The sequence below is a fragment of the Halichoeres trimaculatus genome, unplaced genomic scaffold (genome assembly GCF_033239565.1).
Source record: "Halichoeres trimaculatus isolate MK-OKI-2021-1 unplaced genomic scaffold, fHalTri1.1 fHalTri1_scaffold_1, whole genome shotgun sequence".
In the NCBI taxonomy this organism is placed as follows: Eukaryota; Metazoa; Chordata; class Actinopteri; order Labriformes; family Labridae; genus Halichoeres; species Halichoeres trimaculatus.
The window spans coordinates 33,292,216-33,536,008 of NW_027437179.1; the positions used below are offsets into that span (position 1 = coordinate 33,292,216).

The following is a 243,793-nucleotide window of genomic DNA, read 5'->3' on the forward strand; positions in this document are numbered from 1 at the left end:
CTCTGTATTGAAGTGAAAAGTAAAACATTTAAAATTCACTTTAAAAAAAACAAAAACATAGCAGCTCTATTCTTAGATTGGGACTTTGTAGTAGACTCTTAAGTTTTTGTTTCAGCATAAGAATAATACATCAGATATAGACCTGACACAGCACAGCTAAATTTTCAGGTAGCATGTAGTAGCTCTTTGCAGCAAAATGGGTCAGTTTCAGACATGATGGTAAGATCTAACCGTCTAATGACACAAATATCCGTACGAACAAAAGATAATCAAACATTTATTGATTTCATTCCTCTGTGAGCCAAACTTACAAGATATAAGCATTCAGTCTGTGATACCAGGACCCAACACAACAAGACTTTTCAAACATCTGTTGTTTTCTGTTTGTCAGGAACACCTGTCCTACCTGCTCCCCTTTCATCCACCTCTCCCTCTGTCTCCCTCCACTGCTTTGTCTCCTTTGCTTTCTTTCCCTGAGTCATCTGGTAGTATTGCAGCGGAGCCTCCAGGGAGTCCATGTCCACCTCTGAATCATAGCTCACCTCCCAAAAGGTTAATAACCTGATGGAAAGTCAAGGGCATGAGTTTGAGCCGTGCCACAGCTGAGTGCTGTGGAAGCAGGAAAGAGCAGAGAAACTGCCAGGGCAGGGTATTGGATTTTGATTTAAGTAAACAAAGGTCTCACCTACTTCAACCACTGGAAGAGAGTGACTGTAAGAGCATTAGAGCTCTGGCTTTTGGCTTTTTTATGGGATTACCAGGTCAAAGGGCAAGAGGGTTGTTTGTTTCTCCCATTATGATATTGTCTCTGAAGTGTGTGATACGCCGGGGAGATGGTGTGTGCTGCCATATATGAAGAAAAATGGGGCTATGGGCCACAACGTCAAAAGAAAAATGATTTCTTTAACCTTTGATGATAGGAATTGAATCTTTTGCCCTGTCTGCTGCAGACTTACCACACTTTCAGGCACGGCTTTACATCAAAAGTCATTTTTCATTTCATTGAAAAGAAGTTATCTCCAAAAAAGAGGAACGACGGCGCTCACATTTGAGGAGAGATGGTATTAATCTAATGGCCATTGTTCCTGAGGTTTCCTCGCCTTCAGAAGCCCTCAGAGGGAGAAAACTGTCCACCTGTGAGAACCACTGAGTCATGCTAATTAGCAATTACATCCACAATCAACCATGTTAATTCACTTAGGAGGAGGTCAGTGTAATTCATTCTCATTTTCAGAAACTAGGACTGACATTAAATTAATACAGCTAAAATAAGTGGCATTTAAGCCGCACAGTCTAACACTCACAGGGGCACACACACACACACTCTCACACAGTCAAACACAGTTATCTGAGTGCCATTATATCCTCTCATTCACACACTCTCTGTCTGGGGCTTTGGTTCGCTCATGTTCTCTGTCATTGGAATCTAATTTCTCTCCAGAACAAAGATCCAATCTCAGTCTGGCACACGTGTCAACACAGGGACACGGTCTCACGGGTGAGCTTACTCGAATTTCCACTGGTTTCCTCTCAGATGACATCTTCTGGCCGCACAGCTACAAAGAACTTTGACTTTGAAATCAAAAGTAATCTTTTTGAAAGGGACAGATTCAATATCAGGAAAAGTCAGACATAAGTGTGCAAACTTTAACTTAAGATTGATAGGGGGCATTTAAGGCCATTTCAGATACAAACTCAGGAGGGTTTGATGAATGGCAAATATTTCAGATGCTTTATTCAAACATTTTATTTAAGGACCCTGTGAGGACTTTTTAAGTAATGTTGAAATATTCTCATTTTATATATTTGCCTGTTCATAATCCATGATTTAAAGTGAGATTATCAGCACCAAAGTAGGTCATTTCTAAATGCTATTTCTAAGTATATGTGATTGGGTTGAACCCAAATCTATTTATGGCAAAGTCCCTTTGCAGACACTACGTCAGTTGGCTAAGTTAAGCAGTGAGAAGCAAGATCTGTCCTTTCTTTCGCAGCTGAAAACAATTTCGTGGATTTATTTTGTGATAATGGTGGACACTGGGGACTTGCAAAAGAAAAGGACATCAGAGTAGAAGAAAGCTTAACTGGAGGGTGATAGATGCAAAGGCTCAAACATGTGTTAAGCTGTTTATGATAATGTCCATTCCAACCCACATGCAGCAGTTATTCTGCAGTGGTCTATTCAAACTTGAGAGTCTATCAATAAAATGAAAAGTGAGGTCACGTCAGCTCTGTTTGGTGAGGTTGTTTGTAGATGAGCACTAGTAGGACATAACAGGATTCACTGACGTAACACTTTATGGACATGCCTCAGAGCACCAGGCTGTGAGTAACACTAAACAGACAGTCTGCTCACCTTCTGGACACTAAAGCCTGGCACACATTACGGATTCTCCAAAACTCAACACATTTAGAGACCACACACTTGATGATAACAAAGGACAGATCGCACAGGAGCTCTCTCTCCTGATCTTACAGTGTGTGGTCTGCACTCTGAGGACACCACACACTGATTCTTTAGCTGAGCTACAGCTTCTTTGTGCTCAATATTTCCAAATCTTGCGTAGTAAAACATGACTTCGGTGTTAACAAACTTGACGGACGAACATGAAAAAACAAGGATGATTGTTTTCGGACTCTTGAATTTCAAAGAAATAAATAAATAATTTAAAAAAACGTATGCACAGAAAGGAAAAAATGATTATGGAAAAGGTTGTGGAGACAGCGGGGATACGGGGATATGGGCTGAATTAATAACAATGCAAGTTTGTGATGAGTGGAGTCGTTTTAAGTATTACAGATAGATTTATTACTTCCTCTTTGGTCAGTCAGATTAGTCAGCTCAAGTCTTGATTGGCTTTGCTCAGGTACAGGTGACATTACACACTGTACCTGCTTGGCTCCTCTCAGAGCGACACACACACTACAGGATTTTTAGTCACAAATATTAAACATTCTCATTATCTACGACCACTGAATCGGAAGCCTTCCGAGCAGCTCCAGCCAGAAAAAAATCACTCTCAACACACCCCACCTCCACAAGAAAATCACACATGGTGTCAGTCTCTGTCTCCTGGATCCTGTCTGCTCACAGCAGGTGAAGCTCTTCCAATGTGGCGTTGGTGTCTGATGTTAGCTCCGTTAGCCATGTCTGTGAATAGCATGATGCTACTCTGCCCTCTGGGATTCCCCTTGTTGCTGAGTTAGCACGGCTAGCTCATCCATCTTATTGGAGATAGATCTTACACTCCCATAACTATGGATGAAAGGACAGGTCCATGTCATCTCCTCTTAGCTCACACCTGAGAACCAGCACATCGTCCTCACCTCCTTCCCCTCACTTTGTGGGAAAAACATCAGGCCTTACACCAGTTAGCATTGACATGCTACAGGCTGCTAAGGGCTGAGTTCACGTGTAAACAATGCAGCCATGGTTACATGTAAGATCTCCAGACAAACACAGGAGAAAAAGTAGTGAAAATATCACTGAAGCCACAAAAAGTTTGGTGTCCATGACCGACAAATGAGCCATACAAAGTAATGATCCACTCAAAATACACAGATTACCAAAAAGAGACGGACAAAGAAGAGAGAGCTGCTGCAAAAGGCAGCCATAGCCAAAAGGGCAGCGCCTAGCAAAGATTATGGCTATCCTTGGTTATCCTGTAGTGTGTACCCGCCAACTACGAACTGAGTTTACAAAGTTTTCTTGCAGTCATGTTTGAAACAATAGAGCTACACAACTAAGAATAAATATATAATCTTGTCGCTTTGCACCCTGGGAAAAGTTGTCTTGCTCGAAGAAACGTGGTGTTAAAAAGATCTGCTCTCCATTCATTTGTTTCAAAACAAACGTATGCCCCAAAAAAAGTCCTGACAACTAGGGATAGGTACTTTTAGCAGCCCTGATTGAATTCTGTTTGGAATACTGAGCACCGATTCATGTAAATCAAAAGGTACTTAAACACATCCCTATGATTGTGAGGGAGTGGAAGAGTTGGTGATTTTCCATTCTGTTCATGGACGCAGCATTGTAAGTTTATGTACAAAGAAATTACTAACTAAAAAAACAATAACTAATATGTTAGATTTGAAAACTTTCAGATTTTGTTATAAAATAAAATAATATTTATTACCACATACAAACAAACATAAATGTACTGAAAATTGGTACCGTTGATAACCTATACAGATTGCCAGGTACCAGGCATTGGTACTATATCGTTTCAGATATGAAAGGTACCCATCCCTACTGTGAATGATAAAGCTCATGGGAAAGAGAGTCTTACCTTGGTATTAAATGAAAGGATATTAATGTGAAATTTAGACTTGTTCATTCTTATTGAGCTAACACTGTTTCATAACTTTCTCCAATATATGTTTGGCATTTCAAACCTAAAATGTCTTGACTGTTTTATCAGTATTTTACCTTTTAAAATGAAAAATTCAAACATTTCAAGACTGTTGTTTGTAATAAAAGAAACCACTTTAATATCAAGCAATAACATTAAAAAGAAACCCATTTCTCAAAGTCTGCAAGGCTCCAATTAGTTCAAAAATGTATCTACCACATTTAATATGCACAAAGAGAGAGGCTCCCACCTCTGGGGACCCTCCAACACATTCAAATAAAAGAAACCATTGGGAAACAGAACACCTACTAATATGTCTTCTCTGTGTCCATGCGTAATTGCAACAAGCAATTAAGAATGCATTTTGTAGAGAAAAGACAGCACACGATCCATCACACTGTTCAAACCTCCTATCAAGAGATTACTTGATAAGTTGCCCTGCCTAATCGACTTAACTTGGTGATTTTTCAGGTTTTAACGATTCATTTCCTCAAGAAAGTCCCGTCTGTGGACACTCCCTCTGTTAATTCAGGGCCAGCAGCATCGATTGTATTGAAATGGTTTTTGTTTTTTGTTTTTCTTGGAGATAAAAACTAAAGCTTTCATGTAACTTTTGTGCACAAAATAGAAAAAAAGAATGTTAAAATTAAAAGATGTTAAGTTATTGAGAGCTCTGTATATTTATCTTTCACACAAAACACAAACCTCACGATTCCTTCCATCTGCATGTGAAGATAAAAAAAAAATCCAATCCAGTCTTTTCTCTTTAAGCCCAGGGTTCAATTCCAGCCGACAGATTCACAGGAGATTTTCTCTGCGGCCTTTACTTTCACCATTAAACCCAGAATGTGAACCAGCAACCCTGGACATGGGGTAAATTGCATCAGATGCTATCATCAATCTCTATCTGTTGGCAACATGTCTTATAAACTCACCGGAGCCAAGGAGCTGTGGCTGGCCAGATCGTGCTGTATCTCAGTCACACAGATCTCTCCTGAAAAGTCTGACAGGGTGTGAAGGAGCTTGTGTGATCCACAACATGTGGTGGTTTATTTTTCTCTCCTCCACTTTTTTCTTTATAGCCACAGGTTTTCTGTTTGAGTTTGTTATAAACTGAAACCACATATTCAATACTTTGTGTCTGTTCACTCAACAGTTGTGGATGTAGTTCTTTCATGTTGGGGTTTAAGGAGAAGCAGAAATATAAAAATACTTCAAAGAAAAACACCAGTCTTACCTTTGCCGACCTTCACGGCACCAAAACAGCTCCTCATAAACTCGCTAATGATCCAATTCTTGCTGCAAGAGTTAAAGATTTTTGGTGTGAACCATCCTTGCTCTCTTTGCTGCCTTTAATTCACATCATTGAGTTTTTGGACAAGATAAAAACAAGTTTCACAAGTTAACATTTGATCCAAAGAGTTGTGATGTGATTTGGCTACAGACTTTAGTATATGTTATGTATGACGGTGCATAAACATGAAGAAAAGCAGAAAGACATAAAGCTTTGAGCTAAAAGTAAAAAGTACTGTTTAATATTTGTTTATCTAAGCCTTCACATAGTTTTTATCAAAAACATGTTTATATCTTTGTCATTTCATGGAGGTTTAATGATGAGTTAGGTGTACCCCAGGGATCAGTTCTAGGTCCCTTTCATCCCCAACATGAACTACATTTTATCACTTATCATTTAAATGCATGAAAATTGATTGACGTTTGCAACATCATTTGGCATCAGGTAATCTATGGTTAAAAGAACACATAATCAGTGTTTTTTTTATTATTATTTATATAGCTAAGATCAGAAAGTTCCCTCCAGTGTTTATAGTTACACTAGAGCCATCCTCACACATTTGGTTTAGATAAGAAAAAAAAAAACGCATTAGTCCCACAAGAGGGGGGCAAAGTGCCACCTGAGTGTGACTTTAACATCCACCCACTTCATGCAAAGTTTGTCCCATTTATTCTTATCATTTGCAGAAATCCTCATGGAAGAATTAGGAAAAATGATTCATCACAAACCTTTCTGACTGAACATAGAACTGACTCTGGTCACGAATGCTGGTTTTGCTTTCCTTCATATAAACAGAGCTAAAACAGGTGGAAAAAACATGTTTAAGATGAACTACAGCATATTTATTTTGTCATTCAGGAGACAAATGGAGAATAGAGGTTTACAAACTATCATGTGTGCACAGATGTTGCAAAATTTGTGATCATTGAACTTGTGAGGTCTGATGTTAGCTGGCTCTTCTCTCTATTTCTTCTCCTCTGCTTCATTGTAGATAAGTTACACCTGGAGACAGACAAGAAGAAAGTGCTGGTATCTGAAGAACAAAATTGGGTTACAAAAAGAAATATTAACTGCTGGGAGGAAAAACTCAACAAGGATATTTGTCATAAAATAGCACTGGCTTTGTGCTTACCCTATTTGCATTGTTGGTGCATGATAACATGAAAATACCTGAAAAGAACTCAGAGAGCGCAGACCTCCACCAAGCATACTGTGATTGTCACGCTGCACTTTAGTCCTACTTTAATGTTATACTCCCTTTCAGCAGACTGTCTGCTACAATTTGGTGTTAGTTGCAGGTTTGTACGATAATTTGGTACCTGACAGTGTTGAAAATTATGATGACCCAGTACATATTTCATATTCCAGATCTCAGTATCCAGAATATTGCCAGGATCTGGATCGTACCTTTACATCTGTCAGAAATGATCGTGATCTTGTCTTGTATCATTTTGCAAAGCAGTCCAAGCATTTATCGTGGAGTTATATACACATATGGTGAAAAAAAGCCCTATCTCACAATGATAAAGAATCCTTCAAAAAATCCCGGATCCAGATGGTGATCTAGATCACTTCCAAAATTTAATCACTTCTTCCTAATCGCATTTTGAACATTTCCTGAAGGCTTCATGAAGATCAGTTTGTTACTTTTTGAGATATGTTATTCACAGACAAACTCTCCCAAAAACATGACCTCCTCAGCAGAGGTAACTAGAGCAGCTTAGATTTTTAGACTTCATAAACAGACAATTGTGCGAGTCCTGCTGATCCAAGTCCCAAGCGAGTAGCAAGTCATTTGGGCCAAGTCTCAAATTTTTCTGTTGTGGCCAAGTCAAGTTGAGTCACAAAGGTTGTGAATTCAAGTCCAGTCACGTCACAAGGTTGTCGAGTCGAGTCTGTGGTTATATCTCAGGTTGATATCTTGAAGAGAGAAACCTTATCTTCCTAAAGTAAATGTCAAAAACTACCATGCATGTTAGTTTGCAACTCTGCATGGATTTAACCATATATTTTAATATTATAATGGAGAGGTACAATAATATTTTAATATATCATTTTTCATCAGGCACAAATTTAGCTGCCTATTGTGCCTGGCCACGTGCATTTGTTTTGCTGGCATAGGGTCCATTATCCACGTTTGAATAGAATAACAGAGCAGACTAAATGCAGCTATAGCTAGAGGAAAAACTCATCCAAGGCTAAATGAGAAGAAATAAAGGTTTTGCGTGGGAGTTATTTACTCTGCAGGCGAGTCATAACTGGATGTTAGTTATGGAGAGTGATTAAGTGTTGGACGACCATGGATGGATATTATTTATGCAGTCACATAGACTAAAGTAGCCCATATCAACGTTTGTGACAGTGGTGAGTGAAATTGTTTGTCTCATTATTAGCAACAATGTTCAAAACACGATCGACAAACATATCACCGACAACACACACACACACACACATGCACAGGCTCACACACTTCTAATAGTGTTAGCTTGGTTTCACTTCTTTGGCTTCGTGTGCAGTCTTTAAATGGCGGATAAAGTTGAACGTTGTTCACTTTTTTTCCTTTATTTTAGCGTTGCATTGCACGTTCCTCCTTTTTCCATCCAAGTGGAGTTTTTAAACGCAAACTGCACTACTTTAAGAGCAGCAGAACTGGCTACAGGCTTGGGGGCTGTCGCCGTTATTAGCTAACAACCCCACTGTGTTGTGTGTGCCCAGTGGCTGCTTGTGTGCTTGTGATCTTGCTACTCAATCTCCAATCAAACAGTTAATCAATCAGTCAATAAAAGTGTGAACCTCTTGCTGTGGTGGACATGCTACAAGTCATCCGACTCAGCTTGTCTCAAGTCGAGTTGAGTCTGAAGTCATTGTCTTTCAAGCCAAGTTGAGTCTCAAGTTTTTTACCATCAAGTCCAGTGGAGTTGCAAGTCGTCAAATGTGCGACTTGAGTCCGACTTGAGTCAAGTCTCTATGGCTTGAGTCTAATTGTCTGTTAATGTAGTTTAGTAAGTTTAGTTTAGTAGTTTTCAGGCGCTGCCCAAGTAGCTGCCTGTTGCAGAAGCTCTCTCGTCTTTGTCCGTTTCTTGTAATTTTTTTCGTTTTTTCTTTGTAATCTTTGTATTTGGAGTGGATCATCACTTGGTATGGTTCATTGTTGGTCACGGACACCAAACTTTTTGTAGCTTCGGTGATATTTTTTACTACTTTTCTCCTGTGTTTGTGTGGAGATCCTACATGTAACCGTGGCTGCATTGTTTACATGTGAACTCAGCTGTTAGCAGCCTTTAGCATGTCAGTGCTAACTAGTGTAGGGCTTGATGATTTTCCTCGAGGTGAGGAGGAGGAGGTGAGGACGACCTGCTGGTTCTCGGATGTGAGCTGGGAGGTGACGATGTGGACCTGTCTCCTTCCATCCATCGTTGTTGGGAACATGGGATCTAGCTCCGGGGGATGGACGAGCTAGCCGTGCAAACCCAGCGGCATCGTGCTGTTCACAGACATGGCTGACGGAGCTGACATCGGACGCAGGCGCCACATTGGAGGAGCTTCGCCTGCTGTGAGCAGACAGGATCCAGGAGACAGAGACTGAACAGACTGCTGGGGGGGGCTCAGTCCTGGACCCTGTGGAGGTGGAGACTGACTGGGCTGGAGAGTGGTGGACGAGTGGTGGACGGGAAGTCGTCATCTAATTTCTTATGGACCGTTTTGCACTTTCTATACTCTTTCTTACTTTTGTTTTCTGAAATGCTGCGGTGACACCTGAATTTCCCCTCGGGGATAAATAAAGTATTTTCTATTTCTATTTTCTATTTCTATTTCTATTTAAAAAAAAGTCAGTAGCAACAGAAGAATAAGCTGTCTGCCATTGACAGATAAGGTTTGGCAATTTTAATGGGTGAAACCCGCTTGCTCAGCTCTGCTGTTCATCATTATGCTGTGCATCATTACAACAAAGAAATAATCTAAAAAAAACAAAATTTCCTTCTTTTTTCAAAGTTTCTGTTGATAAAATCCCAACAAATGTATGTAAACATCACCCTCATAATACATTGGCGCCTATAATGAAAATTTATTTAAACCATGCTGAACAGTGGAACCTTTCATCTCTGGAGTACATAAAACACTTGTAATATCTCCCTACATGTCATCTTTGTTGCACTCATCCTCACTTGCTTGTCAACTTGTGTGATTTGCAGGGAGAGAACTTTCTTGTAGCACCGGCAGAGTGTGCACCACTTTCAGTGTTTGCACCGCACTCATGGGAACTGCAGTTGCATGACGACATGCAAGTTTTGCATCAGCTTCGACATCTCCGGCCAGCAGCACATGACCTTTTTTTTTTTTTTAAACATTTCAGCTTCCCTGCTCCTAAAAACAAAAGCTAAGAATAGAAAACTGCCCACAGATGATTTCAAATGTATCATAAGAGGCTCAAATACAAACTGTTCCTTAAAGGCGGTGTTTGGTTTCTCTGTTTAAATAAAAGTTTCATGGTTTATATTTTCTGAGAATGGGCAGGAAGGCTTGAGTCATATTTGTGTTCTCCCAAAAACTTTTAGAAAAGACAGTTTGAGGCAGTCAGTGTCAAAAAGAGCATTTTTAATAACAACATCTCATATGTGGAGAGGTAATACAGCTGAGGAAGAAACATTTCATAAGAACAATCCCCCTGGATTTCTCTCTTTTTTTAGATGAAACAAAGACTTATTGACTCATTTTGATAGATTCCACCAGCTTACATCGGCTCAATACTTTTTTTTTTCAGCAATGCATGGGCTTCTTTGTTTGTCATGGCATCCTGAAAGAGTCCTGGGTAAATTCACATTCATCTGAGAGACAGACAAAAACTTGAATGCAAAAAGGACAGTTCAATTCAGGGAGAGGAAAACTGAATGGCAAAACCCTTTTTCAAACCCCAGAGGGTGCTATCCGCCTTCGACTGCCCTTGTTTGACATCATATTACGTCCTCTATCTGTAGCTGAATAGAGACACGTAGCCATGGTGACAACAGGTGAAGACTTTGATGTCAAAGATAGTTTTTCTAACACAGAGAAAAGACCGCAAAAAATATTTCCTGACCATTTTAGTGCTACATAAAATCTGTACAGGATAGCTAACCACCTTGAATAAACCAGTGAAACCTCTCTCTTTGCTACACCTCCCACATGTGTAGGGTGCAGTATCTCCACACTTGCCCTTCAACAACTACTACTTGGTGATTGAGCAGAGGTACCAGTGTTTTAGTTTGAAATAACTTTTATTTTGTTTCATTTTGGGATTTTTTCAGCCTTAAGAGATAAAACAAAAGAAGAAAAACAGAATCCCGTCAGTCACTGACCTTCATACTAGATCTGTGTCCGTCTCATCATCACTCTTACGTCTGTCAGAATGCTCTGCCTGGGTGTAGCCTGCCTGGAGACTCTGTTCATTCATGTTGGGCTGTAAAACCTTTAACTTTTTGACTCCTGGCCTAAGCTCCGCCATTTACTGTAAAATGAGCGGGTAGCGTGGCTCTGCCTTTTACCATAACTTTGGCTTTGAAGCCAAAATACCCCGCGTCACAGGCCCCGCCATTGGCATTTTATTTTTTTCTTTTAAGACCCAATCTCTTCTTGGCCCTCCCTCCAGACATATTTTATAACCCCAGAAAAAGTACATAAGAACGGCAGCTGTCAATTATTGTTAAACGTGGCATAAAGCCCCATTTTCAACCTCTTATAGCTAATGAAAACAAACCTTTTCAGAAAAAAGAGGACTTGAACACAAGGCAGCCCAATAGTGGCTTCAAACCACTACAACAATTAAATGTGAGAAACATTTCTATGAGCTGTACTGATTTTTTTTTTTTAAGTTTGACCACAGCCCATCTAGAATGGCTTGGGAGATGGATTGTTTGACCTATACTGCACCCAGCCACCTGGGTGAGCAGTTTTTGTGGCAACCTCACTTTAAGACGATTTTTGTTGTCCATTTTCTTTTTTCATTTTATGGGCTCCACTCATGATGCTGATTTCTTGTTATGGTCAAGTCAAATGCGTTTGGTGTTGACACGGTTTGTTTTATTTTGAAAGTCACTGGAGGTTTGATTGTGGTTGGAGTGCATGACTTCCTGTCCCTTTAAATCTTCTCTGTAGAAATTGATGAGTCGTAGGTCGGGCAGAAAAAGTATTGTGTGTCTTTAGTTTTTAATATTTGGACTTAAACCTCAATTATTGACAGACCAAAGAGAATGGTTACGCCTTGTCTTGTTTCATTTGTAAATGCATGTTGTATAGATTTGACCTTGGATGATTCATGTAAAAGCAATGACACATCACAACTGAATCTTTTAGGGCTTTTTAGATTTAGCTCAACCTTTTTTTGTTGACACCGATTTTAAATGGATTTCAGGTTAGTATGTTCTTGAAAATGTATGAATACAAGACGGGAAACCATGTTTATTTTTATAGATGAAAAATCCTTTATCTAAGTAAAAGAAAATCCCTGATACAACAAGTATGTAAAACCATATTTTTCTACAATAACCTTTTGTGTTCTAAGTTCAATGAATTCCAATTTTTAGCCTCCACCTGATCTCAGCAGGCTGTGGAGAGCCAGAGTCATCATCCAACACCCGCTGCAGAAAGCCCGACCTCTGACATTTAAATAAAAGATGATGCAATTCAAAAGAATCGCTGGGCTTCATGGAAAATCTGATAACACAGAATAGCTTTTACCTTGATTTCATAAAGAGGTCCTCACCAGAAAGAAGCGTTATTTTTATCTTCTGTGCTACATTTCCTGAAAATTAAATATTCATGGGCTGCTTTCCTCATATTTAAGTACAATGTGTGTATTTTTCTGTGTAGGTGAGCTTTTTTCAAGGGCACTGTTTTTATCGCGGTGATACACTCACCTCTCATTTAATTGTGCCGTTGAATTTTGAGTGTCTGCTTTGCGTTGGCACTTGAGCGCTGAATGAAACAAGCAGAAATTATGTAAGGTAAGTTCCCTTTTGGATTTGTGCACCTCAGACATTTGAAAGTGAGACCATTGTCATGTAGCTTCATTGTCAAAAGACAGCGACTGATGAATATTTCATCTTCCTGCCCGTGGAATCTCTCCTACCTGCATACAGATGTTCCCCACATTAAAACCCTGCTCGGCTCCCGCTACTTCCTGTGCAAAGTTTGGTGTGTTCGCCAGAGCGGATCAGCCGTACAGCCGCCATACTGGGGCTTTCATTTTACTCAAACATAGATTTCTGAATTTAAATTTCACTATTCAAAATAAAGGATCAAATCAAAGCAGAAAAAGAATCCAACTACTGTTTTATACTTTATGAATACAGTGGTCATCTTCATTTTTACAGTGTAAGAAATCTTTTTTTTTTTTTAAGTTATTTTTGTTAGGCTGTTATTCAGAGAAGAGAGGACAGTGGCTTGAGCAGGAAACACAGTGAGCATGCGGAGTGACATGCCGTAATGAGGCCACTGGCTGGGTTCAAACCCAGGCCGCCCGCTTGAGAACCTCATGAAGCACGACCCAGACCACAAAGCCATCTGCGGTCAAGGAAATCTGGTTCTGAACTTTGTAGTTGAAGCTGCACAAATCCAGCATGTTTTATGCTAGCTTGCTCAGGATTTTGCTGATACTTTCTGTTTTCTTCGTGGCCCAAAATGCTTGATCTCACAGCAGCTTTTGTAAAATTAACCATGTAAATTATTATATTTTTGAGCCCTTTGTGTTTTATTCAAGATGGAAAAACTCAAGAAAAAAAACAGGCTGGCTGAGAAGCTGTTTATCTCCTGCCCTCAGTTGTAGCTGTTTTTGGTGTTTAAACACGAAACAAACTGTAAACGTTGCATGGAAGTAAAGTTAGATGACATATAGTTCTGCTTTTGAACTAAATGTGCTTATTTCAATGCTTTTCAAACACAAGAGAGAATTATGTGTCATGTTTACTGAATAGGTGGTTATGCAGATAATCCTGATAGAGTTAGAAGAACCCCACTGCAAAGCAGAGAGATTAATGACAAAAAGAAGTTGACAAAATATTGTTGTAAGGTTTTATTGATTAAACAATTATATGTGCATACAGCTAAAAAAACAGTCCCTTTCACCAGCCTCCTCAGAAAATAAACAAACATTAAATTAAACATTTTCTCTAAAAGTAACAAGCTGAGAAGGACTTCTGAAGGATTATACCTGTTGACATTTCTGTCTTCGTTCAGCTCTCTGTCTTCTTGCAGTTTTGCAAATTTTCACAACTTATGTTTGGAGCTAATCAGGACGGTTTTGTGCCAGCTCACACAAAAAAGTGAGCTCAAAGTTCAGTTCACATCAATTAAAATGAACATGTTCATGGTTATTATTTCACTTCGAGTTCTCTTTTCAGTGGAGCCCCGGTGGGCACAGCCTGCACAAAAAGGTGAGCTTTCTCCCTTTAGCCTCTGTGTTTATGATCTGCTCATAAAACTCCAGCAAATGTTCAAAGCCACCACTCGTCTCACATGCACTGCTGCTGCTAACTGTGTGTGAAGTGTAAGAAGCTCTATGCTGAACACTTAATGCACGGAGAGTGTTGTGTTTCTCAAAGTAAGGTCCCAGGACCCCCAGGAGTCTGCGAACCATAGCTTTTTGTAGTACTCTTGCTCAATTTAGTTTTTGCCATCAGATCACGTCTTATGTGAGCATGTCAGGTATTTCAGTTCATAGTTTGCAACACTAGGCAAAAAAAACCTCAAAACCATCAGCGGGGTGGCGTGCACAGACTTTTTAAAGGGCAAGAGCAAAAAGAAGAAAAAAATGCACACACAACATGCATTTTTTGTCACCCAAGAGAGCAGTTTATCATATTTTAACCCCCCAAAAGGCAGTTAAGAGTGTTTCGCCAACCAGGTGAGCACTTGGCACACGTTTGGGCTCCTGAGAGGGCACTTGAGCGCATGTTTTTCAACAATTGGGCCCCCCTCTGTGTACACCACTGCTTCAAGTTGAAGTTTTAATGTTTAAAATGTTTAAAGTTTAAAAAATGAATTACTTGGAAAGTATGAATGTGGCTTAATTTAGAACCGTATTAAATAGTATTGATATTATGCCAATCAGTGTTAAATTGATGAGGGGGTGGAAAAATTTCTTACCTGAAAGGGGTCCATTGTAATAAGATGTACCCAGTCGAACAACTCCCAAAGATCACGAGAATAGGATCCATTCCTCAGTTCAGCTTTTATTCTAGTCATAGGTAAGGTTTACAGTGCTGGTCCCTAAAGAACAAGCCCCGATATCCAGGAGCAATATAATTTTATAACAATAATTGCTACGCCTACCAGAGGTTGAGTTAAACTAAACACCCGAGAGCAATTGGCCAAAAAACATGACTGACACAACTATCTCAACCCACAGCTGGTGTCAGTTTTCAGAGAGATGTGCTATCAAAGTGTGTGACTGTTGAATCAGAGCATGGAGCTAGGAGACTGGGTGAAAGTTCACTAGGGGTCAAAGAGACCTCACAGACACAAGCTGGAGACAGAAGCTTTCCTTCTATCTGCTAGATAGACATACATCAACCCTGAACATAGCATGTAACTAGATTAGAATGCAAGATTACGTCAATTATTCTAAAAATATATAACACCATAGTCTAAAAAAAGTTTGCGAACCTCTGTCGTTGTAGATCTGACTTTTGTTGGCATAAAACACAGTGCTCAGCGTCTCTTGGCAACTCCGGTCACTTTTCAACAACGCACTGCCCTAGAGGTAAACTACACCCATGTTCCCATTCATGAGTTATAAATCGAGCAATTCCCCGTTCATAAAAATGTAAGCTTACTGACAAGTGTGTTCATTTTTACAGGTTCATGCACAACACTGAACCAGGACCCTGCTTTAAGATAGTTAGAAGTAATGAGCTCTGCAGCTTGAGTCTGGATTGCAGGACAGGATGCTGCTCAGCTGTAATCTTTCAGAGACGTTTGAGGTCAAGTAGCTTCTCAGGTTGTTTTTACATCTGTGCCTCACTGCGTCATTATTTCCCCTCTTAACACCAACCTTGGACAGTCAAGACAATTTTTACCACAGTGTCAACAGGCAGAGGTAGAATGTGCCGGAACTACTTTCTGAGGATTGATTTGGTGCACTGTATGTGATCAGGTTGTCTGAAACATCAGAATCAAGTGATGAGAATAAAGCTTTGACATGAATGTTATTAATTATATCAACACCTTATTATTGAGACCCTTTTGGTGATGTTGCATGGAGTGATTTAATGTTGTTTATAAGTGTTGAAACAGGAGCAGGTTCAGTCTTCTTTTACTAAATTCAAAGTTTGGTTTTCATTGCTGATGATTTTATTGAAGTCAGTGTTTTAGTTGCAGGACTTCAACTTCTAAAGGACTATCTAAACAGTGTGGTTTTTTTAATTTTACATCAGTGATTTGAATATTTATTCCACCTCTCAGAGGAAGTTTCTGCAGCATCCGAATCATCCTGGCTCTGACTTTGTAAAAATATTTCCTGTTACCTCTAACTTTCAGCTCATACAGTATGTACTTCACATCCAGGACAGTCTGCCGCTGCATTCGCTGCTCTCCTGCCCTTCTCCTCCACTCTGCTGCCTGATTCCCTGAGGGCCTCAGGAGCATTATGAGCTATGAGAACAGCTCCTCTCGAGCCATTTGGCTTCCCGCAGAAAGGTTGCATCAAATCCGCCGCGTGCCGGCTGGAGGAGCCGTGAAGCATGCCGGGCGCTTACAAGAGGGCTGGATTTGTAGATGTCATTGTTGTTTTTTCTAAATAAATCCTCCAGCTATATGAGCCGTTGTTCCATGCATCTTTTTTCCCCGCTGATGAATATTGCATGATTCTTACTTGAGTGGCCAGCCAGCCGCAGTACTTAATAAAATCACTGTGAAATGGTGAAGTAAATTATGCCCTAACTGCAGTGCCACCAATTAATTATTCATTAGGAGCTTTTCAGACCGTACCTTTTCTGACAAAGCTTCTGAAGGCGAGGTGGAATTAGCATTTAGAGAAAGTTCTGTAGGGAGGAAATAAAGCATTGTATGTACCTGTCATAGAAACAGATGTATGAAATGCAAATGATATTGCATTACAGGCTCCTTCACTTCTTCACAACTTTGTTTACTCTGTGTTTGTCTCCAGATTAGCATTTTTATTCTCGGAAAAATGTGAAATTATCATGATGGATGTGGTAATGTTGCACACTATCCCTCTTTATTTAGCCCAGAATGACAACAGCTCACATTGTACAAGGAAATTGTGCATATTGCATCAGTGTGGGGTGATGTTTATTCCAGATTTTTATCAAATTACTGAGCTGAGTGCTGCAGCACAAGGTGTCGAGAGTGGGATGTTTAAAGAGATTCTTTTCACACAAAAGATTATGTTGATATCAAAATAAGTACACCTACATAGACAAGAAAAGGACAACACGTCTAGCTTTCATAATAGTTGACAAATTGTGTATCAGAGGCAGAGCACACACAGCATTTATTTGCATCTCTATGGGGAACATGAATCCCTCTGCACCCCTCACTCCATTAATGAGAGCATGCATGCTGTTGCTGTTCGCTGCAAGTTTGGATCCTTGCACATACCTGCTCCACACCCTGCTGCCCTGTGAGCACAAAGTGTGGCTACTTTGCATGGAGCAATTCTAAGTCAATTTTCCCAACTTCCTGAAGCGGAAAATGAGCAGAGCAGAGATAAGATGCAGAGGTGCGTTGTGGGCTGTGTAGTATATCTGCTGTACGATGGCATACAGTGAAAATCCTGTCCTCTCTAAGCAGGGAGCAGGCTGCGACTCCAATCACGTCGCATAAATATCACACCGTGATCCCCATGGTAACGTAGCTGGCTCATTCGACCATATCTGGCTCTGTTGTGCTTTCATTAAGCATTAGCAGAACAGAAACTTAAGTCTTCACGCTGACAAAGCTGTACAGTTATGAATTCACGGATAAATGGATTATCAAAGTGCAGATAAATGCTTGTGATGCAGCCATGGCATTAAAAAGACGCTAATAGATGCAGTTCAAACCAGAACCTCACCAGAATGAATGAGTCATTGACCCGAGCAGCTACACAATGATGAGCTTTGGATTATGAAAAGATTAAAGGGGTTTAAAACTGTACAGCACCCGGATCGGCACTCCATCACCAAAATAGCTGCTGACAAATGTGACACTTATTCCTTTGAGTTTGAAAAATTAACCATGGTCAGAATTTACTCTATTCTCCAGCCATCAAGCCGAGCACTGCCATTGAATTTAACACTGTTTGGGTTCATGTTCTGTTTCATCTTCACCACTGGATTGCTATTAAAACTGAAACCAAAATCTTTCTACAACTAACACTTTGATTCTAAAGAAAATACTTGCAAAACTGATGACATCTCATTTAGCCTCAACAGTCCAGTGCCTGAAGTGCTAATAAGCAAATGCTAGCCTGCTAAAGAGTTGAGCCACAGCAAACAAGAACTAAATATTTTGGTCCTTGTGTTGACAAAATGCTGAAGTTTGGATGAATTGGGTGCAGTTGACGTTGGCATAGACATATTTTGTACCAATGATTTTAAAGAAGAAACTTGTAATTGTCTGATTAATGTCTTATTATTGTATTATTGTCTGTTTATGGCTGCCTTTTACAGCAGCTCTCTATTCTTTGTCCGTTTCTTGTAATTTTTTCGTCTCTTTTTCGTAATCTTTGTATTTGGAGTGGATCATTACTTTGTAAGGCTCATTTGTTGGTCATGGACACCAAACTTTTTGTGGCTTCAGCGATATTTTTACTACTTTTCTCCTGTGTTTGTCTGGAAATCCTACATGTAATTGCATTGTTTACATATTAAATCAGCTGTCAGCAGCCTGTAGCATGTCAATGCCAGCTGGTGTGAGGCCTGATGTCTTCCAACAAGGTGAGGAGAAGGAGGTGAGGACGACATGCTGGTTCTCAGGTGTGAGCTAAGAAGTGATGACATGGACCTGTCCTTCCATCCATCGTTATTGGGAACGTAAGATCTATTTCCAATAAGATGGAGGAGCTAGCTGTGCTAACCCAGCAACAGAGGGAATACTAGAGGGGAGAGTAGCATCATGCTATTCACAGACATGGCTAACGGAACTAACATCAGACACCAAAACCACATTGGAAGAGCTTCACCTGCTGTGAGCAGACAGGATCCAGGAGACAGAGACTGAACAGACTGCTGAAGAAGCTCAGTCCTGGACCCTGTGGAGGTGGAGACTGGCTGACTGGAGTGATGGACAAGCTGTCAGCATCTATTTTCTTATGGACCTTTTTGCACTTTCTATACACTTTCTTATTTTTGTTTTCTTGATTGCTGCTGTGACTTCAATTTTGTTGTACTTGTTACAATGACAAAGTTCTATGCTATTCTATTCTTTTAAAAGGCCAAAAAGTGTGTCAAATGATACACTGGAAAAAACTGAAATTTTATGTTTTGTCTTATTTTTCAGTGGAAAACGTCCAAATTACCCGATTAGTCCAGAAAAAATGTCTTATTTACGTTATTTAAAGACAAAACGAGTTCTGAATTGCTTGGAACAAGTTAAAAATAACTGTCGATGGAACAAAAGAGAAGTGACTTGTATCAAGACGTTACTCTAGTTTGACATTTTTCTTAACTGGTCAGGTAAATGTGGCTCATATTAAGTCTAAAAAAAACATTTCCTACTGAAAATAAGAAAAAAACACTTGAAGACATTTCAGGTTTTTGCAGTGTAGTTTTTGAGATATGATTTGAAGATGACTCCAAGTCTTCACAGATCTACATCTATGGGTCGAGCATGACGTGCCAGGCATCAGTAATAGGACCTTAGAGGTCATCTTGTCCTACACTCTGAAGTTTTTGGGATAGTTTTTTCTCCAACTGTTCAGCAGCATACTTTATGGCAGACAGCTAATTCCCAACAGCCTTTCTGTGATATTGCTCCAGTTATTTTTTACCCTTCCCCTGCCTTATGACGAGCCCCAAGCTTTGGTACGGTCTGGCTGAGGGAGATGTATCAGCTTCTTCTACCTGCTTTAAAGATGGTTTGATGTTTCAAGTGTTTCAGATTTTCCTGTCTTTACATCAGAGAAATTCAATGCACATATAGGGTCAAATTGCATCGTTCTGTTTGCATTGTGTTAGAATACATGCATGGCAAAGCTCTTACACCGTTACATTGAGTCTCCTTTGATCTAAGGGCCTGATACACACAAGCATTTTGTGGCTGTTTACACCTGCTGACACTGTGAAAATGAGCCCAAAGGACATCAGCTCATTCACAAGTTAAATGCTCCACAAACTACACCTCCAAGCAAAGAGTGTCACTGTGTGCTACTGTTGTCTGCAGACTTTTCATTGTGCTGTTATGTGTTTATCTGCAGCAAAATATTCCCCATTACAAGCCAACAAGACTCACTGCAAACAACACCCAATTCCCAACCACACACCTGCATGCAGTAAACTGTCTGCTCAGAGCTGGTATTAACTGTGCTGCAGTGTTTTCAAAATGTTGTTACGCTTAAAAATTCTGTGCTCAAAACAACATTTCCACCTCTGCATGACCTAAAAAAACAACCTCATCTGCACATGAAGTTGGGTATTATCACTTACTCAGATATGTAATTAGTCTAGAGCTATCTGTGATACAACTCTTACACGCTTACATGCTCTTCAGTCAGGCACAATAAGCTCTACTTTTTGTTTTTTTCCAAATCTAAGCCAGCACGTTGTCTCCACAGTAAATTGGGGAGAAGAGTCTTTTGACAGTTAAGGGGAGGGTGAGAGCACACAGCTCTGTGCAGCATTGAGAGGGGATGCTTACAGCTCATCTCACTCACAGTGTAACTCAAAACTGGAGAAAACTGCACAGAGCTATTCGAGACACTTTCGTTTTTTGGTGCATTTTGCTATGTGACATAGATCTTAAAACAGAGCCAGAAAGAGCAGATGGGGTGAATGATAAATTATTCTTGGTGTAATTAGCATCCAAAAACCATTCTGAGTGAATTTCAGTGACCTTAACCCTCTGATGCAATGGACAGCCATTTAAAAGTCATTTTCTCCTAAATGCATATTAGCCTCTAACTCTTTTAAGCTTCATTCAGTGGTCATTTGTTGTAACTGCAAGACGTTTTTTTCTGACTCCAAGATGACCTCAACTTTTGGACCCCTGCTGGCAAAATTATAGGGGTCAAAAAACAAGCAAAAAATCATACACGATAAATAGTAACATCTAAGTAATCATCCTGAAACAAGAAGTACATTTACAACACAAAGTTCAAATGTGTTAAAATTTTTGGCAAAGCATAAAAGAAATCATTCAAAATTAATGGAATCACTGGAAAACTTGTTTTATTCATTTTTAAATGAAATTCATACTGCGTTTTGTTGAATATTCAGGAGCACGTGGTCCACAGGAGTGACATGTCTGTAGCTTTATTGGGAAAAAAAGTCTATACACTAGTCCTTAAAGAGCTACAGAGAATCACTTTTTCTTTCTTTCCTGTTGCAGATGGCTCAGGTCTCAGCTTCACAGTTGTGAGAATTGTTTGTTTCCTTATTCTTCCCTGTAAAAAAAATGAAATCTATTATTTGGGGTTGGGAGATTGAAAGCATTTTTTGTCATGCCCTAAGAAGAGTTAACACAAATAGAAATAGAAATAGAAATAGAAAATACTTTATTTATCCCCGAGGGGAAATTCAGGAGTCACCGCAGCATTTAAGAAAACAAAAGTAAGAAAGAGTATAGAAAGTGCAAAAATGTCCATAAGAAATTAGATGACGACATCCCGTCTACCACTCGTCCACCACTCTCCAGCCCAGCCAGTCTCCACCTCCACAGGGTCCAGGACTGAGCCTCCCCAGCAGTCTGTTCAGTCTCTGTCTCCTGGATCCTGTCTGCTCACAGCAAGCCAAGCTCCTCCAATGTGGCACCGGCGTCCGATGTCAGCTCCGTCAGCCACGTCCGTGAACAGCATGATGCCGCTGGATTAGCACAGCTAGCTCGTCCATCCCCCGGGGCTAGATCCCACGTTCCCATCAACGATGGATGGAAGGACAGGTCCACGTCGTCACCTCCCAGCTCACATCCGAGAACCAGCACGTCGTCCTCACCTCCTTCTCCTCAGCTCGAGGGAAATCATCAAGCCCTACACTAGTTAGCATTTACATGCTACAGGCTGCTAACAGCTAATTTCGCATGTAAACAATGCAGCCATGGTTACATGTAGGATCTCCAGACAAACACAGGAGAAAAGTAGTAGAAAATACCGCCGAAGCCACAAAAAGTTTGGTGTCCGTGACCGACAATGAACCATACAAAGTGATGATCCACTCCAAATACAAAGATGACGAAAAAGAGATGAAAAAAATTACAAGAAACGGACAAAGACGAGAGAGCTGCTGCAACAGGCAGCTACTTGGGTAGCGCCTAGCAACGCCTAATGTCATCAGGCGTTCTAAAAAAATAATCAAATTAATAACAGGATTTGTAATAAATTAATATAATTTGTCACATTTTAATCTCATATCTGCGTAAGATCCCTAAATAAAGAAACTGTGATTTAGGACATTACAAAGTTGTAGTGCATGGGTAATCAAATAAATAGACTAAAATGAGAAGATTTGTAAATACACATTTTTATGGTGATGGGATAAAACCATGTTTATTTTAATTTGTTATTATTTTTATAACCATGTTTTTATTGACTGTCCTCTCTTCATTTGTTTTTCTAGAAATAAATTTGCTGTTCAAAAGCCCTGGCAAAAATTTGCTAGCATCTCTCGCAATTGTCATTTCCTTTACTGTTGTCACCTCGCTTTGTTTGGTTTCATAGCAACATGTGTTTGAAGTGTACTGGTCCTTCAACTGGCCAATGTCAAAATGTCCGTGTGCTATAATTAATCTTGTGTTAATTTTTGAAATGCATTAATTTGCAGTGTAATTAATTAATCCAACCATAGTGTTAAAGGAACAGCCCTGGTCGGTGAGATACTTCTTCTGTCTTTGTAGGCTGACAGTTTGCCTTTTTGTTTCTTGTTTTCAGTTTGTTGGGTTTTTTTTGCTCTGATATTGTAGTAGCAGTTTTTATGCTTGTCTTTCTCTTCTTTATTTCTGTTAACTTACACCCATTATTTTATGCATTGTTATTTAAATGTTTGTTTCAAGATCTATTCTAAAGCAAAGTAAGTCAAAGTTCAGGCTTTTAAAGTAAGAGTTCACTTATCTGCTCTAGTATTACTTCTTATCTGGTAGCCTTTGAAGCCTCCTGTTTCATGCTGCAGAATGAACTTTGTCCACCAGATGGCCCCACTTAATAAAATATTATTTTTCATAAGAATCTCATAATTCGGCTGAACACCCAGAAATCTATTCTTAAAACATCTCATTTCCTCCACAATAGTCCCATTCAGAGTGGAAACATTTGCATGTAGATGTCCCCCATAACTCACAATCTTCATTATATTGATGCAGCGCTGTGCAGAGAGAGCAGGGCACATGAACCACGCTCAGTCTGTTGGACACACAGAAGATAATAATGACAGGAATTCAAATGTTGTTCTGGAGTTATGAGCTCATTTCTGCCTCCACTGAAGCCAGAGCCCGAGCCAAACAGTCTCGTGGTGTAACGGCGCTCTTGTCTTTCAAATTTTATCACTCAATAGAGCTGCCATCTGGCCAGTCTCAGCGGTGCAGAGAGACAGGGATCCGAAATAGAAGCAGCAATAGAAAAGGTCAGACTCATAGTAAAGGCATCTGTGGAATAACTCTCTGTTGGCAAGGCGGTGTAACACACAGAGACAGATTCGGTGCAGATCTTTGATGTCTTCTCTGTATGGAGGAATGTGCTCCAGTCCCAAATGAGAGTGTTCACTTTTATGGCTGGTGATAATAATAACATTAATGCCTGTATCCTCTTGATAATAACCTGCTCCGTGTCCTTGATATGTAAAATAATTGGAATGAACGTTGTGAAATTGCCTCTTTAAGAAGATTTGATTTGGACCTGAGCCAGCAGGCCACAAATAGCTGTAGATAAATCTGCTGATGCACGTTTTCCCGCATCACAAATCCTCATGATTACCCCACTCCTCTGCGTTTTGTGTGAATGATTCGCCGAGGCGTGATCAGCTGCTCACTCTCTCAAAAATGGATCCATCCTAACCTCTCGTCACACCCGGGCTCGGAAACTCTGATCTATGGCGCCGCAGCAGGAATTGACCCTCATCGGATAAACCGCTCCAAATTGCCTCCCTGATATATAGCTGGCCCTTGTTACCGCTCTCCCCCTCTCCCGCTGTCAATTTTCCTCCCCTGCTCCCCTCAAGGTCAGCTCTCTGTGCTGTTGGACAAAGCAGCAGAAAGCTCTCCTGTTACTGCCTCCTGTTACATCCACTCTGAAGCCCTTCAGCCTCCACCCACTCTCACCGGCCTCCACCTGCCACATGCGCCCGCACGCTGCAATCATGTTCCATGTACGTTGATGATTACAGCCACCTTTCAGCTCCATGGGGGGTTAGAGGCAAGAAAGATCATGGTCACACTAAATAGCTCCAAATGACAGGAACACAGGCTCTCTAAACATTATTAGAGGGTAAAGATCTGTAGGGTGACCATGATTACTGACACAGTGTTACGTCATGAACTTCAATAATTTTCTATTTCTGTCTACGCTGGTGCTGCAACTTGTTCAGAACAACTTTTGGAAAGATATAGTAGTAACATATTGTTTTGATGTGTGACTGCAACAAAACGACAACAAAACTTTGTAATTCTGGTTTATTACTGTTTTCTCAGACAAGGTGAGCAGACCTAAAGGCACTGTGAGGACTATCTGGAAAAGCTGGTGTTTTTCCCAGATACAGACTCCATTTCCCATGAGCACGATCACCCACTACCATAAAGAGGTGACTCTCACCAAGGCATGTGTTTGTACATAAAGCAAATGAACAGAGAGCATGTCGCCTTTTCATAATGCCAACTTTAAATAAAATAAGAGGTGGGAGGGAGTTTCAGATGCAGGTAGCGGAGCTGCTAAAGGCTCTACACCCCATGGTGGTCAGCCAGGTGAGGGGAACGGAAGAAAACCTAAGAGTGCAAGTGGGTGAGATGATATTTAGATATTCAGATATTCTACATTTACAAAATTCATCCTGCTTGCTGACTCACTTTATGCTGAACTGTAGTAGTGGAGTTCTGTCTTAAACAATATAGAGTTCTTTTTTTTTTTTTTTTTTTTTTTTTAAGGAAATCTGGCCCAAACACAGGCACTTACATTCAGTTCCAAAAGAAAAAAGAAAAAAAAAAAGGCAATGATCAACTTTTTTAGACAGTTTCAGTTTATTACACTTATATAAGGGAATTTTTTGAAAGTCTCTAGAAACTTCTTTAAATTTAAACTTTATTCAACCCCCCCCCCCCCCACACACACAAATAAATAAATAAATAAATAAATAAATAAATATAAAAAAAAAAAAACAGAAAAAAGAAAAAAGAAAGCAAAGTTTTCTGAGGAATGGCAAGAAAAAAATGTATATTAAATAAGATTTGAAAATCACACCGATTCAACAAAGGAAATGTTGGCCCCAAAATGCAGAAATAAAAAGAGTGGACAAAAAAAAGTAAAAAAAATAGAAAAACGGATCACAGTACTCTTATGATAGATTAAAACCAGGAATTTTTTAAAAAATCCATTAGAGGTCAACCGATATGGGTTTTTTGGGGGCCGATGGCGATGCCGATGTCGATGCTTTCCAAATTTGGGCAGCCGATGCCGATATGCATAGCCAATTTTTCCAATTTGATATTCAGGCTGATGTTAAATAAATATATATTTATCACATTTTTGTGAAAGGCAGCAATTTCTGAGCAACTAAAAGAAATCTATTACAACAAGTCGTGTCCAGTCCTCTGAACATTTATTCAGCTTTCAAAACAATGAAATATTTTGTCTGAGTAAACACACAATGTAACAAGCAGTAGTAAACATCCACACTCTTCTTAAAATGTCAAAAAAGAAATTTCAACTTATTAATATAATTTGAACAAAAGTATGTAATGTATCCAAGTGGTTCCACAAGTTTGAGGTGCTCATCTTTTTTGTGCCTGATCAAAAATTGTGTCATTTTATACAACGGATCAAAAATCAGCTTTTTAAAAGAAAATACGGCCGATGGCCGATAGAGACAAATGTCCAAATATCAGCCCGATATATCGGCCGGCCGATATATCGGTCTACCTCTAAAATCCATTGTCTTCCCATCTATATTGATGCTGGTTGAATTTCTGTAATCTAAGCAAAATTAAAACATGGACTCAGTCTTCAAGCATCATTCACTGTTTTTTGAAGACAAGTATTAAACTACAATGGTTAGGAGGTGATAGACAATTAAAACACTTTACAAAGACAAAAAATGCAACCACACCTGTAGAGGCCATTTTGAGTTAACTTGAAGATTATTACATTTCAGTAAATTTACTAAAAATATTAGTTCATATTATTTTTTGTATAGCTCAAATTCATATAAATACATTAGGTTTAATATAATTAAGCAGGTTGTTTATGTTAATTTATAGATTTTTTTAGATCTAATAGAAAAAACGTGGTTATGGTTGAATTTTTGACAGTCAGCGCAGGAGTGGGGGTTAGTCCTCTGTTACGTTTAGGTTGAGTGGAGCTTTACTGATAAAAGATAAGATAAAAGTTTTGGATATTTTTTTTGTTAAGGTTGACTCATGAGATGCTTAAAAGGGACAAAGAATTGTGGAATTTGCATCTGTCAAATAAATGGACCATCAACTGCATGGACTTTTTTTTAAACTAAAGTGGACATCAGGACGGCAGTATAGGCTCCTTTCATTCAGGTGGCTTTTCATCTCTAGTGTTCTTCTTACAGATGTTTCTTATATGTTTCTTTCATAAATAGCTGTAATGTGTCATCTTATATTACAGAAATGTAAGTAAGAAAACTGCTAAAATCGACCTCTTTAACCTCCTGTTGCAGCGTTTGCCTTGGTGTTTTTCATTGGTTTGGTTGTTTTTTCCCTTTCACTTGCAAATCATCTGACACCAGCAGCCACTGAATGAAACTAAAAGATGAAATCAGCAAAACAGAAAAACTGAGGTAGATTTTTAGCTTCCTGCCTAACAGAGATGACTTAACTGTAGTCCTGCCATGACTGCTACAAATATCTGTGCAAGTCTTTGCAGTTATAATGTCTTAATGGTGTGTTAGATACACAAAATTGCAACATACTCAAAACGAATTTCTCGACCAGGCTGTTTGATTTTGGAGTGAATGTTGGAGCCAAGTGGAGACTGGTGGAACTGCAGTTGATACACCTCAGCAGTCGCTTAATTTGTCCAGTTGGTGCAAAGGTAATCAGTGTAAACAAGCAAATTTAACAAATATTAAACATATTTAATTATTTAATATATTGAATATTAACCTTGAAATGGGTTTGACCACGTTGCATTGGTGAAATGTTGAGCATGTTTGTTTAACCTTTGCTGAAGATAACCCATTAGCCCCATTTAAGAGGCCAAGTGTTTCATAAGTTTTCTGAGTTTCAGTGATTCATGATGAAGCTGGAATGTGTTGATGTTATTGTTCAGAGACAAAAGCTGAATTTGAGTGCAGTTAGAAATAAGCAGGAAACACAACTCAAAGGGGACTTTGTTAGCCACCATAAGCCATATTTTGCAGGCGTTCTCACATTGTTTCCTAACCTGCTTTTTCATCAAACAATAGGCCCCCCACTGTGACGGAAGATGCCCCGCCATAGGTTTTTATCTGTTTACACAGAAGCCTACACTGCTGAGTGTTTGATGTGTCACAAATCTGTGCGTACATTCCCTGCAGAAGAAGAAAGATGTGTGAGATAAACTTGCTCTAACTCATCTCAACTTTTAATTTAATCTGCTTTGTGTGGGACATGTGTGAGGATAAGATTAGATTTTCTTCTTTAGATTAGATGAATCTGTAATGACCCCCAAAGGAAAGTTGGGTTTGGGGAACTGCAGGAAATCAGTTTTAGATAAGACTGAAGCACGAACACAGAATATTGAAGATAGTACAGCAATAACCCCAACAGGAGAGGTTGAACATGCTGAGGATAAAACTTAACACAGATACACACACAGATTTTAGAAGGGAAAAAAAGTCAGCGTATGTCTGAAGCACTTTTGATACGTTTGATTTAAGTCATTATCTGGCTTTATGCTTTATTGTAACTCTCTTTCAGAGCCCATTCCTCCCAGCCGTGATCTTGAATTAGCCATTAATTTCTCCTCTTTGACACCAGTACATGTGCTCTCACACAATCTACACTCTCTAATACTGTACTGCATGAAAAGAGGTCAAAGCAGTGACATTTTCATGTGAAATATTAACAGCCATGAGAATTTATGTAAGAGAGACACTCTCATGTAAAAGCGTGACAAAGCATGGGTGAATTGTCAGACAGATAATTGTGTATTACATCGTGTGATGTGTTAAACTGCATTCAGTGAGTGAGCTCTCCCTGCAGGCTCTTGACATGTTCATTGTGACTTTCGAAGACAAGAGCTGAAAAATGCTTGGAGTTCTACACTGTGTTACACACCGATAAAGACAGTCGTTTGCCCTTTTCTCACATTCACTGCACTAATAACAAACTCCCACTCTGCCCAGGTGCAGCTGCATGTGTGGATGCAATGGGAAAGATTTTTTACCCAACTTTATCTGGGTGTCTTTTCTCTAAGAAGTCAGCAAGAAGACAACGCAGAATGTGAGAGCATAGCATTGTTAACCCACAGACTGTATGAAACTTGGAAACTTTTTCTGTGACGTTACTCTGATAGAATAGAATAGAATAGAATAGAATAGAATAGAATAGAACTTTGTCATTGTAACAAGTACAACGAAATTAAAGTCACAGCAGCAATCAAGAAAGCAAAGTAAGAAAGTGTATAGAAAGTGCAAAAAGGTCCATAAGAAAATAGATGATGACAGCTTGGGCATCATTCTCCAGTCAGCCATCCTCCACCTATGCTCCATCTCTGTCTCCTGGATCCTGTCTGCTCACAGCAGGTGAAGTTCTTCCAGTGTGGCGTTTGTGTCTGATGTTAGCTCCGTTAGCCATGTCTATGACTAGCACGATGCTACTCTGCCTTCTGGTATTCCCTCTGTTGCTGGGTTAGCACAGCTAGCTCTAGATTACTTTCCCAGCTCTAGATCTTATGTTCCCAATAACGATGGATGGAAGGACAGGCTGATGTCGTCACGTCTTAGCTCACACCTAAGAACCAGCACGTCGTCCTCACCTCCTTCTCCTCACCTTGTAGGAAGACATCAGGCCTTACACCAGTTAGCATTGACATGCTACAGGCTTCTAACAGCTGAGTTCACATGTAAACAATACAGCCATGGTTACATGTAGGATCTAAAGTAGTAAAAACAACGCTGAAGCCACAAAAAGTTTGGTGTCCGTGACCAACAAATGAGCCATACAAAGTAATGATCCGCTCCAAATACAAAGATGACGAAAAAGAGATGAAAAAAAAAAAACACAAGAAAAGGACAAAGAAGAGAGAGCTGCTGCAAAAGGCAGCCATAGCCAACAGGGTGGCGCCTAGCAATTGATGTTTGAGAAGCAGACTTTAAAATCCAAATGATAGGGAATGTGGATTGGAAATGCTGACTCAACCAAACTTTAAACCAGCAGCAGGCAAAGCGAGGGAGCTGAGGGGGATTAACAGGTCTAGACCTGCTGATCTTCTATTATTAACAGAGACCCAACATCAAGACAAGATAAGGAGTCTTATCTCAGCTTGACCCACCATGAGCAGAGACCTTTGTGGCATTTAGCACAGTACAGTGGCAAGGACAAACTTCTTGTATCATATTTGAGCATCTTAACATGGGACCTGCAGTTTTTTGCACTCAAGCATTGGGTTCATGTTTCACCACCTGAGGCTGTGGCGTGGGTAAAAATGAGGAAAATTCACTTCCTTTAAGTGGGTGGAGTCTCTTCTTATCACTCTTTTTTTTCCTCAATTGTTGGGAAAATTTTCAACTTTTGATTTTGCACAGAGGAAAAGTCTTTATACTGTAAATATAACTGACTTTAACACTGAATTTATCTACCCAGCTCAACACTCTCTAATCCTTTCAGACATGCGTTCATGTTTGAAAGACCCCATACTTAAGACTTCATCTTAATGCTTTAAGGAACAGTTGTTGTAAGTCTGGGGTGATTCCTAACCAGGAAACTAGTTACTTGTTCAGGGTTTTTTTTTTGTTGTTGTTGTTGTTTTGTCTCCATTTATTTTGAAGATGATTAAAATAAGATCAGAAGCTGCAAACTATCTTTTCCTGGAGTTTGTCCCTTTAGTCTTATCTGTACCTCTTAGCCTGTTGCCCAGTTTACTAAAACTTGTGCTGAGTCAGCATTTTAATATGGTAATCGCCATTGATAGGCCTCAAAACTCCACTATAGAGGAGAGATCACATCCATGTTATTTACAGTTTTTGTTTCATTGTTCATGATTATTTGGAGAAAGATTTTCTGAAACACATTTCTGCAGTTATCTTTACAGTAGTCCAATGACTGTCAGATTGAGCCAGAAACATGCAAAGAAGGGAAGCAGCAGACAAGAGAAGAGGAAGACCAGTACGCAGGTGTGATAAATGCTAAAAGAGTGTTAAAATAATGATAATAAAAAAAAAAAAAAGTAGGGGAGAAGCTTGACTAACACCCATTCTGACCTCGGATAAGTGTAGTCTTCCTAAAAAAATCAAGTGAACCGGTTCTTTTAAAAAGTAAGTAATGAAATATGAGGAATTTGTCTTTACTCAACTAAAATCCTTAAGAGCAGAAAACAGCTGTGAATAATGAGTCGACTAAAACTCTTGTATGAATGAATTTATACCCAAGAAGGTATTATTGAAAACCGTTAAAACCCATATGGGTTTTGTCTTCTTTGAGGTTCTAGTAAAATCTAAGTAAATCCATCCACCACCCACCTTAACAGCTTTTCCCTTTCAGGTGGCCCACACATCAAGACAGGCAGCCGTTTACACTCAAGGCGTGTACACACTACAGGATAATCAGGCTGATTTTTGTCCGATCTCCCTCTTACGATGTGGTGTGAGGTGTGTGAAATGTGATTTTGTCTGGTCGAAGCCGCTCGAAAGGCGTCCCTTTGAGAGATCGTAGATAATGAGCATGTTTAATATTTGTGACTAGAAATCCTGGAGTATGTGGGGCACTTCAAGGGGAGCTTAGCACACATATTGTGTAATGTCACATGTAGCTGACCAAAGCCAATCAAGATGATAGCTGACTGACCAGAAGTGAGAAATCTATCTGTTATACCTGTGACGACTTTAAGGCTGATGTTTGCTTGATGCATCCACGGGATCCATGCAGCTTCTTGTTGATGAATGACATCACTTTTGCACCTACGCCCCCTCGCGGAGACCCTTTAGCTGGGAAAATTTCGGCACCACACACACACAAAAATTTCTAACCTGCCAGACAGAGACGGGCAGAGAAGATGGCAGAAGAACAGGATATCCTCGTAGTTGAAGTACAAAGATCACTGTGATAATCGAGTGGTAAATAATTCATGGCGTGAAATTGCGGCCACTCTCAGCAGAAAAGAGAAATTGGTTTAAAGAACCTGGAAAAATCTCTGGGAGAGATACGTTATGTTGTAAACAAAGGCAAACTTCTTAGACTTTCATTAAGGACTCTGGTAGATGTACATTTGTGATACACTGCCCCCTGCAGTTTGGGAATGGACACCAATGGACGCCGCGCGTGGTGTTAAAAAGCATTAAAGCCTCATGGGTTCTCTCGCATGGATCTCATGCGTCTGGTTTCCGTGCGTCACAATCATGCTAAAAGCATAACACAGCCTTTAATCACCTCAAACATGAACTGTTACTCATACATCCCACATCCCTGCCATCTCCAAGACTTTTTTCATAATCGTTTTTCTTTTCTGTGTGTGGTTTTTTTTTTTTTTTCTATTATTCAAAAGGACTTAAATAACCATCATTGCTTTTTCCCATTCCTCCGTCATGTTTGTTTACACTGAAGTCATGTTTCATACGAGAGATTTGGAATATTAAACTCATCTTTAGATGTCAATTATGTTTGAAGGCTGGCAGTATGAAGCTCTCTGCTCTGAAAATGGCTGGCAGTGAATGACTTAAGAATATGAAAAAGCTGATACTCTGCTGAAGAATCGGTTAGTGTGTGGTGTCCTCTGGAGTACAGACCATACACGATAAGATCAGAAGAGAGAAATCTTGAGCGATCTGTCTTTTGTTTTCATCAAGTGTGTGGTCTTTAAATGTGTGAAGGTTTGAAAAATCCTGTAATATGTGTTACACACATAGGCAATTTAGAGGAACCAGTTCACTTGATGAGCATGTTTTTAGACTGTGGACCTCACACATACATGGGGATTACATGCAAACTCCACACAGATGGCGCCTGTCCGGCCAGGGAATTGAACCAGGGACCTTCTTGCTGGAAAGCAACAGAGCTAAGATGATAGCTACGAGATAAATCAGGAAGTCACAAAGTAAAACCTTTCCTTATTTATTTATTTATTTATTTTTTTGTGTGTGTGTGTTAACTGTAGTCATCAAATGTGCAATTGAAAAGTCAGATACACTTCATTCTATTAAGTAATGGATTAAAACAAACTTGAGTACAGTGTGCTTGATTTTTTTAACCTAGATTTAAAATCTGGGCTTGCATTGCAGTAGGTTGTGATACTGCGGTATCCAAATATTTTCATTTCAGAAAGAGTTTATGATGGAAGGAAAGTGACCTATGCAAATAAACACAGTGGCAGAAACATGACCTACAGCGTGGCAGTTTGGAGCAAACCAAAGAAAGTGAAGATCAAGGGTGCACCTCACTCCGATGCAGCACAGCCTGTCCTGGGTCCAGGTTGAGGCTCCTCTGGCAGGAAGTGTCGCGTAGGCGGATATTTGACAACACAAAGGAGTGCTTGAAGTGCTTCATAAGAAAGACAGCATACACTGAGTTTGTGTGTGTGTGTGTGTGTGTGTGTGTGTGTGTGTGTGTGTGTGTGTGTGTGTGTGTGTGTGTGTGTGTGTACAGAAAGGGAAGGGGGTCTTGGAAACAAACAAAAGATCAAACCAGCGCTCGTGTGACTGAGGCATTTATCAGAAAACTCATGAGTTGTAGTTTCCGTTCCTTTCAGCAGACCCTTTTTGTGTGCCCTTCAGCGTGTATCACTGCGTGGCATAAATGTTGCTCAAACTGTGTGATAACATTGAAATGTGCTCTGAAATGTTACAAAGCATTCAGATACTCCTGGAAAAGCTTTGTTATGTGATGAAATATCTTGGTGAATGATGCAGAGGGCTGGCACAGGCCTGGATGCTGGTTGTGTTAGGATGCATATGCAGACTCTTTGTGTTCAGCCACACAACACCGGGCGAATTAGAGAGAATGAATTGTGCTCCCGCTTGAATGCATTCAGGTGTATTTAGAAAATAAGTGGATGTAGTTTATGTATTCATTATCCAGGCCGCCTTCTTAACAAATGATGACAAAGTTTAGTTGCTTTGCATGATCAGGTCACTTGTTATCTGCTGCAGACACCAGGTTGTTTAATTGAAAGTTTATTTTGAATAATCAGTAATCTGCTGATCCAGTGCAGTACTGTGTTGGTGCTTTTCAGAGGTCTTACGCCTGAAATACACCAGATACGTCTGCAGTGTGACTTTGATACGCTATGTTTGTCAACTTACACCGGCTGTGTGTTCAGTCCGGCAATCTGCATGACTGACAGACAGCTGGAGTCACGAGACCAAGGAGTTCCTCCATTAATAAGTATCTCTTTATTCATGTTGGACTGTGAAACCTCAAATCTGTTGACTCCCGGTCTGGCTTCACTCATTATGTCCCCTTGTAATAGTCAAGCGAAATAGAAAATGATTTTGACACGGTCTGTTTTATTTTGAAAGTCACTGGGTGTCTTTGGGTAGTTCCTGGTCAAGACTTCCTGTCCGGCTCAATCTTCCCCATGCTGAATTTATGCATCACACCCCCGCATCCATCAAAAATAGGATGGCTGCGTATTACCTGCAACACCACAGACAAACCATGCAGACGTACTGCAACAGAACGGATCCAGTGTGAATTGACACATTGACGCCGCACTCTCATTGGCTCCAGAACGGTTGCAGTCCAGATTCGGTGCAGATTTTCCGCAAGCTGCCACTCACTTTAACTCCAGATAGAGGCTGCGACTTTGTGAGAGAACAAGTCCCATATACAAGTCCCAAGTACATGTAAACATTAAATGTATTTGCCATTGTTGTTGTCCAAATGTGTGAAGAGGTGCTACGCTGCTCACTTTTGCGACCCTGTGTCACTAGGTGTGATGTAACGTTTACACTTCCCACTAACGCCAGTGTGCGGTGAAGGAGTCAGATTACAATTGTTTGTACGCTGATTTTTCCTTGAAAAAATAACAGATCTTCATGCCACCTGGCATTTCACTTCCTGTATAGCTCGTCATATAAAATTCAGCTTGATGCAGACCCTCTCCGGCGTCTGGGAAAAATAGACTTCTTGCGAATTGTTGCTGTGCCAGATCGCTCCTGCGACCGCACCCGCACTGCACGTGGCTAATGTGAGCCTGCAACAGTGATTTTAATGATACAGATTACAGGTGGGAGGCACACCAGACCCGCACAGGATTCAGTCTGAGCCTGTGTTGACTTGAATGAAACCTATTTGATCCATTTGCCATAATGGAATGAAGACTCACTGCAGTCGCATCCGGTGTATTTGAGCTGTTCTTCAAGTTATGTTGACTGTCAACAGCTAATGTTGCAACATAGGTTGGAGAAGATATCAGTCTAGCTAACTCTGGAGGTGGAAAGCACGACTACGTGTAGGCTGATTGCCAGGAGCAGGTCCCTTCCTCACAATTATCAAAGTTACCAGAGGCTAATCTTAGCTATCATACTGTTAGCCAGCAGGATCCCACGCAGAGAAAGCATGTGCTACTAGAAAAGACTACACAGCTGCACAGAAACTCTGCATTGCTGACAATGCTGAATGTAATCAGAATCATGCAAAAAGACAGTTTACACCTTTGTCTCCTGAAGTACCCCCTTAAAAGAGTGCTGTTTACATATTGGTACAACTTATGTTCTATATATTAGGGTAAATGTACTCATGTGGCATGTTTGGATGGATTGATAGTGAAAATATTTGCTAGAAGCCCTGAAACTACCTCAACACCATACATCACTTCACCACATCAACTTGCAAGTCACGATACATCAGGGTTTGTATTTGTCTGCTTCAAAGCATTAAACAATGATTAATGCATATTTAAAATGTTCTCTGGGAGACTGACCAAAATTAGACACACACAATAGCCTCCATGAGTGGCAATTTTGCTAACTGCAAAGGACCCTCTCTTCGGGCAATGAGCCAACATAATCAGTCTGCAATGTTTGAATCAGGAAGGACTGAAATATGGCAACAAAACCTGACAAAAACGTTGCAGCTAACTCTGAGTGCTTTATAGTTTTTGATGTGTCAGTGGCTCAAACTATGGCAGTTTAATAACCAGCAATAGCTCTGCATATAACTCAAGTCCCAGTCCCCGAGTGACAGAATGAACTTCGCCATCAGTGTCCAAAAAGTGCATCACATCCCAGTGTGATGAGTGTAATGCCTCCGGTCTCAAGGATCTAATAAGTGCATAATATCCTTTAGTGAGCCATTCCAAAGAGTAATGTCCCCTGAACTGCTTTCCTGAGCGAGTGATGCATCGCTGTCTGAGTGGGCAGCCACAGAGTGTCAGCGAGCTTGGTGTCTGGCCTAGATCCACAGCGGGGCATGTCATCCAAAAACGGCTTATCTGAACAGAGGAACACACAGAGTTCATGTCTTGTTGTGTTCTGTCAGGTGAAGAAATCTTGCATCTGCAGTGTCTGTATAGAAGAGATGTTTACTTGTCAGTGGAGTTAATTGGCTTTTGCATCATCCTGCTCTCACCCTGACCCTCACAGAGCCTCCTCTTCCTCTCTCGCTTCAGCCAACCAGGATTTACTCCACTTTCATTCGTACCACCTTGCCTGGGCAAAAAGGTAATTGCCTCTGACTTTTGACCTGTGAGTGTCAATTCTTCGTGCCACGGTGTAATTATGTCCAGTCCAGTGGACTCTGGAGGTGGTGCAGTGTTTATTTGGTTCCTGGTTATACTGCTGCTGTTGTTTTTGTAAAATATCCACCTTTGTGAGACACCACATGCTCTTGTTATATGGCAGAATTGATTTATTCTGTAATTTCTGAGTAAACAGAGAGGTACATGCTGTACACTCCATGAGGAGGGGGGTACAGTACAGGAGAGCGTGTTTTTTTTTCTGTTGTATTTCTTCCAGAATAAGGCAGCCTCTCAGAAAATCAGTCACAGTAATGAAGCAGGAACACTGGTGGTGTGTGTGTTGACTGAGAATGTCCTACTTTGATTGAGTACACATAGCTGTTTTACTGCAGCTTATTATACTCTATAGGAGCCGTGTTTCACACAGCTGAGCTAATCAATTTTAATCCCTCTGACGATGCTATAAGGTCATTGAAGCAGAGGTTTTAACCAGCAAGCTGTGGACTAAACCCGAGTTCGTAACGTATACTAACAGATGGAGAAATAGGATTCAGAGATAAAGCTGTGAAACTTGATACACCATGATTTGAAGCCTCTGTCATGGCCTCCAAACTAGATACAGATTTTCAGCTCAAGTAATTGAGTTCATGAGTGCGTCTTCACCCACAAACAATCCCAGCCTGTTTCCTGTTTACTTATTTCATGGAATATAACTCAACAGGACTCGGAGTTGACAGATGGGGCCGTGGATCTGTGAACATGTATGTACACAGTGGTTCCTTGTAGTTAATTCGCTCACACGTACAATGTCAGCATGGTGGCTTTAAGAGGGATAAATATGGTGTTTAGCGTGTTAGCATGCTAATACTGTGTAATTAGCACTAATAACACAGCACAGCCAAGGCGGATGTGACACTTGGCAGGTGTTGGGTAACAGACCAAGGTAATGGTCGACTTTATGTATTGGCGGTAAATAAGAGGTCAAAAGTTTAGCATGTCAATGAACGTGTATATCTATCCCATACCATTACATCTTTTACTGCTCTCAAAGGAAACCCTTCATAGGCTGAGGGTAAACTCCAGTTTTGGAGAATGAAGCCAGTGTGGGAGTGCAACAAACTGCATTTTTTTGTGTTCCTCGGCTCCAAGAACCAAGAAATCCCCCATTAACATCTATGTTAACCCCCTAGACTTTATAATTAATAGAGTCTCCACAACATCACTCCTCTGTTTCTGAAATGGGTTTTTGAAGCAAAACGGTTGGTGGGGCCATATTGACAGCGGGGCAGGGTTTGTGTAAATATGTGTATTTCTGCTGTGATTTTTTGGCTTGGTGTATAAGTGACTTCTGGTACTTCTGGAGCCAGTCGATTTTAGCACTTCGACATTATTCCACATTATTTTTAGACCAGAGGTTGCGGCTTTACCTTCTAGTGCATAGTGGTCACTTCAGTGGACAGCTATTTAAAAGTCATTTATCCTATTTGCAATGATCTATGGTCAAACTGCATATCAGCCTGGTGCTCTCTGCTGCTCCACTCCTTTAAGGTTCATTCAGTGATCAGTTATTGTAACTGCAAGCCAATGAAAGCCAGACACCCCTGCTGGCATAACTCATCCATCCCTATATTCAAAAAAAAAAAACAAAAAAAAAAAACCTACAGGTAAAACGAAACATGTTAGTATACAGTAACATCTAAGTAAAACTATTACTTTTGAACATTTTGTTTCATATAAGCAGCAAACATGATTAACCATGTGTCAACCGAAGTGGAGATCATACAACAACAAATATATTCCCTGCACAAAGCTCAGATGCGTAAAGAAAACATTTGAATGTTTCACAGAGCAAAAAACAATTTTAAAAAAGATTAATTACTGAATCACACAAAATCTCAGTTTAATTCATTATAACAGTAACTCTCTGAAAAAAATCTGGAATATCAGGGGTTAAAAAAAAAAATGATGGCACAAGATGAATTTACAGCTAGAACTTGCACGTGCAACTACCATCAAGCCGGCTTCATCTACACTCTCATGACAGAGAAGCTACAACTCCCGGGTCACAATGATCGGCTGAAATTAATTAAGAAATCAAATTAGCCCGTGGCCCGTTATTTAGCTTCCCTTTATTTGATCTATATTAACAAACGGGAAAATAAAAGAAAGAATTTCATTTATTTGTGTTAATTTCAAAAGGAAAAAACAGAAAACAAACCGTTTTCCACATTTTTTTATTCATCAGTTGGACAAATGAAATTATGGCAGACAGTAAATAAAACTTTAAATCCTCGATGAAGACAGATCTTATCTGTTGTGACAACTGAACTGATTGTGTAGTGATGTCATAACAAATGACAACACAAAGGTTATCTGGGGCCAACTCCTGCCCAGCTGTGTTGTCTGCACGTGCTGCGGATGATGCTGATAGTGTACTAGATGAAGGTTGTGCATGCTCTGCTAGATAAACCACAAACTAGCATAGTTACGTTGTCACCCCCCGAACTCTGAGGATGACCTGCACATGTGCTGGACTACATTGTCTTCTAACCATGGACAACAGAGAAAATTCAGTCTGTGGTTCCAGTAGATGATGATTTACACTCCTGAACAAAATCTCAAGAATGGAGGAGAAATCACAAGAAGTCACATTTGGCACAGGTGGAATGTAAGCAGGGTGTAAGTAGAGCTTCACAATGCAAACAGAAGAAACAGGAGCAAGAGACAAAAATAGAGAGTAGGTAAGTCATTGGAAACAGCATTTAAACTTAAACAGGCTGTCTGTTAAGTTGATCAAAGTTTAAGGTCAGAGCCTTAAAAAGTCAAAATCACTGCTGATATCTGTCTTTGATGAAATTTTCATTCAGGCATTCACTCTGTCATGGCTTTCTAATGGGAAAGGCCAAAAGGCTTTCTGACTTTGAACATGGCTGGATTTTTAGGGCAAGTCCTCTGGAAATGCACCATCATTGCTGAGGTTGGATGCAGCAGAACAGTCATAAAATTTCTTAAAAGATCCTGAGTGTTATGAGACAGGAAAGTCAAGTGGTCAACCCAGAAAAAAAAACAGATCAATTTTTTGTTTCTCGCTCTTGTTTTTTCATTGGGCATTTTAAAACTCTACTTGGAACCTGCTTATGATACACCAGTGCTCAATGCAAAATCTTTTAGAGAACTTTTCTAACACAGTTAATTGTACTGTGAAGAAATGCCAGCAGCAACCACAAATATTAGCCTAGCAGCAGTGGTTTTTAGGAAATTGAGACCATCGTAATGCCACAATCACCTCCAACCCATGGGGGCCATGAATGTCTGCACAAGATTCCCAACAGTCAATTGAAAAGTTGTTGATTTGTTGTAGATTTGACCAAAAAGTGTAACATATGGAAGGAACGATGCAAAGAAACATGCGAAGAGTAAGTTTTTTTAAAAACATATTAAGTATATGCATAAATATAAACCTTCATGTGTGTTTTCAGAGGGAGAGTATGCTACCATGAAGTTTATTTCCATGTCCGTTTCCACTCTCCACACTCTGCTTGTGAACTAATGCTCGCCCAGGAGAACACAGTGTATCGTAGGTGGTCCTGTAACGTATCCTCTGTTTGAAAAGCAATAAAAATCCTTTATTAGAGTGGAAAAATGAGGGGAAGAGTATTAAACAATGTAACAAAGAGAAATCATGTTTCAGGGGTGTCAAAAATTTGAAGGCACTTTGCAAGACTGTTTGAATAACCTCCTGAGCTCTGCCTTTCCTTTCCCAAGCCCCGACACAGACTCATTAATAGCTCCTCTGGGAGTTTAGGAGAAAGGCTCAACCATGCCTGACCCCTCAAGTGTTCAGAAATCTTTCTTTCAGGTGCTTTAGGTAAACAATGTCTGTTGTTTAAGTCAAATGGATTTCTTATAGCTGCATCCTCCAATAGGGTTTGTAAATCAGCTAATGCAGGAAATCAGAGCAGCAGAAAGCATCTTATCTCTGAGAGCACAGAGATATCCTCTGATATCCTCTATAGGGCCCCCTCACAGTGAATGACTTTAACCTTGTGTGTGAGCTGTGGGCTCAGCACATGACAGAGGGGTGGAGAAAGCGTCGTAGGGGCACGGCACTAAGCCTCCCACAGCCAATAAGAAGTTGACTGACCTCTCTATTTAGCACCATAGTGTCCACATCGTCCAGCTGCTTGATCCAAGTGCTGAATGAACTCAACTTTTTAGCTTTACTCTCACCGGACTCGCAGATGAAGTCTGGGGCTGAGGTGCTGCAGGCAACTTTTGATCTGTCACAGTGGATATAGAGGCACAGATCTCTTCCTAGAGGATCTGTGAAACATATGCAGTGACTTCTTTTTTTATTCATTTCATACATATTCAGAGACTCACAGTCCCATTCAATGAAGTCTGCAGTCTGATAACGTGCCTCAGAGACGGCTGTTTATCTGCGGAGCTCATCAGGCCCAGACCAAGAGCTCCTGACAAGGTAAGATGCTTGAAACACACTCAATGCACAATCAACATCACTCCTAAAATAATGACTTACATGGTTATTTATGAGAGGTGGATTGCTTTGTCAGTGTTAAAACAACACTTGTTAAAAGAGTGTGCAATTTTCCTGAGCAAATATTTGGTGTGATTCTTATCTTTAATTAATCAGAAAATTCACCAGATCAAATAAGTTAAACTTGAATGTCCCTGAGGGGGGATTTTGTTGCTATCTAACACAAATACAAACACAACACAACATGTCTGCAACACCTTTACTAGATTTCTTCCAAGATGAAAAAACGAAAAACCAGACAAGAGGGGTTTATAATCTGTTTAGAAATCAACTAGCAGATGGAACAAAGGACGATCTGCTCCTATTAGTGTTACCTTTGGGGGAAATAAACCTGTGCTCTGGATGGAAGCATCTGGGAGTGAACATATGAAGGATGTTTGGGAGGGAAAAAAGGGTGTGTAACTTTGAGGTGACCCTCGCTTTATACAGGTGATGGAGGTCATGACTAAGAGACCGGGGAGCCACGGTGGAATTTTGGGCCTCATGAAACAATAGTGCATTGGGCCTCACAACCTCAAAACCACAAAGGTTTATATGTTTGAAGGGCCCTTGTTTGTTATTGGCCCCTGACTTTTCTACTCTGTACAGCACCCCTGCTGGCAGAACTTATAGTCTAATGAAACAGCATTAAATATTTGGCCACTGTAACTGAGATTCTTAAAATAAATGCCAATAGGACTTGAGGCACTAAGCTGTGTTTTTCTTTTCTGATACCAATTCTAATAGTAAGACCTGGCTGTTTGCAGAGCACCCCTTTAATACTGGCACATAACCAATTATGCATTAAGGTGGAGGAAAAACTCAGATCATAAGTGATTTTTGCCTGGTATTAGTGAATTTTTGTGGGTGTGTTGGGTTTGGCTGGGGCAGAGCCAGACAGCAAGGGGAAGCAGATCTACCTTATCCACTATTTCAAACAGGTGTTGTACTTTCAAATCTACTTATTTTGAATCTTTAAAGGCCCTGTAAGGACTTCATAATTGATCTTGAAATAGTCTCACTTTTAATTTTTGCCTATTCATAATCCATGATTTAAAATGAGATTATCAGTACCAAAATCGGTTATTTCCAAATGCCGCAGTATCTATACAGTCGTGGCCAAAAGTTTTGAGAACGGAAGTTTTGTTTTTCCCAGAGCTTGTTGCCTTGGTTCTTGTGGTGGAAATGTTTTATTAACTCTAGAGTGAAAAGTGATCAGATGAATTGTGTTTAACTGCAAAGTTATTCCCTGCCATGAGAGATCACCTTTGTGAAAAACAAAATTTGTGCCATTCTCAAAACTTTTGGCCACGACTGTAGCCATGTTGAACATGAATATGTTTACTAAATATAGACCAAAAGACCCTTTGATGAAATTACAGTGTTTGGCAAAGTTTAGCAGTGAGAAGCAAGATCTTTCCCTTTTCTTGAAGAAAATGATTTCTTGGATTTATTTTATTGTAATGTTGACACTGGGGTTGGACAGAAGAAAGCTTTAAAGGAGATTGATTGAGCACAAGCTAAAACACATGTTAAGCTGTTTGTGATATTGTCCATTCCAACCCACATGCAGCCGTTATTCTGCAGTGGTCTGTTCAAACTTAAGAGTCTATCAATAAAATGAAGGGCGAGGTTACGTTAGCTCTGCTTGGTGAGGTTGACGAGCACTTGTAGGCCATAACCATACTAAAGTTCCATGTTACAGACTCATCACAGAGCACCGGGCTGTCACTAACACTAAACAGGTAGTCTGCTCACCTTCTGGACACTAAACTACACAACAAACTAAGTTTATTAAGTGTTATTGTTGTTATGTTGCATCGCATCCTATAAAAAGTTGAGTTGAACAAACAAAAGTAGTTTTAAAAAGAAGAAACGCTCTCTCCTTTCATTTGATTCCAAAACAAACGCCATGGAAAGAGTCACATCTTTGTGACAGTGGGTGTTGGTGCTCATGGGAAACGGAGTCGAAGATCAGATTGATTGTTTCTTCTGATTGTTCCTCTCTGATTTCTTCCAACACTAAAGTAAACACACCCCTGCCTCCAAACATCCCTGCAGGAAGATGCTGGATTTTATGGGAATCCTGTTGAAGCCTTGCTTCATCCTGCCTGCTGTATTTAGGTTTTGCTGCTGTCTGTAGCTCAGACTCCACCTGGGTGAAACACACACACACACACACACACACACACACACACACACACACACACACACACACACACACACACACACACACACACACACACACACACACACACACACACACACACACACATACAGGCTCGAGGACTCGAGGCCACACACCATTTCTCAACAAAGTGGACACAACAGACAAGAAATACTGCAAATGCAGGCAGAGATCATGTTCCTTGCAGAAACAGACAATGCCACACTTTAAGTGGTTTGGAAGTGATCACTGAGAGGGATTATTTTCTTAGGAAGCTTTGATTTTTTTTCTTCTTGGGAAAATCCCTCCCATTCTGCGTTCAGGCTTCTTGTCTAGAAAGTGTCAGAGTACTCATATTGCTTCTGTGCTGCCACCGCCTCACCCTTGATCACATATCGGGTGCAGGGGCCTCCTCTGAAAATCAATAAACATTTCTTTGGTCTCGGCTTCGTGTATTTGGAGGAATGTGGCAACGCCAAAGTAATGTTTATTGATTTTCAGAGGAGGCCCCTGGTCCCTGAGTGATCAAGGTTGAGGTGGTGGCAGCAGTGCAACAATTTAAGTTTACAACCCAGACACAATCAAAAGTACCACACAATTTTGCACGGTCTTACCCTCAAAATTGGAGCGTTTAAGTTGGATTATGTGAAGTCAGGGCATTTTTTTCTGTCTTCTGTCTTGTAAAGAGCAAATAAATCAATGCACAATAATGAAACGTTTTATTTGGGGTACAAATTTTAAGAGTACTTTAATTTCATCATTAATTTTATTGTATGAAGCAAATATAAGGTCATGGATGTTTGCCTATAGGTAGTTCTGCAGCCATTTTTGTTAGGAAATGTTCAAGTTTTCAGGTGTTAAGTAGCCTAGGATCTCTGCATGGAAAATATCCAATTTAACTTTTTTGTTGTTGTTTGAATGTTAATAAAACTGATTTAAAAAATGCGTGCAGAAAGGAAGCTTGGCCTTCCTGGAGGCCTAAATATTTAAAAAATGATCCTTTTTTTCCCCTTCATTGAACTTTTCTGAAGATACTTTTGTTCTTCCTCTAACTTTAGCTGCTAACTGTGGTCTATTTCCATCACTGAGCCTCACAATGGAACAAAAGTAGACAGGCTGATTATTCCCTGTAGCCCTCTCGGAGCACGTATAGAGGTGGGGTCCTTGAATGCAGCATATGGAGGATATTTCTATAAGGAGGACGTGCTTCACTTAAGCTGGCCTCCTGCTAATTTGGGTCAAGTCTAACAAAAGGGTTTTATAACTTCACATACCAAGCCTTAGGTCCAGACTACGCTGTGAGTAACTCATGTTGGATAAATTAACTCCGAAGGGGAGAAAAATCTTGTCTCCTTGAAGCAGTGACATCAAAGCCTCCTTAGCTGATGTCCTCTGCAGAGCCCACCCTGCTTTGTGCTGGTGTGTGTGTGTGTACATGTGTGTCAAGTGGCACTTTCAGGCCACCCACTTTAACTTCTTTATTTAGACCTTTACAGTACGGGAGGGTAAGACTTGATACCTCGGCTCATTTGTCTACTTGTATTATTTTCCTGAAAGAATGAACTCTGCAGCTTCCACTGAACTGTTTGAGACTTTTCTCTCGGCTACAGAGACAAGCAATCAATCCTGTGTGAAATTATCTGTTTTATTCATTATTTTGGTGCTTTTTCCATTTTATCTGGAGTCCCATCTGTCTGAAGTTGTTCTGCCGTTCATCATCTGATGTCAGCCGCTGAATTTTTCATTCTGTTAAAATGTGGGGAACTGCCTGTGCTGCCACTAAAGTGCATATCCCCAGCATACTGTCCTATTTGAGAGGCCGCCTGGTGGATGTAAGAGGATTGTGCTCACACTGTGAAGCCTCTTTCAACCTCTCCTGTCAGTGGACAGAGCTTCAGTTTCAGAGTGGGAAACAGTAACGATGGAAAGGTAGACTAACAGGGTCAACAATCAAAATTCTCTAAATATTTTACAACAGGGGATTTTAAATCACGCACAATTGGAGAAGTGAAATTAAAGTTAAATTAGTAATCATAAATGTGTGACTGGTGAACTTTGAGTTTTGTAGTTGCATCTAGTAAGCTAAAAGCAAGGCAAGTTAAAAAGCAGTAGCATTTAGCCGCCTTGTAGCATGACCTACAGCAGACCTTATCCTGTCCTATTGAACACTTGATATCTAATAAACCTCTTCATTTTAAAATAAGTTGCTGTCTGTGCAACAACTGGAGAAAGCAACATATAAATTGAGATGATTTAATGACAACTTAACCAAAGTATGATCTCTTTTTGTTGAATTTGTGAAGGAAATTTTTCTCTAATGCCGGCCAAGTAACACTGATTAAGTTTGCCCATTGTTGCTTCAGACGTCTCATTTAAGTTCTGGTAATTTTTTCACGTTTTACTGGTAAGCTTAGATCTTGGTTCTACTTAAAGAAAATCCGGGCTAATGGATAGGTTTAGCATTGATTATTGTCCAAGTTCAGTATGTTTGTGAACTCAAAACCTCAAAAATAAAGCCATTAAAAAAAAGAAGACAGCCAACTGCAGCTGTTCCAGCTGCGATCAAAGCAAAAATATTTCCTGAATTTGTAATTACATTGCCACTTAATGATAGCAGCAACATGCGGTATGTGTTGGTTGTGATCCAGGAGACTCCACCTCCTCTTTGTGATGGTGTGGAGTAAAACCTAGAAATAAGAGTTTGAGTTTACTCTAAAGTTTAGGCTCACATGCTGACACCTTTCTGAGTTTAATGCAAATACTTCAGTTTTAAGAAGACACACACCACTTAACATCCAAACAAATTTCTTATAAATGTACTCTATATGCAAATTTCAGTTCCCCCAAATCTAACTGTTACTTTCTAATAATTCTAAGTGACCATAATGTCTCTGTGCAAATAAATACAAAACAGCTCCCACCTCTTTCCATTAGGCTGCCTATTGCATGTGTAGCATAAAGCAGGAGGCACATTTACAGCTGCACAGCAGCAGCTCGAGTCCCAGCTCAATAACAAAATTTCTTTAATGCATTAAATATTCACTACTCGCTGCACACTACTGGCTTATCCAATAAGTTTTCAGAGAGCTAAACCAATTCATCAACCACATCAAGTCCTCCTCGGCTAAAAAACACTACATCATCACCCACTCCTGAGTGTTGCCCTGAGCTATTGAGTAGTGTGAATTCAACCTGTATTCACCTGATCGATGCTTTCTCTGGGTCCTCTCCCCAGTGTAAACCGTACAGTAAGTTGTTTGACTCTGCAGATGGACTCTTATTTATCACCTCTGAAGTGAGACCAGCTGGAGGGTGTTTCAGGAATACATGCAGAAGGAGAGTCAAAGCTGAGAAAAGCCAAAAACAGCATCCTTAATCTCAAGATTTTTGTCCAGCAAGGGAAATATGTATTGACCATGCAGCTCCATTTCCAAACACTGGGCAAAGGTTCTGTGGAGTCCTCACAGGTTCATATGGAGAGCATACTGAGTGCTTAGCATGTTGATGGTGAATTCATACAGTGAGTGAAGAAAGAAAGCACCTGCCACCTGAGAGTAAGAGAGCAGATTAGGTCGATAGACTGAAGATGAGATGCATGAGGAAAGAAGAGGTGAGGGGGCAGGAGACGGATGGAAATGAACAAAGATCGATTCTGTCAGACAGCAATAAACATGGATGTCTTCCACTTGGGAAGGAAAAATACATAATTAAGAAGTTCAAAAGAGGTAAGAAGTGTCTTATAGGGACAAGATAAAAAAGAAAGAAAATAATTGCTGAATCTTTGGCTGTCATTCTTTGTGTGACAGGACCATGATTCCTTTTTTCCCCTCAGCTTTGAAACATTCAGTCCGAGCAGCTCTGACATGCTTGTGTATCAGATTTGTAAATGACAGCAAAGTTCACGGTCATTGTTATTCAAATACTGTAAATACCAGCTCTGATTCATAATCAAAAGTTCAAGGGCGAGCACATTATCACTCCAGTGACAGCCTGTTAGAGCTTCTGTTAGATCTCTGAGTCACTCATTGCAAATATATTAAAACACCTTTTGGTAAAAAGACTAAAACATTCCATGTGTTTTGTTGCAAACCAGCTGATTGTTCTGACATCAGAGCCGAAGGTCTCAAAGTCTCGAAGGTCAAGCTTCCGATTTGTTGCATATTATTTGAACGATAGTTTTAACAAAGCAACCATTTACTGGATACTTGAAGCTCAAGTGTTGACATTGCAATTAAATACAATTACATTAATAATGTGTTCTCCGAAGCTCTTCTGGCTGCAAAGCTGAAATAAATGTTTCTATTGATGGTGACATAATGCCAAGTCTTTCTCTGATAAATTTTGTTCTGTCTACTGAAAAGGGACTTAATATCTGAAGAACCTCTGAAAATCGAGTGAAAATGGCGCCAGCTGTTGGCGGTCCTGTGGGCTACACACCTCCTGAGGGTGGCTGGGGATGGATGGTGGTCGGTGGGGCCTTCATCTCCATCGGTTTCTCCTACGCCTTTCCCAAGTCCATCACTGTCTTTTTCAAAGAAATTGAGGCCATCTTCAATGTGACCAGCAGCCAGGTGTCCTGGATTTCTTCCATCATGCTTGCGTGCATGTACGGCGGAGGTGAGCTAATAAATACAAACTGTAAACATGGGTTTGTTAATGCTTGATACAGAAGGTTGAATCTATTGCTGGTTTTTGGCACTGCAGATATGGCTCAGTTGTAGTATCAGATGTTAATCAGTCCTAATTGTAATTGATTGTTGATTATTTTAGCATAAGTTTACTTTAATACCTACAGTGACTTGATGTGAAAGGTCTTTTCAGTATATTACTGTACAAAGCCTATGATTATGGGGGGATCACAGTAATGATGCTATACAAGAAGATACAGTAATGATACTGTGAATAAATTTACAGTGAAGTATTTTTACATTAACATTTTTAAAGTAAAGATTTGGAATTCAATCCTACATCTTGCTATTAACACACCAAACACTCCACTGCATCCTATGTCAGGACACTGCACTGTGCCAGCAAAACGAATATGAGCTAAGCCAACACTCATGGGCACTTAACATAGCCTTTGTCACTGTTGTAGTAGGTGAATGTGATATGAAACTGAAAAGAATTTCAAGCTACCAGAAAACTTGAGAAAGTGTTATAAAATCCAGCCTGTTCACAATTTCTTCCTGTAGTGTTCAGCTAAAGCTGACCCACTATTTTGTGTTCAAACACAAACTTGCACAATAGCCTGTCATCCTAAATTTGTCTTCAGATACTCCACAGATTCCCAGAACTATAGTGCAGCAGGAATCAAACGTCTCACACTGAGGTAAAACAATACTGTAACTCCTCTATTGAAGTTTTGTTTAGAAAACTGCAACATTATCTGTCTCAGGGGCACATGAATGGTTTTTATCCACGTATTGTTTTCCCCTGGGCTTTGAGAGCTGGAGGCCAAAAAAGGATTTGTTCTGTTCCTTCGATGGGGAGATGAATGCTGCGTGATGTCACACAGGTCCAGCCGGTCAGGTGGTGATAAGGGTCCATTCATGTGCGTGATATTCAACACGGAGAGAACAGAGTTCAAAGGAGCTCTGCTCGTCCCTCAAGACTGTCTGCTAAGGAATCAAAACACAGCACTTCTCTGTACTCAAACGTGTGATAAACTGGGAAAATGATGACTGAAGCATCTTTTTTTTAATCGGAGGGAAGTTTCAGGAAAGTTGCTTTCGTTTGCTAAACTGATGAGAAGTGGGAGATAATAGAGCATGTAAAACTAGTTTGTATCCGATACTCAAATTGGAACAGAGTGATATGAGTAAAATGAAACATCCAAATGGGATAAACATAGTTACATTGGGGGGTGTTTGTAGCAAATGGATTCAGGTTATTTACAGTAATATTTCCCGCTAAAAGTTGCAAAAAGCTCACCATCATCACATAGCGGTAAATGTAGTACTTGATTTATTCTTGGCTTGTGTTTCTTTTTTATCTTTCTTTGTGGCTATCACCACTGTCAGCAAGCTGTGCATCACTTTTCATATTGAGGAACACCAACATCCAAGTCTTATTTCTGCCAAACCTTTACAGTTCATTAAATTCCGTCTTCGTATTTTTGTTACTTAATCTTTTTTTTACATTCTTAATCATGTTATAGTGTCTTTATTGATTGGTTTAAAATTTTAAAACTACAAAAATACATACATAATTTTAACTTATTACCTAAGAGGTTCCATATTTCAAACTCAAGTTCCTCCCAATTTACAATAATATTCAAACTGTAAAGTCAGCTGGGCGAATGGCAAAATGTTATTAACATATAATGGCTAATGTTTCTAAAGTAACCCCTCACCCCCAGTCAGTTGTTCTTTTGGGGTTTAAACGGTGCTTGGATCTAACAATTTGAGTCCTTGGAAGTGATACTTAATGATAAGTAAAACCCTGGCTCTCTAGCTTACATCATATCTAGCCAACAAAGTAACTAGCATAACATTAAAACAGCTACTGGTGAGGAAAAAAGAAACTTGCTAAGATGTGCTTGAATGCTTGCAATACCTGACATTTCAGCTGACAATTTTTTTTTCTCTCTTTTTTTTTTTTAAAGATACATCTCTACTTACTACACTGACTATTGTCTCCATTTCTTTGTTGCTCAAACAATTGAAAAGCTGCAAAACTGTTTAAATATGAAATCAGAGGAAAATGACTGCAGGACAAATTTAAATATAATGCATTAGCTTGAACAGTATTACAGCTGGTAAGGGTAAAAGTGCACACTCAAGTGTAGTCTTTAACAAGAATATACACTTCCCCAGGAAGAAAAGGAGTTGCTTGTGACTGGGCATCACATTCCTGCTAGGGTTAAAGGTAACTCAGTTATAAAGAGGGAACATGTGATAAGTCTTAGGTCTTTCATAGAGGCTTGCAGTGTGACTTACACTACCTCTTCGATAGGCTTAAACTAAGATACTTGCATCTGTCTAAAGAAGTTAAGAGCCGTGTGTGTCTCAAAAAACAGGTGTTTGATCGTTAATTCATGCAAAAGTATAGATGTAAATAAATACACATGAATATTCATGCTAAGTGGAAGTTAGTGAGAAAATGTTTGTCAGCACTGAGTGGATGACAGCTGAGTCTGTGGCAAACATTCAGAGCACATCAGCAGGAGAAGTTCATTAACAACCTACTGTTGCGTACCTCTGCACCCTTCCAATTTTGGTCTCATTACATTCATAATATTCTACATTGGTGTGTCTTGAACCTTTTTATCCTGAGCAACTCTCCCTGCTTGGCGAAAGGAAAGAACTCATTGTTAGTGTGGAGACCGGCTGCATTACAATTTATAAAACCCTTTGTCTTGCACCGTGCTGGCAAATGAGTGTGGACAACCTCTAAACAAAAACTGTCAGTTTCTATTTGGGCTCATTGGACAGTGCTGGGATTTGGCAGGAAGGCAGAAGTGTCTTCCATGTGGGTCCTCATACTCATTTAGGCAGTTGTTATAAGCAATAGATGGAGATGGGGTTTTATGACCTGAAGCCTGTATGAATATTTAGTCATGTGTTGACAAGCCTTAGTAATTATCTTAAATGCTTAAACAAGGGAGACTGCATATTAATGAGTTGATTTACTGTTTCCTCAATGTGACAGACATTATTTGGAACTAACATTGCTTTCAATGTAATTTAATTAATAAAGATCTATTCCATCAGTCCCGAGCCTCAAAACACGCACTCATCCCCCGCCCATTTATCTGAACTCAGGTTCTTCTAGTAGTCTGTTAGAATGCATTTAGACCCCTTTATTATCCTTCTATCATTTCTTTAAAAATCCTTGAGCCAAGCACGAGAATATTTCATAAAGATTGTCATAGCCTTTCTGACAGATTGCGCTTTAAATGGCATGAGTACACATCTACTGCAGTGCAGCACTGACAGAAATGATTGCAGAAGTTGTTTGAGTTTGCTGAGCTACAGCTGTGACACTGGAGCTCTCTGGTGGTTCAAAAAAGAACTGAGAATTTCAGCATGCATAGAAATCACAACCTCTTTGGCTTCTAATATGTGTATCTGTGTGTTCCTTCTTCCCCTGCAGGTCCTATTAGCAGCATCCTGGTGAATAAATATGGAAGTCGTCCTGTTATGATGGCCGGAGGATGTTTGTCTGGGTTGGGCCTTCTTGCTGCTTCTTTCTGCAATTCTGTTCAAGCACTGTACTTTTGTATTGGTGTGGTGGGAGGTACCTAATTTTAACTTTCTATATTTTGAAGTTTGAGCATGAGTCACCTATTATAATTTGCACTCTGGCGCCATCTAGTGTTTGCCAGTGATAAAAACATCAAAATGTCTGGACTCCGGACATAAAATGTGTATTTCTTTATATGACTTGTGAATAATTGGCAGGGGTTGGATAACTACAAAGGGAAATACCGGGAAACATGGATTAAAGAGCTTATATTTTTTACAAATTTCACTTGCAAAATTCAGTACAAGGTAAACAAGGAGTAAAGGTTAAACTACTTACTAATGGTTTTAGCTGGTATTAAACTTTTTTTTTTTTTTTTTTGTTAGGTTTGGGATTGGCCTTCAACCTCAACCCTGCTCTTACCATGATCGGAAAATACTTCTACAAGAGACGTCCCATTGCGAATGGAATTGCGATGGCTGGCAGCCCTGTGTTTCTCTCCACTCTGGCTCCTCTGAACACTTGGCTCTTTGATCAGTTTGGCTGGAGAGGAAGCTTCATGATCCTGGGAGGCTTGCTGTTTAACTGCTGTGTTGCTGGTTCCCTCATGAGGCCCATAGGACCAAAACCCAAACCTGTAGAGAGGAGCACAGAGAGGAGGACTGTAGTGCAGACCATTAACAGCTTCATCGACCTGACTTTGTTCAAGCACCGTGGCTTTTTGCTCTACATCATGGGCAATATCGTCATGTTTTTTGGCCTCTTTGCACCACTGGTGTTCCTCAGTAATTATGCAAAGAGTAAAGAAATCCCTAAAGAGAAGGCAGCGTTCTTACTGTCCGTGTTGGCTTTCGTTGACATGGTTGCCCGACCCTCAATGGGCCTTGTAGCAAATACAAAGTGGATCCGACCCAGGATACAGTACTTCTTCGCTGCCTCTGCGCTTCTTAACGGCATTTGTCATGTTCTAGCACCAATATCAGTTGACTACTTAGGCTTTGTGATTTATGCTATCTTCTTTGGCTTTGCATTCGGCTGGCTGAGTTCAGTGCTGTTTGAAACTTTGATGGACCTGGTGGGGGCACAGCGCTTCTCCAGTGCTGTTGGGCTGGTCACGATTGTGGAGTGTGGCCCCGTATTGTTGGGGCCTCCTTTGCTTGGTGAGTACATGACCAACTTTCTCAAAATGATTTACCTATTCAAATACGGGTTACTACATCTTAGACATTACCAAAATAATGAATTATTACTGTTTGTCTTCACAGGGAAATTCAAAGACATCTATAATGATTACAAGTACACGTACCAGGGCTGCGGGATTCTCCTAATTGTCTCTAGCGTCTTCCTCTTTTTGGGCATGGGACTCAACTATCGACTCCTGGACAAGGAAAAAAAGGAGGAGGAGAGGAAGGCCAGGGTAGGAGGCAGAGAACAGAAGTCAAACAGGGACAATGCAGCCAAGGAGGTGGCTGAGGCTAAAAACACAGAAGACACAGTCTGATACTCTGATATCATGTAAAGCTACATTTTTATTCCATTTTATGTTGTTTTCTGAGGCATATATAGACCTATAAAAGTACAAGAAGATAACAGATGAGTATTTTTCTGTTCCTGTATGATTTTTTTTAAGCTCTGTGCCTATAATATTCAAACATATATCAGAGCCTTTTACTTCCTCATAAAAAAAAAAATCCTCACCAATACCTCTTATTTTATGTAACTGATTGACTATCAAACTTTGCTTAGCTTTTTATCTTACTTAAATTGTTCAGATAAAAAGTTGTATGGAGTCTTTGAATCTCAGATGGCCTCACTTAAATTCAAAGTTGCTTTTTTTTCAACACACAAGTTACAGTATATTAACTCTGAAATGTACCAGATGATAATAAATGATATTCAGCATGGAGCATTTGAAGTTCAGTGCTGTACTTTTCAAGGCCAGCAGAACACTGAAAGTGTGTATTATAGTTTTCAACAGACTTTTCTGTCACAAATGAATAAAGATTTTTGTCTGTTCATATAATGCAGGTATTGAGCATACTTGGTGCCTACTTTGTGACATATGTATCACTTATCCTCTATTTGTCTTATAAATATAGATTTCTCTGTGTCTACATGGTGGAAATTAAAAGCACATTTATGGGCATTAACTCTTTTTTTCTGATAACAATGTATATTCAGCATTATAGGAAAATGTGCCACTGACTGCAAGTTACTGGAAACAATTGTAAGAAAATTAAATAAAAAGACTATAGACAAAAATGCTAAAGCCTCATTTGTTTCTTCTCTGAAACCTGCTGAAGACTTCTCAATAAAAAAAAAGTCCTGTCTTGTATGTTACTCCTTTCATTTGGGAATAGAGTTTCAGGGTATTTGGCTTTATAATAAGTGGCTTAGTAGGAATAACCTGTGATATTTTTTTGTTTTTCATTAGTGCTAAATGCGTAGCTATAATACACTTTTTGTGCAAGAGAGTACCCATAGGACCTAAGGCTTCAACTGGTGGTTACAGGAGCTTTTGATGATGAAGAGTAGCTTCTTTGCACAACGTAAAACAACATTACAAATGCGTCTTCATTTTAATAACACAAAAACTTAGGTAACTGTCATCAAAAATGCGTTTCGTCAGCCCGTAGAGCCCGCTGCTTTGTCTAATTTGAAACGTTGTCCGATAATGGATGTATGGACCGTTGACATTACGTCAGTTGGAAGAGAACAGGTGAAACCGTGCACGCGCTCGCACACATCAACCGTTGAAAACCGTTAGTGTAGCAGTGTAGCTTAAGTCGGACTGTTGAGTTCTTACTTTAAAAGGTAAATATTTATTTAGACCAACAATAGAAAGGTACCCGGGCTATTGTTTATCTAAACAACTTCTGATTTAAAGCTATTTAATTTTTTATACCTTTCCACGAACGTGTTTTGTAACGTTTAATGAGTTAGGTAAAAGTTACCGCACTAGCTAGATAAGCTAACTCTACTAAGTAGTTGCGCTTACCAAGCTAAGTATGATATTAACCTTTTGTATCTCGATGAAATTCAACAGTGTTTTATTTAATGCGAGCTTTACAAGCTAAATTTTAACATGTTCTAAAATGGATGAGTAATGTATCTGTGGCCATAACAGGATGGAGAGAGACCGGCGTTTTAACTTCAAACTGTGGGTACCTCCCAGGCTGGATAAAGGTCAGGTATCTGTTACTCGACCTCAAGAGACCGTTGAAAACCATGTTGATATCATGAATACAGTGGAGCAGGTGAGAGAAATGACAGCTTGAGCCACAAAATCTGCAGTTTTGTCATGAAATTTACTTCTTGTTCTTTTTTTTTCTTTTTAAGTCGTTTCCTTCACAAATGTTGAATTCAAACCGTTATACATGAATCATAAAAATCTTACAACTGTCCCCAAGTTAGTCCTCTTACACTTATTTAAAACAGTTTTTTTTAAGTGATTTATGTATCTTTAAGGCTTGAAATGAAGTGAAATCATTTGGTTCAATTTAACTGACACTGACACTGCTGACACTGCCCTTGCAGTATGATTTTGAGCTTCCAATTGCTATGCTGGTAAGATTGAATGATGGTAGGTTAAAGGGCTGACTGTCAGGCTCTGTCACATCAAGTTCATTTTAGGCCATTATCACTTTTTAATTTTTTTTACATTTTTTATATTCATGAAAGTCTTGACTTTTTACACCCAAACAGCACACATTTTTGAAGAAGAGAGTTTTGTTTAAAAAGAGGTTGGGAAATTTTGCATTTCTAGAGGTAAAAATTCCTTACAAATATCTTAAAATTTACATTAAAAACATTTTTAAAAAAAAAAAAAAAAGCTACAGAGATGATTCCAGTGAAAATGTACATTTCTGGTGGAATGATCCAGTTAATCATCTAATGATGGTTGTAGTTCTTGTGTCAATTGCACTTTTGTTCTCTGTATGTCTGTGTGTAACTTTGTGTTTTTGTGCCACTGACAGTCTCAGCCAAGACCCCTTGAAAAAGAGGTTTTTAATCCCAGTAGGACCAACCAGTTAAATCTATAAATAGAAATTATTGAATGCAAAAATGCGTAACACTCAATTATTCAGCTCAATAATTATTAGCCGACACTGTGGGCAATGTTTTCTTGTTTTAAGCTGGAGGCAGCTGTTTTCTGAAAGAAGTGATCATTAATACCTGTGATGACAAAGCACAATTGATGTTCTCCCACAGGGCTACAGCAAGTGCTCAGACAAAGAGCAGGTTATGTGTTTCCCCAGTGCAAGCATGGTTGCACCTACTAAACCAACTAGACAAGGTATTTCTCAACACGACCAGTTGCATAACTTAAACTAAAAGTACCAGCAGCTCATATTTTTACCGAACAATAAATTTGCTTTTTTTCTGTCTTGTACAGATTTCCCTAAGATGAAAGCTGTGCCACCAACGGAAAAGAACGAGGTACATTACATACATAGTACATTACAACGTGTTATGGCCTACACTTTACTGAAAAGTCAAGACAGCTAATTTCTGTGCAGGCACTTCAAAATGTTTGGCTCATTCAGGATTTTTACACTATGACTTTTCACATCCTTTTCACTAATGTTGTCAGAGATATTTCACTTTTTTACAATTTTGGTCCCAATGAAATGAATGGGACATTTTCATAATACATTACAACTAGGTCTGGTAACACTTCACTGAAAAGTCAAGACAGCTTATTGTTTGTTTCCCCAGTTTAACCACAATACCGGTCAGCTTTACTCCAAGCTATTTGATGAAGTGGAGAAAATAAAGTCCTGGAAGGTCCAAGCAGACTCAGACACTGTGAAGAAGGAAAGGAGGCTGCAAGAAAACAAGAAAACCATTGAAACACAGCGGAAAGCCGTTCAGGAATTACAGGTGAGTGCTATAGTGACAGTTGTTCCTGTCCCTGTTGCTATACAAAACAGTCGGTTTAATCTTTTGGCATTAAGCGACTTTTATTAATAAAGTTACAATATACACTAAAACCCTTGGTATCTGTTGTGGATCCAATGTGTGTTTTTTGTCTTTGCAGTTTGAAAATGAAAGTCTGAGCATGAAGCTGGAGGAACAGATCAGTGAAAATGAGGAGCTGAGGGACAAGTATGAGTTTAATTTGTTTAAAAATTATCGTAGACCAAAGAGAAAGGTGTCTAATAAGAAGGACTTCAAACGTTATATAAACACAAAACGCGCAGCTATATCAAAAATGCTTTGTGCTACTCACCCAATGTATGCTCTGTAGAGTTTAAATATATGTGACAACATGATTGTAAAGATCTGTTTAAAAAGTGTTTCAAGACTTTAAAATGTTGTAATTTTGAAAAACAGAAACAACTCTACAAGGACCCTGTGTAATATACTTAAAGACACTTTTGAACGGTCTGCTGAGAAAATGCATTTATGTAAGTAAAACTTCAATTTCTGTGATGCCCATAGCACAATTTGAATCAGAGAAACGAAGAGTTAATTATTACATTTCCTGTTTTAATGAATTTATTTTTTCATTTTGCAGTTGAATCTGAGCGAGAAGAGACACATCACCTTTTTGTGGAGAAAATTGGACACATTGAAGTAAAAAACATTTTGATTCATAACTGAATACATTTTTTTGGGCTACTTTGTTGATCCTTTTACTGCTGACTTGTTGTCCTCTAGAGACTGGTCAAAGCATTTGAAAGCCTCCAAATCCAAGTTGAAGCCGATCAGCAAGAAATGGAAAAAGGTTTTGATTTTTATTTAATATTTGTTTCTTTTACTTGGTCTATATCTTAAGTAACTTAAATATACATAAACAAAGGTTAAGATAGATATCTATTGAGAAAATTGACCTACTTGAGTTGACTTAGTCCTCAGAGTTTTTATCTTTTGTGTTCTCAGTAAAAGAAGGCATCCAGCAGTTTGAGGTCCTGAAGGAGAAATACAATGAAGAATATAACATGAAAGAGCAAGAGGTTAGTTAGCTGCATCCACATCAGCTTACACATGAACCCAGTGGAAATGTGAGTTTTTAAAAAAAACAAACACCAAAATGATGCCTCTTTCGCAGGTCACAGCTCTTCAAAATGAACTTAAGAAAAAAGAAAATGAACTGCAAAAGATTCTGCTTGATTTCGGTGAAACCCAGAAGCACTGCAAACAGCTTGAAGACACAACAGGTGATATCATTGTATAATTTAACAGGAAAGGATCGTGGCTGTTTATTTTTGGTTTTCATGATTTGCCTGAACTGCCTAAGCTGCTTTGATAACCCTTGCATTATTTTCCCTGCCAAACTTGCGTTTCTCAAATATTTGATCCCCCTCATTTTAAATATTAAGGTATTATCTGAAAAAACAGTTAACTTGTGTTGTGATTATCCTTTGTTTTTGTTTGTGACAAACCTCTATGCTTATCACAAAGCTTTAGATGCAGCCCGTTTCTCTTTTTCAACTAAATTCATTGGACAAGCAAGTGCTCCTTGTAATTTCAAATTAAAGAAGCTAACAGAAAAATGTTTCTTTGTGTGCATTACAGGTAAACAACATGAACTTCTTCAAATGTCAGAGACTGAGAGGGAATCCCTTCTTCAAAAACTGCAGAGTGTGGAGCAGTGCTTGAAGGACACTGATGTGAGTGTGATGAGATTCATGACACTCAAATGAAACTCAATCTCATTTGACCCCTTCTTTCAAACTAAAATGTTTCCTTCCAACAGAAAAAATGTGAAGCTATCACCGCACAACTAGTCAAAAGTAAAGAAGAATACGCGAAGATGATTCAAATTAAAGACTTAAGTTTACAGGAACTGAGCACTATTAAAACTCAACAAAAAGAGAAGCTGGAACGAATTCAGAAAACTATTCAGGAGCTACAGAATTCTCTCTCCTGTGAGACACAGAGGTATGATTAACTTCTTGAAAGTCACAGAAATATTCCAGCCAAAAAAAATATGGACTCGTGCTGTAATATTCTTCATTCAAACTTTTTTAGGGCCAAAGAACTTGAAGCTAAACTGAGTTCAAATAAAGAAGAACTTGAAAAGAAAAGCAAGCTGTTAGGTAATTCTCTGAATGTACTGTGTTGATATTTTACATTGGGTTTTGAAACATTAACACAAAATTTTTAAATCAACAGGAGAAACCATGAAACAGAGCGCTGAGAAAGATGGACAGATACATAGCCTCGAGGATGAGCTGGTACAATGTATTTATTTTGTTTTTTCATTTTGTTACCAAAGAGTATCTTGAAGAAACTTAATATATGATATTCTGCTCTCAGGACAAAAGATCGCTGTCTAATGAGTCTTTCAAGATTAAGATAAGGGTTGTTGAAGACAGAGTGAAGGAGCTTGAAGCTGAACTTGTAAAGAAAAATGAGGTGGCACAGCTGCTAAAGGTGAGGCAAACAAACACATTTACAAGTGAATCTCACGTTTGTTCCATATGCTAAAAATGACAGCTAAAAATGCATGCCAAAGATGAGGTTTGGATTCTGTTGCAGAAAGACGCGGATGTTGCCCTTGCTGAAAATGTTAGACTGAAGAAGACTTATGAAGCTGCTGAAAAGGATCAAGAGGTGTTTGTATGATTTTATTTTTTCCTGCTCTCATACTGTAGACATTTTGGGGTGAGGTGAGATAGAATGTATCCTGTAAGAAGGTTCATATTATTCAGAAAATTTCTTCACAGCACTATCTATTTTGATTTACCCTCAGGTCAAAGTGAAAGAGCTCGAGCAACAACTGTTTTCGGAAATGAAGAAAAAAGAAGAACAAGCCTCTGAGATGGACCAACTACAGAAAGACTTCACGCTCCATGAGTAAGTTCCTTTAGAACACTCCTCCATATTCTGAACATTCCCAACAGCGTATCATAAAATGTCTAATGTATATTTTATTTCATTTCTAAGAGAGAAGTACAAAGAGCTATTATACAACTTTAATGAGCTGCAATCTGAGAAAAAGGCCATTGAGAAGCAGTTGAAAAGTGGATCTTCTAATATGAAAGCTATTAAGGCAAGCATTAAGGTCCAAATTATCTGATCGTATATGAAACCTTGTCATCATATGCACAGCAAGTGTTTGCACTTGGTGTAATGTTTGTTGCTTATTGTATGATAGTAATCACACACTTAATTTTTCAGGCGAGTGAGGAGAAAGTCATGAAACTTACAAAGGAAATTCAAAGATTGGAAGAAGAAAACCAAAGCTTGAGGTGGGTTTGACTTGAAGAGACTTAACCAGTTTTCAACACTTAGTAGTTTTCAAGATTTAAAATAATGTTCTTTTGAACAGAGAGGAAGTAAACACATTTAAAACCGAAATCCAAAAGAAATGTCAGGACACTGAGACCTTGCAGCAGAAAACTGAAGAAAAAGTAAGCATGCTGGCTAAACCAGTTATTTTGAAAAAATAAGGATTCAGACAAGAACGCTTGGGGTTCCAAAGGTTTTAAATGATGATTTTTTTGTGCGCAGTGTGAACATTTGCAGGAGGAAATAACTGAAAAACAAAACAAAATCAAAGCTGTGGAAACTAAGGTGATTCTAATTCTCTGAATTAAAAAATACTTTGATTATTTTTCTCCCAGAAAGTTTTAAGAAATTGTTTATTTCTTTGTTCTTTGTTTCAGCTGAGCAATCTCAGAAAAAAGTTTGATCTAAAGCTAAAGGCAAATGAGGAGTTCCAGAAAGAGGTTTGAACCTGCAGATACACAAAATGATGGTTTCCTTCCTTATTGGTTCTACATTTCACCTTTAAAAAAAAAAAAAAAAAATTGATTTTCTTTTTTTCCAGAACAAAGCGCTAAAGAAACAGATAGCTAATGAGATCGCAAAATCCAGTGAACTCGACATAACGGTACGGTCATTTTATTAGAACAATTAAAACCCTTTATGGTAAGAAAACATAGAACAAAACCTTAGATAACTGAATAAGACCATCAGAAACTGCTGAATGTACTGGAATCTAAATCAACGTCAGTAGCAGAGCTTGAGAATGAAGTGATATATTTTTACATGGGGAAAAAAACACATTTTTAACTTTTAAGAATTTGAAAAAAAAATCAACAAAAATGATTTTCTTTGAAGGTTCAAAAGCTCAGATTGACAACAGCAGAGGCCATCAAGAACAGGGAGGATACAGAACTCAAGTACCAACACAAAATAGCAGATATGGTCTCACTAATGGATAAACACAAGGTAAGATTGTTGTGGATTTTGTGGTTTGTTTGGGGCTTTTTTTTGCCTGAAAACACTTTCTCATAGCAGTATCATCACTCTAAATCCTTCTGAAATTGAACTCTTTACCTCTAGAGCCAGTATGACCAAATTGTTGAAGGAAAGGATGCACAGCTTGATGAAAAGAAAAACAGAGAAATGGAAGCTGTTGCCCAGATAAAATCACTGGTATGATGCTTCAGATTTCACTCAATACTTAAAAAGCAATGAAACAAAATCCTAACTTTGCAAAAATACAATGTAATCAGGAGTTGGATCTTCTGAAGAATAAGGAAGAAAATGATCAGCTAAAGCAGCAGCTGAAGATAGAAGTGACAGAGAAGGTAAACAATATTGATTTTTCAATCACTTTATTTTTGGCTTTCATCTGGAACAGGATGTACTCTGTGAGGCAGCTCACTCTTTAATGAACTCTTCTCCCTGCTATCAGGCAAACCTTCAGACAGAGCTGACTGATCTGAAGAAAGAAGTATCATTTATGAAAATAACTCAGCTGTCTGAAACTGGAAACAAGCAGGTACAAAATCTGTAGATTAGCAAACAGACTTGCACCAATAACATGGTTAATAAGCATTTTTCTCAAAGTTCTTGTCTCTTTCTTTAAAGTATTCACAGCGGAAATGCTCAGACACTCTAAAACAGAGCTTTGCTAAGGGATATGTGTTTGACCTCTCTAAGTGCAGAAAAACTCCTTGCAACAGCAAAGCAATAATCATAAATGTAAGTTTAACCAAGCATTTTTTTTCATTGTAATTGTGCACAAAAAGAAAAAGGGTGCTGTCTTGTTTGTCTGTTATCTTTGTGCGAACGCTGTCTTTGATGCCCAGTTCAGAGCAGGAGAGTAAACTGCTTTCTGTGGAACAAGTCACTACAGACCATGACTTAATATACTATGAGTGCTTTCTGCTGTCATGAGTCTTGATTTATTTCCTCATTAGGATAAAGAGTCAGATGTTGAATTCATGAGGACACCCTGTGGAACAACACCAAAGACCCAGGTAGGTACAGTTTAACAAAGTTAGAAGTATATCTTAACTGGCTGTAGTAAAAGAGTCTGCAATTAAGATGCACATCAGGTTGTGAATTATCAAATATTCATACTGTCATAATACTGCTCACTGACATTCATTTGGCTTTACAGGAAATTCAAACTGCAGACCTGAAAACCCCACAGAGTGTTCAAAAGAGGACTGGAGGATCATCAAAGATCAAAGTAATATCAGCTTTCATTCTGACATTTTCCAAAATTAGTAAAGAAATAAATGACTCCTGCTGGCATTTACTCTTTGAATCCTTCACAGTCCTACAGAATAAGGACTCCACCTTCTACTGGAGAGGCTGCATGCTGGGGGAAGAGCACAGTGGAGCTTGACCCCAAGTCTGATGGCTCAGACCCATGTGACCTCTTGGTCAGTCAGTGATTCTCTTCACTTTGTGTCTTTTACACCTTAAGAGCTCATTCTGATACTTCTTTTTAACATCCTTGACAGACTTTTGTGAGTGCACCCACAACCAGTTTTCCTGTTCAACCCAGCACACGTAACATCTTCAAAGAGGTAACACAGTGACTGTGCTGCAACACCATTTGAATAACAAATTTTGAAAAATAAATTAACTCCTGCTCATTTTGACTCATCCAGATCCAGAGTCCAGTGCCTCGCAAATCACCAGGGAATTCCTTAAAGCTAGCTGCAATGAAAAGGATGAGAGATGCTGGTTGGACGGCTGTTAGTGGCTGTGGCAAGAAGAAGAAGGACAATGAGAAGATTTTTGCTTAAGTAGTCCAGTTACAGGTCAGATAAGTAGTAGAAATAACCTTTTTTTTCACAGGTTAATATATTCAATCTTCCATATATCGATGCACATATAAACTGTAAAAGATAAAATATGAAATGCATTTCTTCACATTAATCAGAACGAACCAGCTCTAAAGTATTAAAATAAGAAGTTGAGGGTTCAGTAGTTCTGAAGTTTAAGGTATTTGTTCATTAGATTAATCTTTATTTGCTTCACAAGTTGAATTTAATTAACTGTTACTTGCCATATTTGTTTTAAGGTTGGTCCAATTCTAGTTCTGTTTTCAGAGAATGTGTTTTTAGTTGTGTTTTAAGTTGTGTTTAGTGGGATCTAATTTATTAAGCACAAATTTATATTGCTATTTTGAGAAAAAATGTTGTTCTATCTGAATTTAGCTGATATTGTTATGTGTTCTGGTATTAACAGCGATAAAAGTAAATGTGAAATCCTTCAGTATTGTCTCTGATTGAACACTTTCCTTTCTTCTCGGTTTACAGAAGTGAAATTTCAGTCCTGTAGTAAGTATCATCCACTACCACAGGTGTTATCGCACTGTGAGAGCTCTGTTATGTTCAATGAAGAAACTCCAGACGGAATTGAGAGTCCTGCTCTTGGGCTGTCGGCACATTGTCGTATATTGGATGGCCGTCATAAAGTCCTCCAGAAATTACCAGTGTGTCTTCATCTGTCACAAAAGTATCTGTTAAAAATTCAGCAGGATTTTTTAACTGCTATTCATTCACAGAAAATCTCATAATGAATTTGAGAGGAAAGGACCCCTTACCTGCATCGTCAGAGTTTGTTAGAGGCTGAGGCAAGTACTGGATGTTGTGTTTGCATTTTTGGAACATAAACAGAACAAGTGCCATGGCAAACACCCCGAGAATGATGCTGAAGACAATAGTCATATTTAATTCTGAACTGTTCAGGCCCAAACCTGCCAACATAAAGAAAATTCTGATAAATAAAGCAGCTCAAACAACAGCTACATACAGTGATGGAAATGAAATCAAAGTTTGAAAAGGAAAAATAAAGACGTATTTTTACCTTGTGTGGTTCTGAGCATAGAGTCTGAGGTTGTGTTGACAGTGTGATGTGAAGTAGCTGTTGTGTTCACTGTGATATCAGGGGAAGTTATGTAACCTCCCGTGGTCTGCACTGATGGTGTTGTCGCTGCAGATGTTGTGTATGTGCCTGGCGTAGCTGAAGTTGTTGATGTATGATTTATCTGTGGAGTCGTGGTACTTGTTGACAAAGTAGTCTGGAAATGAGTTGTTCCCTTGGTTGTGGCTGCTGTAGTTTCGTTGGTTGTTTCATTTCCTGAAGTTGTGCTAGCAATTGGGGTTGTGTTCTCAGTCAAGTTTGAGATCACAGATGGAGCAACTGTCGTAGTTGTGCCAGTTGTTGGACGTGTATCTGTGACGTTCAAGTTATCGTTTTGAGGCCCAGCAAAAGAAAGGGCCAAAAGGGAGCAAACCAGAGTAGCAATGATGGTATCCATGGCCATGAAGTCCTGTACCAAGAAACAAATGTAAGCTAAAAATACTGAAGAGTCCGTTTTACTCTTACTGATGCTGTTCCTCCTTAAAAGCAAAATACATAGCATAGAGTGTAGTGTTTGAAAAGAGGTCACATGTAATGACTTCTCATAGATCACAGTAACGTTTTAGCTCCAGGAAATGACTTCAGACACCACTCTGTAAGCACAAGGCAACACAGTAACTATTTCCTCTGATTTGTTGTATTCTGGTCAAAGGAAACTTTTCTGATTAACTTTCATTTAAAAGCTAAACTATGTCTAAACAATGTTAGGAAAAAAATCAGCTCACCTTTGTTAGTTGCACTGAAAACAGAAACCTGGTTTAACTCCTTCTGTGTGTGCCTCCATTTCATGGCCAACTAACACTTCCTGCAAACCGAAACAGCTTCAGGTTTGATTTGTTGCCACACTGGCAGGTAAAAGTGGGCAGGCCAGTGCTTTGTTAACTTCCTCTTTTGTATGTTGCCATGGAGACAAAGGACAATGTTGTAAAAGAGATAAAGAAAGACCAAAGCTCAGTTTGTCTCTATGAGTTACTCCCTTTCTGTGTTGAGATGTTACAAGCCTGAGGTGGAGAGAAGCTTTGTTACAAAAGAATCAGGAAGTATTTACATCGTCATTACTGTCCTGTTCTCTGCCTCACATACTGTACATTCTAAGGTTACACACTCACCTGGGTCCTTTGTCTGACGAGGCAGAAGGTGAAACTCTGTGGAGCTTGTGTCAGCATGTTTTCAGTCAACACAGTTGAACTTTGTACAAAACATTTATTAACAAGTAGAATATGTGAACATGTAGTAGGTTTACAGGTAGTAAATAAATGTTGAACAATTTCCATTTGAAGATAGTCAAGTCATACACAAGTACTCCAACACATGGTCATTGTTCCTTCATACCAGTGATGTCATCATAGCTATGGTAGAATAATAAACTGTTTGTGAAGAGAGTGAAGAAGCTGAACAAAGGGCAATAAAAATAAAACAGTCTGTGCTTATTGCTGCTGAACAGGAAGTAGGAGTGGCTCAATCAGTTTAAAGCAAAATATGTGGAGGTCCTGTGTTTACATTAAATGCCTCTCCCCTATTGTCCGTGAGAAAAGTACAGCAGCTGAAAATACAGCTTTAACAATAGGTTCATGTTGTGGTAGATTTCCATTCAGTATATTTACAAAAAAGGAGTTTGCTGAAGTTTGAGGAGTTCAGTTTGGTAACAACTTTACATTAAAAATCTGGTAAATAAGGGTTCTTGATGTAAAAAGATGTATGCTGCCTTTTTAATCTTTCTCTAAATCAAACAACCAAATATTCTCTGTTCATTTAACTAAAATTTTAAAACATTTTTATTGTCAATATAAAGGCACACAGATGTACAGAATCTGTGTGTACAAATCATTTGTACCACATTTAGCAGCAAAACGATGTAATTTACATAAAATGTACACACAAATTAACAGTTTCATGAATGGAATAGTGTTTTCACAGCAGCACTAGAATCTGGTGACTTTTTCAACATCTGCCATCATCCCACCTGGATATTTGAACGGCAGGTCGTCACCTCCCGCATAAAACTCTTTTCCTTCCTTCTCTTTCAGTTCAGGTTCCTGTAAGGAAAAAATGAAAAATACCATTAGAGGCAAGTTTAAAGAATGAAGTTAAGTTTACTTTGTTCATCAAATAACAGGCCCAGTCCTTTACCTCTGATTTACTGCACCAGTTGAAGCAGAGCAGGTCACTCTTCTTCACAAACAGATCAGGGTTAATCTTGTCCTGCTTGCATCCACCTAAAGAGAAAAAACAGAAATATACCTAAATTTTCCTGTTTCATTGTGGGCTAGATTGACAAATGCTGACAATGCAGGTGTGGATCCATTCAGGAAGTAAGGAGATAATAAATAAGGAAATAATGTCTCACCTGTCATCATGCTCACAATCAGGCCAGATGCCATCGTAGTCAGCATACCCAAAAGAGAGAGGTAGACGTAGGACAGAGAGTACCAAGAGTCTGCCAGAGGTGGTCTGACACTGACACACAAGAAGTTTATTTTAGTTCTCACCTGTCAAATATTCTGCACTGGTCAAACCAGCGTTATTGCCCCATGTCTCTGACATCAGCAGTACATCAGTAGTTTATTGTGTTACCACTGTGATGCATCATGTGCTTGGGTAACAGTAAATAAATCTCAATTTAATGTCATATGACTCACACAGGCTGTGTCGGTACTGGACTTGTCCACGGAGCTATCGTTGTGTGGTTCACGTTGGTGTTGTTGCAGCCCACAGTGCTGAGCGGTAGAGGGTTTGTCTTATCATCAGTTGGTGGGTAAATCTGGCCTCCAATCCCCACCCACAGAGTCAGAACTAGACCGATGATCATTCCCACAAGCCCTCCCTGTAAGGCAAACATCACAGCACTAAAATACTTCCACATTTGTTTGTTAACCTTGTTCAAGTTGTGAGAGGTCACAGTGGCTCTATTGAATCTTCTAGTACCAGGAAATACTCACGACTGAATTTGTTGTTCGAGAAAGCATCCCCAATAGGTAAAGACCAAGAAGAGGCCCGCTGATCATCCCAAATATGGACAGGGCTGCCTGGAAATAGAAAAACCATCAGGAGCCTTGTAGCTCTTCGCATTGAGCTCTAGGTGGTGCTGTAGAGCTGTTAATAGCCACAGTTCACTGGTCAATGGAGTTACCTGCAAAATGCTTCCCATTAAAGAGGCTACTCCAGCCATTCCAATACAGAGAGCACCAAAGAGCACACCTGGGGATTAAAAAATATATATATTGACATAGACTCATTCATACTTTATGTTATTATACTTCATATCGTCTCCACCAAAAGACTGTGAAGGGTATTGAAAATATATTTTACGTGTCTGATTGCAGGTTTTCAACTCAAGGGTTAATTTAGATAATTGCATCAGTAGATTGAGCAGCTCTTCAGTCTATTTAGTCAGCATATGTCAAATCCGTTTCAAATACAATTATTTCAGTTTCATTCTGACTCAACTAACTATTGCATTATTATAAAAAGGTCATATTCTCATATATTCTAGGTAATAGTTCCGGCAATAACAGCTTTCTGTTGCATTTTAAAGTTTGAAAAAGAAACTAAAACCAGTCTTACTTGTCTTTTAAAATCTGAGGATTAATTGACAAACAGCATGTTTTTTAATGACATACAACAGTCAGATGTTAAGTGCAAACAGCACGTAGAGCCAAAGTGTTTAACATGATGTAATGTTAACCTAAAGAATGGAGAGCCACACCTTCACAAAGAAGATCAATGAACTGATGTGCTCCCAACTGTATAGTTTTCTTTTCTCTTCCTCTTATGTAACCATTGGCATGTTTGATTCAGTAATTTTTTTAAATGAAGCATTCAAAGTTACAACAGTTCATGTCTCGACTTGTACAACCAAACAAGATTTATTACCTTCCAGAGATGAGAAGATTAGATAATGGTTGTCTTAGTGACTACTGGAGTTTTTTGAGCTGCAGGAGATCTTCTTTAGACAGATAACTGATGCCCTGATCAGAATGTTATGTAATCCCACACTCATCAGGTGTTTGAGGATTTTTCTTCAACGGCCAAAATGAATTTAATAAGTGACTTCTTGAAAGCAGTAGCCAACAATCTTTGACCTTTTTATCTTTCAACACCTGCCTTCTCTTTGAGTACTGTGGAAGTATATTTACACAACTTACTTAAGCCCATGTTCATCCAGGCTGTTTGTTTCTCTGTAAGGTTTCTGCACACAGGAAGGATAAAGTCTTCCACAGTTACAGCAACAAGGGCATTAATGCTGGAAGACACCGTGCTGAAAAATATGCAACAGTAAGGATACTTTAGAAAAAAGAACGGCTCAGTCACAGGCAGCATGCAAATGTTAGTTTCTCATCTGAATAAAATGACTAGAAATGTAAATGTAACTGGTTTGATCATCAGTGCAGCAGGGATGAGGACTTTTTTTGATAAAGAAACAGGTATTTCCTGCTCATCCTTTCCACATTGTATCATATCACTTGGATCTTTTCCCAATCAACAGAATATGTCAGACCTTTCTCTCTCTCAGTCCCAGGTCTCACCTCAGGGTTCCACTGTATGCAGCAGCCACAAACAAGCCAGGGATTCCAGGGTAGACTGCCAGAATATCCATCACAAGGTAGGGCAGGAGCTGGTTCACAAATGTTAATATTTGTACTTTTCACAGTAATTAAATATTGTGTAACAAATATAAAGATGCAAGGAGACAGAAAACTGCAGCAGAAGTTACCTGGTCAGGCATGCCTATATCTTTGTTCGTAAGTGGGTCACAGTTTTTGTAAATGGAGTACATGGTGAGGCCAGAAAACACAGCCAGACTCACAGTTACCCACAGGCCGACCATGTTGACATACAAAGACCTGAGAGGTGAAAGAGAACCTGTCAGGGCATGAAGCATCTCTCACCGCCTTAGATTTCTGTTTGCATTGCTGTGCAATACACTCACATCTTGGCGTGTCCCAAAGTTTTGCAAGAAATGTAGCGCTGCACCTGGGACTGGTTGATCGAGTAGATGGACACCCACATGATGCTGCCGCCGATGACTATAGACCAGAATGTGTGTCGTTTCAGGGGATCTGGGTCAAAACTGTGATGAAAGTCGGCAAAATAGGAAAAAGATCAAAGCTAACACATCAAACATATAAACTTCTACTGTGTTTGAGGACACTAGTGAGTCATTGGTCTGGTATTTTTTACGACTTTGTAGAGAACATAATAACACAATAAAGAGTAACAGGAAAAGATGAACCATTTCAGTATGACTGTTATTAAGGCTAAATGCTCTGTAAAAGATTGTAAGCCAGATAAATACAGTCATTTAGGAAAACTGTTTTAGCGTCCAGCTTTTACAATTTAACAGATTTGATAACTTATTAGCTACCATTAAATAGCATCAAATGCTGACACTAAACCACTTCCTGGCTAATTTTTAAGTTTCCTGTGAAAGAGGTGAATGCAAATATTTGATAGTGTTAGACAAAGCAATAAAAAACGTGAGGCTCAAAAGTGACTGAATGCTAACATTAGCTTATTGTCTAACAGTGGATTAAATGTGTTTTTTTACATTTGAGTAAAATCACAAATGCTTATGATTTTTTAGACTCTCTTTTAGCCTACTACATGCTACTGCCTACTGCTTTCAGTGTGATATGACTGTTCTGTCCAATCCGTTGCTAGTTTTCAGTTTCAGAGAGGGTTAGTAAAGCTGATAGGAAAAACACTTCAGTAGCATCAACGTATTGTTTGAAGTGAACAGTTACACGTGAGATAAGTATCACCTCTTTTACAACTAGGAGTGACAAGATTCACTGGCATTTCTTTCACATCTTGTTCTTTGTCGTCCCACCTGTCAGTCAGGTGAGCTGTACCTCTAACTGCACGTGATCTTAAAATCTTGTAAAATTTAAAGTGATAAAAAAATTCACCCCTGCAGTGTACCAATAGAAAATGAGCTATTCAGACCCAAGTCTTTATTACTGTGTCTTAAATTGGATTTTCGTTAGTAAATGAAGTACAAGGTGTATGTACTAGTGAAGTGCACAAATGTTTACATGGTACTGTTGTCTCAAATCAAACACTACTGCTTCACACTTACTGGAAATAACAACTGCATTTCATAAACATTCAGAGGTTTTCTTCAGCTCTTTAGTAAATGCAAGTCATCAGTCGTTTGATTCGTTACCATCTTGTCCGCTATGTTGTCAAGATGGCAACTATTCAGTATGATATGTGCGCCAGCTGAGAAGTCGAAGTATGCTACATCTTTATGTGTTATCAGTGGGAATGCACTTATGCTGAGAAATAAAAGTGCATTAGGTTTTTGTTAACACGCTTTCAAATTAATGAGTGTAGGAACAGAGGTATGCAAGTCAAGACAGTTTTTGTCTCTGTGTATGTGGTTTCTGGTCTGGTCTTTCTACAGCCAGTCTCGAGCTGAGTCTTAAGTTTTTAGCCAAGGGGCAAAACCCGATGTATAAAAATTGAGCCTTTGTTGAAGTGCTAGAAGTAGCTGTACAGGGGTGAATTGTTTCTCACTCAGCGGTTTTGAAGATATTAGGATCATAAGTTTGTCCAATCAGAAGCGCAGCTTACTGATGGGTGCCCCATAGCTGTTGGAAGGCCCCCACCAACAATCATCTTCCTTACTGTGCATGAGGAACTTAGCAGAACTTATACTTAGCATTTCTGCATGGCTTTGCTTTCCACAGCCTCAGGTTGTCTCTTTATCAGTTCTGCTAGAACAGTTAGAGGTTTCTAAAGCACTCTTCCCATCCTCACATTGACATTAAAAGGAAGCAGGAGTATCCTTAGATTAATTGTATCTAATATGTTTCTTGCTGCAAACTAATTGCCCTGACTCATGAAGCCTGACCCTCCTTCGAAACAGCCACCATCCAACATACGTCATCACTAATCTGCCTGCATACTTACTCAAACGCATCCAGTCGGCCTCCTTCTCCCGCGTCTTCCCAGATCTTTGTCAGGCCTCCCTGTAGAACTGCTCCTCTAGCAATAACAGCCACAAAACCTGCCAGCATGATCACCATCTGCAGCACGTCTGTCCAGATTACTGCTTTCAGACCGCCCTGAAACAAAAGCCATGGCAGAGCCAGCTTTTCATTTCCAACAACTTTTGTCAAGTACTTTATCTGAAGTGCTAATTTGAGATCAGTTTTCTTCATCACAAACTAATTAAAACCAAATCTAATTAGGTCATAAAACCAACAAGATACTTCTTAATTATTATGAAATACGAGAATATGTGGCCTCTTGGGTTTTAGGCCATGTGTGCACTCATTTCATACTACTTGTTTATTGTTTTCTATCACAGACCAGAAGTTATAAACACCATATCATGTTTTTTGGGCATGCACAGTACTAACCAAAGTGCAATAGAGGATGCAAACTGCTCCTGTAGCCACCAGCACCCCCCACAGATCAAGTCCAGTGACTGAGTGACACAAAACACAAAGCCTGTTACAACTCATACCTCAAAATAAGCCTTCTGAGACATGGTAGTGTGATATTAGAGTCAAGTCATCTCTGACGTCTGTGAAATGTCTCAAGATTAACATGAAAGACGGAAACACAGCTGTAATCGTTATCTGCTGTATCAGGAGTGAACAAACTCTGTTATCAGGACAAAAAAAAAAGATAACATCGTATCAAAACCACAGTCACAGTTTGCTAAGTTCCTGTTGGGAAACACTTGAATAAAGGATCTTTATTCACACAGTTGTTGATACACTTATACTTTTAGAACATGACTGCATTGTACATCTGTAACAAGTGATGGAAACTTACTTTGATTCAGTGCGAGAGCTGGAGCATAGATGACCAACCCAGTGTACAGAGCCTGAGCAGAGATGTCACCATTAGTTAATTGGATGGAAAAACACAATGAGCTTCTTTTCCATGTCATGTTGATTATGGATTTTTTTTCCCATGCTGAATGAGTTTGTTATTCTGGTTTTAATTTCCCAAGTACCAAAATGAATGAATATTCCTCAGTTTAGGAAAAAGCATGTTACCGTTTGCACAATGTACATTGTTGTCCCAATTATTCGGATTGGCCTGCTGAAGCGCAACTCCAGGTACTAGAAATAAAAAAGATTTATACAGTCAGACATCAACAAATAGATAATGTTAACATATGGGGGGAAACACAGAACAGTGAGGCAGTTTTTTCCTCTCTATTTTCATCTTTAATGCCCTCACATGTTGTCAGCAGCTGGAGTCTGTACAGCTTTTTACAGCCATGAACCTTGTTCATTTAAAAACCTCCCGTGCTTACTTCAGCCTTCCAATAAAATACACTTGCTCTGTAGAATTTAACATTTATAGTTTTCCTGCTACAGCAATTAAGAAATCTATGACTCCCCTTACCTCATAGGCGCTGGTGATCTGCAGCCTGTAAAAAAGCGGGACAAACATCTCAGCTGTGATTGCCGACATGATGGCATAGGAGAAGCCGAAGAGCCAGAATGCAGCTCCAAACCGGTAAGCCTCAGCCGGCGTACCAATGACTGTGATACCAGACATGAAGCTGGCGGTCAGCGACATGGCAACCGGCACAGCTGTCATTTGCCGTCCACCCAACAAAAACTCAGCATTGCTGGAGTCCTTACGGCCTCGGATGGCCTGGAAAAGGCCAATGCCAGCTGCCCCTAGAATAGTTACAGCAAACACCACATAATCCCAGACAGAGAAAGTAGCCACTGGGCCACCTGTACCAACCATGGTTAGTTTGGCAGAAGAGATTTATCTATTATGTGACCCTGCTGAAGTTCTTTCCTCTTAAATATCCTTCAACTTTTCTTAGGTCCAGTTGTAAATGTCCCGATACCAAAGTGTCATTTTAAATCTTCAATAAAGAAAAAAGTCCAAATAGTCTGGGGTTAGAGTCCTCCGTTTTGCCTCAGCCTCATCTACCTGATAGGAAAACAATGAGATACTTCAACCACAGTTCCTGCAAGTGTCAGGAATTCTGTCGACTGTGATGCGTTCGGGAGTCTATAAAGATTAGTTCACTTTAGTTAATAATCCATCAAGGACACACTGGAGTCAGCCATAATTTCAGTGACTGTCAAAGGTCTTGATGCAGTGGTGTGTCTGAGGTTGTTCCGTTGTTATAAAGCCAAATGAGATTCTCCATAATCAAGAAGTTCCTTTGTCGTTAAGGAATGCAGTGACATAATGACACATCCAGGAGCTTCTTTTTATGGTTCGGCTCCAGGTTACTCAGACGTTTCTGGATATCTGAGGAGGCAGGGCAGGCTGAACAACAGTGGCTGAGACATCTCTTTATGTGTCATACATGATTATTGTTGCTTTTCTTAGCTTAAATATATCTTTGGTAATCTCTACAGTGATGCATACATGATATTTAGAACTCAAAAACGTGCAGACGAGCAAAAAAATAGAGGAAAAAAATAATGTTTAATCTCATGACAGGGATGGCTTTTGAGAATGCATCAAGTATGCCACGTGAGTTGATGTGACTTAAGTAATCTATTAAATGAGTTTTTAGTCACTCCTAATGACAGCGATCAGATCCAGTCCATTCTCTGGGAGTTAATGTAAAATGTCACTTACTGTTAATGTTTGTAAAGGTTAAGTAAGAGCAGGGAAAAAGGAATGAGCTGCCAGATGGACATTGAACTTACACTATTCTGTTTATGTTTTCACAGTATTGTAATGTTCTCTAACAGACTCACTCACTGCTACTGAACAAAAACAACACCCAGCCTCCCACCATGTTCTCTGAGGACTTCGGATAAGGACAGATCCTGATAGACGTACTGTGATCAAAACGGGAAGAGAAGAAATCAGTTTGTCCAGAGTTTAAGAGAGACGTCAATTTGTTGCACAGCACAGGAGGACCAGAGGAAATGTTTCAGTTTGGAAACACAAAACAGTCCAAAACTCACTGCTGTGTCTTATTGTATCAGAGAGATAACGGATAAGAAAATCTCTTTGGTCTGATGGCGCTGGGTGCTAAATAACCACAATGTCCTCACAGTTACTGTCAGTATCTGTAGTTTGTATTTGAAGAACTAGATATGAGTTAGGTTGCATTTTTATTTTACTTACTATCTGAGCAGATTAGATAAACACCTGCTCTAAACATTTCCTATGTATATTCAATATACATTTGGACTGTGACCATTTGGGAATTCAATCGAGCACAGCGCTGACTAGTGTGAATTTTTCTCTGAGCAGGAGTCACATTTAGAGTGTACAGTAAGAAAACAACATTTAAGGTACAAAAGACAAAATATATAAACTGATCTTACAAAAAGAAAGGTGATTTGTGTCTTTCATCCACTATTTCTTTGATACTGCAATGCTTCTTGGCCATAAATCTTGTACAGTTGTAAAGCTTTTTAAACAGTGCCACATTTGTAAGGAAGGAACACGCTGAGCTGAGTGTGGGTTCTGCCCATGAAAAACTTGCCAGATCTTCTCTACCACTGTCAAACAGCTCATTCTGCCATTGACTCTTGTTTTGATAGATTGTATGATTGGGGTTTTCTTGAGATACCTACTTCGCAGCCTGTCTCTAGCATCTCTGTCATATGGAATTTGGAGATAAACCATCAACTTCACTTTGAAGATAGTAAGTAAGGCTCACTCCAAATGATGCCACTACTTGGTTTTGTGAAACACCAGCTTGGAGTTGCCCATTCATACAGCCCTATCCAGATCGGTCAAACAGCATGCTGATTTTTGGAGTGGACACCTACTGATCACTGTACCAGGGCCTCTGCTCACAGGTGCTGCCCTTTTGTGCACCTGGTTGTAGCAGCAGAATAAGCTGTTTGACACTTGCAGAGAAGATTTGGCAAATTTTCCATGAACACAACCCACATACTCAGCTCTGCTGCTCATCCCATAAATGCATGTCCCTTACAAACATGGCTCCATTTAAAAGGGGTATAAACAGGCTTTCCAGCTGTAAAATGTTTATGGCCAAGAAGCTTTGTGACAACAGGAAATTACCAAAAACAAATTGCCTCTCTTTTTGTGTTAAGTTTCCATGAATATGGCTTATTGATAGTCAGAATGAATAGTAGGTCAGAAAACAAATCTTGTTTTGTAAATATTTACAGGACTTTGGATATAGAGGCAATATTAAAGCATTTTATGACACTGTTGATTTGATAACAGGAATCATTAGGTTCAACATCTGTTTTCTTCATTTGAAGTGTGACTCTGCCCTCAGGTTGCTTTGGAAATGTAGAAATCCTTCCAAGTGTAAGTACTTCCCCACAAACTTTATATTCCCAGGTTTAAGCTTTTATGCATTTTGTGACATCTAGTGGACAGAAACTGACGCAAAGGGTCTCTGCTCATGCAGAATCAGTTGCATCACTTTCCTTGGTAACTGAATGAACAAAGCTCATGAGGTGAATCATTAATTCATGTCATTCCCTTAATTGACTGAAAGTGAAGCTCCTCTTTTTCATCACAAATAGAAGATCACGGCTTCCATTAATAAATGCATGAAGAGGGATTGTACAAATTTTGCATAAATACTGATCAGGGGTGGTTGGGCTCACTGCATCATCAGACCTGTAAGTGAAAGATCTCTGGAGCAGGTGAATCCAAATACTCTTTTTTTTTTTTTTTTTTTTTTTTGCTGTTTGTCACCATTTTTCTTGTCTCTCTGCCTTTTTGAAAGCAGGTGTCAAGCTGTAAAAGAGATCTCTGAACATGGAGGCTGCAGTGTTCCCCAGCTTGCTCCTGTTTCTGCTGTTCAGCCCAGCTGTGCCCATGTGTCTGCCCACTGACTTCATCCTGCACGTGGAGAGACCAGAGTGTGACTTCTGTGTAGCTATCAACACCACGAGCTGCATGGGTTATTGCCCCTCTAAGGTAAGTATAGTCTTTATTGAGGAATGATAAAAATATACATGTGTTATAGGGATTTGTGTTTGCTAAACAGGACAGCATCATCAAGGACGAATACAGACCGCCCTACCTCGAACAACAAGGATGCACCTATGAAAAATTAGAATACCGTACAGCCATTCTGCCTGGCTGCCCCATTGAGACCAACCCCGTCTTCACCTATCCCGTGGCTCTCAGCTGCAAGTGTGGCTCCTGCAGGACTGACACTGACGAATGTGCACACAGAGCCAGTGGGGTCGGAGGAAGGTGCACCAAACCAGTCCGGCGTCTATACCCTTATCCTGCATAGAGCAACTTTATGACCCCTTTCTGATCTGTAACGCTGTTCTAACCCTCACAGTGTATGTTTTGCTTTAGTTACCCATCATGAAAGGAGAAGTGTGTGGTCCTTTGGCTCGTGACAAATTAATCAATAAAAAAAACATTTTTGTTTTGTTGCCTCATGTACCAGCCTTTTGTATTGTTCCTTTGTTGCAAAACCTGTCTGTGCCTGAGCTTTGCCTCTCAGTTTACGATGGGGGTGTTGTTCCTTTTGGTGTGCTTTGTCGACCTTAATTAATAACCCTTCTGTAAACTCACAAGTTATCATGTTTACTCTCAAAGGAATACTCAGAAAGCAACTCAATTAAAGCCAAGGTCTCTAAATAGCTCTCTGTCTAAGCCGTGCTTCACTTAATCACATCCTGTGCCTGTTCATTTTAACGTAAACACCAACCACAGTGTCACCTCAGGGGCACTATATTTGCGACAGCAGTCATTACGGTGCACGTGAGGACTGACAGACCTTGTATTTTTAGAGATGCCCATCAGAGAGGCTGATCCACAAAGGTCAGGCATACTGAGGATTCACCAAATAAAAATCACAGTGGGTTTGTTCACCACTGTGAGTTTTTGGTTGTTTGGTTGCTGTGGAGTTGAGTTGTGTTTAGTTTCCCATTGACAAAGGGGAATTCAAAAGGACAGCTGGAGTTTATTAATAGTTCGGCAGGTCAGAGTGGGAGAATGTACAACAAGCCCATCATGTGGACCTCAGTGACGTTACTTTCACCTTATTTCATAAGCTGTCACTTCTGTGTCTTACCTTCTTCTATGAGTGACTTCTTCTCTAAGCTAAGATTGATATGGGTTCTGTTGCTATAAAAGTTATCACATTTCAAAAGTTTTCTAACATTCAATAGAAAAAGAAAGCTGGAGAATCAGGGGGCAGCAGAGCATCAGGTTTAAAGCCTGTGTCTTTGTGTGTCTGCATTACTGAAAGCTAACAGGATTCATCTTACTTCTATGAAATCACAAGCTGTGTTTTTTATAAGGGCTGGAGTGGAAAATCTAAATAAGGTCAGGTGAGACTGGACGGGAAGCCAGTTTGTACAACGCTGAACCACCATCAACGAACCAAGCCAACACACAGTTTAACCTTGCAAACAGTCAGCTGACACATGGAGTTCAGTGTTATTTAAACCTTGGTGTTTGTAGTCCTTCAAGTTTGACATTGTACATAAGAGTTCTTGATACTTTTTTTTATTGGATTTTACTTTATTGGATTTTGTTTTGTTACATCAGACAAATGTCTCCTTAATTATCATTGGTACAAACTTGTACAAATAATACTTGGAAGCATCAAACTAATCCTTCAGCTCTTGTATCTGCCAGGCTAATTATACTATAATCATTACGGTAACAGTTGACCCGATTTGACTTTGAAATTGACCGACTCAAGTGCCACAGTTGTTTGAAATATCACACTCAAACTCCCAGTTTGGTGTTGTTTTTCGAACCCAAATGGATAAAGCAGTGGAAGGCATGGAATTCGCTCCGGTCAGCAGCCCAAGGGGAGCAGCTATGTGGTTCGCATACCAACCAGTCATTCACACAAACTGTATAGTTCTGTTTGTGTTGTGTTCATTCAGCTGGAAAAAAATGAGGGACATATTTTAGCTGTATGAGCGGCTTGGCCGTGACAATGCTGGTCTGGTGGTTGGTTGGTTTGGGCATCATTCCAGTCTAGACTGTCTGATCACAACAACTACCTGATAGGTTAATATCTGGGTAATGACCATCATTCTTTGCATTTTTGTTTCTTCAGTAATATCACATCATTTATAATTTATTCGCCAGCATATTGATATCCTTGTTTAATGGTGACTGTGAGCTTAATTTCTCTAAAACTTTTAAAACTATGAAAACATTCTCAACACCATCTGCTGCAATTCACTCAGAGGCTTTTTTCCTCTAAGACCTGATATTGATTGGTAACTGGTGACTTTTTTTAATCAATTACCTGTGGGAATAATTAACATGGGCTTAATTTTACAGTTTTCCTCCAGCTTTATTTTGTCCAGTACTTTGGCAAACATAACACCCTCAAAATCTGCTGATGACTATTTTTGACATGTTTGAATGACAACAAAGTGAACCATGAACCATGAACCTTGAACCTGTAACTCACTGAGTCACTGTCAGTTTACATGGCATGCCAACCTTGTATGTGTTAGCTTCTGCTTCCTGCATGACTGTGCCTGTGTTTAGCCTATATGAGCTGCTGGATAGTCTAAATAGTGGGCTTTAACGAAATTTGCACAGTGGCTAATTAGTTTCCTTGTTGTGATGTAAATGTAAATCATAGAAACACCTCTGAAATTAATCAGAACTCGTAAACATATGTAAACGTAACCATTGGCCAATTACCTAGAATTTGTTACATCTGTGTTACAGTGTTGTAGAAAACCATTAATACATAAATAATTGCAATGTTGACACTGACATTAGCTCATGTTTAACATAAGCCAAATGGTTACTGCATTCGATGTAAAATTGTGGCTCAAAAACCCTTTAACATGTGTAATATCAATCATCTTTTCAATAGCCAATCACTCAGCTTAGAATCAAAGTGATTTAAGGTTTATTTTGTTTGTTTCAATGACCTTAAAGCTAAATTTAAAACAACTAAAGCATTGTAACAGAAGTGTAACCAGAGAAGATAACAAGTCATGGTGACTGCTTCCCCCTTTATGTCTGCTTTTGGTTTGCTAGGACTGCTGCATTTTATATGCACAATCTTCTTTAGTGAAACTTAAAAGATACTTAAGTGCTTTTTGCATAGCTCTCAATGCACTAAATTTCTTCCCATCTGTTGCATGATGCATTTTTTTCATATCTGATGTGGCATCTATCCTCCTGTGGGGTTCTAATTTTTAACCACACCCAGTGACATTAACCTTCAAAGTTAGTGATGTTATTAGTTTATGGTTTATGGGTATGACCTGCTTTTTAGGAACAGGCTTACCAGGTGAAAACTGAAGGTTTGCATAGAGCGTACAGCTTTCATTAAAGTACACAGAGCTTTTCCAACTTCGAGTAAATGCACTCAAATCTTCACAAATGTATTTCTGTGATAATTTCACATTAGTTTAATTTTTGAGTACAAGAGTTTTTGAAACCATAACAGACACCCTGCCCATTGACTGAGTCATTGCTCCATAATTAATGGTTATATTATCCACTCTAATCTGATTCTGGATTTGGCCACACCTATCCTGAGAAACCTGAATAGGTGTTTGCCAGTCCGTAATCAAAATTCAAAGATACAAAATGGTCCAGTAGGTGGAGAAACGGCATCACACAGAATACCCCAGAACAAGCTAGAAAAGAGAAAAATGAAACAGTTATTCCAGTTATTCAAGTGTGCATCCTGTACCAGAGCTGCATACATAACTTGCAGACAGTATAACGTACACGCCCCCCACTGTTACACAATTTTCAGAGCTGTCATGTCTTGACATTGAAAGGCAAGAACCTTAGGCATGAACCAGTTCCAATTCAAACAAGAACCTTCTTGTCTCGTTCCTGTATCCACCCCTGTAATTTTGCATATTATGCAGCTGTATTGTATAGTGCTTTGCACTGCACAGTGCGCTTCAGCAATATGACACCTATTCATTACATTTTTGCAGCTTCTGTGTCCACTGTAAAAATCCCTTCAAGTGAGACTGTAGGCAACCTTTTGATAAGTGTTTAATTAAGGATTAAAAAAAACAAAACAGCATGTTTGTTTTCCACGTCAGCGCTCCTCTGCTTTTCTCCACATATTTTGTGGGTGCTTAGTTAGATCCCTCTACCAGTACAACCTGCTTCTTGTGCACACAGTTGCAGAGTCACACCAGTGAGATCAAAGCAATGTGGGCTATGCTATGGGACACTTCAGCCAAGGAAAATGGAGGGTGGGGGGATAAAACCAGTCTATGGGTGAAACTCTTCGGCTCCCCCGCCCGCATTTCTCCTACTGAAAGATGGCATTAGGAACAAGGAACAACAGAGCAGGAAACCTTTTCCTTTATTTGAACACTTTGCATGACACAGTTCTGAAATACTCAAAATGCAGGAAAAGTCAGGTTTTAAATGTCATACCAATCATTGTATTAAATTCCTGATGCATTTCCATGTAGGCTAATCAGGGTTTCTATGTTGTGACATGTCAAGACAGAGCTGATGTAACTGCTGCAAACGATTAGGTGATAATTTTTTTTACAGTGACCCTCTTTCCAAAAACTAGGTATGGATCACAAAATATTTACTTGTCTAGTCACCATGCATGCAACTTGAAACTATGACTCTTAGATGGATGCAGGGGATTATTGGGTAATATTCACACTGTGTTGTATGAAGTACATGTCTCTTAAAATAGCACAATAATATAGTATCAGTAAAATCAGTAACTTTCCATTATGTCAATTAAATATGCACGTGGACAGAAAAGACTAGAATAAAACAATGTGAGTCATCCTTCTAGTACATTCAGCTGTCCAGAGTGATCCTAACACCATTATGATCTTAACCCAGTGACTCACAGTGGGACTAACATCGTTTTAATCTAAAGATTTTCCATTTAGATGTGCTCAGTGTCACTTCGGGGGCAATGAATAAAACAATGAAAACAAGTTTGTTTCATGGATATTTTAAGTTTTAGTCACAATGAAAGAAAGAAAGTGATCCTCAGACAATGGGTTATCTCATCTTTAGTCTGATTTTGATTGATAGGTACATCGTCCAATCACACAAGGCAAAAGTGAAATCTAGCCAATCACTGTGAGAAGGCAAATTTTGTTGTCGGTGATTGGTCGTCATTCAAAGGAAGTGAAGATGCCCCCGCCCTCAAGCCGTGGGCCGAATGGAAATTTCCACTCTCTCTTCTCAGTACTATAATAGCAGAAGTGCCGGGTGGGAGAGGTAGACTAAAGCAGGCAGCGGCACGGAACAATCTAGAAGACCATCTACAAGACTTGACAATCTTTCGGTAAGTTAAATTATTCTTTGCTAAGCTTTTTTGAGGAATTAAATGGTGCGTCAGGAGTACATTGCCGGTTTTTATAAACAGCTTCGGTTTGAATGGGCAACACTTCCATTTGTAAGAGCGCCTCCTCTTAACCTTACCAACCGTTACTTGTAGAACAAAGGGCAACAGCTTTTAATCGCTAGGAGAAGCTACCATTTCACTAGTAGCTTGCTTTGAAAACGATTAAACTAATTGATTATGTCACTCATTTCCTCAAACTTTCAAATAAAAACCTGTTTCGAAAACTGCAAATGTTGTGTTTGCACACGGAGAATTGCTTTGCGTTTGACAAAGTGTTACCATCCACTTAGATCCAGTCACAGCGAATCTGATACCCAACGGTTCTTAGTTCCGTGGAATTTCAGCCCTACTCTCCCTCTGTATCAAAGAATGTATGAAAAGGGTTGTTGCCCATATATGGTAATCCGGTATGTGCGCTACCACGCCCACTCGTAGTACAGCTCAAATTACAACAGAGCCGCTACATCATGACCTCGTGAGTCTGAGACAACTAGATAAGTCACAGCCTCAGCTGTCAGAGGGATAAAGCTCTGTGTAAACAGTCAGTGAGTTCTCAAGAAACCGTATATCTATTCTGTGCTGAGTAACTCATTCATTTCTTATCTGTCTAGGTCTCTGCTCATTGACTGAGGAACTCTACAGCTACATTTCTACTTTTACGCCTTTATTTAAACGTATTTAAAAGTGACCATGTCTCAACAGCAGATCAGGTGAGTGTCAAAAATTCTCTCTATCTACAGAATTATTAGATTTTTCATTTGAACAAGAATCTTAATTTTAGTGCTTGATAAACTTGTATCTGCAGCCTGTCCAGTATGCTTAACGTTAAATTTAAGTTGATGGATCCCAAAATAATTAAGAGACTGTTTGTTTTGAGTTTCCATACTCATGTGTTTCCATTTTTGTCTTGTCCTCATACAGCCTTCCCGCCAAACTCATTAATGGAGGCATTGCTGGCATTGTTGGGGTTACCTGTGTCTTCCCCATTGACTTGGCTAAAACCAGGTTACAGAATCAAAGACAAGGCCAGCAGGTCTACAGGAGCATGTAAGTACTTTTAACCCTTGTCTTACACGTCACTACTCGTGCTCCCCACATCTAATGGCATTACGCCTACTACCTCCGTTTGTAATCCAGCTCTATTCCTGCTAATCCCACAATGACACATGCAGGACATTGAGATCAGGGTGTAGTCTTCGGTGAATTCCTGACCTAATGGGCTGTGATGTGTTCTTGTCCCTCTCATTCCTCTGCTATGAGCTGGTGTGGTGTACATGAATGACGGAAAGTTACTGCCCCATTTTCTGACTCAGAGCCAGACTCCGATTACACTTTCATTATGATGAACAACTGGCCTTCATTGTTTAAATCAAGCTTCAAGAAAAAATGTCAATGTTTCTTTTTATGTTACATCACAAATGGTTCACATCAATAACATCTTCCTCCTTTTTCCTCCTCTGCAGGATGGACTGCCTTGTCAAAACAGTTCGATCAGAGGGCTACTTTGGAATGTACAGAGGTAAGATCAATGCATTTATGGCTTTTAATAAGAGTAGGCTTCATGTGTAGGAAAGGATGTAGTTCTATGATTGTTTTCATCATTTTAGATTTTTTTTACACATTTTTTGTAGTTTAAAATAAAAAAACACAAGTTACATTATCCTGAAGTGACAAAAACTTGTATTATGGCTGCATGGATAAAGTTAGATGGCATTAAGTAGAGGAAAGAGGCATCAGCTGATCTTGTGCAGACTGGTTTTGCAGCTTTAAGCTGTGGTGTGAATTGATAGCATTTATACATCATTAGAAAACCCCTCTCTGTGTATTTAAAAAAAAATGTCATTTATAAAAGGAAAAGTGAAGTCTTGTCGTTGTATTTGAAATGTGAGGTAAATTGAGACCTTAAGTCTGGGTCTCTGCTTGTGTGAGGAATGCTGTTTGTTTGCATCTGTGTTTTTCATATTACAGACTTGGGTCCCCCCTGGGATATTGAAGGCTAGCCGATAAGGCGCAGCCACGCTGGAGGCAAATCATTAATGGTTCTTACAATATTGCTCTATTTAAAACTATAGGCACAAGTTTTTGTTTTGCCATCTGTTTGTTCTGTAATTTGACTTCTTTGTCAATAACTTCTTGGCTGTCTCGTCGCTGTCCTCTCAACATGTCGTAGATCATTTTTCAGACTTTGAATTGTGTTGTTGTGGACTTTGATTGATCTTACATGAGTCTGGACCCTTTAGAGATGATTCTTCAAATCAGTCTCACAGACCAGTTTTTAAGATGACTTAAAGTCTGCATACACAGGACATGGTCGAATGCTCTCTTCTTCCACTAACATCCCTTCATTTCTCCTGTCCGTCGTCATCACTCACTAACTGACTTGTAGTCTTTCATTAGACAAACAGACCTTCTTTCTTTCAATCTGTCTACATATAAAGGGTCCTGTTTTCACAAACTGATGACTCATTCTTCCTCATAGTTTTTGCTTCTCTCTCTGGATGTCAACCCATGTCTTATGTCTCTGTTTGGCCTGTGACTTATTTTCCTTCTTGGATCTCATGTTTCAAAATGTAATGTCTTCTGTTGTAATCCCCCTCCATCATCATGACTACAGCTACTTTTAAATTGAACTTTTGTCTTGTCAGTGTTTACATTATCTAAGCTATTGTTTTGTACGTTCAATGCCGTTATGATAGTGGCGGGGAATGTTTTACATATGTACTGTGAGATCCTGATTGTGACACCAGTAGTAAATGTATTCATTTTTCTCCTCAGGCGCTGCTGTTAATTTGACCCTGGTTACTCCAGAGAAAGCAATCAAGCTAGCTGCTAATGACTTCTTCAGGCAGCACCTCGCCAGAGACGGGTAAGAAATATCATCTGACAGAACCAACAATAAGAGAAAACGCAGTGGCTCATCGTTTTTCTGTTTCTAAACATTCTTCTCTCGGTTACAGAAAGGGGCTGACGGTGTTCAAAGAGATGCTGGCGGGTTGTGGTGCTGGCATGTGTCAGGTCATTGTCACCACCCCCATGGAAATGCTCAAGATTCAACTTCAGGATGCGGGCAGACTTGGTAAGAGAAACACAAAGGTCATACTTTCACTCGTCCTAAATGTCGTTGTTTGTTTAAATATTAATTTTTCGACTGTGATCCGCAGCGGTCCAGCAGCAGAAACCTGTCATGATGTCTACAACCAAGCTGGTGGCTACCAATGCCGTGCTCAGCCGCTCCTACAACTCAGGAACAGTGGTGTCAGCGCCACGAGCTGTGTCAGCCACACAGATTGCAAAGGAACTTCTCCACACACAGGGTATCCAGGGACTCTACAAGGGTCTGGGGGCAACACTGATGAGGTAAAACTCCCAATTCCCACTAGAAAAACTTGTTTGATGAGTTACTACTGTATTAGAATTGAATTTGAATTAACATCTAATCTGTTTTCCTTCAGGGATGTTCCCTTCTCTATTGTGTACTTCCCATTGTTTGCCAATCTGAACCGCCTGGGTAAACCCAGCCCTGAGGAGCCGTCTCCCTTCTACTGGGCTTTCCTCTCTGGCTGTGCGGCTGGATCCACTGCTGCTGTGGCTGTAAACCCCTGTGATGGTGAGTTCAACAAACCATGAAACACTGTTATTAGTGGAAACATTGTAATCTTGTGGAAGATTTTCTGACCCCTTTTCTCCTTTTTTGTCCAGTGGTGAAGACCAGACTGCAGTCACTGAACAAAGGGTCTTCTGAGGAGGCGTACAGTGGAGTTATGGATTGTGTGAGGTAGGTTTAAGTTTCTTATTTTTGGATAATCTCTTTTTTTTCCAGATTGCCTCTCCACATGCATAAATAAACTTATCTTTGTTCTCCACAGTAAAATAATGAGGAAGGAGGGACCCTCTGCTTTCCTGAAAGGTGCCGGCTGTCGAGCTCTGGTCATTGCTCCTCTCTTCGGCATCGCTCAAGTTATGTACTTTGTTGGCGTTGGCGAGTACATCATGGACAATGTTCCTCTCAGCCTCATTTCACCATGAGCAGCTCATCGTGCTGGCTGGATATGAGCAGGACCTCTAAGAGCGAAGACGGTGGAACAACTGGCAGCTACATACCACCAGTTTACATCAAAGGAAAAACAAGACCTGTCTGATTAGGTCAGAGAGGCTTCAGGGTGTGAAGACCAACAGCGTCATCACCTGTACGGTCCGACTGTTGTGTTGCACTTGAACACTTTGTTACTTATCCAGTAGGCTGTAGGCAATGTTTGCACTTGAAGATGTTAGCCTTACCGGGCTGTGGACCCAGAGTTGCAGTGTTATTCTTTCTCTGTCCCTGAAAACAGCCCTGCTGCAGTTCCCTCTGTGAGGGAGGGGGGCTTACTCCATCAGGCAGACCTTTATACGTCTTTTCACATTATTTTGTATTTGACTGCTAGTTTTATTTGAAATGCATAAAATGCTGCTTGCAGTACCTGGTTGTTTTTTTCTCTGTGTTACAAAGCCTTAACATTGAGTTGTTTTCAGTCGGGGAGCACGTTGGGCACAGTTTGTTTCAAAGGGATCTTTTTTTTAAATTCTTTTACAAATGTTTTCAATAATAACTTAGCCTACAGTACATGGTTAGTTTAATCAATCATAAACCTTCCTACTGACTTGGGACCACACTTACTTGCTGAACGGACAGCAGTGTCCTGTTAGAAACTTGATATTAAACCTTTAGTCATTGAATCATCTGTGAATTTCAGTCTTTGTATCATGTTATCTGCAAAAACTTGAGATGCAATCATGCACATATTGTATGTATGCATGTTTCCATGCACATGACCTCAGTTTGGATATTTCAATTATGCATACCAACAATCTGACTCCAAAGAATATTCTTGTTTTATGCCTTAAAAAGAGCAGATTGATATTTCTCTGAGGCATTTTGTCCTAAAAAGCATTATTACTGTGACTGTGCGCATGTGAAAAATGACTGTTACTTAATTTTCTATTTGTTGTGATATTTTGTACATACCGTATATATACACATTAAAAAAAATTGCAGTGTACCTTTTGTCTTGGTTGTTTTATTAATAAGTTGCATAAGAATCAGACAAACGTTGATGATTCTAGTTTTTGCTTTTACACATTTCAGTAGATATCTGATATGATTAGTCATAGCTTTAGTAATGTTCTATCTGAAAAAAAAGTTGTTCAAATAGATACATATACATTTCCCCTTTGATACAAACGATAAAGGTGGCTATGAACGTTAGATATTCCCTGAGGTGAATTCTTAGACATCTCCTCCTTAAATAAAAATAAAGAGTTAATATTTAAGCTTAAGGTTTCGCTCTTGACTCTGGAATGGCGCCAACATCAGATCTGCTCTGTTTGCCAAGCTTTCAACCACATCCTGTGACCCTCTTAAGGAGGATCCTTATGTCTGAGCTGTGGCGCCTCTCACACAGGATTTTGTCGATATGGTGTAACATAGTTTCACGAAGCCACAGACCTGGCCCCTTGAGGTTTGTGTGACTTTCCTGTTACTGTGTTGACTGAGAGGATTTTTGACACAGAGCTGCTGGTCTTCACCAGCTTCCAAAATACCATAGCTCTGAGATACAACTGTCAGGTTTTGTACGATATTTGACTAATTCATGTCAAATTCTGGTACAGAGGAGAACTAAAAGTGGATGAGAATTTCTGGTTCTACCCTAAAGTGGTTCAGAATCTAAACCAACTCATAAATTGTGTTTCAGCTAAAAAATAGGATTCAAGGAGCACCTCAGGGTTCAATTCTTGGCCCACTATCATTCAGCTTTTACATGATCCTACTGTGTTTCTGTGACTCTGTGGCTGCTGCAAGAGATTTTAGGTTTCACTGTCAGCCTTCTAAAGATTTATTTTAGAAATAGGATGTGGGTAGACCAAAGAAGGAAGACTAACAGACAGCAAAGGTTTGAAAATGAACCAACGTCAAAAACTGTAGCCTCTGAATTCAGGTTAAGTGATCTAGCTGCTATATCACAGCTTTACCTAGTTTCTTGTTTTGCCTTAGTATTGAGGAGTTTGCAAGGTAGAGTAAAAACAGTAAAGCCTGTTGTACAAACTACAGCAAACTTCTGATTGGAGTGTAAAACTCTAATTTGAAATATTTTTTGGTAATCATCTGAGTCAAATCTAAAGTAAACCGATATGATCCTGCTTTGAAATGTCACTTTGATGTCCCTTTTTGCACTCTGAGGGATCCGTTTGCCACGTGCTGTGTAAATAAGCCACCTACTTTGCCCTGAATATCAGCCATGTCAAGCTGATGAGTGTGCACGTAGCACTTAACTGAAAGGGCATCTCACTGACCGCAAAATTTGCATTCATACTCAACTTCTCCATCTGTTATTACAGGAAGTAAACGTATGACTCAGACACTTACAGGAAATTTTGAAAAATGAAAAAACAGGCACACTTGTGAATAAAAGCACCCAGTGTTTGTTTTTATTAAGGTTAACAGTTCAACATTAACTATATTATCCTATAACCCACATCTTATTGGCACACCAACAAAATTTACATCCAAAATAATTCACACAAAAATGCAGACTAGCTCACTGTTACAGTTCACACAGTTCATGCTCCCTAGAGGAGCTCGAGACGTTTGTTACTCGTGACCTTTTCGAAGAGTTTGGCGGCAGTTTATCATCAGACCTTTTCTAACCCTTTTTAGCGCCTACACTTCCTGTGTTGTGCTTTCAAGTAGAAATACACTATAGTTGTGTCTGGGAGCGAGCTCAGTCTTTATGTACAAATTGGAATCTTCGGGAAAATGCAGAGAACACATCAGCTGGAGGCTTTTCTGTGTGATTAAATATACAGTAGGCACATAATGGAAACTCACTCTGCAAAGGTAGACTAGTCCTCCAAACATTTAAGCACACAACGCGGCTTAAGGCCTATAAATTACGTAAAAAGGGAGTGATAAATAACGTTAAGAGCAGGTGCATAACATATTTACAGCAGTACTCTGTAATCACAACATTCCTGTTTAAAAAAAGGCTTCGTGAGCGGTGTTGTGTTGGAGTTTCAGTGCAGGGAAGGTGTTAAAATGGAGAGATGTAACAGATCTGTATCAAAAAGCAGAGCGGGTGTTATGGAAAAGAAACAGAAGAGACGTTTTCAGAGCTGGAGGAGGATAAAACGATCCAGCGTATCGTGTTGGATTTGGCCCATGGATGGTGATATCATATACGATATTACAGGAATTCCCCACCAGCTCGCTGTGGACTGAGAAATGAAAGTGAAATGCAGCTTTGGTGCTTCCCTTCTCCTACAGATGGGTTGATTTTGAAGGGTGCATTGGGTCGCCTGGTTTAGGGAGCGGTTTGTAGAGGGGTGTGGAGCTGAATTTATCTACTATATGACCTCCCTGTTGTTCCTGATGGCACAACACAGAACCATGCTGAAGACCATTCCTAGAATCTGAAAGAGGACACATTGTGAGAGGAGTATATTTTCTGCTCTTTGATTCAGCAGGAGATTACCACCAAAAAAAAGTTGAATCAAATTAAAAATATGTTAATTCTTACCATCACCCCAGCGATTCCAATCCCAATGTATCCGATAATGTGCAGCTTTTCATTGAAGAAATCAGTTATAGCAGTGAGACAGTCCTAGAAAATGAAGCAACACATTTATTTTGTTAGCTGTAGGCAACTGAAGGACAGTGGTATTATCATGCTAAGACCGAGAGCAGGTTTCACTTAGTCTTAAAACAGTGCTACACTGCCCCCATGTGGATATAAAAGGTAAAAGCAGGTGTGAGAGTTTACCTTCTTCTCCTCTGTGGTTTCACCACAAAGCGCTGTAGATATTTCTGGATCAGATCCTCCACAGCAGTTTAGCTGTAAATGAAGATGATTTAAACAGAGGATTTCAGAATAAAAGCATGGGAGGGTAAAAATAAAATGTGACAGCAAGAGAATAAAGTCTTGATTGTATTCTTGCTCATGCTACAGCAAGGAACATGGAGCATCATGTGAAGTCAGATTTCATCAATAAACATAAACCCAATCTTTCACTGCATGCGCATCACATTGCCACAAGAATCAGGACTCTTACAGACAAGAAGTCTATTACAAAGAAGAGCAGTTCACAATCCTCACTTCAGACTTCTTAGTTACTGGCTGATATTTTGACTTATTTTTTTAAAAAAATTACATAAAGAAACTTTTAAACTCTTTAAAAAAACCCAAAAAAAAACCATATTTTTCTTCCTGTTGTCTGAATACCTTGAAATAACACTAAAGCAATTTAGTAATTGAATTTTAGTAATGACATGAGTTACTTGTTTGACCACTGGATGGTGCTGTTTTTCTTTCTCTGGATGCCTACTACTTATTATCAAGAGTGACAAATCAGGGTGGGTGAGCCCTGTCTGTGCATGTCGGTGAAAGTAGCACACAGTTCCAACCAAACATGCTGAATCCACTTAAATTGGACCAAATTGTTTGAGATAAAGGTTTTGACAGTAACTACGACTTAATTCTCTAAAGCTCAATTTCTTTTGTCCTTCATGAAGCCCTGATCCTCAGTACTCACAGTTAGATGGTACATCTGAGTGATAGCAGAGGCATTGACATTGGAGGTGTCAGAGAGGGAGCTGCTGTAAAACTTTTGGACCTCCTCAACAATCTGTTATGGATACAAGAAGACAGAAAATCAGTCACTTAAAGAACTTTTGTTGTAGATAAGAAAGTAATCTTATAATTTGATGAAATAAAAGTTTCTGTAACCTGTTCCTTGTTTATGAATCCAAACACACCGGCAGCAATCTCTGCTCCAAAGATGACGAGGAGGCAGGCGAAGAACTGGAGAAGAGAGAAAAGGTTCATTCTGTCTCTTTGAGAGGATCATCTTTTGAATTTAAAGAGTTGGTCAGTCATTTGCTAATGAGATTCAAACTGAGATTCAACTTTATAGCTGATTTATTATAGTTTATTGGAAGTTTCCTGGATTGGTGCCTCCATACATGGGGTGCATGTCTCAACCGTTTATTCTAAACCAGCACCTAATGATGCCACACTTTGAAATACTCACTGATGCAAGAAGACACTGAGACTCTCGTACAGCTCCAAAACATCCAAAGAAACCGACGATCATCATCAGCCCTCCTGCTCCAAGGAGGATGTACACCGCTGAGGATAAACAAAGAGGACACATTAACAATTGAAACATAAGCATATAGTAAATAATACAACAGATCTGCAACAATCATTATAAAAAGTCCAAAGTGACAAAGAAGAGTGTCACATGACCGCAGTTCACAGCAGCACCTGAGGGAGGCAGCATGCCTCAACTGATTTCATGTTTCTGTCATCTCCATTGTTATGAAAAGGTCTCTTGTTGTCTTTGACTACAAGCAGAAAAGTGTAGGTGGAAACTCCTCGAGTGGACCGAAGCCTCTGAATCTCCTCCCACAATCCTCTCTGTTCATCAGCTTCCTCCTTCAGAGCAGATATTTGTGAATTTCAAGCTTTGGGCAGAGATGAAAGGAGTCCGCACACAAAGAGAATCTCTGACTAACAATTGGCACGTCTTCTTGTTTGGATTAAAATAGTTCTCCTGAGTCTCTTTGCCTCCTCTCAGCACATCCTGAGTGATGAGAACAAATGAGCTGAGCTGCCTGCATGGGGCCAAACGTTCACTAAAAGACAGTTTCTCTCCCTCCATCAGCTGCTGCCATCTGCAGAGTGATCCAGAAATATCTGCTGCTGTGCTGTCAGACCACAGAGCAGCTTCTGTCCTCAGGCTGCGAGACTCCTCAACTCAACCTGTGAGAAAATAGTTGTTCTTGTGTAACAGGAAGCTGAGAAACCCTGCATTTCACTGAGTAGTCAAATAAATCAGTCTTCAAGATGTCAGATTAGAGTGTGGTTATACAATGTTCCCTGGGGTTTTGGTCAGCGGACAGCTCTGCAGCTCAATCTTTGTCTTCTGGATGATTGGGACATCAAACATAGCCAGGATATATCTGATGCTGTTAGGTCACAAAGAGGTATCAAACTAAGTGCAAAGGATAAAAAAGTTGACGATTTTTGTTTTTCTTGCAGTTGCAAAATCTTCCAGTCCCAGAGTTCGAAGCACATTTCCATAAGTGCAGCATCAACAGGTTAAGCTTCTCAGATATCTTTTTTAAAGTTATATTTTAAATGACAATTGAATATCTGCCTCTTTAACCCTTTCTCCCACTGTACTCCCTGCTTGTAATTTCTCTGGATTCCCCCTTAGTTTTTAGTGTGGTCCTGTTTCCTCTACTTGTAGCATCAATCCCTCAATAAAATAACTATAATAGTTTTAACATTAGCATATGGTGCAATAACATCTCACTTTAATATGAATGATTAACAACAGAATCTAAACTACTGTGTAAAAAAAATCCATCTGAAACGTGGAGGAGCAGGAGGATATGAAACTAATCCAAAACTGAGTAACATTTTCCTCAAGACTTTACGTAATGCTATACAAAAGTATTATTTTATGCTGACCCGCCATGGGAGGAGTGATGGTGTTGGTCGTCAGACAGATGCTGAGAAAGGAGCCATCTTACAAGATGGTGATCATAATGCTGTGGTTAATAACAGCTGTAGTTTTAAGAATAACATTTGAAAATACTTAGACTTTGTCAACCTCAGTTGTAATAATTATTATAAATTGATGAAAAGTATTTTTTTCCCATTTATTCATTTCATTTAAAGATCATTTTCAAATGGGGGTACATGTACCCCTGAGGAGAAAGGAGGAAACTTCAACATTCAAATCTGTTTATTCAAAAAAGCAGTCAATTACTAATATTTTGTGCCTATCTGGTCAGGATTTTCAGGGTTAACAAAAATGGCAATGTTTTTTTCCAACCAAAACTCTTTTGAGCTTGTTAGGGGGAAGTTGGCAGAAGAGACATTTAACCAAGGGTACATCAAGTTTGCAAACCACTGGTTTAGAGTCATATGAGGACAGGGATGCTGGGTAAAGGCTGATTTACTCCAGAAAACTGCCTACTCTAAAGTTGACAGGCGTGCAAACAGCTGCACAGTGGTGCAGTGTGCAACAGTCTGAGTCTTGATGTGGTTTTATTATTGCAGTCCCAAATGGCACCACAAGGAAGTGCCACCTTTCTGTTTTGGTTTGTGATGTGCACAAGTTGTCATACTCAGAGATTTTATGTCGTTAATTTGAGCATAGTTAAAGCTGGAATAGGCTCCAGCAGCCTACGATCTTGAAATTTGAAAGAGATGAAGATTATGGATAGATGTATAAAATTAAAAACATATGAGTTAAAATAAAACTAAAATATTACAATGCCGAGAGTTAAATCTTCAGCTCCGCTTTCTTAGTTTTCTGCTGTGTATGTGTCACTGTTAGCTAAACTTGACGTGAGCTACTCCGTTAGAGAGTGTTTTCTAGATCTAGACTTTATGACGGCTGCTAACTAAAGGTTAGCTAGCTTTGTTTTCTACAGCCTCATAAAACAATTTATGTGTTTTTTTTTCTTCCTGAGAGACGATTCGATTTACAAAAAGACAATGAAAATCCTCTTCCTGTGTTCTGATCACAGGGTAAAACAAAATAACTTCAGCATTTTTTCATGCTGTTTTGTTAAAAATTCAATGTACTGAACCAATGTTTAAGTGGCCTATCAGAGGGGCTACACGTGTTGTGTTTTATAGCCTGTGTGGGGATATTTGTATTTACATTACTTTTAGTTTTGCAATGGACCATTCCTGTACAAATCTTCCCAAATATGTCCAATTTTACACATATTATTTGTAAAACCCAATAGATTATCATTCATTCTGACTATTAGAAAAATATGATGATAAATAAATGTTATTTCTAAGATTACATATCTCCTGAGTACTTTTATCAGCTTCATGAATTTTCCTGTCTCTGAATCTAAGTTAAATTATTAACACCCTGCAGACACTTTTTCTTTTCATGCAACAGATACTTTTCCAGCCTGAGCTCTTGTGTTTAAAGCATAATTTATAATCAGGTGATGTCGTACTTTGGAGCTCATTTTGTCGTTTTTTGCAAGAACTGATTGTTCAACCTCTCAAGCAGTCTTCATGTTCCTGCAGGGCAGAACTGTAACACACACGCCATCTGCCTGGTTAAAAAAAACCCAATGAAATCAGATTTTCAGTAGCTGGCTTAATTACCGCAGAACGAGACTACATCCCCCTCTGTCCTGGCTCCCTGCTCCCTCGATGTCATCACCTCCCCCCAGCTCCCCACCCTCACTACTACAGAGCCCTGCTCACTGTAACCGAACACCGCGCCCGTCCCAGAGGTCGATGCTAAGGGTCTAATCAGTGACACAGACAGCAACCAGTGCAGCAATTTAATTAATCCACATGGGGAGGAGTGCAAGCTGTTGTTTTCCTGCTGCTGAACAAAGCAGAGGTAAAGATGAGCTCCTTGAAGGGAGGGATGAGATGCTTCAAAGGAGAGAGTCTGGGCTAGAAATGGAAAATAAAACAGGAGTGGAAAGCTTTGAGAGTTTATACAAAGAGTCCTCGCAGAGCTGAGGATGTCTTGGGATGTTTTCCACTTCTTTATCATCTTAACACTTTGATTAAAGCGCCTCCTGCTACTTAAACTGATGACACCAAGCAGACATCGAGCTGTAAACTTTACTCCCTCCTTTAAAATGCTGGTAGTAGAAAACCTATCTGTAGGTGCTTAAGTTTCTCTGTCCGTCTCTTTTCCACGCACATAAAAGCTGTTTACACGGCAGCGCACGGAGGAACAAAGGTGACAGGATGGAAAGTGATTCATCCGTAGGGAACGCAGACACTTTGCCTTGTTATGGTTTCACTCAGTTCAGTCCCTCTGCAGCTCCACGTTCATATAGTCAGCTCCATCTCTCTGCTCAGGAGGCTCAAAATAATGTTTGTTTTGTTGCTAAGGCTCCTCTGTTAGAGCGCCATCGATCCTAAGCAGGAGGATCGCTCATATTGAGATGAATTGATGACTTTGTGGCCACTAATCTAATGCAGGACGGGGTTGCTTAACAACGAGAGCCAGAGCAGGGCTGGGCAGGGTCTACAGGCACTAATTGAATTTTTCTTCTGATGTATCAGTAATATTCAGCTGAAGAAACCATTGCAGTCTACACTTGCCGCTATTTTCCTTGCTACTAACATGAAATACTACTAGCATGATGAGAAGCTTGGCGTAAGAGTGGACAAAGAGCCAAACAGGATAGGCTAATAACATTTTGGTCATGGTGGGGTGCTGGTATTGCTCAGTTGGTAGAGCAGGCACCTGAGTACAGATGACACTGCTTGCTGCTCTGGTTGCAGGATTAAAGCCAGCTCCTGACAGGATTTGAGGCATGTCTTCTCCTACTGTTCGATCAAATAAAAGCAAAAAAAATCTAAAATTTAAACTTAAAAAGAGAAAAATGGAAACAAAGTTTCTTGATTCTTGATCAACCATCAGAGATCTCCTAACAGATTTCACTAACAAGTCAATTTTCAGTCCACGTAAAAAAGTCACAGCTTGTTTTTCTAAGAGCTAGATGCAATTTTAAGACTTATTTAGCTGACACATTTGATCATTTACTGTTTCTTACATTCTTTGCAGCATATTTATATCAAGGCGTTGGAAGGACAACCAGTTGGCGTTGGTCGCAGTGACACTTTTGGCTGGAATTAGTCATTTTTTTGGTATCAAGACTCTGCTAACAGTTGATTTAAGATATGAACTTATCACTCTTCAATTTATGCACAAGGAAAGAAAACTGAATATGAGGTTGGAGCCTTGAATTCTGCCTTCAGACCATCAGAAGGTGAACAGTTGGTTGAAATGCTAATAACGGATGATGATATTGGCAAAAAATGACAATAACACAAACACATTGGTTTTAAGCAGAGTTTTAAAGCTTATTCTGACGATGCCGAATCAACCTTATTTTACCTTACTTTAAACCCACAGTTTTGAATCTTGTTTTAAAGATTGACAGTGGTTTTAAATTTGATCAACAAATAAACTCAGTTGTAAAATCCAGATTTTAGCACCTCAGGCTTTTATCCAAGATTAAATCGTTTTTTATCTTTTAACCATTTTGAGTGGTTTAATTCATGCTTTATTTCTTCCTCATCTAATTTCTACTCGCTTTCAACGCTGGTGTAAATCAGGCTTCTCTTGCACACTTACAGGTAGTCCAAAATGCAGCTGCTCCTCTTTTAACAGGTGCATGAAAGCATGAACACATTACCCCAATTCTGACTGACTTTTGAAGTATTAACACTCCAAGTCCCTGAGGTCTGGTGATCACCTTCACCTTGTGGTCCCAAAAACATGTTTAAAGACCCGAGGTGATCAAGCCTTCTCTGTGGTGGCTCTCAAATTATGGAATGATCTGCCACTTGAAATAAAAACATTGGCCACCCTACCGACTTTTAAATCATGTCTTAAAACTCATTTTATTCTTTGGCTTCTAACTCAGCATGAGAGTTGTGTGATCTGTGTCCTTTTATGTCTTTTATGGTCCTTATCCCTTTGTTTTGATGACTCTTATTTGTGTCTGTTTGTTATTTCAATGTTTTTTTTGTTGATGTTCTTATTTGTTTTTTTGTTTTGTTTTTTACTGTGCAGCACTTTAATTAACTTTATTGTTCTTAAAATGTTTTATATAAATAAAGTGGATTGGATTGGATTGGATTAATATGGGTCAACCTAACTACGGACACAGAGGTGGAGTTTGAGGTTTAGTCTCCGTGGTAACACCTACAGTGTACCTGGAGGTCTCTCTCTGACACTGAGACACAGCAAATGATTTGTTTTGTCAGAAAACACAATTGGACATGGAAAGAACAAAACTTACAGTGTGACAGCAGCTTTAACTAAAGTAAAATTTAAGTTTATATAATTAAATTAGAGCATGTTGTCTGGTAAAAAGGCGTACAGTGAGGTATTTGTGTCAGTATACAGGCAAAGTGCAAGTCAAGAATGATAACATTTGCATGTCCAGCTGAAAAAGTTATCTCCTCTATGGTCATTTGAATAAACAGACGGCTGAGAGATGATGACGTTCAGTGACTTTTTACACTGAAGACATGACGTGAGATAATCTGCTTTTAAAAACAAAAAGATGCATACAACCCTTTTCATCTAGCTATCATTTTTTGTGTTTGTATCTATTTCAGTCAAGTTTAAATTGCTTCCTCTCAATCAGACATTTAGGTCATTCTTGAAGGCTTTTCCACTTTGTCTTTGCACACACACATCCTTTCAAACTTCTCTAATGAAAAAAAAAAGAGCGTAGTTTAGATTCAAAGCTGCTCCTGAAGCATCACCTGCCCCAACCAAACCTGTTCCTGGTGTGCTGAAGGAGGGGAGGAGGAGGGAGGTGAGGAGGGGAAGGCGGGAGTCAGAGTCAGTTCCGTGGAAGCTGAGCAGAGAGCTGATGAAGTGAAGTCACCGTTTTAGGTCATGGTCGAAACGGGAGCAACAAGAATAGGCTTCTTTCTTATCATCTGCTCCTACACAGAGCGTGAGACAGAGACAGAGATAGTGGACCTATTGTGTGGAGTCCTGCTGCAAACTGGAGCCTGTTTGTCCTCTCCTCTACTGTACGTTTTAAATCACCTGCTGTGTGTTAAATTCAGATCTCTGCAAAGTCACTCTCCATTTAACCTCAATTTAGATCCCAGGAGGAGCCGAACGACTTCCTCATCCTCTTCCTCTTCATCACACTTCTTCTCGTGCATCCTAACTGTCACACTTCATCCGAAGATCTTCTCTGTGATCTTTTTTGAGCCTGGCTGCTGTGTCGCGGATTTTTATCCTTTCTTTAAAACATCTACTTTGTTGCCTTGGTGCATGTTTAGTTCTTAGATCATATTAATTTGGTAGAATTGGACACAGATCTACTGCAAATGTTAAGATAAGTGGCTGTTGGACTGTTTTAAGCCATAAATATTTCCTCTCTGCTGTTGTTCAAGCCAGAGTGTTGCTAATGTTGACATAAGAGACTGTCCTGTGTTTGGTTCGTGTTTTCAACTTTGAACTGTGAGCTTCTGTAAATCAGCTTTTGTTTTAATTTAACAGGCCAGTATCAATGTGGTTTTTCAGGGATAAAGACTTCATCTCCCATGAGCACCATCACCCACTGTCATTTTTTCGAAGCAAATGAACGGATTGTCTTTTTATACTGCTAGGTGAGCAGACTGTTTAGTGTTCCACACTGTCCGCTGCTCTGTGACCAGTGCTCATTTACCAACTACAACCTAAAATCTCTTCATGAATGGTAAATCAAACACAAGCCAAGTGTTCACGAAGGATAAATGTAGGTGCCATGTATATCAAACAGCTGATCTATTAGTAAATATTTAATTTTTAAGACATAATAATTAATCTTAAAATGTTCCCTCTAACGTTTCTCTCAGCTTGGCCTCTCGTAGTTTCAGGATTTTAAGACTGACCCGATCGGCTGAGGATCAAAGTGTGTCAAACCCATTTTTTCTCTATGTTTCACAGAGGAAGCAGTAATGAAACATTACCACACTCTCAGAGTAAAACGAACCATAAAGCGTTCATTACAGCTCACTAACACCTGCGGCTTCTGAGAGCAGCTTCACTTAAACTGCTGTTTGGAAATCCCCCCGGGACGTTAACGAGGGATTGTTGAGCGGTTAACGCAGTGAGTATAACATAAACTGATGTCATCGTCATGCAGGAGTCCTGGAACCACACAGTGTTCTTCTTTTTGTTTTCACACATAAATTAGATTTGTTTTATGCCTGGAAATGTTTCCTCAGCTTAAAGAAAATAGCATTCTTCAAAGCCTCCATATTGAGGCTTGTTTAATCACGACACCAATCTGTTCCTCTGTCATTTCTGGCTTCAAAAAAGAATTAATCTGACACTTAGCATACTAATTCTAAACTGGAAATACAATTTCAGCTGATTTGCTCTGTAATAGGAGACTTTTTTATCTTCTCCTTGTGCTGTTACATCCTTAATAATGACCTGGAGCTGCCTTATTAGTCAGGTAAAACACACAACAACAACAAAAACAAGACATCTAAAAGAAAAGGGGTGGGGGGGGGGTTAAAAAGGACAACATAGCATCAACAACCTAACAAGAACAAAGAAGGAAAAACCAAAACAAAGAAAACAACACCATAGTAAAAATCAACAACATAAAAGGCAAGAACAGGAAAAAAAGAAAAACAAAGGAGAGAACATGGCAACAAAAAATAACACACACACACACACACACAAAAAAAACAGTACAAAAATGCAACAACAACAAAAACAGCAAAAAAGAACACAAAAACACAAAAGAACACAAAAAAATATATTTAAAAAAAAAAGCAAAAGCAACAGGAAAAACCTGACAACAAAGAAAGTGAGGAAACACAAAAGATACAACAACAACAACAACCAGCGGGAAAACAACAACAACAAAGAAAACAAAAACAAAAAAAATGTGACCACAAAAAAAGAAACACAACAACAAAGAGGGATACATCAAGACAAAAATAGGACAAGAATTAAGAAAACATGACAAGAGAAAAATCAAGATAAAAAAAGGGAAACACAAAAACAACAACAAAATAAACCACAACAACTAAACACAAAACACACACATCATTGATCAGAGATTCTAATTTTGCAAATACCAACATTTCCTTTTTCCTTTTTTCCTTTTTGCGTGTTGCCCTTTTTTGTGTTCTCTTTTCTGTTGTAGTGTTGTCTTTCTTGTTTTACATGGAAAGTCGTAGATGTACTTCACCAAATCATGACAGCCATGTGTTTATTCCAACTCAGTGAAATGCAGTTAAGGGAAACAGATTAAAATAAAAATGTAAATAGAAACAAAGTTTGATCTGTGGGATGTTTTTTGAAACCTCTCTGTTCTACATTAATACTTTGTCTTTATGTGAAGAGTCACATTTAAAACTAAAACTATCTAAAAGTCACTAAAAGTTAGTGATTGATGATTGTACCCAACACGTCTGATGATCCTGGCTCATGTGTTGTTTGCTTACGGTATGTGTGCAAAAAAAATTTAAGTGAACATACTGAACTGATCAGAGGATCCAGAGGCAGTGACATACCAATGAAGAAGGTGTCTGGTGCTCCATCGCCCGCCGTCAGGAGATCCACCGTGGCCGGGTCAAACCTAAGCCAGAGTCCCACAGCCAGAACCAGCAGGCCCGACAGCTGAGGAAGAAAACACACATCAGGATTAGAAACTTCTCACAAGTGAAAACATTTTAAATAAACTTGAAACCTGGACTCTGTTTAGATGACTTAGCTGATGATAAGTTCTCTGAGTGTTGGCGAGTTTTCCCAGAAATCCCTCCCACATTCTGCTCTGATTCCTGTAAAGCTTTAAACTTTTTCTTTGGATCTTCTGTTTATTAAGATTCTGCATGTAGTGTTTGTCTCTCTTCAACTCTTACCGCTCGCTGTCTGTTTATTCTCACCGAACTCCTGCCAGAAATGTTAATGCCTCACCTCTTGAGCTGCTGAAGGTTTCAGACTTGTTAAGGCTTTCAAACTGAGAGTTGGATGAGCAGACTGGAGCCAGAGGAACACTCACTGCTCTGAAAAGCTCGTCTCTGTATGAGGATCAGTGATGTGTTGAGGAGTTTGTAAAACACTGAGAGGACGTCTGTGTTCCCAGGGTGAGCTTTACCAAGAATAAACGGATCGAAGAGGATGATCGATTGAATCGGGTGTCACCCTGAGAAAGGGAATCCTTCTGACCTTCCAGAAACACCTACTGGATTTATGTGGGTGAAACTGACAGTTTTATGCTCAAATGAAACTCATACGGCAGGTTTTATATGGAATTCATTCAAGTGTGTTAAATAAAAATCAGGAAAAAACTCTAAAATATAAAATACAATTCTGTCTTTAGTGTTGAGGTATTTTCCCTCAGGTGTAGAACTGGTGGTTACAGAAACACTGACACACTTTGTGTCAGCAGCTCTGGTTTCCATACAGACGATAAGAATATCATATCTAAACGGCAGCATCAGCGGTTCATCTCCCATGGTGCATTTCAGCCACAGGCGGTGCCAGCCTCACAGGGCCGGGTGATGTAACTCTCACTGTTATTGGCTGCCGGTTTGGCTCTGCACCCCAAAATGACAGCGTTCTGTCATTACGCCCCTTTTGGCCGCGACCACAACAGCTCTGCTTTCAATCCCGAAAAGTCAGAACAAAGAGGCCGCTGTCGCTCGGGTGACACAAGAGATCGTCTTACAGAACACAGTGAGCTGATGTGGCCATTAAAACACATATACACTGTATTATTTAGCTGTAAAACACAAGCATCCATTCTTGGCAATTTCAGAAGTCTATTATAACATTTACAGCTGTAGTGTTGGTGATTGGGAAACACTGGCCTGCATCTTTATTAGCTCTTCAAGAAATCTCTGAAGAAAAAGTTTCAAAGTTGGCAGAGTTTTGGTTGGTATTTTATGAAAATTAGCAGCTTTGATTGAATGAATTGAAGCTTAATTTCTTTAATTATTGTTATTTTTTTAATTCATGCTATTTTTTTATTGTTTATCTTATTTTTTTATTTTCATTTATTATTCATTTATCTATTTATAATGAAATTAAAGCTATCATGTGCATTTTTTTTATGTAACTTCAAAATAACCATCTGAAGATTTTTTGAAAAAAAACTTGTATCTTTACAAGGGAGCAATCTAGACAAAAGACATGCTGATTCTGCGATGTAAAGTTGCAGCAGACGCAAATAACTTTTGTTCTGGGGTGCAAGCAGAATACATCTGCAGGAAATAATTGAATGAATAATAAAAAGATCATTTTCCAGCCTCATTTCTTTGACTTAAAGCTGTTTTATGCTTCTGAAAAAGGAAGAGTCCCCCGGTCAAACAGGTTGCATCTGCCCGCAGAGACTCCAAGCCACAAGTGCATCCTAACCAAGTTTATCAAATATTTATCCACCATTATCTGAACAGATAGCAGCAAGATTTGACAAACTGAGGGGATCTTTCACTCCTGAGAAAGTGAAAGTGAGTCCGCAGCAGCCAGAGCCACAGGTAACATTATCTGAGCAGGTGTAATGCAGCAAAACAGACCAACACAAACCTCATCCGCGATGTACCATAAACAGATTAACCCTGAAAGAGACTCACATACCACACACACTCAAAGACATGCAGCAGGAAACTCACAGTACAATGATGAACCAGGGAGAGGATCTGTGTGTGTGTGTGTGTGTGTGTGTGTGTGTGTGTGTGTGTGTGTGTGTGTGTGTGTGTGTGTGTGCGTGTGTGTGTGTGTGTGTGTTGGAAAAGTAGCAATACACACACACTGCATCTCTGCAGGATGACCACACTACATTATGCACTCATGATTAATCACATTAGTGTGAATGTGTGGGAGGCTAACAGGCTCTCATTTGATTTATACATTAATAATTAACGACATCTCATAAATGGAGGACTCTTTGTGAGCAGTAATGCGGCTTTTAAGTGGAACTGAATGAAAACATTGATGGTTTATGGATGCATCAGCTAACAAACATCCTGGTAATTGAATCTTAAAGAAAGTAAATGAGGTTTGGTTTGAGGATTTAGGGGAGCAGCTGAGTTTGCAGCGGACAGGTGAATGTGGAGTCTGCAGGTTCGACTCTGCAGACTTCCAGTGCACGATGAATCCAGCTTATTAAAAACATATCTAACACAACTGATCACCTGCAGTGTGCTGGAAATGTAAACAGCACAACAAGGCGGAGCACTCGCAGGTTTCCTGCACACAAAGACGCTCGATAAGCCATTAAAACACAGACTAAACCAGCTCACATTGACTGTTAGAGAATAAATATAGATAACCGTGCTCAAACTTAATGCAGAATCATAAATAGCATAAAGGGCGACTTACCCAGAAGATTAAGTTGAAGAAGAAGAGGAGATATTTTACGAATTTCATCCCACCCTGTACTTTACCCATGATGCCTCCTTATTCGTGGCTAATTCCGATCTAAACGCCTTTATTTTCACAAATTAGCAGATTATCTCCGCGTCTCTTGGCTGGACATCAACCATGAAATGATGCTGTCCTGCTTCTCAACGTTCAAACATGCGCACAAGCCGCACGCCGCCATGCCCCGCCCATCCAGCGTATGTAGCCCCTGCGTGTGCGCGTGCGTGTTAGTGTGTTATAGTGTGAGTGCAGTCAAGTGTTCTCATCACCAGGGATGAGCCGCGACTCTTGGGAGGACTCCCAGGCGTGTAAGGTGTCACTTCTGTTCGTAACATTTCTGCTTTGCTTTGTGATAAGAGAAAACTGAATTAAAAAAATCTCTTAAAAAATAAATAAATCTTTGTGTCAAAACACTTTATTTATCAGTGAGTTTCGTCAGATTATATAACACTCCATGTGGGAAGATGATGAGAAACTGGTGTACAAAAGTGCCATCTGTCTGCAGTCCTTTTCTTCTGCTTCTTTTGAACAGATATAATGAATTCACACTGTTCAGTATGCAGGGGACGTCCAGACCCCCACAGGGAGCCCACAGGGTCCAGGACTGAGCAATACATTTTTTACTGTGGAAGGAAAAACCCCTGTCCAAATGAAAGCACACTCCTCTCTCACCCCCTGACTTGTACCTCAAGGACTCAGAATTCAGAAAGTTTATCAGCTCAGCTTCCCACTGATTTATCAGTGTTTGTTATGGAAATATCAGAGACCCGGTGTACAGTGTGCACCTGAAACACAGTGACCTGAGATAAGATGACTTAGTGGCACAGTTTACGGGAGCTTAATCAAGGTCTTAGTGTAGCTCAAAGAATTTGGAGACAAAAGATTTTCGCTGGGCTCAAGAAATACAGTCCACCTTAGGAATTCAAGTTTCCCTTTCTAGGAGAAAAAAAGAAAAGAAAGAAAGAAAACAATGGTCACCAAAAAAATGATCATTACATGTTCTTTCTTACTTTACAATTATTTTTGAACAGCAGATTCTAGTTTATCAAATTGTAATAACTATATATGATTGTTAAAATTTGATACATTAAAATTAAAATTCCAAAAACTTTAACGCTTAAAAAGGGGGATTGATTTGGAGAGAGCACAGCACATAAATGCTTGTAAAGTTGTCTGACTTTTACCTCAGGAAAGTCAATCCCATCTGTCACTGTTACCCTCCACACCATAAACTGAATAGATGAATAAAGTGAGCCCATACTTCAATAAATAGCATTAATTTTGCTTATCTGCATGTAATAAAATGAAAAAATCAACAGACTACAGCTTCAACAAAAAATAAAACTGATAAAAACCAAATGTGACTAAGACAAAGCACTAAAAAATAAAATATAAAACTAAAATGTAACTGAACAGTACTGTAGTGCACTCAAAATGCAATAAAAACTCTTTATTATCTTTTAAAACTCATTACATATAAATTTATATTACTTTGTTTTTGAAAAGTATATTTCTTACCTACCAATAATCTAAGCGTTCCTTTATAACAATGCATGTCAAGGTCACAGTTGCACAATTTTGCCAAATTGAAAAAAAAACAAACTGCACCACTTAACAATGAAAACACAAGCCAAATCAAGTTAAAATCAATATGTCAGAGTTAATACTGGTAGGATGTGTAAGTTTGAGTTATTTTGATCCATATCATTTCTTACAACTGCTACCAGTTATTGTTTACTTGATAACAATGAGTTACCTCTGGTTAACTTCTAAAAAAAATAATGAATTTCCTAATAAGTCCACTTTTTTTTTTTTTATCACTTTTTGAATAGAACAAGATCAAGATCCATCAAAGAGCCATATCCTGTGTACCATCATTAATTCTAGGTAATTTTCTGCTAAATTGCACATCAGCATCAGTGCTCTCTGCTGCCTCTACTCCTTTGAGCTTCATTCAGTGGTCAGTCATTGGAACTGCAAGCAAATTTTTCTGACTCTGAGAGAAAGACACACTATCTGAAAGCCACCAAGCAGACCGGTTCGTTTCGCCACAGTACGGTGTTAATTTTTTGTGGCGTTTCTACTGACTTATCTCGGGACAGAGCTCAAAATAACCGAGACGAGCCTCCCACTTTTTGGGACCTTTCGTATGGGTGCCAGACTGAACCAATCCGCTCTAGGAAGGTGGAGCTACAACACCGCAGACCGTTGATTGGCTAAAAGAATCGTTACTTACCCCGCGACAGCGGCTGCATAGCTCCTGGCGGCATACAGACTTCTCTGAAACAAAGCTTGATTGCACTTTGTATCAAAGAGCTACATGCCAATCACAGAGAGGATAAAATGCTGCATGTCTTCCATCTATGCTCTTTGTTTACTGTGTCGCGTTTGTCTTCTTCGTTGGATTTATAAGCGGGGTACACCATGTCGCGCTGCTATGGCGTCACGCTAATGTTTAACAGCTGCGGCTTTCGGCATCCGGCTTACACGCCGCCTACCACGAGAGGGCACAGTTTGCTGTGGAAACGCAAACGGTATTAGGCACTGCACACCCTGACAGACCTTCTTAAAGAAAACATGATGGTATAACATCAAGGTGTAGTACCATTCAATTATTTTTAAACATTTTGTTTCAAATTATCAGAAAAAATGACAAATAACCACATTTGCTCTGAAGGGTACATCATGCAACAACAAGTGTATTTCCAACCCAAAGTTAAAATGTGTTAAAAAAAAAAATAAAAAAAAAAGTTAAATGTGTTGCAAAGCATGAAAAGAAACAAATTTTCATGGAATTACAAAAAAACACACAGTTTAATTGTTGTGTGTCAAATATTCTCGTGCAGGTTTGGCTTCAAACCTTATTCGTTCTCAACACACATTGTTATTTGTCAGCATGGTACGACCCATCACTAGTTAAAACCAAAAACTGACATTGAACATTTTTTTTTACAAAAAGGCAGAATTTTACCAATTCTGGTACAAACAAATCTGCTGCTAACTAAATGGAGTCATTGCTCTTTGACAAAAAATAATATATAGGATATAACAATAGGATTAGACTGATGGTAATACAAAACATTGGATAAATGATCCAGCAAGATATCTTTTGCCAGTTGTTGAGTAACCTGGTAAGAGACTCTACCAGATAACTTGGAATGTTGTAACAACTGGGATATAAAGTTAGCTCGACTCATTTCTTTGATTTAAAAGATAATTACTTTTCTGATTTCACCGCTGTCATTGTTCGCAGTGAATACATCTTACATGTAAAAATCACATTTGGATTGACACCAACGCTTCTCTGTGTCTCCTCAGCAGGCTGGACAGGGTCAACACGGGTTCACTCCCTCTGACAGTCCAGCTTCTCATGTTTGTGCTGCCTTTGTTTGCTGCTCCGAGGTGGGAAGAGGAAACAGCGACACCCTGTTTGTGTGCCAGATTATCTGTGAGGATCAGTGGATCATGAGACTCATCACACAGCTGCCCACCTACACCATCCATCACATGACAGCTTCAGTACAGACAGGGATTCTTTCATGGATGGGCTGACAGACAGACAGATAGATGGATTTTAAGTGGAAGTAATCCACAGCTGAAATCATACCCTCAGGGTTTTTAATGAAGTCAGAATCTCATCACAGCCACCCATCCTCACCCCTCCTCACCCTCCTCTCTGTTCTTGACATGTAAATCTGGTGCAATAATGCAACCTGATCTCCATATGGTGCAACTGTGACTCATCTCTATGATTCATGAGACACCGAAGGTGTAAAAAGGCGCAGTGTGGTGAAACCAAAATCCTCCTTAAAGAATAATACTTTTTAAATCACAGGCCTCATCAGTTAATTAGAAACAGGTCATCCCTGAGTGCCTTTTAAATATCAAAGAGAAACACATTTAAAATGATCATTATTACACAAACATGAAACACTGACCCTGTCCCACAACCCCACAGATTTTAAGATTTTAACTGTTTCCTGTATCTATACAGGTTAACATCATATTAAACTGCACTTAATGACAAATTAATTTTAACAACAGTTACTGGACCGAATCTGAAGCAGTAATGTCTCCATCTAGTGGATAAACTGAGAAATGCAGATCCACTCTGTTTCGGAATTGTTCATGCATTCTTGTGTAATGAAAGTTGCTTTTCAAATAATTTTAGTTTCTCTGTGACATCTATTATGACATGAAAAGGGTAATTTATGACATAATTTAATGGAAGTCATAGTTATTGTGAAGTTCTGATATTTTTTTTGTATTTGTGCTCATAATTCCCCATGTAATTCTCACAAAACAAAAAGCTATAGTTGCAGGTGAACTTCTTCAGAGCTATCAAAGACATCTATCCTCCTTCAAGTGATAACACTGTTTTCATTTCAAGAATAATCTGTGATTTAATGGTTTTAAATTTCCTGCATTAAACAATAGCACTAATTGAAAAGACACAGAGGTGCCCTTCACGAGTTATTTTGGATTTGGATTGTTAAGTCTTTGAATTGTACACAGCATGTTCTGTGCTGGATAACAATGCTGAGGCTCGGGGAGCAGATGGCCTAGCAGTCTAGGTCGAGCCCCATGAGGTTTGCCTTCAAGCGGGTGGCCCCAGTTCAAATCCATGCCATTTCCCACTCTCACCCTGTTTCTTACTCTATTCACCGTCCTATCCTCTCCAATTAAAGGCATAAAATGTCTGGAACCAAAAGTTATAATGGCAATTTGTTTTAAAGATAAAGCTCAATTGTAGGACCAGTTCTTATTTACTTTCAGTGTAAGTTAAAAAAATCCTGTTTCTATAACTCTTTTTTTTTTTTTTAATGATGCTTATAATCATTCATTGGTGAGCTCATTATCAATTGTAAAGCTCTATGGGAAAAATTAGATAGACTTGTAGTGTACGTATTGATTGAAAAGAAAAACATTTGCAAGAGAAATTATGTGTAAAGTTGTATATATATATATATATATATATATATATATATATATATATATATATATATATATATATATATATATATATATATATATATATATATATATATATATATATATATATATATATATATATTTATAAATAAATATATATATATTTTCCCCTAATTTTATTTCTGCTAATTTTGATATCAAATTAAAATCCCTTATATCTTAATTGTGCCTTTGCTTTATAGGACTTGATATCTACAGCCTATCATAATTATAAAAAATATATAATCTTCAAGTTGATTTTTTTTTCTCAGTTAACTCAGTTGTGTGGGAAAAAAATGATTATAAAGAAGGTTTATAAATATCTTGAAGTCAGTGATACAATTTATTTTAAAACATAAAAGATTAATTCCTGCCATTTCGGCCACTGGAGGGCAGTGTTTCATTTGAAATCTGAGGCAGTGCTGCGACGTTTCCTTTGTTTGAGGTAAACATCCAGCTGTAAACTAAACAAGGTGTCTCTAACAAAGCGTATTTACAGTTGGCAGGTGAACAGCTCAGATGGAAACACTCGTTTAAAAGTCAGCTTTTCCAGAAACATGATCCGTGCAGCCTCTTTGTTTCTGTTTCTACTTTACCTCAGAGCTCTCTGAACTCATAATAGACATCTTAAATGTCAGCAGTGATACACAAATGAAAGAATACCATTACTTAGCTTAGAGCTCAGGTTTGTGATGAGACTGAAATGTCACCTTAAAAAACGAAGAGAAAGAAAGCTTTGACATTATTCAGCAGAGTGAGCATGAGAAACCTGTGTGCGTGTGCAATCTTATTTATGTTTATGCCTTTTTCATTCTGTCGCATATTAACTGTAGAATACAGAGCAGGAGGAAAACACAAAGCAAAGCCAAAACATCAAATTACTGGCAGTAAAATGAAGCCATATGGGATCTCTGCTTATTTTTCCATCCAGGCCAAAAAAGTGAATTGCCTTTTATGTTGAGGGAGTGACTCTGCTGGGGGAACAAGAGGCCAACAGTTTGGGCAATAAATCTTCATAAAACACACACACACACACACACACAGCACATGTATGTAAGTGTTTAATAAATAACAATATCAACAACAACATTTAACAAAAGTTTGCTTATAGCAGACCTGGGTCAAACTGTGCTTCAGTCCGGGAGCGGAGAAAGGCGACATGATTCGTAGGATTGTGCTGTGGTGCTGAAACTCTGAGGGTATGCTGCTCTGAGAAGCTGAAATTTAAGGCTGAAGATGTGTACAAAAAACTATGTGCACAAACAGAGTCCTGTAGAGCTACCTGCATGTCTTCATTTTTATATCTTTAGGCTTTAGTATAACAGCTCTAGAGGCTGAGATGAGGTTTTGTCATGATGTAAAGTTATTTAACACAATTCCAGTGTCATTTTTCAATTATTCTTCAGCAGTGAATCAGAAGGGAAAGGCTGGCAGAGGAAAGCTATTTTCCTTCAAAAACAACTTTCAGGGGGCGCTGTTGGCGTAGTGATTTCAGCATGCATCCTTGTATAAAACTGACTTTCTGCCCCTCTTCAGCTATCCTAACCTATAAAAAGCAAAATGCTTAAAAGTATTACTCAAAAAACAAGTTTCAGAGTCTTAATTAGCCATGACTTTGTGAGCATCTCCATTATAATGTACATTTTTTTGTCTCAGGTAGGTGCGACTACTTCCCTACTTCAGATTTAAAGGTTTTAAGCAGTCTTTGGACTCTGAATGCACTGAATGAGCCTTCAGAGTGTCTTTTAGAAATCAGAAGCTGTATCCAGTGTGATCATGCTTCTGTATGGTGATCATCTCAATCTGTTTCTCTGCATATTGTTTTATTTCACCTCTGTCTGTGAAGCAGTCAGCTCTCACTGTTTTGATTTGTTATACAGATGCATTTGAATCAGAGGTTTGGTTGTTATCAGAGAAACAGGCACTGTATCAGTTAGGGATGGGCATTTCAGGCAAAAATACTATTCCACAGTGAGAGGTCACTGTTTGTAGACTATTCAAACCATTCCCTGTCTTCCCCTGTAGATAAAAAAAAAGATCAAGCAGTTTTTATTGACTGTGCAAAGTTGTTATAGGCCAGTTTGATATATAAGTGGATATAGCAAGGTTTTGCATTTTGTCTTTGTTGAAGTTCTCTCAAGAGCTGTTTGGAGTTTGAGTCTTTGTGGTTTTCTCCATTTCAGAATCTCCCAGTGCCACTCCTCTTTTAGTGGAAAGTGGCACTTGAGCGTCCTTATGTTTTTATGGAAAAGCAAACATCTCTAAGATTTTTATTTATTATTATTCAATGATTATTCAAATATCCAACAATCACGACGCATCCTTAATATTAACCTCATGCCTCAAAGGTGACACCAAACTAATTTAAAGAGTAAAAAAGTGATTATTTTTGCATCTTCTTGCATTTATTTTGTGTCCGAAAGATGTCGAACTACTCAAACTGATCCAAGACTTTGTTAAAGCTTTCTGGGATGATATATCATTGTGCAACAAATCTTAGGCCTTAATGACTAATTTGTTATCCAAAGCAATATTCATAATTCAAAGAATAAGTATGCTGCTAAATTTACATTTTGCAATTTACATGGGAGGGAACATGAGGTTTAAAGCTGCCTTTGATTTGAATCCATCCAGTAAAGAAGCATCACAGGTAAACTTAGGCGAACAACCGTCCTTCAAAACCAATTCAAGGCATGCTGAAGGATGTTAGTGGAGTTTAAGACCCTGATTTACACCCAGCTGCAAAACTGGATCTGGTTTATCAGATCTGTCTGTGGAGGAGGCGGTTGTCTATGCTCACGTGTGCTGATCACATGGAGCAACAGACAACCAGCTTGAATGATTCCTCCACTGTGTCTTGTGCCAACATGTGGAGATGCAGTTGATGCATTAAAGCAAAATACAGGAGAGCTTTCACAACCGCCTCCAAAATGACTCATTATCTCATGGGCACAAGAGAAATCACTACCTTCGTGACGCTGACAGTTATCTGTTGGTGCAGCTTCTTTTGGAGACACAAAGGTCAAACAACTTTCTTCACTCCTGCAGTTCACTCCTCAGGACATGTAAACAGTTTTTGATGGAGTTCCCCTTTGAAGCACACTTATCAGAGGATTGAAAGACGAGATAATAAAAGACTTCATGTTCATGCTGAAACTACAATCATGTTGAAGCTTCCTGTAAGCTAACCTGTTATAAACAGACAGATGATGAGTGACACAACAACAAGCCCTGGATGTTCAGAGAAGCGCTCTGCAGACACGGTTTGACCCAGGCCTGGTGTTAAAACATGCAGTCCTGATACTTTTTCATATACCAATAATTTACTTTGTGCAGAGGGTGATGAGTATGTCCAAGTTTGAACTGAGTGTGTGTGTTAAAGTCTTCACTGCCGCCATGACTTGCGGCTCAGCACACACACACAGGCCCCGTTGATGCGTATAAGCCTCCAGGCCACCTGGTTCTTAAAGGTGGTCAATGCTCGGACAAAAGTGTGTGTGTTGGTGCAGTAAGAGTTCCATTGTTTGGCATCGATCCCCAAACAGCTCGATCTGCCGGAGCGCTCACTGTGACACGTCGTCTCAAAGAAATACTGCTTCTTCTTGACGTTGTTGATGTTCACGTCTGGCAGCACTGTCACCTCATTGCCTAAGATATCCGTCGCTTTGGTTTTGTTTCGCACCCACTCACTGATGCTGTCACACACAGAGTACACACCTCTGTGCTGAGGCTGCCCTGCTCGTCTGCGGGTCCTCCTGCCTCGACCCCATGACCCCACTGCTTCTGCTGGGTGTGCATCAGGAGGCTGAGCGCTGAAGAGCACCCGGGGGGAGTGGTAGCGCCGCTTGTTGAAGAGTTTGGGGTCCACAGTGGGGATGGGGTCGGGGTCCTTGACATGATCCTGCTGCTGGGTGGATGTGGGGGCACAAGAGTCTCCTCCAATGGCGGCCACAGCTCGGGCACTGAAGAGGAGGAGCAGGACCAGCATGGACGACCTCATGGGCACACAACCTGAGGAAGATAACAAACAACAAGATATGTAAGCAACTGTTTTCTACACATAATAATTTAATCACCTGGACAGATTTTCTGCTTTCACTTCTTACATAAATTAGAAAAAACAAACAAAAGTCTTTTTTTATGTGTGTCTCTGGTGGAGTTTAACCCCTGACATGTTGAATGTGGGTGAGGAGGTACACAACCACTGGGTTAAATCAATATTATCTGAATCCAAGCTGAAAATAGCTGCAAGGTGGACCCTTTCTTTGATCTTCTTCCATTAAAGTTCCAGCTTTAATAACCCTCATTTTTCTCCAAGGTGTCAGGATACAACATGTTGATTAGTGAGAATATTGAAAATGAGTTCATGCATGCTGCAGCTCCTCAGTAGAGTGGGAAAAGACATCTCATTCCACTAAAGTGCTCACTTGTTTTGTTGTAACATATTTTCAAACCCAGAACACAAAAAAATACATCTGACGTGAATAATCTGAATGTTAGTGCTGGAGGAGATGAAAGGACTGATAATTTGAAAATGTATCAGTGTTAAGATGAGAAAAACACTTATAATAGGCACAAAAAGATAAAGAGACAGGAGAGTAAGAGGCTGCACTACCTGACAGGCTCAGCAGAGGGCAGTAAATCCCTTGGTTTCATCTTTGAAGTATAAACAGGAAATGGTTGGCAGCTCAGTCATGGTGAAATGGCTTCAAAATAAAACTATCAGTCTAATAACAGCTATATGGAGGGAAATACAATCTATGTGGAATGAGCAGCTGTCTCAAAGATAGCAGGGTAAGCAGGGCGTAGCTTAGGCCACATGTTGCAGAAAGTAAATAATGTTCTTGTATTAAACAGATGATTTGAAAATCCAACACAACTTTAAAGCTCCTATAAGGAATTTATTAGTGATCTTGAAATACTCACACTTTTGTAGTTTTGTCCATAGTTCAGAGTTTAAAGTTAGATTATCACCACTGAAACTGGTTGTTTCTAAAACCTTTTTCTCAGCTGTTGTTGACCCAACCACAGCCTTTTTTGTGACCATAAATAGAAAGTCTTTTTTATGATACCCCATCTGCAGGCCAACGTTTCGCAGTGAGAAGTCCTTTCTCCTGAAAATAAGATTTCTTGGATGGAATAGGATGTCAGAGCAGAAGAAAGCTAAACAGGACAGTGATAGATCACAAGCTAAAATTGGGGTTAAGCTGTTTGTGATAGTGTTTATTTCAACCTACATGAAGCAGTTACTCTGCAGTGGTTTGTTCAAACTTGAGAGTCTATCAATAAAACGAAGAATGAGGTTACGTTAGCTCTGCTTGGTGAGGTTGGAGTTGGTAGATGTCACGTGTCCACCACAGTGTGTGATGTTGTTTCTGGGAAACAGAGTCTTCAACCTGGAAAAATCTACAGATTCTGGCCTAAGGTGTCAATAGCCACGTATACATGGACCCAAATATTTCGCTTGCATTCAGTTTATTTGCTCAAACAGAAAAAAATTATCCTTTGTATACACCTCGTTCCAAAAGAAAAGTGCCAATCTGAATGGACATTTAGGGGTAGAGTATTCCTTTCCCCAAACCGATTGAGGTATCATATATCCACTCAAATGGAAAGTTGTCAGGGTCAACTTGAGACGTTCCTCAATTTTAAAAATGGTGGCGAGCAGTCAGCACTGTACTGTTGCAGAACGGGCAGCACAGACAAATGCGACACAAATCTCAAATTAATCCCATGCCCTCTACAGCTCATCTTCTCTGTCATTTTCCGCAGGAGCACATGGGTTTCAAGTTGCTGCTTTAAAAAAAGCGTAGCAACTGTCCCAACAACCGTGATAAACAAACTGTCATTGTCCATCTTTGATAAATCACGTGATGTTTACGTTTTTCTGCGCATGTCTCATTGACTACTCCGTTTGATTATAGCGGCGCATGTAGACCAGAGATTGGAATATTCCTTTCCATGTATACTATTGTTTTCGGAAAAGTCATTCAGAAAGATTCCATCGGGAAAGACGAAAAACTCCTCATGTAACCATGGCTACTGCTATCAACACCAAACTGACAGCCCTCTCAGCGCCTTTAAGTAGATAAAGTCCAACAACATTATCATCTTTTTATGCCTTTGTTTTAAAAATCAAAGGAGCACCCTTAAAGGAAAGTGAGTGAGAAGTTAAGATTTTCATATAAGTTGTAAAAATAATTGTCCATCACTTGATTCCAGCCAAGTTAGCACATCTCCAAATGGCATAAATGGCTTCACCTCACAATATAGCTAAGCTTAACCCTAGTTGACAACAAAGGAAGCAGACCCTAACATCTTCTCTTGTACAAACTATTCTGGAGTTCAGATAAATGCATATTTAACAAGTTAGTCTTTTTATTGTATTGTTTACCAGAAGGCTTGGTGCCAACCTTAACTCCACCCTCTGTCTACTTCTAAGTTAACACAAAAGTTACGCTGAGTCAGCATATCCAATATGGTGACCGCCATCCCAACTCTTCTCCAGGACGCAGTGGGTGATGTCACTGAAACTATGTGCATGTTTTATTCAATCCATGGATAAAACAAGGAGAAATGTCGTTTGCGGGATTTTATGGATGAATAAATCAGCCTTCTGCTTCAGTATCCATCACAGACCTCTTCTTGATGTCAAAGATTTATGATGATCTCCTCTGAGCTCAAACAGCTTTACATGATCCTCAAACTGAATTCACGGTCATGGAAAAGGGATCCATGTGTTGTCTCTTTGTGAGGAGGAAAAAAAGGAGCAAATCTCAGGAAGCAGAGCTGATTCTCTCCGTGACATGTCAAACAAATGAGCAGATGTTGTAATACATCAGTGGAGAAAGGTGTCATATCATAAAAAAAACACTCATGTGACCTCTGATCACATTGATACCGCTCTCCTCTCATCACACCTTGATGCCAAACATCACAACACAACATCTGTCTGCAGAGGCTGGCGCTCACTGACAGCCTGCGTACTGTATTTAACGCCACGCAACAGACGTGTTACCACCTGCGCGTCCTCAGCGCTCAGGCTCTGTCAGATAGCTTTATTATACACTGTGATGGCCTCGGGTGGCAGGGGAGACGCTCGTGGATCAAACTGTTGGCACAACAAATCAACAGTGAAATCACAGCCTGTGCAAGAGAGCATTTAATGTGAGTCATGATTACAACAATCAAAAACTTGTGAGGTCTGTCCAACTCTCCTCACACCTCACTCCTCTGCTCTCACTCTTTCTTTGTGCCGTGAAACATTTAAACACAAAATAATCATTACTCGATCAGTTTCACAGTGATTGCTGTAAACAGAGGAGGAGACCGCAGCCAAAGTGCTCTTTTCTTTCACATTTTGTGCCAATTTGTACCGCTTAAAGGCATACAGGAAGGTTTTTTTACAGCAGGAAGCAGAGAGAAAACAGAAAAAAGGTCTCAAAGATGAAGAAAAAAGAGGATAAGTGCTAATGAGCACAGCACCTCCCTGGTGACAACATCTCTATCACAACAGCAAGTAAAAGGCTTTTAATTAAGAGAAACCAAACAAAAGGTGCATTACTCACACGTCTTTGTGTGACACCTTAATAAAGCAGAGTCTTATTTCAATTTAAGGGTCATGTTTCTCCTGTTTTTCATTAATAGATGCTGAATACACTCGTTTAAGAGCTTAGTGGAAATAGGGCTGACTTGAATCATTAAGCAGTATGTTTTAAATTTCAGCAGCTAATCGATAAAAGAATATAACAGTGATTTTTACAGGATGCTTTTATTGAAATCTCCTCCCATGTCACACAAAAACGAAACCTATTGCTCTCCGCACCACGATGCTCTTGTCAGGTTTTTGGTAGCTCTGGTGGCCTTTGGTTGTCAAGTAAACAAAGAAAATGTTGCATTGTGTTACAAACTACTTCAACATAGTTGTCTTAACAAGCTGTATTATGCTTGTTGTGTAAAGTGGATCTGAATTAATTTAAAAAACAAAACAAATTACAGGTTTGAAGCTAAATTCTTTGAGTGATTTTCAGCAAAGAATGGGGTCTCCAACTCTGACTCCATCTGTGCAGCCCTCTCTCCTGTTCTCCTGTCCTGAGTGGATTTTATCGCAATAAACATGAATATGTGAGTATGAGTATTGTATTCAAGCTCTACCGAGTTGTTCGTTTGGGTGTGACTTGATTAGTTTGGTAATTTGAGAATTGGTCGTGGCTGCAGCTCAGTGGTATATCATCACCTCCCAAACAGAAAGTCAAGGATTCAATTTGATTCTTCGTCACATGACCGAGTGCCCTCAAACAAGACACTGCACCCCAAATTGATCAGTACAGCGTGAGTGGGAACCCCTGGGTACTCTTCAGCACTCAACCTCCCAATACACACCCAGCAGAAGCAGTGGGGTCAGGACGCAAGTTTTGTGAGTACGAAGTGGAGTGTGGCGTGAGTCGATTCTTGTCGTTCTAAAGGCTGTGTTATGAGGCTTTTATGCTTTTTAACATTCTGTGTGATGTCCATCGGTGTCCATTCCCATACTGCAGGGGGCAGTGTATCACAAACATCTGTCTACCAGATAAGGATGGGTACCGAATTAGGTACTTTTATAGGTACCGACCAAATTCTGTCAAAAGTACCGGGTACCAATTCACGAAAAATCAAAAGGTACCATGGTACCATTAGGTACCTACATGCTTCCTTGTGACTGTGGAGGAGTAAAAGAGTAGGTGATTTTCCATGCCGGACATGAACACAATGTTATGTTATTTTTTGAGCAATGAATATGTTAAATTGGAAGAAAATGCATTTCATAATTAAACAAATTGATATTTTTTACCACATAAGCACAAAAAAGTTCCGAAAATTGGTACCGTTGAGTACCGATACGATTACCTGGTACCATATCGTTTCAAATGTGAAAGGTACCCATCCCTAAAATGTACTATACGTGAGCCGAAGAATTTTGGCTTTGTTTAAAACCCATTTACATATCTGTCCCTCAGATTTTTCCAGGTTCTTTTAACTGATTCCTCTTCTCTGCCGAGAGTGGCTGCAATTTTATGCCATGAATTATTGATCATTTGGTTATCATGTTGATCTCTGTGTGAAGACTCATATAGATGCCTGTATTTCTGCACTTCAACCACGTCCTATGTCCATGCGTCTCCGTCTGGCAGATTAGAAGTTTTCATGCACAGAAATTTTCTGCGTGAAAGGGGCCATGTGAGAGGGCGTGGGTGCGAAAATGACGTAATTTGTCCGCACGAAGCCATGCGGACCCCATGGACACCTCAAGCATAAATCAGCCTTAACAGGTTACGTGAGCTGGAAACTTAAGAAAATCTTATCCTGATTTAAATCTTAGTCTCCATTTAGTTCTTTCTGTTTTACTTTTGGGATAGACTTTAGCATCAGGTAAGTATCAATAACATTTGTGTACTTTTCTGTCTGACTTAATGTATGGTCTTTTTTTGAGCACCTGGTGTTCATTTAGACACTCCCATTGATCTACATGTGTACCTTTTCAGTGTCTCCACGTGAACTGTAGCACCTCAGCTTCTTCTACAGGACGTGATTAGAGCTCTGTGTGGTCTGGGCTCCTGCCATCAGGCCCGGCTGTGGCCCCCATCCAGCACCCCTCTGTCCTTCCTCTGCCTCCACTGCGTACCCTGCTGAGAGACAAGCAGAGAAAGTGTCTCACCCGGCTCGTAAACCCGCAGTAAACACATTCTTTGTGAGGCCGATACTGGAAGAGAAAGTTAATGTGTTCTTCCCAGATCCTCACATACTGAACATACCAAAATAAAGCAGCAGACCTGCATAATGTAGGTTATCTACGCTGGAAACTCTGAGACTTAAACACTCCTGCATCATTAAAGACAGATATACAGCAAGACTGTTCAGGTTTAACGATTATTTAGGAAAAAGATAAAACCAGATCATTCAGGAATTTTGTGTATGATGGCTTCTAAACACTGAAGAAGTTTACACTTTGTCAACACTTCATAACATTTCAGGATATCGCAGTTTATCATCTTCTCTGTCTCCGTATCAGATTCTCCCTTGTGATTTCATCCAGTGAGCCCATGAGTCTCTTCTCTGCTGTGTTTCATCACAGCAGCCAGAGCAGGATAATCCATCACAGTAAAGCAGAAGCTGAGTCTGTTTTGTCATTTCGTTTCATCGTTCTGTCACCACGCTCAAGTATCTTCAAGACTCAGCAGAGAGCGTGTTATGGTACATTTCTCTTAGTGCCAATCACCTGACGTTCACACAGAAACACTGAAATCAAAAGCAACGACCGAAGACAGGAAGAAGTCAGTGAGCAGGTCGTGGCACACAAAGGAATGGCATTTATATATAAATAGAAGTAAATGGACGGTAAATCTGCAGGACACCAGTGTACTCCAGTAAAGGCTCTGCACTGGCACAGGAAGTGTTTCTGCTTTATGGCATCTTTGCAGTGGTGGTCTCCAGCTGTCAGCAGCTTTAAACCTGTGTGAGCTTTTAAATCTCAGGATGGGATGTTTAACAAACAAACTGCTGAACTACCTGTCCTGCAACCCTTCTCTGCAACAGATACCCACTCAAACTCATGTGATTTCATTTTCCCACTTAGTTCAGGCAGTTTACTTCTTACTTTATATCACAAGTAAATACTAACAAACTAACAAAAAAGTATTTGGTTAATGTGTAGTATTTCAATGCAGAAAATACTATTTTTTAAAAAAGGGGAAAATAAGAAAAAAACGATTCACTTTTTTTTTTTTATTCTTGAAAAAAAGTGTGTGTATGATTTTGTAAGAGCAGCCATTTTTAAAAGGGTCAAAGTACCACTATAGCTGCCTGTCATTGAATGATATATATATATATATATATATATATATATATATATATATATATATATATATATGTATATATATATATATATATATATATATATATATATATAATTTTTTAAAGTTCATATATATATATATATATATATATATATATATATATATATATATATATATATATATATATATATATATATATATATATATATAATTTTTTAAAGTTCATATATATATATATATATATATATATATATATATATATATATATATATATATATATATGAACTTTAAAAAATTATTTAAAAAAAGAAATAAAAAAGAATAAACTATTTTTAAGAAAAAGTGTCAAATATGCCACCTTCTGCAATATAGGGTTAAAGGGATGCCGCACTTCAACACAATTCAGAAAAATGGACAAAAATACTGACAGTACAACAGTCCCTAAGGTGAAGCCAAAACCTGCAGAGCTCCACCTGTTGACAAGCTGTGGCATAGACAATAAAGTTGACCTCCTCTGATCATGGCAGGCAGATCAAACTAAAAAATCAAAATACATGCTTTCTGACAGAGTAATGCATTTAAATCATGCTGATTCATGTGTATGTTGTTTTTTTTGTTTTTTTTTTGGAATAGATGAGAATTAGTAAGGTATTCAATGTCAAATAGAGGGGGTGTGACATATTTGATCGTACTAAAGACAAATTAGGACTGGTGTAACATTTTTCACCAATTTACCAAGAACCAAAACCTCAAAAATAAGATAAGGTCAAGTCATCTGATAGATCTGTGAAATTTTGTCAGTAACAGAAATGTGTGATAAGGTTGGGGGAGAGGGTCTGATGTTAGTCTGGTGGTTTTATCTGCCAGATCCCTTCCACCCTTTCCATGGTTATTAATTACGTCAGCACTCATTGCAGGGATGTTTTGGGGTCACATTTCTCAAGGATAAATGGTAAATCAATTGTATCACATTCGACCATTCACAGAACATTCTCATTCAGTTGATGACTAATCCCATTGTTTCATTAATGGCACAGCAGCAGGGGCAGATTTGGGGTTAAGGGTCTTGCCCAAGATGACTTTGGCATGTGGGCAGTGGGAGCTGTGAACGCACCCTGACATTAGGATTGAGACTTTACCACCAAGCCACAGCCACCCCATTGTGAGCAGGACTCTCATCCATATTCACAGATGGTGAGATGTTGGTTGGTGCTGACAGTAAATGTGAAAGAAGCAAACCTTGAACAAGGACTCTCTTAATTAACCAAAAGTGTACAAGGATATCATATTGTTCAAAAAAAGATACCAACATATGTGCTTTCAACCTTTCCTACCTGGGCACTTCTCAGCACCATCATTATTTTTATTCAGCTTCACAAAGTGCAGCAGCTTTGTTAATCTAAAATGAATGTCATGGTTATTTTCAGGGTCTAATTTTGGCCCACGGCACACAGCTGAACACTAACATCTAAATTCGAAGGTTAGGAGACACGCAGTCAGCAGTCTGCTCCTGTGGCGAGAGGAGAATAGCAACATTCATTCAAGCTACTAGGTGGGCTTCAAATATGCACAAAACACCGCTGTACAACATTAGTGTGCACTGGGGCATCTCACATTGAACTACTCATTGAGCCTTGAAGCAGATGGGCTGCAGCAGCACACGACCGCCTGATGACTAAGGGCTGGAAATATGCCGCTCCATCAGATAACAGAGAAAGATGGTGAGGACGGTGAGGGAAGTGCTACTTTTTGGCACACCTTTAAAGCCTCAGAGCAGATTGATATTCAGACTCTCACTTCCTACTTCTAACTCAATAAAACACCACTGGGATGATGTCGAACAGGATATTTGATGCAAAATGTGCCAAGTATAACTCTGCAAGAATAAACATGAACAAGATCCAAGTGGGATTTTTCTGAAAGTGGGGCAATACAGGCCGTCCTGGAGTCATAACATCCCTGTGATGAGAGAAAATAAAGACAACAAAACTACATCTGCTGCTATGAATAAAATAGATGTTACATGCCGTGTAAACATCAGGCTTTATAGCCTCTAACTGAGACACCTTTTCACCATCTCATAACTACAAGAACACAATACTTTATAGATTTCATGAATAAAAAAAGGCTGTAAATCAATTTTAAATCACCTACCACCACCAAAGTCCGACTTCAGTCATTTCTCTAACATCAATACTAAAATTTCTGTGTGATCACTTTACACATAAGAAAGTCGCTTAAATACGCTTCTGACAGCTTATGTCAAAATCTTAAGTGGCAAACTCCAGAGTTTTGAAAAAGACCTACATTTTAATCTATTTTTTTTATTTGGAGTACTTTATTTTTTAGTCCTGAACTCCACTAATAGCACTAACACTTTTTATCTCTATTGTTTTAACACTTTTACCCCCCTATCTGGTTTATCTTTTTTTCATTCATTTAATTTTATTTCAGAGAATGTATCAGATATCATTTTATAGTTTAAATCTTTGATGTGAAATTACAGAATTGAAAAAGTGACATACTGAATTTAATGAAACAGTATAATGCTGTTAAAAACAATGCACTATGGGAAATAAAACTTGCCCACAGTCCCAGTGGCCATATACTCCTAATTACGTTGATTTACAGTTTACTGCTGAGGTTTATAGGAAATTCGTGATGTTTTATGAAATTTCCACCACAATTCAGGAGCACGCACAGAAGTTTCAGTTGCAGCAACACCTCTCTAAACATTCATTGCAACTAGGGCAAATTACAGCACACACATCAGTAAGCTGCTGTATTTCTAGAGATAGTGTAAACAGTTTGTGCTGCAGAATACTGGTGGAATTGCCGCCAGTAAAATGCTGTATGCTTAAATCTTTTCAGCAAAATACGTTAAATTCAATTACATTACCTTTCTGCATTTTATTTTTTTTACAGTTAGGTTGGTAGAATCACTGTTAATCACTGGCAGCACTTGCCAACACAACCCTAGTGTACACCCTAATGTAATCGTCCTTCTGTAAAACACTTTGGGCTTGAGATTTGTGTCACTGACGTCTTCCATCACCTTGTTATTTATATGTATATTTATATATATATATATATATATATATATATAAATATATATATATATATATATATATATATATATATATATATATATATATATATATATATATATATAGCATTTTTCTAGTCACATGCTGTGTTCAGGGCACCAGAGGCTCACGGATGTTGTAGTACTTGGGACTTGCTCTAACTGCAGTTCCAAAATAAAGTCGGGACTTTTCATCAGCATTGTAAAAAAAAAAAAAAACTTTTGTGTGAAAAAATAACGGTTGTGTAAATATTCAGCAGGAAATTACCTGGGAGATTGATGGTGACTTCCTGTGATGAATTGATTTGCTTTGTTACAGCACTTTATGACACTTCACAACAAACTATCTTGAACACACCTTGGTCCGGCGGTTTCTTTGAACGCTTTTGGTACCGTTCATTCACAACTTGTCGTTTTTAGCAATTTATGGATAATTCGCTCAGTCACCTGCTTACACTTGGATTTATCTCTCCATTTTCGGCTTTTGACTCCACAACAAACGTCTTCATCCGCGGCTTTCAAGCTCGAGGGCAGCATGGACATATAGGACCTTAATGAACGCCACGTGAGGGCACCTGATTCCTGTCATCAAACCGTCAAACAGGTAAGTTTCAGCCTTTTGTCCTAACATGCTTCCAGACTCTGGTTATTTTGGCTTTGGCTGTGTTCAGTTGCTGTTTTGCGCTCAGAAGTGAACATTTTGTGGTGCTTCCGAGCTGTTTTAAGTTTTCTGGTTGCTTGCAAGCTTGTACTTGGGTTTTGCTGTGAATTCAATTTTGTCTTTTACTTTCTTAGATTATTTTTCATTGGTCTCAAGCTGCTGTTTTATTGCTTTTATGAGTGGAAATAGGGTGGTGTTTAACAGAGGTTGCCTTAATATTTATGCAGTAGATTTTAGTCTTTAAGAGGAACTTGGGGATGCTGCTAATAGAAAGCAGAAAGATAATGTTAAGGAGGGACAGTATTCAGAGCTTTTTGGGCTGTGTTGCTGGCTTGGCAGTAGTCTTCTTCTTTTACCCCAACAAAATTGATATTAACATATGCTTTAAAAGATAATCACAAGTTTCTTTTTGTTTATTTATTCTTTTTGTGCAGCTCCACAAATGCAGCTGTCTTTGTTTGCTGTTATGTAATGTTATTGGTTTTGCTGCATTTTCCCCTCCTTTTTATTTTCATTACTTTATTTTTGTCAAAACAAGCGCAAGCTACTTGTTTCTTCTTCTCTGACTTTTTTCTATTCGTATTCACTCTTCTGTTTATGTCACTAAAAAAACCTAGATGTTTCCCCAAGCACATTTTGAGCATTAGAAGGAAAGAAACAGGCACACATAACTTATGATGCAGCATGAAGGCTGTACCATTTAAGATACATGGACAATTTCATAGTTTTAAAGCTAATTTGTTTTTTTTCACCTTCTTTTCCCACAGTTTGTCTTGATTTATTGAACTTATTTGTCTAAGGCTGTTGTGTCTTGACTGGCCTGATGGGCAGGCTGCTCACTATAAATGTTCCTAGGTTCATAGAATAACTCCTCTTTTCTCCTACTGAGTCCAGTTGATAGACTCTGTTCCCTTTTCTCATAAAATTATTTTTTTTAGATGAAGTGCTGCTCTGTGCTTCCAGCGTTTAATAAGATGATACCAGACTTATCTTTTACCCAGACTTCACACTACAGACAGTGTATGTGTTTTCCAAACCAAACCAAGCTGCAGAACTTGTGCAAACAATTTGTGTTTTATTGCTTCACATCATAACTGACACTTAGCACGTCACTCAAATGCTCTGCTGTAGGGATGGAAAATAAGATCGTTTATCAAGCAGCCCATGAGTTGACTGACAGAAGGTTATTCAGCAATTTCCTTTTCACAAGCTAATGCCAGAAATGTCCTGCAAGAGAAAACAACTTGCCCTTTCCTTTTGCTATGGTTACTCGATTGGTTTGGCAACAATGAGGACATCCTTCTGGAAATGCAACAGGCCATGTCTAGATTTCTGACACGTTGATAGCTGATAATGGCGGATCATTGCATGATAAGGAAGTTACTTTTGCTTGTAGCTTTACCTTTTGATCTTCCTATTTGCTAAGCCTCACTTGCAGTGTCTACCTGTTACTTCATCAGGTTGGGTAGTTTATTATTGCCAAAGCCCCAGTTGAAGCTAAGGCAAGTTTGGGGTAAGTATATTTGTGTCATTCAGTGTCGTATGACTTGTATTGCTAGCTCTGTAGATGCATGCATGCAGTGAAGGTAGACTAAACAGTTGTTCTCTGACGCTGTAAATGAAATAAATCAACACACCAATCAGTTATGTGCTCTGTTAGCCCTGAAAGGAGAGGCCACCCACAACCACTGACCTACAACTCATTAGCTCTAATGGAGTCAGTTTAATGAGCCCCGTCAGGGATGACTGACAAGCGGCCTTTGCTGGCACATAATCCAGCCTGCAGACCACGAACAATCTACCTCCCTCTGAAAAAAAAGGTCTGTGGTTCATTCATATGGTAAAAGTCACACAGACCGCTCCGGTAACCTGATCCAGCTCCAGGGCTGGAGCTCATTCAGAGGGGAAGGGAGGTGCAGGTGACTTTATCTGAAAGCCACCAATGGGCTTTGAATGACATGCGGCTCATTACTCTGCTGTGGTCATTGGTGCAAAACTGAAGCTTTGCTTTGTGCTGAGTTTGAGCTGTCTGGCTTTAAAGATCCAACAACAGTCACAGAAAAATGGCCAAATGACAAAATATAAACATGACGGCCACAGTTTGAATAAGTGCTGATAGTTTTATTTTTGAGACAATTCTGTCTGGTCTCCATGAACATACTTCAACATGCATGAAATTTGACTTAATTCCCTCTTTTGAACATTTAAAATAAAGAAACTCAGATATATGCCTTTAATTTTTATCTTAAGTATTATTCAGGTCATTGGAAGAATATTTTTAAGATTTGAACTGTTGATTTCAAATTATACATTAAACATGAAATTTATTTTTACAGTAGCTATTTTGTCTAAATTGACCAAAATTCTGAGTTGCTTCTGATTATTTGATTTACAATTATCACTTTATAGTTGAAAAGGATCATAATCCAAGTCAGTGAAAAGGAAAGCATCTCAAAAAAGCATTTTGCTTTCTTAGACATCCAAGGTAACGTTTTAACTTAAAGATTTCTTAGTCTGCATGTGAGCACGTCAAACTTGCACCCTTTTTAAGAAAAAAAAAAAAAAAAAAAGACACCAAAAAGTATTTACCTAGTGTGAACGTTCGAATGCTTCCTTGCCCATCTCCTTCATGATAACTATAATCCTTCGTTTGTCAAGTTTTACCCAAGCGGCAACTTCCAGTCTGAGAATATGAGACAATGCGGAAGTGCTAAAATCTGCTGTTTCTCAAGTGTTCGCATGAGGTTGGTTCCGGAAGTAGCTGAAGTCACATACAAAACACACCAAGCCAAAAAAAGCCATTTTCAAAGCAGAAATTAACCTATATACAGCCTGGTTCAAAAAACGTCTCCTGTCTGAGTCGCTAATTTTACTACCGGCTCCCACTGTACGGGGGTGAATTTTTTTCTAACGCGGCCGTTCAGATGATATTAAGATCACGAGCTCCCCCAATAAGAGGCACAGCTGAGGGTCACGTGAAGGCCGGCGCCCTATGGCTGTAGGCGAAGCCCTTGCCACTACCAATATGGCCGCTATAGCCAGTGTGCTTAATTTTCCGTTTCAGAAACAGACAGGTGACATCGGCGAGCCTACGTCCATGTTTTATACAGTCTGTGGTTTTTCCATTAAAAAACGTTTATCAGTTCAAATTATTCTCAACACAAACACTTTTTTCTTTCTTTGTGGTCTTCAATATCATTTTGTTCTTCCACATTTAATACAAATGTGCATATCTCTGTTGAAGAGGACTGGCTCTTATAGAAACAAATAAAGGCTCAGTCAAACTGATTTTTTTTTTCAAATATTTATCTAGACTAGAACAAGTCGAAGTCTGTTTTGCTAAATTCTGCTAGTAACTACACACTGTCCCTTTTCATTCCTGAGTAATGAGCCATACTCTCACTACCACTTGGGTGTAGCTTCTCTCATGTTTAACTTTTCAAAAAAGTCAAATTTTAACTGGAATAATACAGCATGGTAGTTTTCTTTAAGCAATGATTTCAGATAAAAAGAGAGGGATATGATTTTCTAAATGTTACAAAAACACAATGATCTTAGGTTGTCACAAAGGCGCTAAGAGGACGATTGGTCGAGCGTTGATTGCAGCGACACTTTTGGCTTGAATTAGTAGTGTTTTTCTAGGATTAAGACTCTCTTTTCCATGAGCACTCTGTGACTCTTGCCAAGGCATGTGTTTACTGAGATATGTGCAGATACCATATAGAAATAACCAGTTTAGTTGCTGATAATCTCATTTTGAATTGTAGATTGTGAACAGGGAAATATATAGAAGTTTGACTATTTTAAAACCACTTGTTAAGTCTTTACAGTGCCTTTAGGTTGTCACTCAGCGTTTTAAAGACTGTATATATATATATCCAGGCCGTTCTTCCTGCCTCTACAGAAAGCCTGAAAAGCCTCTCAGCTGTGCACTTCACACAGCAGTCTGTTATATTTCCTGAACTGCTTGCGTCTTAATTGATGGATGAGAATCCGTTAATTACCCGTGCAGCCTGCTCTGATTAGATGATTGTGTTGATGAGCATTCACTGGCAAGAAGAAGCAGAAACGACGGAGTGTAAACATCTCTCTGCTCAAACTGTTTTCAGTCAAAGGTAAAGAGGGCATGGTTTTGTTGCCATAGTAACCGTAGAGATAAATTCCTGCCTGAGGCTTCTTTTTAGAGGTACTGTGGAGAGGTAGACAGGAAGAAGAGTGTCAAAATGATAGGAAGACAAAAAGCATGTAGAGGCAGTGAGAAAAGTAACTCACAGCTCGCAGCTATGGTTCACTTTACTGTGAAATACAGGAAGGGTTTAATACTGCCAACGACAACTGTTCCTCATTACCCAAATACTTCTTGACTGAAGTCCAGCTAAAAAAGGTGAATAGCAGTTCAGCTTTCATTCATATTCCCATTAGAGGAATGCTATTCTCTCTGAACTCGGATCTTACATCAGGCCGCTCTTTCAACACACTGCTCACACAGCAGCAGGTGATAGCTGGCTGTGAGTTAAAGACAATAGGGAACAATGGCAGGAAATTGGGTGGAAAAGTAAACTGCAGAGATCAGTCTGTCTGAAGTGAAGATGTCTTATTATCTCTTTTTTTCCTTTAAAAAATGATTTTTTGATACTTTGCAAAAGAAAAAATGACCTAAAATGTGCATCAAAAAGTAAAACAGATTTGGGTAAATTAATTCTAAATAGGATGACATTTAATATTCAACATGTTCAAATATTTAATAATTTGGTAGCTTACACCCACAGAGGCTAGCTGCATTCAAAGTGCAGCCCTGTTAACTGGCAACTTCCAGTTGAATGTGTCTCTTGCCATTGCCTTTCGTTTTATCTGAAGCCACATCTGATAAGAGTTTTTTCATATTGTAGTCAAAAAGAGGGAGCATGCATTTGAAAGAACTCGTCCTGTTTTTAACAGCTGTTGCAACCATGACAAGCTCTTACACATCTGGCTGAGAGTCGCCTGATAACTGATTAATTCTTGAGAAACATTAGTGACTCTTAAACATGATTGTGACTCCGTCAGAATTCAGTGAAAACTGACTCCATATTTGGGTCATTGACGCCAGTAACCAACCAACCGCAACTGGGGAATTGACGCTGGTAACTGGCCTGAATGGTGCACATTTCTGATGGCGTCAGCTGTGAATAGAATTTTCTAAACCAATATGGAGAAAACTTTTAATGCTAGTCTGATTGTAAAATATACATGTTGATAGAAACAACAATCTTGTTTAAAGAAATTACAGTGCCGTTCCACTGTGCTGTTTATACTAAGCACAAAGAGTAAGAAAATCTGTGTTTGGTCGACTGTTTGTTTGTTGCAACAAAGCTTTTTGGCAATAAATCTAGCACCAATTGAAAGCCTGTTTGTTTCTTTTAAAGCCCTGTAGACCAAGAACATTTTTGGGGATGCCTGTTTTTTTTTTTTTTTTTTTTTTTTTTTTTTGTTTTTTGTTTTGTTTTGTTTTGTGCCAGCCCAAATAAGATGCAAATCAGTTTGTTTTACCAGACGATTTTCTTTTATGGATCTGCTCTTGTTTCCTGTTTGGCTTACCCCCCAAACAAATTCAGTGGTGGTATAGATAGTTATCATGGTGGAAGATAAACTGGAAATTTAATTTTGAAGCAAAGGGTGCACAAGGTGGGAATATGAGCCTTTCCAAATGGCTTAAAATGGATGGCATCACAGTGGTCACAATGGAGACGCTAGATATGCAACTGAGAAAAATTTGATACCACTGGAAGGATGATAATGTGATAAGGGATGGGTACTGAAAAAAGTAATTTTATAGATACTGACCAAATTCTACCTGTAGTACCGAGTACCAGTTTTTTGTAAAATCAAATGGAACCATGTCATGAACACATCATTGCAATTTGATATACTGAGAAATAAATGTGTTAAATTGAAAAACTGCCAAATATTTCTCATTAAGACGGTGTCAGAATGTCTTAGCCGGCTGTATTTTAGTGATTGCGAGTGAGCATTTACTTTTATCCTGGAGAAACTGTGAAATGTGAGTGAAAAGTAGAACGTCGTGACTGACAGACAGCAGCTATGGTTTAGGATGTGGTCAATAAGCAATAAAGCTCAAGCCAGTTATGATCTATTTTGAAAGAAATCCCTGCCTCAGCATTTTGGTGGATTACTTTCAGTGTCACCTTCACAGCAGAGAGTAAGAGTGAGTCTGATGTAGTGTTTATTTCCTCAGTCAGAATGAATAAAGACCTCATTACTGCGATGAAAACCTGAGCCAATATTTAAATGCTACTATGGATACCATCACAGACCACAACAACATGATGTAACACAATAAACCTGTTGTAATAAAATATTTCTCACTGCAGTCAGCTCACTAATGGCTCGCACATGGAAGCTGATGGCTTGCTTTAAAAAAGTGTGATCACTGAACACTTCGTGTTCAAGGACTCATGTGCAACACATTTGAGATTTCAGCTTTTTCCTCTTCTTGCCTCAACTTGTCGAAGAGTCGCATGAAGGTGAAATGTCTTATTTTTTTTCTTTTGGCAACTAGTCAAAGGAAACCCGTTAAGAAGGATAATAGCACATAATTTCCCGTTTTTCCTTGACTGCTGTCCTGTTGCATCTAGCTGAGGCAATTTTCTGTCTGTTATCTGACAACTATGTGGGAAACGGTTTTCCAACAAAATATGACCTTTGGTTTTGAAACGGGGCCTCTGCTGGCAGTTGGTTGTGATTCAATGCAGATGTGTGAAAGTCTGCCTGGACCAAACTGAGACCAAATCCATCAGACAAGACTTTTAATTCCTCAAGCTTTAAGTGATGCAAGAGTGAGAAACTTTGTATATGTCACAGAAAAAAGAAAGTTTTATTGCAACATCTGGATGGATGCTGAATATTGTTTGTTTCCTGCAACAGGACACACAATCTGTTGAAATTATATCACATCTTTGACATTTACTGTTTACAAGCCAAGTGTTTCCCAAAAGAGGACTTTGGACACACTTCCTGTTGACCGTGCTAAGGTTACACACGCTACAAGATCTATTGAACTCTGAGACCTCAAAGATAAGTGAAAACAGCACGAGAAAGAATGCGTCATAAAGCGCTCAACATCTTTCTTTACACTACCCAAAGCAGAGACACAAAACACAATCACTGACTGTGACAGGAACAACCACGCGAGGATGGCTAGCGGCGGATTTAACGAGGACAGTTTCATTACTCACTGATGCCTGTGTTTGGTCTCAGTGTGCTGAGGAAACACAGCCGACCCCAGTCTCCATACACACTGTAACCAAACACAGCAGAGAAGCAGGCCCTGCTCTGGTGCTCCAAATTACTTTAAATACATTCTTACAATTCAGACTCAAGGAGGTCAGGGTTTGTGATGTTCTCTGTGGCACACTTTCAAAAACAATCGGAAGTTTACTCGGAGCACTTAAAGTTCAAACCTTGGCAGAGCTCCGTCTCCTGAGATGAACTCTATATAACTCCCTGAGTGTACTTCTGAATTAACTCTGGCCTCTGAAATGTGGCTGCACCGAACCCCCTTGATGATAATGATGTTTGCTTTCAAGGATTACAGCCAGTTCAATAATTGGACGACATTACGGCCGCAGACTCCAGATCAGATATGGCTTTCAACACTTGGACAGAGCGGCTGCTTCAGTTTCTCTGAAGGAAATGATTCAGCCAGACTTTTTGTTACATCCCCTGTGTCCAGACAAGGTCTGTGTCGTCTCTTTTAAAGTCCCATCAAAACATCATGCAGATCCTTAAAAAAGGAAGTACCAGACATTTCTGAAATTTCAGAAGTTTTGCTGGAAGAAGAAAAATTGTAGTTATTTTTGCCTGCACTTCAGTTTTAAGCTGTAATAGTCTGTCCTCACAAAAGGGCACCAACGCGCCACAGTATATTGAATTGTGGTCTGTTGTGTTTGTGGCTCGAGTGTCCCTAATGCCTCTTTCACAGCTAAAAAACAAAATGCAAAGAGGCCAAAGTATCACATACTTATGGTCAGAGCTGTTTTTCTTCCAACTGGTCGTCCTTCAGTTTATCTCACAAACATGCTGTAGATAAGATGAAGACTTTGTGTCATGGTTTCACATTTCTTCCCAGTTCCTTTTTACTATTATTATTATTATTATTATTATTATTTTATTTTATTATTATTTTTTTAATTATTTATTTATTTTATTTTTTATTTTATTTCTATTTATTTATTTATTTATTTTACATCAAAAAAGTATTCAAGCAGGCCAATGAAAAATGAACTAAAATAAGTCTTCAGCTTATTCTCTTTAACTTAATCTGCTTAGAATTGGTTTGAACTCAAAACTCGTGACAAATGGTCGAATGATTAAATAGCTTTGTTTGACTTCAATATTCAGTCACAAGAAACAGGCAGGAATATTGTGGATCCCAATGCTCAAAAAATGGGATAAAACTGCTTCTATTCACAACAGAGATTGGCTGGTTGGTCAAAGCAGTGAATTTAACCACCTTCTCTCTAGGGTTTGTCGTTCTGGCACAGCAGCCTTTTCCTCTGTTGTTTTAGAAAACAGGATCCATTCCATTGCGTATTTGGTGTTTAGATGTCCTGTCAAATGAGTCATATTGAACAAAGTTTGACTGCCACTTCCTTGCAAAATGTTAGTATCACATAAACTTTGCACAAAAAGTAAAGAAATCTGCGTTTGGTTGATTTATTTGTTGCAACAATACCTCTTTGCAACAAATCGAAATCAAACAAATCGTATCCTGTTGGAAAGTCTGTTTGTCTTTTTTAATGCTGTCACATTTATGAGGAACATGTTATGGGATGGGCAGCAGAGTTCAGTATGTGGGTTGCGCCCATTAAAAATTTGCCAGATCTTCTCTGTCAACACCGAACAGCTTGTTATGCTGTTGCTATTGACTCCTGTTTTGAGCTTCTGGTACCACCAGGTGCTGACAATCAGGTGTCTGATTGGAAGCACCTGTGCTGCCATCAACCTGCCACATCTGATTAAAGTGGAAAGGGACATTTCAAGCTGGTGCTTCATAAAACCAAGTAGCAGCGTTATTTGGAGTGTGATGGTGTGGGGGTGGCTTACTCGCTGGAGAAACAAGGTTTGTCATGATCAGAGGCTGTCTTAAAGCAGAGAGATATCAAGATGAGATTGTGCAAACCAGTAGCAATCCTATATCTCAACAGTTTGGGATCAAGCTCTGTCCTCCAAGATGACCATGTCCGCCCCCACAGAGCAAGGTTTCTCAGAATCTGCCTCATGTATGTGGAAAATCTGAATGGTGTGTTTTCAAATTTTCCACATTCATTCTTCATTGATTTAACTTTTACCTCATGAGATTTCATGGTTAAAGGTGAAGGTGATTTTATGTTATTACTAGGGCTGGGACAATATGCTTTTCTCCCGCTTTGATTCTTTTACAATTTTTTGGGTGGGGATTTGAATTAGATTGAGATTCTAGACATCACTGATTTTTGCGTTTTTAGTTTGCTTTTTTTTAACACCAGACCATGTGAAAAAGTTGAATGATGATAGTGATGTCTACAGCCCATAACAGGAGCCATATTTTCCCAAAAAGTGCTCATCACATGTGAGTCAGTTTTTCAGATTTGTCCAGGAGATCTGACATCTCAACTTTTTTCCAGCCCTCCTTATAAACAAAGACTCAAATGAAGGATTTAAATGTGAAGGAAAAAAAACCAAGAAATTACAATTTAGAATTGTTAACAAAAAGTCATGATAATACGATACAACTATTTCTGTCTCCCACCCCTAGTTGTAATGTTTATATTTAGTTTTCCATTCAAGCAAGACAACTAAAAAGTGGTAAATGAATGTTGTATGAACTTTTTGCCTGGTGTTCAGATTCCTGGGTTTCTGTATTTGGGAGAACAGTCAACAAAGTACAACATCCTCTCCAGAGCCTAAAAAAGACTTAAGACACAGCAGGGAACGTATGGATCAATATAAGTTGCAACCTGATTGGCTGGTAGAGGCATGAAAGTTTAAGGCATCAATTGTAGGTAAGACATGCTTTTGAATTGTCTAGTGTCGTCTCTCCCTTAAAGCAGCGTAAGAAAAAGTCTGGTGTCACTTCGGCCCTTCACTGTTTTGTCAAACTGTGTCCTCTTTTAGCTTCTGTTTTGATCGTTTCTTTGACACTTTGTGGCAAACTCTTTCCAAATTGATTATTTTAAAGGTCACTGTCACTAAGCTTATGATTATATCTTAGCTATCATGACCATTCAAACAGAATCTCACATTACCTTGGACATCCTTTGTGGCTCTTTTTTGCTGCAGCTTTTGTTTTCGTCACTGAAATTTTCCTCATTATGGTTGCACCTTTTCCAAATAAATTCACCCCTGCTGTTACGTGAAGTGCCATAGCAGTGCTGTTGTGTACTTTAAAATGCATACGTGGTGAAGTCCTGTTTCAAGAAAGTTTGGCTGTTTGTCTCTCGTCACTTTTAGTGGTCGTCTGGGCTTTTGCTTTATTTGTGTTTAAAGCCTCTAATCAAAAATATGTTTCTTTATAACAATTAGCCTGTATTCTGAAATTGTGGCAGCTCAGGTTAATTACAAGCTACAAAAAACTGATTGAAGGGGACAAATTTGAATGTAGACCTTGAGAGTTTGTCGTTATAAAAAAGATATTCATACATTTTGAAAGTAAATCAGTAGTTTTCACTGGAAAAGCAAGGTTCCCTTTTCATAACGGTGTTAACGTAGAGTTGGCTGTCTCTGAAGGAGCAGAAATTACAAGGGGATGGGTGGTTTAAAGGGTCAAGTTGTCGTTGGCGTGCTGGACGTGGAGTGAGTCACAGTTCACACTCTTTGTGTGTGGCCTTATTGCAGCTCACACTCTGGAGATGAGCACTTCACTGCACTTCAGAAGGAAAGCGAGGAAATACAGCTCAGTCACAGGCACGGGCTTGTTGTATCTCTGCTGCTCACACTCTCTGTTTTCGTCTCTGAAATCTGCTGGTCTCAGTCGAAACTCGTCAACTTATGGCCTGTATTGTCCCTTTGATCAGAGAAAGTTTTTCTTTTTTGAGATCTAAAGTATGACTGCACAGAAACCGTTTTCACGCTAACAGACGTGTCCTCCCAATGGCATGTTTTTCTCTCCATGTTTTGTAAGTGGGTACCATGTTCCTTGAGCTGTGCCTGAAGCTGAAAGAGATGATGGGACATGTCTGCGTGGAAGGATAGATGCTGATGCAATTATATATGACGGGTGTCTTATCTAGCGTCATGCTAGTGAGGGGAGGATTAGCACAGGCTTCTTTTTACACGAGAAATCACTCTCCTGTGTTTTCTTTTTCTCGGGCGTGGGTGAAATTATCTTTCCTGCCTGGCAGAAAACGTAAACACTATAGTTTTTTTTTTCAAAAAGATTGATTTTAGATACCCCTATCTTCTGCTTTGATTGGCCCAGGGTTGTGTATTATGTTGGGCCTCCTGTATGGATTTTGGCAGAACATGTGGTAGTCTTCAAACCTTTTCATTCATTCATTCATCATGCAACTACTTGTTCCACTGTGCTCTTCAGCAGATAACCATAAATGTGTCAAGAAAAAGAGGTGTGCCTTCATCACTGAGATCCTGTTATTTTCCAGGAATTGTTAAAGAGATATTTCAAAATATAATAAAACAGCAGTGGCCTCATATTCAAGTGAAAGCACCTTAATATTTTCTGATTTGCTCTTTTTTTCGTGCTTAAATCGGTGAGTATTGCATCTTCTTCACATGTCTTAATCTAACATGATTTTAACATAACAACTGTTTCAAAACCTTTTAAATTTGCAAGAAAAAAATACAGATATTTTAATCAGAGAAGCAAACAGAAGTTTAAACAGGGCTCTATTTGTGAGTTGTTGTGTATCATATTATAGCATTCTGTATGACATTGTATCGTTTTGTATATTGTAATGTATATTGTTTTTGCTTTGTATTGTTTCATATTGTAATCGAGCAGCAACTTTCGGTCTTAAAATATGTAGCAATGCAGAAATGCTAAAAACCACAGTTTGTAAAGGGTCCACTTGATGCTGGCTCCAGAAGTACAGGACACAACAAACACCAAGCCACAAAAAGACTTTTTTTTCACAGCAGAAATTGACATGTTTACAGCCTGGTACCAAAAAATTATAATAATAATATTACACCCTGAATCGCTCATTTTTCTAGCAGCACACACTGTGCAGGGGGGATTTTTTCCTACTCAGCTGTTATATAGATATAAGATAAAGAGTTTGACCAATCAGAGGCACAGTCCACGTGACTGACAAGCTGTTAATGTGCCAGCCCCATTTCCAAAACAGCTCTTGCTGATGATTTGCTTAAAAACTACCTTTTAGAAACAGATGGGTGACATCACAGAGACTACGTCCTTGTACTGTACAGTCTATGATTGTTTCATAAGGTACTGTACCCTATTGTTCTGTATTATATGGTATCATTTTGAATCCTATTGGTTCCTGTTATCATAATCTACTGTATTGTAACATGTTGTTTCTTATCATATTACACTAAACTGTACTAGTCGTATTGTTCCTTATCCTTCCTCATTGCATTGTACCATTTCCTTCATTTAGTATCATACTGTGTTAGAGATGGGTACTAAACTAGGTACTGACCAAGTTCCATCTGTGGCACGAAGTACCAATTCTTGTAAAATCAAAAGGTACCATGTTTAGGTACAGATGCCCGGTACCTAGCAATTGGTATCAGTACTCCATGGTACCACTTTTTGGTACTTTAGTGTGTGTTTATATGGTAATAAAGATTATTTTTTTGATAATAAGATCTCAAAATGTTTCAATTTAACATATTCATTTCTCAATATGTAAACTTACAATGCTGTGTTCATGTCCAGCATGGAAAATCCCCAACTCTTCCACTCCTTCACAGTCACAAGAATGCTTCACATTAATTCAGACACTTACACATGGTACCTTTTGATTTGACAAGAATCAGTGCTTGGTACTACCGGTGGAACACGGTTGGTGCCTATAAAAGTTCCTAATTCGGTGCCAAGGGATGGGTACCTTTCACATTTGAAACAATATGGCACAGATGCCCGGTACCTAGCAGTTGGTACCGGTACTCAATGGGGCCAATTTTAGGTACTTTTTTGTGTCTATGTGGTAAAAAATATATCTTTTTTTAATAACTAAATAAATATATAGTTTTTTTAATGTAACATATTTATTCTTCAATATATAACCTTGCAATGCTGTTTTCATGTCCAGCATGGAAAATTGCATACTCTTATACTCTCTCACAGCCTCCAGGATGCATTTAAGTACCTAAACATGGTACCTTTTGCTTATGTGAATCGGTACCCGATACTTTTGACAAAATTGGGTTGCTACCTTTGAAAGTACCTCATTTGGTACCCATCCCTAATTGCAAGTTTATATATTGAAGAATAAACATGATCAATTTTAAAAAAATGAGATTTTATTATTTAAAAAATTGTTTATTACGACATAAACACATACAACAGTACAGAAAATTGGTACCATTAAGCACTGATATGGCTTGCCGGGTACCAGGCATCAGTACTAATCACCCTATTCCTAAACTTGACATTGTATGCACAAACAAACCAATGTTATAAAGCTTCTGTTAGGAAACTGCTGAACAAGTATGGCCTTCTGGCAAGGAGTGTGAGAAGAGAGTTTAAATGGTCCGTAACAGGTGCAAGTTGAGGACAATAAAACTTAAAGGTTTGGACTTGATGGATACTAGCAGCTGTTGTAAAAATATAAAAGCTGTATATCAAGTTTTTGCTTAAAAAGTAGTTCCTACTCTTTATCCAAAACTGACTTTTTTGTGTCAAGTCATCTTAATGTTAGGATTTGATCTCATTAAATTTTCAGTGTAGCAAAACACAGCTCAAGGTAAACAATCAGGTGTCTCTAAAATACAAAGAAAGTAAGAGTTAAACAAACATCATGATAGCAGCTACCCAGAATGCATCTGTATGTCAACAATGTCTCCTCTATCTCCAGTGGACACCTCTCATCACCTGATAGTTGAGGCAGAGGTGTAAATGAGGGGTGTAGGCACGCAGGAGCCTTTACACCCTGGTTCCACTCAGATGGACCATACAGCATCTGTTACCTGTCTCATAATCTGTGTCTGCCAGATTTCTCTCTGCCACCTGTGGAACAGATTGTTCAGCAATGAGGAATGCTTGGTGTAGGAAAGTTGCTCTGATGTACGTTTCTGGACTGCATACCAAAGGAGATGGATGAAAACTTCATAGCCTTAACGCCATCATTTAGTGCCGTATCCAGTGAAAATAGTTTACTCAAAAAAATGAGAAAAATGTTAGATTAGAGCCAGGAAGGAGTGTCAGTTTTGGGATGAACTTGCCTGACTGCCAGTTCTAGGTTCCACAGGAGAACTTCCCACATTGTGACATTAAAATATTTCCACCAGAAAACTTCACAGAAATCAGAAATTTTGGTAACATGAAGAAAAAAAAGGGAAAAGTAAATATGTTTTAGATGTAAACTGTTCCATCCAGTGCAGATTTTTAAAGAAAGCTCAACATTTGGCCCAGCTGGTAACCATTGTTGAGTCACATATGGTTGACTGTATGAATTTATGACCAGTGTTTTTCATTAATGACTGCTCAAGTTAAAAAAAGATGTTTTCACATAATGCTGAATGATGAGCAGGTTGATTAATTGTTAGTTTACAGGCGTTTCCTTGTAGAACTTTAGTGTTTCTCATTCCTCTTGGGTTATTTCTCTCAGTTATACTCTTTTGTCAGCGGTTGTTTTTTACTTTTCATTTTATAACTGAAAATTAATCACTTGGTTCACTGTTGGTTTGGCCAAAAACATTGAATGCTTTGATTTTTGTGGTGGACTTTTTTCTTTTTTATATTTATAGAAAGAACCTGACGTACAGTCTCCTACAGGTTGGGTATCTTTTTTTTGTTATTAAGTGACTATTAAAGCTGGTGTTAAAGTTCCTGTAATGACTTTCTAAGGGATCTTGAAAAGTCTCACCTTTGTTTATGCCTGATTGTAAGACATGATGCAGAAAGAGATTATCAGCACCAAAATTGCTTATTCCTAAACGCTATTTCTCAGTTTCCTTTTCCAGTTAATCCAGGACCGGTACGTAGAAGTCCCTATGACAACACCACGCCGGCTGACAAAGTTTAGCAGTGAGGCGCAATAGAAAACCTTTCTAATACAAGAAAAGGATTTTTTGGACATATTTTGTACAGTCAGCAGTTATTCTGCAGTGGTCTGTTCAAACTTGAGAGTCTATCAATAAAATGATGAGTGAGGTTACGTTAGCTCTGCTTGGTGAGGTTGGAGTACCAGTAGGACATAACCAGGATTCACTAATGATACACGTTACGAACACATCTCATTGGGGTTGTCCAAGAATTTGTTTACTTCAAGGAAAACGAGAGATCTTGCCTCTCATTGCTAAATTTTGCTAGCTGACCTTGTGTCATCAAAGGGGCTCTCAATCTTCTAGCTTTGTTTCCTCCTTGGAAAATCAGATCTGAACCACAGAGAAATAGCATTTAGAAACTAGAAAAGCACTCAAAGAGCGCAGACCTCCGCCAAGCATATTGTGATTATCACACAACACTTTAGGCTTACTTTAATGTTATACTCCCTTTCAGCAGATTGTCTGCTACAGTTTGGTGTTAGTTGCAGGTTTGTACAATAATCTGTTACCTGATAGTGTTGAAAATTATGATGGATAGATCTTAATATCCAGGATCTGGATCGTACTTTTACATCTGTCAGAAATTATTGTGATCTTGTCTTGAATTGTTTTGCAAAGCAATCCGACCATTTATTGTCGAGTGATATGCACACATGGTGAAAACGGCCCTATCTCACAATGATAAAAAATCCTTTAAAAAAATCCTGGATCCAGATAGTGATCCTGATCACCTCCAAAATGGAATCACTTCTTCTAATTCCCATTTTGAACATTTCCTTAAAATTTCATCAAGATCTTTTTGTAACTTTTTGAGTTATGTTGTTCACAGACAAACAGACAAACTCTCCCCAAAACATAACCTCCTTGGCAGAGTGCCCATTCTGGCACTGATAATCTTATTTTGAACCATGGATTATGATCATAGAAGTGTGAATATTTTCAAGACCAACTCCAGGTTCTTTAAAAAGTCAAAAAATCCTCACAAACCAATGAGAGCACACATCAGGCATACAGACACTGCGCCACTCTGGGCATTATTCTGTGTTTTAAAGGAGCCCTGTTGAGTGCTAATAACATTGTTGGCCTTATTTGGAATCTCAATAAAACCCCTGGACGGAGTTAACAGCTCAGTTTTTAAAACCATTGAAGTGTGATGAAGAAATGTCAGCTGAGGACGAGTACTGGTGAAAAACACCTACCAACACCCACCAGCACCTTAACTAACACCTTAGCTGTACTATACTTAACTGCTTTAAGTTAGTGATTCACCGGATCATACTGAAAACGCAAGATCATACATGCAGACACATGTGGCTCAGGGGGAAGCCCTGGTGCATAAATCAAACGTGTAGTAAAGTGTACAGCTGATAGAAGAAAATAAAATTTCTTAAATTCACATGCTCAGCATACTTGACATAGCGTTCTGGATATCATGTGTCTCATGGCCCCTCAGAAAATGTGGGCTCCTGGGGTACGTCTTTTATTTTATTACATTTGTTTGTTTACTGGTTTTAGAAAGAGAGGCCGTATGGATGACACATAGTTGAGCAATCTACAACAGTTTAGTTTCACAAAGCAACCTCTTTAGAGCAACTCACATTTAGCTTTTTCACTAAAACAAAACAAAAACAAAAAATTGACCACCCAAAAATATACAACGTGGAGTCATGTAGGGTTCACTCTTTCCTGATAGTTCAACCACAACTACCAAACTGTGAGCTCAAGTTCCCTCTGAGCAGCATCGGCCGCTGTGAAAAGAGGCCGCTGCTTCAACGATGACTCAAAACACAGGATGACAAAGTCTGTGCTTCATTACAGAGAGAAGATCATCCTTGATTTAAAGCTTCATGGGTGTAGACACTGTTGGTCTAACTGACATGCAGACAGAGATGCACCAGTGGAAATTACTTTTATTAAAGCATCCAGACTAACATCCTACCTTTAGTCCACCCCCTGCTGTTTTCATCACTCTCTTTGTCATCGTAAACCGGCCTCTTTTGTCTGAGGGAGAGAAGCCTTCCCATTGATGGAGCAGTGTTTTTCATGTCAGGTGATAACAGGCATATGGTTTAGCTTATCAATGAGTGTTATGTTCCAACGTTTATGTGGCTTAGATCCACTCAGTCTGCAAACTCTCTTAATGCTTCAAAAAATATAATGAGAATGATATTCACATGCTGTTTTGATAATGTGTCCAAAATAAAAATAAAAAGCATAAATTTAAAGGTCTGTCTAAATTCCTGTTCCAAATGACGGATATAAAGTTCCTTTTTATCAAAAGAGCACAGCCAGTCTTCTTGACTATAATCACCTGCTATTATGTCAAGAATGCAATAATTTGTTTTAACTCCGTGGCACACATAATTTGAGAGAACTACCCTGCAGCAAGCCCCTTGTTGCCAACTCAACATGCCGTACAAATGCACACACCAAAAAAAAAAAAAAAACTTGCAGGAATGCTTTGAGAATATAAGCTAGCCCAGGGAGACGAGTGCAGGTCTGATGGGTGCTATTGTAACCTGATGAGCCCTGAGGCCAAGCTTCAACAGTTTCTGAGGGGATGGAGGAGGTGATCACTTCACTGCAGTGGCTGATGTTAAACCCTAAACCTCTAATTATCAGTGGTAAAACCAAACAAGTTGTAATAAACCCAGCAGGTAACTTTTTTGAATAGAAACAGAAGGTTTAAACTGTCAGAGAGCTGAATTTGAAAGCCAACATGCACAACAATTTTACTTCTTTACTGGTGATATGTTTTAATCTGCACATCTAAAGCTATTACATTCTCTTCAACACATTTTTTTTTTACCATTAATCAGTTTGATGCAACATCAGTCATGGTCTGATGTGTTATTTGCTTTGGTTTTTATACTCAGTTAGTGTTAGTCACGGTCATGCAGTGTCTTAGAGTTAAAACAGTGCTCTACCTCTGCACAAGCCCTCGTTTTTCTCCGCTGACGTAAGACTCCCGAGGATCAGTGATAAATATTCCACTTTGTGTCCAATTCAACAAGATGCCAGGGAGGAGGAAAACAAATTCTTTGTAAATTATCCCAAACAGTCCTTACTGAGTCTTGCACTTGTTTGAAAACTGTTCAGAAAGTAAGTGAGAAGTGTCCCAGAGGCTGCAGACAGTGCAGAGTGGGGCGTGCTGCAGGTCCTAGTGCCTGTCCGACTCCACAAGTCTAAAAGGAGAGCTGATACCTCACCAGGTTACATCTCAGGGTGCAGCTCATGTTAAGCAAAGCTGCAGCTGCGACATTTTTCTAGTTCTGATAGGTATACTTTTCCATAATACATACTCTGTGGAATGCATTACCGTTAACTGTTTAACTGCAAATAGCCTCTCCTCTTTTAAAACTCTTTTAAAGACTCACGTTTTTACTCCGGCTTTTGGAGCAGGAAAGCCACTTTATTGAGTCTTTTATTATATATTTTATGCTTTTACTGTTTTATTTGATTTATTTTTTTCCAGTTTTTATTGTTTTTATTGCTACTGCCTTTTTACCGTCATAGCACTTTGGTAGGCCACTGGCTGTTTTAAATGTGCTATATAGATAAAGCTGACATTGACGTTGTCATGTTTTATATGTAGCTAACATTTTATGTCTTCACTAACAACCATTTGTTTAACTTTCTTTATTGTGTTCCTCAAAATTTAAAGTTTAACATAACTTATTTAACATGTTTGAACAGGGGACTATAGAGTATTTGGCTAAAGTTAGCAAAGCTAGCACCTCTTGTCTTTAGTTCTCCCTGGAGTTTGATGTCAACATGCCTGATTTTTTTTCCAATACTCCATACAGGTGATTGCAGTTTAACTAGACCGATGCAAATACAACTTTCATTTTTTTTTAGATCAAACTACTCCAAAAGTATGATGCAGTACAAGATTTAATTGTATTCTGTGCATAGTATTTTTCTGCTGTATTATCATTGGATGGCAACATTTAGCACTTTTCATCCAGAAAGGTCAACCGTCTTTAAACTCTGAATTAAAATGTAAGCCAGGGGTGGCCAACCTACGGCTCGGGAGCGGCATGTGGCTCTTTGCCTTTCAGGGTGTGGCTCTTCGATCCATTCATAAAAATATATACATCGTTAAAAGTAGTTGTGTGCCGATCAATCTGAAATACTGATATACTGGTGCCAATGTTGGGATCAGTGTCGATCAATGTTTTGGTGTACAGACTGATACTTAAGTTTCAGTTTCTCTTCACTAGTATGAATTTAAACACACTTACAAACACAGTAAATCTTGCTCTGAAAGTTGGAAATGTATTGATTTTTATTTGTCATGTCATTTCGTTTATGTGTTAGAGGAAGTGTGTTTGTAAGACCCTGTGTGTGACCTGGCTCTCTGTAGTACCACAGTCATTTTTGTGGCTCTTGGTCTCTGACTGGTTGGCCACCCGTGCTGTAAGTAGTACAAAAATGTCTAACTGTTCAGTGCTTGGTTGTCAGAAATGATACTTAACCGTGGGCTCAGGTTCTACTGAATCCAGACAGGATCACAACCATTATAGAGAAACTTGTGTTTTAGAGTGAAGAGCAACTTTCTAATGGGCAACCTTCAGCAAAATGTGTCAGTTAGCAGCAGAGAATCACCAGTTAACAGGTTCACACTTTACACTGAAACACGAGCACCATCTGTGCCTGTGAGCTATTAAACATGTTGATTGTAAATAAGTGATGTTAACTGTCAATATTGGAATCCAGTTTTTACCTTGTGTAGTTAAAACAGGATGAGATCATGGCCAAATACAACACTTATGACTCTAAGTAAAAGCTTAAATTATGATTAACAGAAAAAGAATGAAGGCATTTATAGCAATAACAATATTTCCAAGCTGTTCTTATTCTATTCAGGTTAAAACACCCACACTCAGACCTGGACTGAACCCTATCAAACTTTTTTGCTGCTATCTGACTCTGGAAGCTCCATATCTGGCTGAGGTTATACCCTTAAAAAGGTTAAGGATCCCATAACTGCTAATTTTATTCTGTCTCTTTATAACTTCCCCTGAGCGCCTTTGTTTCGTATGATTAGGCTGAATTGATTCCCTGTTTTGTTTTTTTCTTTAAAAACAGCGGCAGATGTTTCACACAGACAGATGTTCATGAGATCACCCTCCTCAGTAATTAATTTCACAGACAAGAGCTTTTCCAATGAGTTTTCAAGAAGTATCCACTTGGCTGTTTTTAGAGTCAGAAGCAGTGAACCTTTAATTTCTATCATCCCCCAACAATTATGAACATGTCGGAGTTATTTATGGTGCTCACTTTCCCCAGAATCTGTGAAATTGTTCAACTTTCTTTCTACTTATGTAATTGTCAACACCCTCTCATACACAGGATAGAGTTACAGAGTCTGTTTGAGGCAGTGAGAGTGAATGGTGCTAATGTTTCAGGAAGGGATTTGAGCGTCAAGGTGAGACGGGATAAACTAATCCAGGTGTGTAAAGTACGTATATAACTGTGTGTGTGTTTGTGTTTCATACAGATCTGTGTGTCCACTCTCTCTCGTCTAAACTGGAACACAAGGTCACTAGAGAGTTGTGTATTTCCACTCTTTCCTTATAAATGAGATAATAGTTGAGATATTCTGTGCCTATGGGCTGCATTGTGTTCGTTTTTATGTCACTACCAGTCTTGCACATCTGGATCCCAACAAAAACACATGGAGGCAAAATGTTCTTACCATATTACACGAGGATCGTACTCATGGCTTTGATTACTCCTCTGAACTCTCCTTGGCTTGACTGGTATTTTTAAAAGTGGTCACAGCCATGTTTTAAGAAGCTGCCTTTTTGTTTTCAGCGTGTTCTCTGCTACATGATGAGCTAAACTGGATGTGCCATCCATGAAGAACGGTTACAGTTGTCTCTGGAGAGTCTGGCAGAGCAGACACAACGCTTGTGTTGGATGTTTCCTTCTTTGGCACTGCAGGGCTTTGGGGATTTGAAACCTGGCCTCCCACACGTCTCCTGTAAAACTCGTTTGCAGGAGCTCATTTGGCCACTCAGGCCGGACCAGACTCCTCTGCTGTTCATCAAACATTTTGGACATCTTTTGACATGGCCGGGGATTAACGTAACTGAGGGGGAAACATCTGAGGTGGAAACATAAGTCACACGGGGTTGTTTTTGGAGGCTGACAGTTTTTCTGTCCAAGGTTCAGATGTGAACTTTGAAGCCCACGGTCACTTTTCAAACTTAACCTCAGAGGGGTCTAATGGAAAAGTCAGGAAGGGTCATTTTGATGTTTGTTTTGGTGTTGTTGCATCTTGTTTAAACATAAAATGGTGTTGTAATGTGATTTTGGCAGCACAAACTGGTCTTTTGTGGGAAAATATCTCATTAATGATCGCTCCTTATTCCAGTAAGTGTGCTGCAGCCTGAAGGTTAGACTGAAGATACTCTGAAACCTCTTTGTTTTTTATCATCAGTGTAAAGTGAGCTGAGCACACCATTCTGTTCCTAGATAACTAAAAGCAGACTAGTCACCAGAACAAGTCATTCAAAATGAACAATGTGAGTCTTATCTTGCTGGACCATTGAAAATACGTACGTACCAGGGACTGTTCTGATAATTTTCTAATATTTATGAGGGAATATCAAGATATCAAGTTAAATCACAAGGATGATATATCAAATCATGAGATAAAAAGTTGAAATTATAAATACAAACACTTATTACTTTTTATTTCAAATAGATTCTTAATATTTCAACTTTTTGTCTCAGAAAATCAACATTTTAGCCCATGAATTTTCCTTTTATCTCAAAGTTTAGATTTTAAACTCATCAATTTGACTGTCTAGTTCATATTTTTGACTTTGTTTCCCATTTATTCAACAAAGGCTTGCAATTTTTTTTTCTACCTGGCATAAACAGGCTTCCATATTTGAGTTGAGAAACCTTAAACAAAAACAAAATGAGCCGGAATCTGTCTTAGCGCTACCTATGCAGCATTTTATCTCTCTGTATAGGGATGGGTTACTTTCTGCATTTGAAATGACACTGAAAATTGGTACCATTGAGTACCAATACCAGCACTCAATGGTACCAATTTTCTGTACTTTTTTGGCTTTATGTGATAAAATATATCAATTTGTTTAAAAATAAATATATATTTTTTCAATTCAATATATTTCTTCTTCAGTACATAACTTTGCAATGCTGTGTTCATGTCCAGTATGGAAAATCACCTACTTTTCCACTCCCTCACAGTCACAAGAATGCATTTAGGTACCTAAACATGGTATCTTTTGATTTTACGTGAATCGGTACCCAGTACTTTTGACAGAATTTAGTTTGTACCTTTAAAAGTACCTAATTCAGCACCCATCCCTAACTCTGTATAATGAAACATAAAACAAAAATTGAATCTTGCCCAGTGAACACTAAGGTTAAAAAATTTGAATGTTTGTACCACTTTCACATCACTTTTTGTAAATCAGGGGCTCTGTGTTTCAAAGTCTGGACCAAGGTCCATGTTTTTGTTACATTGTGTACATTTGGTTGGGACTATTCCAGTTTCACCTTTCTTTATTGCAAACAGACTAATAGATCTACATGATGAACCTATGTGATATCGTCATCAACTTTGTTCTTTGCATTTCTGTCGTTTACACTGATTGGTCACTTGGCTGGTGGGTGGCCAAATTCACCTGTCTTCATGTACCTTCTCTCTTCCATTCTATGAGACAACAACTGGGAAGTTGCAATGCTTTTGTGTACATTTTTGAGTTAGCCCCTTATAAAATCATCTCACCAAATATTTATCAAACATTTAGTCTCTTTCTCTTCCTGTGTACTTCCACAGTTCTTTTTTGGCAGTGGTTTTCTTTTTTTCAGTAGTCATATCATTATTTCCTGTCATTAATCCAAACCTTTCAGAATAATGCTTTCACACTGGACATCAACCAGACTGTGGTCCCGTTTGGCCCAGACGGAACAGGGCAAAAATGCTTGACTGTTTGGTATAGACCAGGGTCCGGGCCAGGTTTTACACCAATCATTTTGGTTCAGACCACACAGGAAAGTCTGAAAGTTCGGACAAACAACATTGGTGTGAAAGCCCCCTGAGCTTAGAGTCTCATTAAAATATTTTGTTTGAGTAAGAAAGCAAAAAAAAAAATTAGAAAATGGCATTTTAAAGCAATATAACTACTTTAAAATGGACTTGGTTTTAATTCTACTAACAACATTCTGTGAGTCACTAATCTTGAGTACACATCAAAATTAACTCCTGAATTAGTTTTACTAACAAACAGTGTAGAAGTACTTAAAAGCTTAAGTTACACTGCTGTAATTGGAATTTATTTATCAAAGTCAGCCTTTAAAGTTTATAACATGCAGCAAATCTGTTAAAGTCCTATTCCTGTTAGAGCCATCCTTCCCCCCTGACCCCCTCCACAAACAAGCTGTCTCCCTCTTTAAACAACATACTGTATTTGAAGACTTGGCTCTGGGTCCAGGCTGGAAGTAGATGCAACAACACGCCTCATGCTTTTACAATGACTCGTTCTAATAGACGGGCTCTTGTTTTAGAAATTCAAACCAGAACTGGGCCAGAAAAATAAAATGTATGGTATTAAACCCGCCTCTGTCCAAACCAAACCCGAGGTGTTGCTTTTACAATATGAACCACCACTGATATGAATGGTATGTCATAGACGACCACAGATCTGTCTCTGTTATAAGGGAACACTGTAAGTCAGCTCCTCTGAAGACAGGAGATGTGAGCGCTGCTGTAAAGATCCACATCTGGCCTTCATCAGCCACATCAACTCGGATCCAGCGTTTGAAGAGACAGCTGACTTCGTGGAACTGAGCAGGAAGTAAGGGCTTAATCTTGATTCTATGAAACATTCAGATTTGATTAGCACTAAGACGCAGCAGAGCGAGATGCAGGGCACTTTGTCTTTCTCAGACACATTTACCTCTCAAGGTCAACGGTGGTTATTCTTCACATCAGTTAGGATGGTAACTAGAAAACATGCTAACTGCCTTCACCAGATAAGAAGATAGAGCTAAAATGATCACAACTGCTGTATTACCCCCAACATGGGGGAAAAGCTACAGTTAACCCAAACAAGTGGAAACTCGAGAATATTCAACAATTATTTCAGTGGTTTTAAGCTCTGTCAGCTCTGAAACAAGCATTTTGACATCTATCTGATCGCTGTTACCCTGACGCCAGATCCCTGTCTGGTCTGTTTCCACTGCAGTTTGGCTCTGTACACCCTTGTTTGTCAATGAGACTAAGGATTCCTCATGGTAGTTACTGAAATGATGGTTTTCTGCCTTCATAGTGAGTTTTTCTTCCTCAACGTCTTCATCAATAACATCCATACATATATATAATGACCTCTGACTTGTTGGCTCCAGTTTGTTGTGAGGTTAAGTCGAATATGTTCTTGAGTAAATTCTTCCACATGCTACTGAGACTCCTGTTTGTCATTTGAATGCATTTTTAATTTGCAAATATGTCTGTTTTTCTTCAGATTCAATCGTCCAATGCACCAAACACAAGTCAATAAGCTGTTTGGCATTGTTAGAGAAGATGTGGCAGCTTTTTCATGGGCGCAACTCACATACTCAGCTCTTCTGCTTATCCCACAAATACATGTTCCTGACAAATGTGGCACCATTTAAAGAGACATAACCCAGGCTTTCTAATTGTGTGAGATTTGATGCCAAAAAGCATTGTTACAACAACAACAAAATAATCTTTCAAGTACATATTTCCTTATGTTCTCTGCCAATTTAAAATTTCTTGCTCTAGATTGCTGGAGCTGAAATGTAGCAGGAGCAGCTAAAATGATGATCAACCAGTGGCGATTGCTCTAAGACTGCAAGCAAAGCTCAGCTTCCCCTAAAATGTCCCCCAAAAAAGTGGTGATATGTACTGCTGTGTACATTTCATTGACAAAATATGCACTAGAATTCCTTCATCTTTGGTTGATTTGTTGAATCAGCTACCTATCACAGGTAACTGGCTCGACCTCCTTCTCATTCATCCCCGCAGCGTCTCAGCACTTTAACACAGTCGGACGCTGGGTGTCTTCTGACTTCAGCGGGGAAGCGTAGAGTGGGTTGTTCCAAAAAAATGGATAAACGCTGGGCTTTGTCCCGGCCATCGGACACTCATCATCTCTGGGGGTCTATGAGGCAGTGGGCTGGCCTGGATGCTGGGCTTCTGCATGATGATTGGATGATCTGTCTGAGGCTGAATCACTTTTTGATTGACAGTGAAATGAGACAGTCAGCGATCTTGAAGAATAACCCTTCACCGAAGCATCCTCTGAGTTTTAGAGTCAAGGTGATTTATTTATCATTATAGCATCATCTTCAATTAGTATGTCATCAATGAGGAATTGGTGATAAATCACCATACTGAAACTTCCTCTACACCATGGTAAACCTTAACACATTATTTAAGGATGAGCTAGCTTAATGGCTATAATGATAAATTTAATAAGATTTAGTAGGAAGAGTATCAGACCAAACCTAGCATAAATAAGCTTGGTGGTGAAGTCTTGACTTCCTGTTGTTAAATCAGATTTAGATTTAGTATCTATCTATCTATCTATCTATCTATCTATCTATCTATCTATCTATCTATCTATCTATCTATCTATCTATCTATCTATCTATCTATCTATCTATCTATCTATCTATCTATCTATCTATCTATCTATCTATCACAAGAAGGTAATGTCTTTCTCATCTTATTTTCTAAAGCTAATTGAGGACCTGACGTCAGGTAGAGACCTGAAGTATCTGTGCTCAGACCACCAGCTAAAACCAAGCTAAGCATGTGACCTCTGACCTCTGGCCCACACAGCCTAGATTAGCCCAGGGCCACCAGGCAGATATTCTTTCAGGAAAAGGCTCCCCTACACTCAGGGACAATAGTCACGTTGTCTTTGAGAAATTTTCTGCTGGATTCACTTTCTTCTTAAAGAGAAAAGACGCTTTTATACATTGCTGTTTACAGTTGGGTTTTAACTCCTCGTTTTTGTCTATTTGCTGCCTTGTTTTTTCTGAAACGTTTAGACTTCATATCTTTCAGTGGTGACACCAGCTTTGGAGCAGCTGATTTGTTCAGACCCTACTGTACTTCCTCTTCAGCCACGTCTGTTCCTGTTACATGACATGATTTTCAGCACATCTGTGTTTACAGCTGCGTGATGATGATCGAGGGATCTATTCTCTCTGGTTAGTGTTTGTTTACAGAGGGTGCGGTGTGTATATCTGCGTGTGTGTTGTGTGTCTGTGTGTGTTTGTGTTTGGTGGAAGGTTGTGTCGCTCTGTGAGGACAGACTGCTGACAGATGAGATCTCATTTACCACAGCTGTCAGGAGGATGTGGTCCTGATGGTTCAAAGTGTCACACCAGGACGGTGTTTCACTTCCGTCATAAAATGTAAACGATTGGTGTCCTTTTGGATTTCCTTTGGTTTTGATAATCCCCTGTTATGTCTTGCTCGGAGCACTTTGTTTCCAACCCTCTCTTTCCAAAAATTACCACATACTTAACATATCCTCCCTCCCAGACACTGGCTTCAGGAGTCCTGATTGTATTTTAAAAGTCCTACTGTCGCACTTCTAAAGCGTGGGCAGCAATGAGGAATTCATAATATCTTCACTCAGAGTATGTTTCAAATAAAAACACTGGTACATTCAGGCACATTCATATTTTTCAGATTAGCACACAGCAGAGTTACCATGCAAACAAACACTGCGATTTATTGTTTAAACAACACCCTGACTCATAACTTGGAAGGTTCAAAATATGCATTAAAATAGAAAGATGAACAAGTCAGTTACATAACATTAGCACAAAATTATCCTGTGAATGAGTTTTGTAGCTTAATATTGTCACCATGGCACAATTCACATACTTTGCCAACACTGATACCTGTGTTAACATGAAAAGAAGCTGGTGGATGTAGGGGGAATATACCAAAATTAAAGCTGCGCTGCTGTAGGCGTGGACGTCATTCACAACAAAACAGTTTTATCATTTCTGGTTTTGATTTTGTACACCTAAAAATTCTGATGACTCACCAGAGGAAAATAAGTGTAATCCCATCACCACAGTTCTGTCCACTGCTCGGAGACTTTCCTCCACTTTCTCTTTGTTTGTCTCAACGCTATCGAAAGAAAACAGTATCTGTACCACAGCAACTCTTGGTAGTTACAAGAGGTAGAGGGGAGCTCTCTGAGCTGATATTTAACAAACATATTTGAAACTTCATCTTTGAACACAGCATTTTGAAGACAGAGCACTCCCTCAAATTCACACTTCATTGAAGTCAGTGTCATAGCATAAATTCTTTCCCCCTTGCAATGTCAGTTTAACTTTTAACAAAGCTTATGACCAAAGTTTACCAAGTGCGTGTTCGATCCATAGACGTTAAAAAAAAATGGTCGTCATCTTGCTCATCTTCAAGTGAGTTCACCACAAAAACTGCTCCCCCTGGTGGCTGGCTGCAGTATAGGTAAAAAAAATCTGTCTCGCCAGCCATTTCAGATGGGCTGTGGTGAATTTTTTTTAAATTAATACACCTCGTAGAAATGTTTCTCACGTCTGATTGTTGTGGTGATTTGAAGATATTATTGGGCTGCCTTGTTTATAGGTCCTCTTTTCTCTGAGGAGTTTTGTATTCATTGCTTATCAGAGGTTAAAAACAAGGTTTTACATCATGTTTAACAATGATTGACCGTTGCTGTTCATATGTATTTTTTTTTTTGTAGGTTGTAAAATGTATCAGGAGGGAGAGCCAAGACCAGATTAGACTCTCGAAAGAAAAAAATACTTATTTTTTCATCACCTGGCTCCACTCAGATTCTCACGGAGTCCTTGATAGCTTCTGCTGTGCAGACTCTGGTAGCCAATGGCGGGGATGGCTGCAAAACCGTACAACAGTAAGTGGTGGAGCCACGCTGTCCTCTTTATATACAGTAAATGGTCCAATCTGATACCGTTTCAACCTACATCAGCTCCAATGGCTGCGTCCCAGCTCCGGCAGGTAGGAGCCCTCTGGATCAGATACACAAGCCTCCTGTTTTTGCTGGATCCAAGAGCAATAACATGTTAATTTGCAGAAAGCAGATGAAGCAGGACAGGAAGTCATGGATGAAAACCACTTTAAAATTCCTGGTGTCTTTCAAAATAAAATAAACCATGTCAACACAGTGTTAGGTTTTACAGCCCCAAATGCAGAGAGTAGCCAGTGTGAGCTGATGGAAGAGAGCGCACGCAAAAGATAATTTTCTCATGACTTTGTTGACATGCTTCGTCATTTGACACAAGGTAATGTAACACAGTCCCTGCAGATAATCCAAAAAACTTTAGGTGGGGTGTAGAATTCTCAGAGGTCTAATCTTGAAAAATGCATGTCACTGTTAAGAACTAACAAGTAAAACCGAAATAAACGTTCCAAATTGACGTCATGAATCTTGACAATTTGGAACCAGTTCCTCCAAACACAAGCCTATGCTACTTTTATATACCTGCTATGTGGCTCCCCCAGTGTTGAGGCAAGTCAACTTCCATTAAAATCAAAATGTGTGTAATCAAAACACATCCTTGAACCAGAGTTTGGGGTAATCAGGTAATTAATCATTTGTGATTATTCTCATTAACGTTATTGGCAGAACCTAAGTGACTCTGAGTGCAGTCAGTCAGTCTAAGCTTTGGAACATGGTAAACATTCAATCATGTAAAGTCTTCTGTGATTTACAGCTGATAGGCTGAAAGTGCAACAGTCTCTGTGCTTTAAAGTCCTGCCAACAGTTATTTACTGAACATACAGTGAGTGTGTGCATGTGTAGTCCATCACAGCATTGTTTAAAGTATGTCACTGATTGATGTAAAAGCCCTGACGTTCAGATCATGAGCTTCATCAGAGTGGCACTCTGCCACAATAAGGGATTGAGATACAGTCTCCGGTCTCTACGGGGCTCTGTATCTCCATGTTGGCTCGGTTCCCATCACTGATGCCCTGCGGCCATGATTCAGTGCCTTATAGTTTGTGCTGAGGGCTGATATACTGAACCAGTGGAAAACAGGGTTTGACAGAGAGGTCTGCTGTCACAAATCACATTTTTGTCTGTCAGCCAGTTGGAATGCTTCCATATATCAAATGTTCTTGTTGTAAATTGTCTGAATTATTCAGGGCCGTGTCCTCATACGGGTACAAGCATTTTGTTTAACTCAAACTTTATTACAGCATGACTACATATTTCTTGTCTACTGCTGTTGATGTTTGATGATATAAAACCTTAGTCTACTTTATATTACTTTATGTATCCAGATTAGAAGCATGTTTTCTATTCAAAGACTGATTATGAGTGCTGAGGAATTGTTTGAAGTGGTTAAAGAATTAACAAGAAAGATAGTATGTCTGCATAACTTCTGCTGTGGCTTACAAAGCTAGAAGTATTTCAATATAAACTTAATGCAAAACAACCATCTACTAACCCTAACCCATCATGTGCACTTTTTTTACTCTCTAACTGTGCCTCAGCATGAAAGTCCAAGACCAGATCTGTGATTTCCCACAAAGCCAAGCCCATCACATTAACCAGAGACTCTGCCAAGCGCAATATTACCCTGATATTATAAGAAAAACAGTGGAGAGGCAAATGAAAAGATCACAATCCTCCTTTCCCTCGGCTCTTTCGTACCTGTCCAGGACCTGTCGATTCAAAGATTGGCCCTTGAAATCAAATATGGTTGAGGCGGGACAGTTTGTCAGAGGCCTGGAGAGGTTTGACCCCGGGGATGGGATGTTACCTATTATACTGTTGCCCCAAGGCACTGAACACCCCCTCCATCTACCACACACACACACACACACACACACACACACACACACACACACACACACACACACACACACACACACACACACACACACACACACAAAGGATCAGGTGACCCTCCAACCTTTTGAAACTGTGTATGCGATCAAACCCTCCGCCTCTGCTAAGTACACATGGATGAAAACAGGCCTGTGTCTCTTTACAGGGACTTTTCCTCCCATCATGTTACAGTTACACACAGTTGGGATGAATACAGTAAAAATAAAGAGTCCTAAAAACCCCAAACACACAGAAAAAGAGTATTGTATCAGCTGTTATGTAATTGCAGCCGACTTGAATTTCTCACATGAATGCAAAACATGTTCTCTTTTATTCCCCTCTGTTGTTCGTCAACCATCTTTTTTCTCTTTCTTCATTGTTCTGTCTTGGCTATCGGGAGCTGCAGTGTCATTATCGCTCTTTATCTTTGTCAGAAAAGGACATGTCCTTGATTAGTTTCAAAGGATTTCTCTTGATTGTTTGCAAATGATTCTTGCATAACAGAATGATGTATTTGTGAGATCTTTCCTCGTCCCTCGCCAAGTGTTTTGGTTACTTACCTTTAGATACTGTCTTTACTATAATTAGACTGTAGTTGCTATGGGCAGATGCTGTTGGAGAGAGACATGTAAACAATTAAAAAAGAGAAGACCTCGAAGTCCTGGAAGCTTCCAGTCTAAACAAAGGACATACCAAAGTAACTTTTCCTCTTCAGATAATCATTCCTCAGAGTTTCTGTTGTTACTGAGAGCTCGCCAAAAAAAAGTTCTCTTTTTACCCTGTTTAATATTTGTCCAACACACACTGTGATGCTCTTATTGAGAGCGCTTTATGCAAAGTAACCTGAGATCAGGGCTTAAACTGTCTGGGATCCGCCACAGCAAGAAAACTACACCAATCAGCCTTAGCTTTATGAACACCTGCTTGATAGTGAAGGCCCCCCTCTTGTCAAAGCAGGTCTTAAATAACCCTTACCTGCAGTGACATGGACCCCGCCAGACCCCTGAGGATGTTTTTTGGTATTTGGTACCTAGATGTTGGCAGTAGATCCTTTAAGTCCTGGAAGGTGTGAGGTATGTTGTCCGGCACCTCCCACAGGTACTTGATTGAACTAAGATCTGAGGAATTGAGAAACCAGTGGTGGAAGAAAAAAATTGATCTATAGAAGTATTGGGATTTTTTTTTTTAATGATTTTCAATCTGTTTTTTTATTGTTCAATTTTTCTTGTTTGTTTGTTTGTTTTTGTTATTTTTGTTTTCTGAATTTGAATCCTTCACCTTAGTCTTTGTTTACAAGTTGGATTGGGGAAAAGTTGACGAGCCAAATCTCCTGAATGATTTTAAAAAGTGACTCAAACTTGGTGTGCATTTTGGGGGTAAAAATGGCCTTTGGTATAGTCTGCAGACATCATCATCATCCTTCAACTTTTTCAAATGGTTGGGTGTTCAAAAAAAAAGCAAACAAAAAATCACAAACATTGGGATAATCAAAGAATCGCAAGTCAAATTGACACCCCAAAAATTGTAAAATAATTAGGTTGGGAGAAAAACATATTGTCACCATCCCAGTCATGTAGCTTTGAATTGGTTTCAGTCTGACCTTAGTAACAGATACTGGGTCTGTATGTGTCTTTAAATAACCAATGAAACCATTGAAATTAGTGATGCAAGTTTAGTCAACTGACCAATTGAACACTGTCACTCTTGCTAGAAGGTAGCCATCAGTTAAACCAATAAAGGATGCACTGATCTGACCCAGGTAAAAACTCTAAAAGTGAGATCAAATATCTGAGACAAAGGGCTGATCCGTAGAGCAGGTAGGTCTGTACAAGGTTACTACAGTGGCTTTGGAGTTATTTCATAATTGTTACCCCATCATTTCTGAGAACAACTCGCATTACGTGTAGGTTTTAAGGCTGAACAATTAATCGATTTGAAACCAGCGTCGCAATGTAATAGAAGGCAGTTTTCAAATAGCAAAGGCTGCAATTAGAAAAAAAAAAGAAGAAGTTTCATTTACACTGACTGGAGGAATTACAGTATTTGTACTCATTCTTCCTTTAAACCAACAAAAGTCAATGTTTTCTGTCTTTTTTTCTGTCAAAAGCCCTGTGAGTTCCAGAGATCCACACAGTAGAATGATCGTGGCTTGCAGAGCCATACCCCTTGTTCACATTATTCTGTATGCTTTGTTACTCTGGCTGACAACTGAAGGTCAATAAAATTTTAGTGTTCCTTTTTTCTTTTTCAATTAATAGGTGTGGGAAAGACTTGTTTAAATGTTCAAATTAACCTTTGTCATGTTGGTCACACTTTGTAATGACTTATAGCTGGTGTTTAGTGGGCAATGCAGAAGATGCATGCAGAAAGAAAAATAAGTATGCTAAATCGCAATCGCAATATTGGTCCCGAAAAATCACAATTAGATCATTTCCGAAATCGTTCAGCCCTAGTAGGTTTAATTCCTCACTTATCCACTGATAAGGTTTAAAGTTAAACTCTAATTCATGTTAGTGTTGGAGTTTTACTCACCACACATTGCCACATTCATAATCCCATTAAATAATAATACAATCAGTTTAAACATGTTTATGATTGTTTTTTTGGATTTACAAAGTTAGAAAAGCCCAAAGCTGCCAAAACCCAACTCTCAGCCTCATCCTCAGATTGAGGAAAAGAGAATGTTAAATAAATAATGATACTGGATTGGATAAGTGTTGATATCAAAGCCCAGGTATCAGAACTTTAACAGTTGTGTCAGTGCATTCCTAAAACAGATAATAGTTTTTTTTTTTATGTTTTTTTTTTTTTTTTTTTTTCAAATATTCCACCCATTAGCTACATGGTTGGTGCCTCCTAGCATGGTATAGTTTGACAGAAAGTGGAGACAGAGTTGTTGTAGGCTGTATCTAGTTTAGCAAGCATATAGCACCTCAACCAGAGTGTTTGTAACCAGCACAGATATGTGGACGTTAACTTATATAAAGGACCAATGGCTGGGTGTGCTAGCTCTGCTCATGTTTACCACAAACCATTGGAACATAGTTTACACACAGACTCTAAATGAACTTTCTCAATGATTTCAGCTCTGTTTCGACTGTTTTCAAACTCTAGAAAACTGTCAAGTACAGTTATCTTTTAATAGTGAACAGAATCTACAGTGTGAATAATGATCTTTTAAATTTATTCAAGTGTAGTATTAAAATAAAAGCAGCTGGGCCAAAGCATTTGTAACATTTGGCAAAAGGAAACAATTTATCACTCTAATACTTGAATATTTTTATCTTACAATTTTTCTGGTGTGGATACTCTGTCAAAATATGAACTCTTCCTCTCTGAGTCTTTGATCACCTATTATCACCTCACCTGATCTCACACCACCAAACCAAATTAAACCCACTTGTAGCATGAAAACTAACACGCATGATGGCTCCCAGATATTTGGCGGTCTGGGTACCAGATGTGACCGGTCCGTATTAACATAAGCCTCTGCACAGTGGCTGGAACACGGCCCGATTTAAATATATTCTTAAAAAATCTGTGTACTGCAGATGATGATTTATGGGTAATGGTTTTACTGTTGGAATTTACAGCTTCTCACTGGTCATACATAAAATGAATTAATTTTCTAAAATTGATCTCCTAGAACATGAGTTTTAAACAGGTGCTTCTACTTACTGAAAATAGATTGGATATATTAAATTACATTTTGTTCTCGATCCATTTTCTGACCTTCAGGGATTATTTAATCTATGGAACAAACACAGACCTCTGTGCAAAGCGCTTAACTGCACATTTGTGTCCTTGACTTCAGAGACCTCGGGCCCTCAGGTTGCAGCAAGTGTGCGATTTTCACTCTAAACATCCTTAATCCACAACTCACTCTGGGAGGTCAGTCGGCCACATGAGAGGGCTCAGATAAAAGCGTCCCCTCAGCTTTTCTGTCGTTTTCAATTAATCTGTCTGGTGTCTGTTTGAGGCCAGCAGCTCTGCTCCTGAATGTCGCCTGAATTGGAACAAGCTGGGTATGAACACCTCACTGTCTGCCTGGGGAGTGAGCAGTGGAGTGAGTCTATCTGCTGCCCTCCTGTGGAGTAAATGTGACATTGTTTATGTTTGATTTTGACCCCAGATTAAAAATCCATAACAAAAGCTGCTGTCAGGATAAAAGTGTAAAAATGTTAGATCAAATAATCTTTAATTAATTGTTTGTGTGTCTTTAAATTTTGTAGCACTGATCTGACATCCTGATCCATCTGTGAATAAAATCAGATGTTTACATATGAATGTAGAAAATGCTGTTAAGTGATGTCTGGGCTTTCATGTTTTCTTGTATCTTTCTCTTCTGTCGTCGACGAGCAGATGTAAAGCATAACACATCCTGTTTTGATGCCTATATCCTCAAAGGAGCAGCGACAGGGCAGGTATGCCATCCAACTGCTCATTAGAAGAAAGTGCAAATTAATCCTCTCAGGAGTCCTCTCACTATGCGAGGCCAACAACAACAGATGCACAGACCGGCTGCAGGAAAACTGTAAATTATTATCGGTTGATTAGGCTTTCTTTGTGAAGAAGGGTCGCTGGGATCATATGTGAGGAGCCGGGGACTAGACAAAATGTCAGCGGCGGCAGCAGCAGCATACAGAGTCAAAACCCCCAGGGCAAGAGTGATTTCATCTTTGTGACAGTCCAGGCTGGAATGCATTATGGTCTGAGTGCATGTAGACATGGTATAGGATGTATCAGATCACAGAGACGGACTGTTCAGAGACAGACAAAAGCTTTACAGAAGGAATGCTTTATTCATGCTCATCCATAAGGTATTCCTGCATAATAATAATTGCTATATATAGACAGGGACATGCATCTGCTGCATGCTGCACAGAGCCTTTGAAGAGAGTAATGTAGCGCAGGATGCAGTGTGGGGAATGTAAACACTGATAGATCGTATGGCTATGTTAGTATCATTAGCTGATGGAGACAATATTTCAGCAGACAAACACAATTTCACTCAGTTAAGACGGCTTTCAATAATGATCTCTTAGAGTCAAAGTAAATTTATATGATTTATGTTGATGTTATCAGTTCTAAGAAAGTCCCTGATGAGATTATTGCATTTTTTTGTTGGAGACAGGAAAAACAGGATCACATGGACCGGAGTATAACATTAGACCCCACCCACCCTGAAATGCACCTGACAGTGTGGAATTTAAACTTACCAGTATTTGCTTATAAAAGTGGACAACTAGGGATGGGCGTTTAGATGCTCACTGCTAATTGTTTAACAGTTCCCCACCCACCATGCAGACATTAGGAGATCCATTTAATGACTTCATTGAGGCGAGTTAGACATGGACATTATCTATGTCTCTATTCTAGTTTTACTGGGCAAAGTTTGCTCATAACCTCATTTAAGGTGGAGGTTCTTCTCTAAACACTCTGGTTCTGAATCTTTGAATTTCTGCAACAGCTTTCTGGCAATTACTTATTTGGAATTCTTCTTTTTTTCCTGTTATTTAATGGCAAAATAAAACAACTTTTGGAGCCCAAACAAGCTACAACTGGCAGTTACCACATTTCAATCAGGGTAAAACCATTAAAGAATGTTACGTGTAGATAACTCCACGATAAATGGTCTGATTGCTTTGCAAAACAATACAAGACAAGGTCACAATAATTTTTATGTACGATGTAAAAGTACGATCCAGATCCTGGTAATATTCTGAATATTAAGATTCAGAATATGAAATATGTGCTGGGTCATCGTCATTTTTCAACACTGTCAGGTAACAAATTATCGTACAAACCTGCAACTAACACCAAATTGTAGCAGACAGTCTGATGAAAGGGAGTATAACATTAAAGTAGGACTAAAGTGTTGCATGATAATCACAATATGCTTGGTGGAGGTCTGTGCTCTCTGAGTGCTTTTCTAGTTTTATTTTTTTTTTCTTTATAAAAAGGCAGATTTGGTTTTAAAAAAATGTGTATTTTTCTTATAGTTAATTTTGATAAGGCTTTACTATGAAACAGAATAATCTCATATTTTGACCATTAAGGCATTTTTTTTTTGTCTTAAAGAGACCAGTGTGTATAATTTGTGACATGTAGAGGTTAGATTTTACATTTCAAACAGCTGCTTAATACATATAAAAGTGGGTTCTTTCCAAGTTTGTGGGACCCAGTGGCTGAGAAACTGGCAAAACTTGGGAAAATGTTCTGAGGCCTGTGCGAGAGAGAGCCAGTGTTTGTTTGTCCATTTCTGGTTACTCTGGAAACAAGCAATGCATCATGGCAGACTCAGCAGATAAGACTTTAAAAAAGAGCTCATTCTAAGGTAACAAATAGTCCGTATTTTTAGATGATTACGCACTGCCAAAACAAGCTTTCAGATAGCCAGTCCTGAGTTTCTGCAGTTAGAGTCCCCCGAATCTTCCACTCTGTCTCCAAAAGCTCAGTAAAGTTTGTGTTTTCAGTGCAACAGAGCAAAGTACTCATAGAGGTCATTCATTTGTCTAAGAGATCGTGTTCAGGAGGATGGATGGTTAATCAAAGCAGGTGACTCTGACGTGTTAAGCTGTGATTTGCATTCATATTGATTTATTTTGTCCTGCTTAATTAGTTCACTCCTCACAGCATTTTTTGTGTTAAACTGAGCTGGCATTAACACCTCATACCTGTCATCTTTAACAGTTACAAAGTGCTACAAAGAAAGCACCAGGGAAATTACTTGTTATTAAGTTGGAGGGAAGAAATCAACACTTGGCCTTGCAGCTGTCTCATTCAGCTGTAAACCTAGTGAAGGATGTTAGTCTGAGATACCAAAGACAAAGTAGAAGATTCATTCACTTGGAATATACCAGATCTTTGTGTGGAAGGACTGCACTTAAAGCCAAAAGCAGCCACCGCTTGTTGTCTCCCTTAAGTTGACAGAAACACTGCTGAATTCAATCCAAGCCACGGTTATAATGAAGCAGCTCCTGTAGCTGCAGAACCATACACAGCTTTGGCTTCTCTCCATAAACCCACAGAGTTGGTTATTAATTCAGAGAGGAAGGACCAACCAGATGTTGCTTTCTATAAAGTCCTTGCCAGGTCAATACTGGATGTGTGAGGCTTATATTAATATTTTAGTGTTATAAGATCAATAGAGGAGCTAAAAGAAAACTTAATTCAGTGTTGACACTAACTAGGTTACTTTAAACAGACTTTGTTTTGATTCCAATGCCTCATAAAACTTCAAGCAGATGACCATTTAATTAAAAATAAAAAAAAGTTTTATTTGCTATCCAATTCTTTGATAACACCATCCAATTAAGATTTTATGCTGAGGTTTATGTGTAAACGGACTTCACTGTATAGCTGGAAATCAATGAGAAAGAGGGAGGGATGAGCTTTCGGCTTATAGGAGAGTTTTCATCAGAGAAATGCCTCGGACTCTCCAGGGAAACTTCAGAAGAGGTAAAAAAAAATTAAAAAAACATGCATTGATGTGTTGGCTGTTGCCTGCTAGATCAGGTGATCAGGTGAAGGTAGTAAACAACAGTGGCTCACCTATGCTGCCATGCATGTGTGGAATGATATTGGAATTTTAGGGAAAAAATAAATTTGTTTAAGATAATATCTTGAAAGAACAGGATTTTTAAGCTTTGAAATCAAGAACTGTTTGTGAGGTTTCCACCTTTCCCACCTTTTTTATTAAAGCTATTCTGTCGCCTCATTTCAGCACAGCTCCAATCCTGTGCGTCATAGATCACCTGGAGCCAGGAGCAGAGAGTCTGGCCTTCTTGTGACAGGTCAGAATATTTATATCTATGTCCCATCTGCACACAGATTGTTCTCCTTTTCATAAATCATTGAGCTAAGGCAATTGCACAGGCAGGAAGGAGTGCAACCTCTGCTTTGTGTTGCAGGAGCAGCCGCTGCGTCCAATATCTCCTCCGTGTGTGTTTAGTGAGATGTGCAGAGAGAACAAATGTGAGCGGTATCAAATGTGACACATTTAAAGTCTGAGCGGATGTTTTTGAATAAACATGTCACTTCCTGCGGTCCTCATTGTGTGCATGAATAACTGTATCTGTGAGGTTGCTTTTCAGCGGCTCGCTCCAGTAAACGAACCCTGCACGCCTCGCATTTTATCACAGTTGCACAAATATGTCCGCTCAAGATAACAAACGGGCCTTGAGAAATTATGTGTGAGTTTGTTTGTGGGAGACTGTGTTTGTTTGTGCCTGCCCAGGTGTTTACTAAACCACAGTCACGGAATAGATTTCTAACTTGGATTTCAATATTTTCATCTTTTGATCAGAGATTTCTTGATGAAAGATGAATTTCTTTGAGTTTTTTCAATGTGATACAGTTGATTTTTCTTTTTTTCACATTCTCTTGTAAACCTGTTGAGCCAGTGGGTCAAATTTTCCGACTCATTCACTGTAAGGATGCAAGCCAAGCCAAATACTATTTCTTGGCCGGTGCAATCACTTCTGCAATAAATCAATCCAACAGCAAAACAATCCATTAACAATAACCAGTATGGCTATAATACAGTCATTTAGGTATATTAATGCAGTTTGTTGATGTAGTTTTTGTCTTTCAGTCTTTATTTTCTTTGTCAGAGGCTGAACCCACAAAGTTGAGGCAGTAGTGACTCACTCAACACTTTGTCCAGTGTGCTGCAGGTGTGGACACCTTAATGGAAACACTCCATGGGAACTCTGTCCAATTAACAGTCCAGTAAGGTGTCTGCAGTGTTAACAGGGACCAAACAAAGGCATTATTGAGTCTCAGAGTTCATGTCTCTGAGATTTTTCTCTGGTTCCAAATCTGACAATTCTTCACTCTAGTATTTCCAGCAACTTCTGCTCTTGTTTGTTTCTTTTTTCTGAATCTCTTCTGATAGATTTCTTCTTCTGTTGTTTGTTAATGCAGCCAGCATACACTGTTCACATCCACCGCAGCAATCAAAACATCTGTCCGAAAAACCACATTGCAACTATGCACTCATAAAGACAGAGAATTTTATTTTTGAAACAAGATAAACATGATTTTTAAATAACTTTAATCATGCAACCATTTTCTACATCAGGGGTTCCCAAACTTTTCAGCCCACAACCCCCAAAATAGAGATACCAAAGACCACTAACCCTCTGGTGGGGGAATATACAAATAGACAGAGCCAAAACCAAACTAAAAAGTCACATGATACTTAAATTAGCTGATGTTTACAAAATAAGACTGCCTATGTGCACATATTGCTTTGCTTCCTGAATTAATCTGCTGCCACTGATACCGCCCATGTCCAGTCACCTTGAGGTCTCCAACCAGGAAATGATGAAAACAGATCAAACATTGTCTATTTGTATGGATTTATATATTTTTATTTCCGGCAATTGTTGAAATATCTTATTGTAAATAGTTTTAGAGTTTGGAAGGCACTCAGGACCTCCCTAAACGTTTCCTAACCTCCGCTTAAGGAACCATTGTTGTACACTAAGCATGAAATGTGCTCCCTAATCTCTGTTTCAAAAGTAAAGCTTACGTTAAACTGTCGTCAACATCCTGTATTTGTATCAGTCAGCAGGGGAAGACATGAATTTCTTCCAGAAAAAGTTTTTAAAAAGTGAACTAGAAAGTAAAAATGGCCCTACATGATAAGTCACATCATAATTCTAAATTTCCCCTCGGGGATGATTATGAAAAATATTCCTAAGTTTATCATTTCATTCAGTGACCACAAGTACAATACAGACACACACAGACATTCTCGATATTGATCCTTTTCTCTGGTCGTTTCTCTGATGAAGGTGGGAAATTGATTTGTAACTGAGTCTTATTTTCATCTCCTCACTCTTCGATGATTCATCCCTCACCTCTGCTGCCTCCTCCTGATTGGCCCACCAGTGGACATGTGACTCTTGTTTTGGATGAAAGCCTTCCTCTCATGGATGTGGTGATTTAATATGCTGTATCCATCTCTCTCATAATGAGCTCATGAAGTGGATCAGGTACTGGGCGTGATGTGACCGTTGGAGATCAGAGACAATTTCTTCTGTGGTGTCGGTGTGAAATTCATTGTTTCTGCCATCAGTGACATTCACTTAGTGTGAGAGGACGATCCAGTCAGTGTTTAGTTCCACTGCAGCCTGGCCTCAAATTACCTTTAAATGACATGCAAAGAGTCTCAGCTGAAGATGAAAGAAGGCATTATTGGATGAGTGTTGAAGATACCAGTCTGTGCGCATGGTATAGGAGACAGTTTGACAGTTTTGCAGAGATTTTTGTCATGTCGCTTTGTTCTTGATTCTAATTGGTTGGAACCCCTCAGCAGTAAAAAATAATTAACATCAACAAAAGCATTCCCAGCATAATCTGATTGCACACATCATATTTAAACAATCTTGGAAAATGAGTCCCAGCATATTTAATATCTGCCTGTTGACACTGTGGCAAAACGTTGGTTCCTGAAAGTTTTCTTCATCAGGAAACATTGTTGAAATGTTTGAATTGCTTATGTTGAAAGGTGTCAACTAAAAAGCTCTGAGAGGGAGAGCTGAATGAGGACAGGAATGCCAAGACAAAGAACAAGATTTGCTTTCAGTGAAAATGTTCAGTCTAATATTAATTAATTTAACAACTAGCCTGTCGCAAAATCTGTAACTGTGGAAGAGTTGCTGGCCCTGGATGTGAGGTTCAAGTTTATTTAGCTATATGATTAGATAAACTTGCCTTGCAGCAAGAAAGTTCCTGGTTCAATTCCCCAGCCCAAGAGGTGCCTGTCTGCGTGGAGTTTAGGGTGTTTGCACAGACGTCAAGATTTGGGTAGTTACCCGGATGTGCGGCCACACTGGAGGTACACGGACAAAAATATTGAATGGATGGAGACAGAAGTGCATGGCAAAATATGGTTTTAAGATGTCATATCCGCCAACAAATAAAAATTAAAAAAACACACAGAGCACAGTAAAACTCTTTGTAAAGAACTCAGCCAGCAAAAAAAAAAATTACGCCTAGGAAGTGGGAGAGACCCATACGAGGAGTTAGCATCCTTAGCATCATCTACCCAAAGGTATGAAAACAAATATTTTACTACTATAATTTAATGGAAGAGTAGGTCGACAGAATAAATGATGTTCTTTTGGGAGAGGCTCACTTTAAAAAAGCCCCTGAAAGACACTGAGTTTTATATATGTACTATTTATTGCCATGAATTACCTCTTAAAGTCATACCCCATCATAATATATTCACTTTTACTTAAGTGTGATTTTAAGATACTATGGACTAGGGGTGCATAATGTAGCCCCAAAATTATATCACGATATTATAAGAAAATTTTAAGGACAAATTTATATATTGTCAAAAGAATCAAACCAGTATTATCGTAGACGCCGACGGTATGATATGGCACACCCTTACTATGGACTGAGAACATGACCTACCTGACAGGAAATACTGTGAACAGACTCAGATGTTGAGATTAATGACAGATTATTGCCTTGGAAATCCTGATGTAGTTTAGCTAGCTACAGTGTTCTCCACTCTTCGGACAACTGTTTCCACCCCTCACTCCAACTCCTATGACCATTTTTGGTAGTCAAAAGCTTATGAAATGCTTTTTCTCAGTTCGAAAAACACAGCATTAATTTACCATTTTGTGTGACAACAATCCTATGTACCTGCGAGCTCAATTCCGTTCTATGGCTATGGCTGCCTTTTGTATCAGCTCTCTCTTCTTTTTCTGTTTCTTTATAATTTTTTCGTCTCTTTTTTGTAATCTTTGTATTTGGAGTGGAACATTACTTTGTATGGCTCATTTGTTGTTCATGGACACCAAACTTTTTGTGACTTCAGTAATATTTTTACTACTTTTTCTCCTGTGTTTGTCTGGAGATCCTGCATGTAATCATGTCTGCATTGTTTTCATGATAACTCAGCTGTTTGCAGCCTGTAGCATGTCAATGCTAGCTGGTGTGAGGCCTGATGTTTCCCCACAAGGTGAGGAGAAGGAGGTGAGGACGACGTGCTGGTTCTCAGGTGTGAGCCAAGAAGTGACGGCATGGACCTGCTCTTCCATCCATCATTATTGGGAACGTGAGATCAATCTCCAGTAAGATGGACGAGCTAGCTGTGCTAACCCAGCAACAGAGGGAATACCAGGGGGAAGACTAGCATCATGCTATTCACAGACATGGCTAACAGAGCTAACATCAGACACCAACGCCATGTTGGAAGAGCTTCACCTGCTGTGAGCAGACAAGATCTAGGAGACAGAGATGGAGCATGACTGAAGAAGCTCAGTCCTGGACCCTGTGGAGGTGGAGGCTGGCTGACTGGAGAATGATGGACAAGCTGTCATCATCTATTTTCTCATGGACCTTTTTGCACTTTCTATACACTTTCCTGCTTTTGTTTTCTTGATTGCTGCTGTGACTTCAATTTTGTTGTACTTGTTACATGACAATAAAGTTCTATTCTTATATTTTATTCTATTCTATTATACTGTAAGAGGGCCTCCAACAAAGTCGAGCTCGAGTTGATTACGTCAAGTGAAAACACTCTTTACCTGCACTGCCTGTGCATGTGTTCTTCTCATTGTCCAAAAAATGCTCATCAGGTCCCGTAGGTATGAGTGTCTGTCTATGTGTGAGCCCTATGATAGGCTGGTGACCAGTTCAGGATATACCCACCACGCACCCACAACCCCAAAAGAGCAAAACAGTAAATGATGATTGATGGATGGATTGTTTACGTCCTCAGTTGATGATCTTGGAATAAGCGGGACAATGTATCATGAACGAGTGGTTTTGCAAAATAAAATCCAGACAACAAACGCAGGAGGTTCCTAATACTGCTCACCTTGTCGACCAATTCACAATGCATTACCCCAAAAATGATGCTGTCACTGCTATTGTTCTTTAACAGGGTTGGAGCCATGTAGGCTTACACAAGAAGAACATGTACACTCCACCGTGGCTTATCTTTCTTATCAGAAACCGGCTTGTTGAGCAGCATTCATGCTGACAACTGCTCCACGCACTGCAGCCAAATTCATCCTTTCAAACACTGAGGATTGCCCATTGTGACCCAAAACAGCATCTTGAAACAAACTAAATTATTCAATATTTCAGTGTGAACACTTTTGATTTTTCTCAAACCTGAGGTAATGAAACAGGAATTAAAAGTAATGAGACTGATTTCAAACTGAATGCTGAGATCTGCTCCCAAAGCTTCACACAATATCCCACACAGCCTCAAACAGACCAATTACAAACCAACACTTTCAATGGTGTGCGAAGTAATTGGCCTTATTTCTTTCACATTTAATCACTGCCACCCAATCACTACAAACAAACTTCTTAATAGAGCCAGTAAACAAAGACTTCAGCAGGATTTATGGGCACACTTTGGCTCTGCTCGGCCTGTCAGCAGCAGACTGCCAGTGGCTGAATTGATTTTCGCCTCAGTGATAAGTTTACACACAAACAAACCCACTTCGCCTGCTGTGGGTACCAACATATACCGACCATCTAAAGCCAAAAACAATACATCCAGCTAATGTGCTTATAATTATAGGAGGCTCAGTGGGAGAAACACGGTGCTTTTAGAGAGATGCGTGTGTGATTTAGCTCTGAGGATTGCTCATGTCTCTTCAAAGGCAGCGTATGTCTAATGAGGACTCTCGCTTTGAAGTGTGTCCTCATAAAGCTTCCTGCTTTGTTTGCTTTTGTTGGTGTTTTTAGAAAAGATGAATTGCTCGGCCATTAACATCACACAGACAGAAGTGGAAGCTCGCTGCATTGTTGGTTGATTGGGTTTGATTGTGATGCTTTGGTGATGGTAATAACCCCTTGAATTGATGTTATATGGAGGAAAGCAGCCTCCTGCACATTGCATACTGAACAATAAGATAAGGCACTGCAAAAGAGAAAGAAAAAGTGTGCTCTGTTTCTAATTCCTCTGAAATAATAAAGATACTAAATAAAACATCACACCAGTATTCAAACTAACCCACTCATTCATTTAAGCAAATTATCCCTGAAACACTCTCTGCTCTATCTGTGAGCAAACACTGGAGGTGTTTTCAAACTGGGTCTTTTCCCACAGCTGTGCCCGGCCCCTCTCATCATGTCCACTGACCCGGATCATTACCTCAGTCAGGCCCATCACAGCGCTGTTGGTAAATATTTCAATGCAAACTGAGACCAGGGGAGGGGGAGTGTTCCTGTGGCACTGAGTCATGTGAGGATGCAGCGGCTAATATCGCCCAGATGTGATTGTAGTCTAATGTCTGCAGACCCTCGCGGGGGTGCTGGAAAGTGGCGGCAGTTATTGCTTTTTGGAGAGCTGATAAGATTCATCGGGCGTGACTGAAGTTAACTCCTAACAGTTCTCAGCCATTCAGATACTCCCACAGAATGTCAGGATGTTGTCTAGTGTAAATTGTCTGGATGTGAATTAAAACACTCATAAAGCGTTTTCCCTAGGAATCTTGGCTCCCATTTAAAGTCAGTGTAACTTTCTCAATTTGCTGCTGCAGAAGTTTAATTAGAAAAATAAATCCACTGCTGCAATTAAGGACAAAATCCCTTCAATGAGCACTCTTTATTTCTTACACCGTCCTAACTCCTGCAGTGATAAAGACAAAATGCTTCATTAAAACATGTATGTGAGTTTGCATATGCCGAAATTGTACATTTGTTTTAGAAAAAAAACAGAAACAACTTTGAACCTCTTGTCATGATTTAACCTAAAACTAAAGATACAGTAATGCAAGTTATTCTTCAATTTACACATCATATATCTTTCTGCTGCTCTGCAGTTCTTGTGTTTGTAGAACGGTAGAAAAGTACAAAAAATCTCATCTGATTGGTGAAATGTTTGCGTGCAGATGGTGAATGCCTGGTTCAGACACAGAAAACAGCTGAGAGGATATGATTTGAAAATTTCTGTCTGGACAGAGGAAACATCCTGCAGTATGCACATAAACACTAGTTGTTGCCCTGTTGAGTTTTAGAGCTTCTCACGGATAGTGGGTACCACTAATTCTTTGATGAATAAAATTTAAACTAACAGTGACACATTATTTTGGTCAAAGGCAGCACAGTCACTCTGCAGTTATGTCCGAAATAAACACAAACAACTCTCTGAGTTTACAATTAAAAACAAAAAACAAAAAAACAACTGAAGTGCAAAATAAAACTAACAACTTAGGTTTTTTTTTTTTTTTTAAATTAACTGAAGTGCAAAATAAAACAGGTTAACTCGTAACTCTCTGGCTCATTTATGTTTTCTGAACAGGACCTGACGCATTATTGCCGTGGTGTCAAACCACAGCAAGTAGCGGCAAATACTGGTGAGGACAACTCGCCCGACATAAGATTTTTTTTGCCTTGATTATCCTTCATGAGTACCAATCATAGACTGTATATAGAGTGGACAGCGTGGCACCACCATTTACCATTTACAGACTGTGAGGGATTCTGGGTGAATCTGAGTGGAGCTGGGTGACAAAGATATTTTTTTTCTTTCGAGAGTCTACTCGCTTCATGACTCTACCTCCTGACATCTTTTACAATCCCTGAAAAATAATGCATGAGAACGGCAGCTGTCAATCATCGTTGAATGTGATGTAAAACCTTGTTTTTAACCTCTTATAACTACTGAAAACGAAACTTTTCAGAAAAAAAGTGGACTTGAATACAAGGCAGCCTAATAATATCTTCAAATCACCACAACAATCGAACGTGAAAAACATTTCTACGAGATGTATTCATTTTTTAAAGTTTGACCACAGCCCATCTGTAACGATCGGAGCTGGATTTTTTTTTACCTATACTGCAGCCAGCCACCAGGGGGAGCAGTTTTTGTAGCAACTGCACTTCGAGCCGAGTAAGATGACATCCATTTTTTTTTTAACATTCTATGGTACTGATACCTTGAAACAAGGCTGGTATCGTCCCATTACTCAATACCGATACCAGTTCCCTAAAATGTTTGATGTTTCTTTATGTCAATATTCATAAAATACTTTCATGAAAAGAGGCTTTTGGTGTGAATGTTCTTCTATAAGCTGCTGCATGATTCTCTCTGTATACCATTATATCACCAATCTGCTGCTGTATATGCTGCTGAATGTGTAACAACTTAGATCCTGTGTACTGCTATTCAATCTTAAGTTTCGTCAGTTAAACCTCTTACATTCAGTTTCAAAGTGTGTAGCAGCAGACTTACGAAGCACTCAGGTGATCACTTAGGTTGTAAACAAGCCTGGTAAAACCATGTTTTTGCAGGGAGAAATGGAAGTAGAGGCACCTGAGATGTCACAAACTGTTCTGTTTATTTGAGGAAAAAAAGTGCTAACACACAAAGAATAAACACACAGGTCCATGTTCCCTCTGTGAGCTGTGTTTTCAGAGCACAGCATGAAGCAGCTCCACCGGGAACCTGGAGTCATGAATCGAAGGTTTACCGCTGTAACCTTTTAAAGGTTGTTCTCCTAAAAAAAGGATGTTTTGTGTCATAAATAGCTTTGAGGTTTTTCACCTCATTCATTCTTAAAAAAAACTATCTGACCTGTCGACTCTAGACCTGGCTTCACTTGCTTTGTTCATGTGGTGACAGGAAATACAATCTGGCATCAGTGTGGAGTGATATAGTCAGACAACTGTATCCCTAACGTTAGTTTGGTGTCTCACCTCCCGTCTTGCTCAATGTGTTCTGCTCCAGCATCCTTCAAAAAAAAAAGCATGGCTCCTGATAGCTAGAGTTTGTATGCAGAGGAGGCAGTGAAAGCACACCGACTAAAGTGAACCTGATCAGATTTGTTGCAGTGGCTGAGTGGAGACGGACCAAACTTGCCGCTGGTGGAAGTTCTTGTTCACGCTGGAAAATTGGTGGAGGGCAGAGGTGTAAAATTGCATAAACACCCTTCTGTGGATTTCATAGGGGATAAGTCAAGTGAATTTTAGGGTGTGTATGAAACTATGTTCCATCTTAATGTTTATCGCTTTGTTCTTCCACCTCACCCATAAACTGGTAAAGACACAGAATTTGGGTAACAGATCTGGAGGCAAGCTGACAAACAAAACAAAAAATGTACTTTGCGCCAAAAAACTATTGTAATAGGTTTATTTTGTTTTGAGTGCTCCTGTCTTTACGGCTCTTCTTCATTGTACAGCAGGTGTGTGGTTGGCGTAATTGGAAGAATAATGATGCTGCTGCCATCGTGTTGATTCAGGCACAGTGAATGAAAGCTGCAGGAGTATAATGAGAACCAACCTGAAGCTGCAGACGAGTGTTTGATTGAGGAACATCTCCCAGCAGACAATCTCATCATTAACTGCGATTGTGTGTCTCCTTTTTTCCGTGTGTGTGTGTGTGTGTTTGTCTATCTGTATATGACAGCGTACGAGCGTGTGAGTGCAAGTGTGTGAGCCTGTGTGTGTGTGAACTCCATTTGCATTTATGCATGTAAGCATTCACATGTGCCATCTGTTTCCACTGTAAATGATGCACGCGTTGTTTAGATCTTCAGTCCCAGGGGCAGGAAACCAGAGCCAAATAAGTAGGATATCTTTCATTCTGTTTTGCATAACTTCCTACCCATGTGCATACAAAAGCATGTTGCTGTGTTTGTGTGTGTGCGTGTTTGTGTGGGCTCTAGCCGCTGGGAGAACAGTGTGTAGTGGGCAGTAGGCTGTGAAATTTAATCTCAGAGTGTTTATTTCTCACTCTGGAATACCAGGGAGGAAAATTCCAGTCGCTTCATTCAGGCTCTGGGAAAGCCCTTTTACTGCTGTCGTCATGGAAACCAGCAGCATGCCAAAATACCATCAAAGTGATGCCACCATCTGTCTGCTTGCTGATATTACTTCTACATGGCCTTATATACTGTATACAGTATTTACAGAGGACACATCCTCCAGGGATTATAACCTATTGCTTCTGCTGGAATTTTCCTCTTTTTTTTCCTCTTCCTCTTCCTCTTCCTCCTTCTGACTAACTGTTTGCTGTAGACAGAGTTTTCCAAGGAAAATCTCATACAAAGCGTTATTGCTCACATTAATTATTGTAATATAATGTATGTATACAGGAAACTTATTTGCACATCAGCTGTTTGGCAACTTACTTTTGCTACACTTGTTCAGACAACATGTCTACTGCTAATATCCAAGGATGTAGCCAAATTTTTTGTTGGAAATGTTTCAAACACAGCACAGAAATCTGATTTTGTTTCAAGCTCAAACATGAGAGAGCCACACAAGTTAAAGGTCTTTACAGCTACTTGGTGGCTTGGCGACACTTTTTGCCTCTGCAAAGTAATGAGATGAGATGGGGTGAGAAGAGATGAGATTCAGCTTTATTGTCATTACATACAAACGATTATAGAGTAACAAAATGAGGTCTGGCGTCTCACCAGCAGGGCAGTACGCAGAAAGGGCAAGAACTTATGTTGTGTACAAAGAAATAGTTACAGTGAGGTGCAATGAACATGCTACGCTAATAGACATATGGATATAGATATACAATGATATAGGGATAATATACAGATTACAGATATTGCAGATTATGGACATGTCATACAGATTGATGAAGTCAATATTTCTCGAAACATTCAAACACAGAATCTTGACATTAGAGCTCAGAGAAATATGGTAAAAAAAAAAAAAGGGTTATAATTTGATCTTGATCAATATTGAACTAAATTTAGAGCAGCCTTACTCTTATGAATCCATCAAACATTCTTTAATTTAGGAGAGTGTATGACAAAAACAACCAAAACAGTGGCTTCATAAGTAAGGGATCATGTAGAGTGAGTGGGAATCTCATCAGGGTGATACAAGAACACAGAGCTGTTTTGTCCACCCTGAAGACAACTTAACTTGCATAACCACTGGCTCACTATGTATCACTGTTTTACATCCCACTATCAACTAGAGATAAAAAAAAAAAGTCAACAGTACATTAATAATGAAGATGATTATATTGATGAATAATACCACACTATCATGGTTGTACTTTTACTGGAACAATATTTTTACCAGCCTTCTTGCCGGTTGAATGAAATTCAATTTTGCCAGACTTTAAATTAGTCTTCTGAACTGTTATAAATCACACGAGCCCAACAGAAGAACAATATTCTTTTTTTCTGTCATCGTTCTGACACAAACAGACACAAGGCTTTTTTACCCTGAGCTTCTGTCAATCCCAATCCGGCTTGGGGTTACAGCTGATGTTTCCTTTAGTTCTGCTAACATCTCTCACTCTTAGCTCCTTGTGCATTTTAATACCCTTGGCTAGTTTCTTGAGGGTTCATTCCCCTTGTTGTCTTTTCTCTGCTGTTACCCTTGATTCTCAAGTACTATTCTCCACAAACAAACAGAAAGTAATGCCAAAATGTATCCTTCGTAATGATTTATTACCACAGTGTCAACAGGAAGATGTGAAATCATAGAATATGTAAATGAGCCAGTCTTATTCTACAGGTTGATTTGTTTTCAGGCATTTCTCTTCACCTATCTGCATTCTTAGGAAATGTTGTTTCAAAACTGATCAATGAAGAAAGAATAACTTGGTCATATTCTCATTTTACCCCATCTCCACTCTAACTGTAAAGCCTAATTTTAGCTTGCTAAATAAATTGATACTTTTTCCCGATCATCATGGTAAACAGACATTGAGTATTCCTCTCAACTGAATCTTCCTGGAAAGGTCAGCGTGCCTCCAGGGGAACTTTATTCTGGCATACATAATTTCTCTCTAAATGGCACTTTGGCAGCGTTTGCCAGCTCAATAACTGTATCCATGTGCATTTACTCACGACGTCAGACTGACACTAGTATATTAGTTAGACCATCTACATGTTTATCATGATTTACCAGCTCACAACGTTAACTTCAAAGTACCTTCATCTCAATTTAACTTCGGTCATTTCATGTGTGTGGATTACTGACAACACCTCAAACTGCCGGAGACGTGAGAGGAGTGGATCAGCAGCTGAGAGAACCAAAATCAGACGAGCATATGTGTTTAGTTGTTTATCGTGAAAACCTGTTTTAATTGAGTTCCTGCTCCTCACAGTCCTGATGATTCCTGCTGCCGCCTGTCACATTCCCAACGAGCCGCTCTGACATCTCTCGCTGTGATTTGGCAACGACACTCACACGGCACCAGTCAGGAGTTGCATTAGTCAGCCCATCTGCTGCGCACAAACTGTGGTTCACACTTCAAAGATGTGTCTCGCAACGGCTACTTCAGGGAGGTGTGAGCCTGATAATATGAAGAAATAATACAGCGGGCAGCTGTTTCTGACACACGCCGGAGAACAAAGGTGGAGGAAAACTACTTTTCCCCCTCATCTGCACTGTTCACCATGCTGAGCTAAAGCTGATACCTGATCAGATATTACCTGTTGAATGTCTTTATAACCCTGCAGAATATAACAGTGTGGTGCATTTCATCACAGTTTTGCAATGGCAGTTTGAGCATTCACAGTAAACACTCAGCAAAGGTCTGAATTTATCACAGTAAACAAGAAAATTATTTCATGTTAACAAGCCACGCTCTCCCTCCCAGCACGTGCTCTCTCAGTTTGCCTTTTGGAAGCAGGCCTGGGTATAATGGCCATGTTTTCACACCTTTTTCATGCAGTCAGATAAAGCTGAAGCCACCCTCAGATTAACTGGTGCCAATTTAGCGGTGCAAAAAAGGACAGTGCTTCTGGGATTTATTTTGGATTCGGGAGCGACATGTTGCAAGCACATGCAGTGAATAAAACATGAAAAACAGCAGACAGACAAGAAACTGAGTTATTTCAATATACACTCTTTTAATTTGAAATTAAACACCTTTATTGCATATTGTATAATAAACATTATCTTATATATCATGTTTGAGGATCTTTCTTGGATTGGAGCAAAGATTTTAAGTTGTTGATTTTCTTTCATTCTTTCTTTGTTTTGGTGCTTTTGCAACAAATCTGATAAAAGAGGTAGAAATACATGCATTGGGGTACAACAAAATAGCAACATGCCAATAAATTATTGTCCTGAGCTCAATGATACAACAATCAATATGTGATGGCTAAATATCAATGTTTCAAACAAATACATGGTGCTTTCCCTGCAGATTTGACACCTTAACGAGACGGCGCTACTGGTAGGAATGAGGGGAACAAAAAAGACATATTTACCATGGAGGATGTTGACATTGACTTAATAGCAGGAGAGAGAAGCTGAGATTCACACTGGGTTAAAAAGAAACTAAAGAGGTGCATGAGTCGCTCTTGTAACTAAAAGAGAAACAGCTGTTGCATCGCTGAATGTTAAGAACAGAGGAAAGATGGGCACACTCAGGTGTTCACACAGAGTCTCACTCACCTGTGATGGGAAAAATTCATGTAACAGAGAGCCCTACATTGTAGTTATATTACTTTGCATTTGGGCTGGGTATTGCAAAGAACCTCACAATTCAATATTGATTCTTTTGGTTGTGATTTGATTTGATATAAATGCATTTTATTTTAGATTTTCATGCCCATGTGAACATATGAGGTATGTCACCTCACGTTTTGGAGCAATAACTCAAATTCTTTGAATCAAATTCAAAGTTCTTCTTCCAGCTTACAAAACATTGACAAGAACAGCTCCTGCCTACCTGGGCTCTCTCATCCAGGTCTGCACTCCTTCTCGCCCAGTACGCTCTGCTCGTGAAAGACGGCTGTTGCTCCCAGCCCAGCGCGGCTCCAAATCTCTAGCCAGACTCTTCTCCTCTATTGTGCCCAAATGGTGGAATGAATTACCTAAGTCTATACAATCCACAGAGTCCCTTTCTACTTTTTAGAGATGTCTGAAGACCCATTTGTTCAGGGAACACTTGTGCACTTAAGCTAACCCTTCTCCTCTTTGTCCTCAGGGGTAGGATGAGTCAGAAGGTCTTAAACCCAGCTCTTAGTGAATTTTCAGCATTAATTACTGAATGTTGTTGAAGGGTGAACTATATTGTTGCAGCTATTGATTGTGGTTAGTTGGCTAGATGATTCTACATTATTCAAAAAAACAAAAGAAAGAAAGAAAAATCATGCACTTAATGGCATCACCTGCAGCCAAATAGCACTGTTGTCACACTAACTAGGTTTTCCTTCTGTCTAAATTATTGCTTGTGTTGTACGTCCCTTTGGGCAAACACATCTGCCAAATGAAACTGTAAAACTGTTAAACAACCCTAACGTCAGACTTCAAAGCTGAAGTAGCTGGCTTTAAGCTGCTGCTGCTGCTTTGGCTGCCATGTTGTTGTTGTTTGGTCTTGTGCAGCCCTCATCCATACGATGCGGATAACACGCACAGCACCCCTCACTTCCCAGGAGATGAATCAATTCTGAGGATTTGCTGACTCGATATTGAATTGGACGAGGAAATATTGCAATGGATCAATAGTTTTACTCACCCCTACTAAGCACTATTCTTTCACTTTATACAAAAGGTATGGTATGATATCCTGAGTTTCACAGTGATTCCTACCCCTATTCGTGCACTTTTTTATTCCAACATACACACGTAAATTTAGCAAACCTTGCTAGTGCAACATTTTCTTTTAGATCAATCACAGAGGTTCTTCCAAGAGTTTCTCCACAGTCGAAGTCTATCCAGTATATAAATTAAAAACTAAGGCTTTTGTCAGGGCTGTCCTTTAAAGCAGACCTTCTCAACACTTGTTTGTCGAGAAAAGTTATTTCTGGTGTGTTATAGGAAGTCAGAAGAAATAGTTGGCTTTCAAAACAAAATCAAGCTTGTTTTTAACTCAGTTTCACGCGTTTTAATAGAATTAATAGTTGGCAGCACTTGTATTCAGAAACCTGTGAGAGAGTTACAAATGAACATCAGATTATGGCTGACACTCCTCCTGTGTTTGCCTTCCATACAAATTATTGATCCTGTATTCACCAAAGCCAGCTGATATATGATTTGTCAATACCACAAACTACAAACATACAACACTACCCACACACATCCCAAATTCACTTGAGTACAGCTCCCACATTTTCCTGTTGCATCTATAAATAGATCACTCCCTCATCAATCCCTTGGCAGATGTAAGTCCACTCTCAATCTACAATCAATTGAAGAGACTTTATTAGCAACCAAGCCCATGCCTGTGGCCTCTCTTCCCCTGAAAACCAACTCCTCTGGGGTCCAACATAAACCAATGATCCAATGCTCAGGGGGGTCTTTCACTGTGGCCCCACCGATCTATTATACAGTGACAGCATGTCATGCAGGGGCCACAGAGCTGGCTCTCCCCAGGGATCTCTAATCCACAAGGCTGGATCTCTTTCCCAACACACGCCCTCCTCGTTGCCAGCGACCTTCACATTTCACTGGAGGGATGCCGTTTGGAATAACAACGACACATGCTCCACGTCGCATGCTATATTTGGGGCTGTAATTCTTGATACTGGCATCACACCCCGTCACATCCCGGAGGATGGTGAGGCTCTTGGACGGGAGTCACGACTACTACCCCAGATGTAGCACTGGGCCTGTCTTCAGTGGAGAGTGCAGATAAAAATTCATATTTGATTGTGCCTGTGTTGTGAAAGGTCAGATGATGCTAATCAGAAGTGTTTATCATTCAGTTATGGGTTTCCTGTTTCATATACCTTTTTTTCCTTTCTCTCTGCCAGTTTTTGTTTGTATTAAGAGTCTGTGTCTGGCCTCTGCCTCAGTGTGTGTGTCTCTGTGTGTATGAGACACACTTAAGCAAACATAATTATCTAGTACACTATATATAGCAATGCACTGGTGATGGCATGTCTGTGTTTTGTGTGTTGGTTGTTGGTTGTTTAAGTGCAACCATAGCACAAAGGCTCAGGAGTAAATGAGATGCTGAGTTGAATTCCCCCACCGTCCTCCGTGTGTGTCACGCTTGTGTGGTGCATCGCTGTGGCAGCAGCTGCTTGCATTTCCTTGGTGAGATGGATTTATTGAAGCATACAGCATGTTAAATCTGAAATCTTGGCATAAACAGAACAAATATTTTGACCCAAAGACAAAAACACAGCAGAATTCCTTTTTTTAGCTCTATATGTAAAATTCTCATACATTAATTTTGCAGCTGTGGATACAATCTGGCAGAAACACACCAAGGTACACTTTTACTCTAAGTAAAGAGTAACTTTCTTAATGAACTTATTTATACAGTAGCAAAACTTGAAGTAATAGCGTTTTCTTTTTTACCTGCACATGACTTTCTGATGCCAAAGCTGGTCTGCTTGGTGAAACATCTCAACTGTTTGGCCACTGACACTCAGTCTGGCCTCAAATGTGATATAAAGATTTGAAGTCAAGCACATAAACTTGTATTAACATGGTTGATCTCCCCATTTTACCCCTAGAGCTTCAAGCAAGTTCCGTTTTTTTGTTTTTTTTTCACTTAAAAGGAGGAGATACGTTGACAACTACAAGACTAATTCTTACACAATTGTTTTCAAACATTTGTAGTAAACAAGTGATCAACCATTTACCTAAAACCCCCTTTTTTCTCATACTGGTGATTTAGAGCTGCCTCTGTCTGAAACTCTTGGTTCTGGCTTCTGTCTCATTTGGTATAAACATCCAGCACTGTTACTTTTTATCTAAGTTTAAAATATGGAAAAGCATTTTTACTTTAAATATCTTTAAATATCTTTAAATATCTGAAAACAACTGAATAGATTGCTTAAGACCCTTCAGGATGCACAATTTTTTTTTTTTTATCTACTTCATTTTTAACACCTTTTAAAAAAATGTATAGAACATCCAATATTCAGGTTTTATTTCAAAGTAGGGTCATAAAATAATGTCATTTTGCTTTTACTTTATGTAATTCTTACAGACCAATAGAATAGAATAGAATGGAACTTTATTGTCATTGTAACAAGTACAACCAAATTGAAGTCACGTGAAGCATATAGAAAACGCAAAAAAGCCATAAAAAAAAAGATGATAACAGCTTGTCCATCATTCTCCAATCAGCCAGCCTCCACCTCCACTGGGTCCAGGACTGAGCTTCTTCAGCAGTCTGTTCAGTCTCTGTCTCCTGGATCCTGTCTGCTCACAGCAGGTGAAGCTCTTCCAATGTGGCGTTGGTGTCTGATGTTAGCTCCATTAGCCATTTCTGTGAATAGCATGATGCTACTCTGCCTTCTGGTATTCCCTCTGTTGCTGGGTTAGCACAGCTAGCTCGTCCATCTTACTGGAGATTGATCTCACGTTCCCAATAACAATAAATGAAAGGACAGGTCGATGTCGTCAAAACAGTGATCAATCAAAACAGTACTAAACATTAGCTTTCAAACATTCGTACTTAAATAAAAAAGAAAACACAATGTTGTACCTAATGTAAGAGATAACTCAATTTCCCCAAAAACCTTGTTCTGATCCCTTTTTTATGCTGTCAATGATCACATGCTTTGTTTCCATGCTTCTCTTAGGGCCTGTGTCCACCTACAGTAAATTTTGCTTTAACAGTTTCAGTTTTCTTTACAAAACCAGTGCAGTAGTTTAAGTTTTTTTGGCTCTTTTTTCTGGCATCCTAGACATAAAATTGCTCTTGGCAATGCTTTCCCAGGAAGTAACTGGCACCTCTCCAACAACCAGTCTCAGCTCCCATTCTCAGTCTTAACTGGTATTTAAACTGGCGGCCCTTCAGTTTCTGAGCCAAGTGCCTACTGACTGAACTATTGCTCCCACTACCAAGAGAAAGCAGAAGTGCCTGGAGACATTTTTTTGTAACCATGCTAGAGTAACCTAATTCACACATACAGCACAGTGTAGTGGTTTTTGGACTCCTACTGGATGCATCTCTGGAGCACAACGCACCCCAAAGCAGTTGAATATGCAAGATCACAAGATTACAGGAGAATCACACCCATTAAAACATAGTTGCACGTTGAACTCACCTAGCCCTTCCAAAACGAAAACAGTTCCAGTCCTCTTTTCTGTTGGTGTCCTCATAGAAAGAATATGTTGTGTCCAATTGAATTATGAAGTTTTTCACCTCCAACATCAGATTTCATCTGGATCTGACCTGCTGATGACTACAGGCCACGTGCCAGTAATGTAGTTTTGATAAACAAGGATGAGTTTTATGATTGGGAGCCAGAACATGGTGCTTTATTTTGAAATGTGTGGATACTCTGTTTTTGTGTCTGCTTTCCTGTTTGGTACGAGCTGCTTTGCAGAGATTGACGCAGGGTTCCTGCAGCATTCTCTGGCAAAAATAGACTTGCAACAGAACAGCCGCGAGCAGCCATTGGTGTCTTGAAGCGGGCCACAGTGTGTGCTGTGTGACAAAAGTGGTTTCTAAGTACGGCGTAGTGCACAGCACAGGCAGGCGCGGCACTTACACTTTATGAGTGAACAAGGAGTAAGTGCTATCGAGAAGCCCCCTGAGGCCTCGTTTACATGGCAACGTTTCATCCGAAAATGCTAAAGCACAGTAAGTATAAAGTGAAAAAAACCTATGTTGACACAGAAACGCAGGGGCACTGAAAAGGCTGTAGTAAGCATGCCAGGCCTGTAGTTGGCGCTATAACTGTCTTGTCCAGACAAGTAGAGTTGAGCTGATTATCTGGTGTATTGGTGAATACTAACTGCAGAAGTGGAGCAGCAGATGCACATTTTGTTGAAAGAAAGTCAGCAGATTCAGCAGCACAAGCACAACACGGTAGTCAGTGACAATTGTAACAATGGTACTGTTTACATAGCAACAGTGTTGGCAACATTTCAGAAAAAAATCACTCTGGAGGCTGTTGTCAAAAGTTTGCGTTTTAGGCCAGCTAAAATGACATTTCAATGTTAATGCGAGGCTGAAACGCAACAAAACTTTTGTGTTTCACCCTAGTCGTGTAAACGGCTCCTTAGATTGATGTAGTGGGTGCTGCCTGAAGAAAAACGCTGCCAGTGGACACAGGCCCTTAGTCTTCATAATTATATTTATGCGCTTGGTTTTCTAGGTGAAGGCTGGGAAAAAAATAATGATCATTACTGTTTTAACAACATACTAAAATCAGTACCTTATCCCAAACAATCCTCTGTTAACAATCTATCAGATATGAACAACAGTTGTAATATGTCTGAGACAAGTTGCCCTTTAATGATCAAATAAACACTGGACCCTTATGTACTGTCATGTTGATTGGACTGAATTTGTCAACTCCAGTATTTTACAAGACATCGACAGACATAGAAATCAGTAGTTAACCCTCATCTGCCTGGTCCAAACAGTCGCACAAATAATGCTGCACTATTTATGACCTTGGCCTCCACCTTGACTCATGCAGCGGACAATGTGAGAGTGTAATGATTCTGCTGTGGCAGGGATCACAGCCAATGCATGAGTGATCGATGGACCCTGCTCTCTCTATCTCTTTCTCTCTCCGTCTCCCTCTCGCGCTTTCTCTCTGCCCATATTGATCAACTGGTGTGTGCCTGCGAGCCAGACAGGGAAAAAAAAAAAACCTCCCTTGCTCCTCATTACTCAAAAAGCAGCCCGAGTGTTGTCACTCTTGATGGAAACCAGCCCTCTTTTCTACGACACACTGTTGAAGAATGAAGGATGCAGTTAAGATCTCTGAGAGGGAATTATAATGTCAAAAGCCCTCGTCTCCCACCAGACCCAAAGTCATTCATTACGTCACTTAAAATTGCAGCTTCTGCCAGAGTTAAGTCTTTTTTTTAAACTTCCCAGACGGATAACAAGTCTATCTTTAGCTCTAGAGGTTTGAGTGTGTAATAGGCAAATTTTATCCCCTGTGGAGAAAATGTCTGGAATGACCTTGTGGAGTAAAAACTCATTCACATATGCATGTGGGATTGGGCACAGGTATGTGTAAAACATGCTAGTTTCCAGGGAGCAGTCTTGTGGTTTTATAAGAGAAATAAATCACCTTTAGGATTTAAAAATAGACTTTATATCAAGCTTGGCACTTTTGCTCTCACACTGATGCTATCTGCATGGGAATAACATTATAGCAGAGGCGTTGGTGGGATTTTTTTTCTCTTTTTCAATCCCACAGAGGCCGACATGCAGCCGTTCTTGTGGAAGTATAACAAGAAAAAGGCCTGCACAATCTGTGAAAAATATGGGATGTGTGATTACATTATTCGATAATGCAATAACAGGAAGTGTGATACACAAACAGAAGTTTACAGGGATATTAGCTTTATATATCTGCTGTTTTCTGTATTTTATGTGTGTTTGCAGCATACCATTCCTGCAACCCAAAATAAATCCAAGCAGCATGTTTCCACCACTAAACTGGCTCCAATTAGTCTGAGGGTGGCTGATAGCTGCTTGCTTGAGCTTCATCTAAATGCAGCACAATGGTGTGAAAGCATGGCCATTACACTGCAAAGCACTGATTGACATAAATTGAGCATTTAGATGAAGTCATTTGCATAAATCCAGACTTTACATTCTGTTTATTGTGAATACTCGCATTGCAATAACAAAAAGATTGTAATTTATCACCAGAGAAGCCTCATCACTGCAGATCTGAATGATACCACGGCCAGTATTGGCTTAATTGAGCTGTAGACAAAAACAACAGAGTAAATTTCAGCCATTTTTTGCACATACCCACATTAAGTCTGTGTTCACAAACATACACACTGGCTGTAAGCCCCACAGGGATTTAAAGCACGTTTTTTTTCACTTATTGTGTTTAACTGGAGAGAGGAGTGGATGAAAAGAAAGGAAGAAACGGAGAAGGAGCCGGGGGCGTTTCGGTCAAAGGCTGTTTGATAATAAGTGTTGTTGTTAGAAAATGAAAGTGCCTCTCCTGCTCAGGGTTTGAGCTTTATATCCGTTCACTTTGTGTTGAGCTGATTCTTCTGTGTTTGATAAGTGGCCTTGCAGTCCTCATCGCACACTCTCTCTGTCTCACACACACACACACACACACACACACACTCTGCAGCGAGCTCCCTATTCATCCTGATATGTAACATGTTCATTCCTCAGCGTGAAAAATAGTCTCTGGTCCACTCGCTTCTGCACGAGTCGGACCGGATATTATATAACTTCTTCAACTTAACTCCTTTCTCTCTTTTACTCAGCTCTTTATGTTTTGTTTCCATGGAGATGGAGACCCAGACAAAAACTTGAAGAGTTTTCTGAGAAGCAAGTACAGGGAAGTTGTTTTAGTGCAGCAGTGTGATTTTTTTTTTCTGAGCAGGTGTTTTTGTGATGAGAGAAAAACAGTCATGACACAGGAGTTACTCATCCACACAACATAAATCTGAACAAGTCCACGTGAGTGCACAGCTCTCTGTCAGCTGATTGGACTCAGATGGAGACGAGTGTGTCTTTAACACCAAGATTAACATTTAAGGTGTAAGTATTAATACGGCTTCATGTTAAAGTGAACTTTAAAGCTTAGTTGAAAGAAACACTTACATTCAGGAAGATGTGTCTGGATCATCTTAGCATTGTGCTGATTTCAAGGACAAGAAGCTGTTAAAATGAAGAAATTCTCAAGTAAAAAGGTTGAAACCAGGACGCAGATGCTGCTGAATCTGTGTTACAGCAGAATTGGCTGATACCAGCCCTGTTTACAAACATTGACCCATCATGCACTGATGACAGCAGTCGATTTTTATCAGCTGTTTCACATCAATTCAACACCAGGGAACAAGTTTACCTTACTGCTGATTCACAGGAGAGGGTTTCTATCTGGAAGAGAAAGGTCTCAGAGTTTTTTCTGTGGTCAAGAAGGAAGAAAATGTCCGCAGTGTTGAGGAACTACACCTTTTTGAGAGGAGAATCAGCAACATTCAGTTTGTCACACATGTTCAAATGGCATTTGAAGAATATGGGCATAAAACATCAGTGTGAATTGGTTAATGGCTAAGCTGTTTATTATAAAAATCAGGAGCTAATGAGAAAAAAAGATTATAAGCAACAGGTAGTCAACAACACCATCCTGTATTGGGGTGCAACAAACAAACATTCATCATCATATAATCTGCACATCGCGTTTGTTATGTCTCAGTCGATCATTCATACATGTTAGAATATGTCGACGAATTTCACAAAGTTAAAGCTTACATCTCTAAAAGTCTTTGTTTTGTACCCCAACTTTCCAAAACTACACTAAAAAAAAAAACGTTCTCCATGTCCAAAGATATGGAACAGCCAAAAACTGCGGCATCACTTCTTAGCCACTGGGAACCAGGGAACTTTTGTAATTTGTTCCCTGTTTATTTTCTAGGGTAGTTGACTTTTTTCTAAACAAATCTTGTCTCACTTAAATAGTAAAATTGACCACCGGTTTTTTATTAGAATACGTTATTTATAACAAGTTTTGCTTGACTTAATTATCTGCTATCTGTATTTTTCAAATATGAAAGCTCCCCTTGAGGATAATTTGGTTTGTGTCTGTTTTTGCTGCCCTCTTGTGGACTCGTCAGTGGGCCTGCTTTTTATCTCATTGATAAATTTTATACGGGAGATATGTAAGAAGTTTTTCTCTGGCCAACAAGCTCAGTCAAACGTACCTCTCAGTGTATACTATCCATACAGTATGCTACACTGACAGGGTGCTATTAATCTCTTGGTCTGACACCTACTCCTGTTGAGTGCTGTTTTTAGAGATTAAAAGTAACCACCTAGAGATAATAAATTGTGGTTCTGATGGTTTTGTTAGCTTTTTTAAGTCATTAAGAGTTGTACATGTATCAGTGCAATCCTGTTTAACAACCAGCCAGAAGACTCCACAGGAGCTTTAACAACCCATAGAGCAACAACAAAGGAGACATTTCAGAGCTGAGATACTGCTCTACAGGGAGTGAAGCTACAGTTTGTCACCTGTAGCACCTCTGAGGTGAGATAGTTGTCTTGGACACGTTAGTTTGTGTGTGTTTGATGCAGTTATTTCTGATTTCTTTTACTGTGATGCTTTTGTCAAGAATGCTGAATTGTTACCAGGGCCTTAACTTGCGGATTTGACACAAAACCTGAAGAGGAGCAGATTTTCTTTTCAGCATTTATCACCAGAGGGGGTATGATGCTTTTTCAAGGATTGTGATTTAATGCTAAAAAAAAATCTTTTTTTCTTTCACTAGTGTTTGCGATCCTTTATTTCAGCTTCTGTCTCTGACCGTCTGTTTAGCTGCTGTCACTTTAAGGCCCCCTGCTCCACAAACCCCCTCCTGCTGATTGGCCAGCCCTCTGGAGGCCTGATGAGGGCAGACCCTGGTCTGTCATTAGCCAGTTAGGAGATCCTGATGTGAAAACCTCATCCTTACTGCAATTCCTGTGTAGATTTTGTGTAGATCCAGTAAAGGTCTAATGCTAATTTAAGAACAGCCCGTTTTTAGCAGCTTGGGGATTTCTACAAAATATGAATTTGTAAATGTTTCGAAATCTGCACATTTGGTCTTGATACCCAACACATCTAAAATATGGGAAACCATAAAATCTCCTCTTTAAACATTTTAAGGTCATTTTTTCTTTGCTATTTTATCTCATTTTTTCCAGTGATTGGCTTACGTTTGATCAAAGGCTTTCTGGTGTCTAACATGTGAAACAGTAAAGTTTTCCCTCTGGAAAGAGTAGTATATATTTGAGAGTGTTTCAGGACTAAGCCCTTTTAAAAAAAAAACCTTTATAGGAGTTTTAATTATTTTTGGCAGGCCAAATGTTTCTTTTTTGTTGCATATGAAATTGAGACCTGATAATCTATCATAAGTGTGACTAAAGAGGGTTCAACATGTGCCTCTGTTGGACTACGAGTTCCAGTGAGGTTTCCTTAAGTATTTCTTTTTTTTGTCAGTTTGTTTAGTCTATTTTTTAAAAACATAAGCCAACAAACTTACTGACCGTTCCTATTTTCTAGTAAAGTCTGCTTTCTTTCTGTAAACAGTTTTCCTGACATTGAGGGATTTCCCACGCTCCAACTTATTTTTTCAGACAGTCTAAAAGAGCTCAACGGGTTTTTAGATCAGTGTCATCCGCTCTAAGAGGATTTTCTAAGTATATTAATGTGTTGAACTCCACGCTGCCATATTTGGATAAAGGAGAGGCTCAGCTCTTTTCAGGGGGAGTCTGACAACCCCTTTTAGGAAAACTGGCACATTGAAATAATAAAGGAGATAGTCTATTAGCTGTAAATCCCATTGAACTCATTAACCCGGGTGCACGGGCTCCTGAAAAGCAGACAGTGACAGACTCCTTTGTTGAAGCCTGTCAGTATGAATTACAAACAACACTTGCTTTTGCATTTCCGTCATTAATCACAGCTCTAACAAAGGCTGACAGCCGAGGAGCTTCTTTCAGGCGAGTCCACCACCACCACATGCCGGAAATGATGCTTTTTTGTCCGAGTGGAAATGAGGTTACTGATCTCGAAGCTTCTGTGTTGTGGTGACAATGTAAAGCACGTGCGCACACATGGACCTAACTCCACACAATGCTCATTTGCAGGAGAGGGCGCGCGACGATTCGCACAAGCTGGCGCGCGCTTGTTTTCAGCACCATGGAGAGCAACACCCGCTCAGCTGAGAGACAACAAGCGGAAAGATTTTAAAGATTCCGTTTGAGTGCATCGGGTTTGGTTTGGGAGAACATGTTGATATGCACAGAGCTGCCCCAATAAAGCCGATTACATCAGCTGCAGCCTCTGTGGGGAAAGTGATGTAAAGACTGGTGATAGCATTGTGTCCGTGTCCAAAGTGTGAGACACATTCATCGACTTGTTTGCAGACACAGTGCCACAGATGTTGCTGCTGCCGCTGCTCAGAGTCTTTCTGGTGTGACTTTTCATTCTGTGTCACGTAAACGCAGCACACCTCTGGTCTGTGGATTCATTAGAGGAGATGGAAGAGACATGTGCTCCCAGAAAAACAACTTCAATCAAACAGGTGTGGATGTGATTGCTTCAAGTGTTTCTGTTGCCTTCACGCTCGACTTAAGGTGTGCGCTCGACATGCTAAGTGTCAAGTTTGTTTCCGATTGGGCGGCTGGTTGGACGTATGTCAGACATATGCGCGCCGTGGGCGGGTGTCGACGTGTTTGTAGAAAAAAGAAAAAGGCAGAGGGGAGTGCAGCGGCTCAGTGTGTGGATACGCGCAGATAGGTGATGGTTCGAAGAGATGTGAGTGGCGTCGGCCGCAGCTCTCCAAAGCTGTAGGCTTTGGCTGGGAGAGGCGTGGCGCACTCTGCCCCTCTAGACCCAGAACCACCTGTATGGATGACCAGAACTACAGTGTGATCCAGACGCCTTCGCCCGCAGGGAGCAGGGGCAACAACGCCACAGAGAGCCGGGGTTATGAGGTGGAGAGGCGCGTCATGACGGTGGAAAACATGCTGGAGGAGTCCGCCGTGCTCTCGGCGCCTCACCTGTCCGTGGATCGATACGAGCGCAGCTGCCAGGGATGCTGCGAGCGTGTTGTGATCAACATTTCAGGTTTACGCTTCGAGACGCAGCTGAAAACTTTCAACCAGTTTCCAGAAACGCTGCTGGGGGATCCAAGGAAAAGGATGCGCTACTTTGACCCACTGAGGAACGAGTACTTTTTTGACAGGAACAGACCCAGCTTTGATGCCATCCTGTACTACTATCAGTCAGGGGGGCGCATACGGAGACCTGTTAACGTCCCCATTGATATTTTCTCAGAGGAGATCCGCTTCTATCAGCTCGGGGAGGAGGCCATGCAGAAATTCCGCGATGATGAGGGGTTCATAAAAGAAGAGGAGCGTGTGCTGCCTAAAAACGAGTTCCAAAAGCAGGTTTGGCTTTTGTTTGAGTACCCGGAGAGCTCAGGGCCAGCCAGAGGGATCGCCATAGTCTCAGTGCTCGTTATTTTGATTTCCATTGTGATTTTCTGCATGGAGACTCTGCCAGAGTTCAGGGATGAGAAGGACCAAGCCACACTGGCACCAATGATCAATGGCACTGCCCCCCACGTGCACAGCCCGTTCACAGATCCTTTCTTTGTTATAGAGACTCTGTGCATCATCTGGTTTTCCTTCGAGCTGCTGGTCAGGTTCTTCTCCTGCCCCAGCAAAACCACTTTCTCCAAAAACATCATGAATATCATAGACATTGTGGCCATCATCCCCTACTTTATCACTCTGGGGACTGAGCTGGCCGAGAGGCAGATCAACAGCGGGCAGCAGGCCATGTCGCTCGCCATCCTGAGGGTGATCAGGCTGGTGAGGGTCTTCCGCATCTTTAAGCTGTCACGACACTCCAAGGGACTTCAGATTTTGGGTCAGACCCTCAAAGCCAGCATGAGGGAGCTCGGCTTGCTCATCTTCTTCCTCTTCATCGGAGTTATCCTCTTCTCCAGCGCGGTTTACTTTGCAGAAGCAGACGAGCCCACGTCCAGCTTCACCAGCATCCCAGACGCGTTTTGGTGGGCTGTAGTCACTATGACCACAGTGGGGTACGGGGACATGCATCCGGTGACCATCGGGGGGAAAATAGTTGGGTCTCTGTGCGCAATAGCAGGCGTGCTGACCATTGCCTTACCCGTGCCTGTGATTGTGTCCAACTTCAACTACTTCTACCACAGGGAGACGGAGGGAGAGGAGCACCCACAGTACGTGCACACGGGCAGCTGTGAGCACCTCAACTCCGGGGAGCTGAGGAGGTCGTGCAGCTCCTCGTCTCTCAGCAAATCTGAGTACATGGTGATAGAAGAGGGCATCAACAGCGCGTTCAAACAGCCCAACTTCAGCACGGAGAACAACCAAAACTGTGTGAACATCAAAAAGATCTTCACAGATGTGTAAACGAACTAAGGGGATCATTAATGGAGCATGAAGACATAGTAGCTATAATATTATTTTTATATTTAGCCAATCGTAACGTGTCAGTCCATATCTGTGGGTGAGCGCTGCGTAAATGTCTCTTTTAACAAGTTTTCACAATTTTAAAAGCAGGAAAAAATCTGATTCCAAGTGTTTCCAGTGCATTTAGAGTATTTCTCATGAGTATTAATACGACCTCTCTTTAAAAGGATGCTCTGGAAACATTCAAAGTTAGTTTCTCGTTAAAAGGGACATATTTACGCAGCGTATTGTGCCACTCGATGCCTACATATCTTGATGTTAATGCGGAAGTTGTCGATGTTTATGATTGGGAATACACGTGTAGCATAGTCTACTATATTTGCATTTACCCGCCAGTCTTAAAAAAACGACGTCTCGTGCTTCGTGGAGAGAAAAGAAGTTTCATCGTCCAGTGACGTAATGGATAGACTCTGGTTATTCATATAGTCTAATGCCTGTAAGGGTTATATTTAATATCATAACCTGTCCAGAAGTGGGACTTTGAGTGTTGTTCAGGTTGTTATTCAGGTAACACACACACAGTGGAAACGCTTATCATGAACAAGAAGTCCAGCTTTTCGTAAAATTGTATTTTTATTCACAACTGCCTCTAGCCTATATGAAATAAACCGGAAATGAAGAGCCCTTGACTTTAATCTTCATTCTAACCTGCAGCTTTAATATCTCTGTAGGGTGGGACATGAAAAATGTATAAAGCATGGAAAAAAAGTGTGTGAGAAGTCACATGCGTAGTGACGTCAGGGTGAAAACAGCGTGCTGGAAGGAAGGCAGAACGTGCACAAGCGTCCAGCCTCCCTTCTCGTGCTCGCTGAACAACGCCTTGTGATGCAGTCTCCATGACGACGGTGGTTTCCTGGGTAACCCCCCTCCAATGTTGCCATGGCATTGTGTGGTTCCACTCTCACCTGTGTGTCCTTGGAGGAGAGTCAGCTGTTCATGTGTTAGTTAAACCAGAGTTAAATAATTAAACCAAGGAATTAAAATGTTCAGATTAGATTCAGCTGCTGTTTTTTGAGCAGTGTTTGTCAGACGCGCAGAAAGACTCCTGATCAGCTTTTGTCTCAGAGCGTTTCCTCCTTTGTTGAACCAGAAAGAGCCCCAGCTGCTCTGTTTTTCAGATGTGAGCTCCATTCTGTGAGTTGGCATGCCAACTAGACGTGACGTCAGCCACCTTTCATCCCCTCCAGCAGCCTCCTGCACATGTGCTGCTCGCTCCAAGTGCCTCGGAGCTGCTAGTGACACAAACAAACTCAGATGAGTTCAGAAAAACTGCTGCACATCCACAGTCTCTCTCATGCTGGTTTTAACTGCACACAAAAGTTCACCTAAACCGTGGTCATGACCTTGCTTTATGAGTCATTTGAGGCTGTATCCTCTGGTACATCTGCATGCTGTGGCAGGGGTCAGCGTTGTTACCTCAATGTGCTAAGGTATCAGGTTCGGATCTGTGGCTGTGCAGGGAGTGTGTCAGTGAATGATTGTTTGTCTCTACCTGTTGCCGCTGTGATGGACAGGTGAAGGCGTACCTGCCTCAAATCTAATGACAGATGGGATATGTGGCGAGAGATGATAGTCAAGTGGATCCTCTGGTTGTTGGATTTTATTTTACATTATTCTATCTAAAACCAGTATCAGGTGGTGGACCTGATTTCTTTTTTTTTATGATCACATATTTTAACTCACTTGCTACATATTTCCAGCTTTGCTGTTTGAAAAATAAAATGAAACAGTATCAAGAATAACTAGCCATAGTATAAAAACAGCAGCTAAGTTACAAAAAAACTTTGTTGGAATCATTCACCTGAAATTCAACTTGAAAAAAATGTTGGGTAGATTTTTTTTGTAGGCCATGACACTGTTTTTAGGGTTGACAATCTATTTTATTGGGAATGACTACAGCCCAACTTTGCCCTAAACTTTGTAAGGCGCCAGAGCATCAAAAAGGAATTGTGATAAAATATGCACACTTTGTGCAGTTGTCACTTAATGTGCTCAACTTTCATCCCATCAGGCCTTAATCAGAGCAGCAGGGCGCATTAAGGTGAAAACTGCACAGACAAAGCTTACAAATATCCTCCTTATATCTTATATCCTTCTACAATTGAACTGGTGGCTCCTAAATTTTAAAGTGATTTATTATCAGATGGAGATGAGCAAGTTCCCACTGTAGAAAATAGCACCACATCCTTGAATCTAACTGCACATTTAACCTCTAACACTTCCTTTTCTGGTATATCAAAACAGTTGCGTTTGGGTTACTTGGTGAGCTCAGTGATCAACTCACACACTCCGATTTTATGGACAAATTCCAGTGTTATGAACAGCTGATCTGATGTGGTGGTGCTGCTGAACTGAGGACAGCCTCATGTGTGATCTCATGCTGTTGTTTTCATCACGATGAAAACAGCTCTACTGCCCTCTAGTGGATCATCTGGGTTATTACAGCACAAAGGAAATTCAGTGGTAAAGTGGTTTAACCCTGTTTGACCAAATGTTAGCATCTTTGTGACACAAAGACAGAGCTGCTGATGGTTTTATTCAACTAAAAAACTAAAAATAACTCTTTTCGGTGTTTTGATGAGGTGTTATAGAACAGGATGGATGGATGGATGGATGGGGACAGGCTGTATTGATCTCACACTGGGAAACTGTGGTGTTACATCATTAGGTTACCAGAGCAGATAAAAATCAGAGTGTTGAGTTGACAGTAGATGAACTCTGATAACACAGGAAAATAAATACATGAAGACTTTCTTCTCAAAGCTCTAGACAATACAACACAGTGTATCTAGAATTGTTAAATCTTTTTTTAAGATTCCAAAAACTTTGCAGATAGGTAGAGATGATAGCTGAGCAGATAGCTACAGTGCGGAGTATTAATGTACAAATATAGTGGGTGTGGATGTTTTGCTGCAGAATGGCTGAGCTGAATACCTGAGATCCGTCTTTTAAGTGAAGAAAGCAACTTTTCAAACCCCCCCTAGTAGCTTTTTGTCTGACCCAATTCTTCTGGTCCCCATGAGATGAGGGGAATTACAGTTTGCGACAAAACTCTCCTCACTTACAATTCAGAAAAACACAGAAGCAGACAGACAGACATGTAGGTGACCTTCGTCTTTATTCTGTATGCACTGGACTGTTGTGAAGCAGAAAAAAGACAAAAGGAAAGGGCACTTTACGTTTCCTGTAAGGCAGGATTTTAATGCAGGACGTCACTTTACTGTTCAAGAATAACAGAAGTATCCTATCATTGACTTTCTGACTTTTTAAACTTGTTTGAATGCTCCCTCTCTTGTGAATTTTGAAGCATCTCTCATGATTTCCTGTGATCCACTCTGCCAAATGAATATTGATAACTTCAAGATTTATCCCAACTCCGTTATGGTTATCTCTTCTGTCTTAAAGACTGTTTGGTCCAAGAAAGTAGTTTAAAAGTCAAGCATCTTGGCTGCTGCTGGCTTTCAAACTTTAGTGAACATTTCTTTTGCTCATAAACTGAACACTTAAGAAACCTGAACGCAGCCTCTGAAAAAAAAAAGCATTTTATGACCATTTATTTTGGATTGTTTTAATTTTAAGTGCAGGAGTTAAACACTGACCTGCATAAATTCAACTCTTCATCCACTCTTAAGACCGCTGAATTCACAGTTTCACATGAGCAACAGTGACCTCCAGGTAAGATGCAACCTGCAGCTCCAGGTGCTCTGCCTTAGAAATGCTGAGTGGTTTTGTTCTTTCTGTCTCCTCCGCTGGAATTTAAGTCCTCGCTGAATTTATTTTTAACTTGTGGAAATGAGAACGTATCTGCAATTTACTCTGCACTACAAATCATCACCTGCAGAGCTTCAGGAGGAACACCTGCGGTTCAGTTTGTCCTTTGGATGTTCCTGCAGAGGTAAGCCTCACATTTAAAGGTAGATTTATCAGACTTAAAATGCTGAGATAATACAGCATCATGTGGAGATGAGTGTTAGTTTGACAGTATTTGAATTAATGGACAGCATTGCAGGAAGCTCATTACTCATAGTTAAATACTACAGAATTGTTCATGAGCTTGTTTCTGGTTGTTGTTTCTCATAGGACTGCTGAGCATCCAACTGCAGGAACATAAACATCTCTGAACAATGGATCAGCTGCTCCTAGAATTAAAACTGTTTTACCTATGTTCTATTCAGCGGTGTTTATCTAACTTTCAGATAATAGTTTGAGTCTGTTCACTGGAAAAATCTCACAATTAGAGTAATTTATTTCTGAGTCAAAATATAGAATAGTATATGTTCAGTAATGGGTATGCTTTTTTTAAAATTTCAACCAAGACTTGTCTAAAGGTGAGAAAACATCCAGAAAACACAGTTGAACACAATTTGTCTCACACATATAAACACTGAATCACAGTCTGTGGGTAAAGGATGTCAAATTGATTTTCTGAGTGTGTTAACACAACAGTGCTAGCACCTCCAGCCTTAGTCCTCCTCACAGGTTCACATCCACATGTTTTTGCTGGTTTAAAGAAATATTGCAAACTAAAATTTGCATCACTTGTTTCCTCTGTAAAATACTTTTTTTTCCTTCTTTGTCCACTGAGATGGAAATATGTATTCAGCTTTTTAGATACATGAAGTGGGCTCAAACACATTCTCACAATTAGTATAACAAGCAGAACAACCAACAATACATATTAAAACTGTTCATCATTACATTCATTACATGGCAGGGATTAGATTTCTTCTTGAAGGTTAGGCAAGTTTATTTACAAAGCACATTTCTGCTTTGCAGATATACAAATAATCATTGAAGAGGTCAGCAAACACATTACTGGAAACAATTAAAAATAAATAAGAAGAAAACACTTTGGTTCAGGAAAACAGATATGATATATAATAAAATGTCAAAATTAAGATACATAAGAACAGATTTTAATAAGTAAGTATGAAAATTACAGAGTTGTGTTATGAACTAGACATTAAAATGATTTTTAGAAATATTCTAACAAGAAGCAGCTGTAAAAAGGTGAATCTTAAGCTTTGGTTTAAGGCCTGATGTAGGACTAGGAATCTTACTTAAACTTGGATTTAGTTGCCAGAGGGACTCTAGCGCCCCCCTCAGGTTCAAACTGGCAGGAGAGAGGATGCGAATTATCTTCTATGATGCTCTGTGCCTTCTTCTTTTCCTGTAAGTAAATATTCGGGACAGAGATCTGTGTGATTTTCCCAGTTTGGTGAGCAAAGTGTATTTCAGGATATCAGAACAGTGCAGGTTCAGTCATAATGATATCTATAATACTGTCTGAGCTGGTGGACGGAGCTCTGAGACATTTTCAGACTGGCAGGTTTGCCTATTTATCTGTTTTGAATTTGTAGTATTTGTTTTTACAAGTGTTAACTAATTTGAAAGGTCATTGATTTTGTAATGGAGTGTCATGATGTTGTTGCTTATAAAAAGTGAACAAAATATCTCCTGGATCCATGTTTTAATAGTGCACATCATCTGGAAGTTCAGTGGTCAAACTCAGATAAAATACATGCTTCAGTTTTACAAGTTTTTTTCTACTTGCGTATTTGCAGGATTATGCATGACAAAAATAAATCAATGTGTTTGTGACTTCATGTTGTCCAACAAAATTTCATGATTCAAAGTGTAAAAACATCAAAAATTAATGACCTATTAATAAGGTAGAACTGACCCAGTGACTCAGTCAAACCTGTGTCTGGGTGATTCAGATAAACTTGGTGTGTGCCTGTTCTTTGTTGACCTAGCAGCATCGTTACAAACAACTTAGATGGTTCAGACTCTTATTCATCACAGTATTAAAAACCAGACTCCAAAGTTGCCCCGAGCCTGCAGACAACTGTTTTCCTAAAATATCTCCTGTAATAACTCCACAAGCTGATAAATGTTAATGTTGTGTTTTCAGTTTGCCATTTCAACACTTCTTGTTCTTGTGTCAGGACAGCACAGAGACTGAGCACATCGAGTCATATTCTGGAAAACATGCCCACCAGAAAAACAATCAGCGCCGCATTATGCAACAGAGGGCTGAGACGCTACGAAATGCCTGTAGCGAGTGAAAACCTCCAGTCTGAGCATGTCAAAGGATTACTTCAGGGATTACTGTTCTGCCCCCCTGCTGTAAGAGAGCTTTAATTAAGTTCGTTCAAAGTAAGGTATGAGGAAGTTTTCAGTGAGTATCAGGTAATGAATGAGTAAATAAATAAAAGATTACATGAATGATAGCATGTGCATGTCTGTGTAGACATAAACATAAAGATTCTACATTCTGCATTCCTGAACGCCACCTCTGAGTTTCTAATCATCTCTTAGTACCTCTGTGAACGTCTGTGCGAGAAAGCATGCTCGAGGGCTGCACAGCTGTTAGACAGTCACATCTGGGACACCTGAGTGCACTCTGCTGCAGGATAAGGCTTCTTGACAGGATGTGCACACACCCAAAGTAAACACACTCTCATTTAAGCTTGCATGATTGATACACAAATGCCCACTGCTGCTCCAGGCTGATGTAAGAATGTAGGACTGAGATCCTGCTCAGTGCGAGAGGGGGCTGAGTGGGAGGGGGGAGGTGGAGGGAGACCCCGGGCTTCCCCTCTCCTCTCCTCCCTCTCCTCATCATGCCAACATTCACCACATGAGAGGACTCAATGCCTCCCAGCAGCGTGCTACCTCTGATAAAACCCAGCACGCCAACAGGAGAGGCGCCGCGTGTCTTCCTTGAACTTTACCAAAGCTTCTCTCATCGCTGAAGCAAATAGGGGCGGTGCAATTATTCACAGTTCTGCACATTCCCCCTCCTGCTCTGATGATATTTTTATGTGGTACAGTATTTGCCCTAAAACTGTTACTCATTGCTGCTAAAAATAGAAAGCAAGGGACATATAGGCATTATCTTCTCCAGTGCCATTCATCCATCTGCTCTTTGGAGAAGAAGATGTAATGGTCCTCTGGGGGCTATTCATAAAGTTCACTCTTCTGCATGAGGGGGCGACATGCAGGCTTCTCTGTGAGACAAATGAAAGCTCAGTAAGCATGTCAGAGAAAGCATACATCCCATCATCCCTGAGGGGAGATGTGCTACAGTGAACCAGTCTTATATAGGCGACTGGAGCGTATGTTGGAGAGCATGTGTGTGTCCAGGTGTGAGGCTGTGTAACAATAACTCATCCGACACCTCCGATTCATCTTTAAGTAATGCAGCCGGCTGCGAGAAAACCAAAAGTGCTTTGTCATCTTGCTGTAACTTTACCTGAAATATCCCCGCGGTATCAGTAGGCGTGATGTCACTGCCCAGCCTCCTCCCACTGCTGCCTCTGGAGATGGTCTCCGTGGCAACTGAACGAGGCTGAGCAGAAGATTCACCCGACTACAGTGACTATGCTGACTTTGGAAAATTTCTCCTCACAGTGATACTTTCGGGCACTTTAAATCTGAACCCTGATAAACAAAAAAGAAAAATACAGCAGCAGTGGGATGAGGAAGCTGTGAGTGAAGTCCTGATCATGAGCCCGTGATGGCGTGTCATTTTTGCAGCCCTGACTCATCCCTCAGGTGTCTCGTGTGAGCGAGAGCGGCAGCATTGACTGCGGATCTGAAATATTCTTCACTCCTTGAGTCACTGGCAAACAAAAAAGCCAAAAAAAGGGATTGCATCACAGTGACACTGAAGCTGTCGCTGTAAATCCCACAACTCCCATAACGTGCATCTGTGCTGCAGCAGACAAACACTGCAGTCTGCTCTCCCTTAAACACTGTGGCACAGGCTCAAATGTAACTATTTCTACCTCATGAAAGGGGAAGAAAATCAGGCTTTGCTTAAATATTCATTGGCGGAGTGATATGCTGCAATAAGCAGCTGCTGCATGCAATGCATAAAGTTAACTTCAGCGCCTGCCGTGCATATAAAAAGCTCATTGGTGCAGTTACACAATCAGCTTTATATGAACGCCCTCCCTTATTTGACAAGTATCTCATTTCTTCTTTGACCTTGGTGTAACATGACCTCAAGTTTCTGAAGCACGCACTTACCTTGACTTGAATTTCACTCACTCCAAACAGACATTGTAGACTGCAGCATGAGAGGGTTTTCCCTGCACCAGTGACACTGACTCACTCCCTGACTCACTCACATCCTTCTCTGCACTGAGCTGAATGGAGCTACGATTCTTTCCTCTTTATTCATGGTCCATTTCTTGTCCACATTAATGACAAATACAGGAGCAGAGAAGTAAACAGTGCATGTTTTTGTGTTTCTGTGTCAGCCAAATAATGAAGAAAAGTCTACAGGTAGCAGGTTTAGCTAATTAGCTCTTGCAGTGGGTGTCTGCAGACTTGTGTGAGCTTTTCTGGCCGTGCATCGTGCAGCTTGGCAGCGTACCGCAGTGTGGAGCGGCCGGTGTCCTTGTGTCTCTCCTGGTGTCTGGCTCCTATCCAGAGTTTGCTCTCATCCTGCCGGGCCTCAATCTGATGAGCATGACTGTCTCTTTTCACCTCCTTCACTCACTGCTTTCTCTTTCTTCCTTCATCGCCTTTTCCTCTCCTCCTCAGATGCCCTGTCAGCTCCAGGGGACACTGAGGACGCAGGCAGCTGCATGGCTCTACGTGTGCATACCTGAGCCCCTCTATTAATCGATTACCTCCACATTCAGTTTCTGGTTTCTGCCTGTATGAGCTGACATGTATTGCAGCTTTCCTCTCCTGAGCTGTGGAACTGGAATGACTCATCTCCCAGAGGGTGAAACAAATCGAGTTTGAGATGAGATGCTTTGGAAATAAAGTGTTTAGGAGCAAGTTTGTAGATCCTTTGAGGAGTGAGGACAACATGGTTTAAAATAAACGTTTATCAGAGTATAAAGGTAAAATGCTGATATCTTACTGGATACCGGGGGGTTCAAAGTCCTGGAGTTGAACCTTTCCTTTTTTATTTTCGAGTGTGTTCCTGTGTGTTTGGTTGTGTGTGTGTGGAAACTTGTGGCTGCTGCAATGCAGTGCCAAGAAGCAAGGAGGTAGAGCAGACATCCAGGGTTCATAAAAAAAGAGGACTGCTCTCCAGGGAGGAGGCTGAACAGAGCTCACACTCCCCATCGATAAATGTATTTACATTTGAGTCGTCTGAAGGCTTCAGGAGCAGATACTTTTGTTGTGGCTGTTGCAATTTTCAAGCAATAAAGAGGAAGCTGTATTCAGTCATCAAATATACTAAAAAACAGTGCTGGAAAAATGAACTGAAGATAAATGCTTTTGTAGGTCAGACAATGAATACATAAACAAACATTTTCACCATTCTAAATTACATGAAAAGTTATTCCATTTTTTCTACAGAAGACTCCTTTAATCATTATCACTGTTCCAGCTGTGTGTTTCTGTCCTTCGTCTTCTCTGCTTGGTCCCAGGTGAGGCCTCTGATTAGTAACGAGGTTCACCTGGTCCTCAGCCTGGAAGAGCTTGCTGCTGAATACAGCAAAGCCAATTTATCTTTATGCTAGCAGATGCTAAAGAAAACCTAACATGGCTTGTTGCTGCTGAAACATGTAGGTTTGGCATCATTAGCAGTAATGATCAGCATAATTTCATACACACAGAAACACACATTGATAAACATCACATAGGCAGTTATCATCAATGCCAAAGACTCACACAAAGACGATGAACAGACCAGATCCTTGATCAGACAACACAGAGGCATGGATGGATGTATTCCAACTGGATTACACTGAAACTGATATTCAGGCATAAATGTGTGTGTGTATTTTTCAGCACCTACTCTACTTGTTTATTAATCATTACATGATCATCTATTGTAAATGACCACTACCAAGACTTTTCGTTAGATTGTAAGACAAAAAGTTGGCTAATAACTATCAGTAAGGCAACTTTTTGTTGCTTATACTGATGATCAGAGGGCAGGTTGGCTGTTGGCTGAGATATGACGCAGATATCATGTTGGATAAGATAGAACAGCATAGTTATAATATCAAATGAGCAACAAAATTGCTGAACTTGAACACATTTTATTAAACAGATGGTGCTGGCTCAGGAAAATACTGTCACAAGAGACTTTTGGATTTTGGCTGTAAAAAACTTTGTCTCATTTAACTCCAAAGCCTGGTTTATACTCCCGTCAGAGATGGGGACTTGAGTTTGTGACTCTAACTCTAGTCGCACTTGAGTTGCGCAGACATAGACTTTAGACTTGACTTGGACTTGTGCTTTAAAGACTTCAGACTTAACTCTGACTTGTGCTTTGGGACTCATGGACAATCATTATTTTTTTCTTTTTTGGTGTATTTAGATTGAGGAAACTCTGATGAGCTAAATGTGACCCCCTCCTTTTTTTAATGGTAACCTTGTGAACAACTTTAGGCATCGGTTGTGTTCCCCACGGCATCAAGCGGTATCACTTGTTCATCGGATTACAACAATGGCAGACCTGCTGTACCATTTGTCATGACGTTTGGTTACAAAAACTTCAAATGGGACGACACCAACAGGAAGGAGTGCTGACTGCAAAGTCTGCGGGATCTGGATCAAAGACGCTGGACCCACCACATCAAATTTAATCAGGCACCCGAAAACTCAACTGGATAGGATCATATAACAAACAACTAATCATTTCTGATACTGTATGCTAATACATAGGAGTGATAATAATACAGTAAATGCAGTATTTTTGTAGACCAGCTAGCAGCAGATGGCAAAAGCTCATAAGACTTATTTTTTAGAGACTTCTGACCTGACTTGGCCCCATGACCAAAGACTTGGGACTTGACTTGGACTTGCAAAAAAAAGACTTGTGAACATCTCCGACTTCTATTTCAGATCAACACCCCGGCTTATGTCGTAGGTCAAGTATCTATGCAGAGACTGGGCACATGTAGCCAACATGCAAGTCCTCCTGCCCTGTGATTGGTTCACTGAGCAGGATTTCAGATTTTTCCATTTCTGGAAATTTCCATTTCCATTTTTTTCAATCACCGTACACTGACGAACATTTCATCTGCTCCGGCGTCTACGCTCTATTATTCCATAAAATAGTTGGTGTTGTAGCAAACAATGAAGGTTATTCAGTCTATTGTGCATATGCTTTGATTTGCCCATACAGTTAGCTTTCTGGAATTAGCTGCTTGAGGATGCTTTCTGCCCTGAGGAGAATAGTTTAAACACAGTGGTATGAAATAAAATAGAATAGAATAGAATAGAATAGAATAGAATAGAATAGAATAGAAAATACTTTTTTATCCCCAAGGGGAAATTCAGGAGGAGTCACAGCAGCAATCAAGAAAACAAAAGTAAGAAAATGAATAGAAAGTGCTAAAAGGTAACAGATGGTGACAGCTTGGCCATCATTTTCCAGTTAGTCGGCCTCCACCTCCACAGTTTCTGTTTTTCCTGTCTGCTCACAGCAGGAGAAGTTCTTCCAATGTGGTGCTGGTGTTAGCTCCATTAGCCATGTCTGTGAATAGCATGATGCTACTCTGCCATCTGGTATTCCCTCTGTTGCTGGGTTAGCACGGCTAGCTTGTCCATCTTATTGGAGATAGATCTTACGTTCCCAATAACGATGGATGGAAGGACAAGTCGATGTCGTCACTTCTTAGTTTATATCATCCTCACCTTGTGGGAAATCATCAGGCCTTGCACCAGTTAGCACTGACATGCTACGGGCTGCTAACAGCTGATTTCACTTGTAAACAATGTGGCCATGGTTACATGTAGGATCTCCAGACAAACACAGGAGCAAAACTAGTAAAAATATCACTGAAGACATAACCTGTTTGGTGTCCACAACCAGCAAATAAACCATACAAAGTAATGATCCACACCAAATGCAGAGATGAAAAAATCACAAGAAATGGACAAGGAAGAGAGAACTGCTGTAACAGGCAGCCCCAAAGAGGCGGCGCTTAGATGATGATGATGATGATGATGATTGCAAAAGCATGCAGGGAAACAGAAAAGCCATTCAAATATACTTTTGAAAATGTCAGCCATGATTTTATAGTTTGAAAATGAGGGCAAGACACTCATTCACACTACACTGAACTGTAATAATCATGCAGGGCTCTGTGGCATGTAGAGTCCACCCATCATAGGTGACTGTAATTCTGCTGCTGTCAAGATGTCCTCTGCTGTTTGGCCCCATCAACTTCATCTCCATCATCCAATGAACTGCTGTTCATGTTCCCCTCATTCATGCCATTAGCCCCACTCAAAGAGTCATGGGGCAGTGTAGGGGTGGGTTAAATCTGTTCAGAGTGCCTCATTTCTCAATTAAGATATCTACAATGTCGGGGTATCAATGCTTATCTGTATTACATGAGTCAGTGCAACAAGATATCACTGTGTTGATATTTTGTCCCACCACCAGTGCAAACTCACATGGGACAGGTTCAGAAACTATTTGTTTGATTTTAATTTGATATTTCAGCTCGTAATTAACATGATAAAATGACAATAGGCCTTAATCTTCTTATATTTTGAATACACTGGGTGTGGAGAGGCCCGTCATCCAGCTGAAGGCTAAGTGATAATGACCCTTCAGTCTCCACTTCATTCTCTCCTCTTCTTGTTCCTGTGCCAGAATAAACTCTGATTTAAAGGACTGAAATCAATACTTCCTGGAAACAAACTCAACGTTAACACCCTCATGTGCCAGCTCGCACAGCCCTCCAGTTTCATGTCCCCATATGATGGAAGTGCACGCAGTAGTCAGAGAGAAGGGAGCCTTCGCTTTTAATTAAAGACAGCCGGTTAATGCAAAGTGAACTGAGCTTTGGAGGCTGCATTAACAGTCTTTGTAACGGGCCCCCAGCTCATAAATAATGGCTGTGCTGTCATGGGGAACCTGGGAAAGCCATTAGGAGATAGTGAGAGGTATCTGTGTGTGTGTGACAGCAGGCAGGCAGGCAGACGGGACGAGGACAGGAGCTGTGATGGACTCGTGTCTGCCAGGAGTAACCTTGGCAAAGCCAGGTCTCACACAAATCATCCCGCTGGCCTTCCTATCCTGTCCTCCATCCCCCTCCTCTCCTCTCCTTCTCTTCCCAACAAAGGGATTCCCGTTGCCCTTTGGCCTCTCTGTGGGTCACTTCAGGCCATGCTGCTTTCACTCCTGTCTCCAGAATTGATAGCAAGAGCAGGATTTTTCTATTGATCAGTCTGTTCTTTGTTCTGGATACAGCCAGGCACAGGGATGGAGGATTTGCTCTATTTTAGTCACCATCCTATCTATTATTAATGAAGCTTGTTGCCAGGAAAGGGAACAAATATAACTGTTGGTGTAAGAATTACAAGGCAGAAAATGACTTCATGAGGGATCGAGCTGCTGGGTTTGCTCATAATTAAAACTAAAACACTCATGGAGGACACTTGCATTGGAGAGATGCAGACCTTTACGGCCTTCCTTAAAGATTGCAGTAACTATTCTCTCCTGTTAAATGAATCTACAATGAAGCTGAATAGTTGCTTTTTATTCAAATTTGCATATATGAATTAAGAAATGGGACAAAATATTGATGATTTATCATCGTACTGACTTGTACAGTACAGTTATCTTCTCAGTGGTGCCAAATTTATTTTAGATATTCTTTCTTGGCTTCTTGTAGTGATGCTAAGCATTAATCCTCTAAGGGCATTTTGTAATTTTTAGTTAATTAAGATGGAATGCATCACTGTTGGTCCTGCACTTCATCAGTTATTGCAGAATTACTTTTCTGTGATTATCTTGCACCAGAGCCTGTTGTATAGTTGTGTAACATATCATATCATATCATATCATATCATATCATATCATATCATATCATGTCATATTATATCATATCATATCATATCATATCATATCATATCATATCATATCATATCATATCGCATCATAGCCTATTTAATTGCATCATTTGTCTCTTGTTGTGTCACATCATGTCATCTTGTGTTGTGACATCTAACATTGTCTCATGCTATCTTGTATCTTACCATATTGTCTCATCTCATATCATGTCCTCTCATCTTGTATCATATCAAGTCATGTCACCTGGTCCCCTTTAACATTGTATTACTTCTCATATCCTATCGTTTTTTCTCATAGCATCTTCCTGTATCATATCATATCATATCATATCATATCATATCATATCATATCATATCATATCATATCATATCATATCATATCATATCATATCATATCATATCATGATATCTCATTGTATCATTTCTCAGTGTGACCTTTCGTCGTAAAACATACAGTGTCATGTCCTGTTGTGTTGTATCATGTTGTCTTGTTTGGTATCGTATCGTCTCAAGGTGTATCATGTGTCGTCTCATCTCATGACATATGGTTTAGTATCTCATTGTCTTGTGTCGTATCATCTCATACTGTATTGTTTCATGCCATCTCTGTCATACCCTGCCATAACCAGTGAGTTTGCCGTACTGCCACTTCTAAAATATAGTTTCCAATTTTTTTCTCCATACTGGGACTTCTCATCAGCTGCCTGCATCCTCCTGTCCTGTAGGTATTATTTTGACTTGGCTAATTAAAATGTATCCACGTTACACAACCCACTTTTGTGGGTTGATGAAAATGTCCTGTTTTGTTCAAGGACTAGCATCAAATTAACCCACACTCACAAACTTTTACAGCGATGTTTAGAAAAGAAAATCTTGTGGCTTCAATAAAGGCTTGATGACTTTTTTTTTTGCACCAAAGTGTCTTAAGCTCAAATTACTGCTAATTATTTCCAATATTTTTTTTTTTAATGAAAATCAGCATCATCCTCTTGTATCTTCCATTAATAGCGGGAATTTATAACATGATATTAATGATTTATTGATCCAGGCTGCAAGATACAAATATCAACAAGTGAATAAGTTGAGAACCATCCCTATTTGTTTCACTGAAAGAACTGATTGTGTCCAAGTGTGAGTAACCCTGCAGTATCAACTCTGAGTGTAATGCATAGACTGTGAAGATGAAGTAACTTTATCCACGGAGTGTGTTTGATGTCATTGAACTTGTCACTGAAAGTGTTTGTTGTTTCTAACTTTTCATTTTATAGCTTTGTGCCGTTTTATCTGTCAGTTGTTGTGTTTACTTGCTCCCACGAGAATCCCTTTGGGCTGTGTGCTTGTATGAAAGGTGCTGTACCCATAAAGTTGAGTTGAGTTAATCCCACCAAAACCAGATTACAGGGTGACAGAAAAGCGTCTTTTGACTCTGTAGCTCTGAAAGAAGAAATCCTAAGCAGCAGCAGTGCAGCTGAAGAAAAGCAGGAGATGTGTTCCCCTTTAAATTGCCCACACTGCAGATAAGGTAAGGAGTGGTAGGCAACAGTGCGGATGAGGAGCGCGTTTTCTCGCACTTTCCTTCTCCATCAGTAACTCGTCTCTTGGTATGCAAAGCAGAGCGTGAATGCAGGTTTGACTAAACTAAAAAAACTCACTCAGTTAATCGCCCCTCACCTCTGCATCCGCACCTCAAAAGGCCGCTTTTCATGGATTACATCCATGTGGGTGTGTGGGGCTCCAGCTCAGTGTAATTGCATAATCTTATAGCCCACTACAGGAGCGATTCTTTCACGCATGTCGTTTCTCGTCAGTGTCTGCAGACGCTGCCCTGCTCCCCATGTAGGAGGCTATTAGGACACTCACAGAACTGTCTCCGGGAGGGACGCACTTGACTCACAGCCTGCCTGCAGCTCAGGCTCTGGATTCTGGTCCTGATGAGGTGTTGTTTGTTTTGCATGTCTCAATAAGGACTAAAAATGTGCACTGGCTGTGATGACGCAGGAGCAGATTTATTCCCACACAGAAATGATTATTGATGCATTTATCCCTGAAGGCGTCTAATTATTAAATCTTAGTAATCAGATTATATTTTTAAGCAGCTTCCCTCCTCCACGCCTTGCTTTTCTCGCCCCCTCCCTCTGCAGATGTTTCCTCTCTCAGCACCTTATCGGGACTATTTACCTTTGCGGCTGTCTGCAGCCACAGCTCGCCACACAGCCTCACCGGCCGCATCATTCTGCTGATCCCAGCACCTTTTGGTTATTAAGGGAAGCACCAGCAACCTCCTTCATATCGGTTCCCTCCTCCCTCCTTTTTTTTCTGTTGCCAATCGCCATCCCACGACAGCCTACCCGGAGGAAAAGAAAAGGGAGTCGGGGAGGGGAAAGCGAGGACACACCCGCACATACTGTACCCGGTGTTGCACGGCGAGGATGCTGCAGACAACATGAGGTGAATACCATCGGCTGCCCTAAATTGGAAGTTGTGTTTTTCCTTCTTGTTCGCGCTCTGAAGGCTGAGGAGCTTATTGCCGCAGCTGGTTGTTCACCAGTGCGTCCAGCAGGAGCTTCATCTCGCAGCAGATATGAAGAAGATGTCTGCAGGTATGTGAGAAATCAAGATAAAGCAGCTTACATTCACCTACCATGTCAGGTTGTGATCACTGTGAGTGTTGACACTTGATTTTAAAATCGAGTTATGAGTAAAAGCATGCACTTGTGAACGTGTTGCCTGTTTTATTCTGTGATGGTTTTATTTTGTGAAGAAGAGAAGAGGAACAGTTTTTCTCTTGGAGCCTATTTCCCTCTATGGATCAATTATTTATAGATGTTTTTGAATATTTCAAAGCCAGGCACCATTTCAAGACTAAAATGCTCCAGCAAAAACCAAACCCAAGCCGATTGAATTGAAGCGTTTGTGTGTTCACCAAATCTTGAAATACACATTTGTGTTTAGACTGCAGTGTTTTTTTTCTGTGATATTCTATGGACGGGATGCTGTCTGTATGTATTTTGTGCCTGCTGCATTGCCATATTCATGCATGGCTTCACTGCACAAAGGTAGTCCCATTCATTTCAGTGGATTTGTTCCATTGCAGCAGATCACTGCTCTAATTTATGAGCCTCCGTACGTTTTTATGTGCCTGTTAGCCCCCGAGTTTACCTGCATTGAAGCCATTTATATTCAAGGCAGATGGTTTATTTGCATATTAAGTCAGGAGTAGGATTGTCAGCTTCAAGTTTTCATGAGCTGATTCATTTCTGAATCCGCTGCCTGCTCACGACTACACAAGTTTAGTTCACTCTCATCACATCTTATGGCACTGCTCACAGAGTGGCTTCTTTTCATCTATTTTCAGATGTTTGCTCTTGAAGCTAAAGCAAATTCCTGACATCTGTGGACTTAGTGACTGAGTGAAGTGCTGAATCATGTCTCCAGTTCACCTGACCTTGTTGTCTTTTCTTTCCTCTGTCTGTCCCACATGCAGTCAGATCCTAGGTGACATCCTGTGGCCGTCAGGTCTTTACGCTGTTGAGCCCCCTCCCTCTCCTGGCCCCTGCCTGCAGTTCTCCAGGCTGCAGGACCCAGACTCACTGAAAAGTGCAGGCCTCCTCCCCCTGCAGAATGACTGTTGCCACAGGCGACCCCTCTGACGAGGCGGCGGCTCACCCGGGGCACCCGCAGGACTACGACCCGGAGGCCGACCATGAGTGCTGCGAGAGGGTGGTCATCAACATCTCAGGGCTGCGCTTTGAGACTCAACTCAAAACTCTCTCCCAGTTCCCTGAGACTCTGCTGGGGGACCCCAAAAAGAGGATGCGCTACTTTGACCCGCTGAGGAACGAGTACTTTTTCGACAGGAACAGACCAAGCTTTGATGCCATATTGTATTATTATCAATCAGGGGGCCGGCTAAGAAGGCCGGTCAACGTCACCCTTGATATTTTCTCAGAGGAGATCCGTTTCTACGAGTTGGGCGAGGAAGCCATCGAGATGTTTAGGGAAGACGAGGGTTTCATCAAAGAGGAGGAGCGTCCTCTTCCTGATAACGAGTTTCAGAGACAGGTGTGGCTGCTGTTTGAGTACCCCGAGAGCTCAGGTCCTGCTAGGATTATCGCCATAATCTCTGTCATGGTCATTCTCATATCTATTGTCAGTTTCTGCCTGGAGACCCTCCCCATTTTCCGCAATGATGAAGATGATATGCACAAGTCTCACGCAAAGGTCTTTTCACCTGAGACCAACACTACGATCATCAGCTACACGTCCACCTACTTCACCGACCCCTTCTTCATCCTGGAGACCCTCTGCATCATATGGTTCTCCTTTGAGTTTCTGGTGCGTTTCTTCGCCTGCCCAAGCAAAGCGGGCTTCTTTGGGAACATAATGAACATTATTGACATTGTTGCGATCATCCCATACTTTATCACCCTCGGCACAGAGCTTGCAGACCGGCCGGATGATGGTCAAGCGGGTCAGCAAGCCATGTCTTTAGCCATTCTCAGGGTCATCCGCTTGGTTCGAGTCTTTAGAATTTTCAAGCTCTCTCGCCACTCAAAGGGTCTGCAGATTCTGGGTCAGACCCTGAAAGCCAGTATGAGAGAGCTGGGTCTGCTCATTTTCTTCCTCTTCATAGGAGTCATCCTCTTCTCCAGCGCTGTCTACTTTGCCGAAGCAGACGAGCCAGAGTCGCAGTTCGAAAGCATCCCAGATGCATTTTGGTGGGCTGTTGTGTCCATGACAACAGTTGGCTACGGTGACATGGTCCCGACTACGATCGGCGGCAAGATTGTGGGTTCGCTCTGTGCCATTGCAGGTGTGCTCACCATCGCCCTGCCTGTGCCTGTCATTGTGTCCAACTTCAATTACTTCTACCACCGTGAGACGGAGGGAGAGGAGCAGGCGCAGTACCTGCAGGTCAACGTGGCCAAAACCGACTCGAACGAGGAGCTGAAGAAGAGCCGCAGCGGCTCCACCATCAGCAAATCGGACTATATGGAGATCCAGGAGGCTGTGAACAACAGCAACGAGGACTTTCAGGAGGAGAACCTTAAGACGGCCAACTGCACACTGGCCAACACAAACTATGTAAACATCACCAAAATGCTCACAGATGTGTAGCCACCATCTGCTTCTTTCCTCGCCATCACTGCGGGACATGTGGAGCTGAGCAACTGGATGGGACAGGTGTGCAGCCTCCCACCTCACAAGTGCTGGAAAAATCAAGGCAATAGAATTCAGGATGCTGATGATGATGACTGTAGACCTGGGAAAAAATACTGCAAAAGACCATCTGCCCACTCCGCGCTCATCCTCACAACTTGCCCCTAAAACTCCTAATAACTGTCTAACAGAGTGAAATTTTAAATTTTGCATTTCTGCATGGAGTTGGCTTTGTCTGTGTGGCTGTTATTTATCAAAAATCCTTAAAAAATCCCTGCACACCACAGTAGCCAACAGTAGTGCACAAAAAGAAAAGAAAAAAAGGAAACAACAAAGCAAAAAAGAAAAAAAAATGTTGCATTTAAAAGATAAAAAGCAACACAAAACAAACCCTGCTTTCTCTCCTCGTCCCATGATCCCTCATTCTCTGCCATGCGCTTTCTGAAGAGTCGTACCTGCGCGCTACTTATGCTGCTTTCTGGAGCCAATGAAACATAAACTGTTAAGAAATAAGAGTCTGTGTGAGCAGAAAGCGAGCCCACTCCGGCGCTGACCCGGCCTGTGGGCGTCTCTCGACGAGGTTGGTGGTTAAGTCCGCCACGTAATTTCAAGGATGAATGACAGCCATCGGCGCTATAAGCTTATGGTTCGACGCCTTTTTTTTCCCAGCAGGCATCAGTATCTGATGAATGACTGAGGATGGCCTTGACTTTTTTCACTGCTTTGGTCTTACATGTACTGTACGTATTTGCAATGCAAGCTTCCCCCATCATTCACCCAAAACTGGTCTTACTGCAGAGCTTTGAGGACAACTTGAATGTCTTGTTTTGTTTGTTTTTCACGTTTTTTCACACTCACAGAGTACTTACTCATGTAGATAGGTAGGTTAACTGTGACTTTAACTGATATCCAGTAGGAAGTTAGGTGCCGGTAGTTGTAGTCCGTAGATAACTGCATGACACTTTTAATCTGAATGAGAATATCCACACGTTTCTCGACTGCCACTTGCTTCATCACACACTGTATATTTGTCTGTACACTGCCTTCTACACAGATTTTAAAAAGGATGCCTGCAGGTAGCTGTTTCAAGAACCTAGAGCTGTATGTTAGAGGATTTCTTAAGGAATTAAATCAATATTAACATTCCATGTAGACGTCATCTGCCGTTTAAAACCTTCGCCAGGTCGCTGTAAACGTATCGCCGCCGAGCTGTGACTCACACTCTAGTTTTGGACTTTAATCCCAGCTGCAGACGTGACAGACTTGCAGCACTGTCTTCATTTTTTCCCCACAGGTTTGTCACATGATCACGTCCTCATGATCCAAAGTAACTCTTAAGGACTTGTGTATGGAATAATGCTTCCCCCCTGAACTGCCTCTTCATCCGGGTTTACGCTACTCTCTTAGTGTTGCATGACTCAAAAACATTCCTAGAAGCATGCGTTTAAGCTGAAAGAAGAAGCCTCTGAGACAAAAAAGAATAATAAATACAATAGATATATTTATTTCTTATATATATATATAAAAAAAATACATAGACTACACATATCCAATAGACTTTAACAGAGAATTAAAAAACCTTAAAAAAGCAATGTTTAAAAGAAAGCACGAGCCTTTCCATGATACGCAGATCATTGTTTTTATTTTAAGTGTCACTAACAATATTTCTGAGGACAGCCTCTATGTTCTCCCATTCAAAGACACATGAAAAAAAACAGTTACCAATGCAGATAGTATCAGCCTCCGGTACAGAAATAAATGTTTCTTATATATGAAATCAGCACAGATCGGATACTGAAAATTAAGAATCAGCTCTTTTTAATATTCACATGTAGAAGCTGTAAAATCAGTCCATTCTTGGTCAAAGCTAAGTGTCACCACTTGCTTTTTTTCAAAGTTTGATGAAAATATGTTTGAGTATTGTGTTAGTACCGGAGGCATGCTCTGTATTGGCTAACGCTCATGTTTAGGTATCAGGAAAAACAAATTAAGTACATCTCTAGCCTCTTCAAATGCATCGTCTCACCAGCAGATTTCCAGCACACTTTTCACACACATTCGGGATTTAAGTACACAAAGTTTACTCCAATTAGTCCAAAACTGCCTGCTGTGAAGTAATCGATGAAAGCCAGGGCGTTGTCCAAACCAGAGAGCTTTTTATTGCTCTTCAATCGGTCTGAATTGAAACAGAATCTGGCTGCAGGGAGCCTAATCTGTCTTTAAACGCTGGCATCCACGTTGAATTATGATCTGAATCTAGGACTGCGTCCAGCTGAGACTTTCCACTGTTTGCTTAACACTGCCAAGGTAACGGTTAAAGGCAGTAATGTCGATACAGGAGTGATAATTAGCAGCAGTGTAGCAGATATTGGCTAACCTATAGGGGTCCTCTGATTTTCACTACAGAGTCTTCTGCCTTCATGCGTCTTCTCACAGATGTCGAAGGAAATAAGAGAGGTGATGGGTCTGTAGCAAGAACTGTCGAATGGAATTCTGTCATGCCAGGATATACATCTTTCTTCTTGGGGTCTTGTTCTGCTCACTACAGTCTTCAGCCTGCAGTAGCAAAATGTCTTTATGCCATCGCTGCCAATGTGTGCTCAGGATGCCTCGTCTCACTGCCTGACATGAGGCTTCTGAAGATGTCTCTCTGTACAGATTCGCATCTGCTTTCATGAACCTTGAAAGACTTTTTAAGAGAATTTTAGAAAATGAAATGGAGCAGTTATATTTGTTGCTTTCCCAAGAGTAGCATAGAGGCGGACTGAGATGTTCAAATGGTCTTTGACTCGAGGAAGGACCAGATTTTCAGAGATGTTTAGCAATATTCCCATAATCCTTTGGTGGAGGAGTTTGTGTGGAGAAGATGGATGTTTGTTTTTTAAAAAAGAAGGAACATTTACGGACCTCCACAGTCCAACAAGATCTTATTGATCATCAGTTGAGCATGATGTGGGTGTGTTGATGCAAAGCGGTGTGTGAGGAAGAGCGTCTGTGTGTGTGTTTGAAAGAGAAAACCACTGAATGTCAGTGTCTTAGCCTGCTTGTACAGCTGCATTTATGCAACAGCCATTTGCATATCTGTATATGTGAAAACAAAAGAACACTCACAGTCTGACCAAAAATATTTGTCTATGCATGCAGATGCATTGTACCTTCTGTCTTCATTACGTTGTTTTCAGACAGATATTTGGGATAAACGTTGCAGATTCTTGCAACATTTATCTGTTTTGTTTCAGATCAGGCACGTTACTGTACCTCAGCCAAATTCACTGTAGCAACTTATGAGTTCATCACATCTCTGCTTAAAGCACAAAGACGAGTAGAATCATCCTCATGTGTAAAACCTGCAGATCTTATCTGTTAAAAAAAAAAAAAAGAATCAACCCGATGATGTTGTGTTGTTCATCTCTCACCTGCTGAGGGACCCACCAGCAAACCATGAGAAAGGAGCCCAAACAGTGAATTCACTGAGAAATCTATGCAGAGAATGATTATAAGCTGGGAGTTGAGAAGGTTTGAGAGCATTTTTTTTTTTGTTTGGTTTTAATTTGTTTGATTTTGGCACTTAAAGAGAGCTGACAGTGCACTCAACCCACCTCTGAGTCGACTTTGCAGTGTTCTGTTGCTTTCTGTACGCGGGCTGAATGAGAACACAAGGCATCTGAGCTTTGGGTTGGTTTGAAGTGCAGTGTCAGCTCTTTGAAACCAGGCTCCTACATTACAAAAAAAAAAGAAAGAAAAAAAGAACATACGGGAAACATGATGATCAATATGCAATCTGTATGCATGTGTGTGTTTGAGGACGGACGTTTTCTTTTTCCCGTTTGACCCCAGAGCCTGATCGTGTGGCATCCACTGACACCATCTGTACAGACACTCACCTCCTGTTATCATAAAGGCCTGAATCATCCATCCTCATTGGTACAGTGGATTATGGATTTTCTTTCTATGAAATGAAATGTGAGAGAATAATGTAAATAACAACCAATGGATGATGGAGCAAAAACCATGTACTATATTCTGTATGTGAAGTCTGGATTTAAAAACGTAGTATTATCTGCACTTTACAAGACAAAAAGGACAATCTATGGACAAGAAAATATGTGAAATTAAAAAATGCATATTATCCTTCCAAATGATCATAACCCTGACGAAGTAATATCAATAATGAAGCCAATAATAATTCAACTGAAACTGTGTTCAGAGTGTTTATTGTGTGAAATCACTGCACCCTCTTTTTCTGCTTTTAAAAATATTTATTGGCACAAAGCAAGCATGGAGGTGTTTTTGAAATCTTCATCTGCATCACATTGTTCGCCAGGTATTTAGTCAGCACAAGATGTGAGCGGCTAATTTTAGCCGGAGAGTGTCTGCGCTGGTGCAAAACTGCTTTGAATCGATCAGAGGCCGCTTTGTTGTTATTCTTAGGACATGCAGCGTCTTTGTACATCTTCAAACGCCTCCTGGTATCTTCATGCTTCTTCTTCCTCCTCTCTTTAAGTGCACACTATATGCTCCCCGCAGTTTAAAAAAAGGGGAGAGCAGAGGTTTCTATTAATAGCATTATTTGTTGGAGAAAGCGATAAGAAGGAGGAGGAGGAGGAACGTGAGCTGAGAAGAAGGGTGGACAGGCAGAACAGTGTTGGAAAAAAAGATGCTTCTGTTTTTCTTCTTTCTTAAGAATCAATTCTGCTGCAAAATTTGAGATAAATGTACAAAGTCACAGCTCCACGTCTCAGGTGCTGTTCCTCTGCTGAGCTCTGATGATATATTTAGCTGCCGTCTTGTCTTGTGCTATCTGCTATCTTTAGTCCACTTGTGGTTTAACTACAGCTCTGCACTGGGAGCGGGAACACTCAGGGCCCTGGTGCTGTAGCTACATCTCTGCTGTAGTCATTATTCTTGTTTGAATCCGGAGATGCAGTGCAGCACTCTGCAGAAAGCAGAGCAAAGAGGAAAAGGCAGGATGTTGCAGTTAGAGGGATCACATGCCTGCTGCAGGTGGCCACAATGTTGTTGCTTCTGTTGTCATGGAGGGAGTGTGAGTGTGTGTGTGTGTGTGTGTGTGTGTGTGTGTGTGTGTGTGTGTGTGTGTGTGTGTGTGTGTGTGTGTGTGTGTGTGTGTGTGTTGTTTGTCGCCCACAAGAGCACGGTTGAGCAGTCATACAGGCTTTCCCTGTGCTCACCAGCTTGTAATTAGCAGACGAGCTCAGTGGGACCTGCTGCTAATCCAGCAGGGCTGCCGTGACACTGGACCACACCCGGACAATATCAGGAGGTTTCTCTCATTAACCCCTGCTCTGATATCAGACACTGAGGCGTTTCTTCCACCTCAGATGACCTGCAGGGAGTCCTGTAAAGGCAGAGCAGCCTCAGCAGCAGGAGCAAGCGCTCATTCTGGCTGCATATGATAATGCAAATGATGTTGATTTATATTTGGCTTTAAAGGGAGGCTTGTTTCAGGTAGAAGAAGAGAGAAAGAAGAAAGCATTACTGCCATCTAGAGGCGTTTTATTGGAACTGACACTACAGTTTTACTTAAATCTCATTTAGCATTGTTGGAGGAATACACTTATTTTTCAAGCGCTCAGCAAGGCAGATGTGCGTTGTTTTTTTTTAATTGATTGATTTACTTTTTATTATTTTACCATTTTATCAATTTTTTAGAACATCTTAGAACCAAATGCAAGATTGTGTTTACAAAGCGGTTTTCTAGGGATGGGTACCTTTCACATTTAAAATGATACTGTGCCAATTCCCGGTACCTGGCAATCGGTATCGGTGCTCAACAGTACCAATTTTTGATACTTTTGTGTGTGTTTATGTGAGAATAAATATCAATTTGTTTGATTTTAAAATGTATTTTTTTTTAGTTTAACATATTTATTCTTCAATATGTAAACTTGCAATACTGTGTTCATGTCCAGCATGGAAAATAACCTACTCCTCCACTCCCTCATAGTCACAAGGATGCATTTAGGTACCTAAACATGTAACTTTTGATTTTACGTGTTGGTACCCGGTACTTTTGACAGAATTTGGTCAGTACCCATAAAAGTACCTAATTTGGTACCCATCCCTAAACAACATCCAATTATTATCCTCATTTGCTTATTTTTGACTCAAAAGACATGCAGTTGTTTACTATCACTGTAAGAAAGTTGAGTTATATGACAATAAATAGGTAACAGAACATAGTATCTCTCGTACATGAGAAATGAAGAGAAGAGATCAGGGCTGTGAGGAAGATGTTTCTGATTCTTGAGAGGGGTTAAATTCTAATGCATCAATTTCAAAATAAACATTTGTTGCAGACCTTAAATAAATACAATAATACATTTCAGTCCAATAGCTTTGAAAACAAGGTTTGAGCCGCCTCCATAGGAGGAGAGCCAAATTATAAAAATGTGTCTACAGTTTTATTTAGAGTTTCAGATATAAAATTGTGTCCAAAATTGCTCGGACACCCGACAGAGCATGATCGTGAAACATGCAGATCATCTTTTTAGCATAACAAACATCAGCTGAAGTTAGTCCTATTGTTTTAATCTACTTGGTTTGTCCATCTTTTGAAGTACATAAAGCAGCACATGTGTCTGGCACAGTGTCAATATACTTCCTGGGAGCTTCATGCCTTCTGCAACTCAAGACAAACACTTTCCTTTGAATCTTCTATCTGTCCAGTTTATTTTACAACTCGGCCAAATTTGCTGGATGGGGTCGAAGTTCAGACTTGAGGGGCCAGTCATTATTTTTCAATGTTCCTTTTTTAAGAAACATGACCTAAATCTCCTTATGATGGCTCTATTCTGTGGTATGTAGAGCATAATGATGACTTTTGAGATATTGCATTTGTTTTATATGTTTTTATTCGTATTTTAATGACAGATTCATCCTCTTTAATATGCTAAGTGTGCGAATTATTTCAGCCACCACTTTAAGTAGTCTAGAAACAGAGTCAAGATAGTGCTCAAGTAAAACACAAGTTAATGAAAAGAGTTACCTTTAAATGCTGCCTTAAATTAAACCAGTCAGGAGATATTCAACACAAACACTCTGCAGGTTTTCATTAGTCTGTATATGACTATTAGTGGTGCGATAGTAAGAGCAGTGTGGGTTTGATAGATACAACAGGACACATGTTCACGCCTGCAGATTCACTCAGAGGATCAATATTCTCTTATTGTGTGATAGCCACCCTGAATAAAAACATGCACACACACTCACTCACTCCACAGTGAAGCACCAGTGCACACACACCTTCCTCCATCCCTCTGGAGGTGACAAATAGGCTGAGTTAAAGCCAGCGAACCATGCATCCCATCTCACAGGGGACGCCCAACCTGTCAGCGCACACGCAGCAAAACCCCTCTGACAGATGCTCTGCAGCTCACACAAACACACATGAAACCCGGCGGCATGGAGTCATGTGATCGATCAAACCGGCGTGAGAGCTGGAGAAAATCCTCTTTTGTAACACAGCACAGTGGGATGAGTAAATGTAGGGAGGAGGGGTCACAGGTAAAGCAGGATTCAGTATCAGGGGTCAGTGTGGTGTTTGTGTCTCTCAGGAGAGTCCTCAGACTCAAGCCATGGAGGGATTTATAAACCCTGTGAGGAGCGATGCAGGCAGGTTTGGAGCCCATGGGTCACTGAAATACACAGTGTATGAGGTTGAGAAAATAAGTTTATTTCAAGTTCAGAATAAGACAGAACCATGAGACAATTCGACTTTGCATACAAAGTTTACCTTAAACTAGCAAGCAAGACCACAATGTTGTGGGCTACTGAAAGAACAGACGAGAGCAGGGGTACCCAAACTTTTTTAGCCTACTACCCCAAAATTAGCAGTCACTTAATTGAAATGGACAAAAATGAACCATAGCAGATGCATAAGACAATTAATTAAGCCAACTATCAAATTAGCCTTTTCGTGCATGTACTGCTCTGTTTGCCATCGTTATCCTGGCTGAGTTACCTCAGGGAGAAATGTGGAAAATAAACCTGCATTTCCATTTACAATTTTAAAAATATGAATGAATTATTTAAATAAAAGTGAACAGTTTTTGATTTAAGAAGGCATTTTGTGACCCGCACTTTGGGAACCACTGGATGAGTCTGTTGATCCAGGTCTTGCCATGCTGAACTTAGAGACAAATTTTACACAGGAAGAAGGGTGACCTCTTATTAGCTTCTGTATCCTGCAAATGCTGTTTGTAGATATGGTTGCATTATTTGTAGGCTTTCTCTTTAGTTGTGTTGTTTCATGTTCATGCCAAGCTGTCTTCACTTTGCAGACTGCTCATCCAATCTGCCATCCTCACCTACATCAGCTGAGAGATGCTCTAGCAGCTACAGAATCTCAGTGATTCTTGCTTAATCAACAGGAACATACATCTTTGGACTTTTCTCTCCTTCAACAAAGCTGGTGTGTTGGCACTGGTTGATTTTTAAGCCTGGAGAGTGTTTGAGTTCAGTTAAAGTACGAAAGAGCAGGAGATGCATCCATATTTCTTTAGAAGTGGTATCTAGACTGTGATCATTTAGCAGTTCCTCTTGTCTCCTGACCACTCAAAGTGCTTTTGCATTACAAGCCACATTAGGCCATTAACACCACATTAGGACAACCACCATGGGCAGGCTAGGGTTAAGTGTCACTTCAGTCAGTGGACAGCTGGGCCTTGAACCACAAACCTTTCTAATGTGAATCGACCATTTCTACCTCTAAGCCACAACTGCCAACAGCTTTATCAGCTCAAAGCATGAGAGCAGAGTCATGCTTTCTTGAGCTGATGTTGAAATTTCAGCATATAAAACTTAAAGTTAGGGTGCTAATGATCTTATTTAGCTTTGCTAGCTGACTTTCAGGGTTTCGAGTCATAAAGCTTCACTTAGTCAACCAACCTATGATGATGGCTTGAACAAACAGACACCAAAGTGAAACTGTTCTTGTTTTAAGACCCTAAAAAGTGCAAAAAGGTGTATCCTTTAATATATAATAGGAATGTCCCGATACAGATTTTTGGACTCATCATCCGAGCTTTACATCCGCCAAGGAAGTTGTGTTTTTGGGAGAGTTTATCTGTTTGTTTGTTTGTTTGTTTGTTTGTCTGTGAACAGCATAACTCAAAAAGTAACCAACAGATCTTGAAGAACATTTCAGGAAATGTTCAAAACGGGATTAGGAAGAAGTGATTAAATTTTGGAGGTGATCCAGATCACCGTTTGGATCAAGATCTTAGTAAAAGGATTCTTTATCATTGTGAGATATGGCTGTTTTCACCATATGTCTATATAACTCTAAAACAATTCAAGACAATTTCACGATGATTTCTGAAAATGTAAAAGTACAATCCAGATCCTGGCAATATTCTGGGTACTAAGATCCAGAATATAGAATATGTACAGGGTCATCATAATTTTCAACACTGCCAGAAAACAAATTATCGTACAAACCTGCAACTAACTCCAAATTGTAGCAGACAGTCTGCTGAAAGGGAGTTTAACATTAAAGTAGGACTAAAGTGTTGGGTGACAATCACAATATGCTTGGTGGAGGTCTGCGCTGTCTGAGTACTTTTCTAGTTTTAATGTTTTACTGATACCAATGTGATACCAATACCTTTCTCTGATAAATCCCATACTCTGTTGGGTGATTCTGCTGTAAATGACATATCATATTTGTTGTATCAAAGTGAGCCCTGTTGGTACCTCTTTGAGGAACTTAACTATCATTGCTTTCCAAAGAGAAGTAGTCCTACACAGCGGACATGTTTGCAGCGTGGTTTGATTTACAGGAGCTGTTAAGCATGACGCTGCTGAAAACACATGAAAACTGGATTAGTCCCAATCATAGACTGAAAAAATCATCTTGCTAGGCTTGAAGTGAGGTCGCTACAAAAACTGCTCTCCTTGATGGCTGGCTGCAGTATAGGTTAAAAAATCCAGCTACCCAGTCATTCCAGATGGGCTGTGGTCAAACTTTAATAAATTAATACACCTAGAATTAATACACGTAAAAATGTTTCTGACATCCGGGTCCTCTTTTTTTCTGAAAAGTTTCATTTTCATTAGTTAAAAACAAGGCTTTATGTCATGTCTAATAATGACTGACAGCTGCTATTCTGATGCATTTTTTCGGGGATTGTGAAATATGTCGGGAGGGAGAGCCAAGAAGAGACTGGACTCTCAAAAGAAAAAGAAAAATCATTATTTTTGTCACCTGGCTCCACTCAAATTCTCTCATAGCCTCTTCTGCACAGACTCTGGCTACACAATGGCTGCCAATGACGGCGCCTGTGACAGGTGTATTTTGGCTTCAAATTCATACAGTGGTAAATGGTGGAGCCTCGCTGTTCAATCTATATACAGTCTATGGTCCAAATCACATCACAGTATCTGATGCTATCCAATCCTCCAGAAACAGCCACATCGGGCACCGATACCGATGATTGTATCGAATTGGGACATTCCTAATATATGACATATGTATTTTACTATTGATGGTTTAAAATACTTAATGAAACCTGCAAGTGTGTGAAATGGATTAGCAACACGTTTAATGCAAACCAATAGTATCAACACAAGCTATAAGGATTTTTCTGTAGCAGTCTTACTGTGATGGGTAATATCAGATCCATCAGGCATTATTTTAAAGCTTCTGAATGTATTTAATAAGAGTTTAACCCTTTCTCAGTTCAAATCAAACATTTTTGGCCCACTTTTCCTGCTCTTTTAGAGTCAAAACACCAACTTACACAAAATGGTTTAAATGTGTCTTTGAGCTGAACCCTGGCTTAAAAAGCAGCTCCTAAAAATGTTCTAAAACACGACAGAGCATGAACATTAAACATTTATAAGAAGAGGCGACTTGGTGACGCTGAGGAGATGAATAAAGGTCCCAAAAAGCATAAAAGACACAAAAAGTTGTCATCATCTTGTCACTTTACCCAACATGTCTTTTATTAATGTGGTGGCGGAAATAATCACATCACAGATCAAAACAAAATTTGAATCTGTGAAAATATTTTTTTGCCATCTCAACATGTGGAGTAAATCTTTGATCCTTTCGCCTGATCCCATGACTCTGTGTGTGAACTCTGCCATGCTGTCGGCTACGTCTGGTGGGGTCCGTTTCCAACAAGCCGACCAGGAAAAGAATGTCACAGGCTTTAAATATCCTGTGTGAGTTAATATTTTATCATCATCTCAGTCCCAGGGCCTCTCCCCTCTTACATCCTTCTTCCAACTCTAAGATTGAGCACAGAGAAGGAAATCTGTGACGCCCCCTCTCTGCTGCTCCCTATGTTACTTACATCCCTCCTCCTGCTGGAGCTCATATATGCAGGCTACATGCAATAATTAGGCTTCATACTGCTTATCAGTGCTGTAATGCTGTCCCCTTATTGAAATGTTTGAGTTTTAATCACAGCAGATATGAAATGTTCTTTTATCAGAGCGATTAGAACGGGCAGAAATCATTCAGGGAGAATTAAATCTTGATAAAATCTGGATGTTCAAATGTGCCTCATAAGCAATCCAGTGTAGTGACACAGAAATCAGCTCAGCAGCAGGGAGGCAGAGTGAGTGTGCATGTGGTGTGTGAGTGTGTGTGTGTTTGGGGGGCTGTGGTGGATGCGTCCTCGTGTGCTCAGAGCTTATTCATTATGTATGCAGTGATCTCTTGATGAAGAGCAGGCCTCAAACAAAGCATCGTCATCACTGTGAGGATAATCCTGCTTGTGTCACCAAACACACACGAGCGCAGAGGACGAGCAGAGCGTGGCGGCTTATTGACAGTGGGAATCACAGAGGCTGCACAATATAAATTTATCACAATACTAAGGTCACAGCCAGACGTTAGTGTCACTTTACGCATCTGCAGTTTGTTGAGTTTCATCCTAACAGTGCTGAGTCTTCTGTCTGTTGGTTCCACTGTTTTCACTCTTATAGCAGCAACATTAAACTTTGGAGCAGACAAAGTGCGCAAGATAGCAAGAAACTTTCCAGAAATGTTTTTTAGAGCTTGAAAACTAAACTTGTGTCTTCATTCAGCTCTACTCAATGCAAACCTGTGTGAAAGACTGTTTAAGGGGAGTTGTTGTATGCACATGATGTGTTGGTCCAGATCAACTGGAACACAGCAACAAAGGACGCTTTGATAACCACATTGTTTTTGTCTCCTGATGTGACTGCACTCAGTTTGACCTCAAACATTTGAAGCTCTTGAAGTCTTTTAGCTCATTGCTTTGAGCCTTGCTGCACGCTGGGTTGATTCTTCCTCTTTAAGTTTGACGTGATCCAGGCCACTTGAGATTATAACCAGGTTTGTTCAAGGGGGAGACAAACGAAAAAAAAGAAGAAAATGATGCAAGAATGCTGGGTTAATGTTGATAGTTAACATTCCTGGTCTCACATCAGGACGTTGCTATTATTAATCTTGCCACTGTCTTGAGCGCAGTATTACTCCCAGTTTAAGAACGGTAGTGATGCATGCACACAAGTTCTTTTGGTTTCAAACAGCAAAAAAAAAATTATGAGTTTAACAACAGAGCTGGCTGTACTAAGATAGACATCTCTTGGCTTGAATGTTTACTTTTTAGAAAGATGGAAGCTGTGCCGCAAGTGTTAGTACCAGCAAATACGGAGTCTTAAGAAATTTTGACATGACTGGGGCCACAAAAGCTGATAATTAGTAATATTCTTATTGTTTTACTTAAAGAAAGGTACATGTATGTGTGACATTGTTTAAGCTGAGTGCTGTCAAGATGCTTTAAAGCTACATCTGCTACCAGGATGTAAACAAGCAGTGGCGACTGATGGCATCTTGTGCGGTTTAAAAACTAGTGAAACCTCAAGAAACACTAGCAGAAAGGACAAAAACTTGTTTTTTTATTTATTTAATAAAGTTTTTTTCCTTTCTACATGTGTAGCAGGTTTGAACCATAGGCTGTAAAAAAAACGTCATCTTGCTAGGATTAAAGTGAGGTTGCCACAAAACTGCTCCCCCTGGTGGCTGGCTGCAGTATAGGTCAAAAAATCCATCTCCCCAGCCATTTCAGATGGGCTGTGGTCAAACTTTAAAAGGTTAATACACCTTGTAGAAACGTTGCTCACATCCGATTGTTGTTGTAATATGAAGCCATCATTTGGCTGCCTTGTATTCAGGGCCTCTTTTTTTCTGAAAAGTCTCATTTTCATTAGTTACAGGAGGTTAAAAATGAGGCTTTGTGTCATGTTTAGTGATGATTGTATAATATTCAGATTCAGATTCAGAATATTTATTGTACCCTTGGGTAAATTCAGTTTACAGTGAGTGAGTACTCTCGTATTATAGACACACAAAACAACACGAGACGAGAAAAAGTGATGACAGTGCTTAGGCTAAAAGAACAAGGAGGACAGCCCTGAGATAAAAAGCAAGATAATTTAAAACATCAGTGGGTAAAAGAAGGCCTAAAATATGTCAAACCAGGCTGAAAGATATATATGTGCCATTCATAAGAACAATATGAGAGAAACAGTACAAGGAATAAATAAATTAGTGAGGTAAAAGTGCAATTTCTCTCATTTGTTAATAGCACGGATGGCTGCTGGTACAAAGCTGTTTTTAATATGTTGGGAATAAGAGCCAAGAAAAGATTAGACACTTAAAAGAAAAAAAAGTATTATTATTTTTGTCACCTTACTTCACTCAGATTCTCTCTGAGTCCCTCATAACCTCTACCGCGTAGACTCTGGCTGCACAGTGGCTGCCATTGATGGCGCCTGTGACGGGAGTGTTATGTCTTCAGAATCTCACAATAGTAAATGGCAAAGCCACGCTGTCCACTCTATATACAGTCAATGGTTTGAACCTTTTTAGACTGTTCCCCTCTCCATGCACCTTGTAATGGCAGTTTTTTTCTCTAAAAAAATTGAGACTTGTTTTAATGCTATGTCTAATAATGCTGTGACATGAGTGTTGTGTAACCAGTGCAGGCATGAAGCAACTGCTAATGTTAGCCACAAAAACAGGTTGACTTCATTTACCAGCAGACGTAATCTATAGTTAGTCCGTGTTTAGTTGTGCAGTTTTTGGGTTTTTTTTTGCGTTCTTTTACCTGTAGACAGATTGGATGATAAATATTTGATTTTCTGTTCAAACAGTTTGGAAATTTGTCACTCTGGGATATCCCCATTGTTTTAGCATCTGCGTTTGAAATGCTTGGTGCTCTGGATCAAAAACAGTGAGCCAAACAACGCTAAAAGACTCCACAGAATTAAAAGATGGTGTTAAAGTTTATCGATTCCTCCCTGCAGCTTCATTATGACTCCTTTAACATCATCTTTCCTCATGTGACCCCACAAAAACATCCAGTCATGCAGCCTCCTCTATAATAATGCAGTTAGGATTTCTGCGCTGCCCGAGCATAAATTGAATAATCTGTGTTATCACGAGAGAAAGCCGGTCGCGTGCTGACATAATGGGATTTGTAGGTGGAGCGTTCATGTCAAGAGCAAGCAGCAGGGAGGGGAGATAGGAAGGAGGTTTAGCTGCCTGGCTTCATTTATTATTCATGTTTGATCAAAGAGAGTGATGCATTAGAAGCCTCCTGGTAGAGAACAAAGCTTAAATACAAAGAGAAAAATGCTCAAATGGGGGTGAAAAGCAGTACTCCAGCTCATAAATATATGTTGTTAGTGATTTATACAGGAACAAAGCAGAGTGTAAACAGTGAGAATACTCCCTCTTATCAATAAATTACCTCCATTAGTTTTTCAAAGACTGTGTTGTGTGAAAACCTGTGACATCAGAGTTATCTCAGCTTTAAAGATTTACAGCTGCTCTGTTTTCACCGCACAGTCAAACGGCAGAAACAATAAGCCTCATGTCCCCCTGGAGAAGAAGATCCCAGGTGATCAGAGGTGAATATATGTCCGTCTGTCCCCGGTAACACAGCAGCAGCCGGCTCGACTCAGCACCTCAGAGGCACACGCTGAGATATCTGATTCCTGCTCGTACCAATACATTAAAGCTACACAAGCAACCAGAAACCTCACGAGGATTCCACACAAGGGTTTGGTGCAGAAATATTTTATAAGCCAAGAAGAAATGTCATTCCAGGAGACTGTGGTAGCAACAAGGCATTGCATCATGGGAACTGTGTAGGCTGCAGAGCAGCACTCTGGGGATGAGGTGGAAAGTGACCTGAAGTGACAGGGGACTACATTATGAAGCAGAGACAAGATGCTAACTTTATAAGACCATCTGTTTGTTATGTAAAGAATATTCTAGTGTTGCCATTTCATCTTCTTCAGTTTGTACTTTAACTTTATGAAGGATCTTTTTTGAGCAGTGAACTACCTTTAAAGAAGTCAACTCTGTGTTCACTGCATCAAGCTGTCATGTTTTTACATTGGCTACCAGGGTGACAACAAGAGAACTTTAAAAATGCTGCCACCAGCTAAGAGAAGCTTGTATTTATACCCCGAATAAAAAATACATGCAATGGCAATGCAAAGCAAAGATACAGATAGAATAAGAAACTCTTAAAAGGTTGAGTTTTAAAAGTGATAGTGTGATAAAATGAAAACCAAATGCTGTCTTTTGATATGTTTATTAGTGCCATCATACTTCAAAATGTCAGCAGAAGTCAAAAAAGGCCATTGAAGCTGATGGGAAAGTCATATTTTGTTGTTGCTGAGTTGTTAATATCATTGTTTAACACATAAAACAGTAGCCTTCATTTTACATCAGGGGCGTATCTAACGGGTGGCCCAGGCCCCTTTTGAAATATGACTGGTTGTACCAAATCCTAAAGCATGACTGACTAATTCAGTCAGAGGCCGGTCTTAAAGAAGACCAAAGCAAGGTTATAATAGTTAACTAAAATGAAACTAAAAACGAAAACTGAAATTTAGAATACATTGCAGTTAACTCAAACTAATAAACACTAGAAAAGAAAACAAAAACGATACGTAAACTACAACTGTATCTGGTGTTCATAAAACTAACTCAAACTAACTAAGATTATAGACAAAATTCCCTTAGTTATAGTTTCTGGCAATATTAATAGCCTTTAGAATTTAAATTAATCCGACACATTTTCCCAACCAATTTTAAGACAGTTTTTCGGCAGTTGTCAGTGCCTTACAGCACCATCATAGTGACGTACTGGGACGTGCTTGTTTACTGCACTGACCGGCTGTGCTCTGTGCTGAAACGAAACCTAGTGGAGCAACAAATTAGAGCATCTGTAATAGTTTAATTTCATGTGAGTCTGACTTTATTGTTATAGAGTCCAAGTTTCTAATTTTCAAAGCTCATATTTCATTGTTTTATATAATTTATGTTTATATTTGTTTATTTAAGTTTATATTATTTTCTTGTGTTTAAGGCAGCAGCCAACATTTTGGTATCAGCATTGACTGAGCAGTAAGCACTATGATGGACTTGAAAATAAACAGTATTACAAAATATTTACTCTGACCTTTTTGAATCCTGCACCTGGTTAATAAGGTATGAAAATACTAAAACTAAACTGAAACTAAACTAAAACTAAGCCTTGTTGCAAAAATCAAAACTAAATAAAGTGTGTGTGTGTGTGTGTATTTTAAAGTGAGGCATATTTCTTTGTGCTGACAGGGTTACTTTCTTTTTCAAGTCAACGGCTGAGCATTGTATGCCATTTTGTTTACATTTATACAATAATACACTTTGTTGAAAGGCTAAGACACGCCCTTTATTGAATATTGTAAATAAAGTGACAGGAAGGTCATGATGTTTGACCTTGTATCTACATGGTAAATTTGGGCATTAAAAAACTGTAAAGTAAAGTAACTAGTAGTGAAGTTACTTTTGAAATGTGGTAACTAGTAAAGTAATCTTGTTGCATTTGCACAAGTAACTACTTACTTGAAACTAATAACCTTTTTTTAGTAACTACCCCAACACTGGTGGCAGTTGACCGATCCATTAGACAGATCCAGATGGCTCAGATATTCAGCTGAAGTTCGAAAAGCCTGAAGCTGCCAAGACATCAGTCTCCATCTAATCCTCATTTTGAGGAATAGAGATTGTAAATTGGATCAGTATCAGCATCAGTAGCGACCAATCCCAAAACCAAGGACTCTGTATCAAAACTGGGGCTGAAATAAACGGAAAAAGTGTTATCCTAAGAACAAGGGTCTGAACCATTACCACGATTACAAGCTTTCAGTGCACATGACCATAATTTAAGCTGTTCACTGACGCTAACACTGACGTGTGTTCTAAAACTCCCTGTACAGGTGACAATAAAAATGTAATAATGACAGATGGAAATGTTTCCTAATGTTATCAGCAGACTGTGCCGTCAAAAAACAAGTCTGGTTTGTTTCTCCACCCTGCAGCCCCCATTCATCCTCAGGGTTAACAAAGTTGATATCAGAATCCAGTCTCTTCTTGATTTTATTTGGTTTGTAACTGAAAAGTAGATAATAATTGTTGCCTGCACAGTTAAATATACTATTCATGGACATAGAGCCTCAAACTTAAAACAATGACATGTTTTTATTGTTTTATGTTACTCACACAGAAAATAGACACAACTAAATATGACATGTTTGATATCTTTCAATGTAAGTTATCCAAAACAGTAGATTACCACCAATGACATGAAAATTCAGGGTTTGTTTCAGTGTAATATCACTTTGTGTCAGTTGATTTTATCCGAAAACTCTCCGTTTTAGTGCAACTTTCACCCACTGTGACCAGTTCCTGGTAGTTGAGGTAATATTTGATGTAAACCAAACTTTTAATTCAGTGAGCTGCTGGCCACTTGCTCAGTATTGTTGGTCTGAGACATATTTATAATGTGACCCAGTGTGATGGAGGAAATAAAGTCACTTAAATAATGGAAAATGGGACAATCTGTGTCACTTTGAAGGCTCAACCCAAAGACTCATCGGTCTCAGTGTTGTTTTTGTTTCTCCATTTGATCTCCTGACCCCCGCTGACTTTCAACAAAGACAAAGTGGACGATTGAGAGAGGGCGGAGGGGTGAACAGGCAGAAAAAACTGGCGTGTGACCAGTGAATCCAACGCACAAGTGTGAAATATGATCGAGAGCCAAGCCGGAGCACCTGGCAGGCAGACAGACCGGTTCAGGACTTTACAAGCAATGAGAAAAATGAGCTCCCTGCTGCACAAACACAAGTTCACTTTAGCTTCTGGCTCCTTCATCCACATCTACTGTCCCGATGTGAAGGGTGTGTCAATGTGAGTGCACTTCAACAGAGTTCAAGCCCTTCAGAATAACTCCTGTGTCCTTTCAAAGCTGAAATAAAAAGGATGTAAACAGGATTGGTTCCTGTGCTCGTAATCCAGACTGACTGACTGAATCGATTCAGATCGTGTTGTTGTTCACAACATCTGTCTTGTTTATGGAGTATTTCACAGTGAAAGCCCTGCCTTCTGTCAAAACCTCACAGAGATTTACACCGGCTCCTTAAGACGCTGCCTCTGCCTGTTCACATTTTTAATCCAGGAGGATGTGAGGGTGTGTTTGGACAAGCTTCTTTCACCACTGGATAACAAGGTAAAGTCAATTTAATGCTTTTCATATAAAGTTATACCGTCTCTCTTCCTCTGCCTACAGAAAAGATGTGGAGAAAAGAAGAAACCTTGATTTCTGTCCCTTTAAAATACGTGACTTAAGATTTAGTTGAACAGTTATGGTGAAAATGGAAATTTAATTTTAAGGTCAGGGTAGTTCAAGAGTAAAGGTCAGGGGTTAAAATCCTTTGTACTTTATCATTTTATTTACCTGAATTAACTCTGGATTTTTCTGATTTGCTAGACTTTTTCCTTTTTGAGCCAATGAAACACACATAAATTGAATCTATTGAATCTTACATGATAATGTCTCACTTTCCTAATGTTTTGTACATTTTAAAAAGGCCATATGGGAGCATGAGGAGGAGGCTCAGAGTCCCACAGGAGGTTTTGAATGAGCCCAGATCACCTGCAGTCATGGAACCTCCCCATCCAACGGTGAGCAATGTCCAAAAAAAGTGTTTCTTGGCATTTATCCTCTATATGTGGTTTCTGGATGGGATAATTTACTCTGTTCATTGCCTGAGAGAGTGCTCTGAATCAGGATTTTAAGTGTTGCATCAATGGTTTGTGAATGGTGTGACAGTTTTCAAGTCATACAGAATAAGAGCAGAATAAGTGTTGGATTTTTGTGAAAGAGGGTAGTTTAATCTGTGGGTGTAAACCAGAGCTGAAAGTCGTGTCTCCTCTCTGATTGGTCCGTCGCCTCTTCCCTTGCCATGTAGGGTCCAAGGAGTCATCCAAGATTAGCACTTGTCTTTTGATTAGTGCAGCTGGAAACAATCCAGAAATTTCAATTAAGCCTGTAGTATTTAGTCCATCTATGAGGGTGATTCTCAGGGCTGATCTCCTGTGTTACATAATCTCCTTAGCAGAGTACCAGTCCTCAGAATCATCACAGCGGTCTCCATTAACGACAAATCCTCAACCCAAACAAAGAAGGGGAGAGTGCTCTCAGAGGGCAGGGACACTATTTTTAACCAGCAGGGCACTCAGAGGGTGAAAACCTCCACTGAGACTAATGGTTTGTGTTTCTGATCCACTGCTAATCAATCTGATCCACATATGCTCAAATGTGAAATGTCTTCTTCTGCTATGTTTTACCTCCACGCCAAATTTTGAGGCTGTTTCCCAAAACCCTGCAGACAGTTAACAAACAAAAGTGGTCTTCTCTGTAGACAAAATAACCAATTTCCATCCTAAGCCCTTAGATCCAGATGCTTTTGGGTATCACTTTGATAAACGTGCTTTAATGCTTCTTCTATAGACACACATGGCTGAACTTGTTTACTCCTGTTTAACACATGTCAGCATTAAACACTGATTATTTAGAGTCCAGGCACAAAGAGACATGCATGGTTAGAGTTATGACAAACATCATGAGCATGACACCAGACTTCAGTTAGAGCCTTCTGGGTAAAAGTAAAGCATTTTTCTGCTCAAACTGTCACATAAAAGCAAGTTTCAGAGTGTTTTTGCTGCATTACTGTAATGAGTTTCTCTGAGTTTAAAAAATATCTGCAGGTAGATGTACATTGCAGTTTGTTAAAGCCTTGTGGATGTGATGTTACAAGCTGTAGAAAAGCTATTACTCTGTTAAATTTTATCTCAGAGTCACTGATTTACAGCCAAATATAGTGCCAACATTTGGGTGTTTCCATGTTTGGGTTTTCACACTTCTGCAGAGTAAGATAATCTCGAAGAGGAAAGCTTTTACAGTTTAATTCAGGAGTAACTTCTCATGTACTGTTGTAGATTTTAATCTTTTAGCTGGTGCAAAAAAAAGCTTGTCCGAAACATCAGTATTGTCAAATCTGTCACTGCTATGGGTGTGGTTTGGAGTACACCATATTCTGGATCAAAGTGAATATATTCGTGAATAAGTTGCATCACTCCACTTCCATCCATCCATTTTCAACCACTAACCTGAGATTGGGACGCAGGGGAAACAAACTGAGCAAGTCAAGCCAGACAGTCCTCTCCCGAGCAACATTTCTCAGCTCTTCTTCCCTGGGCTCTTGGGCCCCGTTTACATGACACCGTTTCATCTGAAAACGCTAAAATGCAGTGAAAAAAATCTGTGTTTACACAGAAACGTTAATCTAGTGTATTGGGGAATATTAAGTGCAAAAGTTGAGCAACAGATGCACATTTTGTTGAAAGACAGTCAGCAGATACAGCAGATTGAGCAGCACAAGCACAACACTGGTTCGCCACAATCGTAACAACGGTGCCATGGTCCTGTTGTATGCACTCGCGTGAACTGGAATGAGACGTCAGCGTTTCCACTGAAGACGCCAGCTGACTGTTTACACGGCAACAGTGTCGGCAGCATTTCAGGAAAATCTCACTCTGGAGGCTATTTTCAAAAGTCTGGTTTTAGGTCGGCTGAAACGCCGTCCCTGTTTAAACACGAGGCTGAAACACAACAAAACTTTTGCATTTCACCTTAAACGGCCCCTTGGTCTGCGCCTCACAGCAAGACACACCTCCAGAGGGAGCCATCCAGGAGTCATCCTGATCAAATACACAAACAAACCTTGAATGACTTTTTTGATGCGAAGGAGCAGAGGCTGTATCCTGTGCGCCCTCCTGGTGTCCACGCTCCTGAACCCTATCTCTGAGTCCACCTTTCATAATTTCACTTCCCTTAAAGTGTTTGTGTATTCACAGACCAACAGTTTCAGTTAAGATGAAGACAGTGTTTCTCCATCTTAACGTGCCTCTGAGAACTTCTCATCTGGAAATTAAACGAACAAGCTTGAGTTTCTACAATATCAACAGCGATGTTTCCATGTCTTTCTCTGAGGTGAACCATTAACAGGAGAGACTTCCTGTGTGTTGGATAACTTCTTGTTAAAGGATGAGTAAAACTTGAAGCAGTTTACAGTCCCTCACATAAATTTGTTTATTGCATTTTAAGACTTTACTGCCTCCTTTTTATGTTGACTGTAAACAGAGAAAAGGAAGTTAAAGTAAGGGATCACATACAACCAAAAGCTTAGGTTGATCAGGACTTAGTTTGTCCTGGAGATTTTGGTAAAGACATATCCAGGGTTATTGTAACAGAAATGTAATTAACTTTGCGTCAACACAAAAAGTCATTAGATACATCAGCTCAAAAATTTCTATGAAGTTCCTGTAAATGTTCTTTTTAACTTTATAACACCATGAAGGCAAACACAGGTCTTGTTTTGAACTTCTCATAGCTCTACAAACAGATCAAGTGACCCCAGCAGGAACCCTGGCCTCACTCAGAGCCACCAACACTGAATCCATGTGAACTTTTGACACTCTGAACCCACGGCTGAACTCTCTCTGAGGGCTTATAGATACAGTGTCTGCTTTGCCCTTGTGCGCTCCTGATCCAACCTTGTATGTTATTTGCCATGAGAAGAACCTCTGCTGATATATATAGGATTACAGGACTAACCAGCTGCATTTACCACAGATATACAATTACCAGGCTGGAATATCGAATCCCTGCTACCTGAGGTGCACTTTGAAACGGCCATAGGAGCGTATATTGGCTTTTCAGATGAGAGTTACTGACATCATGTGAGGAGAGGCTAAAAGGTTTTCTTTCTTTTGCTCTTTCAGGAACAAACAAACATCCGTGATGTTGTGTTCCTTAGAAAAGTGTCAGTCAGGTGTTTACCTTTGAAGAGAGGTGTCAAATAAGGATCACCAAGCAGAACGCACATGAACGAAGGTGCATACAGAATATCACTTAGGCAGGTGCAGACCCAACTTTGCCATCAATGTCATCGATGCATCTTAAACTAAGATCTATGGGTGAATAGAAGTATCAAAGTTGAGTTTTCAGCTCTAAAATTGTACAACTTTGCAGTTTATGAATGTATTAACCAGCTGTAAAAGTGCTCAGATTCTTCACATTAGCTGTATCTGCTCAGGGGACATTAGGCCAGACAGCGTGTTGAGTGAACATAAACTTAAAGGAAAGGAGCCAAAGTAGCTATTTTTTTATAAGTTTAACCTTTTAAACCCTAAGCTCCCCCAGTTGAGGCACTTTTAAGTTGCTCTTTAACAAAAGAAAAACATAAAATGAAGCGCAAATTATGTATAAATATTGTCATTTCACAAATCAGATTAAACAGGAGAGACTCAGCTACAAACACTGTCAAGTCATACTTAAACCAAAATTTCTGTTTGTTTGGATTATACAGTGATGTAGATACCAATACTGACACTTCTAAACAAATTTCACAAGTGTTTCCTTTATTATGAGACAAGAATGATTCAAAAACACCTTGTAGATGCAGAGATATACTCTTTGCAGTTTGGGTATGCCATTTTTCAAGCACAGATGCAAAAAAGAAGAAAGAAAAGGCCCATGCTTATAGGGTTAAATTCATCCGTAATCAGTCAATCAAATTAACATTATTTACTAGACGGAGTCCTACAGTACCCAGAGAACAAGCATGACAAATTTAAACATGTAAAAGAAAAATGAAGGACCAGTCAGAGGGGCTGCCGTCCGTCCAAGTTGTGACATCATGGGGTTGATTGGCTTTGCTTCACAGTGAGAGATGATAGCAAGAAAAAAAACAAGTGAGCAAAAGACACCGGTGAGCAAAAGGAGAAGAGAAGACAAAAGGACAGTATTGGGTGTAAAAATGAGTTTTACAAAGTTCAGGCCAAAGACGAAGCAGTCCATTTACACTAAGAGAGAGAACAATATTGCTGTGCTGGCTGGCAGCACTGAAGAGGAAGAACCCTCTGATAGGTCTGTCAACAGCATTTATGGAGGAAAATTACATAAAGCAGAAGACTTTTGAGTTTGGTTGGCTAGTGGTCTGTCGGACTAACAGACTAAAGCCTGAAGCTGAACTCTACTGACCAACCACATTGCAAAAAATGAACTCTTTTCAAGTGTTTTTGTCTTATTTTCAGGAGAAAATTGTCTTATTATACTCGATATGAGCCACATTCAACTGACCAGTCCAGAAAATGTCTTGTTTCCAGTTATTTAAGGACAAATATAAGGTCTGCGTTGCTTGCAACAAGTAAAAAGAAATCTGCCTATGGAACAAAAGATAGGTTACTTGTCTTAAGACATGACTCTAGTTTCAAGCAATTTTTTTGTTCCAAATGTTTTTTGTTTTTTTTTACTTGTTACAAGCAATCCAGACCTAATTTTTGTCTTTGAATAACTTGAAATAAGACATTTTCTGGACTGGTCAGGGGAATGTGGCTCATAAAGAGTATAGTAAGACAATTTTTACTGAAAATAAGACAAAAACGCTTGATAAAATTTCTGTTTTTTTGCAGTGCAACACACTCTAACAGTGGGTCAGCGGCATCAATCCACCGTAATGACAGGGCAGGTAAACAGGTAAAGTTAAAGTGTAAATAAATTGGCAATTTTTGGCAACTTTTTTTTTTTAATTACCTGTTTCACCTGCCAACTGTGGAATCTCAGCCTCTGATGAACATGCAGGCTGACAATTGGTCGACCCCTATTTTTGACGTTGTCTTATGTTTGGTCCTGGACTGTGACCTTTGCTGTGTATCATCTCTCCTTTCACACCTTTATCTTTCTGTGCTACCTGTGAAGGGCAAACTAAAAGAGACCAGAGGATTCAATTTTTTGAGTCTTTTAGGAAGTTTATAAGGATGCAGGACAAACTTCAGTTAACAGAGAACAGTGTTAACTAATAGAGGACGCATGAAGGACAAACTGTGTTTTCAGAGGGAATTTAGCTGTATGGCTGCTCTGGCTGAATGAGTAGATGCTTGCTTCACTTCAGGGCTTGAACTTCAGACTGGTGTGATATATATTTTTGTTTTTGCTGATATAATGTCACCAAAGGTATCTAAAGTTCAGAGTTGAACTCTGTAAAAACGTGCAGAAGGTGTTTATACGCCTGCAGCGTCAGTATAGTTCACACACCAGCCTGCTGATGGAGAAATTGCTTTGTCAACACAGTCTGTTAACGGCTGAGGTGACAGTGTCATGGAGGGGAGGGCTGGACTCAGGGAGGGAGGAGGGAGGAGAGATGATGGATGGAGGGCTGCAAAGAAGGACAGAGGGAGGGACGTTACTCCTCTGTTACTCTGTCAGGACTCTCTTAGGAGTGACACTGCAGTAGCTGCAGTCCATCTCACCCATTTACCTCCCCTCTCCCACTTTCACTGACACAAATGGTTTAGGTGGGGAATGGATCGATTATTTACCCTCTGAGTCTGACTTGTGCAGTCTATGATCGGCCCGCTTGCTCTCCATCTTCCTGTCTGTCTCCTGTAGCCTGTAGCAAATTCTATTATGAAGTGTTTAAATGGCAGGTCATGCCTCAGCCGGCTCTCAATGACATGTCCTGGACTTTGCAGGAGGCATCACAGCAGGAAAACATTCCTATATACAGGCTGTGTCGAGTCAGCTGAGTGATGTTTGTGTGTTCATGTGCACGTCCCAGCATCACCTTTCTCTTTAAATGTATGAAGAAAACCTGGTTATACATCATGAACAAGTATGAAGTTTATGTCCCTTGATGCATATGTGCGTGATGAGTCCTTGAGGACACATAATGAGGTTCCTGAAGGTGACCGCGCAGGATGATGTATAGCAAAGCCCGGGCTGTAAAGTCTTAAAGACAGTTTTTCTGTGACCTTGAAGCCGTGTGCCTGCAGTGGTGCTGCTCACGCCGCAATGTTACAGAGGACCAGCAGACATCCTGCTGCAGGACGAAGAGTGAGAAGAGGGAATGATTACTGACTTCTGTTTTCTCTATCAGGTAACACAATATTCGGCCAGTGATGCCAATTTGGCCGCCCTTCTGAAAAAGTACAAGATACACTTTGATTAAAGTTTTCTCTCCTCTGGAGAATTCAGCAGAGCTAAAAAAAGAAAGTGCAGCCTCTCTGTCATTTGAATTCAACCTTTTAATTAGTTTTTCTCCCCAATTTATTTCAAAGCAGCAGAGCTACTTTATTAATCTGACAAAAAATGAGCCAGCACAGACACATCTGCAGGATTTCCTTGAAAGAGGACAGTTCATTCTCTCTACGAATCTATATGTAACACCTCTGGGGGAAATGTGTGCCCAGAATATATTAGCACAGTAAACATCTAAAGTAGTTATCAATAATATTGACACTCTGTACTGCCTTATTCTTGTTTTCCAGAAGAAGCTCCCATGAGTTTCATAGATTAACCAAACAAAGACGAAAGAGCTGTTCGTCCTCCAGGAAGGAGACTCTTCTGAGAAGTCTTCTTACAAATTTCAAAGAGTGTAATATAAAATGAAAAAAAAAATCAATTCAAGTCAGCATGTTTGTGTGGAAATGTAAATAATAAGACATCCAAAGCCCTGTGCTGCTGCAAGTATTGAAAGCTGTGACAAACACGGTAACAAGGGAAGAATGAGGTTTAATCCCCCGGGTGAGGGTGGATGGGATCATCCTGCATGTGGATGCTTACTCTGCAGGAAAGAAAGGAGAAAGAGTGGGTCCCACTCTGCCTCCAACACGCCAAACAGCGATTGGCTCATGCAGAGTAATTCTCCTATCAGGGAGCTACCTCACTTATCCCACTGACGGAGGAGGGAGCAGGGAGAACAAAGCCAGGTGACCCCCACATTCAAACATACGCCCAGGCGCCTGCATGTGCTCGCACTTGTTTGTGTGTGCGTGGAAGTTTCAGAGCGTGTGTGTGGGTACCTCGGGCATCTCTGGTTTCCTATAGGGTGTTAGATTACCCAATGGGAGCTTTAATAGAGCCAGAGACACTCTTGATTGTGAGTTTGGATGAGGGAGAGATTGAAGGGAGGAAGTGGGAGCACCGCAGAACTGCCAGGAAGGGTATAGAGGGCACGGCAACTTCTGCAGAGCCGGGGACTTGGGTGAGCTGGATTTAAACTTTACCCTTCTTTGAGATGTGTTTGCATGATTTTGCTGCTTTGACATTCAGATGTGGTAGACATAGTTCTTTGAGTGCCTAAAATCAGGGTTCAATTAAAGGATTTAAGAGACTTTTAAAACATCTCCAACTGCAGATACTTCTGTTTCTCTTCCCACTGTCCTTCCTCCTGGACTCAGTAACCTTTTCCTGCTGATAACGTACAATCAATACATTTATTTTTGCATAAGCCGTATCATGATGTCCTTACGTAAGAAGATTCAATCCTGTTCCCTGGACTGTTACGTTATCTGCCACAATGCAAGTGGAAATAGAATCAGATAAGTCTCTGTGACTACGCAGGGCCCTCGGTGTCAAGTGGACACAGAGGTTGCAGCTTTAAAACGTGTGTTGGGATTTGGTTACCTGTCTGAGGAGGACAAACGTAATGATAAACAGCTCCTTAGAGGTGCAGTTAATGTGATACTAATAGACTGCTTCTCAAACAGTTGGGGTGGGTTGATGGAGAAAGTCACAGACTCACATCGAAATGCTGAGAGGAGCAAATGCGTCCGGTTTGATGACTTGCAGTGATAAGTTTTCCATTAGAAATGTTTGTTTCTGCAGCACATGATCAGCAATAATACCAGCTACTATCAGGGTAAGCACTTTCACCACCAAACTTGCAGACTTTGTGTTTTGCTTCTGGCCATGAGAGAGAATTGAGGGGAAAAATAACCGTACAAGCAAAGTATCAGATTGCTTACTCTCTGTGTTGACAGAAAAAATCTCCCCACCAACAAAACTGTTTTGCACCATTTAACAAAATATAACTTAACTTTGCTTTTTTCCTCCCTGATATTTTCACAGATTACGCAGAGGACTGAGACTCAAAGAAGTGCACAGCTGCCTGAATGATAGTCAGAAGGAGGGAGGTCCTGCCAGGATCTTCAGCGTGGCACTGGCTGTGGGGTCCCCTCTATCTCCTGGTTGATAGACGGAGCTGCGGCGAGTGAGAAGACGGGCATGGAGGTGCCACTTGTTAATTTTGAGAACATGGATGATGTCGGCATTAACCTGGGAGACCCCAACGACTCAGGGTATCCGACTTCACCCACATCAGAGGCTCCTGATCAGAATCTTCTCCCGCACCGTTTGAGCTCCCCTCATCAGTCGCCGCACAGAGGACGACGTCGACATCAGTCGGGCCAAGAAGGGCTGTCTCCGTCCACTCCTCCAACTCTGACCACGAAAGCAAACTCCAGCAGCTGCAGCTTGATCTCTAATCTGAAGCTCCTCGTGAACAGTGAGTCTCCCACTGACAGCGTCTTCAGTAAAATGGCGAAGGATTGCTACGAAAATGAAGATCTGTTTGAAAAGCACTACATGGAAGAAAAAGATGAGAAGGTTGTCATCAATATTTCAGGACTCATGTTTGAAACCCAGCTCAGTACCCTGAACAAGTTTCCAGAGACGCTTCTCGGTGACCCCATGAAGAGGATTAGCTACTTCGACCCGATGAGGAACGAGTACTTCTTTGACAGAAACCGCCCGTCGTTTGATGGTATACTGTACTACTACCAGTCAGGAGGGAGGATCCGCAGACCGGCCAACGTTCCCTTAGACGTTTTCGCAAATGAAATTGTTTTCTACGAGTTGGGTCATGAAGCGATGGAGCAGTTCCGTGAAGACGAAGGGTTTATCAAAGAGCCAGAAGTCCTTTTACCCACCAATGAACTCCAAAGACAGTTCTGGCTCCTATTTGAGTACCCAGAAAGCTCCAGTGCCGCCAAATCCGTCGCATTGGTTTCTGTGTTTGTTATTGTTATTTCCATCTTCATCTTCTGCTTAGAGACTCTGCCAGAGTTCAGGGAGGACCACGACTATGTTCCAGGTTTAACGGAAATCATCAACGGGACCCAAGGGTCTGCTCATCGTCCTGCTGGTAAAGATGTGATGGCGTATCTGACTGACCCGTTTTTCATCGTGGAGACTATTTGCATCATTTGGTTCTGCTTTGAAGTCGGTGTCCGTTTTGTAGTGTGTCCAAGTAAGAGCGATTTCTTCAACAACATCATGAATATAATCGACATAGTCTCCATCATTCCCTACTTTGTCACCCTGGGAACAGAGCTGGCCACGACCCCTGACGATGACGTGAACTCAAGTCAGAACATGTCCCTCGCTATCCTGAGGATCATCCGCCTGGTGAGAGTTTTCAGAATCTTTAAACTCTCCCGACACTCGAAAGGACTTCAAATCTTAGGACAGACCTTGAAAGCCAGCATGAGGGAACTTGGGCTGCTCATCTTCTTCCTTTTTATAGGAGTCATCCTTTTCTCAAGTGCCATCTACTTTGCAGAAGTGGATGAGCCCCAGACGCAGTTTGTCAGCATCCCTGACGGCTTCTGGTGGGCTGTGGTGACAATGACCACCGTGGGCTACGGAGACATGTGCCCCATCACCATGGGAGGCAAAATGGTGGGCACTCTCTGTGCCATTGCTGGTGTCCTGACCATTGCCTTGCCTGTCCCTGTCATTGTCTCCAACTTTAACTATTTTTACCACAGAGAAACTGAGCAGGAGGAGAAGCAGATCATGGACGCAGCAGCTGAGGCTGCACAGAAAACATCTGCTGCAAACAAGTATGGAAGCACACCTTCACTTAACAAAAGTAACGGCACCTGGCAGAATGAGAAAAACGGCATGCATTGATAGAAAATTAAGTACGTATTCATAAGAAATGCATGGACAGATTACACATATCTAGAAGTAAGAAGCACTGGGTGAAATCAGTCTCTCTTTCTCTCTGTTTTTTACTCCAAATATGACAGCGTTGTTACAGTATTATTAGACACTGTGTGATGAGACAGCCTTTAAACCAGATGTTGGTCGACTTGTGGATGTGTCAAAGTGCAATTAACACAACTCAACTACTACTTTTTAGAAGTGAACGGTTTATTTTCTTTCATCCAGTGCAACTTGGAAAAAAATCTGATCACTCATTCCTGTTAAAGATATTTCATCAAGAAAAGTAAATAAGTAGAGTAACTGTAGAAGTGAAGAAATAGACAGGGTAAGCTGTAAATTTGACCAAAATATCCTTCAGGTGTGTATGACAGTAAGTATATCCCACTAAAGAAAGTGTAAATGGTTCTGATAACTGTGTAGAAATAAAGTGGAAGTCTAGCAGCTCAGATTTCATCACAGCTCCATATTAGTCTACACTGTGTCGTATTCAGCGAACTCTAGATAGAACTTGGCATGATTCTCAAGGTCAGGTGAATGTGTCCAGTGTAAGGCAAGAGGACAGCAGCGCACACATTGTCTTATCAGCACATCTATAGCTGTGAATGCTCAGCCAGCAGAGATGCTCCTTATGACACAGCGTAACCATATCTGTGTGATAAATAGCTGTCAAGTTAGCTCGCCTGCTACTAATCTTATAGATATAGGCTGTAAAATATGACTGAACCATGAAGCTGCTTTACATCCAGTAGATTTATAGTGTAAGCTATAGTTGCATGCAGCAGCTTTTAAGACCACAGGTAATTTTTACAAACATGGATTTTATTATTTGACATCTCGCTGTTATCTTAAAACATGCTAATATAATGTGAATTAACCCTTTAAAAACCATATCAGCTCATGCACTTGATGTTTTGGGAAAAATTATACTGAAGCTTATGATCAGGTTTTGTGGGTAAAAATGAAATGTACTTTTACTTTATATTTAAAGATATTTCCTTTAGTTATCTCATTATGATGCATGGCATAGTCTGCCCAAATGAGGTTAAACTCTTACTACCAGGAAGTGAATATTTATTGTACTTAAATAAAGGATAGTACTTTAATCATATAGTGAAGATCAGTGTATGTCTGAGATAGAGAAAGCCAATATTTAATGTGGATTTATGTATAGAAAGACATTCATGAAACATGAATTGGTGTTATGTATGCATGCCACATTCCAATCTTGAAAATGTACTGTATGTGACTTTATTATAGATATAAATAGCTTGTATGGAAATGGCAATGGATGTAGTTGTAACACAATCAATGCCTTTCTTATAACCCTTCAATATGCAATAATGATGAACACGTGGGTGGAAACAAAGTGTGTTTTTTTCACCCACCGAAAGAGCAATACTTGTATTAAATGAACATAAAGCAATAAAGTGACTGCAGTTGGTCACAGCGGTACTCAGCACTTTACTATGTTATAAAGCACTTAATATTTGAGGACTGTTACTGTATGTGTCAATACTGTGCAGTAAGCAGTATCATAATGTTTTATTTATCCTGTAAAGAGTGCCTTTCATTAAACATGTATCCTAACTGGTGCAGTTTTCCTCTGTTGATTTCTGAGAGATGTAGTTCTGTGAGTTTGGATGTTGGAAATTCAAAGTTTTGAATCTCTTTTCATTTTAATTTTTCAAACATGGTTTCAGTTCTAGTGTATGGATTTATGTCAGCTGGTACTAGCACTATCACTGCTGAGTGCTCTGCTCTGAAATCCTATTTAAAGTCTCATAGAAAAGGCATTTGATCACATAATTTTAATATGTCAGCTGTAATAATGAAGTAAAGTGATATTAGAAGGAAATTTGACCATATTTTACAGTTTAACTTCATGTTTGTAACAACAGCTAATGCAGGAAAGAGCTACCGCTTAGCTAACAATATGTAAGCTTGGCACATCTCCTTTGATATCAGAATTTAGCCAACTCCTAGCTAATAGAGGGTACTTAACTGACGTTACATTAGCAGGGGACTTCTTTTGTTACAGTTTTATCATATATTTCTTTTATATGGTAAGTTATCCATTAGCTTCAGCAATGCTAACAGCATTAGCTCAAAATTTACTTCTCTCATTTTAATTTGAAATTTCCGTTACAAAGTTTCAAAATTGTTATCAGACGGTTCAATCCTTCTCCTTCCTATCATACTGACATGTTCGTATTTATTCAGCCTTTATTTATCTAATGGTGACATCTGGGAGTTATATGTCTAACTATTACCTTAGCAAGGAATTTCCCTAATGATAGCCTGAAATACCACAAGATTCCTATGCTGTAATCCCAATGTCAATATTGACATGTTAAAAGAATAATGTAAATGTTAGCTGTTCTTTGACCTCAGCGGACTGGTTTTGTGACAAGCTGCTCAGAGTTACGGTTGCAAAAATCCCCTCTGACTTGTTATTGTTTGTTGCCTTTCAGCTGTTAACGAGTTAAGAAGAGGAAATCAAGTGTGATCATTGGCCCTTGAAGTGTGGACATATTTGGTCTTTATTTTTCACTATTCATCATCTTCCAGACTCTAAACTGGATGAGTCGAGAAATCCAGCCATATTCCAAGGCAAATCAAGACAAATATTAGCTTCCCCAACCTCCTGGCTAATGTTGCAACAGCCAGAAATGTATGCTTTTACACTGTCTCTTGTATCGCTTCTATGATCATGTTACCTGTGAGTCACTCAGCTGCAGTATTGGCTGTCGGAATGTTTACATGAGTTGTAGGTTGACTCAGCATGTCATAAAACCAGAGTTCCCTCTGCATTAACAGGTTCGCGGCTGAAATCTGGAAGTCATTTCTGTGTTAAAGGAATATTTCTAAACCAACTAGCTACTTTTGGCACCACTCAGTGGGTTAGATTGAACTCCTCCCAGCTAACACTATACATGCTAGCTTTCCACTTTTACGGTGACACATTGCCAAATGGTGATACACGGTTTTAGCTTAAGATGCTTTTAGTTAATGAGTGGCTGAACACTGATATTAGCTAACAGGTTTTAAAGTTTTTTTTCCAACTAGAAAAAAGTTATGCACATAGAAAATCTGATCGTTTTTCCAGTTTATAGATTAACAACTTGTTAGATTATTTTCTTTAAATTAGATGTAAAAAAATATATGTGGGAAATTGCAAGTTGAAAAATAAACAAGATGATCTCAAAGGATTGTGAAATGATTAAAAAAAATCAGCTGACTGGAAACACAAAGTGACTTGTTTTTTGTAGATATCTGTGGAAAAAATAATAATGCGAGAAAAAAAAAAAAAAAAAGACATAACTTGAGGTTTTCCTACCTTTAGCATAATCATAATGATGTGAGCATTACAATCAAAAGCACAAAATTAAATATTCAGTCCAAATGAATCATTTATAACATCATTTATCTCAGTCTTCAAGACTGGAAACTCTCTGTCTCACCTGATGCTGTACTGTTCCAAATAGTCACATCAAGTAAATACTCCCTAAAACACATAATATTGAGCAGCATAGATTTATTTTTGTCGCTTTAGATACTAAAACCACCTGCCTAGCAGATCAGTGATGGTACAGTATTAAACCAAAGATGAGCTCTCATGGCATTTCAAGCATTCAACACGGACAGGTGGCATCAGCAAGGTCGGGGCCAATGTGAGGCTGTCATTTATAATTCATCAGGTGTTCCACCAAAGGATCACATCCATCCTGCCTTTGACAGAGAATCACCCCTAAGATATACAGTCACAGCCCGGCAGATGGTTCGATCACTGTGACACAGCAGACTGTACTGTGAGTCTTAATGGATCTAAAAATACATCAGCATTGCATGACTCCATTCTTCTCTGTACAGTTCGACTCAGTAACAAGCTGCGTCCCATTCCTTTAAGGATCAGCTCAGACAGCGAGGCTCATATCAGTAGATTGGGTTACTGTTGTTGTCAGCAGGCACGTTATAAGCTGTTTTCAGCAGCCTGTGCACCAGAGTTCACCCCCTCCAGAGGGCAAAGCCACTTGCAAGTGGGCAGCTTGTGTTTGTATTAAATCCTTCCAAAGTCTCTTGTTTCTTCTTGCGAGTGCACGGTGGCATCAGGCTGAATCACTGCAGCAGTGACCTTGCAGTTACAGTTTTGATCAAAGTGCAAACACGGTGTTGCTTTGGAGCCCGGTAGGTGTAATATTGACTGACGAGGCAATCCTCATAGGTTATATATCGACCAGAGTTCAGCCCTGCTCAGCTACAGTTGAGTCATTGATTCTGAGCTCTGACTTTGCTGACTGAGAACTTCCAGACATGGTTTTTGAATTACTTTTAAAGCTTCTTTGTTGATTACAGGGTTAACATGATCAGAAAAAGAAGGCTAGAACATGTTCATGTTAAAGAGAAAGGGTGAAATGTGCCTCATTTTTTTGGCAGGAGATAAGCTGAGCCTGTGAGGTCCTCCATCTGCTCGCTCAGCTCCGGAGAGGGTGAAGGACAGACAGGTGGAGTCACTCTGATGGAGGATCAGGCTTCCTGTCACAGTGTGATAAAACACTCCTCCAGAATACTCATGTTCAGGAAATCATTCTGTCAACATTTTCACTTTCTAAAGCTGCACCCTGTGCATGCTGGGATTCCCCACTGTTGTCAAGCAGCCAACACGTAGGCTTGTTTATTGTTGTTCTAGGTTTCAAGATAAGATGTGAATCCACTAACATGTTTCTGTCTATCTTACCGGAGTAATACTAAAACCTTTGACTCAGTCACTGGCCTCTGGGTTAAATTTGTTATCTTTATTATCATCGAGAATTTCCATGACAGCAATCATTTGACACAAGTTACAGGTAAAGCCTGGGTGTTTACTTTGCAGACATTTAATTTGGGATGGCATCATGTTTTTATGGTTTGTAGTTGAAACTCTTGTGCCTGTTATTTCATGAAAAAAAAAATCAATCAAAATCTCTGGAAAAATGCAAAATCAAATGTGTCAGTAAAAAGTTCTTAACATAATATTTAAAAATGCAATATCCGCTTATAGAAAAAAAAAAAAAGCTTTTTAAGGAGTCTGTATCATATCACAGGGATCATTCTAAATTAGTATTTTTTAATCTTTTATCACTTTCGCTAAAATATTTTGGTGCCAACATCAAATGAAAACTGACAATTAAAGAGTGGTTGACTGCAAGGTTATAAGTATATAGCATGTATTAAGTGTTATTGTAAATTTATAAGCTACTGAGCAGTCATGAAGCTACCCATGCTGTTTGACAATAGTGCAAATACGAAGAGATTTTCTGACAATAGCTGAAAAGAAATCCAAATATAGCACATTCTTAAAACCAACAGTGATGTTTGGGTCTCACATTTTATAAATTGCTGAATTATGTGGCAGAAAAACATTAGCCACGTATACATGGACCCAAATATTCCACTTGCATTCGGTTTATTTGCTCAAACGGAAAGAATTTAACCTTTGTATACACCTCATTCTGAAAGAAAAGTGCCAATCCGAACGGACATTTAATCAGTTTCACAGGGGTGGAATATTCCTTTCCCCAAACCGATTGAGGTTTCATGTATCCACTCAAACGGAAAGTTGTCAGGGTGCGTTCTTTCAGCGCATGCTCAGATATGACGTCAGACGCAACTAGAGACGTTCCTCAATTCTAAAAATGGCGGCGAGCCGTCAACACTGGAGGAAAGTTTGTTTTTGGTCCAAACTTTGAAGAACTGAACATAATTTCAAGACTGGACGTACACTCGCAATACGGAGTATAATACCGTGATAAAAAAAAGAAAACTGTTGTCCTCCGTCTTTGATAAATCATGTGATGTTTATGTTTTTCTGCGCATGCCTCATTGAGTATTCTGTTTGATTATAGCGGCGCATGTAGACCAGAGATTGGAATATTCATGTATACTATTGTTTTTGGAAAAGTCATTCAGAGAGATTCCATTCAGAAAGACGAAAAACTCCTCATGTAAACGTGGCTAGTGTCTGCAGTGATTGATAGTTCACTTTCTGTGCCAGATATCTGCCTCAACACGTGGGCTGCTCTGATTTTATTGACAGGAACCTAAACAGCTCCGCCTTAAATAACAGAGCTATACGCTAATATAATTCACATAGCTCTGCTGTTGTTAATCCTGATGAATTTTTAAACTGGAATTTTATCCAACATTCAAAAAAGGTGCAAAGAATGAGATAGGTATAATTTATAGGAATTGATCAGGATTTTCTAAGCCTTAAATAGCTCGGAATATTCATTACTTTATTAAAACTCAGATGTTTGTCATGAATATCATCAACCGCCAAAAAGACACCAGTTACTTTCCGACATAACTTCAGCTTTGATCCATATCTCTATGGTTCAATAGGTTTTTCTAAAAAGGAAAAACCAAGCAGCACCCTCCAGCTATGAAAAATAAAGCCAATGCACAAGTGTGAAAACTGCAGTTCCATCAGTGTCCACCTGAGGCTGTGACCAACTCACCTACAACCACATAGACTTCCATTCACAAAAGTCAATCTTAAGAGAAGAAACTAACAGCATGGGACATGACACAGTTTTTGTCTAAAAAGTGCATTTCTGTGCTGGTACACACTGTATGGGGTTTGAATCCTATTTGTAACTTGTTACAGTTTAAGATATTAAGGTTACGAGTTGCTGTGCCTGTGATTAGGCCTAACACAAATTTACATGTTGAGACTGAGGCTATGTTTATGTTTATATTAAGTGTCTTGAAGGGAAATTTGACCAGTAAACCGCTTTTATCCATTCCAGCTTTGAAATTATTACTTCTAGGATCTTTTTTGCTAAAAACCAAGTTTATATTCTCATGTCAACAGCTTTTTAAGGCCTTTTAAATGACTGTCAGTTTTCAAAACAAGAGTAGTTACAGACATGCTCAGCATCTTAAGACTATCGTTAGTCACCGGCTGTTACTGAGCTCATTTATTGGTGAAGAGCCGTGAAATGTTCCGGATGCTTCCAGGAAATATTAGATGATGTTATTTAATCAAAGGTTCACACCCTCACTAAAGTGATGACAGAAAAAGTCCTGCGATCTGGACACAGAGATTGTGACAGAAGGCCTCAGTTCCTCTGTCTTTTTAATAATTCATGTGACATTTTGGACGACTTTAATAATTCACTGTGACTCAAAGAAGTGTTTTTGATGTCCGGCTCTTAGTACAGAGATTTAATACTGTAATTATTTTCAGTGTTAATCAATAAAGCATCTTAAACATGTTGCATAAAAAGGTAATTTATTATCTTGGATGCCATATTCTCCGATATCAATCTGAAACTGTCTGATTCAGTTTTGCTGAACTATTTCCCATCAATCATGTTAATACCAGAGAGCTGAGAGCCAGGGCAAGAAATTACTAAGAGAGATAAAGATTTATGACAGGTAAACTGCTCCGCTGCACTGCGTCAGGCCTGGAGGTCAATGGCCAGACTTTGTGGGACGAAACGTGAGTCTCACATTTGTCCTGCTTAACGGCCATGAAAAATGAAGAAGGTGACCTGAGGTATCAGCGAGATCAGACAGCAGACGACGGATTGTCTTCAGGTGACCACAGGCTGCTCCTCGCACAGTGTTTGAAAGGAGTAATTAGAGACACATTAATGGCGTTCAGCTGTGGTACATTACAAAGATGAATCTGGATTACAATGCACGGACAATTACCCACAGCACGCTGACAGAAAACAGTGGATAGCGTGAGGAAAGGAGAGAAAATATTGATGCAGCAATTTACTGTCCTCCTGACTCCTGCAGAACAATCATCATATCATTATATTTTAGTCTGAGAATACTTTGACTCTCTACAAGGATTTCTCTTTCAATTTGACTCTGCTCACAATTACCCATTGATTCCTCTGGGTGGAGCTTATGACATCAATCTTGCCCCTTACCTTCTGTATGGTAATGTTGCTAAGTGTCATCTGATTGTAATGGGGTTGGATAATGATCACAGATTTGTTTAACTATCACATTACAGTTTGAGAGCAATAAGTCAGACATTTCATACCATGTTTCAACCTGCCTTGAATGAAAAGTCTCCAAAATAAGAAGAGAAAAGTTTGTTCTGCTTTCGATATTTGATTGCACACACTGAGATCAGTTTCGGTTAATCTTTCTGTTTGCAATTAGTAAAGCGAAAAAAGTAGACAGTGCAGGAGAAGAATTCAGGCTAAATACACTGATGCAGGAATAAAACATCTCTCCATGTTGAAAACATTGTTGCCTTAAACCAACAGCTAACTGTTAACACTTTAAAAAAGTAAGACTGATGCAGAATAATCAAAATATTCAAATCAAACATCTTGAAGTGATGCCTTTGATCTTTAAACTACTTTCTTTTTTCCAACTAGTGGTTTAAAATACTAAAGAAGTTTATTCAGCAAATTACAAATGAAAGAAAACTCTTTTAAAATCACCTGTGTTCTTAAATACAATAAAACATTTATGTGTCATGCAGTAAGTTTTAGAATATTTTTGTTTTGTCAATGTATAATGTATGGAATTAGTCGATGTGAGCATTTCTGTCATTTTTAATTATTTGCAGTTAGCACACACACCTAGTTGAGGTTCAGAAAGTTACACTATTTGTTACTTTGCTCACTAGTCTAAGCTAAAAAGTTAATATATTTGTCTTTATATTTAAGAGTAATGTTGTAGAGGATCCGTACTTTTAATCTGAGCAGATATATTATTTTACTCTTTAGATTTGATACCTAATGTCCAGGACTGAGTTCATTATTCTGAGAGAGTCCACTGAGGTTATCTCAAAGTGTTAAGCCTGACACCTTGTGGCTGATTTGTGGTACTACATGGTAACAAGCTGCTTTGATGTGGTCCTGCTTTGTTAGCCTGTTTTGTGGATGTGTTAATGCTAACAAACATATGAAACAGGAATGAATAGAGATTGACAATCCAGGTTTGAAGATTATTCTCCCCATTAAAACTAACTCAAAGCATTAGATACTTTGATTTAAAAAAAAAAAACTTTTCCTTAAGATCGAATTTTAGAATAAACATTTAATCCTGAGAATTTTTAATGAGTTGAATAAAAGTCTCTTTTTACGCAGAAAACATTTTCAGGACTTAGTTAAATTATCTTATAACACTAATCCCTCTGATCATTCAAAATAACAATTAAAAAAAAAACAAATAAAATAATAAATAAATAAAATAAAAAATCAACAAGTAGATATATGAAGGCCAACTCAGGTCATGAGGTCACTGAAGACTGCCAGTGATCAAAACATGGTTGCATGTTGACTCTGCACACATGGTTTAACAAACAAAATAGCTCCTTTGTTAACTTAAAAACCAGCTTTTCCTCTCTTTTGCCTCCAAGCCTGCGCTGTTACTTTCAGTTACAGAGAGCTCTCATGTTTCCAGTAAACCCGATAGATAAGAGAACCAGTCACATGCTCTGCTTATTCACACCGTCAAAAGAAAAACAACGTAGACACGTATTCACGGTGACCACTTCCTGCAAACCTTTGGTAGCAGCAATCCCATGTTTATCTGTTATGAAGAGATGAGATTACACAATATGGGGAAACCAAGATGAAATTATAACAGCTGATTATGTTAACGGAAACGCTGCAAGGATTAATAATTAACCACATAACTGAAGTGCAGATGTTTACAGACTGATTTAAGTCATTAGACTTATTCAAGAAAACAAAACATCTGAGAGAACAAATAATCACCAGCTATTTATTCAGGGAAATTATTACCTGTTTTCAGCTCCTACACAGTGATGATTTACTGTCTTTGTTTCATTTATATTTTAAATATTTTTAGTTTGTTTTTTTTTTAATAGTTTTTTTAACAGGCCTTTAGGACATTATCCCCCCAAAAAAGGAATCATAACAACCTTAATTCCAAAAAACATCTTGATTTCTTTGCAAAATCAGATGTGATCTGAGGTCCATTTATTGCAAACATAAATGTTATACACCTTAACCTGTGTGAAACTCACAGAATGTATGTGATTTTGGACATCATTTATATTACTGACCAATAAGAAGAAGGAAAAAATCACAGCTTTCTTTCTTTCTTTCTTTCTTTCTTTCTTTCTTTCTTTCTTTCTTTCTTTCTTTCTTTCTTTCTTTC

The 243,793-nt window shown here is 39.7% G+C and overlaps 10 protein-coding genes across 17 annotated transcripts; 7 read left to right on the plus strand and 3 right to left on the minus strand.

The window, feature by feature from the left end:
* Positions 1-39,985: 39,985 nt before the first annotated feature.
* On the plus strand, positions 39,986-52,949 carry LOC141798717 (monocarboxylate transporter 1-like). Of its 2 annotated transcripts, XM_074680532.1 has the most exons (6): positions 40,004-40,074; positions 40,191-40,295; positions 46,881-47,136; positions 50,614-50,757; positions 51,090-51,863; positions 51,969-52,949. In XM_074680532.1, the coding sequence occupies exons 3-6, from the start codon at positions 46,920-46,922 to the stop codon at positions 52,202-52,204; spliced, it is 1,371 nt and encodes a 456-aa protein (XP_074536633.1). In that variant the 5' UTR covers positions 40,004-40,074; positions 40,191-40,295; positions 46,881-46,919; the 3' UTR covers positions 52,205-52,949. The 2 variants fall into 2 exon arrangements, with proteins under 2 accessions (XP_074536625.1, XP_074536633.1); XM_074680524.1 differs by having other exon boundaries at positions 39,986-40,295.
* Positions 52,950-53,460: 511 nt separating this feature from the next.
* On the plus strand, positions 53,461-61,835 carry sycp1 (synaptonemal complex protein 1). Its single transcript, XM_074668860.1, has 33 exons — positions 53,461-53,517; positions 53,831-53,960; positions 54,916-55,000; positions 55,100-55,143; positions 55,423-55,587; positions 55,745-55,812; positions 56,041-56,114; positions 56,225-56,283; positions 56,368-56,434; positions 56,590-56,663; positions 56,759-56,867; positions 57,226-57,320; positions 57,407-57,591; positions 57,682-57,749; positions 57,826-57,887; positions 57,970-58,086; positions 58,406-58,509; positions 58,600-58,717; positions 58,834-58,904; positions 58,985-59,066; positions 59,167-59,229; positions 59,322-59,384; positions 59,486-59,548; positions 59,779-59,889; positions 60,004-60,096; positions 60,177-60,251; positions 60,359-60,445; positions 60,535-60,648; positions 60,867-60,926; positions 61,070-61,141; positions 61,230-61,337; positions 61,419-61,484; positions 61,569-61,835. The coding sequence occupies exons 2-33, from the start codon at positions 53,832-53,834 to the stop codon at positions 61,704-61,706; spliced, it is 2,889 nt and encodes a 962-aa protein (XP_074524961.1). The 5' UTR covers positions 53,461-53,517; position 53,831; the 3' UTR covers positions 61,707-61,835.
* Positions 61,836-64,636: 2,801 nt separating this feature from the next.
* slc5a8l (solute carrier family 5 member 8, like) lies at positions 64,637-71,553 on the minus strand. Its single transcript, XM_074674970.1, has 15 exons — positions 71,200-71,553; positions 70,845-70,910; positions 70,618-70,669; positions 70,197-70,264; positions 69,745-69,899; positions 67,760-67,900; positions 67,544-67,673; positions 67,356-67,444; positions 66,975-67,087; positions 65,960-66,027; positions 65,769-65,855; positions 65,469-65,653; positions 65,177-65,286; positions 64,960-65,045; positions 64,637-64,865 (listed from the first exon to the last, which is right to left on the minus strand). Exons 1-15 carry the CDS (start codon positions 71,551-71,553, stop codon positions 64,752-64,754), a joined length of 1,818 nt encoding a protein of 605 aa, XP_074531071.1. The 3' UTR covers positions 64,637-64,751.
* Positions 71,554-74,383: 2,830 nt separating this feature from the next.
* tshba (thyroid stimulating hormone subunit beta a) lies at positions 74,384-75,099 on the plus strand. Its single transcript, XM_074675324.1, has 3 exons — positions 74,384-74,414; positions 74,501-74,691; positions 74,762-75,099. Exons 2-3 carry the CDS (start codon positions 74,530-74,532, stop codon positions 75,014-75,016), a joined length of 417 nt encoding a protein of 138 aa, XP_074531425.1. The 5' UTR covers positions 74,384-74,414; positions 74,501-74,529; the 3' UTR covers positions 75,017-75,099.
* Positions 75,100-79,880: 4,781 nt separating this feature from the next.
* Positions 79,881-85,108, plus strand: slc25a55a (solute carrier family 25 member 55a). Its single transcript, XM_074678276.1, has 10 exons — positions 79,881-80,017; positions 80,689-80,787; positions 80,999-81,124; positions 81,541-81,596; positions 82,853-82,943; positions 83,035-83,153; positions 83,239-83,434; positions 83,530-83,684; positions 83,777-83,852; positions 83,944-85,108. The coding sequence occupies exons 2-10, from the start codon at positions 80,768-80,770 to the stop codon at positions 84,101-84,103; spliced, it is 999 nt and encodes a 332-aa protein (XP_074534377.1). The 5' UTR covers positions 79,881-80,017; positions 80,689-80,767; the 3' UTR covers positions 84,104-85,108.
* A 1,412-nt stretch (positions 85,109-86,520) lies between these two features.
* tspan2a (tetraspanin 2a) lies at positions 86,521-101,188 on the minus strand. Its single transcript, XM_074666547.1, has 8 exons — positions 100,982-101,188; positions 98,173-98,278; positions 89,141-89,238; positions 88,837-88,911; positions 88,643-88,735; positions 87,874-87,945; positions 87,631-87,714; positions 86,521-87,523 (listed from the first exon to the last, which is right to left on the minus strand). The coding sequence occupies exons 1-8, from the start codon at positions 101,048-101,050 to the stop codon at positions 87,458-87,460; spliced, it is 663 nt and encodes a 220-aa protein (XP_074522648.1). The 5' UTR covers positions 101,051-101,188; the 3' UTR covers positions 86,521-87,457.
* Positions 101,189-107,057: 5,869 nt separating this feature from the next.
* On the minus strand, positions 107,058-138,843 carry ngfb (nerve growth factor b (beta polypeptide)). Of its 5 annotated transcripts, none has more exons than XM_074669867.1 (3): positions 138,731-138,843; positions 115,508-115,659; positions 107,058-110,005 (listed from the first exon to the last, which is right to left on the minus strand). In XM_074669867.1, the coding sequence occupies exon 3, from the start codon at positions 109,992-109,994 to the stop codon at positions 109,380-109,382; it is 615 nt and encodes a 204-aa protein (XP_074525968.1). In that variant the 5' UTR covers positions 109,995-110,005; positions 115,508-115,659; positions 138,731-138,843; the 3' UTR covers positions 107,058-109,379. The 5 variants fall into 5 exon arrangements, with proteins under 5 accessions (XP_074525968.1, XP_074525938.1, XP_074525961.1 ...); XM_074669837.1 differs by lacking the exon at positions 138,731-138,843 and adding an exon at positions 120,270-120,340 and having other exon boundaries at positions 115,508-115,656; XM_074669860.1 differs by lacking the exon at positions 138,731-138,843 and adding an exon at positions 120,270-120,339.
* LOC141790125 (potassium voltage-gated channel subfamily A member 10) lies at positions 120,435-235,214 on the plus strand. 3 transcript variants are annotated; one of them, XM_074669796.1, is made up of 4 exons: positions 120,435-120,515; positions 222,924-223,030; positions 223,392-223,485; positions 231,776-235,214. In XM_074669796.1, exon 4 carries the CDS (start codon positions 231,932-231,934, stop codon positions 233,618-233,620), a length of 1,689 nt encoding a protein of 562 aa, XP_074525897.1. In that variant the 5' UTR covers positions 120,435-120,515; positions 222,924-223,030; positions 223,392-223,485; positions 231,776-231,931; the 3' UTR covers positions 233,621-235,214. The 3 variants fall into 3 exon arrangements, with proteins under 3 accessions (XP_074525897.1, XP_074525888.1, XP_074525906.1); XM_074669787.1 differs by lacking the exons at positions 120,435-120,515; positions 222,924-223,030; positions 223,392-223,485 and adding an exon at positions 230,622-230,909; XM_074669805.1 differs by lacking the exons at positions 120,435-120,515; positions 222,924-223,030; positions 223,392-223,485 and adding an exon at positions 231,433-231,566.
* kcna3a (potassium voltage-gated channel, shaker-related subfamily, member 3a) lies at positions 183,454-186,138 on the plus strand. Its single transcript, XM_074679882.1, has one exon. The coding sequence runs from the start codon at positions 183,906-183,908 to the stop codon at positions 185,454-185,456; it is 1,551 nt and encodes a 516-aa protein (XP_074535983.1). The 5' UTR covers positions 183,454-183,905; the 3' UTR covers positions 185,457-186,138.
* On the plus strand, positions 201,098-208,658 carry LOC141789825 (potassium voltage-gated channel subfamily A member 2). Its single transcript, XM_074669302.1, has 2 exons — positions 201,098-201,907; positions 202,792-208,658. The coding sequence occupies exon 2, from the start codon at positions 202,929-202,931 to the stop codon at positions 204,423-204,425; it is 1,497 nt and encodes a 498-aa protein (XP_074525403.1). The 5' UTR covers positions 201,098-201,907; positions 202,792-202,928; the 3' UTR covers positions 204,426-208,658.
* Positions 235,215-243,793: the final 8,579 nt, after the last annotated feature.

Bases quoted from the DNA above. Each gene is read 5' to 3' on its own strand.
- LOC141798717 (XM_074680524.1), top strand. From the start codon at position 46,920: ATGGCGCCAGCTGTTGGCGGTCCTGTGGGCTACACACCTCCTGAGGGT. The intron at 50,758-51,089 runs GTACCTAATTTT...TTTTTTTGTTAG, and splicing joins TTGTATTGGTGTGGTGGGAG to GTTTGGGATTGGCCTTCAAC. The intron at 51,864-51,968 runs GTGAGTACATGA...TTGTCTTCACAG, and splicing joins GTTGGGGCCTCCTTTGCTTG to GGAAATTCAAAGACATCTAT.
- sycp1 (XM_074668860.1), top strand. From the start codon at position 53,832: ATGGAGAGAGACCGGCGTTTTAACTTCAAACTGTGGGTACCTCCCAGG. The intron at 59,890-60,003 runs GTAAGATTGTTG...CTTTACCTCTAG, and splicing joins CACTAATGGATAAACACAAG to AGCCAGTATGACCAAATTGT. The intron at 60,446-60,534 runs GTACAAAATCTG...CTTTCTTTAAAG, and splicing joins CTGAAACTGGAAACAAGCAG to TATTCACAGCGGAAATGCTC.
- slc5a8l (XM_074674970.1), bottom strand. From the start codon at position 71,553: ATGGTTGGTACAGGTGGCCCAGTGGCTACTTTCTCTGTCTGGGATTAT. The intron at 70,265-70,617 runs GTAAGTTTCCAT...TGTGTCACTCAG, and splicing joins AGCTCTCGCACTGAATCAAA to TCACTGGACTTGATCTGTGG. The intron at 67,088-67,355 runs GTGAGACCTGGG...CATATTTTTCAG, and splicing joins GCATACAGTGGAACCCTGAG to CACGGTGTCTTCCAGCATTA.
- tshba (XM_074675324.1), top strand. From the start codon at position 74,530: ATGGAGGCTGCAGTGTTCCCCAGCTTGCTCCTGTTTCTGCTGTTCAGC. The intron at 74,692-74,761 runs GTAAGTATAGTC...TTTGCTAAACAG, and splicing joins TGGGTTATTGCCCCTCTAAG to GACAGCATCATCAAGGACGA.
- slc25a55a (XM_074678276.1), top strand. From the start codon at position 80,768: ATGTCTCAACAGCAGATCAG. The intron at 80,788-80,998 runs GTGAGTGTCAAA...GTCCTCATACAG, and splicing joins ATGTCTCAACAGCAGATCAG to CCTTCCCGCCAAACTCATTA. The intron at 83,435-83,529 runs GTAAAACTCCCA...GTTTTCCTTCAG, and splicing joins CTGGGGGCAACACTGATGAG to GGATGTTCCCTTCTCTATTG.
- tspan2a (XM_074666547.1), bottom strand. From the start codon at position 101,050: ATGGGTAAAGTACAGGGTGGGATGAAATTCGTAAAATATCTCCTCTTC. The intron at 87,946-88,642 runs GTGAGTACTGAG...CTTCATTTACAG, and splicing joins CTCAGATGTACCATCTAACT to CTAAACTGCTGTGGAGGATC. The intron at 87,524-87,630 runs GTAAGAATTAAC...GTCCTCTTTCAG, and splicing joins TTGGAATCGCTGGGGTGATG to ATTCTAGGAATGGTCTTCAG.
- ngfb (XM_074669867.1), bottom strand. From the start codon at position 109,994: ATGAGGTCGTCCATGCTGGTCCTGCTCCTCCTCTTCAGTGCCCGAGCT.
- kcna3a (XM_074679882.1), top strand. From the start codon at position 183,906: ATGGATGACCAGAACTACAGTGTGATCCAGACGCCTTCGCCCGCAGGG.
- LOC141789825 (XM_074669302.1), top strand. From the start codon at position 202,929: ATGACTGTTGCCACAGGCGACCCCTCTGACGAGGCGGCGGCTCACCCG.
- LOC141790125 (XM_074669796.1), top strand. From the start codon at position 231,932: ATGGAGGTGCCACTTGTTAATTTTGAGAACATGGATGATGTCGGCATT.